Source organism: Hyperolius riggenbachi, chromosome 12 (genome assembly GCF_040937935.1).
Source record: "Hyperolius riggenbachi isolate aHypRig1 chromosome 12, aHypRig1.pri, whole genome shotgun sequence".
NCBI classification, from domain to species: Eukaryota; Metazoa; Chordata; class Amphibia; order Anura; family Hyperoliidae; genus Hyperolius; species Hyperolius riggenbachi.
Window position 1 is genome coordinate 48,770,501 of NC_090657.1, and position 243,793 is coordinate 49,014,293.

The 243,793-nt window shown below is 45.0% G+C and overlaps 1 protein-coding gene across 2 annotated transcripts; it reads right to left on the minus strand.

The window, feature by feature from the left end:
• Positions 1-55,151: 55,151 nt before the first annotated feature.
• Positions 55,152-243,298, minus strand: LOC137542281 (vasoactive intestinal polypeptide receptor-like). 2 transcript variants are annotated; one of them, XM_068264077.1, is made up of 14 exons: positions 243,229-243,298; positions 234,894-234,998; positions 219,939-220,053; positions 195,107-195,214; positions 186,069-186,169; positions 153,607-153,704; positions 142,631-142,763; positions 139,864-140,017; positions 103,151-103,211; positions 80,587-80,653; positions 74,382-74,473; positions 64,345-64,474; positions 63,805-63,846; positions 55,152-55,482 (listed from the first exon to the last, which is right to left on the minus strand). In XM_068264077.1, the coding sequence occupies exons 1-14, from the start codon at positions 243,250-243,252 to the stop codon at positions 55,390-55,392; spliced, it is 1,323 nt and encodes a 440-aa protein (XP_068120178.1). In that variant the 5' UTR covers positions 243,253-243,298; the 3' UTR covers positions 55,152-55,389. The 2 variants fall into 2 exon arrangements, with proteins under 2 accessions (XP_068120178.1, XP_068120179.1); XM_068264078.1 differs by lacking the exons at positions 219,939-220,053; positions 234,894-234,998; positions 243,229-243,298 and adding an exon at positions 213,857-213,932.
• Positions 243,299-243,793: the final 495 nt, after the last annotated feature.

Here is a 243,793-nt window from a genome sequence, read left to right on the forward strand (position 1 = left end):
TATGATTAAGGACCAATGTGTGTCTGAAACATGTTAGCAAACTTTTTATTGCTGTGTGACCTGCATTTAATAAAGATTTTCATATTTTTGGAGCATTGAGCAGAACTTCACATTTTTCAACTATCCATGGTTCGGGGCAAGAGTTACCTGGTTCCTAGCTCTGTTCCTTACATCAAGGTCAAGCGGACATCACATTGAACTTTGCCTGTTGTTTTGTTGTTGCAGCTGCAGTGCAGCGAGAAAAATTAGGCAGGCATGTATACGCACCAGAAAAAGTAGTATAGTGGCCGCTGCTAGCAGCCTTAAAAATTCAGGAATCCACCTGGAGTCCTGGACCTTGTTGGTGGTGGCAGAGAAAACAGTCAAGCGGCCTGCGGGCAGAGGTGCTATGTGGGGAGCGACTTAGTCTTGGGACAGGCAGTCACATGGCGCGCAGGCAGAGATGCTGTGTGTGGGGACTGACTTAGTCTTCAGACGGGCAGTAGACCTCCGGGATCCATGCCACATTGATTTTGAAAAAGGTGAGGTACTGATGAACACTTTTGTGACTTAGACGACTTCTCTTCTCAGTGACAATGCCTCCAGCTGCACTGAAGGTCCTTTCTGACAGGACGCTTGAGGCAGGGCAAGATGGAAGTTCGGTGGCATATTGGGACAGCTCTGGCCACAGGTCAAGCCTGCGCACCCAGTAGTCCAAGGGTTCATCGCTGCTCACAGTGTCTACATCCACACTCAGGTAGTCGGCTACCTGCCGGTCCAGGCGTTGGTGGAGGGTGGATCCGGAAGGGCTAAGGCAAGGCGTTGGACTAAAGAATGTCCGCATGTCCGACATGACCATGAGATCGCTGGAGCGTCCCGTCCTTGCCTGCGTGGACATGGGAGAAGGATTGCTGGCAGTGGTACCTTTATTGCGTTGTGCTGTGACATCACCCTTAAATACATTTTAAAGCATAGTTGCCAGCTTGTTCTGCAAGTGCTGCATCCTTTCTGCCTTCTGGTGATTTGGAAACATGTCTGTCACTTTGTGCCTATACCGAGGGTCTAGTAGCGTCGCCACCCAGTAATTGTCATTCCCCTTGAGTTTTTTTATACGGGGGTCCCTCAACAGGCTGGACAGCATGAAAGACGCTATCTGCACAAAGTTGAATCCAGACGTACTATCTTTCTCCTCTTGCTCTTCCACAGTGACGTCAGGTAAGTCCTCCTCCTTCTCCCAGCCATTAACTATACGACGGGAACGTTCAGCAGCACAAGCTCCCTGCGACGTCTACTGCGGTTGTTCTTCTGCCGCCCCCTCCTCCTCCTCCTCCTCCTCCAAAGAAACACCTTCCTCATCATCCGAGTCCGACTCCTCTTCCCCACACAACTCTTCCTCCTCCTCCCCCCTCTGTGCTGCCGCAGGTGTTGAGGAAACATCTGGTTCTGATGAGAATTGATCCCACAATGCTTCCTCCTGAAACTGTTCCTGTTCACGCTCCTCCACAGCTTGATCCACCACTCTACGCACGGCACGCTTGATCCACCACGCTACGCGGTCATTTTGGCACCACAGGATGTGTCGCTTACGCCATGGGACCTTGCGGTGGTCCTATGGCGGTCATTTTGGCGCCTCAGGAGGTGTCACGTAAGCTATGGGACCTGGCAGTGGTTCCATGGTGGTCATTTTGGTGCCACAGGAGGTGTCGCATAACCTATGGGACCTGGCGGTGGTTCCATGGCCTTCATTTTGGCACCGCAGGAGGTGTCGTGTAAGCTATGGGACCTGGCGGTAGATCCATGGCGGTCATTTTGGCGCCACAGGTGGTGTCGCGTAAGCTATGGGACCTGGCGGTGGTTCCATGGCGGTCATTTTGGCACCGCAGAAGGTGTTGCGTAAGCTCTGGGACCTAGCGGTGGTTCCATGGCGGTCATTTTGGAGCCGCAGGAGGTGTCGCGTAAGCTATGGGACCTGGCCGTGGTTCCATGGCGGTCATTTTGGCGCTGCAGGATGTGTCGCGTAAGGTATAGAACCTGGCCGTGGTTCCATGGCGGTCATTTTGGCGCTGCAGGATGTGTCGCGTAAGCTATGGGACCTGGTGGTGGTCGCATGGCGGTGGTTTTTGCACCGCAGGAGGTGTCGCATAAGCTTTGGGAGCTATACAAAATAGTGGAATAGGTGAGATAGCTAGGGAGCTATCATAGGATTGATGCTTACCTTGAGAACACTCCAGAGGGGGGGGGGGGGGGGGGTTAGGACAGGCGCAGACAACTCACACCACCAGAGCAAGCCATCCTCCACCTGCCTCCAAAGAATACATCTACAAAAATTGCTTACCTTGAGAAAATGTATGCATGCTCAAACACCAAGTTTTAACCCTAGCAAGTCTGGCTTTGGAAATCTGGCCTAATTGGCTATTCATGAGTAGAGATGTCCCGAACGATTCGCCGGCTAACGGTTCCCGGCGAACTTCAGAGGTTCGCGTTTGCCTGCCAAAGGCGAACTTTTCCAGAAGTTTGATTTGCCCCATAATGCTCTATTGGCAAGGTCCTTGAGCCATTTGACTCACTCGTCTGCCTATACTAATTAGTTAAGGGACAGCTGCTAGGGAGAGTTTAATTAGCCTCTTGTAGGCTTCTCCTCCCCTCCTACCGGAGGGAGGAGGGTCTCATCTGCCAGGGAATTCCAGTATTTCAAAAGCCAGCTTACATACCGTGGCTGGGTATTGAACCCAGGTCTCACTGTATGGTAGGTAACTAACATATCCATTATACCACCAACACTACTAGCTGAAACTAGCCTAGCATGTACCATTTATGCTCAATCCAAAAGAAAAATTAGACAAGACAAATAACATTTATATCACGCTTTTCTCCTGGCGGACTCAAAGCACCAGAGCTGCAGCCACTAGGGCACACTCTATAGGCAGTAGCAGTGTTAGGAAGACTTACCTAAGGTCTCCTACTGAATAGGTGCTGGCTTACTGAACAGACAGAGCCGAGTTTCGAACCCTAGTCTCCTGTGTTAGAGGCAGAGCCCTTAACCATGGCCAGTGCTGGGGGGGAGCCGTCCGCACCCACCTCCCAAAATTAAAAACAGGCACTTACCTTAATGTCCATTGCATTCTACTACATGCGCATTAACTTGGGGGCACCACATGGGAAAGGAGTGAAGCATGGGTCACCCCGAGCTTTAGAGCTCAGGGCTGGCTCGCATACAACACTCCAGAGGGGGGGGGGCATTGGGAAGCCTCCCCGTGGCGCTCCTGGATAGTGCTAATGTGGCATGAACTAATTCCCGCAGGGCGACTGCTTTGCGGTATTGGTTTTTTTACCCTGCATAGTTTGGCATGCGAAAGTAAATGCATATTTGCATGAGCATTGCCTCATGAATAGCCAATCAGGCCAGATTTGCAAAGCCAGACTTGCTAGGGTTAAACTTGGTGTTTGAGCACGCATACATTTTCTCATGGAAAGCATTTTTTGTAGTTGTATCCTTTGGAGACAGGTGGAAGATGGCTTGCTCTGGTGGTATGAGCCCTGGAGTGAGTTGTCTGCGCCTGTCCTCACCCCCCCCCCCTCTGGAGTGTTGTATGTATGTGAGTCAGCCCTGAGCTCTAAAGCTTGGGGTGACCCATGCTTCACTCCTTTCTCATGTGGTGCCCCCAAGTTAATGCGCATGTAGCAGAATGCAATGGATGTTAAGGTAAGTGCCTGTTTTTAATATTGGGAGGTGGGTGCGGGCGGCTCTCCCCGGTGCTGGCCACGCTTGGGGGGGGTGGGTCGCCTGCACCACCCAGCCTCCCCCTCCGGGGTGCCGCTGTGGTTCCCAGGCAGTGAGAGAGCCTGGGACCCCGCGGTCCCCCCGGTTGTATGGGGGCATAGGGAAGCCTCCCCGTGGCGCTCCTGGATAGTGCTAATGTGGCATTAACTAATTAGCGCAGGGCAACCGGTTTGCGGTATTGGTTTTTTGACCCTGCATAGTTTGGCATGCGAAAGCAAATGCATATTTGCATGAGCATTGCCTCATGAATAGCCAATCAGGCCAGATTTGCAAAGCCAGACTTGCTAGGGTTAAACTTGGTGTTTGAGCACGCATACATTTTCTCATGGAAAGCATTTTTAACATAGGATTGATTGGTTTTCATTAACACTGTAACTGGTGCTGAAATAATTCAGATTTTCATGCGGAAATCCGTTTGGGTGGTTTTTGTAAGCCTCTCATTGGTGCAGAAATTCTGATTTTCATGAAGAAATCCTGTAGTTTTCACTTTAATCTTCTTCTAGGGGCTTCCTTGTGATTGGCTAACAAAATTCCGCATTCCGCCGGAACTATGCATCGTTCTGCGAAATTTCCACTATAGCGCTAAGGCAATTCTGTTCCAATACGACGGAACGGAATCACCAAATTCTGGCCGGAATCACGGAAAATAGAATCCCGCAGAATGCGGAGAGCATCCCTAGCCATGGCCGTGTAAGACTACCTGAAATGCCCACACAACTTCCTGGCCTGCTTCAGGACATCCTGTAAGCCTGGGTACTTTGACACAAATCTTTCAATGACTAGATTCAGCACATGTGCCATGCAGGGTACATGTGTCAGCTTTCCCAAATTCAAAGCGGAAAGGAGATTGCTGCCATTGTTACACACCACGTTGCTGATCTCCAGCTGGTGCGGGGTCAGCCACTGATCTACCTGTTTAAGAGCAGCCAGGAGAGCTGCTCCAGTGTGACTCTCCACTTTGGGGCAAGACATGTCTAAGATGGCGTGACACCGTCACATCTGGCATGCAGCATAGGCCTTGTAGAGCTGGGGCTGTGTAGCTGGAGAGAAGATCGCAGCACCAGTAGAGTTGAACTGCCACTTAGCCAAGGAGGAGGAGGAGGATGACCGTGAAGAGGATGTAGCAGGAGGAGAGGGGGTGGCAGCAGGCCTGCCTGCAAGCCGTGGAGGTGTCACAAGTTGGTCCACTGCACAGCCACGTACTCCCTGCTTGCCATTGGTCACCAGGTTGACCCAATGGGCTGTGTAAGTAAAGTATCTGCCCTGACCAAGCTTGGCAGACCAGGCATCTGTGGTCAGGTGGACCCTTGACCCAACGCTGTGTGCCAGAGATGACACCACTTGCCTCTCAACTTTATGGTACAGTTTGGGTATCGCCTATTTAGATAAATAATTGCGGCCTGGTATCTTCCACTGCGGTGTCCCGATGGCCACAAATTTACGGAAGGCCTCAGAGTCCTCCAGCTGGTATGGTAACAGCTGGCGAGCTAACAGTTCCACCAAGCCCCTGTCAGACGCCGGGCAAGGGGATGACTGGCAGAAATTGGCTTCTTCTGCTCAAAGATTTCCTTCACAGATGCCTGGCTGCTGTGGGCAGAGGAGCAGGAACCACTCCAGGTTAGAGGAGGAGTGGTGGAGGGTGGCTGTGAAGGTGCAAGGGAGAAAGCGGCTGAAGATGCTGCACCTGAAGGAGGAAGAGGAGAAGGAGGGTGGCTTTTCTTTTGTGTGCTGCTTTTCCTCAGGTGCTCTTCCTATTGCTTCCTATTGTGCCTTTTCTGCATGTGCCTTCGTAAGGCAGTTGTCCCTACGTGGGTGTTGGCCTTTCCAATTTTCGGAGGCAGAGAGAACAGATGGCATTGCTCTGATCTGAGGCAGACACATTAAAAAAAATTCCAAACCACTGAGCCCCCCTGGGGTGATGGCACTATGGTGGCATCAGCAGCTGACGTTGAAGGGCATGTTGGCTGGCTGTCCATAGGTGGCGATACATGGCACTGGACACTGCCACCAGCTGTTTCTGATGACAAGCTCCCCCTGCTTCTTTCAGGAACTCGTCTCCTCCTACTCCTCTCTGACTCCCCCTCTGAACTGTCCCCCTGTTCATCTACTTTATTGGGAACGCACATGGCATCCGTATCATCGTCATCATCATAATCATCCTGTCCAGCTTCGCTTGCCTCAGACACCTCCAAAACTGCACCAACAGCAGGTACTTCATCATCCTCCTTACGTCCATAGTGTCGCCTAACTCAGACATATGAGGTGGTGTAACTTGCTTAACGCCTCCATCTGGTTGTAACAATAATGGCTGTGCTTCAGTGATTTGGCCACCAAATAACTCCTGCAAACTGTCAAATGCAGCGGATGTGGTGCTTGTAGTAGCACTGGTGGCTGCAGAAGATGAGATGTTCTGTGTTAAATAGTCAACCATGTCCTGACAATCTTGGGAGTTGATGGGACGTGCCTTCTTCTGAGCACTGTACTTTGGTCCAGGGCCGCACGAAATCACATCAGTATGACCTCGCTCAGACCTGTCGGGTGGCCTTCCTCTGGGTCTGCCTCTATCTTTGCCTGTAGCTCTTTTGTCCGTTTTGTCCATATCGGGGGGGATGAAGTGAAAGATATGCACTGACTTGACTAATACAATGTGCAGTCACACAGGTGTAGTTAACAGGTATGCACGGAGTGGTATATCACACTGCGTGCACTCACGTAGGAAGGTGGGTGCACTGAACACAACAGATAGGTATATGCAGTGATGGGTTTACAAATGTGCACCTGTCACACACAGACAGGTACCGGACAGGCACAGTGACACTGCGTGCGCTTACGTAGGTAGGTGGGTGCACTGAAGTGAACAACAACAACAAATAACATTTGTAGAGCGCTTTTCTCCCATAGGACTCAAAGTGCATAAGCATGGCTCAGACCATCGTGGTACAGAGGAAGAATTTTATAAGTCTGGAAATGCCAGGCTAAACAGGTGGCTTTTCAGTCTGGATTTGAATAGCTCCAGGGATGGTGCTGTCTTTACTGGGTGTGGCAGGGAGTTCCAAAGAGTAGGGGCAGCATGACAGAAGGCTCTATCTCCAGATTTTTTGAGGTACACTCTGGGAGTGACCAAGTTTATAGAACTTGCTGATCTGAGGTTGTGAGAGGTGTGGTGCAGCTTCAGCAAGTCCTTCATGTATCCAGGGCCCAGATTGTGCAGGGATTTGAATGTCAGCAGTCCAATCTTGAAGAGTATTCTCCATTCTACTGGTAGCCAGTGCAGTGAGCGAAGGATCATTGTAATGTGACAGTGGCGAGGCTGGTTTGTTAGCAATCTAGCAGCAGCATTCTGCACTAATTGCAGGCGACGCAGGTCCTTTTTGGGGAGGCCAGCATAAAGGGCATTGCAGTAATCCAGCCGTGATGTGATGAAGGCGTAAACTAGGGTTGGAATATCCTCTGGGGGAATCAGATGTTTAATCTTTGCAATGTTCTTCAGATGAAAGTAGGAAGATTTAACTACAGATGAAATTTGGTTTCTGAAACTCAAATCCCCATCGATTAGTACGCCAAGGTTGGAGCTGTTTATGTCTGAATTCCCAATCCTGATTGGTGTTGCTTTAGGATAGAGCTGTTTTGATGGCGAGCACTGGCTTTGGTGCTCGCCAGGTAGGTATATGCAGTGATGGGTATTACAATGTGCACCTGTCACACACAGACAAGTACCAGACAGGCACAGTGACACTGCATGCGCTCACGTAGGTAGGTGGGTGCACTGTGAACAACAGGTAGGTATATGCAGTGATGGGTATTACAATGTGCACCTGGCACAGTAGTAATAATTATACCACCAAGGGACCAAAGGCCAGCTGCGACTGACTGACAGGGCAGTATATAATGCAAGTGAACCACACACAAGAAAAAAAAATAGATCACAAGAAAAAGATTAGCTCTCAAAAGAGCTGTTGAGGGGTGCTTTTTTTTTAGCAATAAGAATCAGCAAGGAGCAAGCTAAGAAGCCTACAAGAGCCTAACTAAGCTTTCCCTATAGGTCTCTGCACAGCACCTCTCACTTCTCTAATTACTGCAGGCACACAAGTGAGTCCTGCTGCCTGCCTTTTATAAGGGGGTGGGGCTCCAGGAGGGAGTCTAGCCTGATTGGCTACAATGTGCCTGCTGACTGTGATGTAGAGGGTCAAAGTTGACCCTCATGATGCACTATGGGGGCGAATCCAACGTTTGGAAAAGTTCACGGTTCTCCGCGTACGCGAACCACCAAAGTTCGCTGGGAACCGCTTGCCGGCGAACCGTTTGGGTTATCTCTAGACAACAGCCACTGGATAAGTACTGAGGGGAAGTCCCTGATGGTAAGAATCTAGCTCCCCCCTCCCACTCCTGGGCACCCGGCCACCTGGTGACCACAGGAATTCTCCCCAGAGCAGTTTTGCCACAGGTCTTTTCTATCAGACTACATATTGCACCCATGGGTGGTGCTACACTGGGGCACACTGGTGCACTGCCCTCCTGGGAATCACTGTGCCCCCCCCTCGAGTGCCCCCCTGCTCAGTAACATACATTTAACTGTTTCAAAGCTCCAGCAATGTTCAGTGAACAGGATAGGGTCTATGTAGGCATTAAGTAAATCAATGTTCTTATCTATGTGTCATCAATACCTCGTAGTCCTTGCACGATCCATTGTAATTAATGTACTGTATTTGCATGGCACTTATATTTGCAAAACCAAAAAAAAAAATCTTTCTACTTCCTTCTGATTTTATGTTCTAACATTGTCAGTGAACGGGAATATAGTCTTGAAGGCTTACAAGCTGAAAGCTTACTGTTTTTCTTTTAAATTAGCCAATAAAGTAGATTTTGTATTTATAATAATAATCCTTCTTCTTCAAAATTTCCTGTCTGGAAAATACAAGCTGTACTCTCAAGAAGGGCTTAGCTACTAAGATAAGAAATTACAAACACAGTGTTTCTCTTCCTCCTTCCTCTTCCCCCGCCCCTTGCTTGTAGAGTCGTCAGACACTGGCTGGGGTCTGGAATGATTTGTCTTTGATCTGACCACACAGGAGTAGCTTGCTAACAAGTAAGGATTAAAGCATGCCAGCCAACTAGCCAAGTATATCAGTAGGTAACTTTTCTTCACTAATAGCACCATCATTTGCACAATCTGCTCTGCTCAAAAGCCTCTGAGTTCTGTTTGTGAGGTTTACATTCGGTTCCTACCATTGCTGAACTAGTTAGCCCTAATTTTATCACTAATATCTAAACTTGCCATACAAACATTGATTTTGATGACTCAAAAGAGCCCCACCAGCCAGCCATTGTGCGTCTTTGTGCCCCCCACCCAACTTAAAGAGAACCTGTACTGAGTAAAATTATTTAAAAAAAACACATGAGGTAACTTCAAATGAACATTACATAGTTCCTTTGCCATCAGTTCCTCTCAGAAGCTCACCATTTTCTTCTGACAATGATCCCTTCCAGTTCTGACAACATTTTGTCAGAACTGAAATATATCAGTTGCTGTCAGTTATATATCAGTTGCTGTCAGTTACAGCTGAGAGGAGAACTGATGTGTCCATGTTTCCCTATGGCTCAAGTGGGCAATGTTACAGTTTAACTGTGTGCTGACCAGGAAGCTGTTATGGTGTATTGGCCATTTTCAAAATGGAGGACGGAGAATTCCATTGATCACGGTGGACAAACAGGACGCAGGAGAGGAAAAGGAGATTGAGTAGTAGACTACGCAGCAGGTAAGCATGACTTGTCTATGTTTATTTTGACTTTTAATCTTCACTTCAGGTTTTCTTTAAAGCCGAAGCTGCCACTGATTGCACCCTCCTCTTCTTTAGCGTATGTTTCAGTGTAACTGTCTCTCTCAGCTGCTACGTACACCTCCTGTGAAATGTCTCTTGGTAGATCCGGGATAAAAAAAAGCAAATGCACCTTTCTTTACAAAAAGTTTATGTACAGAGAGATAAGATAATACTGTAATGCATTCTGCTGACCTGAGAAGCTATGAAATGAGTTATGAAGGTCGCAAAGAATTGGGCATTATTGGTAACCTCTATGACTCAAGTTATGCTTTGAAGAACTATCATGGAGAGAGAAAAATTCTCATCTGCTACTGATAATGATCAAACATTGGCTGTGGGGTAGATAAACGTTGGAAAGTATGTCATTTAATTTGAGCTTGGGAACACATTATATACTGGCGGTATGTAACTACACAGTATGGGCTTGATTCACAAAGCATGGGGCATAACTAGAAATTACTGGGCCCCCCTGCGAAAATTTGAATGGGGCCCCCCCATAGGTGCCAAAATAATAGGGCAGCTTTTTATTATACAATAATTGTAATGGGGCAGTGTTTCATCATAAAATAATCGTAATGCACCAGAAATTAATCGTAAAGTGGGCATCAGTCACCATAAAATTGTAATGTGGGCAGCATTCACCAGAAAATAATTGTAAAGTGGGCAGCAGTCACCAGAAAATCGCAATGTGGGCAGCATTCACCAGAAAATCGTAATGTGGGCAGCATTCACCAGAAAATCGTAATGTGGGCAGCATTCACCAGAAAATCGTAATGTGGGCAGCATTCACCAGAAAATCGTAATGTGGGCAACATTCACCAGAAAATCGTAATGTGGGCAGCATTCACCAGAAAATCGTAATGTGGTCAGCATTCACCAGAAAATAACAATGTGAGCAGCAGTGACCAGAAAATAATTGTAAAGTGGGCAGCAGTCACCAGAAAATCACAATGTTAGCAGCATTCGCCAGAAAATCACAATGTGGGCAGCGTTCACCAGAAAATCACAATGTGGGCAACAGTCACCAGAAAATCACAATGTGGGCAGCAGTCACCAGAAAATCACAATGTGGGCAGCATTCACCAGAAAATCATACAGTGGGCAGCAGTTATTAAAATAAAATGCATCCACACACAATAGATGCCTGGAGAACACGTGTGCTAGGTCCACTGGACCTGTAGCTGGCCGGTGCCTTGTCTCAGCCGGATTGCTCCTACGGCTTCAGGAAGTAACCAATAGAACACAAGAGACGGCACACCATTGGCAGCAATTCATTTTCTGTGATCAGAACAAGTGCACACTACATGTTACGGATATTGCATCCTTCTTTAGGTGTTATACACCGATTACAGCAAATTTATTGCAGCCAATGGTGTGCCGTCTCTTGTATTCTATTGATTAAAATAAAATGCACCTGTAAAAAAAAAAATAAAACCATTGAACTCACCTGGCAGAAGTCTCCTCTCCCGGCCTCTGGTGCGCAGATCCCCCAACGATCCTCCTGCAGCACATCTCCCGCGCTGACAGGCAGAGAGCAGGGCTATGGCAAGATGGCACCGAAGTCCTGTACTGGAGACAAAAATAGCCCCGGGCCCCCCTGTGGCTGATGGGGTCGCATCCCTGGTAGTTATGCCGGTGCACGGCTGTGAAAAAGTTCTTTGCACTCGTTTTACGGCATTTTCGCATGAAAGATGGTTATTAGCCATACTCTGTCTCTCACAAATAATTTACACATGTGGCTTGATTCACAAAGCAGTGATAACTCTTATGACGCTGCGGAAAGTGCTTCGCATGAAATTTAGCGTGAAAAATTGCGTTCGCACGGTAACACAAATTTTCTTGCGTAAACATTTGCGTTTGCGCGATAACAAATTTGTCACGCGACTATGGAACGCTAACACGCGAAAAATTTGCGTCACCACGGGAATGTGAATTTTTGCGCGCGATAACCGTTTTCACGTTACATTTTGCGCAAAGCACTTTTCACAGCATAATTGTTATCACTGCTTTGTGAATCAAGCCCCATGTGTAAATTATTTGTGAGAGACAGAGTATGACTACTAAAAACAAGCAAGAGGCACCCAGGGGTGCAGGAAATATCTAATAGCTTAAAAGTAGAATGATAAAACAGCGGCGGAACAACAAAGCAAGAGACCCCCCCCCCCCGGCAAAAATTGCATGAGCACCTCCCATTTAAGTTCCCCCCAACCCTTAATAAGAAGTGCAGTCAGTATGCCCTCCCCCCCCCCAGTAAAAAGTGCAGGTGATTTTAACCCCCCTTTAGTAAGAGGCACAGACAGGATCTATTAACCCCCCTTCTTAAAAAATCCCTAGGTCCTAAGGGGGCCCTCACCCCCCACATGGACAACCCATCTGAATCCCAGTAGCAGTGCATGGCATGGATAGAGGGTTTAGGATTAATAATCGTGCTGAACAAGTCCCGACGTCCGTCTCAGCGATGGACGCTCGGTTCCAGTGGAAAACCGCCCTTTGTGGTACGGTTAGCAGGCAATGGTTATATTGTCACATAAATGGCAGATGAAACTCAATGTTCAAAAATGTAAAGTCGTTTTTTTTGGTCATACCAACAGTCTAGCAGCATACAAAATAGATGGAGACATCAAACTTGAAGAAGGACTTAGGAGTACTCATTGGCAGTGAGTTAAATAATCGTATTCAATGCCAAGCAGATACAGCTAAAGCAAATACAATTTTGAGAGGCATTAAAAGGGGAGTAAAAAAAACTCGGGATGCTAGCATAATCCTGCCCCTGATTAGATCTCTTGTTAGGTCGCATCTGGAATATGGAATTCAGATCTGGGCACTGCATTACAGGAGGGAAATCTGCAGGTGCTGAGACGAGCAACAACCAGGAAGGGTTGGATAAACTGGGTTTATTTAGTATGGAGTCTGGAGAAAAGACACCTTATGCCTATAACACACACAGCGAGATTTTCTGGCAGATTTCCTGCCAGATTGATTATTTCCAGGATGTCCAATCTCATTTCTGATCGATTTTCTGTTCACTTTCATGGAAAATCCTATTGGAAAATTAGATCAGACATGCTGGAAATAATCAATCTGGCAAGAAATCTGCCAGGAAATATCATTGTATATTAGGCATTAAAGAAGATCTACATAATTATACATCAAAGGGCAACATGCTGTAGCTTGGCGGATGAGCTTTTTGTCCCTAGGCTTGTGTAAAGACTAGGGGGCAAGATATGCGCATTGAGGAAAAATCTTTTTGCCATTTATTTAAAGGACTTACGAGGCGAAGACAGTAAAAAAAAGTTAAATACCTCTTCAGTTTTATGACCCTTAGGGGACGCCATCCACATCCCCCCATTCCGCCACGTTTGTATAGCAATTTCCCGGCTCGTGGGGGTCCCGACCCAATCCCTCGGGTCGTCCTCAGTTACCCCACTAAAGATGGCCGCCAGACCCGAACGCGGCTGCACGGTTCTCACAGCCGCAAGTGCGGCTGCGCAGCTCTAAGTCCTCCTCCAGCTCCGACCTCATTCCCGGCAGTCTCGCGTGCTTTATGTAGAGTAAGGTGTGGGCTGATTAAGCGCCAGTTGGTAGATATCTGGCCACTCCAACATCTAAAGGAGAGAGATCTTTTATCCACACGGATCTTATTCCTGACTAGATTATGTCTTGATCTCACATAATTTAATACCTGGAAAATTAGAATCCAATATCGATATTGCAACAACATCGGACCATGCACCAGTGAGTATGGTTATGGGGTCTGGGGATACTTTGAGAAAGAAAGGCACATGGAGATTAAATGTATCCTTGTTGGGAAGAGAATAATTTGTCAACTTCCTCAATAAAGAGATCGAAGAGTATTTTAGGAATAACAATCTATCCCCTATGTCCCCGGTCACAGTATGGGAGGCCCATAAGTGTGTAATACGAGGGTGTTTGATAAAAGAGGGCAGTAGAGTTAAGAGGGAATAAGAGAAAGGGGTAAAGGAGAGCCTGGCTAATATTACTAGATTGGAAAGAGCCCATAAAAATGTGTTATTGGGTGGAGTGCTGGGAGAATTGACAGCAGAAAGGGGAACATTGAAATCCTTATTATTTAGAAAGGCTCGATATGCTGCTCAGAGGTGTAAAAGGTTGTTTTATGAACATAGGAGTAAAAAAGGGAACCTATTGGGTAGATCACTGAGGGCTCAACAGACAGCCAACTATATTCCTTTTATTTGTGATAGCTGGATGGAAAAGCATTTTAGAAGTGAGTCACAGGCCAAGGTCTTTAGATCTTTTTATGAAAAGTTGTATAACTTGAGAACTAATAAACACGATAAGGACCAGGGAAATTGTTGGGAAGAGATATTGCCATATGTAGAGGAATCTGGGATAGCAAAGCAGTCAGAAATAGAAAAGATGGAAGCTCCCATTATGGCGGAGGAACTGAAGAGAGTTCTAATTAATATGCCAAGTGGTAAGGCTCCGGGACCCAACGGGTTCACTATTGAGTATTATAGGAAATGTATCCAAGTTTTGGAGCCTCACTGGATCGGGACTCTTAACTCGTTGGTGGACCAGGATTAGGGCCTGCTATCATTCAATTGAGATTCAATTCTCACATATCAGTTATTTATAAGCAGGGTAAGGACCCTTCTTCCTGTTCTAGCTACAGGCCATTCTCACTTCTGAACATGGATCTGAAGGTATATGCAAAAATACTGGCAGATAGAATATCCCCCTGGTTAAATGAGATTATCCATGTCGATCAGGTAGGCTTTGTCCCAAATAGACAAGCCCGTAACAATGCTCTAAGAACGGTGAACCTCGTACAGTAGGCGATGGCATCATCTGATCCTGTCATGTTTCTGTCAAAAGATGCTGAGAAGGCTTTCGAAGGTCAGCTGGATGTACATGAAAGCCGTTTTACATCATATTGGCCTAGGGGAGAATATGAAAATATGGATTTCAGCACTATACAGGAGAATATCAGCTAGGGTAAAGGTCAATGGGGTACTATCAGAACCCATTAAGATTGTTAATGGGACCCCACAGGGATGCCCACTGTCACCATTGTTTGCTCTAACTATGGAACCCTTTTTAAACTTTGTTAGGAAAAGAGGGGATATATCAGGTGTAAGAGTGGGAACGTTAGAGCACTGGGTAGCAGCATATGCGGACGATCTCTTATTCTATCTAGTAAACCCCCATATATCCCTTCCTAATTTTATGAAAGAGTTCTCCAGATTTGGAGAAATTTCTAATCTTAAAATAACTTGGGATAAATGTGAAGCTTTAGGGGTTAATAAACTGATAGAAAAAATCAATAAAATTAAATATTTAGGTGAGTGGTGGATGGGCTTACCTATTTGGGCACCAAAATTGCGGTTGGGATGCAGGAGCTGTACTGATTGAATTACGGTTCTTTACTCTCCACCTTGAAAAAATAATTAATAAATTGGAGAAAAATTAAACTTTCCATGGATCATTAGTTAAATAGGGGCTGTTTGGACGCAGGCCTGGAGGGATGGTTCGGGCGTCGGTGGGGAGGGGGGATAGAGGGGTGGAGGAAGAGGAAGAGAATGCTTTGAGTCTCGCTGAGAGTTTGTGGGAATGGCGAGGGTGGCTGGAGGTGTGAGGTGTTTGTGGTGGCCTGTGTATTAGGCTTCCAGAGAAAGGTGGAAGAGTGTGCTGGATGTTTGTGTGAATAAGCATTTGGAGATATGAGAACAGTTGGGGGATTATGCTCCACCCCTTGTGGGTGGGAGGAATTAACATCCAATTTATATTAACTTGTAAGAGATTCAGATCTGTTGCTCCCTCTGGGATTCCCGTAAGGGGGTGACCAGTTGGGAAAAGACACCTGAATATTAACAATATTATAAGACACCTTATTAGATAGTATTTGGATGTCTAGTTAGTACCGTATTTTTCGGAATATAAGACACACTTTTTCTTCCCCAAAACTGGGGGGAAAAAGTGGGTGCGTCTTATATTCCAAAGGTACGGTATTTTCGCCCCATAACATACTTACCGGATCCTGCCGCCGCGATCCTCACCTCCTTTGTCTGTCCGCCGTCATCCAATGTTGCAGCAGCCGTCATCAGAGGGTCCAGCAATCCCATCCAGTATCCCCGCTCTTTAAGTGTCCAAGTCACCGGCTCCTCTTCACTGCAGTCATGCATGCAGGCTCACGGTGATTACGCGCTGCCTGGGCCGCCTATCTCCATAGTTACGGCGTCCTCTTCTTAGATACAGTGCCCTCTTCTGTGTGACGAGCGGCGCATGTGCGCCGGGGTCACGCATGACGTCAGACGCACGTGCGCCGCTCGTCACGCAGAAGGGGGCACTGTAACTAAGAAGAGTCCGCCATAACTATGGAGGAAGTCGGCCCTGGCAGCACGTAATCACCGCGTGATCACCACGAGGCTGCATACAAGCATGACTGCAGTGAAGAGGAGCCGGAAACCTGGACACTTAAAGAGTGGGGATACTGGATGGGATTTATGGACCCTCTGATGACACCTAATGGGGCCCTCAGATGACGGCTGCTGCGACTCTCGGGTGATGGCAGGCAGATGGAGGAGGGGAGGATCGCGGCGACAGGATCAGGTGAGATGCAGCAGGGGTGTAGTGTAGTGTAGTTTGGGTTGGCTGGAGGGGTTATTTAGTGAAGTGTAGTGTAGTTTGGGTTGGCTGGAGGGGTTACTTAGTGAAGTGTAGTGTAGTTTGGGTTGGCTGGAGGGGTTAGTTAGTGAAGTGTAGTGTAGTTTGGGTTGGCTGGAGGGGTTAGTTAGTGAAGTGTAGTGTAGTTTGGGTTGGCTGGAGGGGTTAGTTAGTGAAGTGTAGTGTAGTTTGGGTTGGCTGCAGGTGTTAGAGAGTAGCTGCTAGTGTAGTGTAGTGTAGTGTAGTTGTAGTAGGGGTTAGTGAAGTAATGTGTAGTTGGTGGGGGCAGCAGGGGTAAGGGAAGTGTAGTGTAGCAGGTGTTAGTATAGATGGGCAGTGTAGCTTAGATAAAGACCGTTTTGGGGGAGTTAGAGGTCCATAAGAAGCCCCTGCACCATAGACGCACCTAGGTTTAGTATATTTTTTTTTCTAAATCTAGGTGCGTCTTATATGCCGGAGCGTCTTATATTCTGAAAAATACGGTACTTGCCCCCCATGATATGAGGTGCCTCTCAGCAGGTAAGGAGGCACCTTAGCCAAGAATGGGAGAAGCATATCTCTATATGTCAATTTGAAATGTTTCAGATGTTGTTATATTATGATTAAATTTTAGATGTTTGGTATTTTGAAATATTTGCAAGGATATAATATTTTTTTTCAATAAATAAAAGAATCTATAAAAAAAATAAAAAAAGTGCAGGTGCGTAACAATAGTCCCTGCAAGGTATGCAACCCTAGGGGGGCCCAGAATCCACAGGGGGCCCCATCCTGAGAGACTGACAACTAAGAGTAAGGAGAGAAAAAACATTATGCTCTCTGCACAATTGTTATAATGACTGCATCTGCTCAGCCACTAATAACGAATCATACAAAGATTTGTAGACAGTCCTTATTCAGTGTGCAGGGGGGTAGAGGGCCCCATCCATACTTTTGCAGGGGGGCCCAGTGATTTCTAGTTATGCCCCCTGGTTTAAGGGGGGCTTAGATGCTTTTATTGCATTGAACGACATCCATGACTATAATTACTTGGTAATTTCCAGGTGGTGCTGATCCAGGTATTTATCTGATTGCCAGATCTGGAGTTGGGAAGGAATTTGTTCCCTTCTATTGCTAACTGGTCCATTCTTTGTAAGGGTTTTTCGCCTTGCTCTGGATCAACTGAGATATGTGAGAGGCTGTCGTACCATATCTTCTGGTTGAACTTGATTGACGTATGTCTTTTTTTAACCCCTGTAACTATGGTCACAGTGGACTCAGTTATGAGTGAATAAATTGGTTCTGCTGCTACAGCAGGGGGAATCTATAAAGAGTATCTGCTTGCTGTGGACTTGCCAATTTGCTGGGAAACACAGAGCGTACAACAGTTCACTGTCAGGCCACATGTGTCGGGGTCGCTTGTTGGATCAGAAAAGTTGAGAGAAAACAGCTTTATTCACAAGGTCGTTATGTACATCAGGATAAACAAAGTTCTATTGCATTCTGCAGTGCTGACCTGCTCAGTTCATAAGGTGTGGAAGGGATAGTAAGATTATGACATGGGCAGGGCCAGTTCTAGTTACCCTGTAAACAACTTTCATGGAGAGAAAATGCTCACCTGTTATTTATGTTGATCAAACATTGGCTATTCAAATATCGACTTTTCCACGCATAGAATGTTTACGTTCTTTGAGCTTAGGAACATGCATTAAGCACTAAAAATGTCACTGTAGACTATGAGAAAATGACTTGTGGGAGTCATAAAAAGCTTTCTAAAGAGCTTTATTACCGTAAGCTGCAACTGACATAGCTACAAGTAAACATCACATGATTATAAATCAATCCAACCATTTACGCTGAAAAATACCTGTTTCTTCCCGCTAGTTCAGGAGCCAAATGCAAATCCCATTGAAGTCAACAGGTAAAATTCTAGTTTGTGCGCTGGTCTTTGGACAGCTTCTACTGCAGTCAAATACAACAAAAAGGGGCATGAAAAGACCCACACATGTGTGCAGAACACCACTGGGTAATAAGAATGGGGTAAAATATATTGTATATCTATCCTCCAAAGTGAGACCTGGCTGGGCATTTGTCAGACTGGTTGCTTTAGATGTAACCTCACAGTAGAGCCCGTACTGGGAACGCAGGGCCTGGGAAGGGCTACCATGATAGGGCGGGCCTGGGCTACCTCCTGGGCGAAGCTGATTGTGGATGAAAGGGGTGGGAAAAATTGTCCAATGTAAAGTTGGGAGGTGGGATGGGCTTTGCTGGGGATTTTATATAGGGGGGGCGGAGTACCACCTTCCCTCAGGATCCTTCGAGAAGGAAGCTCCCTCCCTCCCTTCCTGTTGTTATGTTGTTTTGTTTTGGCTGTTCTTGTGTTTTTCTTTTCTTGTCATTGCAGCCGGAGGGGAAGGGTATCCGGAGGAGGTCAGAAAATATGATGGGAGATTTTTACCTCGGTGTTAATATCTCCTGTGATGGTCACCGTCTTCAATGAGTACTTACCACTTGGCATTCAGCTGTCCCTGAGCGGATGTTTGCGGCGGGGGCCGTTACATGTATCTGCTTGCTTTTTGACATAATTAGTCCTCCAGATCCTTCTCTTTAAATATTTTGCACTATTGTTAATGTTTTCTTAATAAAAGGTAAAAGGCGGCCTTGGCCTTTTTTACACCAACGTATATGGTTGTCCAGGGTCTCCTTCAGGGGGTGAGGGTGAAAGTTCAAGAAGGTTGTTTGAATGTGTATGAGCCATGGGTAGCTATTAGGCCTTGCCCTTATCATGGCCACAGTCCAACACTTGCCTGCCAATGTGCAAAATGGCTTTCCTGCTAGTTGTTGTGTCACTTTCTCAGACATGACAGATAAGGCCGGATTTATACTTCTTCTGCCCTTAGGCCAAGTCTTTTGTGGCTCCCTGTCTATGTGCAGCAGTGCCCATCCCATTCCATGTGTAGCCCCCCACCCCCCACCCCCCTTCCATGTGCAACATCCATGTACAGCAGCATTTTTCTTTCCTGTATAGCATCAGTTTTCCTTTTTCATTAATTGCTCCATTTGCAGCCTTCCTTTTCATATGTAGCAGCCCCTATTTTAAGTCCAGATGCCCCTTTGATCTGCAGCTGCCAAAAGCCCGGGCGGGGGTGTAACAATAGACCCTGCAAGGGATGCAGCCACATTGCATGGGTAAAACACATTCAAGTGTGCACTACCCAATAGAATGACATTGGTTCTAAGTTTACCTGTGCAGAAAGCGAGGGGGAGGGGGGGCATCCAACGTTTTGCAGGGGGCCCAGTGATTTCTAGATACGCCCCTGGGTCCGGGCCTCTGGGACCTTTCCAGAAACCCAGCCCTGAGGAGAGAATCTAGAGAGGAGAGAAGAATATTGTTAGGCAGATGAGAAGGGAGGTTTGTGTTAGACACAGGAGAAAGGAGGTTGGTGTTTGGCATGGGAGTGGTGAGGTGAGTGACTGCTAGGAACATAAGAGGTAGAGTTTAGTGTTAGGTATAATAAAGGCAGAGGTTACTGTTAGGCAGAGGAGAGGGGAGGTGAGTGTTAGGCAGATGATAGGGGGAGGTTAGTATTTAGCATATCTGCCTGCAGATCGCACAGTCAGAAGAAAACACTTTTTGTCACCTCACCTAAGGTACGATGTACACTCTTACATGTGATCTTAGCCACACCCCAGGCCACTTCCCATATTGACCGTCCAATTTTTGAACTGGCTTTGGATGTAACATACAAATCCCAAAAACATTGTTAAGCACCTGCCAGTCAAAAGGCTTTTCTCCTATGGTATGGAATCAAACTCAACTCGCACCATTTTAGAAAACGGGACTAGCTGTACATCGATGTACATCGAGAACAGAAAACGTCTGGTCTCAGAGTGGGGGCAAAAATAATTTTAAAATAAGCACATCCCTCCAAATAGAGCCCTTGGAGGGATCTTCTCTCTCTCTCTCTCTCTCTCTCTCTCTCTCTCAAAAAAGCCTACAAAAAATAAGTCTCATAGCGGGGGAAGAAGGCTCTTAAAGGGGTCTACACATGGTTTAAAATGTTATGCAGAGTAGAAGCGGAAGGCCTTCAAAAGAGTCCTCAAACAAAAATGAGCAACATTTAGACAGGTCACATAGAAGAGGCAGACAACTCTTGAAGTGGTCTTCCTAGTAGTCTTCTGAAGGTCCTTAGTTTTGCTGAAAAAAATATATGCCTTTAGATTAGAGGCAAAAGGCCTTAAATTGGAGGGTTACTTTTTATTGTAAGAATGAATAAGGTAGAGCTACAAAGAACAAGCAGAAGGTATTGCTTTTGTAATTATACATGTGGCAGACCACAGAGCAAAGAGCTCTTTAATTGATGCCTTATATCATAAAATTGAAAGGTGGATGCATTCATTAGTGACAATGTGCTAAGCAGCATTGAAGACTTTTTCTCATAACACACTGGCAGAATCACAGCAAGCACCTCTAGAGTGTGTTCTGCCAATGGTCATGCTTTGACACCCGATGGTCCAGTGGAACTTCACGTTAAAAACAGTGGTGCTCGGATCTATTCTGTGATCACGGAATAGCCGAGATTCGCGAGCATTTTTTCACTATTCAGCTGACGAACCCAAGGCCGTGATCGATTTTCAATCACGGTATTCAACCACGAGGCAGCCGTGATTACAAATATTCAGGCCGTGATCACGCTTGTTATCGCGGTAGAAAGCCGTGATTAGTTAGGTCATGATTGCGCGGAAATGACGTCCCTGGGCCAGTCAGAGGCCCCCCAGCCAGGCCCTAGCAACCAATCGTAGGAGGAGAGGCTATGCCCTTCCCTCCAGTATATAAAGTGGCGGCCATCTTAAAAAGCTCCGTCCTTGCTAGACTGTGGCACTGAGAGGATCATCTCCAGGCCATTTGTTGCTTCAGCAATTGCATTTTGTCCTAAAAACATAGCGTTTTTACTCCTAACAGTGCTCTTATACAGTAGTATATACTTGTATTCAGCTAGCTAGCCAGTGAGATTACTAAAGTTAGTTGTAGTCAGTGTAGTGGTCAGTGACAGTGTACTGATTGCTGTGCTTAGTGCAGGCAGGGTCACGGATTCTACTGCTCTATTAGTGACTGTATACTTGTATTTAGCTAGCCAGTGAGTGATTAACGTCAGTTAGCTGTAGTCAGTGTCAGTGACAGTGTACTGATTGCTGTGCTTAGTGCAGGCAAGTTCAACTTCACACTGATTCTACTGCTCTATTACTGTATACTTGTTAGCTAGCTAAGCCAGCCAGCCAGTGATCAACTTCCGTTAGTTGCAGTCACTGCCACTGGTCAGTCACTAAGTTTAATCAGTGACATTATACTGCTCTCTTAGTGCACTGCAGGCAGACCGCTGTCCACTAATTTTTATGCTCTTTATTATTTTACTGTATCTGACACTTATATGCTGCTCATAGCCAGTGATCATCGTCAGTTAGTTGCAGTCGCTGCCACTGGTCACTCACTAAGTTTAGTTAATGACTTTGTACTGTTCTATTAGTGCAGGCAGACCGCTGTCCACTAATTTTTGTGCTCTTTATTATTTTACTGTATATCACTTGTGTTCAGCTCATAGCCAGTGATCAACTTCAGTTAGTTGCATTCACTGCCACTGATCAGTCACTAAGTTTAGTCAGTGACATTGTACTGTGCTAGTAGCGTGCAGCCAGTTACTTTTCTGTGCGCATAGTGCAGTCAGATCGCAGCGCTGTCCAGTGATTTTCGTGTTCTATTAGTGTCAGTGACGTTGTACTGTTGTATTTGTGCAGGCAGACCGCTGTCCACTAATTTTTGAGCTCTTTATCATTTTACTGTATCTGACACTTGTATTCAGCTCAAAGCCAGTGATCATCGTCAGTTAGTTGCAGTCACTGCCACTGGTCAGTCACTAAGTTTCGTCAGTGACATTGTACCGTACTGTTAGTGCAGGCAGTAGGGATGATTAGAAAGTACAATTTCCGATTCCGCGGAATTCCGTCCGCGTTGAATTCCGTAACCGTTACATTCTGTCGGAATGTTACGTAATTCCGCGGAATTCTGCATTCCGACAGAAAAAAATTCAGTAATCTCAATTGAAACCACGTTTTTGATAAATCGTAGGCCATGGGACCTAGTGGCTGTTCCACCTGTCTTTTTTTTTTGCAGCAGCAGCAGCAGGAGTTGTTGTGTAAGCCATGGGACCTAGAGGTGGTTCCACGGCGGTCATTATAAGTTTGGTTTGGAGCAGCAGGAGTTGTCGCGTAAGCCATGGGACCTAGAGGTGGCTCCACGGCGGTCATTATAAGTTTGGTTTGGAGCAGCAGGAGTTGTCGCGTAAGCCATGGGACCTAGAGGTGGCTCTACCGCGGTCATTATAAGTTTGGTTTGGAGCAGCAGGAGTTGTCGCGTAAGCCATGGGACCTAGAGGTTGCTCGACGGCAGTCATTATAAGTTTGGTTTGGAGCAGCAGGAGTTGTCGCGTAAGCCATGGGACCTAGAGATGGTTCCGCGGCGGTCATTATAAGTTTGGTTTGGATCAACAGGAGTTGTCGCGTAGGCTATGGGACCTAGAGTTGGTTCCACGGCGGTCATTACAATTTTGGTTTGGAGCAGCAGGAGTTGTCGCGTAAGCCATAGGACCTAGAGTTGGTTCCACGGCGGTCATTACAATTTTGGTTTGGAGCAGCAGGAGTTGTCGCATAGGCTATGGGACCTAGAGGTGGTTCTACGGCGGTCATTACAATTTTGATTTGGAGCAGCAGGAGTTGTCGTGTAGGCTATGGGACCTAGAGGTGGTTTCACGGCGGTCATTACAATTACAATTGGTGCTGAAATAATTCCGATTTTCATGCAGAAATCCTGTTGGTTGGTTTCTGTTAAGCCTCTAATTGGTGCTGAAAATCCGATTTTCATGCAGAAATCTTGTTGTTTTCATTTTAAGCTTCTTCTAGGGTCTTCTTTGTGATTGGCTTAAAAAAATCCGCATTCCAACAGAATTACGCATAGCAATTCCGGAATTCCGTCGGAACGGTATAGCAAATCCGTTCCGATCCAACGGAACGGAATCGCCAATTTCCGACCGGAATCGCGGAAAACGGAATTCGGTGGAATGCGGTGAGCATCCCTAGCAGGCAGACCGATGTCCACAAATTTTTGTGCTTTTTATTATTTTACTGTATCACTTATATTCAGCTCATTAGCCAGTGATCACCTTCAGTTAGTTGCAGTCACTGCCACTGGTCAGTCACTAAGTTTAGTCAGTGAAATTGTACTGTTCTATTAGTGCAGGCAGAACGCTGTCCACTCATTGTTTTGCTCTTTAATATTTTACTGTATCTGACATTTGTATTCAGCTCATAGCCAGTGATCAACTTCAGTTAGTTGCATTCACTGCCACTGGTCAGTCACTAAGTTTTGTCAGTGACGTTGTACTGTTCTATTGGTGCAGGCCGACCGCTGTCCACTAATTTTTGTGCTCTATATTATTTTACAGTATCTCACACTTGTATTCCGCTCATTAGCCAGTGATTAACTTCAGTTAGTTGCAGTCAGTCACTGCCACTGGTCAGTCACTAAGTTTAGTCAGTGACACTGTACTGTTCTAGTAGTGCAGGCAGAACGCTGTCCACTCATTTTTGTGCTCTTTATTATTTTACAGTATCTCACACTTGTATTCAGCTCATTAGCCAGTGATTGACCTTAGTTAGTTGCAGTCACTGCCACTGGTCAGTCACTAAGTTTAGTCGGTGACATTGTGCTGTGCTAGTAGCCTGCAGCCAGTTACTTTGCTGTGCGCATAGTGCAGTCAGACCGCAGCGCTGTCTAGTGATTTTCGTGTTCTATTAGTGTATTCAATATTTGCACCGTCTGCGCATTTGTTTGTATTTTTTTTTTTTCTTTTCTGAAAAATCAATAAAATAATCCTATTATATTCCATTTGTCCCCAGGCCCACACACGTATTGACTGTGAAAAGCAGCACACTTTCTCCACCTTGAAATCTTGTGCATAGTATACAACATGGGTGTGGCAGGAGAGGGAGTGCCATTGCCTCCGCCAGTTCTGGGACTGGTCCACGGACAGGGAGAGGCCGCTCAGCTGTAGGGGATGCAGCTGTAGGGGGATGCAGCAGAGCGGCGTCTATCCGCAGCACATCCTGGGCCTGTCAACACCAGTGTCACCCATTTTCAGCACCTTGGCTTGACACCGTGTGGTCATTCAGGAGCTTGACTCACAGACATTGATGGACATGATGACGCAGGAGCAGCACATCATTAGAGATGGCTCGAACCTCTGATTTTAGGTTCACTAACCTCAAACGCGAACTTCCACAAAAGTTTGCGAACATGCAAACTTTTCGAACTGCAATAGACTTCAATGGGCAGGCGAACATTCAAAACTTCAAACATTAACTCTGGCCACAAAGAGCAGGTGCAGAGACAAGCAACAAAATTGATACGTGGGATGGAAGGTCTCAATTACCAAGAAAAGTTAGATAAACTGGGTTTATTTAGTCTACAGAAAAGAAGCTTTATGTAATAGAACGCGGAAAAGCCGCCGCGTTTACTGACAGGCTAGGTGGCTGATTCCACGTCCAGCGTGGCGGTTTGCACGCAGCAGCGTGCGTCTGGTGTGGCTGGGTCTGTTAGTTCACACAGATTGAGGAATACGCGCGCGCGCTGAGAGGCAGAACCTTTATGACAACCAAGGAGGGATCAGCTGACCAGGTTGGTCAGCTGACCTCAGAGCAAGTGACTATTGGTTGATCATTGATGGGTGGCGCCGGAGAGTGCCGATCTATATATAGTTAATGCTGGTCAGTCTCAGGTTGTCTGCCGTTGCGAACACTTACGTGAAAGCACTCAGACCTTAGTCAGATCCTACAGTGTGTTAGAACCAGGAAGACCTGGGAATTCACACTGAGCCAGATTACTTCTGTGTATCATTGTGTTATACTTCAGACTAATTCCAGGGTGTCGAGACCACGGACCTCACACCCAAGATTAGGAACTCTGTGTTATTATTGTGTTATACTTCAGACTAGTTCCAGGGTGTCAAGACCACGGACCTCACACCCAAGATTAGGAACTCTGTGTTATTATTGTGTTATACTTCAGACTAGTTCCAGGGTGTCGAGACCACGGACCTCACACCCAAGATTAGGAACTCTGTGTTATTATTGTGTTATACTTCAGACTAGTTCCAGGGTGTCGAGACCACGGACCTCAAACCCAAGATTAGGGACTTTGTATTATCTTTGTGTTACACTCCAGACTAGTTCCAGGGTGTCGAGACCACCGACCTCACACCCAAGACTAGGGATACTGTGTTCCATCATATTATACTCCAGACTAGTTCCAGGGTGTTGAGACCACGGACCTCACACCCAAGACTAGGCATTGTTTTGATATCTGTTATGACCTATTGCATTTCTGACTATCCCTCGGCTTTCTGATTCGGTACCTACGCATATCTGATTATCTGTTGCCAACCCTGCCTGCCCTTGGATACCGAATCAGCCTTCTGTCTCTGTACCTTGTCTGTCCGTGTGTTGCCGACCCGGCTTGCCCGACCTTGAGAGCTATCTCTCTCCATTAGAGATAGTCTCCAGACCTGCTAGTGACATCCACCTTTCAGGTGTCACTCACTCACAGGTCCTTCCTACCTTCAGTCTGGGGCTCCACCCCTTTGGAGGTTTCAGGCTGCTCTAAGATTCTTGCACTTCCCAAAGGGCAGTATCGCCCATACTGCCAAAGACCACCTGCTCCTCGGGTGGTCCAACTCTAAGTCATTATTGTTGCACCAAACACTCACACTATATAGGTGTCCAGAGGTTAGTCATACTTGGATTATCGGTGATTCTGCAGATCATCAATAATCGGGTATATATCTGTATTCTTGGTGATACTGCAGATCACCAATAATCAGATTCTCTCTGTGTGCTGACACCGATCCTTACACTTTCGAGGGTGTTATAAATCACCCTTTCTTCCGGCACCAGCAAACTCATCAGCGAGAGTTTGCACACACGACTCATCACAGTGAGCAGGAGATAGACTTTCTCAGTCGTCTTCAAAGTTTGATGGAGTTTATTAAGTACACAGATATACAGATACAGTTCATCATATCCTAGCCAAGAAAATCCTCATGTTGCATTACAGCTGCGTGATTACCTTCCTGCTGAAGGGTATTAGGTCCTCCTTATGTAGATACTACGTTACATCTGGACTAACTATGTACAGCATACAATATATCAGATTACATAAAGAGAGGAAATTATTAGGTGTTCTAGTCAGCAGATAGAGAGCATGAAAGTAGGAATCAGAGTCCCCTCCATCAGCCCATCCGGCCCTTTAATACTGACTAGGAAAGAGTTAAATGTGACCTCATCTTAGCCATCCCCCAGACCCGGCTATTGGCTTCGACCCCTCGTGGTGTCCTAATACCCACCTACTCGATTAATATTTAATGATGCCTTTCACTTACTTACAGGAATGTTCCCTGTTTGTAAATATAGCCTATGTTGATTGTTCTCGTAGTACATTTGTCTGGGGCAGTGTAGGCCTGGGGCCTTCCTTCAGGAACATGTTCTCAGTATCTGCTTGTTATTCATCTGCTTCAAGCAGACACTGAGATGCTTCTGCCTGCATAACAAGAAACTCTATTTTAAAGGTATATTCTGCGAACAAGCCTTTTACCTAAACTTAGTCCAAATAACTGAGGCCTACTTAAATTATAACAGAGGGGATCTAATTAACATGTATAAATACGTTAGAGGGCAATATAAAAGCTTGGTGGATGAGCTTTTTGTCACTAGGCCTTATTAAAGGACAAAAGGACATGATCTGCGCATGGGGGAAAACCGCTTTAGACATTTATTTAGGAAAGGGTTCTTTACAGTAAGAGTGATTAAGATGTGGAATGCATTGCCACAGGAAGTCGTTATGGCAAATTCTATACCTGCATTTAAAGGGGGCTTAGATGCTTTCCTTGCGTTGAAAGACATCCAAGGCTACAATTACTAGGTAATTCCCAATGATGTTGATCCAGGGATTTTATCTGATTGCCATCTGGAGTCGGGAAGGAATTTTTTCCCTTTTGGGACTAATTGGACTATGCCTTGTAAGGGTTTTTCGCTTTCCTCTGGATTAACAGGGGTATGTGAGGGGCGGGCTGGTGTTGTACTTTGTTCTCTGGTTGAACTCGATGGACGTATGTCTTTTTTCAACCCAAATAACTATGTAACTATGTAAGGGGTCTAACACCTGGAGGGGGGCATGGCGGAGTGGGATACATGCCCAAAGTCCCGGGGAAAATTACGGATTTGACGCACAGCAGGGTTTTAAGGGCAGAAATCACATTGCATGCTAAATTGGAGGCATAAAGTGCTTTAAAAGATCTTGCATGTGTATACATCAATCAGGGAGTGTAATTAGAGCACTGCTTCACACTGACACACCAAACTCACCGTGTAACGCACCGCAAACAGCTGTTTGTGTAGTGATGGCCATGCTGGACTCGTGCTCACCATGGCGATAGTGCAGGTGTTGGCGGTTTTCAAGCCCATATGGTCGCCGGGCTGTGGTAACTCAATGACAGAACAACTCATTGATTGCTCTCCATGATCTGAAATACACACAAGGAAACTCCACATAGGTTGATACCGTTCTTTACCGACTGTCTATAACACACCACCTCCGTGTCTGTGAGAATCGTGTCAAATGCGTGCTATTTCCTGTCAATCCACTTATTTTATCTCTATACACTCACCAGAACTAAGCCACCTCAGCATCCAGGTGGATCTTAGGTTTTAATCACAAGCCTCTTAGTTGTACTCTTGTCCTGCAAAAATATATATTCACATAGGGTAATACTGTTTCTGCTTGTTGCAACACAAAAAACACCACGACTTTAGCACAGTGTTAGGGTGAACACACTCCGTGCGGCAACACTCCCCTTCACCCTACACTAGTCGCTCACCAGATTCAGCCCACCTCAGGTTACAGGAGGATCTTGCACTTAGATTATCTCCAGATAATAGTCAAATGGCATATGCAGAATTCTTAGCCTCTCTTGAGGATTCTTTTATTCCAGACGAAAATCTCAAAAAACACATAAAAAGCACATAGCGTAATACTGTAAAAGTCTGCCTCTGGGCGCAATTAGAAGTACACTTACGCGTCCAGGGAGACGTAAAGCATATCACATAAAAGTTGCCCAATGCCCATCCGTCTGGTCGGTCCCGGGTGAGGGTGTTGCGGCGTCCCGCTCGGATCCTCTCTCCCGCCGTGTGTGTACTAACAGTTCGCGCAGCTGTCACAGACCAGCCGGTCCGCTCACTTCCTTGCGTAGCGTGTCAGATGTTAAGCTCCGCCCTATGCATTTCGTCCTCACGCAGGACTCATCAGGGGCTCTGCCTCCCGACGCCTAAAGTCACCTTTACATACTGTTAGTGCGCTAATGATTGCCTTACGATTACGTGTACCCGGATAGGCATTGTGTACATAAAAATTACCATTCATTACATCCCAATACCAATAAAACCGATCATAACTTCTATTGTACTGCATGTTGGATTAATTTTTTTTCTTAAAGGGGAACTTCAGCCTAACCAAACATACTGTCATCAAGTTACATTAGTTATGTTAATTAGAATAGATGGGTAATATAATCTCTTACCCACCTTGTTTTAAAAGAACAGGTAAATGTTTGTGATTCATGGGGCGGCCATCTTTGTCATGGGGGCAGCCATCTTTTTGGTTGAAAGGAGGTGACAAGGAGCAGGAGACACAGTTTCAACTGTCCTTTGTCCTGATCACCCCTCCCAGCTGCACGCGCTAGGCTTCAAATGTCAAATTCAAAATGTAAAAAAAAAAAAAATTGCACCAAAACAGCAGAAGGAGAACAACAAAATCAGAAATCCCATCATGCTTTGCACAGCATCAGGGGGGAAAAGTTCGAGCATTTTTCTTGTGTGCAGCTAAAAATGAGGCTTGTATAAGAGAAACAAAGTTCTGATGCTGTGAAACTGTTAAAGAAACACCGAGCCTTTTCAGTGCTGCTGAGTCGATTTTTAGTCCGGAGGTTTACTTTAAACCGCAATTCAGCTTCTGTGAAGGGTCTTCCTATAGTAGGGTCTGGTAACAAGTGCACCATCTTGTGGTCTATTTTGGGTACTACAACTACTTCTGAATCCTAACTCCAGCATATTACTGTGCATACTGAATAAAAATGTATTGGTTAATACAATGCAATCCTAGGAATTCCTAATTAGGGTACAGTGCTGTGAGAGTGTTACTGTGTCTATAAATTTAGCTCAAGTGATTTAAATTATAATGTATCTGCAGTAGAATGACCTCCGATATCCACTCTCACCCTTCTTTTCTGGACTTCTCCCTGCCTTTTTCAATCATTCGATATATGGCAATTGAGATCGAACTCTATGTTTAATCCATCCGGGGTCATGGTTTTCAAGTTGAAGATCCATCGTCCTTCTGCTTTGGAAATCTCTTTCGTCAAATTGGATCCTCCACTTTTTCTCATATTTCTCCAGGGCCATGAACTTTTATCCCGCAGGGTTCTTATTGTGGTGCATTTTAAAATGGTTGGATACACTATGGCTTTCCAATCCCTTTTTAATGTTGTTTACATGTTCCCTAATGCGTTTAAAAAGTTCCCTTGTGGTTCTTCCTATATATTCCAGTCCACATGGGCACCACAAAATATACACTACCCCTTTCGTTCTGCACGTTATGCAATGTTTAATCTTGAAAATTCTATTAGTATTTCTTGATTGGATCTTATCTCCCTGGATAGCTTTTGCTTCCCTGCATCCCATACAGCTTCTGCAAGGGAAAAAACATTCTGCCCCAACATATTGCTCCTCGATTCCCTGGCGGGTTCAATACAGCTCAAGACCAGGGAGGATTTTAGCGGTGGGGCTTTCCGGTAAATAAATTGTGGCCTCTCTGGTAGCACTCTTTTGAGGATTCTGTCCGCTGTTATGATATTCCAGTTTTTCTTTACTATTTTCTCCAAGTCTCTATACTGAGAATTGAAATCCAGAAGAATGGAATATTCCTTATTATTCTTGTGCTCTCTTGTTTTATTTTGTAATAGTTGGTTCCTTGGTAGAAGGCCCACCTGTATTCTGTCTGCTCTCAATGCTGTTCCTTCATACCTTTTTTTTCTAGAAACCTTTCTAGGAGAGTCTCTGTGAGGAAACGCGGAGAAGCCGCCGCCAATACTCAAGGTGAGGCGGCTGACTCCGCGTTCAACATGGCAGCTGGCATGCAGTCGGAGCGCGGAGAAACCGCCGCATGCTCAAACAACAGGACGGCTGATTCCGCGTCCAATGCGGCAAGTTACTCGCATAGGCCTGCTCCTCTCAGTAAGGCGGAATGCGGCGTAAACGCCGCACGCTCAGACAGCGGGGCGGCGGATTCCGCATCTAACACAGCAGAAACATTACAACACATGACTGGTGTGGCTGGGACTGATAGTCCACACTGGTTTAGGAGGACGCGCGCGCGGGCAGAGAGGCAGGGCCTTTATGGCAGTCAGAAGAGGGTCAGCTGACCAAGCCGGTCAGCTGACATCTACTGCAACTTTCATTGGTCCAGCACTTAGGGGTGGCGCTGGAGAGCGCCAGTGTATATATACTGGGTGCTGGTCATTCATCTGGTGTCTGGCGTTGCGATCACTACGTGGTAGCACTCAGACCTTGTCAGTATCTGTGTTCTTTAGATCAGTTTCCAAGGTGTTGATGGCCAAGGATCTCACACCTTAGTCTAGGAATTCTGTTATTATTTGTATTATACACTAGATCAGTTTCCAAGGTGTTGACGGCCAAGGAACTCACTCCTTAGTCCAGGAATTCAGTCTCATCTGTACTATTGATATATTCTAGTCTAGTTCCTGGAGTGTGAGAATCTTGGAGCTCACACTCAAGCTTAGGCATTGTTGATTATTTGTTATGACCTTCTGCTTTCCTGACCATTCTTCAGATCTCTGATTTTGTACCTTGTCATTCTGATATTCTGTTGGTGAACTCGGCTAGTCTCTGGAATCTGCGTCTCCTGTCTCTGTATCTGATCTGTCTGTCTGTTGCCAACCTGGCCTGTCCGACCTCGAGAACTATCTTCCCAGTTTGGAGATAGTTCACTAACCTGTCAGTGACACTGCACCTTTGGTGTCACTCACGATCTGTCCTTCCCACTGTCTCAGTCTGGCTCCGCCCCTTGGGGAGCACCAGACCTGTGGAAGGAATCTGATTCATAGCAGTAACTCTTACTGTCTAGCACCTATCTTACAGGTGCTTTCCTCAAAGTATTACTGTTGCACCAAACACTCTCATCTCTCAGGTGTCCAGAGGTTAGAAGATATATCTGATTATCAGTGATACTGCAGATCATCAATAATCGGGTATATTCTGCATTCTCGGTGATACTGCAGATCACCGGTAATCAGACCCTCTCTGTGTTACACCGATCGTTACAGTTGCGAACACTTACGTGAAAGCACTCAGACCTTAGTCAGATCCTACAGTGTGTTAGAACCAGGAAGACCTGGGAATTCACACTGAGCCAGATTACTTCTGTGTATCATTGTGTTATACTTCAGACTAATTCCAGGGTGTCGAGACCACGGACCTCACACCCAAGATTAGGAACTCTGTGTTATTATTGTGTTATACTTCAGACTAGTTCCAGGGTGTCAAGACCACGGACCTCACACCCAAGATTAGGAACTCTGTGTTATTATTGTGTTATACTTCAGACTAGTTCCAGGGTGTCGAGACCACGGACCTCACACCCAAGATTAGGAACTCTGTGTTATTATTGTGTTATACTTCAGACTAGTTCCAGGGTGTCGAGACCACGGACCTCAAACCCAAGATTAGGGACTTTGTATTATCTTTGTGTTACACTCCAGACTAGTTCCAGGGTGTCGAGACCACCGACCTCACACCCAAGACTAGGGATACTGTGTTCCATCATATTATACTCCAGACTAGTTCCAGGGTGTTGAGACCACGGACCTCACACCCAAGACTAGGCATTGTTTTGATATCTGTTATGACCTATTGCATTTCTGACTATCCCTCGGCTTTCTGATTCGGTACCTACGCATATCTGATTATCTGTTGCCAACCCTGCCTGCCCTTGGATACCGAATCAGCCTTCTGTCTCTGTACCTTGTCTGTCCGTGTGTTGCCGACCCGGCTTGCCCGACCTTGAGAGCTATCTCTCTCCATTAGAGATAGTCTCCAGACCTGCTAGTGACATCCACCTTTCAGGTGTCACTCACTCACAGGTCCTTCCTACCTTCAGTCTGGGGCTCCACCCCTTTGGAGGTTTCAGGCTGCTCTAAGATTCTTGCACTTCCCAAAGGGCAGTATCGCCCATACTGCCAAAGACCACCTGCTCCTCGGGTGGTCTAACTCTAAGTCATTATTGTTGCACCAAACACTCACACTATATAGGTGTCCAGAGGTTAGTCATACTTGGATTATCGGTGATTCTGCAGATCATCAATAATCGGGTATATATCTGTATTCTTGGTGATACTGCAGATCACCAATAATCAGATTCTCTCTGTGTGCTGACACCGATCCTTACACTTTCGAGGGTGTTATAAATCACCCTTTCTTCCGGCACCAGCAAACTCATCAGCGAGAGTTTGCACACACGACTCATCACAGTGAGCAGGAGATAGACTTTCTCAGTCGTCTTCAAAGTTTGATGGAGTTTATTAAGTACACAGATATACAGATACAGTTCATCATATCCTAGCCAAGAAAATCCTCATGTTGCATTACAGCTGCGTGATTACCTTCCTGCTGAAGGGTATTAGGTCCTCCTTATGTAGATACTACGTTACATCTGGACTAACTATGTACAGCATACAATATATCAGATTACATAAAGAGAGGAAATTATTAGGTGTTCTAGTCAGCAGATAGAGAGCATGAAAGTAGGAATCAGAGTCCCCTCCATCAGCCCATCCGGCCCTTTAATACTGACTAGGAAAGAGTTAAATGTGACCTCATCTTAGCCATCCCCCAGACCCGGCTATTGGCTTCGACCCCTCGTGGTGTCCTAATACCCACCTACTCGATTAATATTTAATGATGCCTTTCACTTACTTACAGGAATGTTCCCTGTTTGTAAATATAGCCTATGTTGATTGTTCTCGTAGTACATTTGTCTGGGGCAGTGTAGGCCTGGGGCCTTCCTTCAGGAACATGTTCTCAGTATCTGCTTGTTATTCATCTGCTTCAAGCAGACACTGAGATGCTTCTGCCTGCATAACAAGAAACTCTATTTTAAAGGTATATTCTGCGAACAAGCCTTTTACCTAAACTTAGTCCAAATAACTGAGGCCTACTTAAATTATAACAGAGGGGATCTAATTAACATGTATAAATACGTTAGAGGGCAATATAAAAGCTTGGTGGATGAGCTTTTTGTCACTAGGCCTTATTAAAGGACAAAAGGACATGATCTGCGCATGGGGGAAAACCGCTTTAGACATTTATTTAGGAAAGGGTTCTTTACAGTAAGAGTGATTAAGATGTGGAATGCATTGCCACAGGAAGTCGTTATGGCAAATTCTATACCTGCATTTAAAGGGGGCTTAGATGCTTTCCTTGCGTTGAAAGACATCCAAGGCTACAATTACTAGGTAATTCCCAATGATGTTGATCCAGGGATTTTATCTGATTGCCATCTGGAGTCGGGAAGGAATTTTTTCCCTTTTGGGACTAATTGGACTATGCCTTGTAAGGGTTTTTCGCTTTCCTCTGGATTAACAGGGGTATGTGAGGGGCGGGCTGGTGTTGTACTTTGTTCTCTGGTTGAACTCGATGGACGTATGTCTTTTTTCAACCCAAATAACTATGTAACTATGTAAGGGGTCTAACACCTGGAGGGGGGCATGGCGGAGTGGGATACATGCCCAAAGTCCCGGGGAAAATTACGGATTTGACGCACAGCAGGGTTTTAAGGGCAGAAATCACATTGCATGCTAAATTGGAGGCATAAAGTGCTTTAAAAGATCTTGCATGTGTATACATCAATCAGGGAGTGTAATTAGAGCACTGCTTCACACTGACACACCAAACTCACCGTGTAACGCACCGCAAACAGCTGTTTGTGTAGTGATGGCCATGCTGGACTCGTGCTCACCATGGCGATAGTGCAGGTGTTGGCGGTTTTCAAGCCCATATGGTCGCCGGGCTGTGGTAACTCAATGACAGAACAACTCATTGATTGCTCTCCATGATCTGAAATACACACAAGGAAACTCCACATAGGTTGATACCGTTCTTTACCGACTGTCTATAACACACCACCTCCGTGTCTGTGAAAATCGTGTCAAATGCGTGCTATTTCCTGTCAATCCACTTATTTTATCTCTATACACTCACCAGAACTAAGCCACCTCAGCATCCAGGTGGATCTTAGGTTTTAATCACAAGCCTCTTAGTTGTACTCTTGTCCTGCAAAAATATATATTCACATAGGGTAATACTGTTTCTGCTTGTTGCAACACAAAAAACACCACGACTTTAGCACAGTGTTAGGGTGAACACACTCCGTGCGGCAACACTCCCCTTCACCCTACACTAGTCGCTCACCAGATTCAGCCCACCTCAGGTTACAGGAGGATCTTGCACTTAGATTATCTCCAGATAATAGTCAAATGGCATATGCAGAATTCTTAGCCTCTCTTGAGGATTCTTTTATTCCAGACGAAAATCTCAAAAAACACATAAAAAGCACATAGCGTAATACTGTAAAAGTCTGCCTCTGGGCGCAATTAGAAGTACACTTACGCGTCCAGGGAGACGTAAAGCATATCACATAAAAGTTGCCCAATGCCCATCCGTCTGGTCGGTCCCGGGTGAGGGTGTTGCGGCGTCCCGCTCGGATCCTCTCTCCCGCCGTGTGTGTACTAACAGTTCGCGCAGCTGTCACAGACCAGCCGGTCCGCTCACTTCCTTGCGTAGCGTGTCAGATGTTAAGCTCCGCCCTATGCATTTCGTCCTCACGCAGGACTCATCAGGGGCTCCGCCTCCCGACGCCTAAAGTCACCTTTACATACTGTTAGTGCGCTAATGATTGCCTTACGATTACGTGTACCCGGATAGGCATTGTGTACATAAAAATTACCATTTATTACATCCCAATACCAATAAAACCGATCATAACTTCTATTGTACTGCATGTTGGATTAATTTTTTTTCTTAAAGGGGAACTTCAGCCTAACCAAACATACTGTCATCAAGTTACATTAGTTATGTTAATTAGAATAGATGGGTAATATAATCTCTTACCCACCTTGTTTTAAAAGAACAGGTAAATGTTTGTGATTCATGGGGCGGCCATCTTTGTCATGGGGGCAGCCATCTTTTTGGTTGAAAGGAGGTGACAAGGAGCAGGAGACACAGTTTCAACTGTCCTTTGTCCTGATCACCCCTCCCAGCTGCACGCGCTAGGCTTCAAATGTCAAATTCAAAATGTAAAAAAAAAAAAAATTGCACCAAAACAGCAGAAGGAGAACAACAAAATCAGAAATCCCATCATGCTTTGCACAGCATCAGGGGGGAAAAGTTCGAGCATTTTTCTTGTGTGCAGCTAAAAATGAGGCTTGTATAAGAGAAACAAAGTTCTGATGCTGTGAAACTGTTAAAGAAACACCGAGCCTTTTCAGTGCTGCTGAGTCGATTTTTAGTCCGGAGGTTTACTTTAAACCGCAATTCAGCTTCTGTGAAGGGTCTTCCTATAGTAGGGTCTGGTAACAAGTGCACCATCTTGTGGTCTATTTTGGGTACTACAACTACTTCTGAATCCTAACTCCAGCATATTACTGTGCATACTGAATAAAAATGTATTGGTTAATACAATGCAATCCTAGGAATTCCTAATTAGGGTACAGTGCTGTGAGAGTGTTACTGTGTCTATAAATTTAGCTCAAGTGATTTAAATTATAATGTATCTGCAGTAGAATGACCTCCGATATCCACTCTCACCCTTCTTTTCTGGACTTCTCCCTGCCTTTTTCAATCATTCGATATATGGCAATTGAGATCGAACTCTATGTTTAATCCATCCGGGGTCATGGTTTTCAAGTTGAAGATCCATCGTCCTTCTGCTTTGGAAATCTCTTTCGTCAAATTGGATCCTCCACTTTTTCTCATATTTCTCCAGGGCCATGAACTTTTATCCCGCAGGGTTCTTATTGTGGTGCATTTTAAAATGGTTGGATACACTATGGCTTTCCAATCCCTTTTTAATGTTGTTTACATGTTCCCTAATGCGTTTAAAAAGTTCCCTTGTGGTTCTTCCTATATATTCCAGTCCACATGGGCACCACAAAATATACACTACCCCTTTCGTTCTGCACGTTATGCAATGTTTAATCTTGAAAATTCTATTAGTATTTCTTGATTGGATCTTATCTCCCTGGATAGCTTTTGCTTCCCTGCATCCCATACAGCTTCTGCAAGGGAAAAAACATTCTGCCCCAACATATTGCTCCTCGATTCCCTGGCGGGTTCAATACAGCTCAAGACCAGGGAGGATTTTAGCGGTGGGGCTTTCCGGTAAATAAATTGTGGCCTCTCTGGTAGCACTCTTTTGAGGATTCTGTCCGCTGTTATGATATTCCAGTTTTTCTTTACTATTTTCTCCAAGTCTCTATACTGAGAATTGAAATCCAGAAGAATGGAATATTCCTTATTATTCTTGTGCTCTCTTGTTTTATTTTGTAATAGTTGGTTCCTTGGTAGAAGGCCCACCTGTATTCTGTCTGCTCTCAATGCTGTTCCTTCATACCTTTTTTTTCTAGAAACCTTTCTAGGAGAGTCTCTGTGAGGAAACGCGGAGAAGCCGCCGCCAATACTCAAGGTGAGGCGGCTGACTCCGCGTTCAACATGGCAGCTGGCATGCAGTCGGAGCGCGGAGAAACCGCCGCATGCTCAAACAACAGGACGGCTGATTCCGCGTCCAATGCGGCAAGTTACTCGCATAGGCCTGCTCCTCTCAGTAAGGCGGAATGCGGCGTAAACGCCGCACGCTCAGACAGCGGGGCGGCGGATTCCGCATCTAACACAGCAGAAACATTACAACACATGACTGGTGTGGCTGGGACTGATAGTCCACACTGGTTTAGGAGGACGCGCGCGCGGGCAGAGAGGCAGGGCCTTTATGGCAGTCAGAAGAGGGTCAGCTGACCAAGCCGGTCAGCTGACATCTACTGCAACTTTCTGGTCATTCATCTGGTGTCTGGCGTTGCGATCACTACGTGGTAGCACTCAGACCTTGTCAGTATCTGTGTTCTTTAGATCAGTTTCCAAGGTGTTGATGGCCAAGGATCTCACACCTTAGTCTAGGAATTCTGTTATTATTTGTATTATACACTAGATCAGTTTCCAAGGTGTTGACGGCCAAGGAACTCACTCCTTAGTCCAGGAATTCAGTCTCATCTGTACTATTGATATATTCTAGTCTAGTTCCTGGAGTGTGAGAATCTTGGAGCTCACACTCAAGCTTAGGCATTGTTGATTATTTGTTATGACCTTCTGCTTTCCTGACCATTCTTCAGATCTCTGATTTTGTACCTTGTCATTCTGATATTCTGTTGGTGAACTCGGCTAGTCTCTGGAATCTGCGTCTCCTGTCTCTGTATCTGATCTGTCTGTCTGTTGCCAACCTGGCCTGTCCGACCTCGAGAACTATCTTCCCAGTTTGGAGATAGTTCACTAACCTGTCAGTGACACTGCACCTTTGGTGTCACTCACGATCTGTCCTTCCCACTGTCTCAGTCTGGCTCCGCCCCTTGGGGAGCACCAGACCTGTGGAAGGAATCTGATTCATAGCAGTAACTCTTACTGTCTAGCACCTATCTTACAGGTGCTTTCCTCAAAGTATTACTGTTGCACCAAACACTCTCATCTCTCAGGTGTCCAGAGGTTAGAAGATATATCTGATTATCAGTGATACTGCAGATCATCAATAATCGGGTATATTCTGCATTCTCGGTGATACTGCAGATCACCGGTAATCAGACCCTCTCTGTGTTACACCGATCGTTACAGAACGCCAGACCCAAAAAATGCAAATGGACGCACACACTGACCGTCTGGGCGCACTTACCACTTCGGTGGATGCTATCAACCAAGTGCTGGGTAATCACAAAGCTATGATTGACGCTTTGTCCGGTTCTCTAAGTACCCTTCAGATGGCAGTGGATGAGGTCCGATCCCCTCCTAGCACAGACATACGTATGCCTGTACCTGAAAAATTTTCTGGTCACAGATCTGGCTTTCGGAATTTTAGGAGTAGAGTGTTGTCATACTTTGAGTTGAGACCTAGATCTTCAGGAACCATGACCCAAAGGGTCACATTTATCAAGACTCTGTTATCAGACGATTCCCAGACCTGGGCATACAGTCTGCCCACTGGAGATATAGCTTTAACCTCGGTAGATGAATTTTTTAAGGCTATGGCAATAATTTACGACGATTCAGACATTGCCTCGACTTCTGAGTGGAAGCTCAAGTTATTGCGTCAAGGCAAGGGTCCGGTCGAGGAGTATGCGGCAGAATTTAGGAGATGGTCAGTTTCAGCCAGGTGGGACACCTATGCCCTTTTAGACTGTTTCTTGTCAGGACTATCAGATGAGGTTTCAGATCTAATGTTAAGTCTGCCTGAACCTAAGACTGTCGATGAGGCCATTTCATCGGCAATCAGGATTGATCGTAGGTTACGGTATCAAAGGCAGACCAGGGGCAGAGACAATGTTAAAATGCTGACCTATGCTACACCCCCGGTGACTCCATCTCTGCCTGTTTCTCCTCCCTCCGAGCCAATGCAGATTGGTCGGTCAAAACTGTCTCAAATGGAGCGGAGACGCAGGATTTCTGAGCATTTGTGTCTTTATTGTGCAGAGGGGGGACATAGAGTACGAAATTGCCCTAAAAAGTCGGGAAACTCCATTGCCTAGGAGTAGTTGGGGGTGATACCCTAGGTGTACAGCTCTCGCCCCTTGAAGATAAGCGGTTACTCCTTCCTTGTATGATTACATGGGAGGATAAATCGGAAGTCGCTGAGGCCTTTGTTGACTCGGGCTCAGCGGCTAATTTCATGGATTACGAATTTGCCAAGAAATTAGGTATTCCGTTCACCCCGGTAAAACCGCCTCTACAGGTTACTGCAGTGGATGATTCCCCACTACAGCGTAACCATCCGCTGTCTCAGACACCAGAAGTGGAAGTCACTATAGGGGTGCTGCATAAAGAGAGATTGCAGTTTTTTGTGTTGCACATGACAACCTCCACAGTCATCCTTGGCATGCCGTGGTTACACCTTCACTCTCCTCAGATAAACTGGACTACCGGTCAGCTAGCCAGCTGGTCAGCCCACTGTTTTCGTCACTGTTTAGCGAAGGTGACCTTAGGCCAAACCAGGATTCATGTAGAGGGTGTTCCGGAACAATATGCAGAGTTTTCGGGCGTGTTTTGTCCCAAAGCTGCCGATAAATTACCTCCACATCGCCCTTTCGATTGCCCGATTGATCTCCGATCAGGGTGTATGCCCCCTAGAGGTCATCTCTACAATTTGTCTGGGCCAGAAAAGGTGGCCATGCAAGAGTATATCCGTGAAAACTTAGCTAAGGGTTTCATTCGTCCTTCCCGGTCGCCTGCCGGAGCAGGGTTCTTTTTTGTCAAAAAGAAAGATGCAGGCCTTCGGCCATGCATTGATTACCGGGGACTGAATAAAATCACAGTTAAAAATCATTATCTGTTACCTTTAATAGACGATTTATTCACTTAAGTCACCAAAGCTAAGATTTTTTCAAAATTAGATTTACGAGGGGCATACAACCTGGTGCGGATCAGGGGGGGGGGGGGGGATGAATGGAAGACGGCCTTTAACACACCCGACGGGCATTACGAGTATTTGGTGATGCCGTTCGGGTTGTGTAATGCCCCGGCCTTCTTCCAGGAACTCATTAATGAGGTTTTCAGGGAAGTGTTGGGTAAATTCGTCCTAATATACCTGGATGATATATTGATCTTCTCAGACAACCTCTCTGAGCATAGGGCTCATGTCAGATTCGTGTTACACAGGCTCAGACAGAACAGGCTTTACGCTAAACTGGAGAAATGCATTTTTGAGGTGACATCTGTTGCTTTTCTGGGATACATAATTTCCACCTCAGGCCTTTCTATGGATCCCGCCAAAGTCTCTGCTGTCTTGGAATGGCCCCAACCAGTAGGTCTCAAATCTCTTCAGAGATTTCTCGGGTTTGCAAATTACTATAGAAGGTTTATAAAGGGGTACTCCACAGTCATAGCACCCCTCACCAGTCTCACAAAAAAGGGGCAGATACCAACCGTTGGTCCCCCGAAGCTCTGGCCGCTTTCTCCACTCTGAAAGAACTGTTTTGCTCTGCACCCATATTGAGACACGTGGACACCTCCTATCCATTCATTGTAGAGGTTTACGCCTCAGAGGTTGGAGTAGGGGCTGTGCTGTCTCAACGCTCTGGGTTGCAGGGAAGATTGCACCCGTGTGCCTATTTTTCTCGGAGGTTCTCTCCTGCAGAGAAAAACTACGATATAGGTAACAGGGAGCTTCTAGCCATTAAGTTGGCCTTTGAAGAATGGCGTCATTGGTTAGAAGGAGCTGAACATACGATTACAGTCTACACGGGTCACAAGAACTTGGAATACATTGAGGGGGCTAAGAGATTGAGTCCTCGTCAGGCTCGGTGGTCACTGTTTTTTTTCGAGATTTAGATTTGTAATTACGTACACTCCTGGTAGTAAAAACATTAAGGCAGATGCCTTGTCCAGATGTTTTGAGCCAGAGACAGCACAGCCCTCAGAACCTGAACCCATTGTTCCACAGAAGGTAGTACTGGGAGCTACAGAGACTTGGAAAGACTGGACAGAGACTTTAGGTCCCTTCCAGCAGGATGTCCCTGAGGGAAAGCCTGAAGGGGTTATGTTTGTGCCCCTGCCTTTTCGTCTCCAGGTGTTACAGATGTTTCACTCACACAAGAATGCTGGACATCCAGGGGCCTCCAGAACACAAGACTTGATTGCTAGATGTGCTTGGTGGCCTTCCTTGGCAACAGACTGCAAGGAGTGTGTTAGAGAGTGTGCAGTGTGTGCTAAAAGTAAACCCTCCCGTCTGGCACCTGTGGGAACGCTGCAGCCTTTGCCCACCCTGAGTGAACCATGGACCCATCTGTCCATGGATTTTGTAGGTGAACTTCCTAGGTCTGAAGGCATGTCGGTCATTTGGGTGGTAGTCGACCGTTTCAGTAAAATGGCCCATTTTGTGCCCTTAAAGGCACTCCCCTCGGCCCAGGAGTTGGCCGATCTTTTCATCACTCACGTTTTACGACTTCATGGCATTCTGGAAAACATTGTGTCAGATCGGGGAGTCCAATTTGTCTCTAGATTTTGGAGGGCATTTTGCCATCAAATGGGCATGGAACTGTCATTCTCGTCGGGCTACCACCCACAGACCAATGGTCAGACGGAGAGGGTTAATCAGGCATTGGAACAGTTTTTGAGGTGTTATGTTGCAGAAGTGCAAACTGATTGGGTGAAGTTCTTGCCATATGCGGAATTTGCGCACAATAATCTGAAAAGCGCTTCTTCTGGGTTCTCTCTGTTTCAGGTGGTGACTGGAAAATTGCCCAAGTTTTCCCCATTGCCAGTAGCCTCCACTCCGTTTCCAGCTCTGGAGGCTTGGCAAAAGTCGTTCAAAACCATTTGGGGGATCGTGAAAAGCAATTTGGAAAAGGCTTTTCAAAGTCAGAAAAGTCAAGCTGACAAGAAACGATCCTTAGAGTGGAAGTTCCGGCCAGGAGATCTGGTCTGGGTCTCTACTCGTCATTTGACCCTGAAACAACCCTCGGCCAAGTTAGGTCCCAGGTTTGTGGGCCCTTTTTCTGTGACCAGGAAGATCAACAATGTTACTTATGCCATCGCTCTTCCTGATAGCATGCGTGGTGTAAGATCTTTTCATGTATCTCTGCTTAAGCCAGCAGTCCACGTGGGGACCAATCCTCCTCCTCCTGTGATGGTGGACGACCAACCTGAGTATGAAGTAGAGAAAATTTTAGATTCACGAGTAGTGCAGAACTCACTACAATATCTGGTTCACTGAAAGGGGTATGGTATAGAGGAGAGAACATGGGTACCTGAATGTCGCATGCATGCGGACAAATTGAGAAGGGAGTTCCATACTCGATATCCTGAGAAGCCTGGTAGGAGTTGTCCAGGGTCCACTCCTCAGGGGGGGGTACTGTGAGAAAACGCGGAGAAGCCGACGCCAATACTCAAGATGAGGCGGCTGACTCTGCGTTCAACATGGCAGCTGGCGCGCAGTCGGAGCGCGGAGAAAACGCAGCATGCTCAAACAACAGGACGGCGGATTCCGCGTCCAATGCGGCAAGTTGCTCGCATAGGCCTGCTCCTCTCAGTAAGGCGGAATGCGGAGTAAACGCCGCACGCTCAGACAGCAGGGCGGCGGATTCCGCATCTAACACAGCAGAAACATTACAACACATGACTGGTGTGGCTGGGACTGATAGTCCACACTGGTTTAGGAGGACGTGCGCGCGCGCAGAGAGGCAGGGCCTTTATGGCAGTCAGAAGAGGGTCAGCTGACCAAGCCGGTCAGCTGACATCTACTGCAACTTTCATTGGTCCAGCACTTAGGGGTGGCGCTGGAGAGCGCCAGTGTATATATACTGGGTGCTGGTCATTCATCTGGTGTCTTGCGTTGCGATCTCTACGTGGTAGCACTCAGACCTTGTCAGTATCTGTGTTCTTTAGATCAGTTTCCAAGGTGTTGATGGCCAAGGATCTCACACCTTAGTCCAGGAATTCAGTCTCATCTGCACTATTGTTATATTCTAGTCTAGTTCCTGGAGTGTGAGAATCTTGGAGCTCACACTCAAGCTTAGGCATTGTTGATTATTTGTTATGACCTTCTGCTTTCCTGACCGTTCTTCAGATCTCTGATTTTGTACCTTGTCATTCTGATACTCTGTTGGTGAACTCGGCTAGTCTCTGGAATCTGCTTCTGTCTCCTGTCTCTGTATCTGATCTGTCTGTCTGTTGCCGACCTGGCCTGTCCGACCTCGAGAACTATCTTCCCAGTTTGGAGATAGTTCACTAACATGTCAGTGACACTGCACCTTTGGTGTCACTCACGCTCTGTCCTTCCCACTGTCTCAGTCTGGCTCCGCCCCTTGGGGAGCACCAGACCTGTGGAAGGAATCTGATTCATAGCAGTAACTCTTACTGTCTAACACCTATCTTACAGGTGCTTTCCTCAAAGTATTACTGTTGCACCAAACACTCTCATCTCTCAGGTGTCCAGAAGTTAGAAGATATATCTGATTATCGGTGATACTGCAGATCATCAATAATCGGGTATATTCTGCATTCTCGGTGATACTGCAGATCACCGGTAATCAGACCCTCTCTGTGTTACACCGATCGTTACAGTCTCACTTTGGGTTAAATCATCCTCAATGTGAGTACAATTATGTCTGATTCTTACAAACTGGCCTTTCGGAATATTCTTCAGCCAGTTGTGATGACAGCTTCCTTTCGGGATATACCCGTTTTTGTCAGTGCTCTTAAAGTCCTGGCGGTTACTTCTCCTTTATCCTTAATAATCTGTAAATCCAAAAAATCCACTTGCTGCTGGCTAATATTCACCGATATGTTGATCTCTGGCCATATTTCATTCAAGGCCTCACAAAACTGTACTAGGTCTTCTCTTGGGCCTCGCCACACAAAAAAAGAGGTCATCTATAAATCTTGACCAACAAACTATATTTCCATAAGATTCCATTTGTTGTACCTGCTTCTCCCATTCTCCCATGTATCTGGCATGAGGGTTCATACTATGTAAAGCAGACTGGTTGTGCGATGGGGGCCAAGTTCGCCCCGAGTGTGGCTAACCTATAACCTATACATGGGAGGTTGTAATGATTGGTGTCAGCGAGAACAGATTTCTCTGATTATTGGGGATCTGCAGTATCACCAATAATACAGATGCTATACCTGATTATGTGTGATCTGCAGAATCACTAATAATACTAGTATAGCCAGAACCAGGACAACCAATGTAATGATAGGTGCTTGGTGCAACAGTAATGATAGAGATACTTGTTCTCCCAGAGGAGCTGGGAGAGGGGAATATCTCAATATAACAGATGAGAACCAACTCCAGCAAGCTGGAGATGTAGACAGTAGTGAAATAGATCTCCCGAGGAGCGGGTAGAAATATATTGAACAAGTGTACTGATCACCCGAGGAGCGGGTGATTCAGACTATACTGAAGCCACTACTACCTGAGGAGCAGGCAGAGGAGATAATATTGTAGTGACTATTCACCTGAGGAGCAGGTGATTAAGACTGTACTGCAGCTACCGACCACCTGAGGAGCAGGTGATTCAGACTGTACTGCAGCTACTGACCACCTGAGGAGCAGGTGATTCAGACTGTACTGAAGCTAGTAATCACCTAAGGAGTGGATGATACTAGCCGAGGATCCCTCACCAGTGACTAACTCACTGGCGAGGACAGGAAGGTCAGACAAGCAGGTTTGGCAACAGGCGGACAGAGACGGTACAGAGACAGGAAGCTAAATCAGATTAGTATATCAGGCAGAGTCGGCAACTATATCAGATAGGCAAAGGTACAGAATCAGTGAGCAGAAGGTATAGTCAAGCTAGCAGAAGGTCATAACAAATAATACAATTCAATTAGTACTTTAAGCTATCAACAGAATCTAGCTAAGTGTGGATCCCCAGCTCCAGCTGGTTCTAGCACACTTTAGGATCTGACTAGGTCTGAGTGCTAACACGTAGCATTTGCAACAACTGACAGGCAGGTCCTATATATAATTTTTCTATATGACACTGCGCTGGTATGTTAGTATTCAATGTACAGCGTACAAACGGTGGTGCGCAAAAGCATGTAATGCAATCAATATTCTCTATATAACCACTATCGCGCTACAACCCTGTAGACAGTCCTTGCACTTCACATCAAGAATAAATGTCCATATGTCTTTCAATCAAGTGTTCATCCAAGCAATAACCGTGGGGACTCTGTATTGCGAAGGTTCCTGTGTATTATCTACACCAACACCCTCAAGACTGGGCACTCACCCTTATCCTAGACCCTCAGTTAGATGACCCTCTTGTAATGAAAAAAATGTGGTGTATCTGCTATGGTGCCCTTGTGGTCTCCAGGATGTGGGCAGGACCACCAGGCCCCTAAAAGAGCGTATAGGTGAACATCTGCGTAATGTGGCTAGGGGTCTGGTGGGACATACATCGGCCCACTTTAAAGAGGTTTATCAATCTAATCCATCACTGTTATCTTTCTGTGGTTTAGAAAAAGTAAAGCAGCATTGGAGGGGAGGGAATATAGTAAGGGAGGTCTCAAAAAGGGAAACATGGTGGATTCACCATTTAGGATCTTTGAGACCAGGGGGTATGAATGCTGACATTGACTTAGTCTGCTTCTTGAGTAATGATTAGACCTTGTAATTGAAATGTGATATTTCCTCATAGTGATGTTTTGTTATTGAGGTTGTAATGTCTTTGCCTCTTGTGCGACTAGGGGTTTAGGAAAAAAAAATATTTTCGTGTGTGGGGAATATATGATATTTTATTAATTAATTTTTGATATATAAAAAAAAAAATTCGTTTCACTATTTTCACTTGAGGGTATTTTTTCATTAAGAAGTGCTATATAGGCAATAGGGTTTCATCTTCACTGAGTATAAGTAATGAGGGTGGTTACCCAACAGTTGTACAGGAGGCATAGGATAAGTGTAAGCATTCATTGGTTTAATATGATCTGCAGCAAAATGTTGTTTTAAAATGTTGTTTTTTAATGATGAAATATGGTATGCTGGGACAGGCCCCTATCCCCATGGATGTCACTGGGCGGGTTTGGTGTTCATCTGCGACGCCCTGTGGAATCTTCGGGTATTGACCGGCTCCATGCGTCCTATCTTTCGCATGGCGCAACGTGACCGCGCAGGCGCCTTAGTACTCTGAGGCGCTTCCGCGTCACGGCGAGGAACGCAGGCGTATGACGTATGCCTGCGTACGCGTTCATGCGTGCATACATACGCATCCAGCGCCGCTCGCGCCTGTTATCATGCGCATCCAGGCAATGACGTAGATGGGGATGACGCGAAGAAAGGGAGGGGTCAATGCGTATTTATGTTCAACAACTTACCTCATTAGACAAGCTCCTGATGAGCCGTATTACAGCGAAACTAGTAGGGCGTGGTCTCAGATGAAGAAGTGGTTAGGCGTGGCTCACGAACGGTGTGTAGGATGATGTCCTGGGGACTTGGTTCCATACACTAGCCCAGCCAGTGGCCACCATATGGGGGAGAGCCCATACATAAAACTCTATGCGTTACTTTTACCATTGGATATGTCAGTGTGCAATTTTAATATTTTATTAAAGTCATGAGTGGTTTTACGCTATGGGAGCCTTGTGCTTTATTTTGAGGTGTACACTCTGAGAAGATACTGGCACATTATACAAGCAGTGGATCGTTTAAGGCTGGGGATCGCCTGAGAGTATCCCAAGGCGCATTAGACCCATCTAACTGAGGGTCTAGGATAAGGATGAGTGCCCAGTCTTGAGGGTGTTGGTGGAGGTGTAGACAATACACAGGAACCTTCGCAATACAGAGTGCCCACATTTATTGCTTGGATGAACACTTGATTAAAAGACATATGGACATTTAATCTTGATGTGAAGTGCAAGGACTGTCTACAGGGTTGTAGAGCGATAGTGGTTATATAGAGGTCCTATATATACTAAATGCACTCCAGTCACTCAGCCAATCCTGAGCATAGCTGGAGTCTGCTGACCGAGTGATCAGCTGACCCCCCTTCTAGATGCATAAAGGTCCTTTCGCTCGGCACGCGCGCGCGTAGCCCTTAGTCTATGAGCGATAGAAGGACCAGGCAAAGCACCAGCATGTAACTGTGCGGCGGAAACCGCCGGCTGCGACGCGGAGATAGCTGCCATGCCGCTTGCTGTTGCGGCAGTATCTCCGCTATCCATTACAGAGGTATTTTATTTCATTTAATCCTTTGTGGAAATGGGTAAGGGGTACTGTGTACCTCTATACTCATTTCTCCTGGGAGGGGGGGTGGGAATCTGGGGTCCCCTTCTTAAAGGGGACTCCCAAGATGCCACCATGAACCCCTCCCCCCCAGGAGTCATCGCCCTCACCTCCTCCTGGGGCACCAGAGGTGGGGAAGAGCCCCTTGTCCATGGATTGGACAAGGGCTCGGGCGGAGAGGGGAAGGCTTGGCCACCCCTCCCTCCTGGAGCCCCTTCATACCATGGACCATGTGAGCTAGTATAGCTCAGGGTGCGAAGCCCCAGTCGGCCAGGGCTCCACATTCTGGCTATCCCAGCCTGCATGGGGGACAAGGGGTTACAGAGGCTCTGTAGAGGGGACTCCATGTCATTTTTTTTTTTAATTCCCCACACTCTGAGCAAAAACAAAAAAATATATATATTTTTAATATTGTTTCCCACTATCTTTTTAACATATCCTGCAAATTTGGTGTTGCTAGGATGTAAGGGGCCTTTGCTATTAACTGCTAAAGTTGGCAGGAATTGTTTCACTAAGAATTGTCATTTACGCATTTAAATCGATTTTCTCAAAAAGTATAAGGTCTCTTTGATTTTTTTTCCCTCTCGTTCCCGCTGTTGTTCTTAACATTATTATTATTATTATTTTTTATTTATATAGCGCCAACATATTCCGCAGCGCTTTACAAAGCACAATAAAACGACAAGGGGAACATAGATACAACTAACAAATATACAGCAGAGTTCCAAGCAGCACAAATATTGTTACAAAAACAGTAAACATTAGGAGGATGACCCTGCCCTTGCGAGCTTACAATCTAATGGGTAGTGGGGGACACACTAGGTAAGGGGGTGGAGGATGGATGAGGCAGTGATTCTTTGCCTCTGATTACATTGTGACAAGTAAATAAAGGGCTATAGAATGTTATAAGCTTGTCTGAAAAGGTGTGTTTTAAGAGTGCGTTTGAAGATGTCCAGGTTTGGAGCATGACGTACAGGCTGTGGAAGAGAGTTCCAGATAAGGGCTGATGCTCGTGTAAAGTCCTGGATGCGAGCATGAGAGGAGGTGATCAGCTTAGAGGCCAGGAGAATTTCTTGGGAGGAGCGAAGGTTGCGGGAGGGACAATAACATAACCAAGATGCCACTTTGCTTTGCTTTGCTATTAAACGTTAAAGTCAAGGGCAGACATATTTTCAAATGGCAGCAAACCAGGGCTTTAAACGATAAATAATGTTCAGGCAGGACAAAAAAAGCAGGATTTAAAATGATAAATTACGTTCACAAGGTCTGCGCCATTTTTTAACGTTTAAAACGATAAATATTGTTTGATAATGTAAGTGAATGGGCGCCATTTTATCACATTGGCGTTGTGCACCATTTTTCACAGCTCTGCTCCCCCTAGCTTTTTGCACAGGTAAACTGAGAACCAGTGTTATTTAATTAGCTAGTGCACACTTGAATGTGTTTAGACAAGCATATAAAAACAGAGAAAATATGTGCAATGCTTCACTGCTGTCTATCAATTACATTAGCTTCTGTGATAAAATGTGCATGCTTTCACACATACAGAAAACAAAAACAGAAAACTGACAGACGAGTGTGTTTCCAGCCTCAGCTTATTACACTCAATCTATCCATCTCTGATGGAGTAGAAATGGCTCTGCAGAGTTCTCCAGCATCCCAACAATACACAGCACTTGGAGGGGGGTAGAGAAGTTGGGGGCGGGGCATTGCACACAAGACTCTGCTGCACACTGAATAGGGTCTGTCTACAAATCTTTGTCTACAAAACTTTGTATGATTCCTTATTAGTGGCTGAGCAGATGCAGTAACTAGAACTGTGCAGAAAACAGAAAGTTTTTCTTTCTGTGCCCTTAGTTGTCAGTCTCTCAAAACAGAGAAAATAAACTTCTCCCCCCATGGGGCCTCCGGAGCTTCTGGGCCCCCTGTAGCTGCATCCCTTGCAGGGTCTATTGTTACGCCCCTGGGAATTACCTAGTTGTTATTGGTAATATCTTCATGCCATTGAAATCCTACTGGAATCTATTGAAAATCGATGTACCATGCATTGTAGGAATCAATTTCTCTCTGAATCGATTATTTTCAGAGAGGAATCAATATTTTTTTCCACATATGGTGGCAATCCATAAGTGTATGGCCAAATTTATTTTCCACCTCATCTATAAATAGAGAATATAAAGAATATGCGTGAGATAAACAGAAGAAAGAAAGAAGAAATAAGTCTCCCCTATCATTTTCCTCAATTGTTTCAAGATACCAACCCAACCACAATCTCAGATCTGCATATGAGCTTCTCCTCTGGAATGACCTCGCTTTCACAAATACAAGACTTATCACGTGCTACACCCCTCCCCTGGAATGCTCTTCTACAGAACATCCATCACTCTCCAGCCTTTGTAATCTTTTAACGCTCCCACAAAGCTCCCTTTTTCCAACAATCATATGCTCTAACTTAGGCCATTGCCCCTTTGACCTCTGGTTAATAGATAGATAACCTAAAAACACATTGCCTGTATGAATACTGCATACTTTCCCCTCCCTTCATTCCTTTAGATTGTAAGCTCGCAAGGACAGGGCTCTCTCACCCTTTGGGGTCCTGGAATTTGTTATTCATTTCATAGCTTACACTCTTTTGTACATTTTATTTATCATGTTACATTTGTCATTGTAATTTACCAATTCTGTATTTTGTACCAGTGTCCATAATTGATGTATATCATTGTCTGTATCATAATGTACCCCATATTTGTGTTTCTTACTTTGTACAGTGCCACGGAATATGTTGGCACTTTATCAATCAATAATAATAATTATTATTATAATAAATGTATATAGCGCACTGGTGAGCATTTAAAAGCTGGAGCATCGTAACTTTGTCCTGCTATACTTGAAACTTGGGGCTCCTTGTAGCTCCACCCACTTTTATTAGCTCTCCTCCTGCCCCATCATTCTCCTCCAAGGGTCATTGGGTTTTATACACACCTGAGCACCAAACAACAATAGACTTTATGCTTGTAAGGTTGATTGCTAGCACACACTGTGAACTCAGGAAGACTTCATTCTGTAAGGCTACTTTCACACCAAGACGTTGCGTTTTAGGGGACATTATGGTCGCATAACGTGCCCCTAACGCAACGCATGGTGGTGTTGAAGCTGAACGTCAGATTGAGCTGAGTTATGCAGCTCTCAAAGCAGCCGCTCAGGATAGCTATAGGAAGTCCGGATCTTTTTAAGGATTCGGATCATTCGAATTGGATCATTGAAAAGATCCGGATCTTTGAACCGAATCATTTGAATCATTTTACTAGGGAAGCAGACTTGGTGAAATGACTAGCAGGACAGGACTTTCCCTGCACTGTACATTCTGTATGTTCCGGTTTCTTCCAGACAGACATCCACTGTGAACCGAATCTTTCATTGTGGTGATCCGGATGATTTGACTCACAAAAAAGATCCGGATCAAATGAACGATTCGTTCATAATCCGGACAACACTAGGAGTCCCACCAAGTCACCACAGTGCAGTGAATATTAATTAGCCATGTGGCTGGCTTCGGAGGAGGAGGGGAGACCTCCTCCTCCAACATTACTGAGCAGGTGCAAACAGTCTAACATGGCTTAGCCAAGTACAACGTACAGCATGCAGCACTTTGTTTAAACGTGCTGCGTTACAATGTACAATGTGCTGTGTTACTGGCTGCTGTAATGTGGGACTTTAACGTCCCACTGTGAAACCAGCCTAAATGTTTTTCTAAGGTGCAAATCAGAGCAGATAAGTAGTAAAAGGCAAACTGTGCTGGGAGTGCAAATGGCATGCATGTTTGAATGTTATCATCACCATTGACCATATATATTGATAGTTATAATATATGCTTTCTTCAATGCTTTTCAATGTAGGTGTTGGTTTTGTGCATAACTAGTATTTACTTGTAAATGGTATTGTTTGCATTATATGTATGCTTCTTTTTCTGGACATGGGCGTGTGATGCTCTGGTGTGAAAAGAAATAAATGACACTTGTATTATAATGATGATTTATTGATGCCATACTATGGCATAGTGCTGTTCATACAGTAGCAGAGGCGGGCCTACTATGAAGCCACCTGAATCATGTGATTCAGGCTACAAAATCTAAAATCAAAACAGTTTGAGCCCCATGATGTCTGCCTCCTCTCTGCTATCGGAATCAGGAGTCTGTTAAAAAAAGGCTCAACAAACTCAGTTGTGTCTGCTTCCTACCGTTAACCCCTGGCACTTCTCACAGCAGCTTGTGTTAGAGTTACAGATTACCCAGCAAGCTCATGGTGAACCAGAACTCCTAGGAGCTTGTATGTCCATCATACAGAGGACAGGAGCATCAGGCGACAGCAGATGCTGACTACACAACAGGAAGTAAGGGAGATGCAGGGATTGGGAACTGTCAAATTCAGACATCAGAACAAAGCAGGGAGGCTGCGCTACGGACCAGGAGAGATGATTTATTCTGACATGTGACCTCTTATCTTTACTAAATTCTGTCTGATTTTAGCGCCCAAGGCCTTAGCCTTTGTGCACTTCTTAGAAATCCAGCCCAGGGTTTAATATTACTGGAACCATTTGAAAGCTTAAAAGTGTAAATAGAATGTATCACTTTCAACACTGTTGTTAGGACTAGTCTGTTTGTACTTTTTCATCCGCACTGTAATCTTCTTTAATTAAAGACAAAATATAAACATTTTCCACATAATTTCTTTATTTGAAAGGTATTTACACATCAGAAAAAATGGATAGGGAAAGTTTATCAGTTTTACATGTAGTAAAAGTAACAATCTGTTTTATCTCTCTTTGGACCAGATTTCCTCAGTGCCGGTAAAACTGCTGTGGGTTGGTAGCGCAGGGCAATATTGCCGGCACTAATGCCAGCAGAGCGCCGTGCGTTGTGTAATTAGCATGACCCACAGTACAGGAGTAATGCGAGCATTGCTATGGTAACGCACATTTGTTACTTGCGTATCCATGCACCGTGAGTCGCGATAATTGTGCAGTACTCGGCTCTAGGGATGCTCTTTCGGATTCCACAGAATTAAAATGTAGTCATTTCTGATAGGAAATCAGTTTTCTGCACTCAGTAATTTTAGCTCAATCACAGATCTCGGAAGCATTTGACCAACCAGACAACGCAGAACAAACTTGGAATTGTTTGGCCAACCAGAGAATGCAAATGACCAAAAAAGACTTGTCCTAAATTGTATTTCCATGGAAATACCACATTACCGCAACTCGGTAATTTTAGCCCAATCACAGAACTCAGAAGCATTGGACCCATCAGAGAATGCAGAGTCAACTTGGAAGTATTTGGCCAATCAGACAATGCAAAAAATGACGAAAAAAAAGACTCCTCAGAAATCAGAACTCGGAAATCGAAACTGGGATATCGGAACTTGGAAATGCGCAGAAACAGTCATTTGCATTGGTGGAAATTGGAATTTTCACGGAATTTCTGACTATCCCTACTCTGCTGCCATTAGTACCAGTAATATTGCCATGTGTTGCCTGAACATGTCAGTCTTACCAGTGCTACACCACCTGTCTGCCATACCTACAGCTAGGCATGCCAGGGGCTGCATTCAGCAGCTGATTGCAGACTCTCCGCCCACTTGTACATAATCTGATATGGATGGAACATCCCAGGGACTCTTTCAATGCCACAGGTGTCAAACACGAGGCCTTTGGGGCCGAATGCAGCCCTTCATAACACTTTATGTGGCCCTCGAGAATTTCAAATGAGCCTTATTATCTGAGGTAAAAGAACAACAGCATACTGCCTTCCCATCCAGTTTCAGCCAGGATGTAGCAATAACCCACAAGACATCTCCCCCTCCAATGGGGCTCCCTCCTGGGATCTAATCCTCTCAAACCCCTTGTGGCTTGTTCACACCTTCCACCCAACAACATCTTCTGCACATAGCAGAGTGTAATATTTACCTACTCCAGTGATGCATTGTGTCTCTTCTGTTCTTCCTGGAAGTCACACGCTCTATACTGCATACCAGGGCCGTGCAGAGGGTCCTTAAGTGGGGGGTGCTCAAATTTTAAAACGTGGCCTCCCCCCCCCCCCCCCCCTTCACACACACACAAACACACACATACATTCGGTCACAGAAGAGCTGGCTGCATTCACTGGTGTGGAGTCAGTCGGACCTGTCACCGGTGGCTGCATGCCCCCCCCTCCTTGTTTCTTGCTAAGAGGTACTGGTTGTCATGTGGGTGCTGCATGCAGATGCTGGGTGCCGTGTGGATTCTGGGTGTGGGTACAAAGTGTCATGTGGGTTTTGGCTATGGTTGGGTATCAAGTGTCATGCAGGTGTTGATTGCAAGTACTTAGTGCCATGTGAGATCTGGGTGCATGTACTGCATGTCATGTGGGTGCTGGGTGCAGGTACTGGGTGTGACATGGGTGTGAATACTTGGTGCCATGCCTGCACTGGGTGCTGGCTATGGGTGGGCTTTGGACTTAACATGGGTTTTAAATGTGGGTACTGGTTAAATGAGTGCTTGGTGCAGATAGTGGGGGCCATGTGAAGGCTGTGTGCAGGTGTGAGTATTGGGTGCAATGTCAGGCCTGGTTGCCGATACTTGGTGTCATGTGAGTGTGAGTACTGGGTGCCAGCTATGGGGGGGAGGGGTGGATGTTGGGAGAAATAGAGGTCAGTGTGGGTGCTTCAGGAAGGGGAAGTCATTGGGGGTGCTGGGGGAGGGAGAAGTCAGTTTAGGTGCTGGAGGAGGTCACTATGGGTGCTGCTGGGGACAAGAAGGGTGTTGCTGGGGGAGGGAAAACTTAATGTGGGTGCTGGGGGAGGGAGGGGTCAGTGTGGGTGCTGGAGGAGGCAGGATCACTGCAGTGCAATTTCTGGGGAAGGAGAGCTCAATATGGACTTTAGGTGAAGGGAGAGGTCACTGTGGATGCTGAGGGAGGGAGAGGTCACTGCTGTCAGAGAAACACTATTTTACCAGCATCCACACAGCTTTGGGAATGGTTACACTAGGATTCCTGTATGGCACCTCTTTACTTCAAAGTGTCCCAGATGGGGAGGAGCTTCCCACGGGTGTGGATGGGCTTCCAATGGGAAGGGGATGGGCTTATCACGGCCAGAGGCGGAGCTTCGTTTTTACAGCCAAAGGGGCTTTTTTGAAGGGAATTTAAAAATGGGGGGTGGTTGGGCACCAAGAGCCCCCCCCCCCCCTTCCCTCTGCACATGCCTGCTGCATACTCCTTTTCAAGATCCCATGACATGCCTCAGGAGCCAGAGGTGCACAGCATAGAGCGTGTGACTGTCAGGAGGACCAGAGGAGACCCAAAGAAGCATGGGAGCAGGCAAATATTAAACTGCTCCACTGCACTACTCTGTAGAAGGGTGAGGAGTGGGACCCCATCGTCGCTACAGTTACACCACTTAGTTTGAGCCTTTTCAATAAATGTTAAATCCTGCTAAAAACAATTTGGCTCACGGCTACATATTGGCCCCTTACACAATTGAGTTTGACACCCCTGTTCAACACCGTTGGTTACATTGAATCATGTGATGCTGAAAACGAAGTTGGAGTGGAGAACGTAATGGGATTGACTACTTTACTGACATTCACATTATGCAGGTCAGTCTTGGCTCATCCCTGAATAATACTAACATACGCTCATAGAATTGGTGCAGAGGAGGGCAGTGGAAATAGCAAATGCTGTTATTATGGCTAATGATAAACATACCCTAAAATGTAATATTTTATTCAATTTTCATCTCCCAGAGAACTCGGTGGCTTTTATGAGATGCTTTGGAGATGTTATGCAAACCATTTACTGTAGATACAAAGAGTATAAGAGACTTCTTTAGTACTTGTCCATCATGTCTGTACGAGACAGCAAACCTCTCAAGATACTGGAACCCTATTGTGCTTTCCCACAATGCACCTCTCTTTGTATTCCGATCGTGGTGGTGGCAGTGACAGGTTATGCTGTGAAGTCCTGTGTCACCAGATTAAACACGTTGCTTTCCAGTGAGCTCTGCCACTTGCCCCAGTGCCGGTGAATTTCAGCTTGAACCTGTAACGATAATAAAAGATAAAAGTAGGTCTCAATGAGCCAGCTGTAATTTTTAATTTCTCAAGGTCTGGAACCTTATGGTAAGAAATATACATTTCTAAGATGACAACTCTAGTGAAAAACAATGCTATATACAAAGTAACAATAGCGACTTGATCTAGATACTAAACAGTAATCTATGCCACTAAGCTTACCAAAAAGGAGAGAATCACAATCAGGTCAGTAGTGAGTAAAAGTGAAAGAAGTGCCAGGGGTGGATACCTACCTCGGGAGGGGGAAGCCTCTGGTACCTAAAGAGGCTTCCCCCATCCTTCTTAGCAGAGGAGGTCCAATGGTGGGACCCCTGAAAGTCTGCTTGTCAGCCAGAGGCGTAGCTGTGGGGGGCAAGGAAGCATGTGTATCCAGACGCAGCATCTGGGGGTGGGGCACTGTTACAGTTGTTAAGTTACCAATGCCTCCCTGTGATAGATGCAGGAAGGATCAGATCTTTTCCCCTGCTCCGTCTTCTTTCTGCCCACTCCCTGCCCACTCGATGTCTCCCTCCAGCCCTTTTCTCCTCACCGATGGAAAGTGGGCTGGCAGGAGGTGGAGAGTGGGAGGTGAGCAGGAGGAGGAAGCAGGGGAGAAGATCTGATCCTTCCTGCTTCTTCAAATTTGACAACATTTTTGATTTTTATTTTGCCGTGGGCACCCTGTGGGAGACAGAGGTGGAGGATGGCACAGCAGCAGCAGCATAAGCAGAGAAGCAAGAAAGGAGTGTGTCTGCTGAGTGCCACCTCCTCCCTTCTGCAGTGCAAGTCAAAAGAAAAACTGCTGTTCTCCTGCCTCCTCCCTCCTAACTCACTGTCAGACTCCTCACACAGCACAACAAGCTGCTTTTCCCCAATGATGACCTCTTCACCCCACTCTCCTCTGGCTTCTCCTCCTATTCTGACTGCATGCTGTTAGCATACCCCCCAACCGTCCCGTTTTCGTCGGGATTCTCCCGATTTGGGGGGGCCCTCCCGCTGTCCCGGGCCCCCCCTCTCGAATCCCGACGGCTGGCAGAGAATAGAGGTGGAAAAACTGATCGAGGCTCCAGCCGCAGTACTGAGGGATGCGGGAGCCCGGCTTCAATACTTCCTCCCTCCCTCCCTCTGTGAATGCCCCCTAATGTATGTCCGTGTGCCCCCCTCTCCTCCCCTCCCTATAGGCAGAGTGAGCGCAGCGGAGCGGGCAGTCGGGTCCTCTTACCGCTGGCTGATGCACGCGTACTGTCTCTGGCATCCGACCTCCATGTGCTTCCTGTTTACTATGACGTCACAGGAAGCACATGGAGGTCGGATGCCAGAGACAGTACGCGTGCATCAGCCAGCGGTAAGAGGACCCGACTGCCCGCTCCGCTGCGCTCACTCTGCCTATAGGGAGGGGAGGAGAGGGGGGCACACGGACATACATTTGGGGGCATTCACAGAGGGAGGGAGGGAGGAAGTATTGAAGCCGGGCTCCCGCATCCCTCAGTACCGCGGCTGGAGCCTCGATCAGTTTTTCCGCCTCCATTCTCTGTCCAGGCGCCCCCCCCCCCCCACCTAAAAGTGGCACCCTCCTCCCCACCCACGGTGACGGGCATTCTCCCCCCCTCCACTGACAACCCCTCTAATTAATCACATAAGGGGACACTCGGGGCACATTAGGAGGGAGGGAGGGAGAAGCTTAATAGCGTCCATGCGGCATCTATGCCGCATACGCATCCCCGGGCTGGTGCCTCAATCGGGTTTTCTTTCCCCTCCCTCGGCCACCCTCACCACCCTCCTCCCCCTCCCACTGGCACCCTCCCTTTCGGGAGTAATTAATTCAAAATTTTTAATTAAAAAAAAAATTAAAAAAATTAGTGGGCGTGACTAGGGGGTTGGGGGCGTGGCCTAAGTGTCCCGCTTTCGACACTTAAAATGTTGGGAGGTATGCTGTTAGTGTAACCACAGTACGAAAAATGTTGCCCCTGTAATATCTGCACCTAATGCAAATATTTCACATTGCTTCATGAGAGAACCTGCCCTGCTGCCACTTTCTTTAACCCTTCTCCCATCTTAAAATCATGAGGAGGAGCCAAAGCTTGCCTAGGGCCTTATTTTGTCTTAATCCATCTCTGTGTGTATGTGCTGAACTCTGCTGCATGTATCAGTGTGCCATCCCGAACAGCTCCCGCACTTCTGCCTTCTCTCACACTGCTGCTTTTTACTATCATAAGTCAAAAGTGGGAACAAGTAATAAGTGGGATCAGATTATGCCGAGCTGATGCAGGAGTCTGATGAGTGAGTTTGTTACTGTTGGGAGGGAGGCAGATTGTCCAGGGGGCACCACATAGAAGCTCTGCCTGACACTTGCGGGTTGTGCAGGCTATGTCAGGTGCAGCTCTGTGCTGGCAGCAGTAAAAGGGAAGGTATGGGTAGTGCGAATGGCGTGCATAAAAAAGGGCGCCGTGAAAAAAGGGCCCCACTTATTAATAAATTTAGCCCCAGGTATTAACGAAATTTGATACAGAGTACCATCGTTCGCAAGCTTTATTAACGATAATTACTGTTGCAAAAAACAAAAGAGATATAATAACGAATAAATATTAACGTTAAATGTCATTGCATTCTTCGTCAATACTGCTTAACCCGACCCTACACTTACACAGAACCCTTCCCTGGTGGTGTCTAAAACGAACCACTCCCCTAGCGGCGCCTAACACTAACCACCCTCCCCCCTCCGGTGGTGCCTAACCACCCCCTGGTGATGCATAACCCTAACCACCACCACTGGTGTTGCCTCAAACTAACCGCCGCCTAGGTGGTGCCTAACCCTAACCACTCCCCCTAGGTGGTGTCTAACCCTAACCACTACCCCTAGGTGGTGTCTAACCCTAACCACTCCCCCTAGGTGGTGTCTAACCCTAACCACTACCCGTAGGTGGTGTCTAACCCTAACCACTCCCCCTAGGTGGTGTCTAACCCTAACCACTACCCCTAGGTGGTGCCTAACCCTAACCACTCCCCCTAGGTGGTGTCTAACCCTAACCACTCCCCCTAGGTGGTGTCTAACCCTAACCACTCCCTCTGCAGAAACACCCTTTTACATATATTAACGATAATACCTTTGAAAACGTAAAATCTGTATTTATTAACAAAATAATATGATAAAAACTATAACGTTGTAAACTTCTAAAATGATAACTACCTCAAAAACGATAATGTTCTAATGTTATTAACCACATTTTTCGCGGCGCCTTTTTTTCTGCTTTTTTCACTGTATTAACGATAATAGCATTAAAGTCTATGGCGGCACCTTTTTCGGCCACCCTCAGCCGACGCCCTTTTTTTCCTGCTACCTGCGAATCTTTTGTTGATATTTTATGGATGTGAGAGTTTGCAATGCACTAACACACGAAGGAAGGAAATGAGAAGAGGAAACGGTGATTGCACTACAGACAATGATGGAAACTTTTTTTTTGCTGCTGCCAACTTTCCATGCTAAGATTTGGTTTTATTCTATCTCTCTGCTGTTAAAGAGACTCCGTAACAAAAATGTCATCCTGTTTTTTATCATCCTACAAGTTCCAAAAGCTATTCTAATGTGTTCTGGCTTACTGCAGCACGTTCTACTATCACCATCTCTGTAATAAATCAACTTATCCTCTCTTGTCATACTTGTCAGCCTGTGTCTGGAAGGCTGCCAAGTTCTTCAGTGTTATGGTTCTGTGATGCATCTCCCCCCTCCAGGCCCCTCTCTGCACGCTGCCTGTGTATTATTTAGATTAGGACAGCTTCTCTCTTATCTTTTACAAGCTGGATAAATCCTCCTCTGAGCTGGCTGGGCTTTCACATACTGAGGAATTACATACAGGCAGAGCTGTCTGCACTCTGCGGGAAGAAACAGCCTGACACTTCAGTGGAAGATAGCTGCAGGGGGAAAGAAACACACAAATGATCTCTTGAGATTCAAAAGGAAGGGGGTATACAGCCTGCTTGTGTATGGATGTATTTTCTATGTGTGGACATACTGTACATCAACCTACTTCCTGTTTTGGTGGCCATTTTGTTTGTTTATAAACAAACTTTTTAAAACCGTTTTTAACCACTTTTAATGCGGCGAGGAGCGGCGAAATTGTGACAGAGGGTAATAGGAGATGTCCCCTAACGCACTGGTATGTTTACTTTTGTGCGATTTTAACAATACAGATTCTCTTTAAAGGGAACCTTAACTGAAGCTAAAAGCAAGAGTTTCACTTACCTGGTGCTTCGACCAGCCCCCCACAGCCGTCCTGTGCCCGTGCCAGTCCTCTACGATCCTCCGTTCTCTCGCCGTGGCTTAGTTTTGTTATACACTGACTGGGAGTTGTCAGGCCACTGGATCTGTGCAGCCCTCGCCACAGTGTAAGCCACAGCAGGAGAACGGAGGATCGGACTGGCACGGGTACAGGGCGGCTGCGGGGGGCTGGTCGAAGCCCCAGGTAAGTGATACTCTTGCTTTTAACTTCAGATAAGGTTCCCTTTAATAAGCACTTGCCATTTTTGCATCAGCAAAGTAAATCATGTGTATCTCTGCTTACCTTTAGGGGCGTAGCAATAGCCATAGCAGCCACAGCAGCTGATATGGGGCCTTGGAGCATAGGGGCCCAGAAGGTACTTAATGTATTTACTATTTTTGTGTTTCTCCACCCTCTATCTCTGTGCCCATGAACTGTGTGCAGTGTTAATTGCATGAAAGAGTCATTTTGGGTCCTGCTCAGGGTCCCTTTAAAAATAATTTTTATTAAAATTGCACATTCAATGAATCCTGTTGCAACAAAAAGTTTTAATTACTTGCCTTTTTCCTTCAACCCACTCTCTGAACCCTGTGCTGGCTTCTGATGCATAGGCCCCAACCCCATCTGTCAGCAGTCATGCTAACAAATGACCTTGCCACAGCTTTCTACAGGTAATCCAAAACAGTGAATGAACACGGATTAAAGGGAAGGTCCAAGCAAAAAAAAAAAATGAGATTTACTTACCTGGGGCTTCTACCAGCCCCATGTAGCCATCCTGTGCCCTTGTAGTCACTCACTGCTGCTCCAGTCCCCCGCTGGCAGCTTTCTGACCTCGGAGGTCAGGGCCAAATTGCGTACATTTTTACACATTCCCGCTAGTGCAGGAACATTAACACATACATTTTTACGCGTTAGTGGTGAAACACGTGAATTTTTTTGTTCCTGCACTAGCTGGAATGCGTAAAAATGTATGCAATGTGGCCCTGACCTCCGAGGTCAGAAAGCTGCCAGCGGGGGACTGGAGCAGCAGTGAGTGACTACAAGGGCACAGGATGGCTACATGGGGCTGGTAGAAGCCCCAGGTAAGTGAATCTCATTTTTTTTTTTTTTGCTTGAACCTTCCCTTTAAGGAGTCAAGCACTAAAACATACAGATGGCCACATCCCAGGAAGTAAAGCTGTACTCAAGATTGAGCCGTTGACCAGAAGTGATATGACAAGGTTAATCAGGAGCATCACACATTGATTTTGGGAGGGAAGTACCGTATAACAGACCACTGTAAAATGGAGCAGGACAAAGAAAGTGCCACTACTTTCCAAGAAACTGAAAGGTGCAACATTCATGAGACTCCATGCAATTTATTAGCACAAAAACACATCAGGAAATACTGTCTGATATCCCCTGAGGAAGCCCCTCATTGGGATGAACCATGTAGGGAATTTATTTAGGTGTTCTTGTTGCACCAGAGTGTCTCTTTGGATATGCCTGCTTACTATTTTAGTGTTTCTAGTGCACCTTGTGCACCACCATTATGGGCCATATGCAATTCCATTTTTCTCCTGAGTTTTCTACGTTTTTTAAACCACCAGCAAGCAAGAACATACTCAAAATAATATTGATAGTACTTTTTCACCAATGTTTTGAATATTTTTCAGTTGCAAAGTGTTGACATTTTTTTTAAGTAGAAGATGAAAAATGATCTCCTAGGAGAAAACTCAGGAGAAAAAGTTAATTGCATAGGGGCCTATGTGCTTGTTTTGATGCATATTGCTTGTCTAGTATAGTCCATGTACCTCCCACCTGATTGATAGGTTTTTGACCTTATATTTAATAATTTCTTTGTTTTAGGGAGGTTCCCTTATATATTGCAGTAAGATGCTAAGGAATAAAGAGGGAACCATTTCTTACAGGGATTTTACCAAAACAACGTAAAGAGGAACTGTAGTGAAAATAACATAATGGATACCACTGTTTATTTTTTACAATACTCACTTATAAATTGTTCAATCAGGGTTTGCTCATTGTAAAATCTATCCTCTCTCTGATTTACATACTGAAATCTATGAGGCTGCTTTCACAGTGGGACGTTACAGGCGCACGTTAGAGCAGCCTGTAACGCACCCCAACGCACAGCAATGAAAAATCAATGGTCTGTTCACAGTGCCCACGTTGCGTTACACAGTAACGCTTCATGTCAAGACAACGTACTGCATGCAGTACTTTATACGCGACTAAGCCGCGTTAGACTGTTTGCACATGCTCAGTACAGGTGTTTCTTTTTAATTTAGGGGCGGAGAGGAGGCGAGGAGAGGCCGCTACGTAGCCAGGCACATGGCTACTTGCTATTCACTGCACTTGCAGTGTTTACTCTTTGGAACAGCCGCTGATTGGCTGGCGGGACCACGTGATGCGGTGAGCTCCGCTCACGTGGTCTCTGCAGTGCCTCAGACAGAGCAGGCGCACCAAGAGCTGCTTGTAACGTGGCTCTTGGTAGCGCCCTGCTCCAACACCACCAGGCGTTGCGTTAGGGGCACGTTATGTGCCCTATAACGTCCCCTAAACGCAACGTCCTGGGGTGTAAGTAGCCTCACTGGTGGTGACATCTTTAGTTCTGCCAGATGATCTGCAAGGAATGTTCATTACTTACTGAGAGTTCTATACACAGATGGAGACATTGCTTGCTTGGCAGTTGGAAAAAGCTTTTATTTCCCACAATGCAATGAGATTGACAAACCGCAAGCTGTCAGGACCATGGTCATGACATCACACTGTGGGAGGGTTTTCAACACAATATCAGCTATCCTGATGATCTATACGAGAAAAGGTAAAGATTTCTCGTGGGAAATGGGGTATCAGCTACTGAGTGGAATGAAGTTCAATCCTGGCTTAAAGTTCCACCTTAGAGACTCGTTTCCACTGGTGGCGATCCAGCCCGATTTCATGCATATGAATCCGAAATCGCTACCTAGTGAATTCAATAGGCTGCTTCTGAATTTGAATGTGTGAAAGAAAAAATGAAAATGTGCTTCAGAATTTCGGACAAGGCATCTGAATCCCTATAGTCGTGCACAGAGCAGGGACAAGGTCCTCCAGAACCCAAGGCTGAGACACCAAAGTGCGCCCCTCCATCCCTGCCACCCCAGCTGTCACACACTGATTGCTATTAGACTAAGAGGGCCACAGGGCCCAAAACCTCCCCAACACCTTAATATCTAGTTATCTGGCTTGCAGTCACTGCTATGTATCCCCTTTTCTTATTTCTCTCTGCTTCATACACAATTAGGAATGACAGCTGAGTGAATTCTGCGCCCCCTCCTACACTGCGCCCTGAGGCTGGAGCCTCTCCAGCCTATGCCTCGGCCCGGCCCTGGTCGTGCATGGCATGGCTACCAGGACTTGGATACATAATTGTGCAGCACAAGTGCCAGCACCGATCACGGAGATGGACGCCCGACACTAGTGTAAATCCAGCCTGAGGCCTGGAACCCAGTGGAGTGTTTTCTGGCGATTTTGGTAGCGATTTTACAAAGTGTACGTTTTTTTTTTCATTAGCGATTTGCCAGTGCTTCAATACTTTAAAGAAGTAAAGAAGAAGTTTTAAGGATCGGCACCAGATAACACGGTGACAGATGAGGGTATGCGGTGTAGGTAGCCGTGTCTCCAGATCCAGACAAGCAATGTAGCACAGTAGAAGGAGAAAAGACTCCGGGCATGTCTCGCTTCTTCAGAGGAAATTTTGCCTCTAAAGAAGCGAGTCATAGACTTGCAAAACAGCTATTAGGCCAGCTGGATCTCTGGATGTGCTTCTATACTTTACATTGAAGCACAAACGCTCCCAAAATGCTACATGTCCTACGATTGTGATTTGACTAATCACAATTGCTACTGTGTGGAATTTGTTACATTTATTTACATTGGCAGAGCTTTGAGGGAAATCGCTGGTGATTTAAAGCGATCCCTAAACACTCAAAAAAGCGCTCTAGTGGGTTCCAGCCCTAAGTGTATGATGTGTGTGGTTGATGGATGAGATGGGATGATAGAACAACGGTACTCACATCTCCATTGAGAAAGCAGTATAGCAAAGCTACTATGAAGCCCTGGTGGAAAGAAAGATAAAAGTATATAAATAGGCAACCATGTTCTAAAATATAGATTCATTCATAGAGATTATTACACGTTTGGATATTGGAGCCCATATATTTCAAGAAATTGCTACTTTTGTATTGTTCTTGTTAAACAGTGACGTTTACTATAAATCATCAGGACCCCTAGTGAAACTTTAATCGGGCCCACCAATGTTTACAGCTTTTCCGTTGCCTCCCCATGGTGACCCTCACAGCTTGGGGGTCTACCTTACAAGGGTCATAAAGTGCAACACTTATCTTCACACCAATAACAAGTGTAGCCACAAAAACACCCGATCTGAAGGATGGACCCCTTTATCAGAGAGAGTGAAGTATTAGTTGGGCCCCCCTTACAGCTCTGGGCCCCCCGTGGTCGTAGGGGCTGCTCTCCTGTAGTTATGGTCCTGCTGCTAACCCCATTGGTCATCTAGTATCTGTTCATACTGAAGAATACAAAAATAAAAGACTCACTTGATTTGATCCAAGAACAAGTTCAAAGTACAATCTGGCCCAAATTCCAACATGTTCAGGAAATAAAGCAAAGACCACGTAATGAATTCCAAACAATGGTATCAGGAGAAGGGTGGATTTGGCGAGCCTCCTGAGAAAGACAATAGGCTACGGATTACATTTACAATCACACATCCTGGCCTCTCTCCCCAGGCCTTGGATCCCATAGCAGTCTCTATGGCAGTTCCTACACCACTAAGTAATATGACCTGGCTAGAGGAGTGCCTACCTTCCATTAAATACTAAAAAGTGGGATTGAAAATTCATGCATTCCCTGTGCAAGGGTTGATGGTACCCATGTTACACCCGGCCCATTGAGATAATTGAGAAAAAGGTTTACAAGGGTGATGGACAGCATGGGCTATAATCCCTTCCAGAAGAAATTGAAAGACGCACCAGAGCCCCTCCTCCCTGAAAAAAAACCTGTCATTCTTTTTTCTCTATTGAAATAGGGGGCGGGGACACGTGCCAGAAGTCAGCTGATTCGGGGACAGTTTTGAGGGAGAAGACAGTGCAGACAATTACCCGTTATACTCAAGTATACAAATGGTACACTATAGAACAAATAAAACCACTTGGCACTCAGATCCAGTTCGTAGGGGCAGAGGGTGAGTTCTGCACTTGCAACTGATTCATTAGCCTCTCCACCTTTTCAAAACACCCATGCAATGACATATGACTTAAAGGGACACTTAAGTCAAACAAAAAAAAATGAGTTTTACTCACCTGGGGCTTGCAATAGCCCGCTGCAGCTGTCCAGTACCCTCGCCATCTCCCTCCGATCCTCCTGGCCCCGCCGGCAGCCACTTCCTGTTTCGGTGACAGGAGCTGACAGGCTGGGGACACGAGTGATTCTTCGCGTTCCTGGCCACAATAGCGCCATCTATGCTGCTATAGCATATATCATATACCATATAGCAGCATAGAGGGTGCTAATGTGTCTGGGAATGCGAAGAATCATTTGCGTCCCCAGCCTGTCAGCTCCTGTCACCGAAACAGGAAGTGGCTGCCGGCGGGGCCAGGAGGATCGGAGCGAGACGGCGAGGGTACCGGACAGCTGCAGGGGGCTATTGGAAGCCCTAGGTGAGTAAAGTGTCCCTTTAAGCTAGGGGACGTGCAGCCGGTTTTGGATTCTGTCTGAGTACATATACGTAAATAAGAATGTACCGTATTTTTCGGACTATAAGACGCACTTTTTCTCCCCCAACATTGGGGGGGGGGGGGAAGTTGGTGCGTCTTATAGTCCGAATACTAAATTTTGTGACTGCCCCTGTCCTTCCCCTTGTCCCCTCTGGTGCCTGCTGTCCCCTGCCCATCATCCCCTCTTTTGTACACTGCCCCCTCCTCCCTGTTATCACTATCCCCCATCCCCCATGACCCCTCTGCTGTCCTATGTCCCTTTAACATAGATAGGAAACCGCTGCAGTTTACCGGCAAGTACCGGTATATACACACCAAGGGAAGTGGCCACACAGCTTCACATATACCTCGTCCACGCCGGTGTCCTTTGCCCCGCTACAGAGAACGCTACAGGTAACCGGCAAGTTTTTTCACAATCACGGAAAGAAGACATACAGCTTCAGAACGCAATGTCCAATCAGGCAGGGGGCGCTGCGCGAGACGGCCAATCACAGCCCTCGCAGCTCACTGCTTACTCCCAATCACGAGCCTTGATGACAGAGTCCTTGTCCCGCCCGCTAGACTATCGGGAAGGCTGTGATTGGCCGTCTCGCGCAGCGCCACCTGCCTGATTGGGTATTGCGCTCTGAAGCTGCGTGGCTCCTTTCCGTGTTTGACGGTCATCTGTAGCGGTTTCTGTCGGGGGGGAAAAGGACACCGGAGCGGAGGAGGTATATGTGAAGTTGTGTGGCCACTTCTCTTGGTGTGCATATACCGGTACTTGCCGGTAACATGCAGCATTGTCTGTCGGGGGGCAAAGGACACAAGCGGAGGAGGGATATGTGAAGTCTGTGTGTGGCCACTTTTCTTGGTGTGTATATACTGGTACTTGCTAATATGCAGAGGTCTTGTTATCTATGTTAAAGAGGCAGAGGACAGCAGAGGGGCATGGGGGACAGCGACACCAGACTGGGGGGGGGGGCAAGTGTATACCAGAAGGGATGGTGGGCAGGGGGCAGCAGACACGGGGGAGGGTGGCAGTATACACCAGAGGGGATGAGGGGCAGGGGGAGAGCAGACTCCAGAGGGGGAGACAGTGTAAACCAGAGGGGATGATGGGCAGGGGGCAGCAGACAACGGAGGGGAGGGGGGACAGTGTATACCAGAGGGGATGATGGACAGGGGGCAGCAGACACCAGAGGGGATGATGGGTAGGGGGCAGCAGACACCAGAGGGGCGGAGGCAGTGTATACCAGAGGGGATGATGGGCAGGGGGCAGCAGTCACCAGAGGGGAGGGACAGTGTATACCAGAGGGGATGATGGGCAGGGGGCAGCAGACACCAGAGGGGGGGGGGGGACAGTGTATACCAGAGGGGATGATGGGCAGGGGGCAGCAGACACCAGAGGGGGGGGCAGTGTATACCAGAGGGGATGATGGGCAGGGGGCAGCAGACACTAGAGGGGGGGGACAGTGTATACCAGAGGGGATGATGGGCAGGGGGCAGCAGACACCAGAGCTGAGGGACAGTGTATACCAGAGGGGATGATGGGCAGGGGACTGCAGACACCAGAGGGGGGACAATGTACACAGCGATACCCAAGGGGGCCAAGGACAGGTGGAAGGGACACAGAATGCTGGAAGCCACCTGCTGGCATTGGTAATGAAAAGCAGCATCTCTTCAGCCAGGCACCCTCCTGGTAGCACTGCCTTCCCTCTCCAGATTAGGATGCGATCATCCTAGTGGCCAGCCAGCATTAGAGCCTGATTTCTCTGTGATCTGCTGCTAAAGACAGGACTTAGCTGAAGAGCTGCTAAAGGAGCTAATTAGTGAATGTTAATAGTTTGCAGTTTCTGTTATTTTATCAGAGAAGCCACTGGAGGACAGAGTACGCAGGAACGGGGGACAAAAAAGGACACAGGTGGACATAGGGGGATACAGGAGGAAAGAAGGACACAAGGTGTACAAGGAAGGCACAAGGGGGACAATAATTGGGGCAGAACATATACAAGATGCTCTTGGACCATGGACCAGGATTAGTATAATTTTTTTTTCCTATGATTTTTATGCTCTAAACTTGGGTGCGTCTTATAGTCCGGAGCGTCTTATAGTCCGAAAAATACGGTAATTGGGAGCGTGTCTTTTTAATAGATGGAAAAAAGACTAAAAACCATGGAGTCCCTTTTGGTGTGATCCACTTCACTCCAAATAACTCACTATATTCATAGAAAGGACCATCAAATATATAAAGCACAAAGTCTTGCAAATCTTGTGGTACAAAAATATCAAAAAATCTTTATTGACACAAATACAAAAATTCTTTAAAAAAGAGGGAGGTCTCTGTAGGATGCTCCTCATTTGTGTAAATAGTCACAGGAATTTCAATAGTAGTAAAGGCTTAAAGTATTCAGCAATATATCAATTAGCAATATATCAATTTGCCTGTGACTATTTACACAAATGAGGAGCATCCTGCAGAGACCTCCCTCTTTTTTTAAAGATTTTTTGTATTTGTGTCAATAAAGATTTTTTGATATTTTTGTACCACAAGCATAGCCGGCCTTTGATATGAGCGACCGGAGCGGTCGTTCAGGGCGCCAGCTTCCAAGGGGGCGCCAATAGCTGGTTGCCTATGCGGAGGGCACCTACACCTGATTTCCTATACTGAGGACACCTATAGCTGGCTACCTTTACTGAGGGCACCAACACCTGGCTACCTACAGGGAGTGCAGAATTATTAGGCAAATGAGTATTTTGACCACATCATCCTCTTTATGCATGTTGTCTTACTCCAAGCTGTATAGGCTTGAAAGCCTACTACCAATTAAGCATATTAGGTGATGTGCATCTCTGTAATGAGAAGGGGTGTGGTCTAATGACATCAACACCCTATATCAGGTGTGCATAATTATTAGGCAACTTCCTTTACTTTGGCAAAATGGGTCAAAAGAAGGACTTGACAGGCTCAGAAAAGTCAAAAATAGTGAGATATCTTGCAGAGGGATGCAGCACTCTTAAAATTGCAAAGCTTCTGAAGCGTGATCATCGAACAATCAAGCGTTTCATTCAAAATAGTCAACAGGGTCGCAAGAAGCGTGTGGAAAAACCAAGGCGCAACATAACCGCCCATGAACCGAGAAAAGTCAAGCGTGCAGCTGCCAAGATGCCACTTGCCACCAGTTTGGCCATATTTCAGAGCTGCAACATCACTGGAGTGCCCAAAAGCACAAGGTGTGCAAAACTCAGAGACATGGCCAAGGTAAGGAAGGCTGAAAGAAGACCACCACTGAACAAGACACACAAGCTGAAACGTCAAGACTGGGCCAAGAAGTATCTCAAGACTGATTTTTCTAAGGTTTTATGGACTGATAAAATGAGAGTGAGTCTTGATGGGCCAGATGGATGGGCCCGTGGCTGGATTGGTAAAGGGCAGAGAGCTCCAGTCCGACTCAGACGCCAGCAAGGTGGAGTACTGGTTTGGGCTGGTATCATCAAGGATGAGCTTGTGGGGCCTTTTCGGGCTGAGGATGGAGTCAAGCTCAACTCCCAGTCCTACTGCCAGTTTCTGGAAGACACCTTCTTCAAGCAGTGGTACAGGAAGAAGTCTGCATCCTTCAAGAAAAACATGATTTTCATGCAGGACAATGCTCCATCACACACGTCCAAGTACTCCACAGCGTGGCTGGCAAGAATGGGCATTAAAGAAGAAAAATTAATGACATGGCCTCCTTGTTCACCTGATCTGAACCCCATTGAGAACCTGTGGTCCATCATAAAATGTGAGATTTACAAGGAGGGAAAACAGTACATGACTCTGAACAGTGTCTGGGAGGCTGTGGTTGCTGCTGCACGCAATGTTGATGGTGAATAGATCAAAACACTGACAGAATCCATGGATGGCAGGCTTTTGAGTGTCCTTGCAAAGAAAGGTGGCTATATTGGTCACTGATTTGTTTTTGTTTTGTTTTTGAATGTCAGAAATGTATATTTGTGAATGTTGAGATGTTATATTGGTTTCACTGGTAAAAAATAATAATTGAAATGGGTATATATTTGTTTTTTGTTAAGTTGCCTAATAATTATGCACAGTAATAGTCACCTGCACACACAGATATCCTCCTAAAATAGCTAAAACTAAAAACAAACTAAAAACTACTTGCAAAAATATTCAGCTTTGATATTAATGAGTTTTTTGGGTTCATTGAGAACATGGTTGTTGTTCAATAATAAAATTATTCCTCAAAAATACAACTTGCCTAATAATTCTGCACTCCCTGTATACTGGAGGCCTCTACGCCTGGCTACCTGTGGGGGGATGGAGACCTTCAACTGACTTCCTATACTGGGGGCACCTATGCTTGGCAACCTATATTGAGGGCACCTATACATGAAATCCTATATTGGGGGCACCTATACCTGGCTACCTACCTATACTGAGTCTGAGGGCGTTTTAGGGGGGGGGGGTGGCTATAACGCATGGTGCAAATTGTCGGTGCTGTGCTATCATTCTAAATGGGGGGGAGGTGGCTAACTGTCCCACTGATTGTTTTTATTCATATTCCTGAAAGGTTCTAGCCTTCATTTTTAAGTGTATTCAGGATAATGCACTCTATCCATCCATTCGTGGTTATTAATAGTATTTTTCTATTATACATATGTGACGTGTCACAGAGATCTAAGCATTTGGCGGTTGACAAGACGTCCTTTGGCAAGACGATGCAATAAAGCATTCAAAGGGACTGATGCCCGGTATGTCTTTATGTATATGTATGCGCCAACTCGAGTATAGGCCGACCCTCCAACTTTTAACCATAGGACATGGAAAAAATAAATGACTCGAGCCGAGGGTTGCACATGCAGCAGCTGCTGCTGAGTTTTAATCCTATTCTGCACTTGACCTGCATATACAGAAAGATGAGCTGCATGATCGGTATCTATCTTGCAGCCATGTAAAATCCCCCCTGGATGCCCTGCCAGACTGAAATGTTTGGAACATGTGTACCGCAAAGTCCTTTCTCGAGTGCCCCGCATAGAGCAGCAGCACATGGCCCCATCACTCACCCACTCACTCACACATGAGTTTGCAGAATTTCGACTCAGAATTTCACAATTTCACAGTGAAAGATGGAATTTGCACATTTTGAATGCATGAACTTCTTTTCACATAAATAGTGAAAAAATGGCTACTGGGCATGCTCAAAGAACACGAATGAAAAGATCCTATGTGAAAATTCTATGAAAAATATGAATATTCTGTGCAAAAAGCTAAAATTCTAAGCAAAATTGAAACCTATTGTGCACATACATTCTCAAAGTCACACTGAGCAAAATTAATCCTATGGTTAGAAAAAAAAAGATTGGAAACAAATTGCTCAGAAGCCACTACCAGGGGGACACCCTTGTAGAACCCTGGAAGTCTATAGGTGTGGTTCCTGTAACCAATGTCCATATATAAAATCCGTCCGTTCTAACACTTTTCCTCATGTGGGTAGAACAATGACCATCAAGCATTTTGTTAATTGTGCTACGGAGGTCAAATATGTATTAAATTGCATGTGTGACAACATCTAAATAGGTAAGACTACGAGAAGTTTGCGTCGACGTATTTACGAGCACATTAATGATGTGGAGAACCATAATTTTGGATCCCCTATAGCTCGACACGTTATATTTTGTGAACAGAATCCTTCCAATTTCATATCTTTTAGTGCAGTGGATCGAAAACATCCAGCACTGAGAGGTGGTGATTTTGATAAATTACTACGTAAACGAGGATGTCCCTGGTCTTAATAACAATTTAAAATATGCACCATTTTTGTAGCTGCCCCTCTTGTTATGCATTGGGAAAGTCTCTATTTTTGTGCTGGTTGGGGTGGAGGCATTAGATGAGTGTATAGCCACCTTTTTTCCTCTCTTTGAGCACATTTTTTTCCTCGAGGATGGCCATATGTGACAGCACCCCTTATAGTCTGCATAACTTATTTTTGATTGCCAGACTATTCGGGGTGGAGGCATTTGATTGCCAGACTATTGGGGTGGAGGCATTAGATGAGTGTATAGCCACCTTTTTTCCTCTCTTTGAGCACATTTTTTTCCTCGAGGATGGCCATATGTGACAGCACCCCTTATAGTCTGCATAACTTATTTTTGATTGCCAGACGCATTCGGTAATGCTGAAAACAGCTGAGTTAACGGAGCACTTAAGAAAATGTTAATTCATCAAAGCTGTTACCGAATGAGAAGCTGAAATGACAGAGCAATGAGATAAATTACCGACTTGTGCTCAACACATGTCAGCAAATGTCAGTAAATGTTAATTCATCAAGGTTACCACATTCGCTAGCACATTCGGTGTTTATCTCCAGCTCTCCCCTGTTGTTACAGGCTTCGAAAGCCTTCTGTGTGAATGTTTTCATGATTAACAGGAGCAGGCAGCCAATAGAAACAGCCCCTGTTCTCCTGCAAGTGCCGCTGATAGGTGCTGATAGGTCACAGGCTTCTCCACACAAGCTTCCAGACCCCCCAGGCAGTGAGCAGAGAGAACGGGACAAAAGATATCCCCAGATGTCCTTTGGTGGTGTAACCCTTTGAGTCCCTGTTTGAATATGCAAAGATGCAAGTGGTGAAATCACCAAGCATGGCATTTGTAATGTCTCCAGGAAGTTTATCTACGTTGTGGCAAGTAAGTAAAATGTTAAGAAACACTGATGGACAGATTCAGAGCAGCAGAGGCAGTATAAATAACAGTAAATATAACACGTTTACATGTAAAGGGATGTCTGGATGCCTTCTATTGTAATCAGCTTGTAACAACACAGAGACATTCCAAGCTGCTGTGCACCACTCTGCTGTTATCCAACAGCCTTTGATGAACTGAAGCCATAGTACTTCGGTAACTTAACGAACCTCTACCACATGTGTGAAAATATTGATGAATTAGCACAGTGAAGTGTAAAATACCGAATGCAGTATTTTAAGGACTGGGATTTTGTTATCGAACACCCTTTGATGAATTGAAGCCTATGTGTTTTGTTTCTCCTCCCTTTTTCAAGATATCATGTAATAATGATTTAATTTATTGAGTATCTTTTAAAGTATAATAACCAATTTTCTTGGTCCTGGTTTATATTTACTTATTTTCTATATTCTGAATTAGTTTGTGACTGTCTATTTAAAAGTCTGTTGCACCAGGTGGGACTGGAAGGGAAGTTTCCTTTGGGCACTGCAGGGTCTTTTTTTCTTTCTTTCCACTCCTTTCCCCTTTCTCTCCCCTTTTCCCCTTTCTCTCCCCTTTTCCCCTTTCTCTCCCCTTTTCCCCTTTCTCCTTCTCTTCTCCTTCTTTACTTCTTTCTCTCTGTCAGCTGGGCGTGGACCCTCCTCCTGCTCTGCCTGGTTCATCTTTCTGGGATTGGGAACCAATTGCCTATAGCATGAACTGCATCTGCACTAAGCCAAGTAGCCAGAGACGTATCTAGAGGGGTGCAGGCATGGCTCGTGCCATGGCGTAACAGCACCATGGGCGTCATGGCTGCCTCCTCCTACTGGGAGATCATCTCTAGTTATACATGAATGTTTTCTATTAATCACATTGACAAACACCAGATAATACAAGCAATAAACTGCAAACCAAAGGAAAAATGTATTAAAAATATAAAACGTTATCAGTGACTAATTTGGTGATAGAAAAATAAAAATAAAACACAGGCAGATGAAATAACATGACTACGGGTTGTGTTTCCCTTATGGAGTAGAGAAATCTTCACATTTGAGTGCTCCTCACCATTTATTTGCCAATAACTTTATCACTACTTATCACAACTAATTGTTCTTATACATTTTTTTTCCACAAATTAGGCTTTGTGTAAGTGATTTTTTTAGTTATTACTTCATTTTCTATGCATTTTAACCAGTTAAAGGGACTCTGAGCTTAAAAAAAAAATGAAAATGGTACTCACCTTGGGCTTTCTGCAGCCCAGTGTAGGTCGGGAGGTCCCACGACGGCGTCCTAGCTCTTCTCCCAGGTCTTCTCCCAGAGATGACTGCCTGGCAGCTTCCGGGAGGCTCCAGTCGACACTGGCCCGAGTGTCGGGCTCTCCCTTACGCATACGTCACGTCAGACTTCATCACGCCGGCTGCCTCGTGTTATCATGGCGGCCGGCGTGACAGTAAGGCGCATGCGCGATTTAACCGTGCGTGCGCTGTACTGTCATGCCGGCCACCGTGATGATGCGAGGCGGCCGGCGTGATGAAGTCAGACGTGACGTATGCGGGAGGGAGAGCCCGACACTCGGGCCAGTGTCGACTGAAGCCACCCGGATGCCGCCGGGCAGCCATCTCTAGGAGAAGAGCCAGGACACCGTCGTGGAACCTCCCGACCTATACTGGGCTTCAGAAAGCCCAAGGTGAGTACCATTTTCAATTTTTTTTTTTTTTTAGCTTGGAGTCCCTTTAAAGGACCACTATTAGGAAAAATCGTAAAATGTAAAATACATGTGTACACATACTTTTAAGAAATGTATTTCACCCAGAAAAAAATGAGCTATAAGATTACAAAAATGTATAGTGCATTTTACTCAGAGACAAATGTATGTTTTATAATGATATATACTATATATACACACACATATATATATATATATATATATATATATATATATATATATATATATATATATATATATATATATATTACAATAGATAGACTTACAGTTTAAAACATTTTTTCACGATAGTGGTCTCTTAAAAACTCATGGAAAATGCATAATGTAACTCTTTTTACTTTGGGGCCCAGAGTACGTATGTAACTTATTAAGACCAAACTGTGGTTACCAGTGGCCACTGCTCAAATATAGGGTTGATTATAGAGATAAAATACTCACATGTACTGCTGTTTGTAGTTTTTACTAATATCTGGACATCTGATTTTCTGCATGAGGATTCTGATCACATTGAGGAATATAATGAAATTAAGCTGAAATAGAAAGGTTAGATAAGGCTTAGCCAAATGTTGTTTAAAGTGACTCTGTAGTGGGAGGTATTTGGAAGCCGCCATATTGTCTGTAATTAACAATGCCAGATCCATGGCTACCCCCTGATACCTTGCTTCTAATGCTTCTACCCACTGACCAAGAATGAGAATGTAAATCAGGAGCTTTGACTAAGGTTTGGCCATACAGGCCCATATGTAATTCACTATTCTCCTTAGTTTTCTCCCATTGATTTTTTCACGCCTGGTCAATAAAATGCCCTTTGAACCCTCAGCAAGCAAGGAAAAAAACACACAAAATAATTTTGAGAGCACTTTTTCTAATACTTTTGGTACTTTTTCAATTGCAAAATGCTGAAAAATTATTTTAAAGAGATGATGAAATGTTTTCTCCTAGAACTAAGGAGAAAAAGTGAATTGCATATAAGCCCATTGTCCGATATGCAGTTTAAGTTTTCTCCTGAGTTTTGTCATAGCTGATATTTTTCCACCTTCTCATGAAATGCCTTTTAAAGAGAGACTGAAGCGAACTAATTTAGCCCTTTTTACCTTATAATTCGCTTCAGTACTCTCAGCACAAGTAATCTCCCGCATCCCCGCCGCTAAACGAGCACTTTAGACTTCCCCATTCTCCGGGGGGCAATCTGGCTGGCATTTCCTGAAAGAGGCAGAGCTTTCAGCTTCAGCTCTGCCTCTCCTGATGTCAGTCGCCACGTATCGTCGCCTTTCCCCACCCCTCACACTCTTCCTTCATAGAGAGGGGCGGGGAAAGGCGGAGATCCACTCGTCGATTGACGTCAGGAGAGGCAGAGCTGCGGCTGAAAGCTCTGCCTCTCAGCTCAGCAAAATTTATGACCAAGTTGGTCGTGGATGTTTTCCCGGCGATTTGGGGGGTCTAAACCCCTCGTTTTGCAGTGGGGATGCGGCGGTTTACTTGTGCGGAGACTACTGAAGCGAATAATAAGGTAAAAAGGGCGAAATTTATTCGCTTCAGTGTCTCTTTAAGCCTCCAGCAAGCAAGAAAATTCTCTGAATAATGTTGACATTAAGTTTTCACCTACTTTTTTGTACTTTTTCAATTGTAAAATGCTTACAATTTTTTTTAAAGAGGATGTAAAAATTATCCCCTAGGAGAAAATTCAGGAGAAAAAGTGAATTGCATATGGGCCACTAACTGCATGCTTGTTTCAGGTGTGTGTGTGCATGACTGACCTGCTGATCTTTTTGGATGTAGAAGTGTCTAAATCAATTGGCATTGTGTAAAAGAAAAAAATAACATGGCAGCCTCCGTATTCCTCTTATTACAAGGTCACTTTAAGTACAAGGCCTGATTACCCTGAGACATTTTGGCTTACAGCACATGATGGGAAATGTAGTTGCACAACAAATAGAGACTAGAAGACTACCCACCTATGTGCTACATCCGACTAGAATACATCATGAATAAAAGGCCCACAAATTCAGGCAGCATTATAATAAAAATGTTTTATTATTATTACACTGCGTTTTAGTATTATTCAGTATTTATATAGTGCCAACATCTTCCACAGTGCTGTACAGAGTATACTGTCTTGTCACTTAACTGTCCCTCGGAGGGGCTCACAATCTATTCCCTACCATAGTCCTACTGTATGTCTATATTGTGTAGTGTATGTATTGCAGGAGCTCCCTGGGCAAATTTACACCACCTGTATGTGTGGATGGGTGGCCATTATAGCTTTTTTAAAGTGAACCTAAGGTGAGAGTCATATGGAGGCTGCCATATTTATTTCCTTTTAAACAATACCAGTTGCCTGGCTGTCCTGCTGATCCTCTGCAAATTAATACTTTTAGCCATAGACCCTGAACAAGCATGCAGCTGTCAAATATCTTAGCGATATCTGCCTATAAACTACTTAAAAGTCAAGCCTAAAAAGTCGTCATAATCAAGATTAGTCAGTAGTGTGTGCGTAGCTCACTATAAAAAGAATATTTATAGGTTAACAGGTTTACCTCTGGAAAAAATACGCAACACTCATCTGTTAAGTTTTATAAAATTATATTGAATTAAAAAATTAAGATAAAGCATATATACAGGAATATACGCGTACGTACAAAAAGGGCGCCCGGACAAAAAGGGCGCGGGGTGTAAACGCTAATCAATAATTAATCATTAATAGCGTTTATAAAAATAGTGTGCTATATTTCGTTTACAAATAATGTTTTACAAAATTATAAATCATTAAATAATGTTTATGAAATCGCCAATTGTGAAAACGTTAATCTTCCCTGTTTCAAAAGTTAAACTTATAATTACGTTTATTAAAAAAACAATAATATATGTTTAATTGTTATAATTGTATATTATTGTGAATAACCTTCATTTATGGCTTGTTCTTATAATAAAATCTGAAAATATTCTTTATAACGATGATATAAATATAACTACGTTCGTAATAAGTGTTGTAAAACATTAGTAAGTATTACTAAAATTTTACTAAAACTATACCTAAGCCTACTCTAACACAGAACCCTCCCTGTACCTATCCCTAACCCCTAGACCCCCCTGGTGGTGCCTAAACCTAAGACCCCTCTGGTGGTGCCTAAACCTAAGACCCCCCTGGTGGTGCCTAAACCTAAGACCCCCTGATGGTGCCTAAACCTAAGACCCCCCTGGTGGTGCCTAAACCTAAGACCCCCTGGTGGTGCCTAAACCTAAGACCCCCCTGGTGGTGCCTAAACCTAAGACCCCCCTGATGGTGCCTAAACCTAAGACCCCCCTGGTGGTGCCTAAACCTAAGACCCCCTGGTGGTGCCTAACCCTAAGACCCCCCTGGTGGTGCCTAAACCTAAGACCCCCGTGGTGGTGCCTAAACCTAAGACCCCCCTGGTAGTGCCTAAACCTAAGACCCCCCTGGTGGTGCCTAAACCTAAGACCCCCCTGATGGTGCCTAAACCTAAGACCCCCCTTTAGTATGTGGATAATAATGTTTTACTAATTGTGGCTGCAAAAAATATATTGCAATTTACGTTACGTACTGATCGCTTTATTTTGTGAATAATAATGTTTTACAAACAGTAAGGGATAAAACTTTAAATAATGTTTTAATTAGTTAAATAAGATAAATATGTTTAGTATTTTTATAAACGTTATTCGGCACGGGTGCATTTTATAAATGTAAATCACCACAAGCACACTTATAAATCATTAAAAATCTCCGGGCACCGTTTCTAAACGTTATTTATGTCCAGGCGCCCTTTTTTCCTGCTCTGCGCCCATTAGATGTTATTTATTATGAGAGTGAATGGCGGCGCCCTTTTTGTCCACTAGCTGCCTGCGCCCTTTTTTCCCAGCTCCAAATATACATCTCTCCAGTTGTTGTCCATCATCCAAAATACATTTTCAAAGTTCCTTTAGTGAAACAAGTCCATATCAATATAGCAATTCTTCTTCTGTAGATTTTAACTTCCATCGATAATTGTTATCTCGAGATTGTACAGTGTATGGTACACACAAATATAGCTTTATCCTTAAAAAATGATATATAAAGTTCTATTCTTAAAGAACTTAAAGTAGATATATCCTAATCAATCAAAGCTAGGTAGTTGTCCCTAAGCTTACAATTGCATTTAAATAGTAATGCTTACTGATTTATATGAAGAATAGCATAAAAAAGTTATCTAAAAAACTTAAAAAAACTGCTGACGTTTGAAATGACAAACAAGTCTTTAACTTTTATATAAGCTATTGTGAGTAAATTCACCAAGAATAATTCATATGACCTCTCTTGTGTTCTAGAATCACAGTGGAAGGTAGGTAGTCTCTTAGGCCTCAATCGATCTCAGTAGAGTTTCAGGCTCGATGATAAAATATGCCAGCCTGCCAGGGCTATTTATTGTAATACTTCTAAGATGGCGTTAATTAGAGCAGTGTTTCTCAACATTTTATTAGTATGTACCCCTTTTAAAACCCTGTACTCACCAAGTACCCCCTAGCATGGTAAACATTATCACACGTACCCTTTGACAAAGATATATTTAATCGTAGTACATTATAATTGGTTCTAAACCATTTCCAAGCATTTACTATTGCTTTTAATTAGCTAAAATACTAATTTGCTGCTGTTTAAAAAAGATTTATCATTTTTTAAAACTGTAAATTTATTAATTTTTGGTTAAGTATATCAAGCCCGAGTACCCCCTAGAACCATCAGAAGTACCCCCTGGGGTACGCGTACCACACGTTGAGAACCTATGAATTAGAGGATTTTACAGTAACGCACAAATTCAAACTTATTTTTAACTAGTACATTCTGACATTTTGTGACATTTTGAACTATCGTGTTATCTGAGCAGGTGCGTACATATGACGCTACTTGGCTTATTAACGTAAGTAATCCACATTTTTCTAATCAAAATTACATCAATAACATTTTAATTAGATCATTTGACACAAGTAATGATCCAGGTGCTGTCTTTATGACATATTTTCTGGATCTGATGGTTGCCAAGATATAGGCGTATGTTCTTAACTTAATCTAGGAACTTGGCATGTTCTTTGGTACATCGTTTATTAACGGGGATTTCCTGAACGCCCCCTGTGGTCACAGGTTGTACTGTCGTTCACATGGCTTTTGTTTTAGTTTGGTATTCATAACAGCCATGTACTTTAATACATGCTAAACTATATAGAAAGCAAACTTATTTACCTCATTATATAATAGGGATGAGCAGAAACTACGTCAGTGCGAATTTACGCATCGTAGTTCGCATCTATGCATCGTAGTTCGTAAGTGAAGTTTAAAAACTATTTTTAAAAAATTTAGGCGTAGCAAAGTACCGCTATACGTAGCTTACGCCCACTATGTGTAGTTAACATGTGTAGTGAACTACGAATGCATTAACTCGCGTGTAATTTTCTGCGTGCGATTGTATGCTTACAAATGTACGCATTGGAAAGGGGAATGTACGCATAGAAGAGTTCTCTGTTTAATCATTGAAAATGGAATTAATGAGTAAAATTTTCTGCATGCGGGCAGAAGCATCAGCATGCACTACGCTTCGCACTACGCTTCGCACTATGCGTAATTCTGTATTTTAACGCGTAGTCTACGAAATGCATACAAAGCGAATACTTGATTTAGAAGCCGTAGTTTGGCAAAGCGTTATTGTGTAAAACTCAGCGTATTTCCAACGTAGCGAAGTTGGCTGACTACGACTATCCCTGTTATATAAGTCTATCGTTGATCAACTCATTAATTAATAACACTATGATCACTATACATGATCTCTATACGGGATTAATATTTCAGCGTATAGCAGGCTTAGCTTCTGCAGTGCATATCTCTGATGGGCAAGCCTTGTTTAGCAGGCATTACAGCCAGATCTGAGTAAAGTCAGAACATTTCTCCAGCGTTATCTTAATATAAACATAACCTTGTACAGGGAACACACCGCTTACTGCAGAAAGCGACATTAAGGGTTACTCTAACCAACAATCTAACTGATTAAAGAAAAACTCTGCTTATAATCATAAAATCATGAAATTCATTCAAATAATCTTCAAAACATTTTAAAACATATATAATCAGCTTAAAGCAAGATGGAGATGATTACTCTGCATTAATATGATTTTCTGACACAGCAGATCAGGGGCTTGATTCACAAAGCGGTGCTAACCTACTTAGCACCCTGGTTAGCACGTCTAAAGATTTAGCACCGCTTTGTGAATCAAGCCCCAGGTGTTTCTAACAATATTTTCATATCTGACCGGATTAGCTGCTTGTTTGTTTCTGGTATAATTCAGACACTCACGCAGCCAAATAGATCAGCAGGGCTGCCAGGCAACTGGTATTGTTTATAAGGAAACAAATATGGCAGCCTCCATATCACTCTCACCTCGGGTTTACTTTAACATGTCGGGTGTCCTTTATTTGTATTTTGAATAAAGAATTATGTTATTGTATAATATAACTTTTGCGTAAGCAGTATTATTGGAGTGCACACTCTGTTTTCTTACTCTTTAAATGTGTTGGTTCTGCATAATATACTGAAGAGGGAGCGATGAAGCAAAGCATATGCACACAATGTAATTTAAATAAAAGACAAACTATAATTACAAATATGGCCACCAGGATGGGAGTCTTGATAATCCACCAGTAAATATTTTCATAATCATCCCAGCATCTGTACAGGAAAAGAGACAGTTATTCATGTGTGTTCAACATGGTTCCTATCAATACTGTAACATGTTGTATGGGAATTATTTATTTTAGCCTCATTTTAAGACACTTACGTGTCAATATGTTCAGTAAAGACTACTGTACTCACAGGTGCCAAAATCAAGGTCAGCAGGCTGATTGTGCCTCCCCTCCCCCCCCCCCCCCCCCCCCCCCTTGCCATTTTATGTGGCCCTCGAGAGCTTTAAATATCCAAAATTGTAAGTAATATTAGTTCAAAGCTGTGTTGAAAATGTTTCAAAACAAAGGAGCTCTAATAAGTGGATCAGAGAATAATAATGGCGCACGTAGAAAAAGGAAGACAGATGGCGCACAGTGACGTTATCTATCAATAGTTCCGTACATATGCCAAACCGCAGACGTTATTGCGCACAGTGATGTTATCTATCAATAGCTCCGTACATATGCCAAACAGCAGACATTATCGCGCACAGTGATGTTATCTATCAATAGTTCCATACATATGCCAAACAGCAGACATTATCGCGCACAGTGATGTTATCTATCAATAGTTCCATACATAAGCCAAACAGCAGACGTTATTGCGCACAGTGATGTTATCTATCAATAGCTCCGTACATATGCCAAACAGCAGACATTATCGCGCACAGTGACGTTATCTATCAATAGTTCCATACATAAGCCAAACAGCAGACGTTATTGCGCACAGTGATGTTATCTATCAATAGCTCCGTACATATGCCAAACAGCAGATGTTATTGCGCACAGTGACGTTATCAATAGCTCCGTACATATGCCAAACAGCAGACGTTATTGCGCACAGTGACGTTACCTATCAATAGTTCCATACATATGCCAAACAGCAGACGTTATTGCGCACAGTGACGTTATCTATCAATAGTTCCATACATATGCCAAACAGCAGACGTTATTGCGCACAGTGACGTTACCTATCAATAGTTCCATACATATGCCAAACAGCAGACGTTATTGCGCACAGTGACGTTACCTATCAATAGTTCCATACATATGCCAAACAGCAGACGTTATTGCGCACAGTGATGTTATCTATCAATAGTTCCATACATATGCCAAACAGCAGACGTTATTGCGCACAGTGATGTTATCAATCAATAGCTCCGTACATATGCCAAACAGCAGACGTTATTGCGCACAGTGATGTTATCTATCAATAGCTCCGTACATATGCCAAACAGCAGACGTTATTGCGCACAGTGATGTTATCTATCAATAGCTCCGTACATATGCCAAACAGCAGACGTTATTGCGCACAGTGATGTTATCTATCAATAGTTCCATACATATGCCAAACAGCAGACGTTATTGCGCACAGTGACGTTACCTATCAATAGTTCCATACATATGCCAAACAGCAGACGTTATTGCGCACAGTGATGTTATCTATCAATAGTTCCATACATATGCCAAACAGCAGACGTTATTGCGCACAGTGATGTTATCTATCAATAGCTCCGTACATATGCCAAACAGCAGACGTTATTGCGCACAGTGATGTTATCTATCAATAGCTCCGTACATATGCCAAACAGCAGACGTTATTGCGCACAGTGATGTTATCTATCAATAGTTCCATACATATGCCAAACAGCAGATGTTATTGTGCACAGTGATGTTATCTATCAATAGTTCCATACATATGCCAAACAGCAGACGTTATTGCGCACAGTGATGTTATCTATCAATAGTTCCATACATATGCCAAACAGCAGACGTTATTGCGCACAGTGATGTTATTTATCAATAGCTCCATACATATGCCAAACAGCAGACGTTATTGCGCACAGTGATGTTATCTATCAATAGCTCCGTACATATGCCAAACAGCAGACGTTATTGCGCACAGTGACGTTATCTATCAATAGTTCCATACATATGCCAAACAGCAGACGTTATTGCGCACAGTGATGTTATCTATCAATAGTTCCATACATATGCCAAACAGCAGACGTTATTGCGCACAGTGACGTTATCTATCAATAGCTCCATACATATGCCAAACAGCAGACGTTATTGCGCACAGTGATGTTATCTATCAATAGTTCCATACATATGCCAAACAGCAGATGTTATTGCGCACAGTGATGTTATCTATCAATAGCTCAGTACATATGCCAAACAGCAGACGTTATTGCGCACAGTGATGTTATCTATCAATAGTTCCATACATATGCCAAACAGCAGATGTTATTGCGCACAGTGATGTTATCTATCAATAGCTCCGTACATATGCCAAACAGCAGACATTATTGCGCACAGTGATGTTATCTATCAATAGCTCCGTACATATGCCAAACAGCAGACGTTATTGCGCACAGTGATGTTATCTATCAATAGTTCCATACATATGCCAAACAGCAGACGTTATTGCGCACAATGATGTTATTTATCAATAGCTCCATACATATGCCAAACAGCAGACGTTATTGCGCACAGTGATGTTATCTATCAATAGTTCCATACATATGCCAAACAGCAGACGTTATTGCGCACAGTGATGTTATTTATCAATAGTTCCATACATATGCCAAATAGCAGACGTTATTGCGCACAGTGATGTTATCTATCAATAGTTCCATACATATGCCAAACAGCAGACGTTATTGCGCACAGTGATGTTATTTATCAATAGCTCCATACATATGCCAAACAGCAGACGTTATTGCGCACAGTGATGTTATCTATCAATAGCTCCGTACATATGCCAAACAGCAGACGTTATTGCGCACAGTGACGTTATCTATCAATAGTTCCATACATATGCCAAACAGCAGACGTTATTGCGCACAGTGATGTTATCTATCAATAGTTCCATACATATGCCAAACAGCAGACGTTATTGCGCACAGTGATGTTATCTATCAATAGCTCAGTACATATGCCAAACAGCAGACGTTATTGCGCACAGTGATGTTATCTATCAATAGTTCCATACATATGCCAAACAGCAGATGTTATTGCGCACAGTGATGTTATCTATCAATAGCTCCGTACATATGCCAAACAGCAGACATTATTGCGCACAGTGATGTTATCTATCAATAGCTCCGTACATATGCCAAACAGCAGACGTTATTGCACACAGTGATGTTATCTATCAATAGTTCCATACATATGCCAAACAGCAGACGTTATTGCGCACAATGATGTTATTTATCAATAGCTCCATACATATGCCAAACAGCAGACGTTATTGCGCACAGTGATGTTATCTATCAATAGTTCCATACATATGCCAAACAGCAGACGTTATTGCGCACAGTGATGTTATTTATCAATAGTTCCATACATATGCCAAATAGCAGACGTTATTGCGCACAGTGATGTTATCTATCAATAGTTCCATACATATGCCAAACAGCAGACGTTATTGCGCACAGTGATGTTATCTATCAATAGCTCCGTACATATGCCAAACAGCAGACGTTATTACGCACAGTGACGTTATCTATCAATGGTTTCATACATATGCCAAACAGCAGACGTTATTGCGCATAGTGACGTTATCTATCAATAGTTCCGTACATATGCCAAACAGCAGACGTTATTGCGCACAGTGATGTTATCTATCAATAGTTCCATACATATGCCAAACAGCAGACGTTATTGCGCACAGTGATGTTATCTATCAATAGCTCCATACATATGCCAAACAGCAGACGTTATTGCGCACAGTGATGTTATCTATCAATAGTTCCATACATATGCCAAACAGCAGACGTTATTGCGCACAGTGATGTTATCTATCAATAGTTCCGTACATATGCCAAACAGCAGACATTATTGCGCATAGTGACAATATCTATCAATAGTTCCGTACATATGCCAAACAGCAGACGTTATTGCGCACAGTGATGTTATCTATCAATAGCTCCGTACATATGCCAAACAGCAGACGTTATTGCGCACAGTGACGTTATCTATCAATAGTTCCATACATATGCCAAACAGCAGACGTTATTGCGCACAGTGATGTTATCTATCAATAGCTCCGTACATATGCCAAACAGCAGACGTTATTGCGCACAGTGATGTTATCTATCAATAGTTCCATACATATGCCAAACAGCAGACGTTATTGCGCACAGTGATGTTATCTATCAATAGCTCCATACATATGCCAAACAGCAGACATTATCGCGCACAGTGACGTTATTTATCAATAGCTCCGTACATATGCCAAACAGCAGACGTTATTGCGCACAGTGACGTTATCTATCAATAGTTCCATACATATGCCAAACAGCAGACGTTATTGCGCACAGTGATGTTATCTATCAATAGCTCCGTACATATGCCAAACAGCAGACGTTATTGCGCACAGTGATGTTATCTATCAATAGCTCCATACATATGCCAAACAGCAGACGTTATTGCGCACAGTGATGTTATCTATCAATAGCTCCGTACATATGCCAAACAGCAGACATTATTGCGCACAGTGACGTTATCTATCAATAGTTCCATACATATGCCAAACAGCAGACATTATCGCGCACAGTGATGTTATCTATCAATAGCTCCGTACATATGCCAAACAGCAGACGTTATTGCGCACAGTGACGTTATCTATCAATAGTTTCATACATATGCCAAACAGCAGACATTATCGCGCACAGTGATGTTATCTATCAATAGCTCCGTACATATGCCAAACAGCAGACGTTATTGCGCACAGTGACGTTATCTATCAATAGTTTCATACATATGCCAAACAGCAGACATTATCGCGCACAGTGATGTTATCTATCAATAGCTCCATACATATGCCAAACAGCAGACGTTATTGCGCACAGTGACGTTATCTATCAATAGTTCCATACATATGCCAAACAGCAGACGTTATTGCGCACAGTGATGTTATCTATCAATAGCTCCGTACATATGCCAAACAGCAGACGTTATTGCGCACAGTGATGTTATCTATCAATAGTTCCATACATATGCCAAACAGCAGACGTTATTGCGCACAGTGATGTTATCTATCAATAGTTCCATACATATGCCAAACAGCAGATGTTATTGCGCACAGTGATGTTATCTATCAATAGCTCCGTACATATGCCAAACAGCAGACGTTATTGCGCACAGTGATGTTATCTATCAATAGCTCCATACATATGCCAAACAGCAGACATTATCGCGCACAGTGACGTTATTTATCAATAGCTCCGTACATATGCCAAACAGCAGACGTTATTGCGCACAGTGACGTTATCTATCAGTAGTTCCATACATATGCCAAACAGCAGACGTTATTGCGCACAGTGACGTTATCTATCAATAGTTCCATACATATGCCAAACAGCAGACGTTATTGCGCACAGTGATGTTATCTATCAATAGCTCCGTACATATGCCAAACAGCAGACGTTATTGCGCACAGTGATGTTATCTATCAATAGTTCCATACATATGCCAAACAGCAGACGTTATTGCGCACAGTGATGTTATCTATCAATAGCTCCATACATATGCCAAACAGCAGACATTATCGCGCACAGTGACGTTATCTATCAATAGTTCCATACATATGCCAAACAGCAGACGTTATTGCGCACAGTAAAGTTATCTATCAATAGTTCCATACATATGCCAAACAGCAGACATTATCGCGCACAGTGATGTTATCTATCAATAGCTCCGTACATATGCCAAACAGCAGACGTTATTACGCACAGTGATGTTATCTATCAATAGTTCCATACATATGCCAAACAGCAGACGTTATTGCGCACAGTGACGTTATCTATCAATAGTTCCGTACATATGCCAAACAGCAGACGTTATCGCGCACAGTGATGTTATCTATCAATAGCTCCGTACATATGCCAAACAGCAGACGTTATTGCGCACAGTGACGTTACCTATCAATAGTTCCATACATATGCCAAACAGCAGACGTTATTGCGCACAGTGATGTTATCTATCAATAGTTCCATACATATGCCAAACAGCAGACGTTATTGCGCACAGTGATGTTATCTATCAATAGCTCCGTACATATGCCAAACAGCAAACGTTATTGCGCACAGTGATGTTATCTATCAATAGCTCCGTACATATGCCAAACAGCAGACGTTATTGCGCACAGTGATGTTATCTATCAATAGTTCCATACATATGCCAAACAGCAGACGTTATTGCGCACAGTGATGTTATCTATCAATAGTTCCATACATATGCCAAACAGCAGATGTTATTGCGCACAGTGATGTTATCTATCAATAGTTCCTTACATATGCCAAACAGCAGACGTTATTGCGCACAGTGATGTTATCTATCAATAGTTCCATACATATGCCAAACAGCAGACGTTATTGCGCACAGTGATGTTATTTATCAATAGCTCCATACATATGCCAAACAGCAGACGTTATTGCGCACAGTGACGTTATCTATCAATAGCTCCGTACATATGCCAAACAGCAGACGTTATTGCGCACAGTGACGTTATCTATCAATAGTTCCATACATATGCCAAACAGCAGACGTTATTGCGCACAGTGATGTTATCTATCAATAGTTCCATACATATGCCAAACAGCAGACGTTATTGCGCACAGTGATGTTATCTATCAATAGCTCAGTACATATGCCAAACAGCAGACGTTATTGCGCACAGTGATGTTATCTATCAATAGCTCCGTACATATGCCAAACAGCAGACGTTATTGAACACAGTGACGTTATCTATCAATAGTTCCATACATATGCCAAACAGCAGACGTTATTGCGCACAGTGATGTTATCTATCAATAGTTCCATACATATGCCAAACAGCAGACGTTATTGCGCACAGTGATGTTATCTATCAATAGTTCCATACATATGCCAAACAGCAGATGTTATTGCGCACAGTGATGTTATCTATCAATAGTTCCATACATATGCCAAACAGCAGACGTTATTGCGCACAGTGATGTTATCTATCAATAGTTCCATACATAAGCCAAACAGCAGATGTTATTGCGCACAGTGATGTTATCTATCAATAGTTCCATACATATGCCAAACAGCAGACATTATCGCGCACAGTGATGTTATCTATCAATAGCTCCGTACATATGCCAAACAGCAGACATTATTGCTCACAGTGATGTTATCTATCAATAGCTCCGTACATATGCCAAACAGCAGACGTTATTGCGCACAGTGATGTTATCTATCAATAGCTCCGTACATATGCCAAACAGCAGATGTTATTGCGCACAGTGATGTTATCTATCAATAGTTCCATACATATGCCAAACAGCAGACGTTATTGCGCACAGAGATGTTATCTATCAATAGTTCCATACATATGCCAAACAGCAGACGTTATTGCGCACAGTGATGTTATCTATCAATAGTTCCATACATATGCCAAACAGCAGACGTTATTGCGCACAATGATGTTTTTTATCAATAGCTCCATACATATGCCAAACAGCAGACGTTATTGCGCACAGTGATGTTATCTATCAATAGCTCCGTTCATATGCCAAACAGCAGACGTTATTGCGCACAGTGACGTTATCTATCAATCGTTCCATACATATGCCAAACAGCAGACGTTATTGCGCACAGTGATGTTATTTATCAATAGTTCCATACATATGCCAAACAGCAGACGTTATTGCGCACAGTGATGTTATCTATCAATAGTTCCATACATATGCCAAACAGCAGACGTTATTGCGCACAGTGATGTTATCTATCAATAGCTCCGTACATATGCCAAACAGCAGACGTTATTGCGCACAGTGACGTTTTCTATCAATAGTTTCATACATATGCCAAACAGCAGACGTTATTGCGCATAGTGACGTTATCTATCAATAGTTCCGTACATATGCCAAACAGCAGACGTTATTGCGCACAGTGATGTTATCTATCAATAGTTCCATACATATGCCAAACAGCAGACGTTATTGCGCACAGTGATGTTATCTATCAATAGCTCCATACATATGCCAAACAGCAGACGTTATTGCGCACAGTGATGTTATCTATCAATAGTTCCATACATATGCCAAACAGCAGACGTTATTGCGCACAGTGATGTTATCTATCAATAGTTCCGTAAATATGCCAAACAGCAGACGTTATTGCGCATAGTGACGTTATCTATCAATAGTTCCGTACATATGCCAAACAGCAGACGTTATTGCGCACAGTGATGTTATCTATCAATAGCTCCGTACATATGCCAAACAGCAGACGTTATTGCGCACAGTGACGTTATCTATCAATAGTTCCATACATATGCCAAACAGCAGACGTTATTGCGCACAGTGATGTTATCTATCAGTAGCTCCGTACATATGCCAAACAGCAGACGTTATTGCGCACAGTGACGTTATCTATCAATAGTTCCATACATATGCCAAACAGCAGACGTTATTGCGCACAGTGATGTTATCTATCAATAGCTCCGTACATATGCCAAACAGCAGACATTATCGCGCACAGTGATGTTATCTATCAATAGTTCCGTACATATGCCAAACAGCAGACATTATCGCGCACAGTGATGTTATCTATCAATAGTTCCATACATATGCCAAACAGCAGACGTTATTGCGCACAGTGATGTTATCTATCAATAGCTCCGTACATATGCCAAACAGCAGACGTTATTGCGCACAGTGATGTTATCTATCAATAGTTCCATACATATGCCAAACAGCAGACGTTATTGCGCACAGTGATGTTATCTATCAATAGCTCCATACATATGCCAAACAGCAGACGTTATTGCGCACAGTGACGTTATCTATCAATAGTTCCATACATATGCCAAACAGCAGACGTTATTGCGCACAGTGATGTTATCTATCAATAGCTCCGTACATATGCCAAACAGCAGACGTTATTGCGCACAGTGATGTTATCTATCAATAGTTCCATACATATGCCAAACAGCAGACGTTATTGCGCACAGTGATGTTATCTATCAATAGCTCCATACATATGCCAAACAGCAGACATTATCGCGCACAGTGACGTTATTTATCAATAGCTCCGTACATATGCCAAACAGCAGACGTTATTGCGCACAGTGAAGTTATCTATCAATAGTTCCATACATATGCCAAACAGCAGACGTTATTGCGCACAGTGATGTTATCTATCAATTGCTCCGTACATATGCCAAACAGCAGACGTTATTGCGCACAGTGATGTTATCTATCAATAGCTCCATACATATGCCAAACAGCAGACGTTATTGCGCACAGTGATGTTATCTATCAATAGCTCCGTACATATGCCAAACAGCAGACATTATTGCGCGCGCACAGTGACGTTATCTATCAATAGTTCCATACATATGCCAAACAGCAGACATTATCGCGCACAGTGATGTTATCTATCAATAGCTCCGTACATATGCCAAACAGCAGACGTTATTGCGCACAGTGACGTTATCTATCAATAGTTCTATACATATGCCAAACAGCAGACATTATCGCGCACAGTGATGTTATCTATCAATAGCTCCATACATATGCCAAACAGCAGACGTTATTGCGCACAGTGACGTTATCTATCAATAGTTCCGTACATATGCCAAACAGCAGACATTTTCACGCACAGTGATGTTATCTATCAATAGCTCCATACATATGCCAAACAGCAGACGTTATTGCGCACAGTGACGTTATCTATCAATAGTTCCATACATATGCCAAACAGCAGACGTTATTGCGCACAGTGATGTTATCTATCAATAGCTCCGTACATATGCCAAACAGCAGACGTTATTGCGCACAGTGATGTTATCTATCAATAGTTCCATACATATGCCAAACAGCAGACGTTATTGCGCACAGTGATGTTATCTATCAATAGCTCCATACATATGCCAAACAGCAGACATTATCGCGCACAGTGACGTTATTTATCAATAGCTCCGTACATATGCCAAACAGCAGACGTTATTGCGCACAGTGAAGTTATCTATCAATAGTTCCATACATATGCCAAACAGCAGACGTTATTGCGCACAGTGATGTTATCTATCAATAGCTCCGTACATATGCCAAACAGCAGACGTTATTGCGCACAGTGATGTTATCTATCAATAGCTCCATACATATGCCAAACAGCAGACGTTATTGCGCACAGTGATGTTATCTATCAATAGCTCCGTACATATGCCAAACAGCAGACATTATTGCGCACAGTGACGTTATCTATCAATAGTTCCATACATATGCCAAACAGCAGACATTATCGCGCACAGTGATGTTATCTATCAATAGCTCCGTACATATGTCAAACAGCAGACGTTATTGCGCACAGTGACGTTATCTATCAATAGTTCCATACATATGCCAAACAGCAGACATTATCGCGCACAGTGATGTTATCTATCAATAGCTCCATACATATGCCAAACAGCAGACGTTATTGCGCACAGTGACGTTATCTATCAATAGTTCCATGCATATGCCAAACAGCAGACGTTATTGCGCACAGTGATGTTATCTATCAATAGCTCCGTACATATGCCAAACAGCAGACGTTATTGCGCACAGTGATGTTATCTATCAATAGTTCCATACATATGCCAAACAGCAGACGTTATTGTGCACAGTGATGTTATCTATCAATAGCTCCATACATATGCCAAACAGCAGACATTATCGCGCACAGTGACGTTATCTATCAATAGTTCTGTACATATGCCAAACAGCAGACGTTATTGCGCACAGTGACGTTATCTATCAATAGTTCCATACATATGCCAAACAGCAGACATTATCGCGCACAGTGATGTTATCTATCAATAGCTCCGTACATATGCCAAACAGCAGACGTTATTTTGCACAGTGATGTTATCTATCAATAGTTCCATACATATTCCAAACAGCAGACGTTATTGCGCACAGTGACGTTATCTATCAATAGTTCCGTACATGTGCCAAACAGCAGACGTTATCGCGCACAGTGATGTTATCTATCAATAGCTCCGTACATATGCCAAACAGCAGACATTATCGCGCACAGTGATGTTATCTATCAATAGCTCCGTACATATGCCAAACAGCAGACGTTATTGCGCACAGTGACGTTATCTATCAATAGCTCCATACATATGCCAAACAGCAGACGTTATTGCGCACAGTGATGTTATCTATCAATAGCTCCGTACATATGTCAAACAGCAGACGTTATTGCGCACAGTGATGTTATCTATCAATAGCTCTGTACATATGCCAAACAGCAGACGTTATTGCGCACAGTGATGTTATCTATCAATAGCTCCGTACATATGCCAAACAGCAGACGTTATCGCGCACAGTGACGTTATCTATCAATAGCTCCGTACATATGCCAAACAGCAGACATTATTGAGCACAGTGATGTTATCTATCAATAGCTTCGTACATATGCCAAACAGCAGACGTTATTGCGCACAGTGATGTTATCTATCAATAGCTCCGTACATATGCCAAACAGCAGACGTTATTGCGCACAGTGACGTTATCTATCAATAGCTCCATACATATGCCAAACAGCAGACGTTATTGCGCACAGTGATGTTATCTATCAATAGCTCCGTACATATGCCAAACAGCAGACGTTATTGCGCACAGTGATGTTATCTATCAATAGCTCCGTTCATATGCCAAACAGCAGACGTTATTGCGCACAGTGACGTTATCTATCAATAGCTCCATACATATGCCAAACAGCAGACGTTATTGTTCACAGTGACGTTATCTATCAATAGTTCCATACATATGCCAAACAGCAGACGTTATTGCGCATAGTGACGTTATCTATCAATAGTTCCATACATATGCCAAACAGCAGACGTTATTGCGCATAGTGACGTTATCTATCAATAGTTCCATACATATGCCAAACAGCAGACGTTATTGCGCACAGTGACGTTATCTAGCAATAGCTCCGTACATATGCCAAACAGCAGACGTTATTGCGCACAGTGACGTTATCTATCAAAATTTCCATACATATGCCAAACAGCAGACGTTATTGCGCACAGTGACGTTATCTATCAATAGCTCCATACATATGCCAAACAGCAGACGTTATTGTGCACAGTGACGTTACTTATCAATAGCGCCGTACATATGCCAAACAGCAGACGTTATTGCGCACAGTGACGTTATCTAACAATAGTTCCTTACATATGCCAAACAGCAGACGTTATTGCGCACAGTGACGTTATTTATCAATAGCGCAATACATAAGCCAAACAGCAGACGTTATTGCGCACAGTGATGTTATCTATCAATAGTTCCATACATATGCCAAACAGCAGACGTTATTGCGCACAGTGATGTTATCTATCAATAGCTCCATACATATGCCAAACAGCAGACATTATCGCGCACAGTGACGTTATTTATCAATAGCTCCGTACATATGCCAAACAGCAGACGTTATTGCGCACAGTGAAGTTATCTATCAATAGTTCCATACATATGCCAAACAGCAGACGTTATTGCGCACAGTGATGTTATCTATCAATAGCTCCGTACATATGCCAAACAGCAGACGTTATTGCGCACAGTGATGTTATCTATCAATAGCTCCATACATATGCCAAACAGCAGACGTTATTGCGCACAGTGATGTTATCTATCAATAGCTCCGTACATATGCCAAACAGCAGACATTATTGCGCACAGTGACGTTATCTATCAATAGTTCCATACATATGCCAAACAGCAGACATTATCGCGCACAGTGATGTTATCTATCAATAGCTCCGTACATATGTCAAACAGCAGACGTTATTGCGCACAGTGACGTTATCTATCAATAGTTCCATACATATGCCAAACAGCAGACATTATCGCGCACAGTGATGTTATCTATCAATAGCTCCATACATATGCCAAACAGCAGACGTTATTGCGCACAGTGACGTTATCTATCAATAGTTCCATGCATATGCCAAACAGCAGACGTTATTGCGCACAGTGATGTTATCTATCAATAGCTCCGTACATATGCCAAACAGCAGACGTTATTGCGCACAGTGATGTTATCTATCAATAGTTCCGTACATATGCCAAACAGCAGACGTTATTGTGCACAGTGATGTTATCTATCAATAGCTCCATACATATGCCAAACAGCAGACATTATCGCGCACAGTGACGTTATCTATCAATAGTTCTGTACATATGCCAAACAGCAGACGTTATCGCGCACAGTGATGTTATCTATCAATAGTTCCATACATATTCCAAACAGCAGACGTTATTGCGCACAGTGACGTTATCTATCAATAGTTCCGTACATGTGCCAAACAGCAGACGTTATCGCGCACAGTGATGTTATCTATCAATAGCTCCATACATATGCCAAACAGCAGACGTTATTGCGCACAGTGACGTTATCTATCAATAGCTCCATACATATGCCAAACAGCAGACGTTATTGCGCACAGTGACGTTATCTATCAATAGCTCCGTACATATGCCAAACAGCAGACGTTATTGCGCACAGTGATGTTATCTATCAATAGCTCCGTACATATGCCAAACAGCAGACATTATCGCGCACAGTGATGTTATCTATCAATAGCTCCGTACATATGCCAAACAGCAGACGTTATTGCGCACAGTGACGTTATCTATCAATAGCTCCATACATATGCCAAACAGCAGACGTTATTGCGCACAGTGATGTTATCTATCAATAGCTCCGTACATATGCCAAACAGCAGACGTTATTGCGCACAGTGATGTTATCTATCAATAGCTCCGTACATATGCCAAACAGCAGACGTTATTGCGCACAGTGATGTTATCTATCAATAGCTCCGTACATATGCCAAACAGCAGACGTTATTGCGCACAGTGACGTTATCTATCAATAGCTCCGTACATATGCCAAACAGCAGACATTATTGAGCACAGTGATGTTATCTATCAATAGCTCCGTACATATGCCAAACAGCAGACGTTATTGCGCACAGTGATGTTATCTATCAATAGCTCCGTACATATGCCAAACAGCAGACGTTATTGCGCACAGTGACGTTATCTATCAATAGCTCCATACATATGCCAAACAGCAGACGTTATTGCGCACAGTGATGTTATCTATCAATAGCTCCGTATATATGCCAAACAGCAGACGTTATTGCGCACAGTGATGTTATCTATCAATAGCTCCGTTCATATGCCAAACAGCAGACGTTATTGCGCACAGTGACGTTATCTATCAATAGCTCCGTACATATGCCAAACAGCAGACGTTATCGCGCACAGTGATGTTATCTATCAATAGCTCCATACATATGCCAAACAGCAGACGTTATTGTTCACAGTGACGTTATCTATCAATAGTTCCATACATATGCCAAACAGCAGACGTTATTGCGCATAGTGACGTTATCTATCAATAGTTCCATACATATGCCAAACAGCAGACGTTATTGCGCATAGTGACGTTATCTATCAATAGTTCCATACATATGCCAAACAGCAGACGTTATTGCGCACAGTGACGTTATCTAGCAATAGCTCCGTACATATGCCAAACAGCAGACGTTATTGCGCACAGTGACGTTATCTATCAAAATTTCCATACATATGCCAAACAGCAGACGTTATTGCGCACAGTGACGTTATCTATCAATAGCTCCATACATATGCCAAACAGCAGACGTTATTGTGCACAGTGACGTTACTTATCAATAGCGCCGTACATATGCCAAACAGCAGACGTTATTGCGCACAGTGACGTTATCTAACAATAGTTCCTTACATATGCCAAACAGCAGACGTTATTGCGCACAGTGACGTTATTTATCAATAGCGCAATACATAAGCCAAACAGCAGACGTTATTGCGCACAGTGACGTTATTTATCAATAGCGCAATACATAAGCCAAACAGCAGACGTTATTGCGCACAGTGACGTTATCTATCAATAGTTCCATGCATATGCCAAACAGCAGACGTTATTGCGCACAGTGATGTTATCTATCAATAGCTCCGTACATATGCCAAACAGCAGACGTTATTGCGCACAGTGATGTTATCTATCAATAGTTCCATACATATGCCAAACAGCAGACGTTATTGTGCACAGTGATGTTATCTATCAATAGCTCCATACATATGCCAAACAGCAGACATTATCGCGCACAGTGACGTTATCTATCAATAGTTCTGTACATATGCCAAACAGCAGACGTTATTGCGCACAGTGACGTTATCTATCAATAGTTCCATACATATGCCAAACAGCAGACATTATCGCGCACAGTGATGTTATCTATCAATAGCTCCATACATATGCCAAACAGCAGACGTTATTGCGCACAGTGACGTTATCTATCAATAGTTCCATGCATATGCCAAACAGCAGACGTTATTGCGCACAGTGATGTTATCTATCAATAGCTCCGTACATATGCCAAACAGCAGACGTTATTGCGCACAGTGATGTTATCTATCAATAGTTCCGTACATATGCCAAACAGCAGACGTTATTGTGCACAGTGATGTTATCTATCAATAGCTCCATACATATGCCAAACAGCAGACATTATCGCGCACAGTGACGTTATCTATCAATAGTTCTGTACATATGCCAAACAGCAGACGTTATCGCGCACAGTGATGTTATCTATCAATAGTTCCATACATATTCCAAACAGCAGACGTTATTGCGCACAGTGACGTTATCTATCAATAGTTCCGTACATGTGCCAAACAGCAGACGTTATCGCGCACAGTGATGTTATCTATCAATAGCTCCATACATATGCCAAACAGCAGACGTTATTGCGCACAGTGACGTTATCTATCAATAGCTCCATACATATGCCAAACAGCAGACGTTATTGCGCACAGTGACGTTATCTATCAATAGCTCCGTACATATGCCAAACAGCAGACGTTATTGCGCACAGTGATGTTATCTATCAATAGCTCCGTACATATGCCAAACAGCAGACATTATCGCGCACAGTGATGTTATCTATCAATAGCTCCGTACATATGCCAAACAGCAGACGTTATTGCGCACAGTGACGTTATCTATCAATAGCTCCATACATATGCCAAACAGCAGACGTTATTGCGCACAGTGATGTTATCTATCAATAGCTCCGTACATATGCCAAACAGCAGACGTTATTGCGCACAGTGATGTTATCTATCAATAGCTCCGTACATATGCCAAACAGCAGACGTTATTGCGCACAGTGATGTTATCTATCAATAGCTCCGTACATATGCCAAACAGCAGACGTTATTGCGCACAGTGACGTTATCTATCAATAGCTCCGTACATATGCCAAACAGCAGACATTATTGAGCACAGTGATGTTATCTATCAATAGCTCCGTACATATGCCAAACAGCAGACGTTATTGCGCACAGTGATGTTATCTATCAATAGCTCCGTACATATGCCAAACAGCAGACGTTATTGCGCACAGTGACGTTATCTATCAATAGCTCCATACATATGCCAAACAGCAGACGTTATTGCGCACAGTGATGTTATCTATCAATAGCTCCGTATATATGCCAAACAGCAGACGTTATTGCGCACAGTGATGTTATCTATCAATAGCTCCGTTCATATGCCAAACAGCAGACGTTATTGCGCACAGTGACGTTATCTATCAATAGCTCCGTACATATGCCAAACAGCAGACGTTATCGCGCACAGTGATGTTATCTATCAATAGCTCCATACATATGCCAAACAGCAGACGTTATTGTTCACAGTGACGTTATCTATCAATAGTTCCATACATATGCCAAACAGCAGACGTTATTGCGCATAGTGACGTTATCTATCAATAGTTCCATACATATGCCAAACAGCAGACGTTATTGCGCATAGTGACGTTATCTATCAATAGTTCCATACATATGCCAAACAGCAGACGTTATTGCGCACAGTGACGTTATCTAGCAATAGCTCCGTACATATGCCAAACAGCAGACGTTATTGCGCACAGTGACGTTATCTATCAAAATTTCCATACATATGCCAAACAGCAGACGTTATTGCGCACAGTGACGTTATCTATCAATAGCTCCATACATATGCCAAACAGCAGACGTTATTGTGCACAGTGACGTTACTTATCAATAGCGCCGTACATATGCCAAACAGCAGACGTTATTGCGCACAGTGACGTTATCTAACAATAGTTCCTTACATATGCCAAACAGCAGACGTTATTGCGCACAGTGACGTTATTTATCAATAGCGCAATACATAAGCCAAACAGCAGACGTTATTGCGCACAGTGACGTTATTTATCAATAGCGCAATACATAAGCCAAACAGCAGACGTTATTGCGCACAGTGACGTTATCTATCAATAGTTCCATGCATATGCCAAACAGCAGACGTTATTGCGCACAGTGATGTTATCTATCAATAGCTCCGTACATATGCCAAACAGCAGACGTTATTGCGCACAGTGATGTTATCTATCAATAGTTCCATACATATGCCAAACAGCAGACGTTATTGTGCACAGTGATGTTATCTATCAATAGCTCCATACATATGCCAAACAGCAGACATTATCGCGCACAGTGACGTTATCTATCAATAGTTCTGTACATATGCCAAACAGCAGACGTTATTGCGCACAGTGACGTTATCTATCAATAGTTCCATACATATGCCAAACAGCAGACATTATCGCGCACAGTGATGTTATCTATCAATAGCTCCGTACATATGCCAAACAGCAGACGTTATTTTGCACAGTGATGTTATCTATCAATAGTTCCATACATATTCCAAACAGCAGACGTTATTGCGCACAGTGACGTTATCTATCAATAGTTCCGTACATGTGCCAAACAGCAGACGTTATCGCGCACAGTGATGTTATCTATCAATAGCTCCATACATATGCCAAACAGCAGACATTATCGCGCACAGTGATGTTATCTATCAATAGCTCCGTACATATGCCAAACAGCAGACATTATCGCGCACAGTGATGTTATCTATCAATAGCTCCATACATATGCCAAACAGCAGACGTTATTGCGCACAGTGACGTTATCTATCAATAGCTCCATACATATGCCAAACAGCAGACGTTATTGTGCACAGTGATGTTATCTATCAATAGCTCCGTACATATGCCAAACAGCAGACGTTATTGCGCACAGTGATGTTATCTATCAATAGCTCCGTACATATGCCAAACAGCAGACGTTATTGCGCACAGTGATGTTATCTATCAATAGCTCCGTACATATGCCAAACAGCAGACGTTATTGCGCACAGTGACGTTATCTATCAATAGCTCCGTACATATGCCAAACAGCAGACATTATTGAGCACAGTGATGTTATCTATCAATAGCTCCGTACATATGCCAAACAGCAGACGTTATTGCGCACAGTGATGTTATCTATCAATAGCTCCGTACATATGCCAAACAGCAGACGTTATTGCGCACAGTGACGTTATCTATCAATAGCTCCATACATATGCCAAACAGCAGACGTTATTGCGCACAGTGATGTTATCTATCAATAGCTCCGTATATATGCCAAACAGCAGACGTTATTGCGCACAGTGATGTTATCTATCAATAGCTCCGTTCATATGCCAAACAGCAGACGTTATTGCGCACAGTGACGTTATCTATCAATAGCTCCGTACATATGCCAAACAGCAGACGTTATCGCGCACAGTGATGTTATCTATCAATAGCTCCATACATATGCCAAACAGCAGACGTTATTGTTCACAGTGACGTTATCTATCAATAGTTCCATACATATGCCAAACAGCAGACGTTATTGCGCACAGTGATGTTATCTATCAATAGCTCCGTACATATGCCAAACAGCAGACATTATCGCGCACAGTGATGTTATCTATCAATAGCTCCGTACATATGCCAAACAGCAGACGTTATTGCGCACAGTGACGTTATCTATCAATAGCTCCATACATATGCCAAACAGCAGACGTTATTGCGCACAGTGACGTTATCTATCAATAGTTCCATACATATGCCAAACAGCAGACGTTATTGCGCATAGTGACGTTATCTATCAATAGTTCCATACATATGCCAAACAGCAGACGTTATTGCGCATAGTGACGTTATCTATCAATAGTTCCATACATATGCCAAACAGCAGACGTTATTGCGCACAGTGACGTTATCTAGCAATAGCTCCGTACATATGCCAAACAGCAGACGTTATTGCGCACAGTGACGTTATCTATCAAAATTTCCATACATATGCCAAACAGCAGACGTTATTGCGCACAGTGACGTTATCTATCAATAGCTCCATACATATGCCAAACAGCAGACGTTATTGTGCACAGTGACGTTACTTATCAATAGCGCCGTACATATGCCAAACAGCAGACGTTATTGCGCACAGTGACGTTATCTAACAATAGTTCCTTACATATGCCAAACAGCAGACGTTATTGCGCACAGTGACGTTATTTATCAATAGCGCAATACATAAGCCAAACAGCAGACGTTATTGCGCACAGTGACGTTATTTATCAATAGCGCAATACATAAGCCAAACAGCAGACGTTATTGCGCACAGTGACGTTATTTATCAATAGTTCCATACATAAGCCAAATGGCAGACATTATTGCTCACAGTGACGTTATTTATCAATAGCGTTGTACATACGCCAAGCTGCAGACGTTATTTAACTGCAAAATGGGGAATCATGATCCTATTTAATGTAACACTCTTAAAAATTCTAAAGATGTTGCAGATCGAGGATTTAAAAAAAACAATATGAATGTTATTAACATTATCAACTTTGTTCAAGTAATGTGCAGTATTGTAAAGGTTAACTAACTTAATACTAATACACTGTGACTGTGCAGAATTAAAGGTTTTAAAAACAAAATCTTAACATTAACAACATTAGCGAATTTGTACCTGTAATGTACAGTACTCTTAACGTTAACTCTAATACACTTTGACGTTACACTTTTAAATTTTAATTGCATAGCATGCCGTTAAGGTTTATTAACTATAAGCAATGTTAAAATGATTTGAAAATAAAAATAGCAATTACTCCAGTTAAAAATAATTACTTTAAATAAAGATTACTATCAAGAGCGTTAGTTATTAATATCAGTAAAAAAGTGAGTTAACGTTTTTAAAGAGACACTTTTTAAACGATAATTTAAGATTTACTGTTAGGCTGCTTACACACCAAGACGTTACAGGCGCACGTTAGTGCGCATGTAACGCTCCCCCAACGCACAGCAATGTAACACAAGTGGGCTGTTCACACAGCCCACGTTGCGTTACATGTAATGCTGCACGTTCGGTGCAAAGTGCAGCATGCTACGGCGTTGGAGCGGCTATAGCCGCGTTAGACTGTTTGCACATGCGCAGTGGGGGGCGGAGAGGAGGCGGGGAGAGCCAGCTACAGTAGCCGCGCACATGGCTACTTAATATTCACTGCACTGGCGGCAGCTGATTGGCCGGCGGGACCACGTGATGCGGAGTGTCTCGCTCCGCATCACGTGGTCCCGCTGGCCAATCAGCGCCACTCTGGGAGACATTATAGGAATCGAGCCGCCTAACGCGGCTCACTCTACCGTCGGCTCTTGCAGCACCATACGTTGTGTTAGGTGCACGTTATGCGACCTTAACGTGGCACCTAACACAACGTCTTGGTGTGCAAGAAGCCTTAATGTTAATTAACAATAAGCGGAAGACTTAGAAGATTAGCGGCATCACCGTGCGCTATTATTCGCAGGCGCCATTTTCGTATGGATCCCTAATAAGAGCCAAACTCAAAACAGCAACAAATAACAAATACTAAAACCCAGCAGGTCACAATTCAAGGCATGAATCAAAGACAAAGGCATCAGAAATTCACTTGTACATACAGTAGATGTGCATGAAAAAGATAGATAGTATAAGTCCACTGAGGAGCAAAAATCACATTTCAAAGCATGAAGAGATCATTCATCACTTCATTTGAAATGAATTAAAGTATTATATATGTATAGAAAGTATTAAAGAGCAAGATCCTGCACCGAGAAATTTATATCTAAATTCCGGATCACAGTGTCTTATTAGTCAACCCAAATTCACCACATTTTATTAACCACCCTGGCGTTCTATTAAGAGCGCCAGGCTGCATGCGCAGCAGTATTTTTTAATTTTTTTTCCCTATCATGTAGCTAGCCTAGCGCTAGCTACATGATGCCCCCCTCCCTGCGCTATCCCCCCCACCCCTTCGATCGCCGCCGGCGCACTCGCCCATAAGGAAATCCCGTTCTGAACGGGATTCCCTTTAGGGCTTTCCCCGTCGCCATGGTGACGATCGTGATGACGTCATCCGGCGTTCCGATCCACCCCGCAGCGCTGCCGTGCACTGATTGGCCAGGCTGCGCAGGGGTCTCGGCGGGGGTGGCGGCGATTACGCGGCGGATAGCGGCGCATCGGCCGCGATCGGAATCAACACGCAGCAAGCAAAGTGCTTGCTGCGTGTTTGAAAAAAAAATTGTGAAAAATCGGCCCATCGGGGCCTGAGCGGCGCCTTCCGGCAGTAATGGACGAGCTGAGCTAAGAAGGTTAAATCTATTAGGTTGATTAGGAGATTGATAAGAGAGCTTGTAGAGAGGGAGAGCCAAGTTCACCAGCCTCTTCCAGGGTGTCAAACTAGGGACAGTATTTGTTTTCCACTTAAAGAGACACTGAAGTTTCTTAAAAATCATCTTTTTATTATAAAATCCTGTGTAATATGACAGCTCTACCTAAACCGTCGCATCCCCGCCGCTGAAACCTATCCAAATCTCCCCTAACTCCCCCTCCCTCTCCCCCGCAAAATCCACAACTTTCTTGGTCGTGGATTTTGCTGCCCTCTGGGCCTGATCTGGGGTTTCAGAGCAGCCATAGCGGGGCGTCATACTGTACTTTGTACCGGCGGCGTACAGGTCCTCTTAATTTCCTCTTTAGTGTAGTTGTCGTGCAGCCAATCACCTAGCAGCTCCTGAGGAACAGAGAGGTTGCGTACAGTAGAGAACCTGTCTGCCATCAGCATGAGGAGCAGCATGAAGCGCTGTTACCACGCTACTCTGCTAACTCAGTGGGGGTCTTTGTGGGAAGGAGATATCTGCACATAAGTGTGTGTATGTGTGTGGGTGGGTGGGTAAGGAGTGCCACATTTTGCAGGGGAAGGGGGGGGGGCTGGGTTGGGTTATGCCCCTGTGTGGAGTAGAGAAGGAGTTGGGAGGAGAGTGGGTTCAACTTCTACATCAGGGCCCCTGGCATAGATGTTCTTCCCATGTGTGTACTAGTTTTTTCTTCTGAGTGCTCTGGGGTCTTCCTAGAATCATGCTAGTAGTTTAATTGCTTCTTTAAAACTGTTAAAGGGGTCTTTTTAGATAAAAAATACTGCTGAAAAAATCTGGTTGTATGCCATGAAAATCATGTGATAACATTAGAGAAAGAGGATGTCTTACCCGGTATCATCAAAGCTCATTCTGGTTTTGATCCACACTGTAATTGTAAGCGTTGGGAGTCCTAATGAAAACAAAGCAGAGTTACTTGACATAGAACTTTATGAAATCCTTTTTGTCAAAGATTCCAGCCTGAAAGTAGAGAGTACAATCTGAAGCCACTCCTATCATAAGGGCCTGATTCACTAAACCGTGATAACTAATGGTCCATCACGGTCGTGCTAGCGGTTTGCGCATGTTATAACGCACGTAATGATTTTTGCGCGCAATCAAACATTTTCATGTTTTCACGTGAAAATTCGTGTTGGCGTGCGGAAAATTCGTGATTGCGCACGATAATTCATGTGCAAAACGCTAGCGCGACTGTGATATCAGTTATCATGGTTTGGTGAATCAAGCCCTAAAAGCGCTACCGGCCTTCCCTACACCAATGGACATCCTTGATGCTGACAGGTGTGCACCATTCAGCACTGCTTTCATTGCAAATAGCAGTGGCATAGCAACAGGGGATGCAGAGATTGCGACCACGCTGGGGCCCTTGGGCCAGAGGGGCCCCCTGAGGGCCCTCCTTCATTCATCTTATTAGTTTTTGATTGGTGGTAATGAACATAACTACAAATTATGGGCCCCCCCCCACAAAACTTTGATGGGCCTCCCAGTGTTCACACCCTTTCCCTTGCCTACCCCTGTGAGCGTCACAGCCTGGGGACCATCTTGCAAGGAACTTAAAACCAGTATGGACATCATAATCTTAACACCCATAACATGTGTAGGGTAAAAACACCTGATCTGAAGGGTGGCCCCCTTTATCAGAAGGTGTGAAGTCGTTGTTGGGGCCCCCTTACTGCATTGGGCCCCCCTGTGGTGACAGGGGCTGCTTCCCTGTGGTTACACCCCTTCCTCTAAATGTGCATTGTATAGTGGGAATCCTTAACAGACTGTTTCCTTAATCTGATAGCACCTCTTTGACACTGCAGCTGTCCTATTAGGTTGTGAGGCTCCATCTCAGTAGAGTACTTGGGGCCCCATGTAAAACTTGAACCAGGGCCCTAAGCTCCTTGGTTAGGCCACTGGTGAAAAGGCAAGGTGGAAAGGCAGTAAACATTGTGTGCAGGCTTGGAACCGTGCTGCATATTTATCTAAACCACTGCAAGGAAAAAAACGTAAAAAGTGAACCTGTAGGGAAAAAAGTGCCCAAAATGGGTACTTACCTGAGTAGATGGAAGCCTCTATATAATCCAGAAGATTCCCCTGCCCCCATCCCCTCCACTGATCCAGCACTGGGCCCCCCTGAACTACCACAATCAAGGTGTGTTGAGACGTCCTTGAATGAGCCTCGCACCTGCGCAGTAGCTTGGAGACGATTGGGCCCGACTTTTCCCACCGAGCGTAAGTGAGTTTGGGCTACTGCAGAGACACGAAGCAGCCTGTGCCTGTGCCTGTGCAGTGGGGCCATGCTCTTTCATGGATGGGAGCGTTTCTGCTAATTTCCAGAGGGTTCCAGAAGGAGTACATATTATATTGGTGCAGTTGGGCTCAGGGCGAGCTGAATGACGGCCCTCCCTGCTGCCGCTAAATTCCCTTCCGCCGTTAAATTCTATTCCACCCTCTGAGTTGTAGCAACTCGGAGGGAGATTTAACCACTTCAGCCTTCAGTCATTTATGCATCCGAACAATTTTCATCTCCCATTCATTCACCAATAACTTTATCACTAATTATCACAATGAATTGATCTATATCTTGTTTTTTTTCTGCCACCAAATAGGCTTTCCTTGGGTGGTACATTTTGCTAAGAATTATTTTTATCTAAATGCATTTTAACAGGAATATAAACAAAAAAATGGAAAAAAAATCATTATTTCTCAGTTTTCGGCCATTATAGTTTTGAAATAATACATGCTGCCATAATTAAAACTACATATTTTATTTGCCCATTTGTCCCAGTTATTACACGATTTAAATTATGTCCCTATCACAATGCATGTTCCTTTCTGGTAGTAGTGGAGCACTTCCTCAATAGACGTCTGCGATGTGCCACGGTTGAGCCAGCTGCACATTGGCTCAATAGTCAGATTGTAGAGATGAGACCGGCACCATCTATGTAAAGTTTAAGCTCTTTTTATTGGCAGTAATCAGCTGTCATCACAACGTTTCAGGGCAGCCGCCCCTTAATCAAGCTAAGCTGGCTGATGGCGTACAGCTTAGCTTGATTAAGGGGCGGCTGCCCTGAAACGTTGTGATGACAGCTGATTACTGCCAATAAAAAGAGCTTAAACTTTGCATAGATGGTGCCGGTATCATCTCTACAACCCATCACAATGCATGGCGCCAATATTTTATTTGGAAATAAAGGTGCATTTTTTTTAGTTTTGCGTCCATAACTATTTGCAAGCTTATAATTTAAAAAATATTAGTTGTATACCCTCTTCACATCCATATTAAAAAAAATTCAGAGCCTTTTTTTTTTTTAGTTAAAAATTTTATTTGGGTATTCTTTGGGTGTGAGAGCTTAACAGTTAATTTTAAATGTAATTTATTGTATCTTTTTGTAATAAAAATATATGTGCATGTAGTTTTACTATTTGGCCACAAGATTGCCACATTGATTTTTTTTTTTTTGTTTTTCTATCCTGTGAGCGAGCACGCTCTCTTACAGGAACTACAAGAAGGACGTGATTTTTTTTTTTTTCAGAAAGACTGCGGCCTCTGAAAAGAAGCAGTCGGTTTTTCTACCGGGGACTTGTTCCCATTTATTGATCTCCGGGCTAACGGGGGGCGGCTGGGTGGCACTTGCATGCGCTCGGGAGCACGCAGCATCGCAGCAACAGCCTTTTGGACGTGAAAGCCATGTCCAAAAGGCTAAAATGGTTAATTCTGGGTCTGGCTATCGCCGGATCCCCAAAATACTCTTACGTGCCCTGTGCAGCATAGTACTAGTGATATGGCTGCGCCCAGTCTAGGCGCTTGATGCTGAGTGACAGGCGCCGAAATTAACTGATTCGTCCAGGGGAACGCGTGTTACGATCTACATCTGCTGACTAAGGGCGAATCCTGAGCCTGATACGCGTCAGTTTTTCCTGTGGCTTCTTCGTGTCATTTGTATGTAATTTTTTCAATAAAGAACATCAGCTTTTACTATCCCACTGTGCCTGCGGATCCTCCTTCACCTGCTGAATCTGCTGGTGACACTGATATTAACTTTTTGCATGAACTTCTTCAATTTACAAGTAGAGGCCCTGGCACTCTCTCACCAGCAGAGGGCAAACTTCCTCAGGAACCTCATTTCATGCAGATTGCTAATGGGAGGAAATCTGATCCACCTAAACTGTCACCTGACTCCTCTGCACTGTATATAAGCCAGCTCCTGCAGATCAAACATCTGGTATGTATTACCTTTCCCTTGTATATATTTGCTGTTAAACAGCTTCCGGGATTGTGTTTGCACAATACACAGTGTTTTTTTATACGGGGGTCCCTGAAGAGGCTAGACAGCATGAAAGACGGCATCTGCACAAAGTTGGATGCCGACGTACTAGCCATCTCCTCTTGTTTTTCCTCAGTGATGTCAGCTAAGTTCTCCTCCTCCCCCCAGCCATGAACAATACCATGGGAAAGGTGAGCCGCACAAGCCCGCTGCGACGCATGATGCGGTTGTTCATCCTCCTCCTCAAAAAAAAAAGAAAAACACCTTCCTCATCTGGCTCCTCTTTCCTTGATGACTCTTCCTCCTCCTCCCCCTCCTCTGTGATTGTTCCCACTCTTCCGCCTCGTCCTGTTCATGCTCCTCCACAGCTTGATCCACCACTCTACGCACGGCACGCTCCAGGAAGAAAGCATATGGGATCAAGTCGCTAATGGCGCCTTCACTGTGACTCACCGGGTTTGTCACGCCCTCAAACGGCCGCACGAGCCTGCAGGCATTTCGCATCAGTGTCCAGTACTTCGACCAGAACAACCCCAGCTCCCCAGTGCATGACCTGTCACTGTAGTTTTACAGATACTGGTTGACGGCTTTCTCCTGTTGTAGCAAGCGGTCGAACATCAGGAGTGTTGAATTCCAGCGAGTCGGGCTATCGCAAATCAAGCGCCTCATCGGCAAATTGTTTCTCTTCTGAATATCGGCCAAGCGTGCCGTGGCCGTGTAGGACCGCCTGAAATGCCCACACACCTTCCTGGACTGCTTCAGGACCTCATGTAAGCCTGGGTACTTACACACAAATCTTTGAATTACTAGATTCAGCATGTCATACAGGGTACATGTGTCAACTTTCCCAAACTCAAAGCCGAAACGAGATTGCTGCCGTTGTCACACACCACGTTGCCGATCTCCAGTTGGTGCAGCTTCAGCCACTGATCCACCTGTTTGTTCAGAGCAGCCAGGAGAGCTGCTCCAGTGTGACTCTCGGCTTTGAGGCAAGACGTGTCCAAGATGGCATGACACAGTCATACCTGGCATGCAGCATAGACCCTGGGCAGCTGGGGCTGTGTAGCTAGAGAGGAGATTGCAGCAGCATTAGAGTAGCACTGCCACTCAGCCGAGGAGGACGACAGTGAAGAGGATGTAGGAGAAGGAGTAGGACGAGTAGGAGAGGAGGTGGCAGCAGGCCTGCCTGCAAGCCGTGGAGGTGTCACAACTAGGTCCGCTGCACAGCCATGTACTCCCTGCTTGCCAGCAGTCACCACGTTGACCCAATGTGCTGTGTAAGTAATGTACCTGCCCTGATTGTGCTTTGCAGACTAGGCATCCGTGGTCAGATGGACCCTTGACCTAACGCTTTGTGCCAGAGACTACACCTCTTGCCTTTCAACTTCATGGTACAGTTTGGGTATCACCTTTTTTGAGAAATAATTGTGGCCTGGTATCTTCCACTACGGTGTCCCAATTGCCACAAAGTTTTGGAAGGCCTCAGAGTCCACCAGCTGGTATGGTAACAGCTGGCAAGCTAACAGTTCCGCCAAGCCAGCAGTCAGAAGCTGGGCAAGGGGGTGAGTGGCAGACATTGGCTTCTTCCGCCCAAAGATTTCCTTCACGGACACCTGGCTGCTGCTGTGGGCAGAGGAGCAGGAACCGTTCAAGGTGAGAGGCAGAATGGAGGAGGCAGGGGCGGACTGACAACTCATGGGGCCCCCGGGCAATAGAAGATTATGGGGCCCCCATACCAGTGTTTCCCACCTTTCACGTTATATTTTTACAGACTAAGATATAATAATTTATTGACAACAGTAAATATGTTATATTGTGATATTGTACACTGACAAAAACTCGTGCGCCGCGCCAAAAAATGGGTGTGGTCACGCAACAGAATGTGGGCGTGGTCATGGGTGGGGCAAAATATACATGACCTTAGCAGTGGTGTAAAAGGTCTGCCGGGGAAGTTTGAACTCTGCCATAGTGTTTCCCCCCAAAATACATGTAATCTGACAGCATTTCAGCAAAAATCCATGCAATTTGGCAGCGGTTCCTCAAAAAATACAGATAATATGGCAGTCATTCCCCCAAAATAGACGTTCTGTGGCAGCAGCGGTTCCCCCAAATACACATAATTTGGCAGCGGATCACCAAAAATGCATGTAGCAGCAGTGGTTCCCCCAAAATACACAAAATCTGGAAGCAGCAGTTCCCCCATTATACACAATCTGACAGCGGTTCCCCAAAAATACACATAATCTGGCAGCTGTTTCTCAAAATACACTTAATCTGGCAGCAGAAGTTTCCCAAAAATAGTTAATCTGGCAGCAGTTCCCCCAAAATAGGTGCCCCCAGTATAGGTAACCAGGTCAAAAGGTATCCCCAGTGGAAGTATCCAGGTCTATAGGTTTTTCCAGTGCAGGTATCCAGGTCTATAGGTGTCCCCAGTATAAGTAGCCTAATCTACAGGTGTCCCCAGAATAGATAACCAGGTCTATAGATGTCCCCATTTAAGATAGCCAGGTCTATAGATGTCCCCAGTTAAGATAGCCAGGTCTATAGGTGTCCCCAGTATAGGTAGCCAGGTCTACAGGTGTCTCCAGAATAGGTAGCCAGGCATATAGGTGTCCCCAGTACAGATAGCCAGGTCTATAGGTGTCTCCAGTATATGTAGCCAGGTGTATAGGTGTCCCCAGTATAGCCAGGTCTATAGGTGTCCCCAGTATATACAGCCAGGTCTATAGGTGCCCCCAGTATATACAGCCAGGTCTATAGGTGCCCCCAGTATATGTAGCTAGGTCTATAAGAGCCCCCAGAATATGTAGTCAGGTGTATAAGTGCCCCCAGTATATGCAGCCAGGTGTATAGGTGCCCCCAGTATATGCAGCCAGGTGTATAGGTCTCCCCAGTATTTGCAGCCAGGTGTATAGGTGCCCCCAGTATATGCAGCCAGGTGTATAGGTGCCCCCAGTATATGCAGCCAGGTGTATAGGTCTCCCCAGTATATGCAGCCAGGTGTATAGGTGCCCCCAGTATATGCAGCCAGGTGTATAGGTGACCCCAGTATATGCAGCCAGGTGTATAGGTCTCCCCAGTATATGCAGCCAGGTGTATAGGTGCCCCCAGTATATGCAGCCAGGTGTATAGGTGACCCCAGTATATGCAGCCAGGTGTATAGGTCTCCCCAGTAGATGCAGCCAGATGTATCGGTGCCCCCAGTATATGCAGCCAGATGTATAGGTCTCCCCAGTATAGCCAGGTGTATAGGTCTCCCTAGTATAGCCAGGTCTGTAAGTGCCCCCAGTATATGCAGCCAGGCTTGTAGTGTCTTCAGGAGGGGAGACAGCCAGTGAAGGAGGGCGATTTGCATAGCAGAGGAGAAGGGGGGAAGTTCCCCCCCCCTTCTCTCACCTTGGAGCCCCCCTTCCTGGCTCCCCCCTCCGTAATCTGCAAAGTGCAAACAGCTGGAAGCGGCTGACAGCGGGCGGAGACTTACCGCTGTTCAGCCACCGGAGGGATCGCTGATCTGTGTGCCGCTAGTCTGGGCTTCTCAAGCCCAGACTAGCGGCACACAGATTAGCGCTCCCTCCAATGGCTGTACAGCGGTAAGTCTCCGCCTGCTGTCAGCCGCTTCCAGTTGTGCGACACTTTGCAGATTACGGAGGGGAGAGCCAGGAAGGGGGGCCCCAAGGTGAGAGAAGGGTGGGGAAACTTCCTCCCCCTTCTCCGCTGCTATGCCCATCGCCCTCCTTCACTGTCTGTCTCCCCTCCTGCTCAGGGTTCTGTGGCGGGTGGCGGGCCCCCCCCTGACCATGGGCCCTCGGTTCGTGCCCGAGTGCCCTAATGGTCAGTCCGCCCCTGGGAGGAGGGTGGCTGTGAAGGTGCAAGGGGGAAAGCGGCTGAAGATGATGCAAAATGTAAATAAGATCTACACCTGTGGATGACATGTTGAGGAATTATTGCCTAATTATAGGCCAATAACTCTGTTAGAACTTGGGCTACATACACACTTGAGATAAAAGTCTTTGGAAAAGGCAAGATCACAGTCCAATTTTACCCCCTTCCATGTAGTATAAGAGCCATACTCTACACAGTCTTTTCTATGGAGCTGAACTCCACATCAGAAAAAAAATCTTTGCAAGATGCTGCACACACAGATGCTGTACACATTCAAAAGATCAGTATCTGCAAAAGATCTGTTCCTGCAAAAGATCCATTCCTGCAAAATGCATTCACAGTCTATGATATCTGCAGATCCTCATACACACCTTGTTTAAAAGATTTCATCTGCATATCTGACAATCATCTACAGATCTGAAGATCCATCCTGGTGGATCTGATCTGCAGATGAATGTCTGTTAAACAAGGTGTGTATGCGGATCTGCAGATATCATAGATTATGAAAGCATTTTGCAAGAACAGATCTTTTGCAGATACTGATCTTTTGAATGTGTACAGTATCTTTGTGTGCAGCATCTTGCAAAGATTTTATCTGATGGGCAGTGCAGCTCCATAGAATAGACTGTGTAGGTATGGCTCTCATACTACATGGAAGGGGGTAAAATTGGTCTGTGCTCTTGCCTTTTCCAAAGACCTTTATCTCAAGTGTGTATGTAGCCTTATCCTAAGGACTAAAATGCTGTATCCACATCTTTTGGCAGCTTTTGATAGTACACAGCCCTTGAATTATAATGTATAGTGGAAACTGCTCTCTAAATTCATTCACTTTACACAATGAAATGTTGCACTGACATCTTGTGGAAGTTTTCGAAATTACATAGCTCCCTGACCGTGGTGAATAATGGAGAATGATCTCTGGACCTATCCGTAGAGAGATGGGAGGAGACCGAGTGAGGCTAAAGGTGGAGCATTGAGAGGAGTGACTCACACCCTGAGGAAACGCCCAAAGGGGTGTGAGATGCGTAGGTGGCAGGGTTGCCAACCCAATTTCTAATTTTTGACGGACAAAAGGCCCAAAAAAGCAGGACACTCAAAATTTTGGACGGACAGGGGGTGGAGTTGGGGGAGTCAACGCGCACTTTTAAATAGAGTTGTGGGTGGCGCTAAGCTCTAGGCATTATTATTTTTTTGTATTTATATAGCCAGGGTTGTGGAGTCGGAGTCAGAGCAATTTTTGGGTACCTGGAGTTAGCAGTTTCATAAACTAAGGCATCAGAGTTAGATGATTTTTGTACCAACTCTACAGTCCTGTATATAGCACTGACATCTTCTGCAGCACTTTACAGAGTACATAGTCATGTCACTGCAGGGGCGTAGCTAAGGAGCTGTGGGCCCCGTTGCAAGTTTTACAATAGGGCCCCCCAAGCACTCTATACATAACAATCGATACGGTGCTCCAAAACCTGCCAATGGCAACCACAGTGTCAGAGGTGCAAGAAGGGAATGGGGAACAGTTTGTTAATGATCACTACTATTCAAAGTATCTATAGAAGTGATTATTATGAGCACAGGACCAATAGAGAGCTAATACTGTAGTTGAGGGAGGGCCTCTAGGGGCCCCTCTAGCCCAGATGCGGTCGCTGCCTCTGCACCCCCTATTGCTACGCACCTGTGTCACTGACTGTCCTCAGAGGAGCTCACAGTCTAATCCAGGGGGTGGGCAAACTTTTTGACTTGAGGGCTACATTGGGTTCTCAAATTTGATTGGGGGGCTGGTGCAGAGTAGGAGTGCGGTGCGCGAAGCGTGACTGTAAGGTAACAGTGTAACGCAAACACAGTGATCTTAAAAGTAATTGGACATTGTTCCCCCCACCCACAAACAACTAAGGCCCAGGGACAGCAGGCAGCCCCCCTCAGACAGCAAGACACGTAATGCGGCAGCTTTGCCCAGAAAATACAGATAACGGCAAAGCATTTACCTAGAAAACACGGCAGCGTTTCACAAAAAAAAAAAAAAAACACATAATGGCACAGGCAGTTGTGGTCAGCATGCAATCAAAACTCTTATTTGTGAATGACATCAAAGCAATCACAAATCATACACTGCACAATCTTATTGTACAATCTTTATCATACAGTCAACATTGTCTACCTGCACTATCATTCCTAACAGCCATAACCCACTTACCATACAGTCAACATTGTCTACCTGCACTATCATTCCTAACAGCCATAACCCACTTACCATACAGTCAACATTGTCTACCTGCACTATCATTCCTAACAGCCATAACCCACTTACCATACAGTCAACATTGTCTACCTGCACTATCATTCCTGACAACCATAAAGGTCCGTACACACGCCGGACTTTAGGCAACGACGGGTCCGTCGTTGCCTCCCGCTGGGTGGGCGTGCCAGCGACAGTCCGGCGTGTGTACGCTCTGTCGTCAGACTGATACGGCTATTTCTGAGCGATCTGCCGTACCTATCTATACGGGAACACCTACCTATGCCTAGCTAACTACTGGGACACCTACCTATGCCTAATTACGATATGGGCTTGAAAAACGCTATCGCCTGCACTCTGGCCATGGTGCGCACCAGTCCAGTATGGCCGTCAGTACACAAACAGCTGTTTGCGGTGCGTTACACAGTGAGTTTGGTCTGTCAGTGTGAAGCAGTACTTTAATTACACTCCCTGATTGATGTATACACATGCAAGATGTTTTAACCTCCCTAGCGTTCTGGACAAGCGGAGCTCGTCCAGAGACGCCGGAGGTCACCGCTCAGGCCCCGCTGGGCCGATTTGAATATTTTTTTTTTAAAACACGCAGCAAGCACTTTGCTACCGGATCGCTACCGATCCGCCGCTACTCGCCGCGATACAGGGCCCACCCCCCCGAGAACCCATGCGCTGCATGGCCAATCAGTGCCAGGCAGCGCTAAGGGGTGGATCGGGACTCCCTGTGACGTCACAACGTCGATGACATCACTCCGTTCGTCACCATGGCGACGGGGAAGCCCTGAAGGAAATCCCGTTCAGAACAGGATTTCCGGACGGATCTTTGCGCCGGCGGCGATCGGAGGGGTGGTAGGGACGCCGTAGGGACGGGGGAATCATGTAGCTAGCGCTAGGCTAGCTACATGATAAAAAAAAAATGCACAAAAAAAGTCTCCGCGGCCTTAAGGCCGCGGGAATCAGGATGCCAGGAAGGTTAAAGAACTTTAGGCCTGCAATTTAGCATTCAATGTGATTTCTGCCCTTAAAATGCTGCTTTGCGTCAAATCCAGATTTTTCCCCGGGACTTTTGCCATGTATCCCACTCTCCCATGCCCCCCTCCATGTGTTAGACCCCTTGAAACATATTTTCCATCACTTTTGTGGCCAGCATAATTTTTTCTAGTTTTTAAAGTTCGCCTCCCCATTGAAGTCTATTGCGGTTCGCGTAAGTTCACGCGAACCGTACCTTTCGTGGAAGTTTGCGAACCCGGTTCGCGAACCGGAAATCGGAGGTTCGGGCCATCTCTAGTTATCAATTATTTAAAAGGCTGAAGATAATGCACCTGAAGGAGGAAGATTGTGCTTTTTCGTCATGAGCCTTCGTAAGGCAGTTGTCCCTACGTGAGTCTTGGTCTTTCCATGGCTCAATTTTTGGTGGCAGAGAGAACAGATGGCATTGCTCTCATCTCAAGGCAAACACACAAAAAATTTTCCACACCGCTGTGCCCTGGGACAATGGCACTATGGTGGTGGCGTCAGCAGCTGACGTTGAAGGGCATGTTGGCTGGCTGTCCATAGGTGGTGATACGCTTGTATCAGACACCTCATAGACTGCACCAACAGCAGGTACTTCATCATCCTCCTCACATGAGGAGGTGTAACTTGCTTAGCGCCTTCATTTTGTTGTAACAATAATGGCTGTGAATCAGTTAATTCCCCACCAAATAACTTCTGTGAAGTGTCAAATGCAGCGGATGTGGTGCTTGTGGTAGATCTGGTGGCTGCAGAAGATGAGGTGTTCTGTGTTAAATAGTCAACTACGTCCTGACAATCCTGTTGATGGCACGTGCCTTCTTCTGAGCACTGTACTTTGGTCCAGGGCCACACGAAATCACATCAGCACGACCTCGAACAGACCTGCTGGGTGGCCTGCCTCTGGCTCTTCCTCTGCCTGTTGTTTTGTCCATATTGGGGGAGGGGGTTGGTAAAGGGAAAGGTATGCACTGACTTGACTAATACAATGTGCAGTCACACAGGTGCAGTGAAAGGTATGCAGTGACTGGTATTACAATACAATGTGCAGCTGTCACACAGGTGCAGTTAACAGGTATGCATGGACTGGTATATAAAACAGCGTGCAGTCACACAGGTGCAGTGAACAGGTATGCATGGACTGGTATTGCAAATGTGCAGCTGTCACACACAGAGGTAGAGTGAACAGTTATGCTGTGACTGGTATATAAAACTGCATGCTGTCACACAGGTGCAGTGAACAGGTATGCATGGACTGGTATCAATACAATGTGCAGCTGTCCCACACACAGGTGCAGTTCAAAGGTCTGCACGGACTGGTATATAAATGAAGTAGCAGTAGGGTATTGTACCGTGTTAGCCATCAGTAAAAGCAAGAAGTTTTAAATCAGGATGATACCATTTATTGGCTAACTAAAAATGAATAAAATAAGCAAGCTTTCGGCCTTGCAGCCTTCGTCTGGCTTATATCCTGTTAGTTTGCAAACTGGTGGTACAGACAGCTTATATACATGCAACATCAAAAAGGAAAACAGATATTTTTTTCCAAGCATAAATACATGTCATTAAGATGCCTTAATTCACACAGACCATCGACCTGGGGTTAGAGGTTGTAAGCCAAGATAAGAATCCTTGTTTACTCACTGCTCACATACCTGGGAGTTGGCACAGAGGTATCGTAAATTCTTAGTTCACAAGTTCAGCTATAATGGCTGAGAAAAGTTCAAATGTCATCAGTCTCATACCAATATAGAAAGTTGTTGTCCTTATTCAAACCGTTCTGCACAGCCTTGAACCAATTTATAAATTTTGTTTCTGCTATTAATCGATCATTTGACGTTTTGAAGCCACCCTTCAGGGCAATGACACGAAGATCATCCATGCTGTGTCCGTTGGACCGAAAGTGTGTAGCAACTAGGAGCCCAGATTTGGTATCTTTAATAGTGTGCCTGTGTCCATTCATACGTTTGCGCAGTGTTTGTCCAGTTGGAAGCAGTAGATTTGGGCGCATGAGACAAGTGGACAAAAAGGGCGCCCCATTCACTTTCATTATAAATATCGTTTAATGGGCGCTGAACGGGGAAAATAAGGCGCCGGAGATTTTTAAGGATTTATAACGGCGCCCGGAGATTTTTAAGGATTTATAACTATGTTTGTGATGATTTAAGTTTACAAAATGAGCCCGTGACGAATAACGTTTATGAAGATAATAAATCACTATTTCTAAAACATTTCTAACACATTATTATCCACCCAAAAAAATAATTTACATTTTTTTTCTTTACATTCTTTATTTATTCATGTCTGTAAAACATTATTATCCATAGGGGGTTTTAGGTTTAGGCACCAACAGGGGGGTCTTAGGTTTAGGCACCTACAGGGGGGTCTTAGGTTTAGGCACTAACAGGGGGGTCTTAGGTTTAGGCACCAACAGGGGGGTCTTAGGGTTAGGCACCTACAGGGGGGTCTTAGGGTTAGGCACCTACAGGGGGGTCTTAGGTTTAGGCACTAACAGGGGGGTCTTAGGTTTAGGCACTAACAGGGGGGTCTTAGGGTTAGGCACCAACAGGGGGGTCTTAGGGTTAGGCACCAACAGGGGGGTCTTAGGTTTAGGCACCAACAGGGGGTCTAGGGGTTAGGGATAGGTACAGGGAGGGTTTTTAATAAACGAAAATATAAGTTTCACTTTACAAACAGGGAAGATTAACGTTTTAAGAATTGCCGATCTCATACACATTATTTAGTGATTTATACATTTTTAAATCACTATTTATAAACGAAATTCTACACAATAATTTCTATAAACGATATTTCCATTTATCGTTTATACCACGCGCCCTTTTTTCCCGACGCCCTTTTCGTACGTACGCGTCCAGTTTCTCCCACGTACATAACATTGGGGCATTTAGCACACATGATCAGATACACCAGATTGGTGGAACCACAGGAAAATGTACCTTGTACTCTGTACTCCTGTTGTGAACCTGGTATCGTTACCCTGTCAGTGGAGTAAATGTGTCCGCAGGTCCCACATATTTTTTGTCGGCAGGGTGATGTTCCGTTTTGTTGAGGCCTATTCAAAGAACTCCTGACAATCATCTGTTTTAGATTGTGGGGTTGCCGATATGACAAGAGTGGAGGTTTAGGGAATATCTTTCTCAGTCTGTGATCCTTGTGTAAAATGGGATGAAGTTCCTTAGCAATCCTCCTTAAGATTTCCAGGTGTGGGTTGTAGGTGACAACCAAAGGGACACGTTCCTCTTTCTGGTTTTGCTTATATTTCAGGAGTTCAGTCCTGGGGATGTTGCTGGCTTTCCTGATTTGGGCCTCAGCCATAGGAGGACTGTAACCTTGTTTAATGAAAGTGTTCTTAAGGCGATCCAGGTGCTTGTCTCTGTCCATCCTGTCAGAACAAATCTGGTTGTACCTTATTGCTTGGCTGTAAATTATAGAGTTCTTAATGTGCTTAGGATGAAAACTGTCTATAACTGTATATAAATGAGCGTGTGGTCACACAAGTGCAGTGAAAGGTATGCACGGACTGGTATTATTTACAATACAATGTGCAGCTGTCACACACACACAGGTGCAGTTTAAAGATATGCACGGACTGGTTTATAAAAGAGTCGGTCACACAGGTGCAGTGACTGGTATCAATACAATGTGCAACTGTCACACACACAGGTGCAGTGAACAGGTATGCACGGACTGGTATTACAAATGTGCAGCTGTCTCACACACACAGGTACACTGAACAGATATGCTCTGACTGGTATATAACACTGCATGCTGTCACGCAGGTGCAGTGAACATGAACAGGTATGCACAGACTTGTATAACAAATGTGCAGCTGTCACACACAGGTGCAGTGAAAAGGTAGGCACTGAATGTGCTGAGCCTGGCACAGTATAGCAATTAGCAAGGGCCAGCTGCGACTGACAGGGCTAATAATGCAAGTGTCAGTGGGCCACAAAAAAAAAAAAAAAACACATTACAAGAACATTAGCTCTCAAAAGAACTGTTTTGGGGTGCTTTTTACTTAGCAATAAGTATTAGCAAGGAGCAAGCTAACAAGCCTAACAGACTAACTAAGCTTTCCCTAATCTCTGCAGCAACTCTCTCCCTTCTCTCACTAACTACGCAGCACACAGAGTGAGAACATGGCTGGCGCAGCTACCTTTAATAAAGGGGGGGAGGCTTCAGGAGGGAGTGTAGCCTGATTAGCTGTCATGTGTCTGCTGACAGTAATGTAGAGGGTCAAAGTTTAGCCCAATTATGTAGTATAGGGGCAGGTCGAACTCGCACACAGAACGTGAACGCGAACCGGCGATGTTCGCGCAAATAAGTTTGCATGCGAACCGTTCGGGCCATCTCTGCATAAGACGCACCAGGTTTGGAGGACAAAAACCAGGGGAAACAAAACTATACTAAACCTGGTGCATCTATGGTCCTGGGGAGTCTTGTGGAGTGACCAATAATGGGGAATCTGTCATAATAAACCACAGCAATGATAATAATTATGGAAATAACAGTTTTAGTAATCCAAATCCATAAGTGCTCATCCTCCCTGCGCTCCTAATAGCTTGCATGCGTCCTATTGGTCACATTGCAAGCCTCACTGCTCGCACTTCCTCCTTCAAGCCGGAAGGAGGGAGTGCTTAGTGGAAAACTGCATAAGGGAAACACTACAAGGAGTCAATGGAAGAACTTAAGCCCTGCAAAGAGTGCAATGAAAGTGAAAGTAGCTGCCCATCAAATACAAGGCCCAGAGAGAGTGATGGTGCGAGATGAAAGTGATAGATGCTCACTACAAGATTACCAGGACCCGCCAGATGCCATTAGAAAAAAAGAAGCGTCAGCAAGCCAACCCCTGCAGCCTCTTCCTACTCACACTCCTGTGAAACTCTGTGGGTAGGAACACACTAGGCAGAAAAGCTAGCATTGCGAAAAACACACATAATGTGCATCAATGGGCAGCATTAAAAAACGCATATGTTTGCATTCTGGAATGTGCGTTTTTCAAAAGTGCTGGTTTTGTTGCATATTTTTCCAAAATGCATCTGAAACACACACAATGAAAGTCAATGTTGACGCAGAGGTATTGCGTTTTTTATGCGCTTTTATTGCGTTTTTTTATAAGCAAATTTTGATGATGTATTCCCACTTCCTGCTGACTTCCTAGTGATTTGCATAAAACACATTTAAAAAACGCATACAAAAATACGCACTTGCGATTTGTATATGCGAACCGCAAACGCACATAAAATGCCCAATCGCATATGCAGCAAAACACTAACTTCCCGCACTGCCTAGTATGATCCCAACCAGTGTTTTAGAAGCATTGAAATATAACGTTGCAAGCTTCTAAAACAATAACATACTTCAAAAACTTTAATGGTCTAATGTTGTTAAAGACATTTATTGCGGTCAGTGGCGTACCCACTGGGATGCAACCCCATCGGCTGAAGGGGGGCCCGGGGCCGCTCTGGGGCCCGCCAGCCATGTGCGGGGGAAGCGCTGCCCCCTGATTGTGGGACCCCCCAGCCAGGTGTGGAACTGGCCGCGGCGTCTAATAGACGCCGGGCCAGTTCATTGCCCGCAGCCCTAGCCCTGCACTCTGCCTGTTAGCGCGGGAGATGTGCTGCAGGAGGATCATCGGGGAGCTGCGCGCCAGATGCTGGGAGAGGAGACTTCTGTCAGGTGAGTGAATTGGTTTTCTTTTCACAGGTGAAATTGTTTTTTTTTTTTTTTTCTGGTGTCTACTCTGCTGCCCACATTGCGATTTTCTGGTGACTGCTGCTCACATTTCTATTTTCTGGTAACTGCTGCCCACATTTCTATTTTCTGGTGACTGCTGCCCACATTGCGATTTTCTGGTTCTTGCTGCCCACTTTACGATTATTTTATGGTGTCTGCTGCCCACATGGCTATTTTCTGGTAACTGCTGCCCACATTACGATTTTCTGGTAACTGCTGCCCACATTGTGATTTTCTGGTCACTGCTGCCCACATTGCGATTTTCTGGTTACTGCTGCCCACATTGCGAATTTCTGGTCACTGCTGCCCACATTGCGATTTTCTGGTAACTGCTGCCCACATTGCGATTTTCTGGTAACTGCTGCCCACATTGCAATTTGCTGGTGACTGCTGCCCACATTGCGATTTTCTGGTGTCTGCTGCCCACATTGCGATTTTCTGGTGTCTGCTGCCCACATTGCGATTTTCTGGTCACTGCTGCCCACATTGCGATTTTCTGGTAACTGCTGCCCACATTGCGATTTTCTGGTAACTGCTGCCCACATTGCGATTTGCTGGTGACTGCTGCCCACATTGCGATTTTCTGGTGTCTGCTGCCCACATTGCGATTTTCTGGTGTCTGCTGCCCACATGGTGATTTTCTGGTGTCTGCTGCCCACATTGCGATTTTCTGGTGAATGCTGCCCACATTGCTATTTTCTGGTGTGTGCTGCCCACATTGCAATTTTCTGGTGTCTGCTGCCCACATTGCAATTTTCTGGTGTCTGCTGCCCACATTGCAATTTTCTGGTGTCTGCTGCCCACATTGCGATTTTCTGGTGACTGCTGCCCACATTGCTATTTTCTGGTGTCTGCTGCCCACTATGCGATTTTCTGGTCACTGCTGCCCACATTGCAATTTTCTGGTGGCTGCTGCCCACATTGCGATTTTCTGGTGACTGCTGCCCACTTTACGATTTTTTTTCTGGTGACTGCTGCCCACATTGCGATTTTCTGGTGTCTGCTGCCCACATTGCGATTTTCTGGTCACTGCTGCCCACATTGCAATTTTCTGGTGACTGCTGCCCACATTGCGATTTTCTGGTAACTGCTGCCCACATTACGATTTTCTGGTGACTGCTGCCCACATTGCGATTTTCTGGTGACTGCTGCCCACATTACGATTTTCTGGTGACTGCTGCCCACTTTACGATTATTTTCTGGTGACTGCTGCCCACTTTACGATTATTTTCTGGTAACTGCTGCCCACATTACGATTTTCTGGTGACTGCTGCCCACTTTACGAATATTTCCTGGTGACTGCTGCCCACATTACGATTATTTTATGGTAAAATGCTGCCCACTTTACGATTATTTTATGGTGAAATGCTGCCCATTTTACGATTCATTTCTGGTGAAATGCTGCACAATTTACGATTAATTTCTGGTGAAACACTTCTGCATTAGGATTATTTTATAGTGAAACGCTGCCCCATTACAAATATTTGGTGCCTATGGGGGCCCCATCCTCATTTTCGCAGGGGGGCCCAGTGATTTCTAGTTACGCCCCTGATTGCGGTGCCCTTTTTTCTGCTTTTTGCCATATTAACAATAATTGCATTAAAGTCTATGGTGGCGCCCTTTTCGTCCACCCTCAGCTTGCACTCTTTTTACCCACAGAACCCTCCCCTGGTGGTGCCTAAAATTAACCAATCCTCTGTTGGTGCCTAACCCTAACCACACCCCAGTGGTGCCTAACCCTAAACCCCCGGTGGTGCCTAACCCTAACCCCCCCCCCCCCCCCGGTGGTGCCTAACCCTAAACCCCCCCCTGGTGTTGGCCAACTCTAGCCACTCCCTCTGCAGAAACACCCTTTTACACATAGAAACGATAATATCTTTATTAACGTAAAATCTTCTACATACAAACAAAATAATATGACAAAAACTATAACATTGCAAGCTCCTAAAACAATAACATACTACAAAAACTTTAATGTTCTAATGCCCTTTTTCCTGCCTTTTTTGCCGTATTAATCATAATTGTATGGCGCGCCCTTTTCCTCCACTAGCCGCTGGCGCTCTTTTTTCCTGCTTCTCTTTCATTTGTTTGCTATGATTTAGTTATGTAATTAAAACTAAAAAAAAGTATGAAAAGAAAATGAAATATGATTGTTACAAGCTAACAAGTCCTGGTTAAATGATTGGTTTTACCCCCCCCCCCCCCACCCCCATCACACACAAAATTAAAAAAAAAAAAAGGCCACAGCCTATCAAAATGCCTATGGTTACTATGTTTTCACTTATTTTATTTCTTTAGTACAAGTGTATTATTGAGCAAATGTTGAATGTGTTCCCATGCTGTGCAAAGGGCATGCCTGCAAGCAATGTTTACATTCCTACCACTGCAAATTAAATACTACACTATTTGCTGAATACTACAGAGCTGATGAGATATGAAAGAGTACATTTAAAGCAAATAAAGTAGAATAAATAACCTACTGGCACCTGCAACACCTTTGGCATACTAATCAAACCACTATTGTACTGCTGATAAGGGGTGTTGATCTGGATGTTAAACAGGAGCTGTCAGCCATACTATCTCAGAAAAAAACACATGTATAAGTAGATAAATACTTGCTCTAATTACATAACACATGTATTGCACTGTCCACGTTTTGATTTTAGTGATTTTTCTAAAGTAAAAAAATAAAAAAATCCTTCTTAGCATTTCCCATTTTAACTGTGGTTATTTTGAAGTCAATCCTGATGTAATTTCCTCCCTGAGGGCCCTTTTCCACTAGCAGACACTAGCGTTCACGCTGAACGCTAGCGATTGCTGAATCGCAAAAGTGCAGGAAACCTCCGGCGATTGCGTTCACGATTTTGCTATGCACTGTGTGACGAACATTACGGAAAGTCGTGCGCGTAAACGCCAACGATTTTCGTATGGCCCCACACAGTTACTGTCAGCCCTGGGTAGAATAAAAAAATGCCTTTCTTTGCTCTTCTTCTGAGAGCATGGCAGGAGTACAGCCCTCCCCCACATCCTGTTCAGGTCAGGAAAGAATTCACAAGTGGCCAGACCACCTGGGGAGCAGCCATTTGGTCACACAGCTCATGTTCCACCAAACCAGCTCAAACTGGTTGAACTTCAAAACTCCCTCCAAGCTTATAGCGCAAAAATGGCTGCAGCAAGATACAAGAAAATGTCAGTGGCAGACCTAGTAAACTTGTGTGAGGAAAAAGGCATTGTGACTTATAGAAAAAAGAAATCGCAATTGATCGAGGACTTGTTACGACTGAATACCCAGCCGGAGCAGATGCTGGGAGAGCACACTCCTGGTTCAGACGGTGCTGTAACTGGGGCAGAGGGAAGTGAGCGGTTGGAGCACAGTGACCCACTTCCAGACCCAGAGGAAAACGGAACCGCGTCTGAACCGATTGCTTTAAATGCTGAGGAGCATGACGGCCGGCAGGAGCCCGCCCATGCCAACCGTTCCTGTGTTCCTGAGGCTGGAATGCAGCATGCTTTACAAAGACTGGCGGATACAAATCCTGAGCTGTACATGCAGATTGTCAGAGAAAATGCTGACCGTGCAGAACGCCAGGCTGAACGGGAATCCTCAGAACGCCGGGAGCAGGCAGAAAGGGAAGCGGCAGAGCGCCGGTGGCTTGCTGAGAGAGAAGCGGAAAGAGAGGAGAGAGCAGCCGCACGCAGACATGACCTTGAAATGGCCAACCTGCGAACGCAAGGCCAAAATCCCTCGCAAAGTGCTCCGGAACCCCGGCCCACAGCAGGCCCGTTTGGGACTCCAAAGTTTAAATTCCCAGAAATGGAGAAGGGAACCGACCCGGACACTTATTTACACTCATTTGAAAAGACTTGCCGTCAGCATCATCTGCCCCAGGAGCAGTGGGCGAGATATCTGACACCCAACTTGCGGGACAAAGCGCTTGAGGCGTTTGTGGACTTACCCGCTGAGAAAGACAATGACTATGAGGCGATAAAAGCTGCAATTATCGCCAAATACCAGTTGACCCCAGAGGTCTATCGCAAAAAGTTTCGCTCCCTGCAGAAAGGCCACACCGACTCTTACACAGACCTGGAGAGTCGCCTGCTGACCGTGTTCAGGCAGTGGTCACGGGGCCTCAAAAAAGACTCTCCCCAAGGTCTGGAGGACCTCATCGTGCAGGAGCAGTTGCTGAACTGCTGCACTCCAGATGTCCGGCAGTTTGTCTTGGAGCGGAAGCCTGAATCCGCCAAAACTGCCGCAGAACTTGCAGACACTTTTGTGGCCACCCGTGTGCCGGACAGCCGCAAACCTCCAGCCCAGAGCTGGAGAGGGGGGAGACCTATGCAACCCAGCTCTCCTCCCCCTGCTAACCGTGGGAATCGGGTCCCACAGCCACAGAGGCCGGATGCTGCACCTGCTACTCATCCGCCTGATGCCACATATGTTCCAAAGTGTTACCACTGTGGACAGCGAGGACACCTCAAGTCTGCCTGCCCCGAGGTGAGGACGCCGTCTCCAGAGCCTAGCACAGAAGTGGCTAGCGCATCCTCTACTGCACACGCCTACCTCGTCATGGGAGCAGCAAATACTCAACTTTCCGGAAATCATCAAGTCGTGGAAGTTAACGACCAGATCGCTGTTGGTTTCCGCGACACAGGCGCAGAGCTTACCTTGGTTCGCTCTCATCTTGTAGCCAGGGAGAATTTCCTGCCTAATGAGAGGGTCATACTTGTGGGAGTTGGTGGCGCACACGCACGCATCGCCAAAGCTCGTGTTGTTCTCGATTGGGGAAGGGGCCGCCAGTCAAAAGTTGTGGGGGTGACAGATGACATCCCAGTGCCTGAGCTGTTGGGCACCGATCTTGGCACCCTACGATCCTTTAATGAACCTGTGATCAACACCCCGGATTGCCAGTCTGGACCTACTCAGGTACTGTACAAGCTTGGGGTGGGACAGAGGGAGGCAGCAAGGGTAGTGGTACCTAGCCCTCCTAGGGAAGGAGGCAAGGAAGCGGTACCTGTTTCTAATGGACAGCTGTCTAATCACGGTTTGTCTGATTCTAAACCTGTCACTGTTGTTCCAGATACCTGTGTACATGATGTGAAAAATGAACGTAACTGGGATGTTAATGTTGTACCAGATGTTGCCAATAGCTTCCATGCTGAATCTCACAGTGCTAAAAATGATGTATGTTTAAATGTGACAGTCTCTAATCTAAGAGGTAACAGTCTTGTGTTGCCTGGGTCATATCCGTGCAGGGCAGTGGAAGCAGGCCAGGTGTCAGAGCAGGCAGCTGGGGGCCTAGACCTCCCCTCCTGCTATGACAGCCAGAGTGCTCCACCATTGCCTGCTGTTAACAAACAGCTGGTGGAGACAGGCCATGCCTTCCCTGTCTCAACCTTGCATGTCTTCCCCTTGCAGAAGCAACCCCGTGCAAAACTGCCCAGAGGTCCACCCTCTATCCTTCCTGGAGAAGGGGCAAGCCTCGCCACCCAGGTGAAGGAAAATGTGCTCTAATGTCCACCTAGGTTGTGCTGACCAAAATGTTGTGCCAAGGTGTAGTCAGTTAGAGCAGGGGTATGCCACGCTGCTTCCAGATTCGCAGGCTGACACCCGAGAGTCAGGAAGTGACCCGGATGTCAGCCAACGACTCTCTCCCTTACAGGAAGCTCTACGCAAACCCAGCCAGGCTTTTAGAGGTAAGCCTGTTGGTGTGCATCGCACCGTCCGCAAAGCGGACACTGGGACACACCGGACCATGAGGCCTTATGCTACTGGTGAGTTGTCTAAAGGGCAGTCAGATAAGAAGTCGAGAACCCGTTTGGTAGCTAAGCGGCGCGTAGAGCGGGTCTGGTAGACCCACTCTGTGCGTCCGGCTGGTAGGGGGGAGATGTGACGAACATTACGGAAAGTCGTGCGCGTAAACGCCAACGATTTTCGTATGGCCCCACACAGTTACTGTCAGCCCTGGGTAGAATAAAAAAATGCCTTTCTTTGCTCTTCTTCTGAGAGCATGGCAGGAGTACAACCCTCCCCCACATCCTGTTCAGGTCAGGAAAGAATTCACAAGTGGCCAGACCACCTGGGGAGCAGCCATTTGGTCACACAGCTCATGTTCCACCAAACCAGCTCAAACTGGTTGAACTTCAAATTTCCCTCCAAGCTTATAGCTTCACACAATGGGAACATTTACTTTATTAATAATTCAAGATGGGTTTGGCACAGAAAGACAACAAACACATTTCCTGATACCCAGAAATCAGTTCTATCACTCACATGATTTATAATTTTCTGGCTATCAGGAATCAATAGAGAGACCACTTTATCCGGCCTGCGTAGAGCAAATTCGACAGACTAGGCGTGTATAGTCTCATTTAATACAGAGTCGCATGCTGCTTATAAATATGGTCTCGGATTTGCGATGCACCCATCTGGGGCGGAATTACACAAATTATTAATATTTGGTACATTCCTTGCTCCAAGTCTGTGGGTGGCAACCTGACTGCCAGGAGGTAACCCTGCCTCAAACACACCTACTTTCCAGGTAGTGACCGCCCCAAAACTCTGGTCAGTAAAAAGCGTTTGCAAGGAACTCCTCCCAGTTCTCCAAATTCCATCGACTAAGGAACGTCTATGCAGGCGCTAAGGAGAGCCAGCGCCTGCAGTGTACAAAGGACTTTTAAACTGAATGCCTACTTTTAAACTGGACTATTTTCTTCATGCTTCAAATGGACTGCTCAGCTAACTAAGTAAGAACTTTCTGATTTTATTCCTTTTATTTTTAAGCTCTGTGTTTTATATGTTAATAGGTGTATATAACTGTATGTAATGCATTTGTGTTATTAAACGTTTAAAAATCGTTTAGCGGTTATGACCTGTTGCTGAACATACACAATCGTACCTATTCTCCTGAACTCGCTACCCTGTGTTAATAGAAGTATACACCTTTATAACCCATATGCGAGAACCCGGCCCAGATATAACGATCTGACCCAGGTTCCTGCATACTGCTAAGGGTTAATAGAGCGTTCTCGAAGTCCTAGTAAAATTGCAGTAGCGGGCTGTGTAACTCGCTTGGTGGCAGATCTTTGAATTGTATATGTGTGTGGAGTGATTCGGTTGGTATCAGAACGCTCCCTTCGCGAGTCAGTTCATCAAATTGCGAACGCGGGTTACCCTTCGTGATGAACAAATGACCGTGTAAGAGGATTTCTGACGCTGATCGATTTACCCCATCTGCAGACTGGCCTAGCGGTCTGTGACACACTGTACTGCATAGCAAAATCGCGGCAAAGATCGCTCCGCGGCGCGATCGTGTTTGACAAAAAAAAACAATCGCGGTAGTGGAAATTGCCTACCGCGATTCCCATGTTAATATGCAAAACGTAGCGATTTAAAAAATCACTAGCGGTTTGTGATTTTGCGATTCAGCATCGCAAACGCCGCTAGTGAAAAAGGGCCCTTACTCTCCTCTGCCTGATTGTGCATGTATAGCCCGACATTCACTATAGAAAGTGCATTGTCTCAGCATGAGAAATATTGGCCAATCAGAGAGGAAAAGAAGTATGGGCGGGGAAAACAGGAGGGAAAGAGGCTTAAGCCAATCAGGATGCTTTAGTTAAGTCTGAGGGGAAAGTAGAGAAGCAAAAAAGGACAACCCAGCATGCCCTGTAACTTCCTTTGTGTGTACCAAATTTTGTGTGTACCAAATAAGAGTCAGGTAAACTGGGGATTAGGGAATTATCATTTATCAACAAGAAAAGTAATAGTGATTTTAACTTTTGAATTGCCTGGTTAGCATCCTTATTACTCGATTACCAGATACAAATAAAGAATTGATTTTTGATTTTATGTTACACTTTAACAGTTTACTGTACTGGCTATTTTTATACCACACTGCATGACCTTATTTGTCCTATTTGTGCATAACAATTCTACTGTATTCCATTCCATCTATCAAATGTCCATACCTGGGCTTGATTAATTTAATTTAGTAGAGAAAATGTTGAGTTTCAGAATATTATATATCATCATATAACAAAAACTGAGTAGGTGTTCTAGTTAAAGTTTACTCGAGTTGACATGTCACATGATGAGAAAAATGTAAATGTACAGTGCCAGATATATTAATAACTGGGCTGTGTTCCTTTTTTTTTTTTTACTGACGGAAAGAGTTAAAGCGGAACTGAAGATATTCTAAAAATAAAGAGTTTCACTTACCTGGGGCTTCTGCAAGCTCCTTGCAGCCATCCTGTCCCGCGTCGGTCCTCTCCAATCCTCCGTTCTCCCGCCGCCAGCTACTTTCGTTTTCGCCAACAGGCCACTGCACCTGCGTGACTCTGGCCACACGTATCCTTCGCGGAAAAAGGATACGCTTGGCAGGGCTGCGCAGGCGCAGTGGACCCTCGACTTACAACTTGTTGAGTAACAAAACTAACTGGCGGCGGGGAACAGATGATCGTTGAGGATCGGCGTGTGACAGGATGGCTGCAAGGGGCTTACAGAAGCCCCAGGTAAGTGAAACTCTTTATTTTTTATTTTTAGAAGATCTTCAGTTCCACTTTAATCATTCTAGCATACAAGTGACAGTTTCTCTCTTGTCTGTTGACCCTTGTCGGATAATAGTGTAACCCTCAATGATAAGGAATTATGACTACAGTATAAAACTTTTCTAGGCAGAGAACAGGGGAAAGATAAAAAAGTCAATAGTTTATATATTTTAGCTCAGGGATACTTTAGAGACAGCTATTGAGCAAAATTGATAAAACATGCAAGCCGGTTTTATACCTGGACAGTGCGTTGTGGTGTGATGCTCCACCCCCTCACATTGCAACGCCAAAAAATCGATTCATATGACTCAGCAGCAGAATGTGCCCACAGGGTCATATACATAGTGTCATCCCACGCATGCCGCTCGCACTCCCCCCCCACACGCCCTTTGCCACCCTCCACCCAGTGACGTGCTTTCTGCTGGACAGGAACTACATAACTGGCATTTCCGGCTGTGTTGTGAAGTGTTCTCCTGAAGCATTTGTTTAGGTTGCGAGCTGTGCTGGAGGCTGACCAGGAGAGCTGACGTGACAGGAGCTGGAGTTGCCGGAGAGGTTTGAGGTGGCCTAATACCTCACATGCGATTAGTGACCCACTGAGTCCCAACATCTGGTGAGTTGTTCTTCTGAAGAGGGGGGGGGCATGTGGTTCAATGCCTCCTGAGGTGATGGACTGCTCACTGTCACAAGGAATATAAGAGACTCCCAGGACTGCCTGTATCTTATTCATTTACAGCTTCAGCGCTATTCTATAATTTTTAATGGTACCCTGAGAATTTGGGGTTTCTATCATGTATGAGGGCTTAGCTATTAACCGCTAAAGGCAGCAGCCTTTGACTTCAATGTTAAATGCAAACTCAACTTTTGGATGCGATCATTTGTGGTAACATGCGATCGGCAAGCAGTTGTTTTTTACTGGGAACCGTTTTCCGGTGAATGCCATCCCTACGCATCTGATAATTCAGTGCCCCATTCCTGTGTATGTGACCGCAGGCAATTTAGGATCATTCAGGTACTGGTGATCAAGAATTGATAGCCGGAGAACTAAATTTGTTGGTCCTTTTTCATATATGGTGTTTACAGATGATCAATGAATTGCAATTTTTTTTTCAAGTTAATTTAATTTTGCTTGCAATTTGTATGTAGATTTAAATGACGAATCAGATGCAATTGCAGTTGAATTTGATTAGGATTAGTATTAGAATCTAATTACGGTAATCATTTCTAATGGAGTTGTAAAAATGTAAAAAAAAGAGCATCTAATTAATCATCTCTAATGGGGTTGTAAAAGTGTTTAAAAAGAACCAAAGAAAAAGTATCAATTTGAAGAACTCAGATCTCCATATTTTATGAATAGGCCCTTAACCCTCCTCTTATGTTAGGGTCAGAACCGACCCGTTATCAGGTTTTGAATGTCTATAAGTATCACATAAATTTGTTTATTGCATCAATATTTTTTTACTTTGTCAGGAACCTCTATTTAAACAATGTAATAGAAAAATAATCCTTTTCACTAAATTAGAAAATACTGTGGTGAAAATTATGACGTTTATGGTGTTAGGGTCAATTCTGACCCAGTTATGATATAGGATTATAGAACACTAATAAGTGCCAAAACAGAGATACTAGAGCAAAATCTGACAAGCTTGCTCCCATAAGGGATGTCTGGGAGAAATGGGTTCAGCTCCTTCCACTAATGTTTCACCCTGGGCCTCAGGTAACAGTAGATGAACGTTTGATCCCTTTCCGTGGAAATTGCCCCTTTCGGCAGTATATGCCCAGTAAGCCAGGCAAATATGGCATAAAAATATGGGCAGCCTGTGATGCAAAAACAAGCTATGCATGGAACCTACAGATTTACACCGGCAAACCCGAAAGTGGCATCCCAGAGAAGAAACAAGGACAACGTGTAGTCCTTGATATGACTACTGGACTGCGGGGGTCACAATATTACATGTGACAATTTTTTTACCAGCTATGACCTTGGACAAGAACTTCTCAGAAGGAAACTTACCATGGTAGGCACAATAAAAAAAAAATAAACCTGAGCTGCACACTGAAATTTTGCAAGTGAAGGACAGAGCTCCACTTTCTTCAAAATTTGCTTTTACAGACATCACCACTGTTGTTTCATATTGTCCCAAAAAAAATAAAAATGTGATACTTATGTCCACTTTTCACAAAGATGCAGCTGTGTCATCAAGAAGTGACAAAAAGCCCACAATTATCCTGGATTACAATAAAAACAAAGGGGGAGTGGACAACCTGGACAAGCTGACTGCTACCTATACTTGTCAGCGAATGACCAGGAGATGGCCGATGGTTGTGTTTTATAACATCCTAGGCGTGTCTGCATACAATGCATTTGTGTTATGGACCCACATCCACCCAGGTTGGAACACAAAAAAGAATAACAAGCGGAGAATATTTCTCGAGGAGCTAGGAAGTTCCCTTGTCAAGGCACACATTGAGCAAAGGAAACGGGTGTCTCGAGATCCAATCGCTGCAGCCATGATCAGACAGATGCAGAGTTCATCAAGCACTCCATCCACACCATCAACAACACAAAGAGAATCAGTGCCAGCATCCTCATCATCATCTAGCCTTGCCACAACATCAACCAGCACAGCCACAACTCCAGTGATGCCATCTGATTCTAAAAGAAAGAGGTGTCAGGTCTGCCCCAGCAATAAGGACAGAAAGACACACACATTATGCTTCCACTGTAAAAAATATATCTGCAAAGAACATGCTAAAAGTGTCAGCTTTTGCCACACATGCATCTAAAAACACCCACACAAACACATGCAAGTTCTTGCACAAAGATGCTTTGAAACTAGTACTTGATTTCTATTGGTTTGCCTTGCTTGATTGTGTGTTGTTTGTTTGACCTTGCAAGTCTACATTTTGCATTATTACTTGCTTTTCATTGTTTATGAATGTTTTATGTAAAAAAAAAAAAAAAGACTTTTGGCTATATTCTTGAAGTAAATATATATGGGTCAAAATTGACCCTAACACCATCAATGTTATTATAGTTAATGTTATTAAAATAAAAATAAAAATATAAAAAAAATATTTAGGAGATGTGTTCAAATACTCCTCAGCAACATTCTGGTGACATAACAACCTTTTATTTACTTATAATATTCTATTTAGGTTTTTTTACCATTTTTTAAATTTGAAAATGAGAGGTATGCTATCAAAAGAAAGGTTAAAGGGGTCACACCAAAAATATTAAAACCAATCTTTTCAAGGATAAAGAAGCCTAACAAGGTAACCAAGAGGTAAGAAACAAATTGGATGATAAATATTTGTTCAGAGGGTATTTTATGGCTGATTTAAGACACGGGTCAAAACCGACCCGTTAACATCATGGATAGTGACAGAAAGCTAACATAAGAGGAGGGTTAATAAATACTGTGAAAACAAAACTCCGGTTGAGAGAGATTTTCTTTGTACTTATTGTGAGGATTCTGATTACATTACAAAATGCCAAGTTTTCTCAGGCCTGAAAACAGTCATGTTACGTATCAATGACTGAAAGGTCAGTAGAGAAAAAACAAAATATACATCTAGTCCTTCTGGCATTCTCTAGCCAAACATCAAAGGAGTTTCTACAGGAGCTTGCATTTCTTTCAATTATGTAGGGTTGGAGAATGGGATGACAAATCATTCTGCTTCTGGATCAGAAAAAAACATGGTATTTTTTTCCTGTTAAAGCTCCACTGTTACAAAAAATGTAAAATACATACAACTCCCGGTGTCATCATCTCTCTACACGATATACACTAATGTTGCAAGTGCAACAGAGGATCATCATCCTCCTTAGTACTCATGCCTAAGACAGTGTATAGAAGCAATCAGTCTCCAAACGTCTGCAACTTCTGGCGTGCCAAACAGCTTCAGAGACTACACCTACATGTTTAGCTTGGTGCTTCCGAGCATTCTCAAGGCCACACTGTCTCACTGGGCTGTGGGAGGAGTTCAACTTTAAATTTTTCTATTTTCATCCTCCTAAATTTAATGTTTGAAGTATACCTGAGATAAAACAAAGATAAGCATTTATACTTACCTGGGGCTTCCTCCAGCCCCCTGTAGGCCGTTGGCTCCATTGTCCCGCAGTCAACTCCAATAAATTCTTGTTATTTTCAGTCGCATTCAACTGCACATGCACGGTTCTGACCACTTACATCCCGGCAAATGCACTTCCATGGTCGGGATCATATTACCCTTGCACAATTACAGTCTTAGTGTACTGTACATGTGCAGAACACTCCCGGCCCTGGTAGTGAGATGGGGGCGCGTCCGGGACCACATATGCTCAGTGGAAAGCAACTGTAGAATTTAGAGTTGACTGTGGGACAACGGAGCAGCTTGGGAGCATGGTGATAGAGTACAAGGCTTACAGGGGGCTGGCCGAAGCTCCAGGTAAGTATAAATACTTATCTTTGGTCTATCTCAGGCTTCCTTTAAGAGGATGACAAGGGAGAGGTGAAAATGCCCTTGGAGTTCATCTAATAGTGGGTGAGATCGAGCCAACATGTCTTGCATTGCTGCTAGGACCTGTCTAGATACTAATATGCATACAGGACTTGCTGCCTCCACCCAGAGTGGTGCGTTCCATTGTAGAGTAAGGCCACATTGTGAGCCCCCTCTTTTCCTGTCACAGTGACTAAATGTTAAAACGTAACAATGGGAATGCACTTTTTGATGGTATCCTTATGCGTAGGTTTTACTATACCATCAGTGAGTGGGAGGCCAGGAGAGCCGAATCATGGCTCTCCCTTCTGCCGCTAAACTCCCTGGCGGCGTTAACCTCTTAACGACTGCCTCACACCAATGGGCATGATCGCGGCAGCAGCCCCCGGACCACCTACCACCAATTAGTGTCAATTCCTGGGGCAGGGATTTGCAGGAGATCACACGTGCTGATGTGCGCTCATCTCTGCATGATTGACGGATCTCCGCTCCGCCATCAGTCTCACAGCAGTGATCGCTGCTAGGAGACTGTTAGACGGCAGAACCGCCGCCTATTTACTCCGTACAGCACTGCGCGCCGATCGCGCTGATAGGCTGACGGGGGGAGGGAGGAAGATGGATAAAAAAAGTACATTTATTTAAAAATAAATAATACAAATAGTTGTAAAAAAATAAAATAAACATTGGGGAAGTGATCAGACCCCACCAACAGAAAGCTCTGTTGGTGGGGAAGAAAAGGGGGGAGGATCACTTGTGTGCTGAGTTGTGTGGCCCTGCAGCGAGGCCTTAAAGCTGCAGTGGCCAATTAAGTGAAAAATGGCCTGGTCTTTAGTGAGTTTGAACACTGTGGTCCCCCTCTGAGTCGTCGCAACTTGGAGGGAGATGTAATTCGGGGTTCAGTGATTGCCAGAGTCCCAAATTACTCTTACGCATCCTGCACAGCATTACACTTCTGCTATGGGGCACCTGGTTTTGCCGCCCGTATGGCTTGTAATTATAAATATGATCACTAGTATTGGAGGGCAATAAAATATTTTGTACTGTATATTACATGAGAAGTATGTTTTTATTTATTTATGACATACAAGTCTTGTTATTATCATAGCAGCTCCTTCCATTGGTGGTCTTCATTCTGTATTACTAGAAATGGCCCGAACGTTTCACAGCGAACTTCCGGGGATCGCGATCGCGAAGAACCGCGAACTTTTCGGAAGTTCGGTTCACCCCCATAGTGCATCATGAGGGTCAACTTTGACCCTCTACATCAGTCAGCAGGCACATTGTAGCCAATCAGGCTACACTCCCTCCTGGAGCCCCACCCCCCCTATAAAAGGTAGGCAGCGTCAGGCTTTTCACTCACTCATGTGCCTGCCTTAATTAGAGAAGGGAAAGCTGCTGCAGACTCACATAGGGAAAGCTTTCTGTTGTTCACTTCAGTGCACCTACCCACCTACGTGAGCGCACGCAGTGTCACTGTGCCTGTCCAGTACCTGTCTGTGTGTGACAGGTGCACATTGTAATACCCATCACTGCATATACCTACTGCTACCTGTTGTTCACTTCAGTGCACCCACCTACGTACGTCAGCGCACGCAGTGTCACTGTGCCTGTCTGGTGCCTGTACCAGCAAACTTCAGAGGTTCGCGATTGCGGAGAACCACGAACTTTTCCAGAAGTTCGGTTCGACCCCATAGTGTATCATGAGGGTCAACTTTGACCCTCTACATCACAGTCAGCAGGCACATTGTAGCCAATCAGGCTACACTCCCTCCTGGAGCCCCACCCCCCCTATAAAAGGTAGGCAGCATCAGGTTTTTCACTCACTCGTGTGCCTGCCTTAATTAGAGAAGGGAAAGCTGCTGCAGACTCACATAGGGAAAGCGTAGTTAGGCTCTTGTAGGCTTCTTAGCTTGCTCCTTGCTGATTCTTATTGCTAAAAAGCACCCACAACAGCTCTTTCGAGAGCTATTCTTGTTCTTGTGATCTTTTTGTGTGTGTGTGTGTGTGTGTGTCACTGACAATTGTGTTGCATAGACAGCCTTGGTAATTCCTACTGTGTGTGCCACTGCCAGCCAGGCCCAGCACATTAATTGACTACCTGTGTGTGTGACAGGTGCACATTGTAATACCCATCACTGCATATACTTACCTGTTGTTCACTGTGCACCCACCTACCTACGTGAGCGCACGCAGTGTCACTGTGCCTCTCCGGTACCTGTCTGTGTGTGTGACAGGTGCACATTGTAATACCCAGTACTGCCTACCTACCTGTTGTTCACTTCAGTCAGTGCACCCACCTACCAACGTTAGTGCACGCAGTGTCACTGTGTCTGTCCGGTACCTGTCTGTGTGTGACAGGTGCCTATTGTGTAATACCCATTACTGCATATACCTACCTACCTGTTGTTCACTGTGCACCCACCTACCTACGTGAGCGCACACAGTGTAACCGTGCTTGTCCGCTACCTTTGTGTGTGTGACAGATGCACATTGTAATACCCATCACTGCATATACCTACCTGTTGTTCACTGTGCACCCACCTACCTACGTGAGCGCACACAGTGTCACTGTGCCTGTCCGGTACCTGTCTGTGTGTGACAGGTGCACATTGTCATACCCATCACTGCATATACCTACCTACCTGTTGTTCACTGTGCACCCACCTACCTACCTGAGCGCACGCAGTGTCGCTGTGCCTGTCCGGTACCTGTCTGTGTGTGACAGGTGCACATTGTAATACCCACCACTGCATATACCTACCTGTTGTTTACTGTGCACCCTCTTACCTACGTGAGCGCACGCAGTGTCACTGTGCCTGTCTGGTACCTGTCTGTGTGTGACAGGTGCACATTGTAATACCCATCACTGCATATGCCTACCTGTTTTGTTCAGTGCACCCACCTCATCACTGCATATACCTACCTGTTGTGTTCAGTGCACCCACCTACCTACGTGAATGCACGCAGTGGGATATACCACTCCGGGCATACCTGTTAACTGCACCTGTGTGACTGCACATTATATTACTAAAGTCAGTGCATACCTTTCACTTCATCCCCCCCGATATGGACAAAACGGACAAAACAGGTAGAGGCAGAGGTAGAGGCAGACCCAGAGGAAGGCCACCCAGCAGGTCTGTGCGAGGTCGTGGTGATGTGATTTCGTGCAGCTCTGGACCAAAGTACAGTGCTCAAAAGAAGGCACGTACCATCAACTCCCAAGATTGTCAGGACGTGGTTGACTATGTAACACAGAACATCTCATCTTCCGCAGCCACCAGCGCTACTCCAAGCTACTACATGCAGTACATTTGACAGTTCGCAGGAGTTATTTGGTGGGGAAATCACTGATGCAAAGCCATTATTGTTACAACCAGATGAAGGCGCTAAGCAAGTTACACCACCTCATATGTCTGAGTTAGACGACACTATAGACGTAACATGTGAGGAGGAGGAGGATGAAGTACCTGCTGTTGGTGCAGTTTTGGAGGTGGCTGAGGCAAGCAAAGCTAGGCAGGATGATTATGATGATGGCGATCAAACGGATCCCACGTATGTTCCCAATAGAGGAGATGAACAGGGGAACAGTTCAGAGGGGTAGTCAGAGAGGAGTAGGAGGAGACGAATTCCTGAAAGAAGCAGGGGAAGCTCGTCATCAGAAACATCAGGTGGCAGTGTCCGGCGTCATATATCGCCACCTATGTACAGCCAGCCAACATGCCCTTCAACGTCAGCTGCTGATGCCAGTTTGGAAATGTTTTAATGTGTCTCCCTCAGATCAGAGCAATGCCATCTGTTCTCTCTGCCTCCAAAAATTGAGCCGTGGAAAGTCCAACACTCACGTAGGGACAACTGCCTTACAAAGGCACATGCAGAAAAGGCACAAACTGCAATGGGAAAAGCACCTGAGCAAAAGCAGCACACAAAAGAAAAGCCACCCTCCTTCTACTCTTCCTCCTTCAGGTGCATCATCTTCAGTCGCTTTCTCCCTTGCACCTTCACAGCCACCCTCCCCCACTCCGCCTCTGACCTTGAGCAGTTCCTGCTCCACTGCCCATAGCAGCCAGGTGACTGTGAAGGAAATCTTTGAGCGGAAGAAGCCAATTTCTGCCAGTCACCTCCTTGCCCAGCATCTGACAGCTGGCTTGGCGGAACTGTTAGCTTGCCAGCTGTTACCATACCAGCTGGTGGACTCTGAGGCCTTCCGTAAATTTCTGGCCATTGGGACACCGCAGTGGAAGATGCCAGGCCACAATTATTTCTCTAAAAAGGCGATCCCCAAACTGTACCGGGAAGTTGAGAGGCAAGTGGTGTCATCTCTGGCACACACATTGGGTGAAGGGTCAACCTGATCACGGATGCCTGGTCTCCCAAGCACGGTCAGGGCCGCTAAATTACTTACACAGCCCATTGGGTCAACCTGGTGACTGATGGCAAGCGGGGAGTACGTGGCTGTGCAGTGGACTAACTTGTGACACCTCCAAGGCTTGCAGGCAGGCCTGCTGCCTCCTCCTCTCCTCCTGCTACATTCTCTTTGCTGTCATCCTCCTCCTCCTCCTTGGCTGAGTGGCAGTGCAACTCTACTGTTGCTGCGATCTCCTCTCCAGCTACACAGCCTCAGCTCCCCAGGGCCTATGCTGCATGCCAGGTACGATGGTGTCACGCCATCTTAGACATGTCTTGCCTCAAAGCGGAGCGTCACACTGGAGCAGCTCTCCCAGCTGCTCTGAACAAATAGGTGGATGAGTGGCTGACCCCGCACCAGCTGGAGATCGACAACGTGGTGTGTGACAATGGCAGCAATCTCATTTCCGCTTTTAATTTGGGAAAGCTGACACATGTACCCTGCATGGCACATGTGCTGATTTTAGTCATTCAAAGATTTGTGACAAAGTACCCAGGCTTAGAAGACGTCCTGAAGCAGGCCAGGAAGTTGTATGGGCATCTCAGGTGGTCTTACATGGCCATGGCACGCTTTGCAGAGATTCAGCGGAGAAACAAGTTGCCGGAGAGATGCCTCATTTGTGATAGCCCGACTCGCTGGAATTCGACCCTCCTTATGTTCTCTCGCCTGCTAGAACAGGAGAAAGCCGTCACCCAGTACCTCTACAATTTCAGTAGAAGGACACAATCTGGGGAAATGGGGATGTTCTGGCCCAACAACTGGACACTCATGCGAAATGCATGCAGGCTCATGTAGCCGTTTGAGGAGGTGACCAACCTGGTGAGTCACAGTGAAGGCACCATCAGCGACTTGATCTTGTACGCTTACTTCCTGGAGTGTTCCATGCGTAGAGTGGTCGATCAAGCTGTGGAGGAGCGTAAAGAGGAACAGTTATGGGAGGAAGCATTGTGGGATCAATTCGCATCAGAACCAGATGTTTCCTCAACCCCTGTGGTAGCACAGAGGGGGGAGGAGGAGGAAGAGTCGTGTGGGGAAGAAGAGTCAGACTCGGATGATGAGGAAGGTGTTTCTTTGGAGGAGGAGGCTCCTCCTCCTCCTCCTCCAAAGAAACACCTTCCTCATCATCCGAGTCTGACTCTTCTGCCTCCTGCGCGGCAGAAGAACAACTGCAGAAGGCATCGCAGGGGGCTTGTGCTGCTCAACGTTCCCGAGGTATTGTTCATCGTGGCTGGGGGGGGGGGGAGGACTTACCTGACGTCACTGAGGAAGAGAAAGAGGAGATGGATAGTATGCCTGGATCCAACTTTGTGCAGATGGCGTCTTTCATGCTGTCCAGCCTGTTGAGGGACCCCCATTTAAAAAACATTAAGAAGAATGAGCTGTACTGGTGGCCACACTACTAGACCCACGGTATAGGCACAAAGTGGTGGACATGTTAATAACTCACCTGAAGGCAGAAAGGATGCATCACTTGCAGAACAAGCTGGCAACTATGCTTTACAATGTGTTTAAGGGTGATGTCACAGCACAACGCAATAAAGGTACCACTCCCAGGCAAGGACAGGACGCTCCAGCGATCTCATGGTGATGTCGGACATGCGGACATTCTTTAGTCCAATGCCTCGCCTTAGCCTTTCCGGTTCCACCCTTCACCAATGCCTCAACCGGCAGGTAGCCGACTACCTGGCCTTAAGTGTGGATGTAGACATGTGAGCAGCGAAGAACCCTTGGACTACTGGGTGCGCAGGCTTGACCTGTGGCCTGAGCTGTCCCAATTTTCCATCCAACTTGTCTTGTCCATCTGTCTTGCCCTGCCTCAAGCGTCCTATCAGAAAGGACTTTCAGCGCAGCTGGAGGTATTGTCACTGAGAAGAGAAGTCACCTAAGTCACAAAAGTGTTCAGTACCTCACTTTTATCAAAATGAATGAGGCATGGATGCCGGAGGGCTACTGCCCACCCGAGGACTAAGTTAGTCCCCACACACAGCATCTCTGCCTACACGCCATGTGGCTGCCTGCCCCAAGACTAAGTCGCTCCCCACACAGCATCTCGCTTGACTGCCTTCTCCGCCACCACCAACAGGGTCCAGGACTCCAGGCGGATTCCTGAATTTTTAAGGCCGCTGCTAGCAGTGGCTGCTATATTAATTTTTCTGGTGCGTGTACATGCCTACCTAATTTTTCTGGCTGCACTGCAGCTACAACAACAAAACAAAAGGCATGTACATGTGTCAATTCCCCTTCGTGATCATTACCTTGCCGTGGTGAAGAGACTTGCGTATCACAATGAAGCAATGACCGCCAGCTATAAGAGTGTCCCGGGGGGGGGAAGGGGAGGGGGCATACCCAAGATAATAAGGTTGTTGCTTCATTGTGGACAGACCAAATTTGATCAGCTGGACAGTCACTGTTGTTCTATCATTGAGCTACCACAGCCCGGCGACCATATGGCTTGTAAACCGCCATGGCCTGCACATTGGCTGTGGTGCGCACCAGTCCAGCACGGCCATCACTACACAAACAGCTGTGTGCGGTGCGTTACACAGTGAGTTTGGTGTGTCAGTGTGAAGCAGAACTCTAATTACACTCCCTGATTGATGTATACACATGCAAGATGTGTTAAAGCACTTAGGCCTGCAATTTAGCATTCAATGTGATTTCTGCCCTTAAAACGCTGCTTTGCTTCCAATCCAGATTTTTCCGTGGGACTTTGGGCATGTATCCCACTCCGCCATGCCCCCTCCAGGTGTTAGACCCCTTGAAACATCTTTTCCATCAGTTTTGTGGCCAGCATAAATTTTTCTAGTTTTCAAAGTTCGCCTCCCCATTGAAGTCTATTGCGGTTCGCGAAAGTTCGGGTGAAATTGGAGGTTCGGGCCATCTCTATGTATTACAGGGTAGGGCTATGGATTGCTTGTATAATAGTATCTAACAATGTATCAACAATCAACTGGTCACTTACCCCAGCCAATGACAATGTACCACCAAAAATATCTCCTCTGTGATGTAAAGGTTAGGGTGAGAAGAGTGTGGAGATACATTCCCTCCACCAGCAGCCAGGAGAAGTTAGCCAGGATGGAGAACTGGAAGAACGCTACTGCTGCCTTGCAGCTTACCTAGAAACAAAAAAAAGTCATAGCTCAAAGAGGGAAAAAATAAACACATTGCATAGAAGAGAGATGAAAAAATGATTGACATTCGCCATGTAATTTGTTCATATTATTTGATCCACAATTAGCCTGCCCGTCAACATCTTTACTACTGGCAGACATGAAAAAAAACATACAACACCACCAACTGCCATTATCTATAACCATACCCACTAATAATGTGATAGGCTAAAAGGTTGTTTTTTTTTAAATAGATATACAGTACATACTGTATGCACAGAGGGAGATACTGGTTGCTTGGCAGTTGGAAACAGCCGTTATTTCCCACAATGCAACGAGGTTCACAGACAGCAAACTGTCAAGACCTAGGTGCTGACATCACACTATGGGAGGGGTTTCACCACAATATCAGCCATACAGACCTCTGTGATGATCTATTCGAGAAAAGGTGAAGATTTATCACAGGAAAGAGGTATCGGCTACGAATTGTGATGAAGTTCAATCCTTGGTTTACAGTTCCCCTTTAACTACCTAATGACCATGTCAAGCCGATGGGTGTGACCGTGGAAGCCCCCGAACCGCCTAACGCCGATTGGCGTCAAGTCCTGGAGATGCAGTTTACCAGGGCACGTGCGCGCACATGCGCAATCGTTCCCTGCCAGTTCACATAGCTCCGCTCCGTGATCAGCCTGCTAGCCACGATCCTGGCTAACAGACTGTTTTTCACCAAAAGGGGAAAGAAATCCCCTTTGTTTACCTTTGTACAGAGCTGTGATCTCCTGCAGTACTGTACGGGAGACACTCGGCTGTCCCTCAGAGCTGCTCCTGGTGCATGCCCGCTCATAGGCTGATGTCTATGAGAGGTGGGGAAGAGTGCCAATCGCCGACCTATGGTGATTTAGGACAGGGAAGGAGAGGGGGACAGAGGGAAAAGCCTACTTTTTTGAAATTAAGAAAAAAAAAAAAGAATCGCAACAGCGATGAGTCTTCCATAAAAGGAGGTGAAATCCATTTGTGTGCTGAGTTGTAGGGCTTTGCAGCATGCTGTCAGAACTGCACAGCCCTATATTGGCTATCATTCATAAAGCATTCCCGCATGCGGAAATGCTTAATACCGCTGACTTTACCGACCACATTGCAAAATGTCAATTCATAAAGGCTCTTTCCGCATGCGGAGCTGACATTCCCGTGCAGAGTGATAACTTACTGCCTTGTGCGGTGTTGATACGCAGTTATCCAGAATAAATAGCAAAATGTCCATTCATAAACATTTCCGCATAGCGGTATGCGGAAGGGGATTACCGATCCCCTGGATGTAGCGGGAAGCTTGCGGAGTACTTGTAAGTGAATGGGACGGACCTCCCAAGCAGCAGAAGAGAGAGCAGCGCACGGAGGGAATCGGGCAGCTTTTCTGTTTCCGCATGCCTACCGCCCGCCTACCAACACCATTCTCCAGAAAACCTCCACACTGCTATCGCACCAGGCACAATTTTTATGAATGACCACCCAGAAGGCTAAACTACCGACGGCGGTATTCTCCCGCACGGGTTCTCCTTACCGCCAGCAAGTTTATGAACGATAGCCATTGTGAGAAAAGGCCTTGTCACTAAGGGGGTGTAAGCCTGTGGTCGTGAAGGGGTTAAGGTGAAGGTCTACATCTTTATTAAAATTATAATTACTATAATCGTCCTTTATAAAACTTCAACTTATTACACAGCGCTGTACAAGAAATAATTACAGGTGTAACAATAGTAAATGGAGATGAAACACGTTAAAGCAAACATGAGAGTTTGCTAACCCCCCCCCCCAAAAAAAAAATACTGGCAGAGTGTTCATGTCTGCGCGACCCCCCTCTATCCCATGTTGTCTGCTCCCCACTGCTTTGTGTGATCGTAAATCATTTTATAAAATGTTATTGTGTCTGCGAATAACTACTTTTGGAGTTGGGGCCATCTTGCCAGATGCAATCATATTTTATAAACTGCTTTATCATCACATAAAATAAGCAGGAATGGCAAAAAAGCAACATAGGGGTCCTGAAGAAATGAGCATTCTGTCGGTATGTTTTTTTTGCACTATACTTTACCTGTCAGTGTCCAGCTCTGGCTCCATTTTCATACATGCGCCCACGTGGTTGCCGGTGTATACTTGACCGCGTATGTGAAGGTGGAGCTAGCGGTGGACACAGATGGGTAAAATATACTTCAATGGGGAGTCGGTATTTTACATTAGGGGGGACAGCGCCAGTGATTCTGTGATGTCTGTCACGATATCGCACGCCATTGCCGGTGCGCACCGGATAGAGCAAGTCGGCCCTACATCTTACAGCATGTCCAATCAATACATCTTCAATCGGGCATGCTTTTGGCGGCACTGATTTTCATCCGATTCGATAATAATCGATCGGCCAACCAGTTGCCTGATGTACTGCCACCTTACCAGGAGTTTAATGGTCCTTGAGCTTCTAAGGGGGCACAATTTTGATGCATTGATCAGATAGAAATGGGTAATTCAGAGGTTTTGTTCATATAAGGCATGAAGGAGTAGACAGAGTTGAACATAACACCATACGTCATTGTAAAAATCATTCACCCAAAGACACACATTACAAACGTTTACCGTGGACATGGTACAGTGGTCAACATCCTCATCAGCAAAGAGAATGGCATCTTTGACAAAAACTGCAGCTCCGCGTATGATAAAGGACACAAAGAGATTCATGTGGATGAAATTTCTGGGACAGTGGAGTTTCCTGTAAATACATACAAAAAAGGTGTGCAGAATAATTCTTGCCACAAACAAACATACATAAGCATTGTGGGAGCTCAGTGGGCATTAAAGATATGCTAGTGGTTTTCTCCAGCTTTCATTAGGGATGCTCTTTTTGTTCAGAAGTTACCAGATAAGAGTAGAATCGTTTTAGGGCACAGCTTTACTGGTTCATATTCATAATAATGCTTTGCACACTAAAACCCATAAACCAAATACTGTAACCACAGACAGCCACAAAAGCACTGCTAGTGTTTAAAGCGGGATTGTCACCATAAAAATCAAATTTCAACAGCAACTGGTCTGAGTGTATTAAGAGATAAAGATGCTAATCCTGTACTCAAAACTTTCAAAACGTTTTCTGCTGTTATGGTTTGGAGTTATCACATACTTAAGGAACACTTTAGTAGTCAGTGCCAAACAGTTGCATGCTGGGGGTTCTTTTTATCTATAATATATGCCTCCTCTTCCATTTATTTCCCTGCCTAGCTGCTTATCTGAAACACGATCCCTTGCTCACTGGTGTTTACAAGCAAGGCTGAGGTGACTCAGTGATTGGAGGAGAAAATAAAAAAAAAGTAAAGGGCAGAAATGACATCAGTATTTAGCCTAAACTGTGTGAAAAAGACATGGCCCCCACCAGGAACAGAATTCTCTTCATTTATATAACATTCACTGAAATCAAAACGTGGACAGTACAATACATGCGTTATGTAAGTAGATCAAGTATTTATCTTCTTATATATGTGTTTTTTTCCCTGGCATAGTATGGCTAATCCTACTGCTTTAACCACTTCAACCCACAGGCCATTTTACCCTTACAGCCAAGAGCCATTTTTACCTGTCAGTGGTCCTCCCATTCATTTGGCCATATCTTTACCCAACATTTATCACAACATTAAAAGTGACACTGAAGCGAAAAAAAAACCATCATGATATAATGAATTGGTTGTGTAATACAGAAAATTAATAGAACATAAGTAGCAAATAAAATAGTGTCATATTTTTATTTTCAGGTATATAGCTTTTTTTATAACATTGTATCATTCTCTAATAATTGCTGTTTCCACAATACACTCAGCATTCTAAATGATTTCACAGAGCAGGCTACTGACCCTTTGAACTTCTGCAGAAAAAAACATAAACAAAGAAGAAACAATAAGAGACAGTTGAGATAAGTGCTTTAAAAGACAGTGCTGTCCACAACTTTATAAACTCGCAGAGCTCACAGAAGCTCTTTTGCAACTGAAGTTTCTTAATCTTTCCTGTACCGGAAACAATTTGAAACTCATATCTGTGCTAATAATGTTTTATTTCTTAGCTGTACTTTTTTTTTCTCACAAATGTTTATCAATGGGGGGGGGGGGTGTCCTTTGAAAACAATTAATTTTATTAATTGTTCATTTAAAACATATCCTAACACTTGTTCCCCTTGATCAATCCCCACCACATGAATGCAGTTGGGGCGCATGTACCCGCCGCAGTACCACTAATGGAATGCTAATGATAACAGTTTAAAACCAATTAATTCTACCATATAAACAATGCAGTACAATGTTACGGGTAACATGCTTTGTGAGGACAACCCTTGCTTCTTCAGACTGAGAAAGATTGTGGGAGATCAGCCTGGAATTGCCAACTATGGTGGGAACAAGTACATTAGGTGCAAATATTATAGACATTGAATTATTATAATTAAATTACTCAAAATACTAATTATAATGAGACGATGGGTGGAATAGCTTGAGCTGAATCTGAATTAGGATAACAATTCATTGCTACAAAATCCATGAAGCACGTGAGCCGATATCAGCACATGAGCAGCATCTCTGCAGAGAATTACTATGATTTGTGATCAAAAACAGAAATGACAATTTAACTGAAAAAGTGACCCAAAACCTTACTAATGTAACTAATGATTCTGAACTCAGCTGGTCTATAAATAAAAAAAAAAAAAAAAAATCAGTATTCAGCAACTTTTTTAATGGATTAAAATTAAGTCCTGCTGAAAGTTTTCTGTAGGAAATGCTGTCCCCAAGCTGTTCAGTGGATATCTGTCTGGTGGAAAAGTCCAGCATCGATTTGCTGATTTTTATACAAGCCACTAAAGAAGGAGTTGATTCGTTTTTTCCGTAGGAAATTATATATCCATTTTAACGTGTTTTTTTTCTGGGACTTTTGTTTCCAGTGACATTTCACACACATGCAGTACCTCTGGACTCCTCTTTCTCTCCTCCCCTTCTGTTTGACTTGTTTTACAGTCTGCTGATTGCAGCTGGCAGCCTACCTGTTGTGACATCCTTGAATTGACTTTGGATCACGGGATCTCTTCTTCCTCCTCTTCTGGGGTTATATATCACACTATTAGTGCTGTAATGGAAAACTGACTTCCTGGGAAGCAATTTAAACTACAAAATTTACTTCCACTTTAACACCAGTAACCTATCATAGAAGCCTCTTCCCATTATACCTTCACTTAGTTACACTGCTGTCTCTTTATATTGATCCAGTTAAGGGTAGCAGCTTTAGGAGGCTAAAACAAATTTCTGCCGACCATTCCATGCTATTACCAAGGGGCCTTCACACAGCATCCTATCAGCCCTAATTATATGGCTGTCAGACACGATCTTCCAGCATTAGAGAAGATAGGTAGAGAATCCAACGTGGGATTCGGTGTTATGCCTCTGCCTAGTGGGACCTAACCACTTAATTATCACTTTGTACAGGCAATTCCTTCTGAGTCCATCTGCCAGCAAAAGAATTAAGAGTTCTCCTTGTGCTGAACTCATTAACATTTTTAAGATCCGCCAAGATTCATTAAGTAGTTCCAGAAGGGGGAACATGTAGTTCCAATGGCTTCCCAGCACCGGTGCATTTCATCCCATTATCATCTCATTATTGAATACACCTGTGATTCCGTACCTAATGTATCAGACTAATACAAGGACACAGATCGTGAGTAAGTGTCACTCAAAAGTCTACTCCTGCATACCGCCGGGAAGCTCTGACTTTATAATAAACATATTCTCTTGAAGGAATGACCCTCGAGGCCGAGCAATCAGCGTCATGAATACTTATTTCCGTATCAAGTGTATATCTCCTCTTTGATGAAGCGACACCGTGATAAAATACCTATTCTAAGCAGCGGGTGTTTTTTTTTCTTTCCTTCTGAAGTTCATCAGTACAACTCCTGGCTTGAAGTTATTGAAGAGTCCCGCTGGGAGGCAACAGCGGAATGGTGGATTGTTGATTGGTGTCTTATTTAAATGTCTAATAATTACAAGGACGAAAAAATCCTGTAGATCAAGTGGAAGAGTTTATCTCGACTCTAAAATGGGATGCGGAGCTATCTGAGGATACGTGGCAGGGAGATAAAGTTAATTTCCTCTTTAGGAAAGTGACAAAGTGGAGGCTTAAGCGATAATAAGAGCACTTATAGTACAATTAGCTTTGCGTAATTAGCCCGTGTGACAGTAAAGTACAGGAAATAGCTCTCTTTTCACCTGAGTGGACCTCATTGGGATGATAGAGGCCTGTAATTTGCTTGCACTTCGCCAAACTAAAATCCACCACTCTCTCAATCTTCCGACCATAGATCCCCATAGATAGCTGCCCTCTGACCTGCTGATGGTACTTTCTAGACCCCTTATCATTAGCATTCTGCTGTCCTTTGCAGGGTCTACACTCCTGTCCTGTATCAGCTCAGTCCTTCATTGGTTCAGGTCTTATTTAGGACTTTGTGTTGATATTGGAGCTGCATATGGTATTTCTTGTCCCTTGCTAATTAGCTTTAGCCTATATAATGGACCACTATTGTGAAAAATTAAAAAAATGTAAAATACATAAACACACATAAATAAAAAGTACATTTCTCCCAGAGTATAATGTGCTATAAATTAATTTTCTCCTATGTTGCTGTCACATACAGTAGGTATTAGAAATCTGACAGAACTAACAGGTTTTGGACTAGCACATCTCCTCATGGGGGATTCTCAAGGTTTTCTTTATGTTCAAAAGCACTTAGTGAATTGCAGTTACTCAGTCCAGCTGCCAGAATAGTGTGCAAACAGACAGGTGCAAACAGACAAGTGCGCTCTGCTGTATTAAAAAAAAACACACCATGCTAGCGACATGCAGCTTGTCGCTAGGTGTCTGCCATTCACCGCCGCTCCCCCACCTCCTCTATATTGTGGCTCCCCGCCTGTGTCCATTCCCTCCCCGCCTATGTAAGCTTCCTCCAATCAGCTTACAGAGCTGTGGAGGGAAGGGACGCAGGCGGGGAGCCACGATATAGAGGAGGGGGGGGAGCGGCGGTGACTGGCAGCATTAAGGTATACAGCCAGCTAGCGACTAGCTAGCATGGGGGGACACAGTACACACACAGAGGCTGGTGATAGTATGCAGAACCAGCCTCTGTGTCCTAATAGCATTCTTCAAACCCACCTCGGGTTCTCTTTAAGAAAGCTTAGAATACTTGGCCAATTGCCTGAGCCACTACGTGAGCAAGGGGGTACAGTGTACATGTAATGAACTTCTGGGGTTCGTGATTGCGGAGAACTGCCAACTTTTCCGGAAGTTTGGTTCGCCCCCATAGTGCATCATGAGGGTCAACTTTGACCCTCTACATCACAGTCAGCAGGCACATTGTAGTCAATTAGGCTACACTTCCTCCTGGAGCCCCCCCCCCCACCCCCCTTATAAAATTCAGGCAGCATCAGGCTTTCCACTCACTCGTGTGCCTGCAGTAATTAGTGAAGGGATACCTGCTGCAGACTCTCATAGGGAAAGCTTAGCTAGGCTCTTGTAGGCTTGCTCCTTGCTGATTCTTATTGCACCCCACAACAGCTCTTTTGAGAGCTAATCTTGTTCTTGTGATCTATTTTTTTGTGTGTGTGTGTGTGTGTGTCCCACTGACACTTGTGTTGCATAGACAGCCATGGTAATTCTTACTGTGTGTGTGCCACTTCCAGGCCCAGCACATTCAGTGACTAGCTGTGTGTGTGACAGGTGCACATTACTCATCACCGCATATACCTACCTGTTGTTCACTTCAGTGCACCCACCCACCTACGTGAGCGCACGCAGTGTCACAGAGCCTGTCCAGTACCTGTCTTTGTGTAACAGGTACACATTGTAATACACATCACTGCACATACAGTACCTACTACCTGTTGTTCACTTCAGTGCACCCACCCACCTACGTGAGTGCACGCAGTGTCACTGTGCCTGTCCAGTACCTGTCTGTGTGTGACAGGTGCACATTGTAATACCCATCACTGCATACACCTACTACTACCTTTTGTTCACTTCAGTTATGGCAAAATTTGGATGGGGAAGGCGCCAAAACCTGACCTTTAGGCACCAAAACCTGACCTTGCATCAGGTGCAACTTGGTCTAGATCTGTCCCTGACCATACACCATGGGATATCTCTTCTAAGAGAATTTCAGTATTGCATTTACAGGGTATATCAGTTTTTATGACCTTGCATGTGAGGTCTTTCGATCTGGTAAACACCATTATTTGGGGTGCGGTGGTGAAATCGAGGTACTACTTAGCTGTGTAAAATCTGCCCTCCTTCCATTCATACACAATGTTGTGTTTTCTGCTGGAAACACAGGAGGGAGCTTTACATTGTTTGGGCCCGCAACTGTACCAGTCTATGAGTTAAAGAGACTCTGAAGCGAGAATAAATCTCGCTTCAGAGCTCATAGTTAGCAGGGGCACGTGTGCCCCTGCTAAACTGCCGCTATCCCGCGGCTAAACGGGGGTCCCTTTACCCCCAAACCCACCCCCGCAAAACTTGGTCGTCAACTTGGTAGTAAATTTTCTCTTCCTGGAGGCAGGGCTAATGGCTGCAGCCCTGCCTCTCAGCAAGTCTATCAGACGCGCATCGCCGCCTCTACCCCGCCCCTCTCAGTGAAGGAAGACTGAGAGGGGCAGGGGAGAGGCGGAGGTACGCGTCTGATAGACGTGCGGGAGGCAGAGCTGCGGCGGTTAGCTCTGCCCCAATGCGGAAGTGCTCCCCGGCTGTACGGAGGGGATTTGGGGGTGAAGGGACCCCCGTTAAGCCGCGGGATAGTGGCGTTTTAGCAGGGGCACACATGCCCCTGCTATCTATGGGGTCTGAAGCAAGATTTATTCTCGCTTCAGACTTTCTTTAAGGATGCTTTTGTCCACCAGAGGTCCTCAGTCTTTCACTGTTTAACATTGCTGCATGCAAGAATAAGGAGTAAACTCAAACATTCTTGTTCATTTTCAACAGGCATTCTAAAGGCAATCAATATTTTGCAATTATTTCAAATAACATTTTTGGTTCCATTTTTCCAGGAACATTTTAACATTTGACAAAAAACATTTATTTTATTTATTTATTTTTTTGATAATATTAAATCAACAGCTTAATTCATCAGTTCATTATTATGGATGCTCATTCGGATTCCATGGAACTGAAATGTTTGAATTCGGAAAACGGAAATTTTAGCCCAATCACAGAACAAAAATCGGATTACTGCGGTAATTTTAGACCAATCGCAAGATTGCAGTTTTTCCGATTTTCTGATTTTCCGAAAAAAAATTGACATTTTTTTACATTCTGCAAAAAAAAATTTAAAAAAAAAATCGGAAAAACAGAAAATTAGAAAAGCGGAAAGCGGATATTGACATTGGTGGAAATGGGAATTTCCATGGAATCAGAAACTGGCATTTCCAACCATCCCTATTAATTAAAGTGGAATGAAACCCAGAATTTCTTCTTCTCTCTTAAATATTATTTACAGCATATTATATACTACCACCATTTCTTTTTTTATAGAACAGCATTCAATTAGTTAAACACAGGAGTTACAAGCTCAGTGCAGAGAAAGCTGGACGCATCCGAACTGGAGATAACATTATCTTACTTAATTGTATCAAGTGAGGAATGTAAACAATTCTCTGACTGTGCAGAGTCTCCTGAACACAAACAGGCAATCAGAAAGAATTTCTGCCTTCAATACAAGATTAATAAAACCAGTTATGTATAAAATGCAAAGGCAGCTCTCAGAGCAAAAGAAATGTACTTTGGGAACTTGTAATTTCTAAATGAATAATAATACTTAAAGGGATACTTAAGTGAAAATAAAAAAAATGATTTTTACTCACCTGGGGCTTCCCTCAGCCCCCCTGCAGCTGTCCGGTGCCCTCGCAGCCTCGCTCCGATCCTTCTGTCCCTGCCGGCGGCTACTTCCGGTTTCGGCGACAGCCGCCGACAGGCTGGGAACACGAGTGATTCTTCGCGTTCCCAGCCACAATATATCGCCCCCTATGCTGCTATTGCGGCAAGAAGGCCGCAATAGCGGCATAGGGGGAGATATTGTGGCATATAAAAAGTGGGAAAACATGTTTTTATTGAATATTATGTCAGGGTTTTATACCGCTTTAATAACAGTTATTTTATTACTTTGTTTTTAAGTAACTGCTAATTGAAATACTGCCAAATATATTATTAATTTTGTATACAATCCACTTATTATTGGTATTTATTACCTGATTATTGCAATCATCAAAACATCATGAATTAACAAATGCATTATTAGAATAATAATAAGTAAATATGTTGGGTAATTATTCTGATTGCTTTTTTAACAGATACCCCAAATAAGCACTTTGTACAGTATATCTGTAGTTGTATTTCTGCATCTATTCATTAAATTGGAAATCTATTGTAAGGAACCTGCCTGTTACTGATGGTGTTTCCACCGAGACCTGGGCGGAATCAGTCGCTTCCGGGTCTCGGCGCTTGCTCCCCGCTGAGGACGCTGCTGCGGAGACACAGGCCGCACATTCTGATATGCAGAGGACGCGTTCCCAGTACGCCCTCCGCAGATGTAAGCAATAGTCAGCTGACTCCGGTCAGCTGACAACGCGGTGTCAGCTGACGTTACAGCTGACACCTAGGTAGGTGTACCACTGTGTGATTGGATGTGCGGAGTGTGGCCGGCCACTGATTGGATGAAAGTTATATTTAAACCTGCAGAGTGCTCCCAGTCATCACCCATGATAAGCATATCTGTGGCTAGTTGCTGGGTGCGCACTCACATTGTTGTATTACTGGATCTCAACCCTTGGCTTGTATTTGACCATTCTTGTCTGCTGTTATAACTTTGCATGCGGACTTTGCTTGAACTCTCTCATTTATTACCTGGATGATTCACTGCCTGTTGAATAACCTTGCATGTGGACTTTGCATGAACTCTCGCATATACTGCCTGGCTCCTTCACTGCTTGTTCCTGATACATCTGTCATTACTGGCAATTAACGCTGAGGGCCTCATCCTCCAGAAACAAGGTAATAGCCCTGTGTGATACTTATGAACTTTTGAACTGTGTTGATAGCCTCTTTGGGGTTCTGGTGGGTTATTGTCCTCTCTACTGCAGTCTGTATGCATTGCACGTTAAGACCTGGGCGTAACCGTAGTCAGGAGACAAATAACGTGTCCTGTTCACGCGGGGGCTTGTCTATAGGTGAAGATGTGGGCCGGGCTCAGAGTTGTGGCAATAGATTGGGGCATAGAGACTGATTGGGTACATACCCTGTCAGGCCTTACATCTATATAAAAGGGACCTAGTAAAACTTAACTATTAATGATTTACTTAAAGGGCAACTGAAGTGAGAGGTATGTGGAGGCTACCGTAATTATTTCCTGTTAAACAATACCAGTTGCCTGGCTGTGCTGCTGATCTATTTAGCTGCAGCAGTGTCTGAATCACACCAGAAACAAGCATGCAGCTAATCTTGTCAGATCTGACAATAATGTCAAGTTGTTCTTTAGGAAACCCAAATTAAATGTATGGGCATATGTGTTACAAAAAAAAATTGAGATGTTGTGGAAATTGTAAATTAAAACATAATATAATGATTAGCAAATCACTAAAACCCTGCAGTATCAGGACAGCATATCAGATTTTGAAATGTATCAATGTTGTTATAAAAAAACAACTATATACTAATTTTGCAGTTGATGCCAGAAACACATTTCGAAAGAGTTGTGTCAAGGGCGAAAAATATTTGAAAAGTTGTGTAATGCTCAAGGAAAAAATATCCTCGCCGCAGGTAAAGATCTCAGAACTAATTAGGTTAGGCAATAGGTCAGTGACATAAACGAGTACAAAAAGAGCATAGAAACACTTGAATATCGTGAATTGTAGGAGAGTAAGATGAAGAAAAAGTGAACATTTAATTAAATCAGGATAAAACCATAGTGGTACTGCTAAACATTAACTTTCAGTGAATCAACATTGGGTTGCGAAGTAGTCACATATAATAGTCCCAACTAAGTGAAACGGAATATCGTCACAATGTACACTATCATGTAAACAAAAAATCACCCCTCTACATCAAAAACTCATTTCTGATGTAGGGTGATATAGGGTTTTTGATGTAGTGGGCTGACTTGTTGGGATTATTATGTGACTACTTCGCAATGCACTGTTAATTCACTTCAAGTTTATGTTTAGCTGTACCACTATGGTTTTATCCTAATTTACGATAATTAAAAGTTACGGTTTCATTTTAGTCTCCTCCAATTTAGGTTATTCAAGTGTATCTATTGTAATCAATCAGGTGTGTGTGTATTACAAAAAGACTATGCCAGAGAGCAGAGGACGAGTGGGGCGTGGACGCAGGTGGACGAAGTCCACCCTAGCATGTGTGGAGGGAGAGAGCGCAGAGAAGAGGGATCGGTGGGCACAGCGGGGGAGGGGGGACATTCTCCCCACCCCTCCCTCACCTTGGGGCTCCCCCTTCCTCACTCTCTCCCCCCCAGAACTAAAATTTGTGGGTGGCTGGCAGCGGGCGGGAGTCGAGACTTACCTCCATCTCGTTCCAAGCGCTAGGTAAGTAGTAATGTCCGGTTCATTTGAGCCGGTTCTTTCAAGCCGGTTCTTTCCTTTGAGTTGAGTGATCCGGCTCATCACACTGAACCAAATCAGTTCAGTGGATGAGACAGGAACTGCAGCTGAACACAGTGTGCAGCTGCAGTTCCTGTCTCATCCACTGAACTGATTCGATTCAGTGTGATGAGCCGGATCACTCAACTCACAGGAAAGAACTGGCTCAAATGAACCGGACATCGCTACTTACTTAGTGAAGGAGGAAGGAAGTAAGTTCTGCCGCTGCCAGCCACCTGCAAACTTTAGTTCTGGAGGGGGAGAGGGAGGAAGGGGGAGCCCTGAGGGGGGGGAGACGTTTCCCTGCTGTGCCCACCAATCCCTCTTCTCTGCGCTGCCTCCCCTCCTTGTGGAGACATCTAGCTACTTATTCTGGGGGCACCTATAGACCTGGCTATACTGGGGGCACCTATAGACCTGGCTACATATACTGGGGACACCAATACACCTAGCTACATATACTGAGCACATCTATACACCTGGCTACCTATTCTAGGGACAACTATACTCATAGCTACTTATATTGGGGACACCTACCAGATTACGTGTCTTTTTGGTGAAATTCTGTCAGATTACATCTAATTTTGGGGGATACACTATGGCAGAACTCAAACTTTCCCGGCAGACCTTTTACATCACTGTTAAGGTCATGTATATTTGGCCCCACCCATGTCCACGCCCACAATATGCTTGACCACACCCATTTTGGGGGTTTCCGGGTGAGTCCACTCACCTCTTTTCCCAGGACTAGACCCCTGCCAGAGAGGCTGTGGTTCTCAAAAGTAAAGATGGGGAGGGATAAACCCTTCCATGGAACACTGAGCAGGCAACTAGTGCAACCTAGTGGAACACAAGGGTTAAAAGGCATTATTTAATATGTTAGCAGGTAATACTTACCTAAAGAGGGAGAAGATAGTGATGGCACTGACCAGCGCGAGCAAGGAAGCTGCATATCCACAGGTGTAGAGAATTTTCACAGTATAGAAATGTCCCCTCTAAAGCAGGAAAGAAAAAGGACTCTAGTCAACTACAGACTATTCAAAGCATTGTATTTAGTTCTTCCTTCAGTTCATAACAAAGAACAACAACAAATAACATTTGTAAAGCGCTTTTCTCCCATAGTACTCAACGCGCATAAGCATGACTCAGACCCATAGGCAAACACAGGGGGGGGGGGGGATTACAGCTGCCCAGAATCCCTCCTCAGACCAGGGCCTGTGCAGTGTCTGGGGACAGGCACAAGTTGAGACACCAGAATATCTGCAGGCATTCTGCAGCTCAGAGCACTGCCCCCTTTCTTTCCCAGCTACAGTTGACTTTGGATCTAGCAGCAGCGTGTGTACAGAGCATGGAGCAGCAGTGTGTGTACAGAGCATGGAGTAGCAGCGCGTGTATAGAGCATGGAGCAGCAGCGTGTGTACAGAGCATGGAGCAGCAGCGTGTGTACAGAGCATGGAGCAGCAGCGTGTGTACAGAGCATGGAACAGCAGTGTGTGTACAGAGCATGGAGCAGCAGCGTGTGTACAGAGCATGGAGCAGCAGCGTGTGTACAGAGCATGGAACAGCAGTGTGTGTACAGAGCATGGAGCAGCAGCGTGTGTACAGAGCATGGAGCAGCAGTGTGTGTACAGAGCATGGAGCAGCAGCGTGTGTACAGAGCATGGAGCAGCAGCGTGTGTACAGAGCATGGAGCAGCAGTGTGTGTACAGAGCATGGAGCAGCAATATATGTACAGAGCATGGAGCAGCAGCGTGTGTACAGAGCATGGAGCAGCAGTGTGTGTACAGAGCATGGAGCAGCAGTGTGTGTACAGAGCATGGAGCAGCAGTGTGTGTACAGAGCATGGAGCAGCAGCGTGTGCAGAGGCGTAGCTAGGCTTTTCAGCGCCTGGGGACAAAGACAGTTTTTGCGCCCCCCTCTGGACAAATTGGGCATGGCCACGCATCAGAATGTGGGTGTGGTCATGGGTGCAGCCAAATGTACAAATGCTGTTTAGATAGCCAGATGTGCCTCCGTTCCCCGTTTAGATAGCCAGATGTACCCCCTTCTCCCGTTTAGATAGCCAAATGTGCCCCCTTTAGATAGCCAGATGTGCCTCCCTTCCCCTTGTTTAGATAGCCAGATGTACTCCCTATAGTTAGCCAGATGTGCCCCCTGGTTCTGCTGCTGTTAACACTTCTGCACTTCTCTGCAGAGGGAGGGAGAGAAGCAGAGTCACTTCGGGCAGCCAGCGAGCTGCTCAGCCGCCTCTCACACACTTGGGGGTGCGGTGGCCACGCTCTGCGCCCCTTTACAGTGCTGCGCCCGGGGACATGTGTCCCCCCTTGACCACCCATAGCTACGCCTCTGAGTGTGTGTACAGAGCATGGAGCAGCAGTGTGTGTACAGAGCATGGAGCAGCAGTGTGTGTACAGAGCATGAAGCAGCAGTGTGTGTACAGAGCATGGAGCAGCAGTGTGTGTACAGAGCATGGAGCAGCAGTGTGTGTACAGAGCATGGAGCAGCAGTGTGTGTACAGAGCATGGAGCAGCAGTGTGTGTACAGAGCATGAAGCAGCAGTGTGTGTACAGAGCATGGAGCAGCAGCGTGTGTACAGAGCATGAAGCAGCAGTGTGTGTACAGAGCATGGAGCAGCAGTGTGTGTACAGAGCATCGAGCAGCAGTGTGTGTACAGAGCATGGAGCAGCAGTGTGTGTACAGAGCATGGAGCAGCAGTGTGTGTACAGAGCATGGAGCAGCAGTGTGTGTACAGAGCATGGAGCAGCAGTGTGTGTACAGAGCATGGAGCAGCAGCGTGTGTACAGAGCAGCTCTGGGGAACTTAACAGAGACAGGTATCAGCACAGCCCTGTGCCCTGCTGTGTGAATGCTTCACTTTCCCCTTCATTACTAATGTCGGCTGTCCTCATTATCATCTGTATCTAAATTGCTCCTGATCAACCCCGTTGTTGGTCAGTTGGTCGGATGGGAAATTGCATTATGTTTACCCAGCATGATGTCCTACCATATTATTATACTGTATTGTGCGTGGCTGAAGAAGACCTTTCAGGAATACCTTCCTTGAAAATCCTGTTTGCCCCTGAGTAAATTGTGGTACAGAGGAAGAAGTCTATAAGTGTGCAAATGCCAGGCAAAACAGGTGGCTTTTCAGTCTGGATTTGAGTATCTCCAGGGGTGGGGCTGTCTTTACTGGGTGTGGTAGGGAATTCCAAAGGACAGGTGCAGTATGCTAGAAAGCTATGGCTCTAAAAGTTTTGAGGTGCCCTCTAGGAGTGACTAAGTTTATGGATCCTGCTGATCTGAGGTTGTGAGGGGTGTGGTGCAGTTTCAGCAAATCCTTCATGTATCCAGGGCCCAAATTGTGCAGGGATTTGAATGTCAACAGTCCAATATTGAAGAGTATTCTCCATTTTACAGGTAGCCAGTGCAGAGAGCGAAGAACCTGTGTAATGTGTCAGTGGCATTCATAACAGTGTATCTTTGGTTGGAATGCATAGCTCTGGTGCGACTCATCCTTAAGGGACCTGAGCAAAATGAATCTCCCTATAAGGATGGAGGAGGGCAGGGGTCGGAGTGATCAGCATTACCTACCTTTAGGAGATTGCTCCTCTGCCTCCCTCCCATCCGGCCAGGAGATGTACTCACATAGGACTTCATCTCCCTGTATTTGTGGCACCCTGCGAGGAGGGGGGGGGGAGGAGGCAGAGGAGCAGCACTCATAGGTAAGTACTATTGATCACTCCAACGCCTGCCCCTCACAATGGCACATTCTGCTATGAACCTCCCTTATGGGCAAAGGGCAAATCTCCCTGTCTATTTTCTAATGTCCCTCTTTGTAAATAAATGTATTTACTAAAAAGTGGTGACACTGCGCTAAATTTATGTCTCATCCCTTAATTATGGCCTTGCTTATCTCCAAATGCTAATGATGCTAAGAGAGAGGTCAGTGATGAAAGAACAATACAGTGATGCTGCTTCCATCAAATAAACGGCATAGGGAGAGACAAAAGGGCACTGACAGTGAACCGGTAAATGAAAAAGCCGTTATGTGTAATGAGAGTGCTCAACAGTCACATATTTCACTACAAATAGTTTTGTCCAGACACTATTCTTCCTGATCTCCAGGCGTCATCTCAGCTCCTATCGCTGATCTCATAAATAGAAAGGTAACATAGCGCAATGTTGCTATTAGCAAAAACTTTCCTTCACCTCACCTCTGTGATGTGGTGAACTGCTCGTAACCAGGGGATCTAACCCCTTCACCAACACGTACAAACAATGCGCTCACAAAAGAGCAATGCTGCCCACATTACAGGCCAAACAAAAAGGTACAAAAGCGCACACAATACAACAATAAGAAATGCAATATAATGAAGGCCTATACGGCCTAGGAGCCTGAATATAAACACCAAGTGACCGGTGGAACGCTTTCCTATTGGATAAATTCAATGGATAACCATATGATAAGAGACGCGCTCAAATGTCCAGTTCCACCCTCAATAGAGTCAATAGACTTCAAATATCTCACAGAGATAGCAAAGAACACAGTTCATATACAGGTGAGGTGGCATGTAGGTTCCACCCCCCTATGTGGGTTGACTCACCAGATGATGCGGCCTAGCTGGGCCCGTCTGCACGTCAGGAGTATTGGCCACCCCTCAGCCTCTCTGGCAAATCTCCTCCACGCCATGTCTTCAGTCAGATATAGCCTCATAGACGACAAGTCACTTTAGAAAAATAATTTTAATAGTAATTAAGCACTGGCAACGCGTTTCGTGGGACTCAGCCCACTTCCTCAGGCCAAGTAAAGTGCCACTCTGTCTATCAAGCCGCGTTTGAGGCGCCCCAAACGCGGCTTCATAGACAGAGCGGCACTTTACTTGGCCTGAGGAAGTGAGCTGGGTGCCACGAAACGCGTTGCCAGTGCTTAATTACTATTAAAATTATTTTTCTAAAGTGATCTATGAGGCTATATCTGACTGAAGACACGGCGTGGAGGAGATTTGCCAGAGAGGCTGAGGGGTGGCCAATACTCCTGACGTGCAGACGGGCCCAGCTAGGCCGCATCATCTGTATATGAACTGTGTTCTTTGCAATCTCTGTGAGATATTTGAAGCACATTACAGGCCAGCCGTCTCGTGTGTAGGTGCAGTCACAGGGGGGCCCTGGGTTAAGAGGGCCTGAATCTGAGGTGCAGTGCAGCCTCAATGAAGCTTCATGCTGTACCTTGTTCCAGCGCCGAGCAGGTGCTCTTCAAATCCTCTACAGTAAAGTAGAGTTGTCGCAAACATAGAATTTTCCGTTTGCGAATACAAATTTCCTCAAATTTCCATATATCAAAAGAAAGAGCAATACATTTTATGGCAGGGGTTCCAGGGGGTCCGTATACAGTGCGTACAGACCCCCTGGAAACCTCTGGAGCTGTCATGCTTTGGCCATGGATTGCTATACAGCCTCTCCCGCTTCCTATTTTTGGAAACTTTTTCTTTTAAATGTTCAGAGTGTGGGAAATTAAAAAAAAAATAATGTGGGGTCCCCCCTCCCGAGCCTCTTTAACCCCTTGTCCACATGCATGGCTGGGACTCCCAGATGCCACCATACACCCCCACTCCACAGGGATTTGTCGTCGTCCCCTCCTCCTGGGTCACCGGAGGAGGTGTCCATGGATTGGACAAGGGCTCAAGGGGGAGGGGGAGGCAGGGAGGGGGAGGCTTGGCCGCCCCTCCCCCTCGAAGCACCCCAATACCATGGACCATGCAGGCTGGTGCGAAGCCCCACTCGGCATTCTGGTTATCCCAGTCTGCCTGGGGGACAAAGGGTTAAAGAGACTCGGGAGGCGGGTCCCACTTCCTTTTTTTGTTTTTAGTTTCCCACACTCTGAACATTTAAAAAAAAAGTTTCCAAAAACAGGTAAAGTTGCCAGTGATCTTTCTACAGCCATATTGTGGCTGTATAGCGATCCCTAGCCGTTGAAGCTCCGGAGGGGTTTCCAGGGGGTCCGTACGCACTGCATTGGACCACCTGGAAACCCCATCATGAAATTCATTGCTCTTTCTTTTGATATGTGGAAATTTACACTACTGTTAGGTTTGCTACATTATCTGTCATTTACCGCATTTAAAAGTATACTTTTTCCTATGGAACTTTAAAATTGATTTTCTCAAAAACGATAAGGTCTTTTTGAATTGTTGTCCTCTTGTACCCACTGTCCCCCTTCACATACCCTGCAAATTTGGTGTCTCTAGCATGTAAGGGGGCTTTGCTATTTACCGCTAAAGTCGGTGGCCGCTCGCCTGCCATTAAAGTCTATGGGAAAAATGCGAACCCAAATTTTTTTCAAAAAAAATTTGTATTCAACGCGAATGGCGAACAGACCAATGTTCACAGCATACTGCCCGTCAGCAAACTGTTCGGGCTGTCTCTACAGTGTAGCTGCCGTGCAGCCAACCATCTAGCGACTCCCGTCACAACACAGGCAGTATTGGGAGCCACTATTTGATTGGCTACTCAGTGGCTACACTAAGGATGATCTGAGGGGAAGTAAAGAGGAACAGTCCGCCACAACATGGAACAGTATGAAGACCTGCTGCTACGCTACTCTGTGAGGAAAAAGGAGGGGGCAGTTTGATGGAAGGAGATAGCTGCCCACATGTGCGGTTGGGGGGTGGGGAGGGCGATTTGCCAAAATTGGTCAGGGGTGGGGGTGGGGGGGGGGTAAACAGTTGTTGCACCTGCTTGCATGTATAAATGTCACTGGTTGGGCTGAATCCTCCCCCCCTGCTTTGTATACTTCATCCCTTCACATTAACCTCATGGTATTGCCACTTGTATAGTAAACATTAGCCACTTGGAAGCCTCTGCTCTGACCACTCCTCTGACACACTCAACCATCAGACAACTTCAGAGGATCCCTTCATAGCGTAATAACGTTTATTAAGATATCAAACAAAAAGTGATGCGCTCACATTTAAGTAATCACAAGTAAAAAGCGCATTTAAGTATCCTCTCCTGGAGTCTGTCAATGAGGCACACATGCGAGAGGGATATGGAGGCTGCCATATTTATTTTCTTTTAACTCTTAGGCAGCCAATTTATTTAGAGGCTTGCAAGTTCCCCAGGCCAATTTATTTTAGCACTTTTTTATTCTTTATTTTCTTGATTCTCATTAGTACTGCTGTAGTATGTATTTATGGCCACTTGTCACTAGGGGGCAGTGTGAGACAATAACAGAGGACTTTCAATTTCTATATTTTCTGCTAGAGAGAGAGAGATCAAAGCATTTCAAGATTCCAACAATTTACAGCACAGCAAATTCTACCGACTGAGGTCAGAAGCAGTGCAGTTGCCTGGCAGCCCTGCTGGTCTATTTGGCTGCAGTAGTATCTGAATCAGACAAGAAACAAGCATGCAGCTAATCTTGTCATATCTGACAATAATGTTCAAAACACCTTGGGCTCGATTCACAAAGCGGTGCTAACCCAGTTAGAGACTTAGGGCTCGATTCACCAAGCGGTGCAAAGTGTTAGCACCGTGGTGAAAAGGCCCTTATCACGCCTAAAGTCACTTTAGGCATGATAAGAAGAAACTCGCGCGAAGTTGCCGCGCGTACGCGCGTACGCGCGTAAGAGCGCGCGCAACACCCGACGCTTCGCGCCAAGCTCCCATTAAGCCCTATGGGACTTTGCGCGTGCACTCACGCGCGTACGCGTAGATAGCATGCAAAGTCCCGCACGCAAAGCAGCGCCATTAAACTCTATGCAAAGTGCACCAGACTTTGCTAGCGCAAAACGTTTGATCAGCTGTGCACTGCGGTGCTAACGCAGTTGGTGCTTAAACTTATCATGCCTAAACTTATCACACCTAAACTTATCATGCCTAAACTTATCACACCTAAACTTATCACACCTAAACTTATCATGCCTAAACTGAGTTTAGGCATGATAAAGGGCTTTTCACCAGCATGCTAACTGTTAGCACCGCTTTGTGAATCAGGCCCCTAAACTTATCACGCCTAAACTTATCACACCTAAACTTATCATGCCTAAACTTATCACACCTAAACTTATCACACCTAAACTTATCATGCCTAAACTGAGTTTAGGCGTGATAAAGGGCTTTTCACCAGCGTGCTAACTGTTAGCACTGCTTTGTGAATCAGGCCCCTTATCTGCTGCATGCTTTTTCAGGGTCTAGGGCTAAAAGTATTAGAGGCAGAGGATCAGCAGGATAGCCAAGCAATTAGTATTGCTCAAAGGGGAACTGAAGTAAGAGGTATACGGAGGCTGCCATATCTATTTCCTTTTAATCAATACCAGTTGCCTGGCAGCCCTGCTGGTCTATTTCTCTGCAGTAGTATCTGAATAACACCAGAAACAAGCATGCAGCTAGTCTTGTCAGATCTGACTTTAAAGTCTGAAACACCTGATCTGCTGCATGCTTGTTCAGGGGCTATGGCTAATCGTATTAGAGGCAGAGGATCAGCAGGGCTGCCAGGCAACTGGTATTGCTTAAAAGGAAATAAACATGACAGCCTCCCAATACCTCTCTCTTCAGTTCCCCTTTAAAAGGAAATAAATATGTCAGCCTCCATATACCTCTCACTTTAGATGTCCATAAATATATGCATTTCTCTATTCAATCCAACCAGTCAATACTTACAGAAATAAGGCCAGAGAAACTAGAAATGTTGAAACTATAACTAAAAAATAACTATTATTATAACTGCAGAATAAGAAGATAATGACAGAGGCTAAGGTGGATAGACAGCTTAGGTGAAGCTATGAACATGCCTATGCAACAGCTGAAAGAAGCAGTGACTGACAGACAACTCTGGTGTGCAAAAGTGCATATGGTGACGAACAGTCTGCGTCAACTAAACAAATAAGGAGGAAGATGCATTTCTCTACTAAAAAAACTAAAAAATTGTCAGTGTGAGTTTAAATTGTATTTCCTATACTTACAGTTGCTTTTCCAGTCAGTAATAAGATACATCTTTGAGCTTAAATCATTATCCTATTTTGGTCTTAATGAGTATTTGAATTTCTCATTATTTTTCTGGATGATTTATTTTCAAGATTGCTATTATCACCTGAGTTAACCCATTCACAGGTGTGATACATTTGTATACATTCACAATAGATTGCTGCCTTTTTGTTAAATTCATGTGTGCATATGTTCTCTTGCATTATCCATGGCAACCACTGATCTTTATGGACACATCAGTGTAGCCTAAGCCAATGCAATCCCCTCCCACTCTTTGAACAACTTTAACCTTTTCGGGACCATGTGCATGAGATCCTACGCCGCACTTGTGGCTGTTCTAGCCTGATGCGGCGTAGGATCTACGCCGGCCCGCAATTTCCGCTCCCGACGCGATCGTGCGCACCCGGAGAGGGAGATTAAGCTGTCATATGACAGCCGACATCTCCCCCGAGTGATCAGCAGCCATCGCGTATGGCTGCTGATCACACGATCACTACGATCGCCGTCGGATCGTAGTGATCTGTTTGACAGCTGCGGCGGCAGGGGGAGAAAGAAGAGGATCCACTCACCTCCCTGCCGTTCCAGCGACGATCGGCGCCCCCCTCCGCTCTGGCCGGCATCTCCGCTTCATCTGACGTCAGCGCCGGGTCCCGGCTTGATGACGTCATCAAGCTGCGACCCGGAACTGCTCGTCAGACAGAACGGAGATGCCGGCCGGAGAAGAGGGTCCCATGCGGCTCATCGCTGGAGCCTGGAAGGTAAGTGAAGGCTGCTGGCAGAAGGGGGGGCCCAGGCCACCAAGGAGGGACACAATGCCAGGCAGCCACACACGGGATCCGGCCGCCTGACCCCCCCAAACGTGCGCACCCCCTTCCCGCGCAAAATGCCTGGTCCTTAAGGGGGGGTAGGTGGCCGGTCCCGAAAAGGTTAATATGTCTATTGTATTTAATATTGTTCTCGTCAGACCTTCCCCCTAACCTGTTTTTCAGTTCTTGGTTCATTTATTTCATTTTTTCCTTCATTTTTCACATTGATACAAGGGATGACATTGCAGCACCATAGGTTTGCTTCCATCCCATAATGCCTAGCATGACCTCTGACCTGAAGTCAACTGTCCAGTAGGGATGGAGCTTGTCAGGAACCGGCCCCGCGGCAAGCCTGCAGATACGGTTCCCGACTGCGGGTTTGACCAGATCGAAGCAGGCACAGTCAGGCACTAACTTTGTAACGCAAGTTACAATGCAGTCTCTTCTAGGCTATCAGCGTTAGCTTAGTACAGCAGAAGTCACACTTATTGTATAATATACAAAAGATTTACAAAAACAAAGTAAAAGTTACAAAATAAAAGTTACAAAGATACACAAGAAGACAGTTTGCTTAAAAGGAAATAAACGTTACCAGCGTATACAGAATGTTGTTTGCGGGAGAACGCAGCTTCCAACCAGTAGCCGGGGCAGCTCTAGCGTCTTTGCTATCTCCGAGGAGCTACAAGTTGTGAAGGACCTGTGCGGGTACTTATAGGCCCATTTGGGGCCTGGGGGTACAAGTCCAACCTGCCTCGGAAGGTTTGCACAGAATGCTTGTCATATCCTGCGATATGCAAACTTCAAAGGTTTTTCCTGTCCCACTTTTGATCTTTCAGAGATTTCAAAACACTTTCAGCAGGCTGTCATATGTAAACTTCAAACGTTCCTGTGTTAGCTTCCAACTGTCCAGACTCATTTAGGCTGGATTGTATAGTGGCTTGTTTACATATACACAAAGTTCAAAGCAATGCAAGATCCAGGACAGAATAGAGGGTCGTTACCTAATTACCTGCATCCAGAGGAACTGAATGCAAATGTAGTGTCATTGACATACAGGCAATCCCATTAGCAGGTCCTGCTCTACTGTTCACAAGCGTTCACCTTCAGATGCAAATGTACTATTCTGGCCTACTGGAGAGATGCAATTAGCAGTGTCCAACTTCCAGAGGAACTGAATACAGAAACTCAAAGTAGCAGCTTCCTTCAGCCCTACACATGACACAAAATGAAAAATAGTCTTCTATGTTCTGCATATTACCGTACATATCATCATCATCATCACATATATTCTCACAGAGCTCACCGCAGGTGACTGTTTCACAAGCCGGTGTCTGTGCATGAAGGTTTGAGAACATTACTCACCAGCTGGCTTCAGGTCAGAGTTCATTGAGGGATGGAAGTTTACTGCTGGCAGACCTACGACCCTGCAAATTCCATCTCTAATTGATACTGATAAAACACACCATAATATAATTCAGACTACATACTCTGTACAATGCTCCAGAAGATGTGAGGGATATAAATACTAAATAATAATAGCCCTCTCATTGTTAGTCTTCCCCCTTGTAGCAGTACATTGTTCACGTTTGTGAATCATATGGAATGGTCAGCACGCTAGTCAGGGGCGTAACTAGAAGTCACTGGACCCACCTGCAAAACTTTGGATGGCGCCCCCTCCCCCTGCACACTGAATAAGGACTGTCTACAAATCTTTGTCTACAAAACTTTGTATGATTCGTTATCAGTGGCTGAGCAGATGCAGTCATTAGAACAATTGTGCAAAGAGCAGAGCGTTTTTTCTCTCCTTGCCCTTAGTTGTCTCTCAGGACAGGACCCCCTGTGGCTTCTGGGCCTCCTTGTGGCTGCATCCCTTGCAGGGTCTATTGTTATGCAAAAGGTAACAATTTAAGCCTAAAGCAAAAGACTACCAGTCAATTTATTTATTGTGTCCATCCCCTATCAACCCTAACACCTGACATATTCCTTACAATGTAAACTATTATCTTCTGTATACCCTAGGGGCTTGATTCACAAAAGCGTGATAACTCAGTTATCATGCCTAAAAGCTTTGCACATGCAAACTACGGGGCTAACAGGCTTTGCACATGCAAACTACGGTGCTAAGTAGTTTGCACGTGCTAACTACTTAGCATCCTAGTTAGCGCGTGCAAAGCATGTTAGCATGTGAAAAGTGACTTTTCACTGGCGTGCTGACACTTTGCATGCTTTAGTGAATCAAGCCCTGACAATCCACTCTCTGGCCATTCCCAACCAACCAACCAAACACTACCCCCCCCCCCCCTTCTTTCTTCGCAAACCTTTTATTACCTACCTAATGAAAAAGTCCTGCATCTGTACTAAAAATAAGAAGGGATGAGAATTATGATAAGGTGAAAATGAACTGATAAGATAAATAATTGTATCTATCTTCCGTCTCTTAAAAATGACCATTTCTAGATATCCCACAGTTTTATTTTATTTTTAAATCTATGCTTTATGTCTTTACTGTTTCATTGTCTCTGCTCAATGACAAAATGCATTAAAGGGACCCTGAGCAGTAGATAAAAATAAAATTGGTACTTACGTTGGGCTTCCTCCAGCCCACCGTAGGCTGCGAGGTCCCCCAGCATCCTCCTGGCTCCCTCTCCCGGTCCTGCTGGCAACTTCATTACCGGCAAGGCCGAGTGTTGGCCCAACACTTCCTGACCGGCGACACTCCGCATCATCATGCCGCCTGTTACGGGTCATCACGGCGGCTGGCGTGACAGTCCTGCGCATGTGCGATTTTCTAACTCAGAATCCCGCATGCGCAGGAGTGTCACGCCAGCAACGGTGATGAGACGTAGTGGCCGGCGTGATAACGCGGAGCGTCACCGGTCAGGAAGTGTTGGGCCGACACTCAGCCCGGGTGTCTCCGGTAATGAAGTCACCAGCAGGACTGGGAGAGGAGACAGGAGGACGCTGGGGGACCTCACAGCCTACAGTGGACTGGAGGAAGCCCCAGGTAAGTACTGATTTCATTTTCATCTACTGCTCAGGATTCCTTTAAAGTATGCCAGAACTAAAATCTAAAAGTCCCTTGCAGTGCCCCTCTTTCATTCGGATGCGTGGCCTGGTCCACGCACCTCCTGATCCCGCTCCCATGGATGGGAGTGTGAGGGTGGTAAAAAAAATTGACTTCATCAAAAAAGTAACATTTTTCAAGGAATGATTATGGGGACCAAGGGGAATAGGGAGAGGAACGGACAATGAACAGAGGTATGTGGATCCTGCATGAATATAAATCTGTGCTTACCTTATGTAACTTTGCCTCGGATCAGGTGTGCTTTAAAGGATACCTGAAGTGACATGTGACATGATGAGATAGACATGTGTGTGTACAGTGCCAAGCACACAAATAATTATGCTGTGTTCCTTTTTTTCTTTCTCTGCCTGAAAGAGTTAAATATCAGATATGTAAGTGGCTGACTCAGACAGGAAGTGACTACAGTGTGACCCTCACTGATAAGAAAGTCCCCTTTTTACCTCGCCCTTGCTCTCAGAAGCCATTTTCTGCTAGGAATGTGTTTTTATAGTTGGAATTTCTTATCAATGAGGGTCACACTGTAGTCACTTCCTGTCTGAGTCAGGACTGAGTCAGCCACTTACATACCTGATATTTAACTCTTTCAGGCAGAGAAAGAAAAAAAGGAACACAGCATAGTTGTTTGTGTGCTAGGCACTGTACATACCCATGTCTATCTCATCATGTCACATGTCAGTTCGGGTATCCTTTAAGTAAAACACTAGGATGTAGACAGATTAAACATCCTGGGCTGAGAATAGACATTGTGGCTTGATTGACAACTCTTAGCGAGGCTGAAGCGCATTTCATGGTTCAGAAGTACTGCACCACCTCTTGGAAAGCGTGGGAGACTGAAGTTTAACAGGGCTTTAATAATAAAGCTAAAAGAAAAAAACTGGCCTGTCTAACAAAATCTGGCCAGAGACAGGATCAGTCCAGTCAATTGGAAAGATTACCAGCAGAATGGGGAATTATCTAGAATGAATGGGTTTGCTCATGTCTACTTTATGAATCAGAACTATTTTATTGCCTTTTCCTAGGACATGGGCTCCTGAGGATTATGAGTATAAATAAAGCAGGAAATGGAGAGTTTCCATAGCAATGCCTGGAACACTGTGAATCCCCACATATTGAGAGAAGCATATGCAGCTCATATTATGAGGCTGGTGTAATGATGCAGGTTCTGTAATATGTGCCACTTTTATTGACAGGCAGCTGAGAGAGCTGATAATGATAAATTACCCCCTACCGCTGTCGGGATCATACCATTTCCACGCAATATTTCTTCAGTTAAGGATGCTGTAAACAACTAAAAGAACTAAGATGAACTTTGCAAAGTGTATAAGTAAGCTAAAGTCATATAAAGGATGTATTTATCTTTATATGTCTATGTATCTCTTATATGTATGGATTTACACAGAGCTGACATCTTCCACAGTACCTTTCAAGCATACGTTAAAAAAGGGCATCGGGAGAAAAGGGCGCACGGTTTTAAACGATAAGCATGAATAGCGTTTAAAAAAAAATTGTGCTATATTTCATATAAAAATAATGTTTTATAAAGTTATAGATCATTAAATAATGTGTATGAAATCGGCAATTGTAAAAACGTTAATCTTCCCTGTTTAAAAAGTGAAATGTATAATAACGTTTTATAAAAGATTAATAAAAATTTTACTAACGCTATACCTAACCCTACTCTCATACAGAACCCTCCCTGTACCTTCCCCTAACCCCTAGACCCCCCTGGTGGTGCCTAACCCTAAGACCCCCCTGGTGGTGCCTAACCCTAAGACCCCCCTGGTGGTGCCTAAACCTAAGACCCCCCTGTGATAAGCATTAATAACGTTTGAAAAAAATATTGTGCTGTTTTTCGTTTAAAAATAATGTTTTAAAAAAGATTGTACTGTTTTTTGTTTAAAAATAATGTTTAAAAAATTATAAATCATAAAGTAATGTGTAATCATGAGAAGCAGTTATAAAACAGTAAAAGTCTCCGGGCGCCGCTTATAAAACGTTATTTTTCTCCGGCGCCCTTTTTTCCTGTCGGGCGCCTATTAAACGATATTTATTATGGGAGTGAATGGCGGCGCCCTTTTTGTCCACTTGCCTCAGGCGCCCGAATTTACTGTTTCCACCTTTCAATGGGGTTGATCCATCAACCAGGATAATGAGCGCTGAAGCAGCGCTCATTAAAAAACAATTAGCGGCCGCTATGGAGGCTACACTCGCGCCTTGCAGCCTAGTGTGCCTTATTTTGTTACGCGCGCCGCTTCCTTAGCAACATGTGCTTCTTTAACCATTTCAGCCCGCAGGGATTTTTCACCTTATGCATCAGAGCAATTTTCACCTCCCATTCATTTGCTAATAACTTTATCACTACTTATCACAATTTATTGATTTATATCTTGTTTTTTTCCGCCACTAATTAGGCTTTCTTTGGGTGGTACATTTTGCTAAGAAATATTTTTTATAAATACATTTTAACAGGATTAATAAGAAACAAATGGAAAAAATTCATTATTTCTCAGTTTTCGGCCATTATAGCTTTAAAATAATCCAGGCTACCATAATTAAAACCTATGTATTTTATTTGCCCGTTTGTCTCGGTTATGACACCATTTAAATTTTGTCCCTATCACAATGTATGGCGCCAATATTTTATTTGGAAATAAAGGTGCATTTTTTCCATTTTGCGTCCATCACTATTTACAAGCTTATAATTTAAAAAATGTTCGTAGGATACCCCCTTCACATGCTTATTTAAAAAGTTCAGACCCTTCGGTAACTATTTATGTCTTTTTTTTTTTTTAATTGTAATTTTTTTTTTCATTAAACATTTTATTTGGGTAATATTTTAGTGTGGGAAATAAACAGTTAATTTTTAATGTTATTATATGTGTAAATTGTAATGTAAAAATATGTAGATGTGTTTTACTATTTGGCCACAAGATGGCCACCTTGAGTTTTTTTTCCCTTCTTGTGCTTCTCGCTAACCGGAAGCACAAGGGGGATGCAGAAGATTTTACGTGCAGAAAGACTGAAGCCTCTTGTAAGAGTGCTTCGGTTTTTCTGCCTTGTACACTGACTAAGGGCTCAAACCCACTAGAGCGAGTTTTTGAGAGTTTAGGGAGCGATTCAAAATGCTTGCGATTTCCCTTAACGCTCAGCTAATGTTAATGGATGGACCAAATTCCATTGGAGCGATTGCGATTACCAAAGTCGCAAACGCAGGACATGCAGAATTTTTAGCAATTAGCGTTAGCATTTCTGCAATGTAAAGTATATAAACGATGGCATAATCGCTCGTCAAAACCTACACAGAGCGATTTTGCTAGCGTTTTTACATTACTGCACACTGTAAAATATGTAAAATGAATTGAGGACCAATCAGATTTAAAAACGCTAATCGCTACACAATCGACGGCAAAAAACTGACACTTTATAAAAATGCTACCAAAATCATCAGCAGTCGCTCATGAAATCGCTTACAAACCGCTCATTAAAAATGCTCGCGATTGCGATTAGTGGTAGCATTTTGTAGTGGGTTCCAGGCCTTATACTTGTTACGGTGTCTCAAAGGAGCTTGCAATCTAATATTCCTAGCATAGTCATTGTCTATATCCCTAACAATCTAGAGCCAGCTTGGAGTTAAAGGACAACTAAAGTGAGAGGTATAAGGAGGCTGGCATTTTTAAGTCTTTTTAACCACAGTGTTAAACCCCACTAAAGACCAGGCCATTTTTTTTAAATAGGCCACTGCAGCTTTAAGAGCAAGCTGCAGGGCCGTACAACACAGCACACAAGTCCCCCCCCCCCCTTTTTCTCCGCACCAACAGAGCGCTCTGTTGGTGGGGTCTGATCGCTCCCCCTGTGTTTATTTATTTATTTATTTTTTAATAAATATTTTTATGTTTATTTTTTAAATAAAAGTTACTATTTTTTTTTCCTCCCTCCCTTCCTCCCCGCAGCCAGCCAATCATGGCGATCGGCTCTCATAGGCTTCTGCGATCGCCGCTGGGAGACTACCAAGCAGGAGATGAGCGCGCAGCGTGCGCGTGATTTCCTGTACTGCGAGCACCAAGGACCTAACACCGATCGGCGTTAGGCGGTCCTGTGGCTGCTGCCGCGGCCACGCCCTACAGCGTGACGCGGTCGTCATGCAGTTAAGCAATACCAGTTGCCCTGCTGGTCTATTTTGCTGCAATAGTGTCTAAATCACATCAGAAACAAGCATGCAGCTAATTTTGTCAGATCTGACAATGTCAGAAACACCTGATATGCTGCATGCTTGTTCAGGGTCTATGGCTAAAAGCATTGGAAGCAAAGGATCAGCAGGATAGTCAGGCCACTGGTATTGATTAAAAGGAAATATATATGGCAGCCTCCATATACCTCTCACTTCAGTTGTTATGCCAGTTCACCCGCCACCATGTTTTTTGGGGAGGAAACCCATAGGAGCATGGGGAGACATACAAACTCCTTGTAGACAGTGTACTGGCTAGAATTTAGACCTGGGTCTAGCTCTGCAAGGTGGGAGGGCTAGTCATTTAGCTGCCCTGCTGCGCACATGACTATGGTTAGACATTTTCTACTGGTCTGGATTCCCAACATTCTGCTTTTACTGTTTGAAAGTCTGAGCTATGCTCCTTTCTGTGAGACCTTGAGAAGGGTGGTTTACTAATTGTCCTGTTCTTACCCAGCTAATGGGGATAAAGTGAGGAACAGTAGAGCACATGTTTTCTATGAGGCCTCAGTACAAACCATGTTTCCCATAACAAAGCAAGAGAGAGGCCGGGTTCACATTGCAGTTAAAATTGGTCCCTTTCGCAGAACAAACCAGATCGGAGGAACCAACAAACCCTAGATTAAAGCGTACTTGAGATGGTGAGGGAGAGAAAATGTAAATATATCTGGGGCTTCCTCCAGGCTGACCGCTCCCGCACTATCCCCTTCCTCCAAACTGAGCCTAAAAGCAGCCTTGAATATATTGCACCCACAGCATTGTACGTAAAAAGTACAATACTATAGAGCTTAACCTTAATCACCATTGAGATTTTCTGAGAAGTGGGGGTCCCAGTATCAAATGCAGGCTATCGCCTTCTTGAAAAAGCAAACACAGCCAAAAACCCTCCCCCCCCCTCCCCCTCCAAAGAAAAAAAACCAAATGCATGCGATCTTAAAACCTGAACACCACGACAGTGAGAGATATGGGGGGAGGCTACATTACCTAATAAGGTATTAAAGAGAATCTGTACTGTCCAATTTGTACAATAAAAAACAATACCAAAAACAATACCAATCGAGTCACTGTGATCTCCTGGATCCCCTTTCGCCGCTTCCACCGTTCCCTGCAGTGATCCTGGCTTTTAATCGCCAGCTTTAGGCAGTGTTTACAAACAAAAAACATGGGCGCTAACCAGGAAGTGATGTATGTATATATATTGTAGGGGCCATCGGGGCTGGGTAGTATATGGGAGGTACATTTCCCCGGTATTTGGACTATGGTCACTTTAAAACCCTGTGTGGTCCTAGGAAGGGAGTCCGGATTTTAGCAGCAAGCAGTTGCTGCTTGGTTTTTTCTTTTCAGGGACGGACTCCTGGGATGGGAGGGAAGGAAGGGCGGGCCTTCCCATCCCACCTAGGTACACACCTGGTTGTCAGTGGGGCTGAGAGCCTCACTAATTTGGTATTGATGAGATGCAAATTTATGCTTAAGAAGGAGCCTCACAAGCAGTGTGAGGAGAGGTGTTGAAGGAGTAGCATGTATGCTGTGGAATCTCCTGACAAGGAATATTGGAGTATTTGATGGAAGCCAAACCATACCCTGCTCTGTTGTTTGTATGGTATTGGCCTGATGAAAACTGAACTTTGTTTGATCCTGCTGGACTTTATATTACCAAGCTGAAGTAAGCTGAACTGTTATTTTCCACTTATTACTGCTGAACTGAAGCTGTTTTCTTCTACTGCACAATAAACGGACTTTGTTTTATACATCTGTGTACTGCGTGCTGGCTGCGACCCCCTCTAAACTTCACAACTGGTGCTCGGATGCGGGCAGCGCAGCACTGCAGGAAAAGAAAAAGTTCCGTTTAAAAAGTGACATTTAAAGGGCCAGTCTCCTTGTATGCATGATGGAGGAATTGCTGAAACAAATGGCCTTAGCAACTGTGCAGCTACAGCAGAGTATGGTGTCTCAGCAGGCGAGTATGGTGACTCAACAGCAAGCCACGGAAGCCCTGCGAGAGGCCTCAGAGGCGCAAGCCAAAATCCTGCTTGAGGCGGTGCAGAAGCTGGCCCAGGGGAGAGAGACAGCAGGAGCTGCCCCTAGCAACCAGGCGATGGTGAGAGCCAGCCACTTTCTGCAGAAACTAACCCCCACAGATGATGTGGAAGCCTTTCTGAAAACGTTCGAAAGGACAGCAGAGCGGGAAGGATGGCCGAAAGACAAATGGGCTGGTATCCTTGCACCGTTCCTGACGGGAGAACCCCAGAAGGCCTACTACGATCTCAACTCTGCAGACGCCCTCGACTATGATCGACTACAGGCAGAGATCCTGGCCCGACTAGGTGTAACAACAGCGGTCCGGGCACAGAGGGTGTACAGCTGGCAATACCGGATGGATCATCCAGCCAGATCGCAGATGTATGACCTCATCCAACTGGCGACAAAGTGGCTGCAACCAGAGGTACTGACCGGGCCTGAGATGGTGGAGCGATTCGTGCTGGATCGTTTTCTGCGTGCCCTGCCGGTGGGACTACAGCGATGGGTCAGTCATGCGGACCCCAAAAAAGCGGAGCAGCTGGTGGAGTTGGTGGAGAGATATACCGTAGTGGAGGATCTACTCTCTCCAAAGGGCCAGGCGGGCCCCATCTTACCCCGTGTTGCAAGGTTCCCTGTTTCTGGAAAGGGTGCTTCACGGAACCCCGCAACCAGCATCACCAGAAATAGGGAAGTATTCCCAAAAGCCGCTCCGGGGTTGCCACCTGCTATGGCGACACCTCGGAAGGGAGGTGCGATCCAGTGTTGGAGATGTTCTGCTTGGGGCCATACCAGAACCCAGTGTCCACTGCAGGAGGAACCCATGCAGTGTGACGTGCTACAGAGGGTGTCCTTTGTTGCCCAGGAGGTATGCCTGGCAGAGTGCCAGGAGAGCTTTGTGTGTCCCGTTAGTGTGAACCAGGTACCTGCTAAAGCCTTGCTGGACTCAGGCAGTATGGTAACCATGGTGCACGCTGACCTGATTGGAACAATTGACACTGTGCTAAAGCCGCTTAAGGTGGTGTGTATCCATGGAGACACAAAGACCTATCCTGTGGTGCCAGTGTCGATTTCAACTGACTGTGGGACAATCACTCACGACGTCGGAGTGGTAAGAAACCTAATGTGTCAAGTTATATTGGGTCGAGACTTTCCACTGTTTTGGGTACTATGGGAGAATGTCAAAGGGAAGTTATTTAAGGACTCTGATAATAACTTAGCCCCTCCTCCCCCTACCAGAGAACTTGATGCACCAAGTCTGGATACAAATGTTGCAGAAAATGTGTTGCCAAATGATCATGTATTATTGCATAATGATGATGTAATGTTGCCAATGGATGAAAATGGGACTGACCCTCCTTGTCGGGACCCTGAGCAGGTTACTGAGGGGGGGGATGATTCCCCATTACAAGTTATGTTGGGCGAGGATGATGAGGAATCTTCCCCCCAATCTATGCTCCCTGACCTGGATGTGTCAAAAGGGATTTTTATCACTGCACAGATGCGGGATCCAACCTTATCCCATGCTAGAGAACAGGTATCTGTGGTAAATGGAGTTCCCCAGGAACCTGGGGCAGAGGAGAGATTTCCTCATTTTTCAGTTCATGGGGATATGTTATATCGGGTTGCAAAGGTCAGAGAAGAGGTTGTTGAGCAGCTGCTAGTGCCTCAGGAGTTTCGGAGGATGGTACTAGACTTAGCTCACAATGAAGCATTGGGAGGTCACCTGGGTGCCGAGAAAACGGAGGCGCGGATAACTGACAGGTTTTACTGGCCTGGGTTAAAGGCCGAAGTAAAGAATTACTGCGCTTCTTGCCCCACCTGTCAGTTAACCGCGCCAGTGTCCCATTTTCGAAGCCCTTTGGTGCCCTTGCCAATAATCGAGGTGCCATTCGAGCGCATTGCCATGGATATAGTGGGGCCACTGGTAAAGTCTGCCAGGGGGCACCAATATATCCTTGTCATACTCGACTATGCCACTCGCTACCCGGAAGCCTTTCCGTTAAGAAAACCTACGTCCAAAGCTATCGCCCGAGAATTGTTTAATATGTTCACTCGGACAGGTTTTCCTAAGGAAATTCTTACGGACCAAGGAACCCCGTTTATGTCTAAAGTGATGGCTGATGTATGTAAACTGTTCCAGATTAAGCAGATGAGAACCTCTGTTTATCACCCTCAGACCGATGGCCTGGTTGAACGGTTTAATAAGACTTTGAAAATGATGTTAAAAAGAGTGGTTCAAAGGGACGGAAAAGATTGGGATTGTTTATTGCCTGCGGTGATGTTTGCTGTTCGGGAGGTACCTCAAGCCTCCACAGGTTTTTCACCATTTGAACTGGTATATGGGCGCAGACCTCGAGGGTTGCTTGACTTGGTAAAAGAAACCTGGGAAAGTGAGTCCAGTCCCCACAAAAGTGTGGTGGAACACGTTTCCCAGTTGCAAGAACGCATTGCCAAGGTGATGCCCCTTGTCAAGGAACATTTACTGGCAGCCCAAGAAGCGCAGAGTCGGGTATACAACCGCTCCGCGAAAATCAGGCAGTTCCAGGTGGGGGATAGAGTGGCAGTATTGATCCCAACCGTGGAGAGTAAATTCTTGGCCAGGTGGCACGGTCCCTTCGAGATCGTTGAAAAAGTGGGGGAAGTGAATTATAAGGTACATCAGCCAGGGAGACGGAAACCCTATCAACTATATCACGTCAATTTGTTAAAGCCCTGGAAAGAGAGAGAGACCGCTCCGGTTAGGGTGGGTGTGAGTGTTGTACCCCAAATAAGCATTGAGGATGTGAAAATAGCCCCCACTCTGTCCAAATCCCAGGTACAACAAGTAAAAGAGTTTCTTCAGAGAAACAAGGGGATATTTTCGGATTTGCCTGGACTCACGGGGATGGTTGAGCACAACATTATTACTGAGCCCCGGGCTAAAGTGTTTGTCAGGCCCTATCGCATCCCGGAGGCCCGCAGAAAGGCGGTGTCAGAGGAAGTAAAACGCATGTTAGAATTGGACGTCATTGAAGAATCGCAGAGTGAATGGTCAAGCCCGATTGTGTTGGTACCCAAGCCAAACGGAACGCTGCGATTCTGTAACGATTTTCGGAAATTAAATGAAATTTCCAAATTTGATGGTTATCCCATGCCCCGTATGGATGAACTGATAGAGAGGTTAGGCCCAGCCCGCTACATCACCACGTTAGACCTGACCAAAGGATATTGGCAAATACCCTTGGCCAAAGAAGCCAGAGAGAAAACGGCATTTTCTACACCTGAGGGCCACTTTCAGTACAAAAGAATGCCGTTTGGGTTACAGACCGCCCCGGCCACATTTCAGAGAGTTATGGACAGAATGTTGCGTCCACACCAAAGATACGCGTCGGTCTATTTAGACGACATCGTAATCTTCAGTTCAGACTGGGAGTCTCACCTTCCCAAGGTTCAAGCAGTCCTGGATGCGTTAAGGAAGGCGGGTTTTACAGTGAACCCTGAGAAATGTGCCCTAGGTATGGAGGAAGCAAAATACTTGGGGTACATTGTCGGAAGGGGGTTGGTAAAACCCCAAATTAACAAAATTGAGGCAATCCAGGAATGGCCCCGCCCCATCAGTAAGAAACAGGTTCGAGCTTTCTTGGGGATAGTGGGCTACTACAGACGGTTCATTCCCAATTTTTCTACCCTAGCAGCTCCCTTGACTGACTTGACCAAGGGCCGGAAGTCAGTGATGATACAGTGGACGGCAGAGACAGAAAAAGCGTTTTTGGAGCTGAAATCGGCATTGTGTAGTCACCCTGTCCTGGTAGCCCCCGATTTCACTCGAGAATTCGTAGTGCAGACAGATGCCTCAGATGTTGGGTTGGGGGCGGTTCTGTCACAGGTGATTGATGGAGAAGAACATCCCATAGTTTTTCTCAGTCGGAAACTGACGGCCGCTGAGAGAAACTATGCGGTAGTGGAGAGGGAATGCTTGGCCATAAAATGGGCCCTGGACTCCCTGCGCTACTATTTATTGGGTAGGAAGTTCAGGTTGATCTCTGACCATGCCCCGCTAGCGTGGATGAAAAGGAACAAAGGAACGAATGCAAGAGTGTCCCGGTGGTTTCTCTCTCTCCAGGAGTTCAACTATGTGGTGGAACATAGGCCGGGTAAAGTGCACCAGAACGCTGATGCCCTTTCCCGAGTCCACTGTTTAGTGGGTCTATGTGCCTCCACCGCCTCGGGGTTGAGGCAGAGGGGGGGGATATGTAGGGGCCATCGGGGCTGGGTAGTAGATGGGAGGTACATTTCCCCGGTATTTGGACTATGGTCACTTTAAAACCCTGTGTGGTCCTAGGAAGGGAGTCCGGATTTTAGCAGCAAGCAGTTGCTGCTTGGTTTTTTCTTTTCAGGGACGGACTCCTGGGATGGGAGGGAAGGAAGGGCGGGCCTTCCCATCCCACCTAGGTACACACCTGGTTGTCAGTGGGGCTGAGAGCCTCACTAATTTGGTATTGATGAGATGCAAATTTATGCTTAAGAAGGAGCCTCACAAGCAGTGTGAGGAGAGGTGTTGAAGGAGTAGCATGTATGCTGTGGAATCTCCTGACAAGGAATATTGGAGTATTTGATGGAAGCCAAACCATACCCTGCTCTGTTGTTTGTATGGTATTGGCCTGATGAAAACTGAACTTTGTTTGATCCTGCTGGACTTTATATTACCAAGCTGAAGTAAGCTGAACTGTTATTTTCCACTTATTACTGCTGAACTGAAGCTGTTTTCTTCTACTGCACAATAAACGGACTTTGTTTTATACATCTGTGTACTGCGTGCTGGCTGCGACCCCCTCTAAACTTCACAATATATATATATACATATATATATATATATATATATATATATATATATATATATATATATCACGTTAGAGTATACTACAAGTTTTTATTACATGGTGAATTTTCTGCACTCCAGTCAGAGATTCTTACAGTTTCTCAGTATGGGCAGCTCCCTCCCCCTTAGACAAGCTGAAATTGAGAGCAGAGACCTGTCTGTGAGGGATATAAACAAAGCACAAACACAGAGCCTGCAGGGGGTGTTGTGGGGGTGTGCATAACTTCTCCCTATCACAGCAGAGGCAGTGCATTCCTGTCTGAGTCGACAAAGCTTGACAAAGACAACAAGATTAGATATATTACAGAGACAGTGCAACTAGACAAGGCTGCAGTAATCCAGACCACATTAGAACAGGTATAGGAACTTAAAGGATAGAAGAAATAAGGCTGAACATTTTGTTACAGAGTCTCTTTAAGAGGGATACAAAAATACATTTAGGGTGACTCTATAATATATGTAAGGAGGCCAGTAGCAATGGCCCTACATTGTATGCACTTTAACCCTCCTGGCGGTCTAATAAATTCCACCAGGAGGCAGCGCAGCAGTCTTTTTTTTTTTTTTTTTGCGTTCTGCGCACCTTCCACCTAGAGGGGAGTGATATATTTGTTCATTATCTAGCGAGTTTTTATATATACTATCTACATTGATGATTAAATTACGCTGGCCATTGTGCCTCATTATGTACTAAGTATTGATGTTTTTCTATTTTTAGAATAGGTAGATGCTGTATCCGGAGCATTCGCTCCGTGTATTTGATGGGATATGATGGGTGCTCGCGGCTTTTGTGCTGCCGCCGTCGGATCCGGCTGCCTTCTGGCGTCTCCCGCCCCTTCCCCTGGGCCTGCGTGTGGGGGGGCGGGGCTTGGCGGACGCGCCGGGCGCACTATTCGGCGCGCCCGTCGTGTCTGCCTGCCCCGCCCCCCCGCTCGCGTTGGCCCTGGGGTGGGGGCGGGGGGTGTCGCATCTGTGGCCGGATTGGACGGCGGCCTGCACATAGCTGCGGCGCCCTGACTGGAGGGACACGCCTCCTGAAGAAGCCGGAAGAGCCGGCGAAATCGATTGAGGACGCTGTCCTCCGCCATTAGCACACTGGGTCCGCTTCTCCCTGCCGCTTCCATGCATCTCCAGCTCTCCTCATCTCAGCACCGTCTCCCCCTGCTTGCTTGAGTAGCCATACTCACCATCAACCATCCGGAATCAACTTCTTAGGACACAGTAAGAGCCCAACGGGCAAAGACATTGCTTTCCATTAACAGCCTGGCCATGCAGCAACACATGTGCTGCTTCTGCATGAACCTGATGTTTTGATGTGACCATCTGCTGTGCCTTACTGATATGGGCTGGACTGCTGATTCATGTGCTGATTCATGTGCTTCAATGCCTGCCTGCTGACTGCATACATGTGCTTACTGCATACTTGTGCTCATTGCAACCCAATGGCTGTCTATCAAGATTTAAGTCTGGCTTTTATGACATGATCTGCTTAACACATGCTGCACTATAATCCTTGAGTCGCTGCTTCTGCTCTAACACACCATACTGGCTGTTTCATATCCTATTTGCTATGTGGACATTTATTGTGGTGAGCTGCAAGTATTGGGGGAGATGAAGATGCCTCTTGCTCTGATATGCTGATGCAATATTTGGATCCCTTTTTGAGTTCACTATCTGCCTGCAGGCAGTATACGTAAATCAATCTAGTGGAATTTCTGGATTGGCTCGGTGGATCCGAGTCCATTGTGAATTCACAAAACTACCTACATCTTATGACCTAGTTCATATCCTAACTGCGCAGTTACTAGACTGGTTCAGTACCATATGCATGCTTGAGCTATCTTAGCGAGAATTTTAGGGGGAATCTGGGTGATTGGGGGGAGCGGGTGGGTTTATGTGGATGGTGGTCTTTGGCGGGAGTTGTCTTATGTTGCATGTTTTTACAATTTTTGACAAGTAATTAATAACGTTTTGTACTCTTTTTGAATTGTAGGTGTTTGTGCTCAATCAGGTCACACCCCTCCGTTACCCTATCTCAAAGTTTACTTCTATTTAGCTTTGGAGTTGGGGGACCTGCATGACTACAAATTTATCACGCTTTCTTGTACCCCGGGAGATTAATACCCACATTACGTGGGATAATTCTATCCACAGGATCAGGGATTCTACAACAAGCGTTATAGATAGGTGAGCTTGTGAGATGCTCCAGTGGGACAGTCTCCTTGCCCGGGTGGAGAGGGAATGCACGCAGACGCAGGGCACGAGAGATGCACAGCAGCTTATTAATGGTGGCTTTAGGAAATTGACTAAATTATATGAAAGAAAGTCTAAAGTATGGTGGAATTTGAAATATAATAAAGTATATTTGGATGATCAGTTTGCTCCTCTCTGGCTACGGTTTCAGGTTTTCCCCCACCGTCGAAATCTGACTGAAGATTTCAAGAAACGATGGGAGAGGAATTTTGAATGTTGTGCTAAAATTTGCTTAACTTTGATGAATGAATTGGATACAGAAGACCTAAAGGCAATTGAAGAAGAGATCCAAAAGATCTCAGATTCTCTAAAAGCATTTGAAAAGGAACCCTTATATAAAATCCGTAGTGAGGAACTTGACAAACACACTACCCAATTTAATAAGGATTTAGTTGTACACAGGGACCAAAAGGTCCTACGCGATAGAACGGCATACAAAATTGGCTCCGCCTACAGGTGGAGTAACCCGAGGAGACGACCTCCAGTTAAACCCAAACCTCCGAAGGGAGAAAATCCCAAGCAACCTCAACCAGCGGAGGAATCAGATTCGTCTGTTGGCAGTAGTGTTCCTGTTTCGGATAGTTCTGCTTCTGGTATTGATAATTCTAAGCAATACAATTTGCGACATAAACAGATTGCACAGACTGCACCCAAGACAGGTAGCAAGAAAAGTAAGGACAAAGAAAAAGACAACATCCAAAGGGATACTGATTCATCATGCCAGGAGGACTCAGATGGGGTTTCACCTTCCTCATCCTCAACCTCGGCTTTTTTAGCCAACGGTCGGGGGTCGGGAAGGTGATTAATGCGGACTGTAAGGGAGCCAACCCCTCAAATGCAGGTCTGGAAGTCATTAATTTGACAGGTGAAATTATTCCCCAGACATACCTAACACTATTGTCAAAGGGTTTGGGTTTTTGTCCCACACACAACATAAACGTTTTTGATACCATAGTAGACTTGCATTTGTTTGGGAGACGCATTTTATTACAGGCCCTTTACGGTGATAAATCGAGAAAGGTTCCTTCGCACACCTGGGAAAAACCGTGGTCAGATGAGGACCTGGCTGCTCTCCAAATTTTGAATGAGCTACATGATAATACTGAGACGGGGTCTCAACCTGAAGAGACCGACCCAGTCGCATCCTACTTCGTCCCCAATCTGGATGAAGTGGGATTACGTAATTCCTCTAAAAAATTTCCACCTTTCTCTATGTATCCCAATTTGAAGACCTTCATTGAGGTGGTGGAAAGGGACATTTCTAAATTGAAAGGTCACAAGTCAGATAGGGATAATCTAAATCCGCTGGAACGAAATACACTTATGGATTTGGTGACCAATAAGAGATGGGTCATCAAGCCATCAGACAAAGGAGGTAACATAGTGCTTATGAAGGTGGAATCGTATAGAGAGATGTGCCTGGAAATCCTCAATCAACATAACTGTTATATGAGGGTCCCTTCGTCCAGGGCCGCACGCTGCCAGAGGGAGCTGTTCGCAATTATTGATGACGCTTCATCTCGCATGGTGATTGATTTAGATACAGTGACATTTTTAAAAGTACCGTATCCAATTTTACCCACATTTTATTCACTTCCCAAAGTTCACAAAAACTTAAGAAAACCTCCGGGGCGCCCGATTGTGTCGGGTCGGGGCTCTCTTACTGAACGCGCTAGCGTTTATGTGGACCGACATCTTCAATCGCATGTTCAAACACTACCATCTTATATCCGTGATTCCTCTCATTTATTACAAATTCTTGAGGATCTTCAGCTTCCCCCTGGTGTATTGCTTGTGACCTTGGACGTTGAGGCCCTATATTCATGCATACCGCATGATCTTGGGGTAGAGGCCGTAAGAATTTTTCTTAGTGAACTAAGTATACAAAACACGGCCCACAACATGTTTCTATTGACCCTGTTGGATTTCATTTTGAGAAATAATATCTTTTTATTTGAGGACACCCACTACCTCCAGGTGCAGGGGGCTGCGATGGGCACAACTTGCGCTCCGTCGTATGCCAACCTGTACCTGGGGGCGTGGGAGCAAGAACTATTTTCTGACGAGGGCTTGTCGATGTATCTGTGTCACGCCTTGGCCTGGCACAGGTACATCGACGACATCTTGGCTTTCTGGACGGGCGGTGGAGATCTTTTGTCTGAGTTTGTTGAGATGATTAACAGGAACACATGGAACCTCAGATTCACGATGCATATGAGCCATGTTGAAGTCCCATTTTTGGATCTGTTGATTCTGGTCTCGGCTGAGGGTCTCGTCTCCACATGTCTATATAGAAAAGAAACTGCTACAAATGCACTGTTGAGAGCTGAGAGCTTTCACCCAAGGCATACCATTAAAGGTATCCCTACTGGACAATACCTACGGGTTCGACGTAATTGTTCTGAAGATGATGTGTTTCGGAGTGAGGCCGTTCAGCTGAGATCCAGATTCAGACAAAGAGGTTATAAGGATAGGACCCTTATAAAGGCATACAAAAGAGCAGACGCAAGTAATCGAACAGTACTGCTGAGGAGTAATATACATACTGCTCGGGGCAAGTCTGAGGTTACGAGATTCTGTACCAAATTCTCAGCACAACATCAGGAAGTGTCCAGAATTTTAGAGAAACATTGGCACATTCTTTTCAATGACACCAAATTAAGCACGATTGTAACAAGTACCCCACTCTTCTCATTCCGCAGGGCACCATCTCTGCGGGATTTTTTGGTTAACAGTCACTTTGTCGATCCCCAGGCTAGCACGAGGCATTGCAAGGCTACAGGTACATACACTTGTGGTGGCTGCTCAGTATGTAGATATATTCAGGTGGGCAGATCTGTTCGCCTACCAGATGGTCGTGAATGGCATTACCCACATTATGTAAACTGTAGTACTCCTCTTGTGGTGTACCTGTTGATCTGCCCCTGTGGGGCCTTCTATGTGGGAAAGACCAAAAATGAGTTTCGGTCGCATATTTCGCAGCACATCACAAGTATTAAAAGTACAAATTTCAACAATCTTACCCCCGTGGCGAGACACTTTAAGTCCGTCCATGGGGGCAATTTCCAGCAATTGCGTTGTGTTGGCCTGGATAGGATCCACAGTGCTGTGAGAGGTGGGAATATGGATCGCCTATTGTTACAGCGTGAGGCGCGATGGATTTTTGACCTTGAAGCGACTAGATCGCCCGGTCTCAATGAAAACACAAGCTATGTCCCGTTTCTCCCACTTTAGTGAAGGTTGATTGGTATGGCTGCTTGTGTCTGCGTGGCGGGTCTCTGTCTCCCCTGGGCACGTTGGGAGGCCTCCTTTTGGGGTGTCTCACTCACTCAACTTTATGCTATAATACATTACTGTGATGGAAGGTTCTGGCAATGCCAGGGATATGCTCCCCTTTTGCAGGTGGGTGTGCGTTCTGCGCACCTTCCACCTAGAGGGGAGTGATATATTTGTTCATTATCTAGCGAGTTTTTATATATACTATCTATATTGATGATTAAATTACGCTGGCCATTGTGCCTCATTATGTACTAAGTATTGATGTTTTTCTATTTTTAGAATAGGTAGATGCTGTATCCGGAGTATTCGCTCCGTGTATTTGATGGGATATGATGGGTGCTCGCGGCTTTTGTGCTGCCGCCGTCGGATCCGGCTGCCTTCTGGCGTCTCCCGCCCCTTCCCCTGGGCCTGCGTGCGGGGGGGCTTGGCGGACGCGCCGGGCGCGCTATTCGGCGCGCCCGTCGTGTCTGCCTGCCCCGCTCCCCGCTCGCGTTGGCCCTGGGGTGGGGGCGGGGGGTGTCGCATCTGTGGCCGGATTGGACGGCGGCCTGCACATAGCTGCGGCGCCCTGACTGGAGGGACACGCCTCCTGAAGAAGCCGGAAGAGCCGGCGAAATCGATTGAGGACGCTGTCCTCCGCCATTGGCACACTGGGTCCGCTTCTCCCTGCCGCTTCCATGCATCTCCAGCTCTCCTCATCTCAGCACCGTCTCCCCCTGCTTGCTTGAGTAGCCATACTCACCATCAACCATCCGGAATCAACTTCTTAGGACACAGTAAGAGCCCAACGGGCAAAGACATTGCTTTCCATTAACAGCCTGGCCATGCAGCAACACATGTGCTGCTTCTGCATGAACCTGATGTTTTGATGTGACCATCTGCTGTGCCTTACTGATATGGGCTGGACTGCTGATTCATGTGCTGATTCATGTGCTTCAATGCCTGCCTGCTGACTGCATACATGTGCTTACTGCATACTTGTGCTCATTGCAACCCAATGGCTGTCTATCAAGATTTAAGTCTGGCTTTTATGACATGATCTGCTTGACACATGCTGCACTATAATCCTTGAGTCGCTGCTTCTGCTCTAACACACCATACTGGCTGTTTCATATCCTATTTGCTATGTGGACATTTATTGTGGTGAGCTGCAAGTATTGGGGGAGATGAAGATGCCTCTTGCTCTGATATGCTGATGCAATATTTGGATCCCTTTTTGAGTTCACTATCTGCCTGCGGGCAGTATACGTAAATCAATCTAGTGGAATTTCTGGATTGGCTCAGTGAATCCGAGTCCATTGTGAATTCACAAAACTACCTACATCTTATGACCTAGTTCATATCCTAACTGCGCAGTTACTAGACTGGTTCAGTACCATATGCATGCTTGAGCTATCTTAGCGAGAATTTTAGGGGGAATCTGGGTGATTGGGGGGAGCGGGTGGGTTTATGTGGATGGTGGTCTTTGGCGGGAGTTGTCTTATGTTGCATGTTTTTACAATTTTTGACAAGTAATTAATAACGTTTTGTACTCTTTTTGAATTGTAGGTGTTTGTGCTCAATCAGGTCACACCCCTCCGTTACCCTATCTCAAAGTTTACTTCTTTTTTTTTTTTTTAAATCATGTAGCGAGCCCAGGGCTCGCTACATGATAGCCGCTGCTCAGCAGCATCCCCCCACCCGCTTCGATTGCCATCGGCGATCTCCGATCAGGAAATCCCGTTCAAAGAATGGTATTTTCTGGAGGGCTTCCCCCGTCGGGCGGGATGACGTCACCGACGTCAGCGACATCGTGACGTCATTGGGAGTCCCGATCCACCCCTCAGTGCTGCCTGGCACTGATTGGCCAGGCAGCGCACGGAGTCTGGGGGGGGGGGCGCGGCGCGACGGATAGCGGAGATCGAGCGCGGGGCGGCGGTGATTGGTGTGCTGACACAGCTAGCAAAGTGCTAGCTGCGTGCATCAAAAAAAAATTAAGCAAATCGGCCCAGCAGGGCCTGAGAAAACCTCCGGGGTTACCGCCAGGAAGGTTAAAACAAACCTGAACTGAAAATTAAAAGTCAAAATAAACATGCACACATCATATTCAACTCCCGTGTACTCATCAACCTCTTTCTCCTCTCCTGCGTCCTGTTTGTCCACTGTGATCGATAGAATTCTCCATCCTCCATTTTAAAAATGGCAATGATACTGTAACAGCTTCTGGGTCAGCACACTGTTAACCAGTAATATCCCTTGAGCCATAGGGAAACATGGACACTACCATGCACATCAATTGTCCTTTCAGCTATAGCTGACAGCAACTGATACATTTCAGTTCTGACAACATCTTGTCAGAACTAGAAGGGATCGTTGAAAAGAAAATGAGCTTTTGAGAGTAACTGACTGTGAGGTAAGTATATAATATTCATTTTCAGGTACATCATGTGTTTGGTTTTAGTATTTTACTCGGTTCAGGTTCCCTTTAATTATATACTGGGTCACCATTGTGAAAACACACTTGGGGGCATTGTTAATTGTGTACTGAGGGTAGGGCCAATGTAATAGGGATACAGCTAATGGTACTACTACACAGGTAACACTGTTAGGCAAATAACACGGGGGGCAATGTACAACAACGAAAGCACAGCATGGGGGCTACATCATTAATTATTCGCATTCACATATACAAGATTTCACCCGTGCCTCACCCTTCCTCTGGAATGCCCTTCCACAACACATCCTTCACTCTCCAACATTTGACATCTTTAAACACTCCTTTAAAACTCACTTTTTCTGACAAGCATACACTCTACCTTAGGCGATTTCTCTTTGACCTAAGTCCAAGTTGCACTCCTACTAGATATCCTAAAAACACACTGCCTCTGGGTATGTTTATTGTAAACTACCCAACTTCTTGTTCCAGCCTGGCCGCCTATTCCTTTAGATTGTAAGCTCGCAAGGGCAGTGCTCGCTCACCCTTTTGTGTCTTGGAATTTGTTATTCATTTTGTATTTTGCTATTTATTACACATTTTATTTATCATGTTACTTTTGTCACCGTAATTACCAATCCTGTATTTTATATTGATTCTGTATTTTGTTACTAATTTTGTATACTGTTGTATACCATTGTCTGTATTATTACATACCTGGTGATTGTTTCTTACTTTGTACAGCACCATGGAATATGTTGGTATGTTGGTATATATATATATATATATATATATATATATATATATATATATATATATATATATATATATATACATTTCTTGAAAAGTTTTCAGTTTCACTGCTTTATGTCCATTTTCCTCTCTAAGTTCGATTTTTCTGAATGGAAAAAACAGCCAGTCTAGAGCAGTAAAATCAATGAATGCAAGCATATGATAAAATGGTTTTGGAGAAACCATTTGGCTTGGTCGAATTACAGTAGCTCATTACTTCCAGATAAGGGAGAATTAGACAGGCGGTTACCTCTAAATACACACAGGGTGGTGTTCTCTGTTTTCCTTCTCTCCTGTGGAAGAGTTTAGGTCCTCTTTGTTGTGGCCTGCATATAGCGTTACAGTCGAGGCGGTATTGTTCGGTGAATTGTAGTAATTGGGACAGATGTCTCTTTTATTTATGATACAGTAGGAGGGCCTGAGAGTTAGGGAATAGCTAAGAGTCAGGGTAAGGGAATAGCTAAGAGTTTGACTGTAAACAGCTGTGTTCGGCTCTTGTAGAAAATTAGCCTGCTAACTCAGTGTCCAGTTTTCTCTCCAAGTTTGATTTTTCTGAATGGAAATAGCCAGTCTAGAGCAGTAACATCAATGAATGCAGGCATATTATAAAATGGTTTTTGAGAGCTTGCTATTTCTGCAGTGTTCACATACCTCTTCATCAGTGTCAGTGCTGCTGTTGAAGAAGCAGGCCTTCAGATAAGGAGGGGAGTGGGGGCTCCAGCCATTCTCCGTGCAGTTTCTGCTGATGGCCACTATGAATACAGAAAGAGAGCTCAATATGGAGCTGCATGTTAATAGTATAGGTCATACATCTTTATACACAAGAGCTACTTAATCAGTTTGCAGCTAATAGAGATGAGGCGCAATGACAGCGTACATTTGAATACGGCGCTGGTAGACTTGGGCGCAGGATCCAGCTGTTAAATGGCTGGTCCTGCTTCTGCACAAGTCCGGGGCGTTTTAATTACTATTCCCCCTCCAGGTCGACATGGATAGTGGGGGAATGAAATAATTCGGCTTCCAGCGATTGCTGGAGGCCGAATTATTGTGTTTTTTAAGCAACTTCGGCTCCGTCTTGTGACGGAGCCGACCTTCCTCACTGAGCGCCGCTATAGACTGATTCCCATTACAGTCTATGGCGGCGCTGGCTGCGCCCAAATCTAGCAGCGCTGAAAAGCACTGCTCCGCAATGACAAGCCATGTGCAGGATAAATATTTAACCTCTGGCAGCTAGCAAGTGAACCTCTGCTGTCTGTCTCTAGCTGTAATTAAAGCTGAACAGCAGGCAGCTAAGCACACAGATAAAATACTGCATAGGAGAAATATCTCACTTTTCAGGACATTTTAATTCTATCTTGCCAGTCCTGATATATGTGTAGCTCTGAGTCCATATTTTTCAAGTGCAGGTAAAGAGGAACCAATCATTCCTAAATGAACTTAATCCCAGTCAGTAGCCGATATCCCCTTTCCCAACAGAAATCTTTACCATTTCACTAATAGTTTGTCAGGGCCGTCTGTGTGGCTGATTATTGAGCTGAAACCACTCCCGCAGTGTGATGTCATAAGCCATGGCCATGACGGTTTCCTGTCTGTGAACCTCAATGCGTTGTGGGAGATAATGGCCGTTGCCAACTACCAAGCAAGCAGCACCTCCCTCTGTGCATGTGTATATCTAGGAAAAAAAACAACCCTTTCACATTGTTAGTTGGTGTGTTTATAGATAAAAGCAGTGGGTAATGTCTGTTAGCAGTATAAATGAAGACCTGCCGGCTCACAGTGGATCAAACAACATGAGCAAATTCAATTCATCATTTCTTGATCTGTCTTCCATTTTTTAACTGCTTGCTTTGCAAGGCCTCGATATATCCCCCCCCCCCCCCTTATACCTTTATTTAAGTTCATTTTAAAGCCACACAGCATGGGCAGCCCATACCTTACCCACCAGACCCCCCCCCCCTTTCCCATCGATCAGCACACCATTGTAGTAAGCAACAAATGTTTATTCATTCGGATGCCATCAAATGAAAAGGATGCTATTCATAATTTATAGCTATATATGAGCATTGGGATTACACTTTGTACTATGTTTGTATTGCATATACCTTAACCACTTAACGACCGCCCCCAGCCGATGGGCGGCGGCAAAGACCGGTCCCAAACGACCGCAATACGCCCATCGGCGGGGGCGGCTGCGGGAGTGGCTATGCGGCGATCGCGTCATTCGTGACGCGATCAGCCGCCGGGGACTGGCTCCGCCCCCCGTTCGCCGTAACCCGCCGGCCGTTCGGAAGCGCCGGCGGGTTACTGGCATCCGGATCGCCGCTGCAACAGTGTATAATAGGCTTTGTAATGTATACAAAGCCTATTATACTGGCTGCCTCCTGCCCTGGTGGTCCCAGTGTCCGAGGGACCACCAGGGCAGGCTGCAGCCACCCTAGTCTGCACCCAAGCACACTGATTTCCCCCCCCCTGCCCCCTGATCGCCCACAGCACCCCTCAGACCCCCCCCTGCCCACCCCCCAGACCACTGTTTGCACCCAGTCACCCCCCTAATCACCCATCAATCACTCCCTGTCACTATCTGTCAACGCTATTTTTTTTTTAAGTCCCTAATCCGCCCCCTACTCCCTCCTGATCACCCCCCCACCCCTCAGATTCTCCCCAGACCCCCCCCCCCAGACCCCCCCCCCCCCCGTGTACTGTATGCATCTATCCCCCCTGATCACCTGTCAATCACCTGTCAATCACCTGTCAATCACCTGTCAATCACCCGTCAATCACCCCCTGTCACTGCCACCCATCAATCAGCCCCTGATCTGCCCCTTGCGGGCAATCTGATCACCCCCCCACACCAATAGATCGCCCGCAGATCCGACATCAGATCACCTCCCAAATCCATTGTTTACATCTATTCTCTCCTCTAAACACCCACTAATTACCCATCAATCACCCCCTATCACCACCTGTCACTGTTACCCATCAGATTAGACCCTAATCTGCCCCTTGCGGGCACCCAATCACCTGCCCACACGCTCAGATTGCCCTCAGACCCCCCCCCCTTATCAATTCGCCCGTGCAATATTTACATCTGTTCTCCCCTGTAATAACCCACTGATTACCTGTCAATCACCCATCAATCACCCCCTGTCACTGCCACCCATCAATCACCCCCTGTCACTGCCACCCATCAATCAGCCCCTAACCTGCCCCTTGCGGGCAATCTGATCACCCACCCACACCAATAGATCGCCCGCAGATCCGACATCAGATCACCTCCCAAATCCATTGTTTACATCTATTCTCTCCTCTAAACACCCACTAATTACCCATCAATCACCCCCTATCACCACCTGTCACTGTTACCCATCAGATTAGACCCTAATCTGCCCCTTGCGGGCACCCAATCACCCGCCCACACCTCAGAACGCCCTCAGACCCCAGCCCTGATCACCTCGCCAGTGCATTGCTTGCATCTATTTCCCCCCTCTAATCACACCTTGAGACACCCATCAATCACCTCCTGTCACCCCCTAGCACACCTACCCATCAGATCAGGCCCTAATTTGCCCCGTGTGGGCTCCTGATCACTCGGCCAAACCCTCAGATCCCCCTCAGACCCCCTTCCGATCACCTCCCCAGTGCATTGATTGCATCTATTTTCCCCTCTAACCGCCCCCTGAGACACCCATCAATCACCTCCTGTCACCCCCCTAGCACTCCTATCCATCAGATCAGGCCCAATACATCCTGTCATCTAAGAGGCCACCCTGCTTATGACCGATTCCACAAAATTTGCCCCCTCATAGACCACCTGTCATCAAAATTTGCAGATGCTTATACCCCTGAACAGTCATTTTGAGAAATTTGGTTTCCAGACTACTCACAGTTTTGGGCCCGTAAAATGCCAGGGCAGTATAGGAACCCCACAAGTGACCCCATTTTAGAAAGAAGACACCCCAAGGTATTCTGTTAGGTGTATGATGAGTTCATAGAATATTTTATTTTTTGTCAAAAGTTAGCGGAAATTGGATTGTTATTGTTTTTTTCACAAAGTGTCATTTTTCACTAACTTGTGAGAAAAAATAAAATCTTCTATGAACTCACCATACCCCTAACGGAATACCTTGGGGTGTCTTCTTTCTAAAATGGGGTCACTTGTGGGGTTCCTATACTGCCCTGGCATTTTAGGGGCCCTAAACCGTGAGGAGTAGTCTAGAAAACAAATGCCTCAAAATGACCTGTGAATAGGACGTTGGGCCCCTTAGCGCACCTAGGCTGCAAAAAAGTGTCACACATGTGGTATCGCCATACTCAGGAGAAGTAGTATAATGTGTTTTGTGGTGTATTTTTACACATACCCATGCTGGGTGGGAGAAATCTCTCTGTAAATGGACAATTGTGTGTAAAACAAATAAAAAAATGTGTCATTTACAGAGATATTTCTCCCACCCAGCATGGTTATATGTAAAAATACACCACAAAACACATTATACTACTTCTTCTGAGTACGGCGATACCACATGTGTGACACTTTTTTGCAGCCTAACTGTGCTAAGGGGCCCAAAGTCCAATGAGTACCTTTAGGATTTCACAGGTCATTTTGAGACATTTGGGTTCAAGACTACTCCTCACGGTTTAGGGCCCCTAAAATGCCAGGGCAGTATAGGAACCCCACAAGTGACCCCATTTTAGAAAGAAGACACCCCAAGGTATTCTTTTAGGTGTATGATGAGTTCATAGAAGATTTTATTTTTTGTCACAAGTTAGCGGAAATTGATATGTATTGTTTTTTTTTTCACAAAGTGTCATTTTCCGCTAACTTGTGACAAAAAAAAAATCTTCTATGAACTCACCATACTCCTAACAGAATACCTTGGGGTGTCTTCTTTCTAAAATGGGGTCACTTGTGGGGTTCCTATACTGCCCTGGCATTTTAGGGGCCCTAAACCGTGAGGAGTAGTCTAGAATCCAAATGCCTCAAAATGACCTGTGAATAGGACGTTAGGCCCCTTAGCGCACCTAGGTTGCAAAAAAGTGTCACACATGTGGTATCGCCGTACTCAGAAGAAGTAGTATAATGTGTTTTGGGGTGTATTTTTATACATACCCATGCTGGGTGGGAGAAATCTCTCTGTAAATGGACAATTGTGTGTAAAAAAAATCAAATAATTGTCATTTACAGAGATATTTCTCCCACCCAGCATGGGTATGTGTAAAAATACACCCCAAAACACATTATACTACTTCTCCTGAGTACGGCGGTACCACATGTGTGGCACTTTTTTGCACCCTAAGTGCGCTAAGGGGCCCAAAGTCCAATGAGTACCTTTAGGATTTCACAGGTCATTTTGCCACATTTGGTTTCAAGACTACTCCTCACGGTTTAGGGCCCCTAAAATGCCAGGGCAGTATAGGAACCCCACAAATGACTCCATTTTAGAAAGAAGACACCCCAAGGTATTCCGTTAGGAGAATGGCGAGTTCATAGAAGATTTTATTTTTTGTCACAAGTTAGCGGAAAATGACACTTTGTGAAAAAAAACAATTAAAATCAATTTCCGCTAACTTGTGACAAAAAAAAAAAATCTTCTATGAACTCACCATACATCTAACGGAATACCTTGGGGTGTCTTCTTTCTAAAATGGGGTAATTTGTGGGGTTCCTATACTGTCCTGGCATTTTAGGGGCCCTAAACCGTGAGGAGTAGTCTTGAAACGAAATTTCTCAAAATGACCTGTGAAATCCTATAGGTACTCATTGGACTTTGGGCCCCTTAGCGCAGTTAGGGTGCAAAAAAGTGCCACACATGTGGTATCGCCGTACTCAGGAGAAGTAGTATAATGTGTTTTGGGGTGTATTTTTCCACATACCCATGCTGAGTGGGAGAAATATCTCTATAAATAGACAATTGTGTGTAAAAAAAATAAAAAAATTGTCATTTACGGAGATATTTCTCCCACCCAGCATGTGTATGTGTAAAAATACACCCCAAAACACATTATACTACTTTTCCTGAGTACGGCAATACCACATGTGTGGCACTTTTTTGCGGCCTAACTGCGCTAAGGGGCCCAAAGTCCAATGAGCATCTTTAGGCTTTACAGGGGTGCTTACAATTAGGCACCCCCCAAATGCCAGGACAGTAAACACACCCCACAAATGACCCCATTCTGGAAAGTAGACACTTCAAGGTATTCAGAGAGGAGCATAGTGAGTCCGTGGCAGATTTCATTTTTTTTTGTCGCAAGTTAGAAGAAATGGAAACTTTTTTTTTTTTTTTTTTTTTGTCACAAACTGTCATTTTCCGCTAACTTGTGACAAAAAATAAAATCTTCTATGAACTCACCATGCCTCTCACTGAATACTTTGGGATGTCTTCTTTCCAAAATGGGGTCATTTGGGGGGTATTTGTACTATCCTGGAATTTTAGCCCCTCATGAAACATGACAGGTGCGCAGAAAAGTCAGAGATGCTTGAAAATGGGAAAATTCACTTTTGGCACCATAGTTTGTAAACGCTATAACTTTTACCCAATCCAATAAATATACACTGAATGTTTTTTTTTTTATCAAAGACATGTAGCAGAATAACTTTCGCGCTCAAATGTATAGGAAATTTTACTTTATTTGAAAAATGTCAGCACAGAAAGTTAAAAAAGTCATTTTTTTGACAAAATTCATGTCTTTTTTGATGAATATAATAAAAAGTAAAACTCGCAGCAGCAATCAAATAGCATCAAAAGAAAGCTGTATTAGTGACAAGAAAAGGAGGTAAAATTCATTTAGGTGGTAGGTTGTATGACCGAGCAATAAACCGTGAAAGCTGCAGTGGTCTGAATGGAGAAAAAGGCTCTGGTCCTTAAGGGGCGAAAAGACTGTGGTCCCGAAGTGGTTAAAGTGACACTGAAGCAAAGAAAAAAAAAAACATACGATATAATGGGCCTGATTCACAAAGCGGTGCTAACAGTTAGCACGCTGGTGAAAAGCCCTTTATCATGCCTAAACTCAGTTTAGGCATGATAAGTTTAGGTGTGATAAGTTTAGGCATGATAAGTTTAGGTGTGATAAGTTTAGGCATGATAAGTTTAAGCACCAACTGCGTTAGCACCGTAGTGCACAGCTGATCAAAAGTTTTGCGCTAGCAAAGTCTGGTGCACTTTGCATAGAGTTTAATGGCGCTGCTTTGCGTGCGGGACTTTGCACTCTATCTACACTTATCTAAACTTAGCATGCCTAAACTTATCACACCTAAACTTATCATGCCTAAACTTATCACGCCTAAACTGGCTTTTCACCAGCGTGGTGCAATGGTTATCACGCCTAAAGTCTCTAACTGGGTTAGCACCGCTTTGTGAATCGAGCCCAATGAGTTGTATGTGTAGTACGGATAATTATAAGACCATTAGTAGCCAAGATTCTCATACTTTCATTTTCAGTATTATAGTTTTTTTTTTTTTTTTTATATAGCATTCCAACATTCTGTCATATACGCAGTTTACATAGATAACAAGTGAAGTTTCTTATCTTAACCCTTCCTGTACTGTATACAATATGAGACTATTTTCTTTGGTACTAATGTTCTAATTCTTAGCTGTACTACACATACGATTCATTATCTCATAAGTTTATTTTCACTTCAGATTCCCTTTAAATGACGGGTACCACGCCCAACACAATTGCCTGTTTTGATCGACTGCATGTAAATGAATAAAGATTCCTGTTCTTTGACAATGTCCTGTGCTGACCAGCCTTGGGTTATCAGTTGGCTTAGGGTTGTAGGGTTATAGCCAGCTAATTATTGGACAGAGACATGTTCTTAGAGTCAATGCCCTATAGGTAACAATAAAACGTACACTTTATTCGGCCTGCTTTAACTAATCAGGCCAATAAGGAAATATATATATATATATACATTAAATACACAATAACACAGTAGACTAGTGACTATTGGGGTGGCCACGTAGCATTGATGACTCAATGTTGGAGTTCAAATGAAGGTAGATATACCCGGTGGGACAGTGATTATACCTTCTCCAGACAGGCTGAGAGCATCCACACAAATAGAACAGTTCCCAGCATCTACCTTAGTATAGCCAGCTAGGACAAATTTGCACTTGTACAATGGGTGGAGATAAAAAGTGCTGTACAACAACCCAAATACTCAACATGTTTCGCCCTTGGACAAGGCTTTGTCAGAGGAACCACCAGAGTGTGTGCAACTACATAGATAAATTGCTAGATCATCCCCCACCACAGAGCTAAAGATTGTCACTGCATGCGTACTGCTCAAGTCAAAGCTATGACCTGGCATTTCTACCTTCATCTTTGGGTCTGAGTCACCTACACTAGGTTTCCACCCCCAATAGTCACTTATCTCTTCAGGGTGTTTTATCTTTGAGATATTGACAAGATAATATCCAGGTAGATGGCAACTTTTTCAGAAACAGCACTATGCAATACAGTACATGAGATTGGTTAACATCCTTTCAAGTCTAAGAATGCAGCTCTGCAAGGATTAAATGAAGCCGATATGAAGAAAGAATAGGGTACTTTTAATAGCCATGCATAAAAGTTTATTTAATCATTCTCACTTAGCACGCTTCTGGATTGAATTAGTTCTCCCATATGTTCACGGTCGGAGTACTGTATGAAAAATAGAGATTGCTCATCTCCAAAGCTTACTGCTTTATACAGCTGAAGGTAGCATCGTTTTAATGAGCTGCAAAGGGGTCGTAAGGTTGAGCTCAGACTAACTCATTGTGAATATAGATTCAGATGAGAACATCTGCTCAAAGATAATGAGGACATACAGCGGAGGTAAGAGCAAAGGAATTTGAGTAGAGCATGGTAGTACTGTATTTGTTCTAACAGTATTTTGCCTTGGTGAAAAGGACTGTGCATTATATTGTATGGCCACAATAGCAGGTAAGGTGCGTACATTCAAAAAGGGCGTTGCAGTAATTTGGGCTCAAGAGGAAGCCGCTAGTGAAATATCGGTAGAATTACTACTATTCCACTAGTTAATTCCGAAAGTAAAATATTAGCAATTTTTACCTATATTTTACTAACACCTAACCCTGTTCTCACACGAGCCCTCACACTACTGGTGCCTAACCCTAACCTATACCCCGCCACAAAATTTGCTGATATTGATGCCTAACCTACTCTAACGCCCTCCCTCTACCCACGTATAATCCTACGCTATCCCCCCCCCCCCCCGTGCGCTAAATGCCTAACCTCAGCCAGTTCCCTAACAGATGCCTAACCTAACCGCTCCCCGCTGCAATCCTCAATGCAAAATTCCTAACCTTGACCAGCCTCCTAACAGATTCCTAACCCTAACCGCCGCCCCACTGCAATCCTTACCGCAAAATGCTTAACCCTAACTAACCCCACAAATGATTCCTAACCCTAACCACGCCCCACCAGTAACCATGCCAATTTGCCGTTAAATAGCTGGGTTACCCAGCATACAAACTGGGGCTAAAAAGTACTCGCTGTTTGGAGCTGCAGTTTGTATGCTACCAGCTATTGTATGGGGGACCTCCAGCTGCAAATTTTTTACTCATAGCTGCTAATCTTGCTAAACTTTCACAGCGCCTCCGGCATCCAAATTACCTGATTCAGGAAAGTTACAATGTTGTTGTGATGCAAGAGGATGGCCACAACAAGGTAAGATGGACACCTACCTTTTGATTTGAGAAATATTTGAAGACTCTCTGGACAGTAGACAGAAACGGTTTCTCCCACCGCAGCTGCATTCCAGCAGTTTACACCATCCCATTCTGTCTGACAGCCTGTGACAAGAGAAACCATATGTAAACAAGGAGAAACCCTGCACTGACTATGTAGACAAGGAGGGACCTTGTACTGACTATGTAAAGAAAGAGAAATCCTGCACTGACTATGTAAACAAGGAGGAACCCTGCACTGACTATGTAAACAATGAGGAACCCTGCACTGACTATGTAACAAGGAGAAATCCTGCACTGACTATGTAAACAAGGAGGAACCCTGCACTGACTATGTAAACAATGAGGAACCCTGCACTGACTATGTAAACAATGAGGAACCCTGCACTGACTATGTAACAAGGAGGAAACCTGAACTGACTATGTAAACAAGAAGAAACCCTGCACTGACTATGTAAACAAGGAGGAACCCTGCACTGATTATGTAAACAAAGAGGAATCCTGCACTGACTATGTAAACAAGGAGGAACCTTGCACTAACTATGTAAACAAGGAGGAAAGCTGCACTGACTATGTAAACAAGGAGGAATCCTGCACTGACTATGTAAACAAGGAGGAATCCTGCACTGACTATGTAAACAAGAAGAAACCCTGCACTGACTATGTAAACAAGAATAAACCCTGCACTGACTATCAGTATTGTACTGTATTAGCCTCTGAATATGTGACAAAGAGATTTTGGCAGAGGAAGTTATGCTTGTGATCTATAATTACCCATTATTACTAAATAACAGAACATGAGCTCCTGACTAAAGCAGTCCCTGAGGATAGGTGGGCAAAATCACATTTAAAGCCAAACTAAACTCAGTGAACACGGAAATTGTAAAATCAGCAAGACTGTTGAGGGAATAGAAACAGCGTATAGAAGCAAGTTCAGGATATCGCCTGATCATGAGTAGAGATGACGCGAACGGTTCGCCTGCGAACGGTTCCAGGCGAACTTTGGGGGTTCGCGTTCCCCTGCATCAGGCGAAGTTTTGCGGAAGTTTGATTCGCCCCATTGAGCAAAACTTTGACCCTCCATATCACTGTCAGCACTCAGCAGACATGTTATTGTCAAACACACTTCTTTCACTGCTGGAGGCCCGCCCACCCTCCTCCAAGCAAGGTCCTTTATACCATTTGACTCAGTTGTCTGCCTACACTAATTAGTTATGGGACAGCTGCTACACACGCTGCTAGGGAGATTTTAATTAGCTTCTTGTGGGTCTCCTCCCTCCTCCCACCTATTACCTCCTCCCTCCCACCGGAGGGAGGAGGGTCTCTTCTGCCAGGGAATTATACTATTTTAAAAACCAGTATACATCATACCATGGGTGGGAATGGAACCCAGCTCTCACTGTGTGGTGGCCAAGCCACCCTAACCACTGTACCACTACAGTAGTAAGTAAAGCTGGCCTAAAAATTACCATTTATGCTCAATGCAATAGAAACATGTTGCTTACAGGGAACCTTAACTGAGAGTGATATGGATGTTTCCTGTAAACAATACCAGTTGCCTGGCAGTCCAGCTGATCTTTGTGACTGCAATAGTGGCTGAATCACACCCTGAAACAAGCATCCAGCTAATCCAGTCTGACTTCAGTCAGAGCACCTGATCTGCATGCTTGTCCAGGGGCTGTGGCTAAAAGTATTAGAGACACAGGATCAGCAGGCAGTTCAGGCAACTGGTATTATTTTAAAAGGAAAAATCCATATCCTTCTCCGTTTAGGTTCCCTTTAAGGATTTGTAGCATAAAAGCCAACTCACATAGGGTGGGATTTGAACCTGGGTCTCACTGTGTGGTGGACATGCACCCTAACCACTGTACCAACTGAAGCTGGCCTAAAAATTACCATTTATGCTCAATGCAATAGAAACATGTTGCTTACAGGGAACCTTAACTGAGAGTGATATGGATGTTTCCTGTAAACAATACCAGTTGCCTGGCAGTCCAGCTGATCTTTGTGACTGCAATAGTGGCTGAATCACACCCTGAAACAAGCATGCAGCTAATCCAGTCTGACTTCAGTCAGAGCACCTGATCTGCATGCTTGTTCAGGGGCTGTGGCTAAAAGTATTAGAGACACAGGATCAGCAGGCGATTCAGGCAACTGGTATTATTTTACAAGGAAAAATCCATATCCTTCTCCGTTTAGGTTCCCTTTAAGGATTTGTAGCATAAAAGCTAGCTCACATTGGCTGGGATTTGAACCTGGGTCTCACTGTGTGGTGGGCATGCACCCTAACCACTGTACCAACTGAAGCTGGCCTAAAAATTACCATTTATGCTCAATGCAAGAGAAAAAGTAGACAAGACAAATAACATTTATATCAGACTTTTCTCCTGGCGGACTCAAAGCACCAGAGCTGCAGCCACTAGGGCATGCTCTATAGGCAGTAGCAGTGTTAGGAAGACTTGCCTAAGGTCTCCTACTGAATAGGTGCTGGCTTACTGAACAGACAGAGCTGAGATTTGAACTCTGGTCTCCTGTGTCAGAGGCAGAGCCCTTAACCATTACACCATGCAGCCACTGCTTACAGATATGTAGCCAGACATGGCCTTCTCTTTTGTGTTCAACAGTTGTCCAAAGAGAACCCCAGATAGCCAGGCACATTCATATCTCTCTCTCTTCCTAACACTGCTACTGCTCCTCCCAATTGAAGTCTATAGCGGTTCACGAACTTTTTCGCGAACCAAACCTTTCGTGGAGGTTCGCGAACAGGGTTCGCGAACCGAAAATCGGAGGTTCGCGACATCTCTAATCATGAGCCAAACTATGTTGGAACTGCAGTACAGCTTGCCTCTTACCCTGTCTGGATTCAGCCGTTGGCTAGTTGGTCAGGTTTAACCACGTGAAACGCAAAGTAAAGAACAACAGATGTCAGACTACGATTCCTAGAATATCTGCATTATTTTTGAAATTGGGTGGCTACATGAAGATGGGTGATTTTTGCAGCTCACAGAAGTACTGTTAGGCCTCTTTTCCATAAACATTTGACAGGTGGTGAATTGCTGCGCCCATCCCCCAGCCAGGTGCTTGTTAGCACTCGGTATGGGCAGCAGACCCCAATGCAGTTGCATATGAGCATGGCGCTTGCAGTGTTCACCAGATCCCAAATTACTTCTCCCTCTGTGTTGCTACTCAGATGGGGGAATAATATTGCACATCTCCAGGAATTTGAGCAGAAGTAAGGTGAGCCGTCATTTGGCTCACCCTGCGTCCAACTCCCCAGCGCCGTACTAATACATATACCTATATAGTACAACAGCAAAATATCATGAAGCCATGTAAGACATAAAAACAGAGCTAAAAAATAAACCTAAAAAGTAATGAATCATAAAAAGTCCCCCCCTTGGGGCTAATAGCATTGGAACTAAAACACGAGATGTAAGAACTTTACGTTAATGGAAGTAAGAGAAATATTAGGCGATGTATAACATGCCTGCACTAAAACCTTATCTTATGCTGTCTCTCACTATTTCTTGGCTGTTTAAAGCGGACCCAAACTCAGAACTTCCTCTCAGTTGTAAAAGATACGCAGCAGCATAATTACCTTTAAAGAAAAAACATTTCTTTGTTACAGCTGATACAAATAACGCAATAAATCTGCACTGTTTCTACTTCCTGCTTTTATGGATGTAGACATTTTGTTAACATTCTGTGCTGTCAAATTAGTTTACCTGCTTTATCGTCTGTGACAAGACAAGACAAGACAAATAACATTTATATCACGCTTTTCTCCTGGCGGACTCAAAGGACCAGAGCTGCAGCCACTAGGGCACGCTCTATAGGCAGTAGCAGTGTTAGGGAGTCTTGCCTAAGGTCTCCTACTGAAGAGATTCAAACCCAGGTCTCCTGTGTCAGAGGCAGAACCTTTAACCATTACACCATCCAGCCACCAGGCAGTCAGGGGACACGGGAGAGATCAAATTACAACTTGTGATTAGTAATAAATGAGGGGGATTTAGACAGACTAAACTCTCAAAATGCATACAGGGTTCATTTCTCTCGGTTTTTCTACTGTCCTGTGCAGGAGTTCAGATCCACTTTAAAGGGAAGGTTCAGGGAGGGTGCCTAAAAAATAAAAATCAATTTCCACTTACCTGGGGCTTCCTCCAGCCCGTGGCAGGCAGGAGGTGCCCTCGCCGCCGCTCCGCAGGCTCCCGGTGGTCTCCGGTGGCCGACCCGACCTGGCCAGGCCGGCTGCCAGGTCGGGCTCTTCTGCGCTCCAAGGCCCGGCACTTCTGCGTCCCACGCCGGCGCGCTGACGTCATCGGACGTCCGCCAGGCTGTACTGAGCAGGCACAGTAGTTCTGCGCATGCGCAGTACAGCAGGGCGGACGTCCGATGACGTCAGCGCGCCGGCGTGGGACGCAGAAGTGCCAGGAAATGGAGCGCAGAAGAGCCCGACCTGGCAGCCGGCCTGGCCATGTTGGGTCGGTCACCGAAACCACCGGGAGCCTGCAGAGCGGCGGCGAGGGCACCTCCTGCCTGCCACGGGCTGGAGGAAGCCCCAGGTAAGTGGAAATTGATTTTTATTTTTTAGGCACCCTCCCTGAACCTTCCCTTTAAGCTCTTCAGAAAACAGAGTTCACTAAGTTGATGAATAGCTTAGAGAAGCTCTTTTGCATAGATAAAAACTCAAGTTTTTTAACTTTTCCTGTACTGGAAAACACCACTTTTCTTTGCTACTAATGTTCTTTTTCTTATATGTGCTACACATACAATTCATTATCGCATAAGGCTATTTTTGCTACAAATTTGCTTTAAAGGATGCCCGAGGTGACATGTGACATGATAAGATAAACATGGGTATGTACAGTGCCTAGCACACCAATAACTATGCTGTGTTCCTTTTTTCTCTTTCACTGCCTGAAAGAGTTAAATATCAGGTATGTAAGTGGCTGACTCAGTCCTGACTCAGACAGGAAGTGACTACAGAGTGACCCTCGCTAATAAGAAATTCCAACTATAAACCACTTTCCAAGCAGAAAATGGCTTCTGAGAGCAGGAAAGAGATAAAAAGTTTCAAAAGTTCATAAATTTTAGCTCTGGCATACTTCAATGAAGGTGTTATTGAGCAAAAACAATAAAACATTTAAAACTTAAAAAGTAGATTTAAACATTAAATACAACTGTGGAATATCTTAAAAAGTCATTTTTAGGAGATGGAAGATAGATACAATTGTTTATTAAAGTCATTTTTAGGAGATGGAAGATAGATACAATTGTCCATTAAAGTGCATCAAAAAATTTATGGTATGTAATAATATGTCTTACACACAAGATGGCGCTATTATCTATGCCAACATAGAGTGGGTTCACACTTGTTCTAAAAACGTATCCGTGGCTCCAGTTTTTGACCCGTATCAAAACCAGAGCCACGGATACCAGTGTTAAAAATAGAGTCCATCCTGTGTACTGCCCCCCTCCTCAATTGATTATCTTTTTTGATAATCAAGCAGAACAGTTACCGCTTAAGTAGAATCTTTTTGGGAATGAAGAGGGGTTTGGGGGTTCCGCATGGGGAGTGGGTTGGCCCGGGGCTGTCAATTTGGTCGGTCTGGGCTGGGTGACGGGGGGGGGGGGGGAGGGATTTGGTCATGGCTGATCTTCTAAGAGAGGGAGTGCTCCTATGTGTATATGTATATACTGTCATGGACTTTTTCTTTTTTATTATTACACTAAATATTTACATAGAATTAGCGCAAACCATGATGCAAACCTCTCCCAACCTCGGGAAGGCCCTGATGAAGCCAAACTAATAGTTGGGACCAGGGGCATAACGTGGAATTACCGGGCCCCCCTGCAGAAATTCTGAGCAGAAACGGATCTGTTTTCTGTGTTCCAGCCATGCCTGTGGGTGGGGAGGGGACTGCCATGCTGGAGGGGGTGGCAGCCAAGATGGGGGGGGGGCGTCCCGCTCCCCCTTTCGGCTAGTTTCAGCGCCATTACAGGAAGTGATGCGGCGGGCGGTGGAGCGCAAGGAAGTAGGTTCCCTGCTCGCCGCTTGCCTTTTATACATTATACTTTGCTTTAAATTGATTTTCATTAATTAAACTAGCTGGAGGGAGAGCAGGGTATGGGGGACCCCCCTTCCCCACCACTGCCCCCCTTCCTGCCTGCTACCCCCTCCAGCATGGCGGCCCCCCACCCACAGCCAGGGCTGGGGACGTTTCCATGGACTGGAAATGTAGGCCCCGTTTTTTTTTCTATGAAAAACGGAGAAAAAATAAAAAATAAACAAAAATGGATCCGTTTAAAAAACGGATCCAATCCTAAAGGCATAAGTGTGTACCTAGCCTAATGGCAAGTATTGATAAGGAATTGTGCATAGCTAGGAATGTTTTTTTTTTAAAACAGTGGATGGTGACGAGAGCCAATTTTAATTGCATTGTACAAAAAATTGTGTATAGCCAGTAATGATTCTTTGGACACAGTAGATGGCAATAGAGAGTTGATTTTAAATGCATTGCACAGCATCATACAGGAAGTAAACACTTGCATGAACCATCTGCTGCTGGCAGGGATGGTCAGCCCAGGAGACCATGCATGGTGGAACCTGCTGCAACCAAATTCCAAACACCTACTAACACCGCAATAGCATGTGAGTGCAAACCTTGAATCAAGTGGTGATTTTTATAAACTACTCTGCGCAATGAGGCGTTTTATATGTTTATTGAGATACATGCTGTGAAAATAAGATATTGTTGATGTGAAGGAAAGCTGTCTGCTGGGAGAACTTGCACAACATACAGGGAAGACACCTGTGAGCCATGAAGGGCGAGGGGAGGCTGTTGAATGCCTCTCCTCCTCCAGCTCCACCAGTAAACACACTGCACAGAGGCAGCCAGACCAGGTCCATCCACAAGCGGCGTGCTTTAAGTTTGCAGATAGTAGCGGACGGACGGGGTCTGGCTGCCTCTGTGCAGTGTGTTTACTGGTGGAGCTGGAGGAGAGGACTCGTCTCAGAGCTGGAGGAGAGTGCAGACTGCAGCTAGCGATTAAAGCTACATACTGTTGCATGCGCGCACGCGAACAGGGAGCGACAGCTGTCCACACGTCTCGCCAGAAAGGCAGAGACGCGGCGGAAGCTGTTTGTGAATGGAGCATCCCCCGGCCGGATGCTCCATTCACTCGCGTAGGTCTCCTGTCGCTAGCCCGCGTACTCACGCGGGACTAGCGACAGTTCCGGTGAAGTTGCGGCGACAGCTGTAGCCGGCGATTGAGCATGTCAATCACCTGGCGACAGCTCAGACGGGCGACGGTTCGGGGCGCGCGCGTTATACACACGGGCGACCTGTCGCCGCAACACGCGCGTGCCACGTGGTTGCGGCAACGGCCGTACCCCGTGTGTATGGGCCTTAAGACACGGGCAGCATGAATGATAGTTTGATCGCCAGTTGGCCCCTTTGTTGGTGTTTGAGGAGAGTGCAGGCTGCAGCTGGTGGCAGGGTTGTGGGTTGCAGGGTTGATAGCACAGGAAGGCTGGACGGCCGGGACTGGCACTGATGACACTCCATAAGATGCAGGGGGTTCTGACAGCTGGTCTCCTTTTCTGATCCATATACAGTTACTCAATCTTTACTTCCCTAAGGCCAGGGCCACACTTATTTGAATCGCATGTGTTTTAGAAAATGTATGCAAAAATGCACATAATGATAGTCTAAGGGCCTGTTTCCACTACACGCAGATTGGATGCAGAAAAACTGACTCCAATGGATGCCTGTGGGCCTGTTTCCACTAGACACGATTTTTCTGATGCAGATTTTCCCATAAGGCCTGTTTCCACTACACGCAGAATGGATGCAGAAAAACTGACTCCAATGGATGCCTATGGGAAAATCTGCATCAGAAAAATCGCGATTAGGGCCCGTTTCCACTAGGAGCGGTGCGATGCGGCTATATAGCCGCATCGCACCGCAGGTGTCCTGAAACACATGCACAGCAATGGAAGAGTTTCCACTGCGTGCATGTTGTGCGGAGCCGCATTCGCATCATTTAGTAGCAAAAACTGGCCCTTAGTGGAATCAGGTCCATAGGCATTTATTGGAGTCAGTTTTTCTGCATCCATTCTGCGTGTAGTGGAAACAGGCCCTAAGGTCTCTTTCACAGTGCGACGTTTAAGTCGCACGTTATAAAATACTTTAACGCAGAGTAATGCACAGCAATGCAAAGTCTGTGCGACATTCACAGTGCACACGTTGCGTTAGTGTGTAACGTGTAGCGTTATTAGAAAGTGCTGCATGCTGTGCGTTTAGCAATGAATCTGCTGCGTTACTTGTGTTGCACATGCTCAGTAATGTTTTTTTTTCCTTTTTAAAATGTTCCGCATGCGCCATTTTCATTCCATAGTAAATACTTTTTGTAATGTGCGACTTTAACATCGCATTGTGAAAGTGTATATGCGTTGTGTTAGGGCCGCGTTGTGTGACCTTAACATCGCCTCAAAGGCAATGTCCTACTGTGTAGGTAGCTTAAGGGCTGCACTGAAAAACGCATTGGTATATGTTTTTCAGTGCATTTTTAGGTGTGTTTTAAAGTGGACCTGAACTCTTACACAGACACAAGGAAAACATAACAGAAATGCACCCTGTATATATTTACAGAGTTTTCCCTGTGTAATTCCTCCTTATTTGTGTCTAATCACTAGCTGTAATTTGATCTCCCCCCTGTGGCAGATAAGCAGATAGGGCTGGTGCACACCAAGCGTTTTTGGTAGCGTTTTCAAAACCACTGCCGCCTGTGCAAACACTTGGCTAATGTATCTCAATGGGATGGTGCACACCACTGACACCAGCGGTTTGAGGTTTTTAGCAAACCACAAACGTGGCTCCTGCAGCATTTTTGCAGTTTGCAGATGTGTTTCTGCCTCAATGTAAAGTATAGGAAAAGGTCAAACCGCTCTGAAAAACGCTAGATCAGAGCGGTTTTCCAGGCGTTTTTGTTACAAAAGCTATTCAGTAACAGCTTTACTGGAACAATATATGACATCTGCTGCACAAAAATGCTCCAAAAAAACGCTAGGCATGTTTAGAAAATCTCTGTGCCTACAATCGCTTTGAAAATCTGCTTCAAAAACCTCCAGCGTTTTGCGGCTCTGCTAGAGGTTTTTGGTGTGCACTGGGCCATATGCTCATTTGAAAGTACAGACTGTAAGCAATATGTTTGCTTCCATGAATCGGGAAGTAGAAACTGTGCAGATGTATTTTAGGATTTGTATCAGCTGTAATAAATACGTTTTTTGTTTAACCGCTTCAGCCTACAGTTGATTTCACTTTAGGCATCCGAGCAATGTTCACCTCCCATTCATTAGCCTATAACTTTATCACTACTTATCACAATGAACTGATCTATATCTTGTTTTTTCCGCCACCAATTAGGCTTTCTTTGGGGGGTACATTTTGCTAAGAGCTACCTTACTGTAAATGCATTTTAACAGGAAGAATAAGAAAAAAATGGAAACAATTCATTATTTCTCAGTTTTCAGCCATTATAGTTTTAAAATAATACATGCCTCCATAATTAAAACGCACGTATTGTATTTGCCCATATGTCCCGGTTATTACACCGTTAAAATTATGTCCCTATCACAATGTATGGCGACAATATTTTATTTGGAAATCAAGGTGCATTTTTTCCGTTTTGCATCTATTGCTATTTACAAGTTTAAAATAAAAAAAAATATAGAAATATTTCATCTTTACATTGATATTTAAAAAGTTTAGACCCTTAGGTAAATATTTACATGTTTTTTTTTATTATTGTAATTTTTTTTTTTTTTTATATTAAACATTTTATGTGGCTATTTTTGGGAGGGTGGGATGTAAACAGTATTTTATAATGTAAATGTGTGTTGAGCTTTAATTTTTTCACTTTTAGTTGTAGTTTTACTTTTTGGCCACAAGATGGCGGCCATGAGTTTGTTTACATGACGTCACTCTAAGCGTAACGTACGCTTAGAGAGAAACAATCCCCCATGCAACAGCCAGAAAAAGAGAGAAGCTGTCGCTTTTTCTGCAGGTAGAGGAATCAGTGATTGGGCACCATAGCCCGATTCACTAATTGCCTGGCTAACGAACCGCGGGCCGGGAGCAGGCGTGCGATCGGCCGCGGGAGCACGCGGACGCGCACATGGCCTCCTGGGTGTAGCTAGTACGTCCAGGAGGCCGAAGTAGTTAAGGCTGCATTTCCACTTGTGCGGTGCAAATCACCGCGGTAAAAATTTGCGAGTCTATGCGAATTTTCATGAGAATTCGCATGGATGACGTTGTATGCAAATTTAACCATGGCAGTGCTGGTGTGCTTTTCCATTGTTTCTATGCGAATTCGCATGCGAAGTCGCACGAAAATTCATATACCCAAACCTCATACGAATTTCCTATTAAATACATTGTATGCGATTCGCATAGCGGTATGCGATATGCGAATTCTGATGGCTCTGCCATGCGAATTTTTTCTGCACAGAAAAACGCAAAGCAATCCTGACAAGTGGAAACAGTCCCATCCACTTGTATTGCCATGCATGCATGCGAATTTGCGATAGTGGAAATGGGCCCCAAAGGTTATTATGCTGTTGTGTATCTTTTTAGAGAGGAGTTCTGAGTTCAGGTCCGCTTTAAAATGCTCAACAAGTTCTTTCTTTTTGCACACTGTAATATTATTTTTCATTTATCAAGTGTCAACATATTCCGTACAGGAAGTAAACACTTGCACCAACGACCTTGCCAGCATATTCCATACTGTAGAAAGAAAAACACTCGGCACTCAAATCTAAATTGTAGGGGGCAAGAGCTCAGACCTGCACTGCTGATGTGTTGTATAACAAAAAGGTTCACCTCAGGCACTTGTATGCGGCACCCGGAATATAATAGGAGACGTGCTGCTGGCTGGGTATTGCAGAGAACGTAACAAGAATAGATCAAAGTACATGTGAGCAGACCAGGCACCGTCTCTTCACTGTTTTATTCCTTGGTTTATGCCATAGACATTGTATACCTAACAGTCATCATTAAGGAAATTGCTTCAAACCTGACTCGAAGGTAGTATGAGGTGTTCAGATGCTCGGGTGACCAGTGGGGAGTGATGGAAAGACGGCACTACAGCCGTTTCAAGCCGGGTTGGCGCTTGTTCACGTGCTAGTGTGCATACCGTATGCAGAACTCAGGCATTCTGCATGCAATGCTTTCCTATGGTGAAGAAAAAACGCATGTTTTTGGCACGTTTGAGGCGTTTTTGCCCAAATAAGGTAAAAAGTAATTTGAAAAAATTATTTATTTTTACTTGTTAAATATGAAGATTGATTCAAAAACGCGAACAGAAAGCATATAAACGCAGAAAAAAAAAACGCAAAAGCGCCCATAGCAGAAAAATGATGTTTGTCTGCATGGGCAAGTGTGACCTTTGCCTCGCCGTTTCCATCTGTTCTTTCTGATTTGCGCATTATTGTTATTTAATAAGACCTTGTTCTGACTCATTGTTTAATTCGTTCTGGAATAGTTTTTTTTTTTTTTTACTATTGCATATCTTTGCATATCTTTTGTTGGATTCTTATATAAGCAATGAGCACTTTGTACAGCACAATGCATACCCATATGCACTTCACACTGTAAAGGGATTGTGGGGGATTACTAATTAACTCATTCTTTTGACACTGCTTTGTACAATCCTCCACTTTCAATATGCTTTGCCAAATATTTACTGCTATTGGTGCCTGTATATGTGTTTTTTTTTTTTTATCTTGTTTATTCTAGCTTTTTGCTACCTATTTTGGATCAATTAAACCTATTACAGTACTTATCATTTATAATTATTGAATTATCCCTGCCGTCATGTCACTAAAGGCAGCCATAAACTGGTCGATTGCCACCAGGTCGACAAGCAGATAGATCTCTCTGTGATATAATCTGATCACAGAGGGATCTATTGGCTGCCTACACTCCAAACAGATTTTGAATCGATTTCATTATGAAATCGATTCACAATCTGTGGAGCTGCCGATGCCGCCGCCCCCAGCATACATTACCTGTTCCTGCCGGCGCGAGTCCCCCCGGTCTCCTCTGTCTCTTCTCCGCTCTGGGCTCCAGCTGCACTTTACTTCCTGTTGGGGGAAGTTTAAACAGTAGAGGGCGCTCTACTGTTTAAAACTTTCCCCGACAGGAAGTAAGTGAAGCCACCAAGAGCCCAGCGCGGAGAAGGGACCACAGGGACAGCAAGGACACTCACCGGCGGAACAGGTAATGTATTTCCACTAGCGCCGGTCGTCGGACATTCGAACGCTATCGACGCACTCCCAACCCGCCGGCGATTGAGCAAAATTTTCCGCTCGGACAGATCAACGGGATGGATCGATTTTCGATGGAAATTGGTGGATCGGTCAGCGTTTGTGTATCGATTTCACAGCAGATTCGATCACAGTGATCGAATCTGCTGTCTATCGGCAGGACATTGAGTAAGTGTATGGGCACCTTCACAATATAAATCGCCAGCGCTATCGCAAGCGCTGAGCAATTTATTGAGCTTTTTTAAAGTGCTTTTCTCTGCGCTTTTTGCTTAGAAAAGTGCTTTTGCTCAGCAAATATTTTATTGAACTCTTGTAGCCGGAAATGAATGAATACAATGTATTTATTCATATAAGCGCTCTGGAAATCGATATACAAAGCGCTTTTTCAAGTGCTTTGCGATTTCCCTATGCCTTCCATTGAGCCAAAGCATTTAGAAAATGGTACATGTGGCGCGTTTGTGATTTCTAGAAAATGTAAACGCTTACATGTGAACATTGTCATAGGAAAACATTGCACAAGCGTTTTTAGGGCGCTTAAAAAAATCTGCAAACACTCATAGTGTGAACCAGCCCTAACTGTACTCAAGGGAGTTTACAATATACTCCCTGCTGTCATGTCACTAACTGCACTCGGGTGTTTACAATCTAATCCCTGCCATCATGTCACTAACTGTACTCAGACGACTTTACAATCTAATCCCTGCCATCATATCACTTAAGCCTCGTACACACGCATGACTGCAGGTAACGACTGGTCCGCTACGTAGCGTGGATCGGGGAGGTTGGCCCTAGAGCTGCGCAGCCGCACTCGCGGCTATGCGGACTGCGCAGCCGCGGCCAGAGGAAGCGGCCATTTTGGGAGAGACAGGGGAGCCCGACCCGGGCTGTGGGGTCGGGAGCCGGCCCGGGCGGCTAATGAGCGGGAGGACCCGGCGGATAGGCACGGAGGGCGCGGACGGCATCCTCCGTGCAGTAAAAGATTATACAGGTAATTAACTTTTTTGACTAATTTGGCCTCGTAAGTCCTTTAACCCTCCTGGCGGTAACCTCGAACGTAGTTCGGGGTAAGCCGCGCAGGAGGATTTCTCAGGCCCTGCTGGGCCGATTTGCATAATTTTTTTTCTTGCTACACGCAGCTAGCACTTTGCTAGCTACGTGTGCCCACCGATCGCCGCCGCTATCTGCTGCGCCCCCCCCCCCCTAGACTCCTTGAGCAGCCTGGCCTATCAGCGCCAGGCAGCGCTGAGGGGTGGATCGGGACTCCCGATGACGTCATCCCGCCCGTCGCCATGGGGAAGCCCTCCAAGAAATCCCGTTCTTTCAACGGGATTTCCTGATCGCAGATCGCCGGAGGCGATTGGAGCGGGTGGGGGGATGCCACTGCTCAGTGGCTATCATGTAGCGAGCCCTAGCCTCGTTACATGATTTAAAAAAATTAAAAAAAAAAAACTGCTGCGCTGCCCCCTGGCGGTTTTTAATAGACCGCCAGGAGGATTAAAAGAATAAATACTTACCCGGGGCTTCCTCCAGCCCCATGAGCATGTGTGAGCCCCACGTCATCCTCCCGCGGTCTGCTGCTCAGCCGCGATCAGCCCCGGTAACTGGCTCAGTCGCGTCAGTCAAAGTCTACTGTGCATGCGGGGGACGTCTGCACATGCACAGAAGACCCAGACTGGACCGGATTGAGCCTGTTCCTGGGGCTGAACGGCAGACCGCAGGAGGACAGCGAGGGAGTCAGCAGTGCTTATGGTAGGGTGACCAGGCGTCCTCTTTTGCCCGGAGGGGGGGGGGGGGAAGGGTGAAGAGAGCTGAACACAGAGCAGAGGGAGCCCAGCTGCAGAAGAGCCGCTTTGTTCAGTGTGTGAGTCAGGCACAGACTGGGAAGGGGGGCAATCTCCCCCCCCCCCCAGGCAGCCTTTCATTCAGTGATTTAGGGCAGGTCTGGTGTGTTCAGGTTTGTTGTTGTAAGGTAATGTGAAACACTAGGCTAGCTGGTAAAAGTGCAATTAGAGGGCAGGCAAGCTGGTAAATATACACAGCATGATGCAGAGCTTGCCTGGAGGGTCCCTGGGCAAATATCTGTCTGGTCTCTCCCCATTTTTATAAGGACTGCATGTCATAAGATAAGATAACTGCATGGATAAGGCCTTAAAAAAGTTGAAAAGTTTTTGACAGTCCCTAGACTCCAAGAGGGCTGCTTTCTGACTTGTGTGGGGGACTGGCAGAGCCTCCTGTTTTCCTGCACTTCATCACAAACACCTTTGTTAGTTAAATTAACCCCAAAGTGTTCAGTTAAATCACTGAGATATCCAGCTTTCAGTATGGGCAAATGAATGGCAAAACATTCAATACAGCATGTTTAACTTGTCTTTTCTCAGCAGTTACAGTTTTAGGTTGAACAGAAGACCTACAGCCATCCAGTTCAGCCAGAATGCTAAATCATTGTGCTTAACTAGCATGGTTTTTACAGTCTTCTCTGGAGTTCTCATCATGATTGTCATTTGTCACCTGCCTGTGTGATTTTATTGCATTTTGTGGGGAAATCTTCTGCGAATCTGATTATATTTTGTGGTCGGCCGGCCCTCCACCACCATGTGGTCTGGAAAAAAAAAAACGGCCCTCCATGCCCGCGAAGTTGGACAGCACACTGCTAAGGTCTTGTATATTTGCCCCCACCCATGACCACGCCCACATGCTGTTGTGATCGTCCTCTTTTTTGGAAATCAAAATATGGTCACCCTAGCTTATGGGGCTGGAGGAAGCCCTGGGTAAGTATCGATTCTTTTAAGGCTGTGATCTCTCATACAATTTTAGGCAGGGCTGGCACTAATAATCGCATGCGATTTGCAGTTTTCCCGAAAACACAATCACCTCACATGTATTGTATTTCAACGACATCGCAATTTTGCATTTGGGTTTGCAATTTTTCGACATTTTCAATTGGGATGGCAGGTTTTGTTTTTGTGTGTGTGTGCGATTTGTGTTTCAATGCAAGTCAAGGAAAATGAAGAAAATTTTCAAAACGTTCATGTTTTGCGTTTATATTGACACGCGATTTTTAAGTTAATCAGATGGATTTTCATGTACATTAACTTCATTGATATTCATGGAAAATCCTAGTGCAGAATTTGGCATGTACACATATTTAAAAAAAAATGCAAAAATGTGCACATGCATAAAACACAAGGGCAAGTGAGAATGCTCCTTGAGGCCCCTTTCAGACGGGATGCTGAACTGCACAGTGCGCACTTGCTGGGCAGTTCAGTCTCTTATCTGGCGCCCTCCAGTGCAAGCTTGAATGCAGCCAAATTGCAGCGGTTGTACCATGCGTGTCAAGCGTAGAGGACCACACAATGTTGAGTCCATGGGCGTAGGGGCCACGGCTGCAGCAGTCGCCTGTGCGACCGGGGCCCTGAGGGGCCCGCTCATTCTCTGCACCTGCTGCCACTCTGCCTGCTTGTCATCAAATACACACTTCACCTTGATCCACGCACTACATCTACAAACTTCTTCCTGTCCTCCGTCCCAGCTCACAGTTAGTGTCCCCTAGGGGGCGCTCTTACTGAGAGATGGAATGCAAGAACAGGAAGAAGTAAATAGATGCGGCACGTGGATCGAGGCAAAGTGAGAATTTGATGACCCCTCGTACTGCATCCCCCCCCTCTGGCTGCTTGCCTGGCTAGTATACTGAGGCACCTATTCCTGATTATCTATAGTGAGGCATCTAATCCTGGCTATCTATACTGAGATACCTATTCCTGCCTATCTATACTGAGGTACCTATTCCTGACTATGTATACTGAGGTACCTATTCCTGACTATCTATACTGAGGTACCTATTCCTGCCTATCTATACTGAGGTACCTATTCCTGACTATCTATACTCAGGCATCTATCCCTGGCTAGTATACTGAGGCACCTATTACTGATTATCTATAGTGAGGCATCTAATCCTGGCTAGCTATACTGAGATACCTATTCCTGACTAGCTATACTGAGGTACCTATTCCTGACTATCTATACTGAGGTACCTATTCCTGACTATCTATACTGAGGTACCTATTCCTGACTATCTATACTCAGGCATCTATCCCTGGCTAGTATACTGAGGCACCTATTACTGATTATCTATAGTGAGGCATCTAATCCTGGCTAGCTATACTGAGATACCTATTCCTGACTAGCTATACTGAGGTACCTATTCCTGCCTATCTATACTGAGGTACCTATTCCTGACTAGCTATACTGAGGTACCTATTCCTGCCTATCTATACTGAGGTACCTATTCCTGACTATCTATACAGAGGTACCTATTCCTGACTATCTATACTGAGGCACCTATTCCTGACTATCTATACTGAGGTACCTATTCCAAGCTATCTACCGTGAGGTATCTAATCTTGGCTATCTGTACTGAGATACCTAATCCTGGCTATCTATACTGAGTTACCTAATCCTATCTACACTGAGGCATCTAATCCTGGTTATCTATACTGAGGTACCTATTCCTGACTATCTATACTAAAAAATCGAATCCTGGCTATCTATACTGAGGCACCTATCAGTGGCTGTCTACACTGAGGCACCTATCCCTGGCTATCTATACTGAGGAACCTATCCCTGGCTATCTATACTGAGGCACCTATTCCTGGCTATCTATACTGAGGCACCTATCAGTGGCTGTCTACACTGAGGCAATTATCCCTGGCTATCTGTACTGAGGCATCTAATCCTGGTTATCTATACTGAGGCACCTATTCCTAGTTAAGTATACTGAGGCACCTATCAGTGGCTGTCTACATTGAGGCACCTATCCCTTGCTATCTATACCGAGGCACCTATCCCTGGCTATCTATACCGAGGCACCTATCCCTGGCTATCTATACTGAGGCACCTATCCCTGGCTATCTAGACTGAGGCCCCTACTCCTGGCTACCTATAATGGAGGCACGTACTCCTGGCTATTTAACGTAGGGTGGGGAGGCACGGGTCCAAATTGGGGGGCCCATGACCAAATTCTGCATTGTAGCTATGCCACTGGTTGAGTCTGCTGCGGTCAGATCTAATTCCATGGGGGGGCCTGTGCAGCTGAATTCACCACCTGTCAGTACCCATGTGAAAGGGGCCAGAGTCTGAACTTTTCCCGGGGCAGTCAGATTTTGAAGGTGCCAAATAACCCGAAGTCAATGCTAGGGATGATCAATGACATGCATATAATTTCTCCTTGCATTCAAATGTCTTGTAAATGTTATGCAGTTTGAACTTGGACCAATAAAAATTGACAGGAAGTCATTTTGATTGGTCCATTTTCAAGCTGCATACAATTTACATGAAATTGAAATCCTATATAATAATAGCCCTGTGTCTCTGCGTCCTGTGTCTGTGTGTCTGCGCTACTGCGCATGTGCCGCACTGACAGCCGCTGGGACAGGAGGAGGAGGGGGCCGGGCGGGCCATGTGCGCGGGCAGATGTGTGCGCGTGTGATGTGCATGTGCAAGGGCGCGGCGCTCAGCAGTGGCGGCGGTCACAGGGGCGGGAGGGGAGGGTGCTGTGACAGACCTAGAGCCGTTATATTACCGGGCTTAGGTCGACTAGTGTAAGAATAAATGATTTGCATATCATTGATCATCCCTGGTCACAGGTGCATTTCTCTCCAGTCTTCTATATTTCTAAAGGTGGTACTATGGACACAGGACACCAGTAGCCTGATTTTACAAATAATCTATTACTGCTTCTCTGAACACCCATTAACCACTTGACATCCGCACTTGACTCTTTGTTGCAGCGCTGGGCTGTGCAGGCTTTTCAGCCTCACGCACAGCCCAGCTTAGGTGCTCAGCGATTGGACTTGCCTCCTTTTTTTGTCCCTAAGGGGACATGCCGCCAGGGGGGTCCAATCACTGCTGCCACTTTTATTTTCCAAGCCTCATCGAGGCTGTTTCTCTCCCCTTCCTCCCTCCCTCCCCTCCGATGCCTGCATTGAAACAGGACGGCGATCCATCCTGTTCCGCCTCTCATAGGCATCAGCCTATGAGAGGCCGGCGCTCCCCGGCCAATAAGAGGCCGGGGATCGCCGATCTCGTACAGGGCTGCGGCCCCCGGCAGCGCTGTTCGCATGTAAACAAAGGGGATTTCTTCCCCTTACGTTTACAAGCAGCCTGCTAGCCGCGATCGGCGGCTAGCAGGCTATTCACTGAACTCCGGTCCGTGAACGGGCAGGGAACGAACGCACATGCGCGCGGCCGCTCCATGTGAAACTGCAGCCCCAGGAGTTGACGCCAATTGGCGTTAGGCGGTCCTAGGCCTGCCGCCGCAGTCACGCCCATTGGCGTGAGGCGGTCTTCAAGTAGTTAAAGGGAACCTGAATCAAGTAAAATTATTTAAGATAAACACATGATGTACCTGCAAATGACCTCACCGTCAGTTCCTCTCAGAAGCACCATTTTTTTTCTAACAACGAATCCTTCCAGTTCTGACAAGATTTTTTTCAGAACTTGAATGTATCAGTTGCTGTCAGATATATATATCAGTTTCTGTCAGTTATAGCTGAAAGGACAACTGATGTGTAAGGTAATGTCCATGTTTCCAAATGGCTCAAGTGAGCAATATTACAGTGCAATAGTGTGCTGACCTGGAAGCAGTTATGAGGTAATGACCATGTTCAAAATGGAGGACGGAGAATTCCATCGATCACAGTGGACAAACAGGACGCAGGAGAGGAGAAAAAGATTGATCAGGAGGGAGGTAAGTATGACATGTGTATGTTTATTTTGACTTTTAATTTTCAGTTCAGGTTTGCTTTAAGCAGCATCTGCAATCAACAGACCACTTTGCAGGACTGGCCCAGATTAGATATGAGCAAAATATGTTCCTAAATCAATCATACAACTGCTCTGCATACTTTGTAGAGCTCAATTCAAATGTATACAGTTGTCTGTCAACCCCCACACTCAATGAATATTTACTGCCGACCCGATCATACATCATACATCCAACTAATAGAATATCTCTATCATAAGTTTATCAGTCAGCAAGCTGCCATGAATACATTTGCAGCAGATTGTATTAGATGGCTCACATACTGTATAAAATGGAAAATCCTATGTACAGTATGGATGTTATGCTTCACAGGGAATACTGTTTGACTGAGGCGAGGACCACCCAGAGCACAGGGTCTACACCCTAAGGCCCACTGGGGCCAAAAGGACTTTGCTGCCTAGTGCTCACCAGGTTGCACTCCAGGTAGTCCCAACAGTGGTTCAGAGAACAGCAACACTGCAATGTGGAGAAAGCGAGGAATCAACAGGCAGTAACGAGGTCGAGACAGTTCCGAGGTCAGGGCTGGCAGAGTTCAATCGTAACGAGAAGACAAGCTAATGGTCGAGGCAGGCAGAGTACTTTCGTGAGCGATGAACAGGCAAAGGGTCGAGGCAGGCGGAGATCAAACATAGTCAGGAACAAGCCGAGGTCAGGTAACAGGTAATCAATCAGAGTAATAGCTGGCAGAATAACAGGAACAACTGCTGGCAAGCTGTATGAACAGACAGCACTGGTGCGCTGGCAGGGCAGGTTTAAATAGGCCGCTTGGTGCCAATTACCGGACGCTGCGCATGCGTACAAACGTCCACGTCAAGATAAGCATGCGTAGCCCCGTCAGCATGAGGTCACGCACGCGTACTAACCTCCGCATAGACCCGATCAGGCGCGGATGCACATGCGCGTACCTCAGTACGCGTGACGCTGAACGGCGTGACGCCATGAAATAAACAAACATGTCGGCCCCTTCTGCTCCCGTGCGTGCGACCAAGGACCCGACGGGGCCTACTAGATGACACAGACCGGTAAGTATGACAATGGAAAGTAGATGCAGTGTCAACCTTATGAACTATCTATGTGACATGGCAATCAACAAATGAGATATAAAATGTATAGCATGATTAGATGGATCCTTTCAGATTGTGCAAGGATTTAAATGTCAATAAGCCAATCTTAAAGGGAAGGCTCAGGGACGCTGTGAAAAAAATAAAAAATCCAAATCCACTTACCTGGGGCTTCCTCCAGCCCGTGGCAGGCAGGAGGTGCCCTCGTCGCGGCTCCGCAGGCTCCCGGTCTCCTCCGGTGGCGCGCCCGACCTGGCCAGGCCAGCTGCCAGGTCGGGCTCTTCTGCGCTCCAATGTGCGGCTCACTGGTGCACGCTGACGTCATCGGACGTCCTCCGGGCTGTACTGCGCAGGCTCAGAACTACTGAGCCTGCGCAGAACAGCCCGGAGGACGTCCGATGACGTCAGCGCGCACCAGTGAGCCGCACATTGGAGCGCAGAAGAGCCCGACCTGGCAGCCGGCCTGGCCAGGTCGGGCGCGCCACCGGAGGAGACCGGGAGCCTGCGGAGCCGCGACGAGGGCACCTCCTGCCTGCCACGGGCTGGAGGAAGCCCCAGGTAAGTGGATTTGGATTTTTGTTTTTTTCACAGCGTCCCTGAACCTTCCCTTTAAAAAGAATTCTCCATTTTATCGGTAGCCAGTGGAGTGAGCTCAGGGTTGGTGTTATTGCAATGGTGGGGTTGGCTAGTTAACAGCCTTGCAGCGGCATTCTGTACTAATTGCAGGCGGTGCATAGAGAACATTAGAATAGTCCAGCTGTGATGTGATGAAGGCATGAACTAGGGTTGGAAGATGTGGCGGAGGTATGAGGTGTTTAATCCGTGCACAAACATTAACCACTTGATGACCCAGCCTTTACCCCCCCCCCCCCCCCTTAAGGACCAGCGCTCAGTGGCGTAGCTTAGGTGGAGCCCGCACAGCTTAGGTGGAGCTCGCACAGCCACTCACCGATGCTCTGGCCCCGCCTCCGGTTCACTTCCGGAATTTCAGACTTTAAAGTCTGAAAACCACTGCGCCTGCATTGCCGTGTCCTCGCTCACGCTGTTGTCACCAGGAGTGTACTGCGCAGGCACAGACTGTACTGGGCCTGCACAGTACGCTCCTGGTGACATCAGCGGGAGTGAGGACACGGGAACACAGGCGCAGTGGTTTTCAGACTTTAAAGTCTGAAATTCCAGAAGTGAACAGAAGGCGGGGCCAGAGCATCGGTGAGTGGCTGCGCGGGCACAGGATGTTTGCGGGGGGACCATCAGAAGCCCCAGGTAAGTTCAACTCATTTTCCCCCGACCCCCTACAGTATCCCTTTAACGTTGCACCAAACAAACGCAACGTCAACTATGAACTTAGCCTCAGACTTTACAATTACCTGTGTGCCACAAATGTAAATATATTTGTCTGCTATGGGACTAGCTCTGTGATTGATATTGATGTGTACTGAGCTATTTATACTAATAAGTCTGAACTGCTCTTACAGAATAGTGTCCTATGGGCCTTTCCTCCAGTGTTGCTTGCGAATTTTCGCCAAAGTCATTTTCGCATTGAAAATCCCATTTTCGATTGGCTAAATTTTCACAAAAATAAGTACTATTTTCGTTTCAAAAGGCGAAATTCAGCCTGAGTATTTTCACATTAATTTTCGCCTAAAGTCCGTTTTTCCGCGTTAAATATCTAAGCCCCCTTACAAGCTAGAATCACCAAATTTGCAGGGTATATTAAGGAGATATGTGGGTACAAGAGGAAAACATTTTTTTTTGCAAAAAGACCTTATAGTTTTTGAGAAAATCGATTTTAAAGTTTCAAAGGAAAAAAGTTTACATTTAAATGTAGTAAATGACAGTTACTGTAGCAAACCTAGAGGTAGTGTAAATTTATTAATATCAAAATAAAGGGCCAAGTGCAAAGGGCCAAGTGCAAGCGCAAAGGGCCAAGTGCCAAGCGCAAGCACAAAGTGCCAGGTGCAAGCGCAAAGTGCCAAGTGCAAGCGCCATGTGCAAAGGGCCAAGTGCAAAGAGCTAAGTGCAAAGGGCTAAGTGCAAAGGGCCATGCAAAGTTCAAAGGGCCATGCAAAGTTCAAAGGGCCATGCAAAGTGCAAAGTGCCATGCAAAGTGCAAAGTGTACTTTGCATTTAACACTTTGCACTTGGCACTTTGCATTTGACACTTGGCACTTGGCACTTTGCATTTAACAATTTGCACTTGGCACTTTGCATTTAACAATTTGCACTTGGCACTTTGCATTTGACATTTGGCACTTTGCATTTGACACTTTGCACTTGGCACTTGGCACTTTGCACTTTGCATTTAACACTTTGCACTTGGCACTTTGTATTTGACACTTTGCACTTGGCACTTTGCATTTAACAATTTGCACTTGGCACTTTGCATTTGACACTTTGCACTTGGAACTTTGAACATGGCACTTTGCACTTTGCATTTAACACTTTGCACTTGGCACTTTGCATTTGACACTTTGCACTTTGCAATTAACACTTTGCACTTGGCACTTTGCATTTGACACTTGGCCCTTTAATTTGGTATTAGTAAAATTACACTACCCCTAGGTTTGCTACAGTAACTGTCATTTACTGCATTTAAATGTATACTTTTTTCCTTTGAAACTTTAAAATCGATTTTCTCAAAAACTATAAGGTCTTTTTGCAAAAAAAAAATTTCCTCTTGTACCCACATATCTCATTAATATACCCTGAAAATTTGGTGATTCTAGTTTGTAAGGGGGCTTAGATATTAAATGCGAAAAAAACGGACTTTAGGCGAAAATTAATGCGAAAATATTTTGCGAATTTTCGCCTTTCGAAACGAAAATAGTACTTATTTTTGCGAAAATTCGGCGAAAAGAATATTTGCATTTTCGCTCATCACTGCTTTCCTCCATTTAGCATCTGTTTTCTCCAGCGAGCACCCCCACCACATTAATATAAGTAGACAAATGGGGCAAGTCATGGAATCAATAGCCAATTACTCTCTATGGGATCTGATTTAACAATGAATCATTAGGCTGCACAACTGTTCATTTTTAGTCTGCTCCTAATCATCAGAGGGGTTTGAGCCTGTGGCTTCATTTTTTTCAGCTGAATATATGGCAAGGCTGGCATTTACCTGAAAAGACTTTGTCCCACGTGCAATTTACTTTTTCTCCTAGAGACATCATTTTCCACCTTCGCTTTAAAATAACTTTTCAGCACTTTGCAATCAAAAAAGTACCAAAAAGCAGGTGAAAAATTACTATGAAATTTTGAGTTTTTCCTGCGTGCCGGTGGTTTAAAGGATATTTTACTAACAAGTTGGTCTGTTCTCATCATAAAACTGACGGTTAAGGGCTCCTGGCTTATAAACTTGGAGCTGTTCACACTTGCCATCCGTTGCAGTAAGCAGACCACTCTTCTGTGCAGTGTGGGATAATCCCGGGCCATAGGGATGTGTTACCCCATTTAACCTATGGGGGAGCGCATCTGCCCCGGGTTATAGCAGGACCACAGTGGGCTGCAGTCCGTGTGTCCCACTGCCGCTCACCGCCCTTCCGATCCTGTATGCAGCCCGGTGGCCAGCAGAAACATGGGGATCTCCATTGGGCTGCAAAAGACCAATGGAAATCCTCAGCAGCAGGAAGACTTCTCATTGGTTCTTGGTGGACCAATAAAAATTCTCCAAGCTACTAGGCAGAATTGGTCTATTGCTTCCTATAGAAAGCCCCATGCTCCTGCCGCCTCCCACCTGACTACAAAGGAACCTAGCGGCAGTGATTAGTGGTGGGACAAGTGAGCGGCAATTGCTTCAGATAGGCAGATGCGGAGCGGATGACGAAGAGCAGATGCAAAATAGATGGAGCTTACCGTGTCCATTTTGAATGCGCTGAAGTGGGAACGGAGCCCTATACAAGTGGTATAAAACTGATCATGGCTTCTCTGGGCTCCAAATGATTTAACTTGTTTGCATGCCTTATTGTTACATTGTAAAAAACAAACCAAAAACAAAAAATAGTTAAATTAAAATAACAAAAACATATTAAAAACAACAATAGGTTTAGAAAAAAAAATCAATTATCCCCACTTTGGCCTCAATTCACTAAGCAGTTTAGACTAGTCTACAGGTGGTTTTTAGTCTACTGATGGCTTGGTGTAATGTTTTAGACCTGTTTTTAGACCTGGTCTAACATCCAGTAATTAAAAAATTCACAAAGGCAAACAAGTAGTAACCACGCCCACTTTTTCTGACAGAGATTAGACCAGCTGATTTCTGTTGGTAAAGTAATTCTGTGAGGTATTTTAGATGTGAGGATGGAACCTTTTGAAATAATTATGCAGGAGTTTAATTGTATGCAGAGGAGAGCTCATCAAAGGAGAAGGATGTCAGTCATAGCTACTTTTATGTGAATTGCATCTTTTGATCATTTCCCGTGCTTAACCCACCTAATTACTAAATGGTTTAGACCAGGTCTAAAAACAGGTCTAAAACATTTGGTAGTGAATTCCCTTTGATGCAACTGACCAAACCATCAGCAGACTAAAAACCATCAGTAGACTAGTCTAAACTGCTTAGTGAATTAAGGCCTTCGTGTATAAAAATGCATCTGAAAATATTTATTCCTCCAGATCTCTCACCTTCACTTGCAGAGCTGATTAATGTATAATTTTCTGCCTTTATCTTATGAAAGCATTCTGCCTCTTTCTCCAGTACCTGAAGAACTAAGGCACATTCTGGATGGATGCCACTCACCTAAGATAGAGGTATGAAACAGACAAAGAATTTACAGTAAGCTTAAATCGCTTCTTTTACTTTTTAAAGGATAATTAACAATAAATGCATTTCCCAAATGTTGGTACGGTCTAATAACCCACATAACAGTCTTTAATTACCGTACCTTTTCCCCACCTGGGATCCTAATACTAGACTTATCTAAAAATAGTATCTTAAGCCAAAAATACTTGTGGAGCCCCTCCAGTTATTCACAGCTTTTCACCAATGCACCCAATGCTATCTCTGCTAATGTACTCATAAATGAATATACTGTAGTTAAAAATATTGACAAGCACCATACCAATACAAATCACTGACCATAAATACATCTAAGAATGTGTAGAAGAACCTAATACTTTCATGGAAAAAGAAAAGATAAAGTAGTTCAGTCCACCAGCACTGCACCAAAATATGTTTTTAACCAGTTCACCCCCAAGGGTTTTTACCCTGAAGGACCAGAGCAATTTTCACCAGTCAGTGCTCCTCCCTTTTATTCCCTAATAACTTTATTACTACTTATCACAAGAAAATGATCTATACCTCGTTTTTTTTTCGCCACCAATTAGGCTTTCTGTGGGCAGTGTATTTTGCTAAGAATTTTTTTATTCTAAATGTGTTTTAATGGGAAAAATACTAAAAAAATTATGGAAAAACATTATTTTTCAGTTTTCAGCCATTCTAGTTTTAAAATTAAATGTTCTCCTGTGGATAAAGCCGACACATTTTATTTGCCCAGTTGTCCCGATTATTAAACCGTTTCAATTATGTCCCTATCACAATGTATGGCGACAATTTATTATTTTGAAATATAGGTGTTAATTTTCAGTTTTTCTTTTTTTGTCCGGTCCATAATTACATGACCCTATGTAGTAAAGTAAATGTAATTTTCCCTCATAAAATATAGATTCAAAAAGCTGAGTCCCTAAGGCAACTATTTATATGCAGACACTGCCGATATATATGTACTCTAGTTAGATCAGTCTTGTATATTGCATATTGTGTATTGTGTATTCTCCTGATTGTTATCCGGCGTGCCCCTCACTTTGATTAGTCTCATCCTTCCTGAACTACAGTCATCTGATACTCTGTTTTGACCTTGGCCTGTTTACGACTCTGATTTTTTCTGACTCCTAGTACCTCTGTTTCTGATACGTGTATGACCTTTGGCTATCCCCTACTACTCGATTTCTATATATCTGCTAAGTACCTAGTGCCCAGGTATTACACTGTCCAACTATTTTTCAAACTTGTCTGTTAGAAGATACTTTGGGTGTGTGTACAGCTGACAAACAACCAGATGACCAACTGATGACAGGTTGTTTTCCAGATCCAACCGGTGGAACAATCTGCCCAACAATCATCCAGGTTGGAACGTGTGTACAAGTCTTTTGAACAGCTTTGTTGTTTTTGAATGCGGACATGTTGTGCACTTTATTTAGCTTGCACGCATATTATTTTAAGTGAGTTGGTTGGTGTGTGTGTTTGAACTTGTCAGGTAAACAACTTGTTGTGTGGTTGATCATGTTGTGCAGTTAGTTGTGAATTAAGTTGGACATGTGTATGAGCCTTAACCCTCCTGGCGGTCTATTAAAAACCGCCAGGGGGCAGCGCAGCAGTTTTTTTTTTTTTTTAATCATGTAGCGAACCTAGGGTGATATCGACGCGGAGCAGCGGCGATCGGTGTGCACACGCAGCTAGCAAAGTGCTAAAAAAATTATGCAAATCGGCCCAGCAGGGCCTGAGAAATCTTCCTGCGCGACTTACCCCGAACTACGTTCGGGGTTACCGCTAAGAGGGTTAAGTATCAGAATCCGGTTAGAGTTCAACAGGTTATCAGTGAGGGCTAGTAAACTTGTTGCTAAATTTTTTTTTAATTTGTATGGGACGGGCTAGCATTAACAGTATTGTTGCTTAAACGTTTGTGTTAGGGTTTTTTTAAAGATCTTAAGACTTTTCTTGGAGAAGGGTCAGAGTTTTGGTTTCAGTAAGTGAAGGCTTAATGTTAGGGAATCTGTTGGAGCTGCATTGGTTATGAAAGAAATGAAGTTAGTGTTAAGCATTGGGGGGATAGTGTTAGGCAAAGACCTTGAAGTGATGTTTGGGTTAGGCCGCACTGAGGATTAGGAGAAGGTAGGGAACATTGGATGAACCCTAAACTACAATTTGGGGGATGTTTCCCTTACCAGTAAGCAATGCATGAATATTAGGAGCCTAAATTATATGTACTCCTTCCTTCCCTGTGCCTCATGTAGAGTTATACTCTGCCAAAGAAGGGCACATGGACCACTTAATATTTTATCATTTTAACTTTGTTGGGGTTCGGGAAATTCTGGGCTCACGCGAAAATGCAAACTGAACTATTTTCTTTGAGTTTAAAAGTGCTTGTCTAATCCTCATGCAAGTTAGGGAAAATTCTCATTACTGTATGTAGGATTATTTTGCAACCCTGAATTAAAGTATGTTTGTAAAAAGTGAAAATGTAATATTTAATGGATTAGGCCTTAAAGTGGTATGAAGCTCAGCATTTCTTCTTTGTTCTAAAAGATTTACAGCCTTAAACCTACTACCACAAAGAATTGTTTATAGCAGAACAACATTCAAACAGTTAAACACAGCACTTTGCTCTTCAGTGGAAAGCTCCTTGCTTCAGCGGAAAGCTTCTTGGCGCATCCAAAGAGGTGATAACATTATCTTTTGTTTACGGTACATTCCTTTGTCAGATACAATTAGTAAACATTAGCAAACTGCTAAAATTGAGCTCTCTATGCTTCTAGTATGTGTGCAACTTAGAAGTGATCACTAGATAGATTTTAATATCTAAATACAGAAGCTATGCAATAAAATGCAATGGCAGCTTTCAGTGCAAATAAACTGTACTTTGAGAACTTGTAATTTGTAAACAGACAATATTACTTGTGCACAAAAACAAATATGGTAACTGTGTGGGTAATAAAAAGTAGGGAAACACATTTTTAGCGAATGTTATGTGAGTTTTATCCCACTTTAATAAAGGTTTGCCATAGATCTAGGGCTATGGTCTCTTCTCATATATGTGTGCGCCAGATAGCACATTGTAAATAACTGTCATCTCGTTAGACTGATGTCACTGTCTTATGTAAGTGGCAGATTACTTAGAGTACATTTACATGAGGTGCAGTATAATCTTATAGAAAAAGCCATGATGCACAAATTACAGGATCTTACAAAACTGTCACTGTAAATGCCAAATCTATTCTTTTCACTGAATGATAATAAAGATATGAAGTTGTCTTATTTGTGAATGACTGTCATGTAGAACTATTTTTGCAGAGAAGTGATTGACGTAGCAAGCATTGTACTCAATCAGGACTTGTAGTACAATAGCCAGGCACAAGATATTATTCTTATACAATTTTGGAGTGAGATGTATAGCAATGTGGGATTATATTTCATTGCTTACATATGGAGGCTGCAGAGATACTCTTTGTTGTACATTCATGACCTCATGAATTTAAAGAGTAACTGTAACCAAGGATTGATCTTCATCAGGTGATGTTAGGTCCTAGGTCGTGACAGTTTCCTGTCTGTGAGCCTTATTGCATTTTGGGAAAAAAACAGCTGTTCCAACTGCCAAACAACCAGTATCTCCCTCTGTTGCATATGTAAATACTGTACTGTATATAGGAGAAAAAAACTTTTAGCTTATTGCATTGTGGGGGGGGGGGGGGGTTATAGATAATGGCAGTTGGTGCTGTCTCTCTCCTTTTTTTTTCACTATTTACCTGCATCGGTGTTTTACTTCAGATAATATCTGGAAATATGCCTGAAAAAGGGGATTAGATCCCAGAAAGCGTGCATAATTTAACTTTACCAGTTAGCCATTAAAGGGAACCTAAACTGAGAAGGAGATGGATTTTTCCTTTTTAAATAATACCAGTTGCCTGAATCGCCTGCTGATCCTGTGTCTCTAATACTTTTAGCCACAGCCCCTGAACAAGCATGCAGATCAGGTGCTCTGACTGAAGTCAGACTGGATTAGCTGCATGCTTGTTTCAGGTGTTTGATTCAGCCACTACTGCAACCAAAGAGCTCAGCAGGACTGCCAGGCAACTAGTATTGTTTAAAAGGAAACCTCAATATCCCTCTCAGTCTAGGTTCCCTTTAAAAGGTATTCATTTTACAAGATTTTTTTTTTTCTACCTTCATGTTTGCTTTTTTCATGTCTGTCAGTAGTATAGATGATGACATGCAGGCGGATTGTGGATCAAACAATATGAACAAATTACATGGCAAGTATCAATTATTACTTGTTCTCTTCCATTTACTAACTTCTCACTTTGCAATGTATTGATTTATTTTTTCCTTTTTCACTGCAGTTCCTCGTTAACAAGCACTTGCTAAAGACCACAAAAACTATGCAGACTTTCAGTCCTGGGGTGGGCATGCTATGAGAAAGTGACGTGTTAATAGATAGATTGTCATTGAACAGTCATTTAGGTAAAGTTTTAGTGACTCTGGGGTATATTCACAAAACACTGGTTAAGTTGCCATTCAAAGGGAGCTTACAACAGTTGGGTATTGTGCTGCGCAATTAGCGCAACCCACAAATACCTAGGTATCGCGCACGTTACAAAAACACAAAAAATAAATGCACACTGCCAGCTAACACATATACCTACCTTTGTCTGATCAGCAGGCAGCCTGTCAGCCAGTCAGGTGCTATGGTATACACCCTTTGTCTGCCGTATCAAACCCAGCAAGAATTGCATAAATTACATACATTTAGCAGCATTCAGGTGGGAGGCTTTGGTCGGACATAATCATAGATTATGTCACTTAGCAGGGACACCGCGTGCAAGTACAACCCCCACTTGGTCCCCTCTTTAACTACTCACCTATCAACTGCATCATGGAAGCTGCAAAAATTTTTTTTAAAACCACAAGCACTGGTTCACACGACAGTCAGGGGTCCCTGAATCTGCCACAGACCGGGAATCAGTTTGTGGCAGATTCTGGGACCCCTGACTGTCGTGTGAACCAGTGTTGTGTGTTTTTATCATGTACAATACCAGGGTGCTGGGCACTAGGCTGCTTGTGATCCCTGTTCATGGAAACGTTACTGATGCTTTGTGAACACCCCTCATAGTCACTGGCTGGCAAAAGGCACAATGGACACGTGGTGGATAGGTGGACCCATCCATTGTGCTGCTAAACGCACCAGATGGGTGGAGATATCCTGCCAATATTAAGTATCGTCAACAACACCATTCCATCCCCCCATTTTGTTTTAAATAAGAAATAAAATAGGGATAGGGTTGTCAATAAGTCTTTTCCTTTTATGGTGAGTCACTGGGTAACAGATTCTCACCCTACGTGTAGCATCAAGGATCGGCTATGTTCTGCCATGTTTAGCACTTCCATGTCTCCCTATGGGGCTCAAAACATGTTGCGCTGAAATGCCAGGAACTGATGCTAAAAGCTTCTCTGCTCATTTGCAGAAAAACTTCTATCGGCAAAATGAGCTCCAACCGTAAGCTGCCCGCTAAGCACCCATGTACACCAGCCCTAGAGATGACGTCAGCTTAGCATACATGCATAGTGTGCCGGGCATTTTTGATGTCTAACTATAGTGCCCTTTCACATTTACAAGGACCTACTACCATACTAAGCAGTGTTGTTATTTTATATAACTTGTTGCCTTAGCTTAAAGTGGAAGTATTTTTAACATTTGCATGCTTCTGGCAAGGCACCAGGTGCAGTGCTAGAGGGAGTACCCAATGGCTCCATATCTGGAGAGGCTACACCACCACAATCAAAGACAGACCATGAGTCTGTACTGTCTGAGTGCCTACAGCCTGGAGATAGAGACAGGGCGACAGTCCAGAGCTGGGACAAGGTCCTCCAGCACCCAAGGCTGAGACACCAAAGTGCGCCCCTCCATCCCTCCCACCCCAGCTGTCACACACTGATTGCTATTAGACTAAGAGGCGCCAAAGGGCCCACAACCTCCCCAACACCTTAATATCTAGTTATCTGGCTTGCAGTCACTGCTATGTATCCCCTTTTCTTATTTATTTCTGCTTCAAACAAAATTAGGAATGACAGCTGAATGAATTGTGCGCCCCCTCCTACACTTCGCCCTGAGGCTGGAGCCTCTCCAGCCTATGCCTCGGCCCGGCCCTGGGCGACAGAGACAGACATGGAAGCCCCGGGAGGAGAGACTGTGCAGGCAGTGTGACCAGGGGGTTCTGGAGGATGAGGCCCACTTCCTGCTACACTGCAGCAAATATGCACCTGTGAGGACCGCCCTCTTCCTGAGACTCTTCGCCCACATCCCAGATTTCACCTCGACAGATGAGGAGAGGAAACTCTACATCCTACTGGGGGAAGAGGAGAAAAACTGTGCAAATAGCCGCCCGATATGTCACTGCCTGCCACCAACTGAGAAGAACATGATACCACATGGACTGTATAACTGCAGCAAATATGCACCTGTGAGGACCGCCCTCTTCCAGGGACTCTCCGCCCACATCCCAGATTTCACCTCGACAGATGAGGAGAGGAAACTCTACATCCTACTGGGGGAAGAGGAGAAAAACTGTGCAAATAGCCGCCCGATATGTCACTGCCTGCCACCAACTGAGAGGAACATGATACCACATGGACTGTATAACTCCTATACCTATGGACTGTATATCTCAGCCGTTCACACTTGTCACACTGCATTGGATCAATGGGATCCGTTGCAGTAAGTGGACTGCACTTCTGTGCAGTCCGCGATAATCCTGAGCACACAGATGCATTTCTCCATATAGCATATGGTAGAGTGCATCTGCCCCGGGCTATGGCCGCACCACGGTAGACCATCTCCTCCCGCCGCTGGCTACATATCGTCCGGATCAAGTGGGAACACAGCCTTCTATTATCCAGCTATTGAATTTGCACCAGCCTGAAAAACTAGCACCTAAGTCACAGTTTCCCAACCCCTGTGCCGCAACACATTCATGAGTCGCGGCAGCCTCGGGTATAGGTCGACGCCCTGCTCTATCGCCCCGCTCTATCTCTCTGCTGCTCGCTGCCTCACTCCGTGTAATAAGAGCATTACTACAAGAACATGACCGCCGATGTCTGCAAACGCGGACGTTGGCGGCAATTTTGTTGTAGCCCTGCTCTAATTATACACGGAGTGGACGCAGATAAGCAGAGAGGGCGACAGAGTGGGGTGCTGAAGTTACATAATTGCTGGAAACCACGGAGCTGGGTGAGTGAGCCGCTGCCTGCTCATGCTACTTGGGGGGGGGGGGGGGGGGCACCGGGCACCTAGGCTTGGCTACTTACACCTGACTACTTAAACGGGAGATGCCAATGCTTGGCTACCTATACTGATGGAACCCTACATCCCTATACTGCAGGCACCTACATACAGTGCTGCCCATGGCAATTTTTGACTTAGTTACTTTTATTCAACCAGCAAGTAATTTTTTGATGGGAAATTACATAGGTGTTTCCCAAAAGATAATAAGATGATGTACAAGAGGCATTATAATGGGAGAAAAAAACATTGCTTAGCTTTTGTTTACATTTGAGCAAAAAGTGTCCAGTCCAAAATGATTTGTACCCTTCTCAATAATCAATAGAAAAGCCTCCATTGGCTATTACAGCAATCAAACGCTTCCTATAATTGCAGACCAGCCTTCTGCATGTCTCCACCGATATTTTTGCCCATTCATCATTAGTTTGGCGTGATGTGTCACGGCTTCAAAAAGTTTGGGAACCACTGACCTAAGTGATCAACCCCCATCTTGTATCACGTTAGATAATGTAAGGCAAGTAGAAACATGAAGAGAAGTGTGAAGAATTTTATCTCTATTTTCTCTCTTTAGCAGCAGCTAAATTTATCATTAAGCCGCCCCCATAGCTTAATCATCATACAATTCCTTAATGTGAGGAGTGCAAACATGTTGAGCAAATATAAGCCTAATCTAATTACAACAATCACCAGCAATTATGGGCTGTGATTGTTTAGCTCTTGCAGATTGCAATTCCCATGATACAATTGCTCTGCACGATCGGGTGACTATTAGCTTGTCTAGCAGTGTGAGAAATGACATGTTTGAATGTGTTTTTTAATGTTCTGAGTTTTTTTTTCCTCTGACTCTAATGGTGTTCTCTATGTGGAGAGGTCATATTTAAAGAGGAACTTCAGTCTAAACAAACATACTGTCATTAAAGAGACACTGAAGTGAAAAAAAAAATTATGATATTATGATTTGTATGCGTAGCACAGCTAAGAAATAAAACATTAAGATCAGATACATCAGTGTAATTGTTTCCAGTACAGGAAGAGTTGAGAAACTCCAGTTGTTATTCGTATGCAAACAAGCCATTAAGCTCTCCGACTAAGTTAGTGGTGGAGAGGGCTGTTATCTGACTTTTATTATCTCAACTGTTACTGGACTATTTACTTTTCCTCTGCCAGAGGAGATGTCATTACTTTATAGACTGCTCTGAAAGAATCATTTTGAATGCTGAGTGTTGTGTAATCTGCACATATTATAGAATGATGCAATGTTAGAAAAAACACTATATACCTGAAAATAAAAGTATGAGAATATTTTCTTTGCTGCTAATCTTCTAGTAATTATTCATAGTACACAACCAATTCACTATATCATATTTTTTTTCGCTTCAGTGTCTCTTTAAGTTACATTCGTAACTGAGTAGATTTTTAGTCCGGAGGTTCACTTTAATGTCAAAAATTGACGTGGATCATTGCTGATTGTTTTCAAATTCTTAACCCATGTGATAGATTTCCCATTTTAGACTGGTGCTTTTGGAGAATTTCGTATTTATTTAATCCCTTTTTATTGCTCTGTGCTGGATTACTTCTCTGTGTTCTTTACAATAAATTAAATAAAAATATTTTGTTTTTTAAATTGTTTCCCCCAAGCATTTGCACTGACCAATGGGATATCCCTCTGCTGAGGAATCCCATTGATCAATGCATAGCCCAATAGGAAACCCTGGTGGAAAATTCAGAGATGAAGGGTTCCTAATACTGCAGCAATTGCAGTCCTTTCATTTGGCCAATGTGCTTCCTACTCAAGGAGACTTCTCACTGGACCTATCAATGGATCAATGAGCAGAACTAAAAGAAGACTACAGATGACAATGCTAGAAGAAGATAGAAGTGTACAGACGAAGATCATTTCACTGGAAAGTATAAAGAAGAAAAAAGACAGCTACAGAATAGAAGCTAAAAGTATACTGATGTTAAAGTGAACCTAAACCAATGAAAGAAAATCAGTTTCAATTACCTGGGGCTTCGACCAGCGCAGGACTCTATTACGGACGAGAATGTGAACAAAGCTACACTTTGCGTGGGCAGCACAGGGGCAGTGGCCCGCCGACTCCCAGTCGGTGAAAAATGAAACTTAGTCACGGTGGTAGAACGGACGGAGTATCATAGAGGACCGCGTAGCGGAAGTCCCAGGTAAGTGGGAAAGTACGTTCCTGGCAATGGGAAAGCCGGCGGGTCAGTGGCTGCTACGGAGGGGACCCTGGGTGACCCGCTGAGGGCAGAGCTGCAGTGAGGGACACATAAGCTTCCAGGGCTGGAGGAAGTCCCAGGTAAGTAAATCTGTTTTACATTATTTTCCCTGATGTTTTCTTTAAGCATTGTGATCATAAAAATATTTTACAATATCTGATGAAAGCCACCCAGTTTGCTTAGTCATGCAACATTATTGCCCCCCAAAATGTTACATTGCTGCTACTCACTCTACTTCTCTGATTCCTAGAACAGAAAATGTACTACAAATCTGTTGATTCTATAAATAAGTAAAGGGGTCTAATGACCTGTTTATAGGGGTGTAGCAATAGGGGGTGCAGAGGTAGCGACCGCATCGGGGCCCTTGCGCCAGAGGGGCCCCCGAAGGGCCCTCCCTCAAGTACAGCATTAGCTCTCTATTGGTCCTGTGCTCATAATAATAACTTCTATAGAAGCTTTGAATAGTATTGATCATTAACAAGCTGTTCCCCATCCCCCTCTTGCACCTCTGACACTGAAGTTGCCATTGGCAGATTTTGGTGTGCCGTATCAGTTGATATGTATAGAGTGCTTGGGGGGCCCCATTGTAAAACTTGCATCGGGGCCCACAGCTCCTTAGCTATGCCACTGCATGTTTATCTCACTAGATGTACTGTGATCAACAATACAATGGGGAAATCCTGACCAATCAGAGTTCACCAGGGTGATGGAATCTATGTTCAGTACAAGGGTAGCCTGATTTTGGAAGCAACCCTTTAAAATAGCTGACCTGATATAGTTAACACAACAAAAACAAAAAATTCCAAAATGGTGATTAATAGCAGGGGAGTAACTAGGCCCCCCTGCAAAAATTCTGAGCGCCCCCCCCCCCCCCGGGGCCCGCTTTGGGCCGTTTTTGGGGGGTTGGAGGGGTCGCAGCATGAGGGGAAAGCCATGGCCCTCCCTCACCCCGGGGCTCTCCCCTCTGCGCTCCCCTCCAGATTAAATTACTGTCTGGGCAGCGGCGGGCAGTGTCTGGGCAGCGGCAGCTACATATCTACCGTACATACTGAGTGGGCCATGGCTTTCCCCTCATGCTGCGACCCCTCCAGCCCCCCCCCAAAACCCGCTCCCCTCCTGCGGGAGCAGGCCCTATTATTACGCCAGTGATTAATAGCTATAAAGCTATACAATTTTGGAAGACACACTGCAGCTAGTTTCTGCCATATGGTCTTCTTCTTCCCAGCATTACAACAAGGCAGCTCACACTCTTGATCAAAATGGTGACAAGGAAATTAATAACCATATAAATCCACCACAATGACAGTTTTAAGTGTGATGAATTGTTTTGGATATAAATTGAAATTGAAGACAGCTGCATTTATAAGCTTTGGTTCTGCTCAGTGCAAAACACAAACCATTTATGCTCTCCTATCTGATCAAAATGTTCACAGAAAGTGATCTTTTTTTTATTACGGTAGCTGTCCATTTAGAATAGATTTTGAAGAACATAAACTATTATTGCTGGGACAAACTGAGGCTAGCAGGCACCTATCAGTGTGCCTGGCCAGCTTTACCCCTGTCCTGTCTGCAAGTAATAATACTCCCTGTGCCATACTTTGCTAGGACTTAAAGGGATACTGTAGGGGGGGTCAGGGGAAAATGAGTTGAAGTTACCCAGGGCTTCTAGTGGTCCCCTACAGACATCCTGTGCCCGCGTAGCCACTCCCCAATGCTCCAGCCCCGCCTCTGATTCACTTCTGGAATTTCAGACTTTAAAGTCTGAAAACCAATGCGCCTGCATTGCCGTGTCCTCACTCCTGCTGATGGCACCAGGAGTGTACTGTGCAGGCCCAGTATGGTCTGTGCCTGCACCGTGCGCTCCTGGTGACATCAGTGGAAGTGAGGACACGGCAACGCAGGCACAGTGGTTTTCAGACTTTAAAGTCTGAAATTCCAGAAGTGAACTGGAGGCGGGGCCGGAGCATCGGTGAGTGGCTGCGTGGGCACAGGATGTCTGCGGGGGAACATTAGAAGCCCCGGGTAACTTCAACTCATTTTCCCCCGACCCCCCCCCCCCCCTACAGTATCCCTTTAAGTGATGTGTGCCTCTCCTGTGGTAGTCAGCCTGCAGTATGTGCAATATGATCACTTTCACAACAGCAGTTGTATGATCTTGAACAAAGCTACTGATCTTGGAAGCTGCCACCTTTATTTCATTTTAAAAGATGCCAATTACAGGGATGTCTTGCTGGTCCTTTGCCGCTGATATTTTAAGCCACTGACCCAGAACAAGTTGCAGATTAGGTGCTCTGACTCAGTAACTGCATGCTTATTTCTGTACTACTGGAGCCAGGAATATCAACCAGATAACAGGCAACTGGCATTGTTTAGAGGGAAAAAATATAGTAGCCCACATATCCCTCTCTCTCAAGACTTGCTCTAACCTCTGCACAACTGCATGCCTGAAAGTGACTACAGATTCCAGTTTGTACAGAACGCTTACGTGACACAGACCTTGAAGGAGCAATATCTGACTTGACTTTAAAAACACTATTTTACTGTATGCAGGGGTGTAACTATGTATTAAAGTGAACCTCCGGACTAAAAATCTACTCAGCAGAACTGAAAAGGCTTGGTGTCTCTTTAACAGTTTCACAGCATCAGAACTTTGTTTTTCTTACCAAAGCATCATTTTTAGCTGCATTTTTAACTAAGCTCCACCCATCAAAGAAAAAAAGCCTGGGCTTTTTTTCGCTGATGCTGTGCAGAGCATGATGGGATTTCCTATGTTGTTATTCACGTTGCCTAGCAACTGGGAGAGGTGCTCAGGACACAGGACAGTTGGAACTGTGTCTCATGCTCCTTGTCACCTCCTTTCAACCAAAAAGATGGCTGCCATCATGAAATCCAACATTTGCCTGTTCTTTTAAAACAGTGTGGGTAAGAGATTATATTACCTATCTATTTTAATTAACATAACTAATGTAACTTAATGACAGTATGTTTGTTTAGGCTGGAGTTCCTCTTTAAGGTTAAGGCCCCAGCCCCTTCCTACATTCACTCACTGCCAGCTAAAGCAATTTCCTACCTTTATTTGGTCAGGAGGCGCCAGCCAGCCAACCAGGTGTACTGTTATACACCCTGTGCCTGCCGTACCAAATCTAGCAGGAACTGCATAAATAAGGTATCATTCAACTGGGAGGCTTCGGTTGGACGTAATCATAGATTACATCGGTTACAGGGGCGCTCCATGTAAGCACATCTCCCACATGCAAGGACGGATCAAGACCAAGTTGCGCCTGGGACAAGGTCAGGTTTTGGCGCCTAAAGGTCAGGTTTTGGCGCCTAAACTGCCATTCATTTTGCCGCCTTTTTAAGAATTCAACAAACTGTGCCGGGGTAAGATACCCGCTTGCCCCCCCCCCCCCCCTAGATCCGTCCCTGCCCACACGGTCCCCTCCCTAACCACTCACCTGTCCACCGCATCCTGAAAGCCGCAAAAAAGATATTTAAAATCACAATCACTGGTTCGCACAACAGCCAGGGGCCCCCGGCTGTCGTGCGAACCAGTGTTTGTGCCTCCTCCTTCCATCAAATAAGTTAAAAGCCTCTCTCTCGCACCAGCATCCTTCTACACATTCACCTTCACGCCAGCAGCAGATTGCAGAAGGTGGAGTTAGAGAGCGTTGTTCCAGCCCCAGGAGGTGACCCTCCTCATTCTCGCATGTGACAGCAGAGCAATGTCTCCTAGTAGGGCAGGCACCTAGTGAAGTCCCACTACAAAGCATGGGGACAGACTGCACTGCAGCGCCCACTAAAGGCACCACAGTATTTGAAGGGGTGCAGGAACTGCCACAAAGCCCCACCCCCAAATAGCTAGGAAGCTCCACCCATAACAGACACAAAGCTCCACCTTCAAATTGCCGCCACCACAGGCGTATGTGTGCAGTTCACTGTGCATCCTGGTGAGGTGAGCTGCTGCGTACACATTTGGGGGGCATTTTGCCAGACTGGGGAGCTCTCTGGCTACATATATGGGAAGGTTTTCTGGCTTCCTGCACTGGGTGGGTGCTCTCTGGCTACTTATACTCAGGGGTGGGGGTGGGGAGGGGGAACTCTCTGACTACCTATACCTGGGGGGGGGGGGGGGGGGGGGCTCTCTTACTACCTATACTCGGGCACCCTATCTGCCTACCTAATACTGGAGGCCCTCTATTATCACTTGTACTGGGGGGCCTCTATCACCTCCTATACTGGCCCTCTATCACCATCTGGATCGCCATCTCTTGCCACATAATATTGGGGGTTCACTATCTATAGGGGATGGGGAGGACACATCTGGCTATATATACAAGGGGCGAATTCTGGCTACCAATTTTCCGGGACAGGGGGTTACCGACCACTGGGGGGCACAGTTATAGATTGCCATAATAGAGAGAGACCTTTCAGGAATCACCCCTTGAAAATCCTCCTGGGTTTGTCCTGTATTCTTCTCACCCTTTTCCCTTTAGAGGGAGATTCTACTTTTGTTATGCAATTTCCATAATCAAAAATTAGTGCTGCACAAATCTTTTTTTTTTTTTGTTATTTCATGTCATTTTTTTCCATTTCAAATTACAGCAGGCCAAGTATTATCAAAAACAAGTAAAATCAAACTGCACCTCTCTTCTGCAACCATAGCAAAAGAAGTCAGGATTACAGAATGTTAACTCTTACCATGCTGCACAAAGCAGGAGACACTATTACTCATTTTAACACCTCCACTAACCCATTGATGAGTAGTACATTTTGAGACCACCATCTGTCTGTTTCTGTTAAGAACACTATATGAATAATTGTATATAAACACAAGGTAAACATGCTTAAAATTGTATTTTCAGTTCCTTGTAACGTACCGTAGTAGCAGTAGAGTATTGTACTAGTTTAGAAATTAACTTGCACAGCTAGACAGTGATATCCTTGCAATATATTGAGCAGAACTGAATGGACCTGTGTTTTTCCCCTCCATATATAACCACTTAAGGGAATCTTACCCATTAGGTGGGACCCCTACTTAAATTTATGCAGAAGATATATCAGATGCTTACTAAAGGGGATATCCTGTATGGGTATAAGTAAGTAATTAAGTCATCTCCTCTACACTATATATTTTAACCTGTGGATGACAGTGTCCCTTTAATACAACCTTTGATTTCTTAAAGAGTTAACTGGCAGGATGCCTCTGTCTTATTAATTCAGAACACCCCCACACTCCATACACACGCAACAGAAAACATATATATAGTATATATCACATGTCATAACTCACCATGCTGTGCGAGAAACAGGAAAGGAAGAATATAACTTCATTCCACGTAGTCTTCATGGTTATGGGTTCTTCTTCTCTCGAAATCCTCAGTCCAAGATGTTTCCTCTAGATGGTTTTCAGAGTAATAAGTTCACAACAGGTGGATTAATATTACAGTAAAAAAATAAATAAAAAACAAAAAACAATCTAAAAACCCAGGGGAAGAGTGGAAGCTGAAATGAACCTTACGCTGATTATTTTTTTTTTAGATCAGAGGTAACATAAGTCAGTAACTAGGATCCAGTAAACAAGGGCAGCATGCAATATTAGCTATACATGAGAAGTTTTAGTCCCTTTTTGGATAAATGTATAAAGCAGCTTTTACATTCCCTTTTCCTGTTCTGAGATATTCTTCTTTGCGTAAGCTGTGCCTGCTCCTTCTACTGACTGCTGTCTTTGCCTATCCTGGAGAAGGTACTGTTCTCTCCTCCTCCTGCTCACGCTAGTGTGCAAGCATCTATTCCTAATCTCTCTCTTTCTCTCTCTCTCTCGCTCTCAGTAGAGATGTACCTGTTCCTATCCTCTGCCCCCAGCTTCAGCACCAGCATCACTGAACTCCAGCTGCTGTTTATCTGATATGCTTAGCTGTTTATCAATGGATCAGTGACCTGAGGAGGAGAAGCTGCAGACCTGAATCATTTTTGTCATGTTGTTTGCACACATTTGCATAATACTAATGACTATTGACTATGGTACTCTGAAGTGGGTAGACAATGCTTTTTTTTTTTCCTTTTTATTTTCCTTCAACAGGATCATATTTATTCACAGGTTGACAGCTAAAAGTAATAGCTGCAGCATAGCAATAAGCTGGGTCAGCTCTCTAGAAAAGAGGTGAAAATGGAACAGAGAACTATAGGAGCTCAAGCATGGATTTTTTTATACAATGCATATTGCAGGGCTGGCTCATACAGGCTTCTGCGTGGCGGTAAACGCAACGTTCCTGGCGGCCGACAATAACAGCGTTTAAAAGTGATCAAATGAATGGAAGCAGTTTTGAAACGACGTCTACAGCTTTTTGCGTTGTTTTTGTAAAGGCAGCGGTAGATTCTGTGGTCTCTTCTCGTCTTAGATGCTTCATGTAGCGTCCAAGACGTCTGCGTTTAAACAGTTCCATGCCCCCCTAGGAGGCGCAAAAAACGACATGATGATGACACACCGGAATCAATGTCGGACGCTTTTATGCTTGTTTGCATCAGCTAAATAAGCCACCGCAAACCATCCCGACAGCCGTCTGTCGGAACCTAACCTTACTAATAAAAATGTTTCAAGTTAGATTGCAGACTCAGTACACAGATATCCAGCTAATTGTTGCTGCAATGATTTGCTGATAATGTGATAATACCTTTGCCAGGCTATTGAAGATAGATGCCATTCTCCAGTTTGCTGATCACATTTCAGCTTTCTATGCCCAGTACTAGCTCTGTTTTTGTTTTGTTTTGTGCTTTAATAATAAGATAAGAGTCACAGACACACTTCCTAAGACTTGTAATTAGCTGAATCTATACTGTAAGTCTTACCCTATTGAAATAAGCTCTTAGCTATGCTTTTACATTTTCATTGGGGTGTATTAACTAAGTTTCCTGAAAACTGCTGTGTGCAGGGATCACACAGTAACTTTACAAGTACTCCCAACAGGTAGATTGGGTTATTATTGCAACATGCGTTACGTAGATAACACAGATCACGCTAATAGCGCAATGTGCCACAGATCAAGCTAATAGCGCATGGCCTGACATATCATTGCTATGCTGATGACACCCAGCTATATTTGTCATTCAAACCTGACGTCACAGACCCTACTCCACAAATAAACGCATGCTTAGCTGAGCTTCAGGAGTGGATGAATAATAATTGGCTAAAACTTAATGCTGACAAAACAGAGGTTCTTGTTATCGAGGGCCAGGGCTCAACAGCAAAGCAGCTCCAGTCTCAACCAACACCGCTAAGGATAGGGAGCTCAGACCTGAACAACTCAGACTGTGTGCGCAGCCTGGGAGTACTGATTGATGGGAAATTAAGCTTCAGGAATCAAATCTCAGCTGTTGTGAAACATTCCTTCTTTCACCTAAGGAATATTGCAAGGATTAAACACCTAATTCCTTCAGAGGATCTTCCAACCCTAGTTCATGCCTTCGTCACATCAAGGTTAGACTACTGCAACGTCCTCTACACAGGCCTGCATAAGAAAGACTTACGCCGCCTACAATTAGTACAGAATGCCGCCGCAAGGCTGTTAACGAGCCAACCCCGCCATTGCCACATAACACCAACCCTGAGCTCACTCCACTGGCTACCGATAAAATGGAGAATTCTGTTTAAGATTGGCTTACTGACATTCAAATCCTTGCACAATCTGGGCCCTGGATACCTGAAGGACTTGTTGCAACTACATCACACCCCCCACAATCTTAGATCAAAAGGACGTAACACCTTGGTCACCCCCAGAGTCCACCTCAAAACCTTTGGAGACAGAGCCTTTTGTCATGCTGCCCCTACACTTTGGAACTCCCTGCCACACCCAATCAGGACAGCCCCATCCCTGGAAACATTTAAGTCTAAACTGAAAACCTACCTTTTCAGTCTGGCATTCATGAACATCTGACTATCTCCTCTGTAACACAACCCAGCCTGAAACCCTGTATTAATCTGAGACACAGCTATGCGCTTTGAGTCCTATGGGAGAAAAGCGCTTTACAAATGTTATTGTATTATTGTATTATTGTATAATGTGTGCTTCTTAACTGTAATAGGGCTGTGCACTCCTTACACAAAGCAAATTTAATTACATTTACTGAATATACCTCATTGCCATTCTACAGAGCTACAAACCTCAATTCTATGCAATGCTGGAAGCCCCCCAGCCTACCATAATTTGTGTCGTTCAATTGGCATCATGGCTGGGGGCAGTGCTGGAAAGAACACTTCCCCTCGCCGACCTGCCTGCTCACCTGCCTGCCAGCTTGTTACCCACCTATACTAGGCTAGCTATACTGGAGGCACCTATACCTGGCTAGTTATAGTGGGGGCACTTATACCTAGCTAGCTATACTGGGAGCACCTTTACCTAGACATCCATGGCTACAATTACTAGGTAATGCCCAGTGATGTTGATCCAGGGATTGTATCTGACTGCCATCTGGAGTCGGGAAGGAATTTGACCATGTCTTGTAAGGGTTTTTCACTGGAAGAAGAAAGAGGAAATCCGGGCACCTTCCGTCCAACTGTCATTTATTGCAAGCCAAAACAGACATCCATTAGGTTACCACAACCATAAGTACCTCGTGTAGGTGGTCTTGTGGGGTGATGATCGGTGGAGGTGCGGGAGCCAGGGCACTAATTAGGTCCGGCGACGGCCGTTTCGCGTCTATGCAGACGCTTGGTCAGGCCACGTACCACTGTAAAGGGCGCACTGCAGACATCCGGTTATACCACGGGGGAAAGCCCCGCCTCTTCCGGGTGCCGCAGGCGTCCGTGTGATTGGAGAAGGAGGGCGTAGGAGGCGGGTGGGTGTGTGTCCCAGGCTAAGACTACGGATCCCATGATGCCGTGCGGATGAAATCCGCCGACGGAACGATATATGCAGCCGTCATGCGCACTGGGACTGAAGTCCTCAGTGCTCGCGTTGTCAAAGGCGATGACACGCCTATCGGGTTAGTAAATTCCGTATCTAGGCGTCTGGTAACCATGGCAACTCGTGTCATGGTAATTGATACCAAGCAGCGTGTAGGAGAGATGTAAATTGTCATCTCTCCTGTCCGTTCAATGGGTCCGACGTACACACATAGTGGGGCATAAATCCAGCCCACACCAAGTGTAGCCCGTGGGCAATCCCCGTGGGCAACGTCCTCCCTAGTGTTTAAGTGACAGAGTGACAATTAAAACTAGCAAGTTTGGGAGATAGAACTTTCCGGTTACATGGTCATATATATTACCACAACCATTAAACATCAAGAGAACAAATAAGTACATTGACTTCAGGTAAGACACATAGAAATCATTTGATGGCTACAGACTCTCCAGGCATCCCCACCTAGAACACCACCATAAAGTACAGACAGATAACAGATCAGATGTTGTATAAACCCCAGAAACTACATATACCCATAAACATTCCAACCCTCAGGAATCAGGGGTCCAGCATACAGGCTAACTCAATTCTATCATTCAGGCCCCCTGGGCCCAACGCCCCAGTCTGTAATATGATACGTGTTTCCCTTCTAAGGAGTAATTTGTCCCTGTCTCCCCCTCTAGCAGGGGCTTCCACCTTTTCTAACACCGCAAATGTTAAACCTCGACTAGACTTCCCATGTTCGTCGCGCATGTGCGTCACCAACCTGGTACAGCTCTTCCCTGCTTTGATGGTGCTAACATGTTCCCCTATCCGGGTTTTGATAGCTCTTGTAGTCTGCCCGATGTAGAATTTCTCACAAGGACAAAGTAACACATAAACAACATAGTCTGACTGACATGTAAAGAAACCTCGCATTTTGAACTCTACACCTCCTATTTGAAGGCACCTAGAAGTAATCATTTTGGAACAATATTTACAGTGCCCGCATTTGTAATTCCCTATTGGGACACGTCGATCTAGCCATGTTGTAATTCTAGGTGTTACAAACTCACTTCTGGTCAGCATATTAGCGAGGGTAGGTGCTCTCCTGAAAGCTACCCGTGGGGGTCCCCCCACTTTCTGGGATAACTCAGGATCCTGCTGGATTATCTCCCAATGTTTGTAAATACATTCCCTAACTTTCATGGCCATGGGGGTGTAGTCAAATGTAAATACCATCCTGTCTTTAGCATTTCTCCTCTTTTCCTCATTCCTCCCTACCAGGAGTGAGCCCCTCTCTTTTTGTTGGGCTTTACATCTAGCCTTCATCAATAACTGCATGTCATATCCTCTTTTTCTGAACCTGTTTGTAAGGTCATTGGCTTGCTCGTCAAAGGTCTTCTGCGAACAATTATTCCTCCTCAGGCGTAAATACTGGCCATACGGAATCGCCTCCACCACATGTCTGGGGTGGAAGCTTTTAGCATGGAGGACAGAATTGGTCGCAGTTGGCTTCCGATATCCCTCACTGATCAATCTATTATTCTCCACCTTGAGTCTAAGGTCCAGAAAAACCACCTCTTCACTGACCATTTCCGAAGTAAATTGCATATTAATGGTATTAATGTTCAGATAATTTAAGAACTCGATAAACTGGGCATCAGAGCCAGACCACACCACCAGGACGTCGTCCACGTACCTGGACCATCGTCTGATGTGCCCCCGGAACGGGTTCATGTCCGAGTGCACCGCAGACTCCTCCCACGCCCCCAAGAAGAGGTTCGCAAAGGAGCACGCCACTGGGGTCCCCATCGCCGTCCCCGAGACCTGCCGGTACCAACAACCGTCAAACATAAATGCATTATGTTCCTGTATAAATTGGAGGCACTGACAAACATAGTCAATATAATCATCCTCTTTATTCGTACGTCGTAAATACCGTTTGACGGCCTGCACCCCCTGGTCCTGGGGAATCCTGCTGTACAGACTGACCACATCAATAGTGGCCAGTCTGTCTCCCGGGACCCAAGTGGCGCGCTCCACCATCTGCAACACCTCGAGGGTATCCCTTAGGTAAGAGGGCACTCCTCTCAAGAGGGGGCGCAGGAGATGGTCCAGGTACCTGGACAGTCCCTCCGTGAGAGACCCACAGCCAGAGACTATGGGACGTCCCGGCGGTGCGTCCATCGATTTATGCAACTTCGGAACATGGTACCAGACCGGTCTTTTGGGAAAGGCCGGGAAGAGATCCCCAGCCAATTTGCTGGGGAGGAACCCCCCTTCCACCCCCCTGCGTAGGAGAGTTTGTAACCTCGATTGGTATCGGAGGGTCGGGTCACAAGGAAGCCTGCAATAAGTTGACTCATCATTCAATTGCCTTTCGGCCTCTGTTTTGTACTGGTGACTTGTCATGATCACCAAATTTCCACCTTTATCAGCATTCCTTATGACCAGACCCTCCTGCTGTTTCAACCAATTTAAGGCCTTTTTCTCCTCATTACTCAAATTGGGTATGGTCTTCTCATAGATCTGTGCTCTCAAGTCCGCCAACACTTTGTTAAAGAAATAATCAATACTTGACCCCGGGCTCACAGGAAAGGGCTGTACCGATCTACATGCTCTATAGGAGTGTGTATCTCCCAGGGACAGACAATCCGTTCCCATTAAGCTTGGCCAATCCAATTGGCCTCCCTCCTCCCAAAGTTCAGCAAGTATGTTGATCATCTCCTCATCCTTTGGGTCCCACCGTGCCAGTGGACTGAAGCCCAGGCTACTAGTGTGGCTTCCCTGTGTCATCTGAGGAGGAAAGGTACAAACACCCTCCATGGGCTGACCGGATGCCTCAGGGGTAAACCCCAGCAAACCAGTCTCGCTGCCCATTGTCATGGGGTGTGGATGTGGAACAGATTGCTCTGAAGTATTCGACACTTGTTGTTCTGCATCCGTTTGATGAAATCTTTGACATATAACCAACTTCCGTGCAGATTTATATAAGTCAATAGTAAATGACACAATGTCAAACTCTTGAATTGGACTAAAGTTCAGTCCCCGACTCAATAGAGAAATACACGCCTGTGGGATCTCAGTTCCTGATAGGTTCACCACCTGAGGAGTATTTTCCTGTTTTTCAATCGCTACGATGTTGCCTTCCTTTTCTTTTTGGCTTGCTTGGTATCCTTGATCCCCTCCCAATGGACCGTCTTGGATGTTCCCTCCATGCTTTCTTCCTGTTCCTCGTCTGACTCTCGATCTAAAGGGATCTGCTCCTCTACACATGTTGTATCCGATGGATCTCTCCTACCTTGTCTTTTTGGTGTTTTAGGAATCTTTTTGGATTTTTTCTTTTTAAGTATCTTCTTGGGCCGTTTATCCTGTTCAGAATCGCTATCAGATCCTGATTCTGTAGTCCAATACCCCCGACTTCTCGGGTTCTTAGGGAAAGGAGCTGGGTTCCAATTAAATATTCTACCTCTTTCAAAATCTTCCTGATCTCTGAAAAACTTTTTTAACTTCCTAATTTTGATTTCGTTCTGGATCTTTATGATTTTATCTTCTACCCTATTAGTAGCAGTTGTAAATCTTTCTTCGGTTACTGATTTTTCAAACTTATGTCTCACATCTGTTAATTCTGCTGTTACTTTATTATATTCTACAGTGGTACGTGCTAAAACGATGTTCTGCAATCGTTTTGCGTGGTCTAGGTGGGCCTCCGTCCAGTTATCCACAAACTGTCTGTCGTCTCTGTATTCTGAGGGTTCCCAGTAGCGTCTGAAGCCACGTTTTTTTGCTTTCAAAGTTTCACATACGCATAGCTCATCCATAGGGAGTGCCACTCAGTCCTTGCTTTCTCTCCTCACTATATATTGTAAGGGTTTTTCGCCTTCCTCTGGATCAACGGGGATTTATGAGGGAGCAGGCTGGTTTTGTGCTTTGTTCTCTGGTTGAACTCGATGGACGTATGTCTTTTTTCAACCCAAATAACTATGTAACTAGCTACCTATACTGGGGGCACCTATACCTGGCTAGCTATAGTGGGGCGCCTGTACCTGGCTACCTATATTGGGGGCACCTATGCCTGGCTAGCTAGACTAAGGGTGCCTATACCTGGTGAGCTATACTGGGGGCACCTAAACCTGGCTACCTATATTGGGGCTCCTATTCCTGGATACCTATACTGGGGACACCTATACCTGGCTACCTATACTGGGGGCACCTATACCTGGTGAGCTATACTGGAGGCACCTAAATGTGGCTACTTATACTGATCTGTAGGCCATCACCTAATGTATGGCTACGTTTAGGCTCTGACTTGTTGTGCTCACTTTAGCTTTGACATAGGATTGTGAACAGCAAAAAAAAGAAAACTACACCTTATCGGTTTATCATTATCACTTTATCAAACTGATCATCTGCTTCTTCCTGAGTTCTGATACATATCAGCAGCAAAGCAAATGACCCTACCTCTGTGAGACTCAGCAGAAATTGAGATTCATCAGGTTATCTGCTGATGTCCAGCTCTGGTAAGCTGGTGCCTAAGCTTTCTGTTCTTGGCTGACAGGAGACCAGGGTTCAAATCTCGGCTCTTCTGGTTCAGTAAGCCAGCACCTATTCAGTGAGGAGACCTTGGGCAAGACCTTGGTTGTGCACAGTTTCTGCCTATAGCGTACACCCTAGTGGCTGCAGCTCTGGTAGTGTGAGTCCGTCAGGAGAGAAGCACAATATAAATGTTCCATATCTTGTACTCACCTCAATAGAATAAAGCCTCTGCATCCTCCAGAAGCTTTTCCCGTCTTCCTCTGCCTGGCCATTCCAGCACGATCTCCTCGGCAAAACCATCGCCTGCTCAGTAGCATGGGCCCCATTAGGCTCGGCTTTTTCCACCAAAGCCAGAGCGCCTCCCTGCTACTGCACTGGAGTAGTGCAGCAAGGGCTTACAAAGTAGACAGCCAGTACCAACTGCCATTAATTATAACCCCACCACAAACATTGCGATAGGCTAAAAGGTTGTTTATTTTTTTATATAGATATACATATGAACAGAAGGAGATACTGGTTGCTTGGCAGTAGGAAACAGCTGTTATTTCCCACAATGCAATGCAGTTCACAGGAAACTGTCAGAACCATGGTCCTGACATCACACTGTGGGACAACACAGCACAACAATATCAGCCACACAGATCCCCATGATGATGTATTGGAGAAAAGGTAAAGACTTCTCATAGGAAAGGGGGGTACCGGCTACTGATTGGAATAAAGTTGAATCCTTGGTTAAAAAGACTCAGAGATGAGTCATGTGGCGGTTTTTTTACTT

Excerpts from the sequence above, each read along its gene's own strand:
- LOC137542281 (XM_068264077.1), bottom strand. The coding sequence starts at position 243,252 with ATGCAGAGGCTTTATTCTATTGAG. Across the intron at positions 153,705-186,068 it reads GCACTGACACTGATGAAGAG|AGGGGACATTTCTATACTGT; the intron begins GTATGTGAACAC and ends TTCCTGCTTTAG. Across the intron at positions 74,474-80,586 it reads CCATCCTGGTGGCCATATTT|CTTAATTTCATTATATTCCT; the intron begins GTAATTATAGTT and ends TTTCTATTTCAG.